This window comes from Parasteatoda tepidariorum, chromosome 2 (assembly GCF_982258835.1).
Source record: "Parasteatoda tepidariorum strain Cologne lab strain chromosome 2, Ptep-v5.0, whole genome shotgun sequence".
NCBI lineage: Eukaryota > Metazoa > Arthropoda > Arachnida > Araneae > Theridiidae > Parasteatoda > Parasteatoda tepidariorum.
The window spans coordinates 89954135-90242492 of record NC_141756.1 but is presented as its reverse complement, the minus strand read 5'-3'; the positions used below and the strand labels follow the sequence as shown (position 1 = coordinate 90242492).

The 288358-nt window shown below is 28.0% G+C and overlaps 10 protein-coding genes across 20 annotated transcripts; 6 read left to right on the top strand and 4 right to left on the bottom strand.

Annotated features, from left to right (window-relative positions):
- Positions 1 to 3829: 3829 nt before the first annotated feature.
- On the bottom strand, positions 3830 to 40983 carry LOC107445135 (mid1-interacting protein 1A). Its single transcript, XM_016059474.4, has 2 exons — positions 39015 to 40983; positions 3830 to 5531 (listed from the first exon to the last, which is right to left on the bottom strand). Exon 1 carries the CDS (start codon positions 40828 to 40830, stop codon positions 40168 to 40170), a length of 663 nt encoding a protein of 220 aa, XP_015914960.1. The 5' UTR covers positions 40831 to 40983; the 3' UTR covers positions 3830 to 5531; positions 39015 to 40167.
- A 9224-nt stretch (positions 40984 to 50207) lies between these two features.
- On the top strand, positions 50208 to 72099 carry Tif-IA (RNA polymerase I-specific transcription initiation factor RRN3 homolog Tif-IA). Of its 3 annotated transcripts, none has more exons than XM_043041357.3 (13): positions 50208 to 50566; positions 53263 to 53460; positions 54861 to 54950; positions 56229 to 56358; positions 59556 to 59643; positions 59726 to 59894; positions 60816 to 60881; positions 61958 to 62084; positions 63217 to 63484; positions 67531 to 67694; positions 67786 to 68041; positions 71774 to 71840; positions 71943 to 72099. In XM_043041357.3, exons 2-13 carry the CDS (start codon positions 53272 to 53274, stop codon positions 72045 to 72047), a joined length of 1719 nt encoding a protein of 572 aa, XP_042897291.2. In that variant the 5' UTR covers positions 50208 to 50566; positions 53263 to 53271; the 3' UTR covers positions 72048 to 72099. The 3 variants fall into 3 exon arrangements, with proteins under 3 accessions (XP_042897291.2, XP_042897290.2, XP_042897292.2); XM_043041356.3 differs by having other exon boundaries at positions 50210 to 50590; XM_043041358.3 differs by having other exon boundaries at positions 50253 to 50766.
- A 1070-nt stretch (positions 72100 to 73169) lies between these two features.
- LOC107439771 (uncharacterized) lies at positions 73170 to 91977 on the bottom strand. Its single transcript, XM_071178141.2, has 8 exons — positions 91898 to 91977; positions 88871 to 89034; positions 84592 to 84760; positions 82661 to 82840; positions 80485 to 80729; positions 79158 to 79364; positions 77241 to 77433; positions 73170 to 73411 (listed from the first exon to the last, which is right to left on the bottom strand). The coding sequence occupies exons 2-8, from the start codon at positions 89022 to 89024 to the stop codon at positions 73204 to 73206; spliced, it is 1356 nt and encodes a 451-aa protein (XP_071034242.1). The 5' UTR covers positions 89025 to 89034; positions 91898 to 91977; the 3' UTR covers positions 73170 to 73203.
- A 3355-nt stretch (positions 91978 to 95332) lies between these two features.
- Positions 95333 to 112240, top strand: LOC107439777 (uncharacterized). The gene is made up of 8 exons (XM_016052476.5): positions 95333 to 95525; positions 98604 to 98742; positions 100021 to 100189; positions 100924 to 101106; positions 104637 to 104881; positions 107811 to 108017; positions 109942 to 110134; positions 111772 to 112240. Exons 1-8 carry the CDS (start codon positions 95457 to 95459, stop codon positions 111932 to 111934), a joined length of 1368 nt encoding a protein of 455 aa, XP_015907962.3. The 5' UTR covers positions 95333 to 95456; the 3' UTR covers positions 111935 to 112240.
- Positions 112241 to 116981: 4741 nt separating this feature from the next.
- Positions 116982 to 134019, bottom strand: LOC107439775 (uncharacterized). Its single transcript, XM_043041370.3, has 7 exons — positions 133630 to 134019; positions 130797 to 130965; positions 128974 to 129153; positions 128062 to 128306; positions 122847 to 123065; positions 120155 to 120347; positions 116982 to 117460 (listed from the first exon to the last, which is right to left on the bottom strand). Exons 1-7 carry the CDS (start codon positions 133982 to 133984, stop codon positions 117283 to 117285), a joined length of 1539 nt encoding a protein of 512 aa, XP_042897304.2. The 5' UTR covers positions 133985 to 134019; the 3' UTR covers positions 116982 to 117282.
- Positions 121445 to 177675, top strand: LOC107439773 (sn-1-specific diacylglycerol lipase ABHD11). Of its 2 annotated transcripts, none has more exons than XM_087157708.1 (6): positions 121445 to 121500; positions 165320 to 165473; positions 167694 to 167867; positions 171343 to 171543; positions 174813 to 175009; positions 177480 to 177675. In XM_087157708.1, the coding sequence occupies exons 1-6, from the start codon at positions 121460 to 121462 to the stop codon at positions 177628 to 177630; spliced, it is 918 nt and encodes a 305-aa protein (XP_087013834.1). In that variant the 5' UTR covers positions 121445 to 121459; the 3' UTR covers positions 177631 to 177675. The 2 variants fall into 2 exon arrangements, with proteins under 2 accessions (XP_087013834.1, XP_042897295.2); XM_043041361.3 differs by lacking the exon at positions 121445 to 121500 and adding an exon at positions 164704 to 164867.
- A 1739-nt stretch (positions 177676 to 179414) lies between these two features.
- Positions 179415 to 209377, top strand: LOC107439778 (transmembrane channel-like protein 7). Of its 2 annotated transcripts, XM_016052477.5 has the most exons (20): positions 179415 to 179619; positions 181090 to 181216; positions 183301 to 183370; positions 184120 to 184388; positions 187544 to 187653; positions 191576 to 191636; positions 193054 to 193132; positions 194955 to 195172; positions 196885 to 197124; positions 198819 to 198964; positions 200559 to 200706; positions 200796 to 200957; positions 201723 to 201892; positions 202836 to 202956; positions 203078 to 203175; positions 203676 to 203783; positions 204825 to 204900; positions 205003 to 205133; positions 207761 to 207916; positions 209216 to 209377. In XM_016052477.5, exons 2-20 carry the CDS (start codon positions 181142 to 181144, stop codon positions 209358 to 209360), a joined length of 2583 nt encoding a protein of 860 aa, XP_015907963.3. In that variant the 5' UTR covers positions 179415 to 179619; positions 181090 to 181141; the 3' UTR covers positions 209361 to 209377. The 2 variants fall into 2 exon arrangements, with proteins under 2 accessions (XP_015907963.3, XP_071033917.2); XM_071177816.2 differs by lacking the exons at positions 179415 to 179619; positions 181090 to 181216; positions 183301 to 183370; positions 184120 to 184388; positions 187544 to 187653 and adding an exon at positions 188055 to 190622.
- A 9032-nt stretch (positions 209378 to 218409) lies between these two features.
- On the bottom strand, positions 218410 to 253585 carry Sap130 (Sin3A-associated protein 130). 7 transcript variants are annotated; one of them, XM_016052478.4, is made up of 23 exons: positions 253282 to 253533; positions 249333 to 249447; positions 247861 to 248047; positions 247142 to 247244; positions 245529 to 245567; positions 243294 to 243548; positions 242098 to 242231; positions 241927 to 242012; positions 240287 to 240449; positions 238933 to 239302; positions 237712 to 237819; positions 236948 to 237134; positions 236528 to 236700; positions 235705 to 235839; positions 234085 to 234238; positions 233801 to 233923; positions 233131 to 233243; positions 228442 to 228529; positions 228274 to 228359; positions 225930 to 226055; positions 221894 to 221997; positions 219340 to 219480; positions 218410 to 219219 (listed from the first exon to the last, which is right to left on the bottom strand). In XM_016052478.4, exons 2-23 carry the CDS (start codon positions 249389 to 249391, stop codon positions 219070 to 219072), a joined length of 3084 nt encoding a protein of 1027 aa, XP_015907964.1. In that variant the 5' UTR covers positions 249392 to 249447; positions 253282 to 253533; the 3' UTR covers positions 218410 to 219069. The 7 variants fall into 7 exon arrangements, with proteins under 7 accessions (XP_015907964.1, XP_015907966.1, XP_015907967.1 ...); XM_016052480.4 differs by lacking the exon at positions 249333 to 249447 and having other exon boundaries at positions 253282 to 253585; XM_016052481.4 differs by lacking the exon at positions 235705 to 235839.
- Positions 253586 to 267772: 14187 nt separating this feature from the next.
- LOC147815896 (uncharacterized) lies at positions 267773 to 270470 on the top strand. Its single transcript, XM_087156097.1, has 2 exons — positions 267773 to 268039; positions 269807 to 270470. Exons 1-2 carry the CDS (start codon positions 267867 to 267869, stop codon positions 270342 to 270344), a joined length of 711 nt encoding a protein of 236 aa, XP_087012223.1. The 5' UTR covers positions 267773 to 267866; the 3' UTR covers positions 270345 to 270470.
- Positions 270471 to 271801: 1331 nt separating this feature from the next.
- On the top strand, positions 271802 to 284471 carry LOC122273230 (uncharacterized). The gene is made up of 4 exons (XM_087157707.1): positions 271802 to 272037; positions 274334 to 277391; positions 279760 to 279943; positions 284205 to 284471. The coding sequence occupies exons 2-4, from the start codon at positions 274347 to 274349 to the stop codon at positions 284336 to 284338; spliced, it is 3363 nt and encodes a 1120-aa protein (XP_087013833.1). The 5' UTR covers positions 271802 to 272037; positions 274334 to 274346; the 3' UTR covers positions 284339 to 284471.
- The last annotated feature ends 3887 nt before the right edge of the window (positions 284472 to 288358 follow it).

Genomic DNA, 288358 nt, shown 5'->3' with positions numbered 1-288358 from the left:
TTTTTTTCTCCGTGATGGAGCATCAAAAGTATAACAAGAACTTCACCGTTTATCTAAAGCAAAAAACTGCTGCTCAGAAGCCCATGGGTTCGATTATTTATAAATGTATTTCATGAGTTTTTTTTCTGAATTTAAGTTTCCTCATCATTAAAAACACAAATTATGTTGTTAATGATATACTTCCTTTCCATATTTTTTAAACATTTAGAACTTATTAATTTTTTAACTTTTGATATCAATTTACTGTTGTTTCTTTTTAGCTGTATATTATAATTACTTCTGTCGAATTGTATCATTTAGCTAAATTGTTTACTGAGATGTATATTTTGATTACCCAATACAATATATTTAATTCTGTTGATAGATGTATCTTAACTATGCTAGCGGCAAATATAATCTTTAATCACTACAGAAGTTACGACAGCCGGTTTATATCATTTTCTAATGGTCACCAGATGATTGCTTTTATCATTAGATTTGACAACTTTTTAAATGTAAAAATAATTTATGTTGAAAATACTTAATTTCAATACTACTTTTTTCACTTAATATTAGCCAAATATTAACTGATTAAACTGATACATTATTTATATTTATTCCGGTAGGCTAGAAGCTGAATTTTTATAGGTTTTCAGATAAATGATAAGTAAATTTACACGTCATAACATCAGCTTTTTAATTATCCGTATCATAACAATCCCAAAAGTGTAGCACAATGATTCAGTATTTCTTAATATTGAAGAGCAATAATAGGGAAATAAGTTTGAAAAAAAGCCTGTAATAAAATTTTAAACTACAAGAATGAAAAGCTTTTTTGTGCACGTGTGTTTCATATAGTGAAGTATCCTATCACTATATAAATCACATGGACCAATCATGATTTAAAAAAAAAACAATTTCTAAGAGACACTTGCTAAACTGCGTCTATTACAAACATTTGTAGAAGGAAATAAGTTTAAAATATTTAAATTTGTAAAAATAATATTGATGATTGAGGTATGAAACTGAAGTTTTGAATTGAGTATGATGAAGTTTTCGGCATTTTTCAAATGCAAAAATATTTTTAATGTATTGTTTATCATTAACGAATGAAAGGAAAGAAACTAGATTGGCCATATAAAATAAGGAGAAATTACACAGAAAGAAGCTGTTCTAAATGGGTGATCAGGGAGCTGATCTCAAGTCAGTGAGATCACTGGTTCAAATCCCGGATAAGGCATGGATGTTCTTTCTTTCTCTCCTATGTACTATCTGTCCTTCTTACTGTGGAAGCAATATTGGCTTACCTAATATGATGCCCCAGAGAGAGTGGTCATCAAATCTGCCATTTCTGCACCCGAATGACGAAAGTCGTTATCCGACAACAACGGAAAGAGAAGCAAATGCGACTGAGCAAGAAAATTTTTTCACATCCATTCAGATGTGATAAAATTTTAAAAATCAGAACTTAATCGATTTAGAAGAAACTTAATCGAAAAGATCATGAAATTCCTTAAGGGATTTTCATGATCTTTTCAATTAAGTTTTTCACAATTTCTCCCATTTTTAACAACAGAATCTGCATTTGTTATCGCTCTTTTCTGAGACTATAAAAAATATTAACGTGAACTACTGTATAGAGGCGGAACATTACAAATTGTGGTAAAAACAATGGTTAAAGGTAAGGTTGGCCGCGAGTACAATTAAGAAACAGCATCTCACTGATAAAACATTTTTACCGTGTTGTCAAGTTGATGAATTAGTTTTTGTTTCTAAACAATTTTATTTTTACGTTTAGCAACAATGAGCGCTTATGAAGTCGGCAAAATTTGAGTGATGACAATAGCTATATATCTTTAATAACGTTGCCTGTTTTTACTGGGTATAATTACAGAAAACCTTTGAAGGTACTTCGTAATTAATAACTGTAAATTCTACAAAAGAAAATCATCACATAAAAAAGAACTGTTAAAAGAAAGAAAAAAACAGATTATTTCTGTTTTTATCCGTTATCTGTACACTGTAAAACAATTTCCGATCTTTTTACAGATTTCACCCGTATATTTAACAGTTTAAAGTTATTTTGTTGCCAGAAAGATTTTCTTCGTTTTTCACCCTAGTCATAAACGGATTAAAACCGTTAATTCAAATTCTGGTTCTTGTCAAGCAGTTTTGCTTACCGTACGATAACTCTCCCTATTTTTAAATCAATTTTACGATTATTTTCTATACTTGTTCTTTTTTTTCAGCAATTATTTTGTGACTTAGAACATCCTATAAATAAGACCTATTGTCAAATTGGACATTCTACCTGACTATTATATTTCTTTTGATATAATTTTTGGGTAAGTTAAGTTGCCAGTTATTGTTATACGGTTGGACCACTATAGTTTTAAAAGTTTTTTCCATTTAAATATTATTTCAGTAAGTCAGACTTCTACTATAAAAACAGTTTCAAGTTTTTCGTCATACTATTTGTTTTGAGTTACGGTAGCTCAGGGGACAGAGCGAACTCCTCCTGATAAAGTGTCCCGGGTTCGAATCCCAGCGTCGACAGGTCGTACGAATATTGCTCCCGGCTCGTACCGTCCACATAGTTATTTTACAGAACTTTTTGTTAAAATAGAGTTTGTTTGCTAAAATAGCTATATTTATCTGTTTTAAGACTGTTTTTAGTTAACAGTATTTTAGTTAACAGTATTTTTCTGTAAAATAAAAGGTTTTATACTGTAACTTCAGCTAACAGTTTTTTTTCCGTAAATTTTACAGATTTTTTACAGTGTAGATTAAGGTGATTTTAGAGGCAGAATATGATAATTATAAAAGTAAAGCTTTAAAGAATAAAGCTTTAAAGAATAAAGAGAGATAATATCAGTGAGATGATAGATCAGTGCCCTAACCTCTGAATCATCTGGGCTTATATTATGAATACAACTGCTTTATCAGTAGTTTATATGAGTACATTTTAGTTTGTTTTTTAGTTTATATATTATACTTAAATATATCTATTTTTTTCTTTCAAAATTAGCATCCGTTAGGGATTTTGTGAGAGTATATTTTATTTAAAAAATAATTCACAAACTAAGATATTTAATAAAATATTTTAATAATATTTAAGTAGCCTATACATAACATAATACAAAACAATATATACATATTTACAGAGTTTATATATCGACTACATCAGGCACTGGATAACAACCTTTTTCAAGATAATATGACTATGACATTTCACTATGAAACATCTTAATTTATTCAACAAACAATAGGTAGTGAGTACAATAGTTGCTCGTAACACAACAAAAACTCTGCTAAATATCAAATTCCGTTGAAAGTCCAATTTAAACAATAAAGTCCTTTTTTAATGCAATGCTTGCTCCCGCTGAGAGGAATTCCTTTTTTCTGAAAAATATCATAGTTAAAGAAGAAATAATAAAATATATTAGGACACCATTTGACAAAGAAAGTTGAACCAAAGACTCAAATTAAGTTGAAATATTTTGATGCATTTGTGATACATGAAAAAACTCATATTATTATTTTAAGAAATCTTAGCAATATTTTTGATTACGGATTAAACTGAAGTAGTAGGGCAATATAAGTAAGAATATTTATTGTTAAATGTAATACTTAATTTATTGTTCATTTAAAATTCGTTAAGGTCTTATGTTGTGCAATAAAATAAAATTGGATTTGAACTTTAAAAAAAATGTTCATTATTATGACAAATATTTTTATGGAAATAATTAATAACATAAAATTGAATATAATGTACGGTAAGGAAAATTTGATTATTAATTATGAGCTAAGAGCTGCAGAATAGTTTTAAACAACATACTTATTTATCATATTTTTGATAATATAAATCGAAATCCAAAAGTTTCACAAAATTTTTTGAATTGTGTGACACATGTAACCAACATTGCAGGACTCTTAAGTAAAAACATTAAAATTATTTTTAAAAAAACTTATCAATTTTAGGTTAAAGATTAAATATTAACTGAAAATTACTAAAGTTTTAAATTCTATTAGTTGAATTTCCATATTATTCTACTATATTTGTTAATTTTTTATTTGTTCTGCGTCAAAAGAACGTCATATGATTCCTGATCATTTAATTCGTCATATGATTTATCCTATTCATAATCACTCATCAAATTCTGAGTCATATGACTAAACTAATTATTTATTTACAAAATTTTATTTCATAAGTTTTATTGTAAATTATTTATTTATTTATAAATCTATTCCTTTTAATTAGACAAAATTCATAAAGCACAGAAAGAACTATTTGTAGCATAAGTTCTTATAAACAATTTAAAAAAATGTTTAAAAAAAAGTAATAGATATATTTTTATTTACTACATAAACCATTAAAGCGTTCACTTCTCTGTTATTATCAGTTAGAAGTTTATTATCCGTTATTATGTGTTAGAATCTGTTCTGAAGACCTTGCGTCAAAAAAATTCTCCAAAATTAATTGAAGTTACCGGATTAATATTATAATTTACTCTCAATTTTACTCAGTTTTAATTTTGGTCCAAAGAACATTCTCATCTCAATAAAGCCTCATGTACTACATTAAGACAAGCATATTTTTGAAAAACACCTAAAAGAAATCATATTAGAAATACACGTAAATGTAAAAAAGATAAGAGACCAGAGTAGAAACTCACGGGAAATATTAAGTAATTAATAAGTCGTTGTAGTATCAGTATAGTTGGCAAAGCTTTTTTTTACTCTATTGTTATTTGAATAGACATAAATTATAATACTACTGTTTACAAAGACCTTTTCAGTAATAGTAAAATGCACTAAGTCTTTGATAAGTAAGTTTTTGATTGCACATCGAAATAAATATTTTTATTTATCCTATCTTTAAAATAAAACGTTTTAAAAGTATAAATGCAAGGCGATAATAATTACTGGAGAAACTAAAAAATTTCTATGTTTTAGCAAATAAATAAAAATATGTCTATGACATTTTTAAGCATTTTTCAAGGAGACAAATGTTTCATTTTTCATGCTGCGGGTATTTTCTTTCTCTTCAATCAAGTTATTTCAAGCGTTAAGATCAGCAGTTTAAAATCCAGTTTTAAGTTTGCTTTAATCTTTGACTGAATTTAAAATTTAACAAATTAAAAACTGTCAAACTCAATACCTGCCCAAACTTCCGGCAGCGGAAGCAAACATCAGCTTTAACAGAAATTAACAAGTAGCAGATAAACATAAAAACAGAGATTAACCACAGGAAATAAAAGAAAGAAACCCGTATGAAAACAACAAATTGGATTTTAAAACTGATTTTTATCAAATAAGCTTATGTGCAAACAAAGCAGAAGCTAATTTATTTTTGCCTAACAGCAAAATAATTTGAATATTTTTCAGTTATTGTAATATGATTAAAATGTTTGTGATTTTCACTTATTTTAGAATGTTTTCCTTCTTTTCTTCTGTTGACTTCAAATCAGATATGACTTGAAAAATTTTTAGGATGAAAAAGGAATGGTTGAATTTTCAATTCTTGATATGTTTTTCCAATCCTGGGAATCCTGAAATTAAAAAAAAAACATTAATTGACATAATTAAAAAAGCATATAACTTTTTTAAAAAATTTGTCCTCAAAAAATATTTTAGATTAATGCCTTTTTTTCCAGATGAAATCCATGCTACGCAAATACTATAATTTAAGAAAAATAATAAAACTAACTTAAAATATTAAAAAATAATATTTTAAGCATAGTAATGATTGAGATAATATTATTTTTTTAATCTAAATATTAAAAAGCAAAATCATCTTTACAGTTTTGTGTATCCATCATAGATTTATTTACTCCTGTTTCTTACTTTTTCATTAATTTTATTATAGGTAGTCTAGGTAGGATGTTCAACTTAAATACTTCCGATATTTCATAGTGCAGCAAATGCAGTTTAGCAGGAAGCAGTTATATTTTGCTGAACAATTTGGACAAAGCTTTGCTTTCCGTGACAACAAAAAGTAAGTAAAATTTTAATGTTTGTTTTATTTGGGGGTAAAATATTTTTCGCTAATTTGAGTACTCTGCTGCTCTTCAAAGCTTAGGTTATATTTTTTCAACTAGCTGGTTCCTTAAAACAATTATGTCCTGCAATCTTTGCTCCTCAATGAGAAGAAAAGGAATATTAAATCGGAGTAATGCTATAAACTCGATGACCATCTCATCACCAATTTTAGGAGAGACGGCGACATAAAGTTCAGCAGAAATGGTCACTTTTTAACACACATATGGTCACATTTTTTTAATGGTCACATTAGTACGCCTTGACATATCAAGGATTGTAGGGTCCTTAAATATTTTTAAAAAAAGTAGGAAAAATTAGAAGATGTGTTTTAGTAAATTATTCTTCACTGCTACACTTAATATCCCCAAATAAATAAATCTAATTACGAAATAATTGAGTTCATTAAAGGTTATTCATTGGTTTCGTCACGTAGTTTTAAGATGAAATCTAAAAATTAGAAATCCTTAGAGTGTTTGTTAATTTGCAAGTGTGTGGGTCCTCCATCTAAATATGATAAATTTTTTTTTTACTGCGTTAACTTTCTAAAGTACAGATTAACTTGTCAAAAATTTCTTTTCTACAAGCAACATAAATTTTTCAGTATTTATTGTCTTTTTAATTATAAAATATAAATTATTTACTTAATTGACCTTTATAAACTCATTTTCCCTAAGAGATGTAGAACATCAAGAAGATTCTCTGACAAAAGGTACATTTTGCTTAATTTTAAATTGTTCCGCAAGTATATAACCAAATTTAAGCTATGTTAATAATTTCTTAATTAAATACCAAAAACGATAAATCTATTAATTTTTATTATATTTTGCTACAAGTGTTTCCATTCCACAAAGGATTTTATAAAATAATTATTGGCTAGTTTTTATTGAGCATTTTGAGCAAAAAATGTTACAAATGTCATTGTTAAGCATTTTATTAATCAAAAACTATTAATATAATCAAAACTACTCTGAATGTAAAACAAAATTAGAATATTTACATCTATGCTGTGAAATTTTCTAGGGAAATCGAAAAAAAAAATTTATTTTAAAATATCCGACTGCGATCTAAAAATGCTGTTTTAAATACCACTCTAAGTTTCGAAACCATATTTCAACAATGCTCGCACCCATATTCGCTGTATTGACTTTAAGTTTCAGAACAGTGTTGCCAAATGCTCGAAATAATAATTCATAGAAAAAAAGATACGTAGAATAAAATATATTTTCCGTGGTGTTCACATTACTAAATTTTATTTAATTGTATGTTCGAATGTAATTAATCACTAAAATATTTTATAATTTTAGACTCCTTTTTTTGTTTCTCTTGTTGTAAATACTCAATATCTTTTTTTCAACAATTTTTTCTCAAACGTTTTTATTTCTGAAAAATTAAGAGAACATTGTTATTCTTAAATTAAAAATTGTCAAATTAAAAAATTATCAAAAAAAAGTTTTTATATTAAAGGTATTACTTATTGCATTTATACAAATTTTATTCTATAGATTTAGTTAACGATTCTATTGGGATAAAATGTAAGTCTAAACCTTTTGCTCAGCTGCAGTTTCATCCACAACTTTGTGTTTTAAGTCCTTTTTTTTATTTTTTGGTTTCTGTAAGAACTAGTTAATATTTTTGAATGAGATTATTTAATTTCACGAAAAGTAACTTTTTAAAATTGATTCAGAATTTTAATTAGTTATTTTACACAGATTATTTCAACTGCCTTTGTTATCTACATAAATTTATCATAAATGCAACTAAAACGTATTATGAACAAATATAATTTGTTCACTAAGTTATGATTACAAACGGAAACTAAATATTTTTGAGATAAAATGTTACACAAAAATTAATATCCATACGATTAATTTATTAAAGAATAAAAATTTTAGTTTCAAGATTTTAATTTTTAAAAACTATCAATATCGAAAAGCAATTTTACAAAGAATTATGCGATAAATAAGATATAAATAAGTAATTCACTGGAGGGTACCATTTTTATTCCAATATTATGTTTTTGTCTGTAAAAGATTTCCTTATATCCTTTGTTCATTAAGGGCCCTATCTTATGATTTTTCTATCCAATAAAAGTGCACGGACAACAATGTGTTCCACACCATTATCTTTTTATGTTATTGAAAGACACGGTAGAGAAACCATTTTTTTCATCAAATTTTAAATTGTTCCATAAATTTGGTGTGTTGAATTGCTACTGAAATGGATTTAATTTTTTTTTTCAATCATGATGTGCTGTATTTTGATCCAGGCATTACGATTATTTTGTTTCATTCTCTTTGCTTCACAATTTATCTTAACAATTATAATACGTTAATAATTATTTACGCACGTAGACTGCAACCATAAATTTTTGGAAGATCTTATAAGCATATGCTTTAGTAAATTCATAGTTAACCATTCCAAATTTTTTATCAAGGGAAAAATTCCAAAATAGTTATTATAAATAGTTAATTAAATAGTTAATAGTTATTATAAAATTATAATAAATAGTTATTTTAATTTCTCACACAAAACTTGCATGACTCATACATTTTTCAAACAATTTATTTCAATATTTAATATAGGTTCTGATTTAAAAGTTTAAATTTATTTAAAACAATACTTTAATATACTAACCAAATTATAATTATACAAACTCTAAAATGTCTTGCAAACTTTCCCTTGAAAAGAGAATTAAACAAGCTGGGGAAAACAAACTGCAGTTTCAAATTTCAACTTACTTATTTAAACATCAACACGCTGAAACAAAACAATGAGCGGAAGGTTTAAATTTGTTCTCGATCCTAATTAGCACTTTTAGCATCATAATTAGCACAGCATTTCCCACACTAACTTATCTGACTTCAGAGCACAATAACAATATGAGTCACGTGAAAATAAACATGATATTCGTGCTAATTTCTGTTTAAGGCATCAAAATTGCACCTAATAATTATTTTGTTTTCCTTTGGTCACTCTCTCCAACACGTGGACCAAGTAGACCAGAAAATATTGCTTGGAATGCAATTTGAAACACCATAATTATTCATTCTTAGACTATAATTTACTTCCTGTATCGGACGCATCAAAAAACAATCAAACAATACGATTCATTTCTCCATTATAATACGCAGAGAACGAAAAAAAAAAAAAGGTAAAATTACCGTACTGTATGGTAATGACATTTCAGGTACGAAGAAAAACCTAATTCTGTTCATGCAGTATATAAACCATTTGTCTAATAGTTTTTCCGTTCATATGGTAACGTTTACCGGAAATCTAGGTTTCAAAACTCTTATTATCACAAATTATTGAACAAAAAACAATCAAACAATACGATTCATATCTCCATTATAATACGCGGAGAACGAAAAAAAAAAGGTAAAATTATCGTACTGTATGGTAATGACATTTCAGGTACGAAGAAAAACCTAATTCTGTTCATGTAGTATATAAACCATTTATCTAATAGTTTTTCCGTTCATATGGTAACGTTTACCGGAAATCTAGGTTTCAAAGCTCTTATTATCACAAATTATTGAATAAAAAACAATCAAACAATACGATTCATATCTCCATTATAATACGCGGAGAATGAAAAAAAAGGTAAAATTACCGTACTGTATGGTAATGACATTTCAGGTACGAAGAAAAACCTAATTCTGTTCATGCGGTATATAAACCATTTGTCTAATAGTTTTTCCGTTCATATGGTAACGTTTACCGGAAATCTAGGTTTCAAAGCTCTTATTATCACAAATTATTGAATAAAAAACAATCAAACAATACGATTCATATCTCCATTATAATACGCGGAGAACGAAAAAAAAGGTAAAATTACCGTACTGTATGGTAATGACAATTCAGGTACGAAGAAAAACCTAATTCTGTTCATGCAGTATATAAACCATTTGTCTAATAGTTTTTCCGTTCACATGGTAACGTTTACCGGAAATCTAGGTTTCAAAATTCTTATTATCACAAATTCAGTAAGGAATACAAAACTGAAAAGTAAATTTAACCAAATTAATGACCATCCTCTAAGGTATCTACCGTCATAATTACCAAATTCCACCACATTTACCGAATTTCATCATATATAAAACCATAGTTTATTATTAATTTTACCAAAATCATTACCAATGCGCTTCGGTAAATTTAACCGTTTTCTGGTAGTTTTTACCTAGTTTTTTTCTTTCACAGTGAGGGAAAATATGTTTTTTTCACAACCTTTTCTTTATAAAAAAATCACGGTCTCAACTATTATATAATTTTATAAGAAAATATAGAAAATATCAGCAAAACTGTATATTTTTAGGAAACATCAGATTTTAACATCTTCAAGAAAAAGATATAAATTCTGTAAAAAAGAGTAACTTAAAAGGTTTGATACGCTTTTTGCAAAAACATGTTTTGATTTCTTTGTTTTCTAAATAAAATTTTCAAGGTGACATTATTTGGTTCCTTGTAATGTTAGTGAACTTTATTAATGATTTTAAACTTTATTGATAATTACTAATGATTTTTTGAAAAAGCATAAATTAGGACAAATCTTCTTACATGAGGGTAGTTAGATCAGCAATGGGACAGGTTTGGTCCCTTGAAATCTCAATTATAAAATCAATATCCATTGAAAAATAGATTATTTTCAGCATTATTATTATTATTATTGAAGAAAATATTTTGATAATTAACGTGAAAAAAAATAATAATTGAGTAAGAATTAGACGCATGCGAAAAGAATACATTTTTTACTCCACGTTTCAACAATAATAGTCTTCCATAAGAAAAAAATCCAGCAAATTTGTTAATTTATAAGAGATAATTACATTTTGACAACTTTTAGAAAAACTTATATTATTGTAAATAAGAATAACATGGAAGATTTGTCACTCGTTTTACAAAAACATTTTTTCATAACGAAATTGCCTAAATTGACATTATTTCATATTTTATAACGTTATACATCTGCTTTAACTTAAATTATGAACTAATCATTTTATTTATGATTTTTCAAGACTGCATAAATTAGGTTATTAATTAGGTTATACGATAGTGGTTTTAGACACAAAGAGGGAGTTTGCAACCCTGCAAAAAATTCCAGATCAAATTAAGGTAAAAGTACTTTTTATCGAAAAATCTATTTTTACCATAAAATTTTATGGAACGAAAAATATGATTTTTACCGTAATTTTTGTAGTAATAATTACTATAAAATCATTGTAATTAAATAAACATTACTGTAAAAATTATAATATAAAATTTTACGGTAAAAATAGATTGGAACGAAAAATAGGATTTTTACCGTAATTTTTGTAGTAATAATTACTCTAAAATCATTGTAATTAAATAAACATTACTGTAAAAATTATGGTATAAAATTTTACTGTAAAAATAGATTGGAACGAAAAATGTTATGGAACGAAAATATGATTTTAACAGTAATTTTTATAGTAATAATTACTATAAAATCACAGTAATTAAATACACATGACTGTAAAAATTGTGATATAAAATTTTACGGTAAAATAGATTCCGTGTTAAAATGAAATTCTCCCAGGGTACCAGTGCTTTTTACCGTCAATATGATCTAGAATTTGTTTTACCGTTTAGATGGGATTTAGAAACGATATTAAACTTACACAGAAATAATTAGCTATCTAAAGGCAAAAATAAGGTTCAAAGAAACATCAAACATTTAATTGCTGATGGAAAGAGAGAAATATGAACTGAAACTTAAATAATCCCTAGAAACTGAAGCGGAAAGATATTACCTGCTTAAAAACTTCATTTGCTTCAAAAATCCATAAATAGGAAATAATAATCGACATATTTAATGACAAAGACGGTTGCCCATTTTATAATGGAACCTTTAAATGGGCAACTGCATTTTTCAAAAGCACTTGTTAGTTTCAATTATTATTTCGATAAATCAATCGAATCGGAGCTGAAACTGTTTAATAAATTAAATTTGAATAAAAAAACTGAAATGTTTTCTTTAGACAATTGTATTGCACATTTCTCTTTTACTTCAATATTTGATTTAGTTTTCTTGTTTTTCATTTTGTGCTTCTGAATTTCCTTTTTGACGGGGATTTCTTGATTTCTTGATTGAAAAACCTTGATTTAGTAGGATGGGTCAAACCTCGCTTCATCGTAATTTTGTAAAAGAAAAAGAAAATTGAAAGTAAAATAAATAATAGGTATATCAATAAATGGATAATTAATTTAAATGAACTAAGAATCTTTCTTTACTATATTTGCTAATAGATGGTAAATAAGAGAAAAAATTGCAACAAAACAATGACTTTTTGAGATGTAAACGATGTCGTGTGCGATATCTCCTTGATTTTACAGCATGGAGCGAAAACAATTCTGCTGAAATCACCATACAGTAGGGTAATGACATTTCTGGTGAAAAAAAATCATAATTCTGGTAAATAAAACTATTTATTTAATAATTTTTCCGTACATATAGTAACGGTTTACCGGAAATTCTGGTTTTCATAATTATAGCTCTTATTGCCACACATCTAGTGAATGGTTTCAATACCGTACATAAAAGTATCTTGATAAAATTGCCAAATTTTACCACATTTACCGAATTTCATCGCATATAATAAAACCATATTTAATTGTTAATTTTACCAAAATCATTAGCAAATAGCTTCGATAAAAAGTACTGAGGTTTTTGTTGCTCCCGTATAGGTAAAGTTTAGCATATTCTGGAAGTTTAAACCATATTTTATCTCAGTATGGCAAAAGTTGTAGAACAGAAACTCGTGACATTTTTAGAGCCGATTTTCTGGACAATCACAATGTTTGATGGCTCAACTAGAACAGGGGTCAGCAAAGTCTCACGAGCCACGTTTGTCTGTTAGGAACCTGAGGGTGGCTCGGGCGCAAATCGGTCTTGACTACTTTGAACCTGCAACATTATTCCGCTATCAGATCGTTTGAAGTTCACTTTCTTATTAATTAATCATTTCGTTCGTCAGAAAGTCAGATAAAACCTTTTATTTAAAGGCAAATTGTCTCTTTTTTGCTCAGGACTTTGAAAGAGAAACATAAATTCCTTTTTCGCGGTTGCTACATCGCTAAAAGAAATTACTCGATAATTAACATTTGCTGTTTCAAAGCAACAAATTTAGAATCACGGAAAGCATTTCTACAGAGGTTTCAGTAATTCAGATACCACCTAGAGATGTTCGCCTTTGTTTAAAAAATACTCCGTATTTACGTAACAAGATTGAATTAATTGTTGGAGATAAAAACAAAGAATTATGAAGTTTGAAATTTGATCACTTTCATACTGATCAGGAAAAAATTGAGAAAAACATATATGATGTTGCTTTTAACAAAAGTTGTCCGATTTCAAAGACCTGGCAAGGAAAGACGTGATTTCAACACCTGGAATATTATTTCTAATTCTTACAATTAATAATAATGGTAAAACTAGCTTTTTAGTGAATTTACGACAATCAATTTTCAACTGCCAGCTTTGTAATTTTAAGACCAACCAAGAACATACCAGAACTCTTGAATCCGGCATTGGGAAAAACTAGCCCTTGTGGAGGACTTTTTATTAGAACTAACCCGTATTTTGCGTTACATGGAGAGGAAAACAAGAAAACCTCCCACGGTTAGATTAACTGCAAAGGGAATTCTAATTCATCATTTGTCTACCACTAAGGGTATTTCCGTTAGCACTGTGGTTACTGCTGGACGGAAGTATTAATATCAACCAGCCACCGCTAGTATTCAAACCTGGGTCCCCTCATTTGAAGGCGAATGCTCTTCCCTCAGGCTATTCTTCCAATCTTTAACACTGCGTATTCATGAGAACAATCACCTTCAAGTATAACCTTCATCAAGTGTAAATTTAGCAATCACCTTAAAGATGAGAATATAGAATACTCCTTGAAATTAAACTGTGACATACAAATTAAAATGATCAAAACTTTTCCTAGCAAATGCTGAGTCATAATTCACATCAAATGTGTGCTTTACTTTGCCATTTTTGTTCCTAAGATTATGATTGTTATGTTCTGTTTTTTTTTATTATTTAGCAGTTATATTTTTTACCTACTCTGAAAAATTCGATTCTTAAAAAAGAATTCGTTTCTCAAAAAAATTTGTAATCCTGCAGCTCTTTTTTTTTTTTTACTTTTTTAACTAATAAATTTGCCAACCACTGAACTAGAATTATAGTAAACAATATCGCACATTTACCCAAATAATATTCAAATTTTATTTTTTGTTAATTCAGTTTTTTTTTAATAAAATTATTAAAATTTTAATAATTAATAATATCTGCATATTTTTCTATTTTAATTTTTAGTTTTAATTATGCAAATTATAAAATATTTTAGTTGAAATGTCAGTTTTATTTTAAATTTTGGTGCACTGATAAAAATTCTGAATCAAATTACGATATAAAGTTCTGCACTTTGGGTGCATTATCCCATTTCACTGCAAAATCCATGTTTACTGTAAAATAACATACTGTAACTTTTACAGTAACATTTATTTAGTTAGAGTGGTTCATTGATTTTACAGTGAGTGTAAAAATTACGGTACATAAGACTTTTTGATCCACAGCATGTTTCGATAAAAATGAACTTAAAATTAAATGAAAAAAATATCAGCATTCTTAATGACGGTACTTCTTTCCGCTGTCCTAAGTCCGAAACAAACCATATTCAACCGTAGCATTCTAAACTTAAGTATAACCTAAATAATAAACTAAATTATTATTTTTAATAAATGCATTGTTTCTTGCATTCTAGATGAGTTTTATAATTTAGATTGATTATTATAGTTCAATTAATAGAGGTTTCTTACCAATAAAGTTTTGAGAGTCTCATTATCAATTACATTATATTTCTTAAAAACATGACTATCCAGAAGAAAAGGTATTTCCAGAGAGAAAAAAAGTAGATAAAACTCTTTAAATAACAGGTTTATGCCAAGCAGTTGAATTCGTAGTCCTGAAGTGGAACATAATCTGGGTCTGAATTTGCTTTTGGTGTATACATTAGCTGAAAATTAATAAAATAGGCTGAATTATGCTGTTAATCGTGAACCTCTTATAAACATTGAAAATAGTTGAAACATATTTCGCTATTCTTGAATGCCGTCGTTTTATTTTGAAAATTTTCGACGAGAAATACTTATGCAATTTTTTTCACCAATTTTGCCATATCTTTACTTCACTTGCATTTTACATTAATTTCATAAAATAACTAAACTATCAAAGACATTATGGTTTATTGTTTTGATCTAAATATAATTATGAGTTTCAAAAATTATTACTGATTTAAAAAAAATTAAACTCTCGGTGCACCATTTGGGAACTACTGCTGTAGAGGAAGTATACTTGAAATGTTTATTTATCCACTTACTACATTTCTTAGTAGTTATTGATTTATATTATTATTTAAATAAACTCTTTAAGTAGAATTATTTGATTATTTTGTAAAAGAAATCTTGAGATACTAATTTATAAATAATATTGTCATAAAAAAAGACATTTAATAGCTGATACATTTAGTTGCCTTTTCAAAATTACAAATATGAAATAATGCTTAAAAAGCAGCATAAATTTAAGCACAGCATGCATGTGAAAAAGAGCATATCTTTTATGCAAGTCTTTGCTAGTCAACTTGTACAATTACAAAAAATGAATGCAAAATAACTACCAGTCTAAACTTGCATTAGAAAATAACACCTTTATAAACTTTTTTTTTTTATGTTTATCAACGAAAACAAGAATGATTGCGACAAAAGAAACAGGAATCGCTGCAACCTAATCTTCGAGAATAATTCACGACACTTTATTGTAATGTGGAAATAAATAAAAAATACTGCTTTGTTCTTATAACGTTTACTCAGTGCTTTTCAAATACCCTGCTCTTTGCTTTAAAATTGTTACTTTAATTTCAAGAACTTGCATTTTTAGTTATTTTTTTAAAGTAACCTTCCATTCCCCTATTAAAAATGTTTAACTTTGAAAACTGTATCCATACTTATTACTGTAAACATTAAAAGATTTTTTTTTTGAATGCCTCACTCATTATTTAGAACTTAAACTTTTAAATAAAAAATGTCTTAAAGGGTGTCGGTAGGGCATATATCAATAATGCTAAAACTAAAATTTTTTGATGTACCTTTTCGAAGAAACTACTTATGATATCACTTTAAAATTTTCCAGGGATATTTAAGATTATGTCAGTTGTATACTGTGATAATGTTTTAGCGTTAACAAGAATACATTTTGAGTTATGAAAGATTTTTTCTCAAAAAAGATGAAACAATTTAAATAATTAAGCGTACTCAGCTCATATTTTTTTTAAAAAAAAATTCTGTCAAAGATATGCATCAACAGTTATCACAATCTAAGCATGTATATGCAAATATTCTGTGAAAAAAAACTGAAGAAATATATTATTTAGATGCTGAGAAAAGATGCATCGAAAAAGGTATGTTTTAGCAATATTGGTAAATGCTAAACGACTCCCCTTCAACGTAGTACTTAGTAGTAGGTGAAACCTATAAAATACTTAATTAAATTGAACGAAGACAAAACTACATATTTGAAGCAAAGATAACGATTTTCTTAACATTCTAATAGGAATATTAAATTGTATCACAGCAAGAATATTTTATAAGAGTATTAAATTTTGATTAAATATATAATTAGAACATTAAATAGGATTAAAATGTATTATAAACTGATCAAAAAATAATTTTTCTGGGTGTCGTAAGAAATTAAAAATGGGAAAATTAAAGATATATTTATGATATAAAAAGTTAAATTTTGTTTAAAAACAAAGCGGAAAAAACAAAATTATAAACAAGTAATTAACCATTTTTCATTCTTTATATAAAACATTTTAATTTTGGAATTTTTGAGTATTTTTTTTTATCAAAATAACTCTCAAATAATATTGACCATTAAATTGTGCTCCAGTAGGTTTATTTAATTGTCAATCTTCGTTATATGCAAAACGTTTTGTTACAATTTAATTTTTTTTTTGGTTAATGAATAAATAAATAGCCAACAGGTGCATGCGATATCTAAACTAAATAAGCAACATGAAGTATTAACAAAAAAGCAACAAATTTTTCTTAAATAATTCAAAATTAAATTGCAAGGAAATAAATATAATCGAAACCAAATTATTGATAATTACGGAATTAATTTATAGTTTAATGAATTGAAAATTACTATAAATCAAAATAAGATGCACGAGTCTATTCTTTTGTCAAATCGGTGTACTGAAATAGTTTTGAAAGCTGTACAAAATTAATAAGCTAACTTTAGCACAATTTTACAGTAAATTTAAAAACAGAGTTTTCCTAAATTTAAAAATAGAGCCAATAAAACAGTTCGTCTTCCGTAATTATATTATATTAACAAAACATGTTTAACACCTTTTTAACTTGACAGGTGCTACTGTTTAAATATGTTTGAACGAGACAAATAAGGAAGCATAATATAGAACAGGAAAGTTCAGATTTGTAAAGCTAACATTCTAAAACAAAATGAGGTCTAGGTAAAATAATTTTACCCTTCGAACAAAAAACTCCTACATAAATAGTTTCGCAAAGCAATATTTCTTCTAAAACCTGTAAAAAGTATTTCAATAGTTTAACCAGTCGTAAGTTTCTACGATTTACAGTGAAAATATAGGATAAAAAAAAATACGTAACTTAAAATATATTTTTAAGAAATATTTTACTTGATTTTGTTTTTATGATATGCATTTTTATGTATGTGTTACAGTTTCTGATTCATCTAGTTTAAGTAAAATTCACTTCTATTAGCTTCTATTGGCTTCATAGGCATGATTGCCGCTTAAAAAACTTGGTGCAATGTTTTCTTATTTAAACTACAAAAAATATGCTAGTTATTAATTTAACAAAAAGCCGCTACAATTACTCATCTATTATAACATAAAGTTAAATAAGAATAAAAACCAATTTTTTAAAATGTTAAATGGGGAAAATGTCCGAATTTTATGAATAATTTTTATATAGTATGTATTATTAATTACGTTTCAACATGCGTACATACTTCCCAGAAGTATAAGCGTATTACTCAACTGAAATATTAATAAATGTATACGGTATTAATGTATTGTAAATTTAATAAAAATAATTATGATTAATTGTTTGCGTCACAGGAAAACTTTCTTGTAATTTATAAGAAATTTAAAGCGAGTCACATTGTCACTTTCATTCTATGTTTTTAATCGATTGTTATATTGTATAAAAAATAAAATATTATCCCCCTTCATAGGCATGATTAAGCGAAAAAACTATAATAAAATGTTCCTTCCTATTTACTTCGAAAGTTTAAAATGTCACAACATGTCACAACATTTTTGTTTGCGTAACCTTATAAAGCAATTTTCCATTTTATTTTTATTTTAATTTAACGCGCATATAGCATAAAATGGTTATGATAACAACTTATTTACAAATCATGTTTTGTAAAAAAATTAAACATTAACTATGCTCATGTCAAAAAGTTCAGGAACAACATCTTTTTTAGACAACTCACTGAAGAGAAAATGCGTCAAAGTATGGTAAAACCGATAATAACGTAAAAATAATGGCACTAGCTCAAGTTGAGTTAATGGTCATCACTGCAAAATATCCCAAAATATGATGCAGCCGAATTGAACCTGTGGAGACTTTTATACGGAGATTGCTCTCTGTGATGGTAATGCTGTTAATGGCATAAATTATAACCCGTAATAATATAAAATTAAAATTCGAAACATAGCATTAAATTTAGAGTATGAAATAAATCCTAATGCTTTAGTTAAATAAAGAATAATAACAATATAAATCAAAATATTTTAACATAAACGAAAGGAAAAGTATAAATAAATAATTAATAATTAAATTATTATAAGTAATTAGTAATATTAAAGAGGATTAAATTATAATTTTCATCTTATATGTTACTAAGTTATAATTGTCATCTAATTTTCAAACTAACATCCAAATAAAAATTACATTTTCAAAGTTTAGAGTAAGAGCTTAAAGAGATAAAACTTTCTAATAGAGACTGTAAATTTAATATTTTTTAATGCATTTGTTTTTTTTGTGTATTACTTTCTTTAATTTTCTTTTTGATACAATTAATTAAGTGGTTTCTTAGCGTTTAGGAATGTTATTTCTTTAGCAATTCTAACTATAAACAACTTGCATTTTATGAAACGTCACGAAAGTTTGAAATTACTTAACCAGATTTATTAGCCATAGCATATTTAAATATAAAATCGCGTATTTGTAAACTTAGCATCAGATATTTACTATATTTAAAAAAGAACTTAAATAAGATAATTTTAACGCAACACATTATTAGCATTAAATTAGAATTGTTTTTTTTTTCAAACTGAATCTTAATAAATAATTTTCTAAAAATTAATAGAAAAAAACTCGATTTGTTGATTTTTGCTTGAAGCTCAATGTGTCAAACTCATAAATTGTTAATAATATTTTAAATGAATGAAAATAATGTTTGTAAATTGTTAATCAAGTATCGCTTTAAAACATTTTTAACTTCAATATATATTAAAATAAACTTTGAACAGCTACTATTATATTACCGAAATGTTCAAAATGTTTTGAAAGTTGCCAGAAATAATATGACCGCTTTTGGTATCTGGCCAAGAACATTCGAGAAAAACTGTTAAAAATTAAAAGGATTTTATTGTTTAAAATATTGAAAAGTCCTTGTTATTATTCATAATTTTACCTGCAAATATTTTAGATCCTTATTTGTTATCTTAATTCAATATTTTTACTATTTTTTTCACCTCCCTACCTAACGACTCCTGGGAACTTAAAATTATTTCATAACATAAATTTTAACAAACCTATCAAAACCACATAAATATTTTAAGTAACAATATCAACAATTCAACTTTTATTTATTTATTGAAATTCTTATGCTGAAAAATACATTAGTAAAAATAATTCTGATGTTGAATCATGAAACTGGTATGAATCGTATAATAGGGTTAAATATTAATTCAATTTTAACAAAGTGTTAAAAATTGATCATGTTTCTGTTAAATTGAACCATAGTACAGTATAGTCAAATTTAGTATTCACGAAAATATCGTGAACTTGGACCAACTTGGAACCATATTAGGAGTACACAACCAAATTGAACGCGCAAACCTCTCTTTTCATTCTACACAGTTAGAAAATTTCTCGAAAAAAATAGTTAAATCACAATTTCATGAATGGTTATTTTACCATATTTAATTAAAACAGTTAAATAACCATAAATAAAATGGTAATCAAACTGTTGAGTTTGAGAAAAACTGTTTATTAACTGCTTTCACCTAATACAGTCAAATAACCAGAATCTTAGGGTACCAACTAGAACCACCTAAAGAAGATACTGCGTACACATACCCTCCAACTGTTACGGAATTTCCGTAGTTTCAGAAATCTTCTTTTCAGACGGTAGCAAAATTAATGTCTTAATATTTAAAAAAAACTCATTTTAGTGTAACTTGTTCACTATTACTTATAAAAGCGCAGGCCACATGTCTAGATTCTTAAGTTCTGATAAAAGTTTTATGAGAGATCCATTTGCTCTAAAAATTTCTACTTTGGTTCGCTACCACTAGAAAGAATTATTTTCAAAATCCTCATAAGTTGGAGAGTATGCGTACATATCACAGCCGAGCGGGCTTATCTGTCAATCTCATGACCGACAGAACTGGAGTTCGAGGCCTACTGTTGACACCCCCCCCCCATTCCCTTCAACACATGAAGAATTTATAGTGTACTCTCCACTATAAATCCGGCTATCTCCACTATCCGGCACTCTCCAATGCCCATTACGTTACATAAAGTCGAGTTCGTATGTCTAGTTAAATAATTATATTTTTTTTGCGTTTTTGAAAAATGCTAGTTGTAAATGGTTAAAAAATCGTGTAGTTTTGTATACAAGGTTTTATAACCATACTTTTGGTAAATGGTTTCAGAATCATAAAGGAAAAAAAAAATGTTCTTTATTGTAAACTTTACGGTTAATCAGATGGACAGACAGCTGCCAGTTATTTTACCATAATTTTAGAATGAAAATTTTAACAGTGTATGTTTCAACCTAACAGATTGTTATACATTTAACATGATCGTTTAAAAATAAACTTAGCAATTTTTAACAGTGTATGAATTCAAAGCAAAACAGTGACAAATATTTAACTTCAATTTAATTTTTTAAACCTGCTGTAAATGGCCTAAAATTATCTAGTTTATTTCAGAGCTATTTTTATTTATTTATTTCTCATAAAGAGAAGAAGAAAAAAAAAAACTGGGACATACTCCGAATCCCGTTAACCGTGAATGGAATTATTCTTGAATCTCTCTCCCGCTAAGTCTTAGTCTCTGAACTTATTAAGTGTGACCTCTGCTGAAATAACTGCTCATGAACTTCACTTAGAAATCCCCAACCTGCTGTGTTTTCATCTCTTCTTTATGTCTTTTTCCTTCCTTATAATCAGCTGTCGATCACGAAGTTAGTAACGCCAGTAGCTCTCAATTTTGACATTAAAGCACTTGACAACCGTTATTCAAAGTGCTTCTGTTAGTTGAAATTGGCAATCAAAATAGAATTTTTCTTTGTAAATTTGTTTTGCAATTGTCTTGAATCGTATCAAATCGTATTAAACATTTGTTGCAATTTATTGACTTTAAATGGCACGGATTGTCGTCAGAAAAACTGTAACGCCAAAAACGTGAAAGGTTTTTCCATTAAAACATTTAATAACCGTTACAAATAATGTTTATGTCTTTTTATGAAATTAAAAATCAAATTCGGAGTTCTTTTGTAAAAGTTTTTGTAGTAATTTTCATTGTCAAATCGCACTAAACACTTGTTATAATTTGACAATAAATATGACTAATTCGGTACTTGCAACTCGAGAAGAAGTTAAGTGAGCTAAGCCTAACCATCTGATTTAAATCAGATTTAATGGAATACCTGTAAGTGACGTCACGCGTGTATGTTCAATCTGATTTGCTTTTGAATTGACGAAGTCCTTGTTTTACCTACAATGACGTCACTTGCAAGTATCCAATTTTCATCACAAAGTTAGTCACGCCAAAAAAATACGCAATTTCGCCATTAGAACATTTGAAAATGTTACGAGAAGCGTTTTTGTTTCTTCTTTAAATAAATTCAGAAAATAAAATAAAAAGTTGTTGAACTTTCTGTGAAATATTTTTATTATGAAAGCATATTACACATTTGTTGACTGCAAAAATATCTGATTGTCAATTATTGAAATTATCCACGTTCAAATTGCACAATTTTGCAATTACAACATTGAAAAGCTTTTTTTTCGAGAAGTGTTTCTGGTTTTCTTTATATGTAATTGGAAATTCAAATGGAAATTTTGTGTATAACTGTTTATAAGCGCTTTGAATATAAAATCATTTTAAACTAATAACTAGTTACTGATCATAATGTTACTAACACTAGTTGAGCACATTTTTAGTTTTTTAAAATATTGATCAAAAATGAATAATTTTGCTAATAAACATTGATCAAATTAAGCATGTTTTCACTTGAATGAACATTAAAAATTCTATCACATTTTATTTAAAATACCCTGTTTAGTCAAAATTTGACACTTTCCCCAAATTTGGGAAAACAAAGACATATAAATTTATTTTAACATGACCAAAGTTTTCATTGAAAGGGAAAATTTTTCGTAATCACAAAGTAAATAATATTAGAAACGCCCATAAACGCCCATGTTACCTATAAAAACATTTTGCTGCCTTGTGTTTTTTTCTGTAGCTGAATTTAGGAATTAAATTTAATTTTCTATTGAAATCTTTTCTAAACATTTTGAATATAAATGCATATCACAATTTTTGTTGCTATTTTTGGTTGTAAAAATTTATAACCAGTAACCGATTATGAACATTAGTAACGTAGTTAGCAACGTAGTAACTTTAGTAACGAAATTTGTAACGCAAATAGCGCATAATTCTGTCACTCAAAAACATTATCAGATTATATGAAATTATGTGCATAATATGTCATTTTTTGTTATGAAATTGTAAATCAAATACGTTATATTGTTATGTGAGAACCTGTATGCAATACGACGTTTTTCATGTTTAGAAAATTAGAATTCAAAGATATTATAACAATCGACAACAGGTAAGTAATACATCGTTTCATATGAATGAAATTCGAATTCAAAGTCATTGTAACATTATACGAGAAGCGGTTCGTAATATATTGTTTCATACTGATGAAATCAGAATTGACAGACATTATAACAATAAAAAAACCTGTATTTAAAACCTCGTTTTTCATGTTGATAAAATAAGAATTCGAACACATACTGGGCGATTTCAAAAGCAGGACAACTTTGAAAATTCGAAAAAAAAGTAAATGCCAAACAAATTAAATTAAAGATTGTAGTTACTATATACTCAAACTTGTTCTAAGTAATTGATATGATAATAAAAAATTTGGAGTTAAAGGGATTAAAGGTTTTTCGAAACGGTCTTTCACAACTTTTCTAGGAACCAAAATAAAAAGAAATAAAAATATAGATAAAATATTTCATCTGTTTCAGAAGGATGCTTTCCCCCCTAGTCTGCGACAAAAAAGCAGTATAACAGGATTTTTTTATGTGATTGTTTAAATAAAATAAATCATTTCAGTTTTGTTCAATTTAACACAAATAAAATATTTCAAAAATAATGACTTTTCAACGGGTAGGAAAATAAATATATTGTACTTCAGTCAAGCACAACTAGAGGAACAGGACGAGCTGCTTCAACTTTAAGTCTAATTTAAATTATCACTAATTTGAATGTTTTAATGGCAAACAATTTTAAACATACTTTTTTTTAATTTTACCGGTTAAAATGTGCTTTACTCATGCTATGTACTTTAAATGACTTAGTTTTCCATAAAAAAATACCCTTTAGTAAATATTTATTCATTTGTTCAAGTGTGCTTCAGTCTTGTTAAACCACAGGGATACTTTGAACAAAAGCGTTTTTTAAAAGCATTGTATAAATTTTCAAAAATTTTTCAATTTTAATTTTGACGACATTTATAAATCTCTTCAATGCACTATTTATTTTATAAATTTAAATGTGTAAAGTATGTCTTTTTATCACAAAGAAACATTCTAATGTACGGCTTTTTCTCTTATTAATATTATAATAAATAAAACATTAATATACATATAAGAAATAAAAAACTTGTAGTTTTCTCAAATTATACACTTTCCAGTCATTATAATGAAAACTCTGCATTTGCTTTACGTTAAATTCAATGAAAACACACATATTTAATATAATAAAAACTTTTGAATCCAATCGATTAGATTTAGTTTCTTGGTGCCAACTCAAAAACTTAATTTAGTTTCCGTTCTCTAACAGACTTGTACTACTTTTATAACATTTAACTTCATAGCGCTTTTCAATAATTACTTAAAGATAATGCACACTTTGTTCAATCATTTTAAGCCAACATTTATATTTTTCTGTTAAAATTTATTTCAATTAATTTAATTTTTTGAGTTATATTTTTTCATCCATTAGTTTCAATACATTCATATCATGCAAAATACAACAATTCAAAGTAATTTCGGCGTGGCTGTTGCTTTTATTAACTGATTTCATTAATTTCTGCACTAAACCTTATTCGAAAATAAAACAATGGGGATCTTTTTATAAAGTTTTCGGTTGCATGAGATTTTTTATTTGATTTTGGATGTTTTCAAGTCACTGATTTCAAATCTGCAATTGGTTTCTCTCATTTTAAGCTACAATTTTAATACAAATGAAAAAGTTGCAGTACACAATGAATTTGGAAATGTAACGAAATATTTCGAAAATGAAACGAATTTTAACTCTTGGTAGTTTTGAAACAAATCATTACAGATGCCAGTACCGTAATCATTTTTAAACTCTTTACACGCACACGGAGAAAAAGATTCTGGTTAAATTACAGTACTATATGGTAATGGCATTTCTGGTAAAATTATTCCGAATTCTCTTTAATAAAACCAAAATATACTGTATTTAAACTATTCATTTGGTATTGGTTTACCGGAAACTTTCGTTTTCAAAATTGTAGTTTGTATTACCATCCATATAATAAAAAATACAAAACTGCGAATTTAATTTAACCAAATAAATGGTTTTTATGCCATGATCTAAGGTATCATGACAAAACTCGATAATTTTACCAAATTTACAGCCATGTTAGCATATTTTTTCCCATATTATAAAACTATATTTTATTGTTAATTTTGCTAAAATCATTACCAAAGTGCGCAGAAAAAATTTCCGAGCTTTTTAGTGTTCCCATAGAGACAAAAAAAACGATAAAGTTTACGATATTTTGGTAGTTATGACAATACTTTTTTCCCTAGTACATTAAAAAACGATGTTAAATTTGAAATTAACCTTGAATTAACTAAGTGTAGCGAGTGAATATTATTCAGTGCATTTTTCACTAAACAAACTACAATTTTAGTTTATATAAAACGAATTCTATTGGCGGACCAGTTGGAATAGATAATTAGTACAGTTTTTTAAATTTCGACAAACTAATCCTACTAAATGAAACTTTATATCACTTGCGAAAACTGGTTCTTAAGAAAAGTATATTTTCAACAAAACATTTGGCTGAAATTCTTTCAAAAAATTTAGTAAAAAAATAAATCATTATAACAAAGTTTATGCTTCGAAAATCCTATATTTTCAAAACCAGAGAGAAATGCTAGTAAAGTCTTACATATATATATAATATATATATATATATATATATATATATATATATATATATATATATATATATATGTATATATCACACTAAAATCACTGAATTGAAATTAATGAGTGGTAATATATATCATGCATCTTATTGTAAGTATATATTGAAAAAATACTAATTCTATTTATAAGGAAAATATTTACAACTTTTAAAATATGTAAAACATACAAAAAAGAGGTTACAATAGCTTATAATTTGCATAGTTAAATCCTTTCTAATGAATCCTACAGTTTAAATCAGTCACCATAATTCCTTTGGTATAGTTTATTTCTTATTATTTCTTTGGTATTAAAACAAAATGAATCCATTAATGAAGTAACATGTTATTTCCAGTTCTAGTTGAAGATGAAGAAACGTGGGTCTATTGTTCAAATAAATCACCAACAGTCTCGCTCTGATTGCAATATCTGTTCAAGTGATTGGCAAACAGACAATTGATGGTTTTATAGGTCATCGCCTTATTCGTTTTTCAAGGCTTGGTGACATCCGTCTGAAGTGTACTTTTGAAAACATTTCGATTGAAACGAAATAGAAAATGCTCAAAAAAACTATTTTAATTTAATGTACATCTATTTCAAGCAAGGGGTCATAAATGTATATTTTTTAATAACGGAAGTTCCTGATATTTTATAATGATAATTATAAAATGACATTATACGCAGGAGGGTAGAAATTGTGGTAAAATTACCACGAATTGTATAGCAGTGACATTTCTGCTTAAAAAGAACTATAATTTTGTTGATAAAGCCAAAATGTACGGTCTTTAAATTATTCATTTGGTAATTTTTCCGTTGATGTGGAATGTTCAGAAATAAAATGTAAAAAAGTTGTACTTTTTTAAGTAACTATAAAAAAAATATTTAATTTATTATAATCTTAAAAATACAAAGCTAATAAAAAGCAAAAAAAAGTTAATTAAAAACTGAAAGGTGAACCTTATGATCTGCAAATATATGTTGGTTTCCTTATAAAATTGTATGAAAGCATGACCAACTAATTGTTTAAAATATCAAGATTTGACTTTATAGCTTTTAAGTATAAATATGATGGTTGGTAGGGGGTTGGGGCAATGTTCAAGAAGTCGTGAGTTCTGTCCCCGCAGGCAGTTGGTGTACAAAATTATGACTAATGTACGCTAAATATGTCGGAGTCACAAAGTCCTCCACGTTCCCATAAGAAATCAATATCTCAGGAGGTACTGAATCAGAGATTGATTATGCTCTAGTTCAGGGCAAAAATACGATCTGCAGATAGATGGTGTATGAATGTGTCTTCCCTGCAAAACGAACTATGATGTATGCGTGTCATGTAAGTCAAATTCTTGGCCGTAATTGGCATCACTGGAAAACAAGAAGAAGCTCACCCCTCTGCCTTAAAATCAGCTTGTCAGCATTAACAAGTGGCATGAGACAAGTACAGCATTTGAAAATAAGACAAATTAGCTGTGAGAAACAGAAAAGCAAATGCTTAGTTAATGACTTAAAGGTTTCTCCTCTTGCTTCTCCATTATCATTTTTTTAGAGTTGATATTTTTCAAAAAAGCAAAGATAATTGTGTTAATAAAATATACAATTATTGCGTTATAATAAGGATAGAGAGAATTATTGTGCTATAAATATAAATTCCTTATAATAATTTTATGTTAAGAAATTATTTTAACATGTTAATCGTAGTATAAAGAACGATAGCAGAAATTTGAAAAATAATCAGCTGCACTAAAATTTAGAAGAACCGGTGTGACACAGCAAGAAGAAGTAAATTCACTCGTTATTATCATATTACTATAAACTTATGTCTTTATAACAAAGGAAATAGGATACGGTTTTTAGCGCTCCGGAAATAATAAATTAAGCTTATAATTTTAAAAATTTCGCTGTAAATGTAAAAATTATATATCTGGCAAAATCTAATCTATCTCATTCTTCTTTTGACATCAACTAAGATAAAATCAAAAAGCAACAAAAAAGTAAGCAAAAATTTGCAAGAAAAGCACTTGAAATTTAAAATAGCTATAGAACAATTTGAAATTTTAAAAAAGGTGCTCATGTTGCTTTCATAAATAAAAATGACCATTTCAAGAAAGTAAAATTTCAACTCATTAGCTGTATTTCTATGAGATGCAAGGTGGCCCACAGGGAATTTTTTAATACAGGTTCAACAGCTAATAATTTGCGAATTAATAACCGAATATCATTTTTCATTTCATCGTACTCCTGATACATTTTCTATATACCTTTGCTATTTCAATTTTCTAATTTTCATGGTTTTTGAGCAGCAAAACAAAATGTAACGTTAAGTCGAATACCCAAAGCAGGGGTGGCAATAGCGTCACCTGCGATCTTTACATATATCTTTAAATAAGAAAACAAAATCATTTCATTGCAATAAATACAAAGGTAAGTATATAATTGTAAGTATATAATTGCATGTATAGATTAAAGGATTCTAAATACCTTCCTAACTACTTTCATTACATTATTCGTATTGACAGATTTTTTTTTAAAAAAAGCACTTGGATTAAGAGCGAAATTAGTTTAATGATTGATTTTTATGAGTGGTTGATTTTTAAAAATGGTTTAAATTAAAGCTGCTTTATCCATTAATGATATTATATTTAACGAATAATTAGCACTCTTTCAGTGCGCACCAATCTGAAAGAATGTAAATAATATTTTATATACAATTTTTTTTTTTATTTCCAATAAGCTACATAATCGGTCTTGCCGAGGAGCAGACCTAGTGCGTTCTCCAGAGGTGGTATCCACTCTTTCAGGACCACCACAATGGGTGAGATACCATTGGTCATGTTAATTTGGACGTCTAGTTTCTGCCACACTAGATGGCAGCACCAAGACTCTATTTGGATGCTAAAGTGCACTAGGAATTTAATTTTGCCGGAAATGCCAAGAGCCAATAAGGCACTCCAGGGATCTTTTTATATACAAATTAAATTAGATAAAATTAAACTAGGTACAACTAGAAATTAAATAATGATAATTAATAAATTAATTAATGATACAAGTATAACTAAATAAATTAAAAGGATTTTAGATCTAATGCTGTTTCAAGTGTATATTTCAAGATGCATCAATATGAATTTTCGTATTTCTAGTTTAATTTCTGTATTTCCACTTTTCTTTACAAAAATATGTAATCTAATTTATTTTGTTGAATTTTCACAAGCACTAATTTAAAGTTAATAACTCACATTTAAATTTTTTCACAAAAATTTTTATTAAACCATACATTTTTAAAGCTAATAAAATGAATACTTATAATATAATTTAATTAATATTAATAAAAGTGTCGAAGTAATATCAACACATTACTATTTCACTCAAATATAAACATAACATATAGAATTTAATTGAAACATGCATAATATGCTTCGAATATTTGAATTTTTACTCTCAAAACAAATAACTTGAAAAAGTGGAAAGCAAAATTATTTTACAATGAAAAACATTAAATAGTTACATTAAATAGTTTATTAAAACATTAATATTAACACTTTGGACAGCTTTTAAAAGTCTATTTTTACATTAAAATCTGCTTATAAGTATATAACATAATATATATATATATATATATATATATATATATATATATATATATATATATATATATATATATATATATATATATATATATATATATATATATATATATATATATATATATATATATATATATATATATATATATATATATATATATATATATATATATATATATATATATATATATATATATATATATATATATATATATATATATATATATATATATATATATATATATATATATATTACATATCTGCCTTAACAAGTGAAAAACTTCAAAAACATTTAAACATTTAATCATTGTAAAAAAAAAAAAAAAAAAAGGAAGAAAAAAAAAAAAACATTTCATTCGGAAGAAAGTTTTACAAATTTTACGTAATTCGAATAAAAATTACGTAACAGATTAATTAATATTATTTACGCTACAAGTACTTTATTTACGCAAAATCACTGACATGTATCTATTTAACTGTGACTTTCGAAATCTAAACATAGTATGGTTGCTTAGAGACTTGTTGTGAAACTGCTTTATGAGACTCGTACCCAATTAATTACTTAAGAGCCCTTACTCATAATCTTTCTTACAGATTAAAAAAAAAAAATAAGTTACTTTTTAGAAAATATATTCCTCAATTCGCAATTTAACATTACTTAAAATAATTTATTCATCTGCATATTTAAAAAAAATTAATAATAGTCACAGATTTAAAGTTTCTGTTTCGTAAATGTGTTAAATCATTAAAATCAGCTTTTTGAAAAACAATGCAATCATTTTTTCGTACTTTAACAATGTAATCATTATTTCATTACAGCATTAATATTTTCTTCTTAATCATTTTTTTGAATAAATTAACAGATTAAGAAGAAAAATAATCAAAAACTTTATTATTAAATTATCTGCTCATTACTTGAATTTTAGAAAATTCAAGTAATGATCTTATTAATTAAAGTCATTAAATTTAAAACACTATAATTTTCTGTTATTCGACAACCTGGCCTCAAATATGTTAATTTACTCGGACAAACGATATTTTAAATTACAAAATTACACAAAAAATCTCTGAATGAACACATCATTTATTCGATGGATTTGAATTCATGACCCCCAAAATAGAAGTGGAGGTACCCATAATATGATTGCAATAGTTTTAGCAGATATGAGCGCAATGTTTAGATCTCTTGTGTTTACTTTTTCTTTTTTTTCGCATTTCACCATATCCGGAGAACTTTTAAGCGAATCTTTTAATTTTTGAACGTAATTCGAAATTAGTTAACCCAACAATAAGTCCGTGCAAAAAATAGTCATTAAAAAAATTGTTATCAACATTTTATTTAATAATGTACGAAAAACTTCTGTATTGCTATGCAAAAGAATTTTGACATTTTAAATAATGTTATTTTACAAGGTTAACTGCAAAATTTGAACTAAATTAGCGAAATAGCTCGAAAAGTCAAATTTTAAATTTATGATATTTTAAAATCTAATAACTTAGTAACTATTCGACGGATTGCGCTCAAATTTTGTATTTTGCTACTTAGGGGATAAAGTTAATTAAAAACATTTTAAGTAATATAAATAAGGAGACATTAATCGTAAGAAATAAGCCTATTTTTAAAAGAAAATTTAAAATTTCATCTAGTATCTATAATTATTAAGAATAATTATTCATAATCATAATTCTGAAGCATAATTATATAGAATATTATTTCTTTGTAGGTATTTAGAATTATAAGGGATTTTAACAATACCATATCTCTAGCAAAACTGTATGGCTTTAAAATAATGTAAATAATTCAAAACAGTTATTATTAAATGTAGTTGTTTATCAATACTATAGTTCTTTATTAATATCCACGGCGTTAAGATTTTACAAATGCGTGAATAATTTTTTGCAATACAATATGAGAGAAGAATTCAGTAAAATATTTAATTCTGATTTTCCTTTTTTTAATGACCAAATAAAGGAAATTCCAATAATTTGTTAATGATTTCGGTTTAATAAAGGAGATAATAACGCAAAAAACTAAGTAAAAAGCAAAAAGTGTTTTTGACTACATGAAAAAGACTCATGAGAAAAAGACCTCATGAAATAAAATTTTTGACTTCATAAAAGAAATTGCGGATATTTTTTATGCTTAGATAAAATAGAGTATATATCAACGTAAAAAATAGCGTTGCTGATTTAAATGCACAAATTAAAAAATTACGGTTTTTTCATTCTTAGGTTTAATAGCTTATATAATAACGTAAGAAGCGAAATAAAAAACCTGGTTATTGGCTTTAAGAACAAATACAAGAAATTACAAATATTTTTTATGCTTTTGTATAATAACATATACAACAACCTCAAAAGCAATATAAGAAAACGAATAGAGTTTTTGACATAATGAACAGTTTCGATACTGAGTCGAAAAGTGGTAGGATTTCGGTATTTAAACATTGAAACACAGTTTTATATTACCCAAAAGACGGTCGTTCTCGTTAACTTTTTTTATTTGTCCTTTTTATTTTTTAAATTACATTTTCTTTTGCTAATAGTGTTTATTATTTATATAATGAATACGATACAATGATTCATTTTCCTTACAATGAATTTAAACTTAATTAAGTCACTTGTTAATAAAAAAAATTCTTTTTCGGGATTATCGTTTCGAAATATGTGATCTAAACAGAACGTAAGCTTTTTTCCCTTTTTTCATGGATCAGCAATCTTGTGTATTCATGAAAAAACGCAAAAATTAGAATAGAAAAACAATTCATTTATTATTCTAAAATAAAATAAAATAAAATGGAATAACAATTAAAAATTATCGGAAATTATCGTTTGGAAATATGGGATCTAAACAGAACGTAAGCTTTTTTCCCTTTCTTTAATGGAACAGTAATCTTGTTTATTCATAAAAAACGCGAAAATTAGAATAGAAAAACAATTCATTTATTATTTTAAAACAAAATAAAATGGAATAACAATTAAAAATTATCGGAAATTATCGTTTGGAAATATAGGATCTAAACAGAACGTAAGCTTTTTTCCCTTTTTTCAATGGAACAGTAATCTTGTTTATTCATAAAAAAACGCAAAAATTAGAATAGAAAAACAATTCATTTATTATTTTAAAACAAAATTAAATAAAATGGAATAACAATTAAAATAAGATTTACCGTGTTAATTATTATCCGAAATGACAAATGTTTTACAGAAACATTAAACATAATTTTAAAAAAATTTTGTTATAAAGGAGTTTATTCAAAAATCAACTTTGATTAATTATTCCATATTAATTGCATCATTAACGCAATTAAAAAAAGATTTACCGTGTTAATTATTATCTGAAATGACAAATGCTTAACAAAAACATTAAACATAATTTTAAAAAATTTTTGTCATAAAAGAGTTCATTCAAAAATCAACCTTGATTTATTATTCCATATTTATTGCATCATTAACGCAGAAATGTTTCTCAATGGATTTACTTTTCTTGATTAGGGGTGAGTCAATTTTCACATTTAGCAGAAAATATTAATATTTTCTGCAAAAAATAATATAAAAATGTCTCATTTTCTTATGCGTTATAATAAAAATATCCTTGGGGAAAAAATTTTTATTACATCAGATAATTAGTAAATATGCTTGCAGTTACGTCTTTCACAGAAAAATAAAATTTCAAAACTGACCTAAAATAATGATGCAAAAAAAAATCATAAGTTTTATAAACTATGAGAAACATTCTTTCGAAGTTCTATTCTTTCGGTTTCTACGAAATCGTTTCTCCTGCGCTTTTATACTAACTTCATCTCCCTTATATTTTCCACTTTCATAAGCTACATTAAAACAGTCTGAACCATTTGCATGTATTTAATTTTCATATTTTTATATTTTAAAACCAATTCTATAATCACGAAAAAACTATGCTTTACTCATGACACTTTTGTCAGTTTTCAACACCTCTACCAAACTTTTGTACCACCCTCAACTCCCTTATGTCATCATTTTCATGCAAAATTTAAATTTAGAAAATTATTCTCTAATTTCATTTAAATAATTTTAAGCAATAAAACAAATTTTCTAATTCCGAAATTTAATTTTGTATCTGGACATTTTTTGCCAGATTTTAAAATTTAACAGATCTAGACAATTTTAGTAGACTTTTATACCTCACTTTGCTTTTTTTACACTTCATTTTCACATGGTATTTAACATTAATAATTCACGGCATTATATCATTGATATGAAATAACTCTTAATAATTTTAAATATTAACTCAAATTCTCTAGACACGATTCGATTACATTTCCTTCTGGATAATTTTTACCAGACTTGAAAAAATCAGCATTTCTTTGGATTTAATTTTTAAAAAAAATTTCAACTAATTAAAATATCCTTCTATTCGAAAAGCATCTTAATCTTTGAAGTGCAACTAATGAAGTATAAATAATTTGAATACAAAAGATGGGAACTGTTTGGATAAAAAGAACAGCTTTATGCTATTTTAAGTAATAAAATAAAAATAATCTATGTAATCCTTATAAAGGAATGCGATATTAAGGAAGAAAGTAGATGCATTAAAAAAATTTCCACCTACATATGTTCGAAATATTCCTTTTGTGCATTAATATAACTGTAACCGTTCTCATGGAACAATGAATTTTATGCCTCGCTAGTTAAGCTACATTATGTTGTTCTGGCTTGATACGAATTAATAGAAAAGATAAGATAAAATGTTATGTTGATTAATTCTGAACTTTTACAAAATAAATTACTTACAAGGAAGCAAACTGAAAGGATTCGCAAATCGAGCTCAATTTCTTTAAAAAAAAACAGTTTTAATTATTTATTTACTGTTGTGAAAAAAAGTTTGCTCAAATGTTGTCTATTTCCCTTTTGTTGTTGAGACATAAATCGTTGAAATTGTAAGTTTGGGCTAAAAAATTCACTTCAAAAATTCATCAGAAAAACTATAACACATACAGTATGAGGAACCATTTTTGATATATATGTGGAATATGCAGAATGATACAACAAATTTTGATTTTGTGAACTTGAACAGCTAATATTGTAAGTTTGAGAAAAAAGAAGAATTTTATAAACTTTATCAAAAGCGTGATAACACATACAATTTGAAGAAGAATTTTTGAGTTATTGAAAAGTGCAAATAAATTTTAAGTGATTTTTCATCAGAGTTCTAGTTCTGCTAATAAACTATTATCTTAAAAAAGTGTTAATATAGTGAAGAGTAGTAAAACAATTCTTAGTTTCCGAAATTTGATTTGTTGAAAATGTAAGTTTAGGCGAAAAAGTATTTTATAAATTTTGTCAGAAACGCAATAACACATATATTAAAGTTTCATTTTTAAACTACTCAAAAACGCGTGTAAATTTTAAGCGATTTTTCGTCAAAAACCTAGTTTTGCAGATAAGTTATTTTAAAAATATATTAGTATAGGATGGAGTTTAATAAAAACTTTTGGTTCTGGAAATTTAAATTGCTGAAAATATAAGTTTTGGAAAAAAAGAATTTCATAAATTTTGTCAAAAAAGCGATAACAAATACAGTTTGAAGAAATATTTTTAAGTTACTTAAGAAAGCAAATAAATTTTAAGAGATTTTTCGTCAGAGTTCCAGTTTTACTAATAAATTGTTTTCTGAAAAAATATTGATAAAATGAAGCGTTGTATGGTTTCAGTTCAGAAAATTTCAATTGCTGAACATATAAGCTTGGGGAAGAAAAAAATGTAATAAATTTTGTCAAAAATGTAATAGCAAAAAAGTTTGAAGAAATGTTAGTAAGTTACTTAAAGGAGTGCAAATAAAATTCGAGTGATTTTTTGGTCATAGCTTTAGTTTCGTAAATAAGTTATCTTAAAGTATATCTTAAAGTAATAGTGTATTATAGATTTAAATATTATCTTTTCATTCTGGAAATTTGAATTGTGGAAAAGGTAAATTTCGAAAAAACAGAATTTCATAATTTTTTTAAAAAAATGCGATGAAAATAATGTTTGAAGAAACGTTTTTAAGTTACCTAAAATCACAAATAAAATTCAAGCGATTTTCCGTCGGAAATCTAGTTTTGCAAATAAATTGCTTTTTTAAAAAGAACGCTAGAATAATGTAGAGTTATATAACAACTTTTGGTTCAGGAAATTCAAATTGCTGAAAATTTTAGTTTAGGTAAAGAAGAATTTCATAAATACCTAACGTTGGAAGAAGCATTTTTAAGTTACTTAAAAACGCAATTAAATTTGAAACAAATTTTCGTCAGAATTTAGTAAAGTGTATAGTTATGTAAGGCTTTGGAATTTATTATTAAAAAAAATAGAGTTAAAGCACAATTTTAAATTTTAATATTTTAGTTTTAGTCTCTTAAAACGTAAATATTGAAGTTTTCGATTTAGGACAGAACAGTCTCAAATTAAAGCAACCCTGTACAACCGTTATGCCTTTTTTCGTCAGCAGGATAGACATAATTTGGCGACGTATTTAAGGAAGAAAGTAAAATTTTTGATAACCTATAACCTGATAACTGCTTCGAAATGGACAAAATAAATTTTATGTATGGTTTTTGAATCTAAAAATAATCTGAAAAAAATTTTTATGATTTGTGGAGACACTTCGGGTACTTGCTTTGATTGATTCAGTATTTTTTGTATACATTGACATAAATAATAAAATAAAAAAGCATTACCCAATTTCTTCCTACAAATTTTCAATTAAAACAAGCTAAAACTTGTTTTATTTTTAAGAATTCATAAAATTTGCCATAAAATAATTTTGTACCGAATTTGAAATATAATTTCGGATAAAATTAAGTTAAAGTGAAAAATTCTTCTTTATTATTAGTCAGTCTTTCTTTATTTGTGTAAAGCCTTTCTTTTGTGTGTCTCCTTTTTTGTGTAAAACAGCTTACAGCAAGTCTTATCCGAAATCGTCTGATTTTATCTGAAATTAAAACTATAAGTTTTGTTTAAAAACCAATTACAAAGAAATGGTTACGATTTTATTTGTAATAGCAAATTATGCATGTAAAGTTAAAAATGAAGAGTATGTGTGCAATTCATACGTTTGAAGATATGCATATAGTATTATTCATGTAGTATTATGCATCTAGATATAAATTTCTTATGTAAAATGCAACTATATAGTTTACGTATATTTTAACACTAAAGAGCAGCTTCCACAAATTCATATGTATATTTTATATTTGAATATTATTTTAATATAAAGGTTTGAGATTGTTTTCATTGTTAAGACCGTTTGATTTAAAATTGATGAGATAATCAAGCATTAAATTTTCATTAAAAAGAAAAATAATAATGCATGGATAAAAAAAATTGGGAAAATTTTCCGCTCAGCATGGTAATGATATTATCGGTAAAAAAATATTAATATGGTTAATAAAAACAAAATATATGGTACTTAAATCATTCATGACGAAATTTTTTCATTCTTATGCTTAACAGTTGATTGAAAATTCTGGTTTTCGGAACTATAAATATTTTTACCACGCATTTTATGGCATATTCTAAGATATCATGAAAAATTTTCAAATTTTGCATTATTTTCTCAGTTTTATCACGTATTATAAAACCATATTTTATTGTTAATTTCACCAAAATCATTGCCAAATCGCTTCGTTAAAATTCACTGATATTTTTAGTGTTCCTATAGAGCCAGAAACATAGTAAATTTTTCCATATTCTGGTAATTTTGACTATACTCATATTCGGTGCATGTATGATATTAATACACTTTTGAAAGTATAATAGTTCAAAGTAATAGTTATTTTTCTAAGCAATTTCTTCAGCAAGCATAATATTTCCTTGGATAACTATTTATTCAAAAGTAATCAACAATTTCATTTTTTGTAAAAAGAATAATGCCAATATGGTTTATATTTTTGGATTTTCCTAAAAACAAATTTACTAGCAAACACTTTTAGCAAATATTACATCAATTTAATGCACAAAATACTTTATAATTTTACGAATTATGAATTAAAATAATTATACAGTTATTATTCTACCTGAGCGAGTGTTCTATTTAAGGCGAAATGAAGTCAGAAATAATTTTCATGCGTAAAAAGAGGCCAAGAGCAAAGTTCATTGAACAAGATAGTACAAAAATGAAAATGCCTGCAAACTCTTTAAATATTCAATGAAAAAAAGGCCAAATGTTTTATAAATAGAAAATTTAAAAGTACAGTTGCCGTTATATATGAAAATAGAAGACAAATTATAATTTTGCTTTAAAGTTTCATAGAAAAAACTATAAAAAATTATTATTTTTAAAGCATTTATGATGCATAGTAAAATATCCCAAAAAAATCTCAGAGAAGGTTTTTTTTACTCTGAAAAGATGATGAAATATCTGTCTATTCAGATTTATACGGAAAAGATTAATAAAGATATAAGGTTTATAAAAATAAAAATAAAAAGTTGGAAATTAAATTTTGCCATTATGGAACATGTTTAAGGTTTTGAAAAAATCCTCTAGGCTTTAAATACATATTAAAATTATTAAAAATTGAATTAATTAATAAAAAAATCTCACTTTGAAGGAAAGGAAAAGAAACATTTTATTTTTTGTAATTAATCTTTAAGTGAAGAAGGATACAGAAAATATTTTCTCTGCCATTATATTCTTAAATTGAATTATAAGAATGAATTTATTCAAATGATTTAATTTTATAAGTGAACATGACATAATTAATTTAGAAAAACACACATTGATTACACATGATTTTTTCACGCACTTTATATCAAAACTTCGATTGAATTTTTCATATTTTAGCTACCTAAGTCTTCGTTTTTCGCTAATGTAAACCACTAATTAAATATTTGTCATAATAGAAATATAAAGTATCCCCTACTTTAAAAATAGTAATTTTTATTTTTGGAAGTAACATTTTATCCCATTATGTATGGAAATACTTAAAAAGACATGATTAATTAATTACTTTAAAATCAAATATGTAGCAAATAATAATTTTCTATAATCTTTGTATTGGGGATTGAATATTTTTATAAAAAGTTTTTAAAAAATTTGGAAATTAAGAAATCTAAAACATAATTTTATCCAAAACATAAATCAACAATAGTGTTTAAATTTAATGATTTTAATTAAATAATAACCAATTAAATCTGCTCTTAACATTTAATAATTAAAAAACTGACACTCATTAACTAAATAGATAACAATATAATATTTAATGTAGATTGCATTTTTCAATGAATATATATATTTTTTTTGTAATAAAACTGAAACATCCCTCTCATTTTTATGAAAAAAAAGATAATTTAAGAAACAAGCAAACAAATCATGAACCGAAATAAAATTAAAAACATCGCAAGCACTCAAAATCTTCTAAATTCATTTATAACTCTATTTTTTTTAATAGTTTATGATTATACTTGATCTCAATGGCATGAAAGTACGTGATACGGCATTTAAAAAATCTCAAGAGCGGAAATATAAATATTGAATTAGACAAAAGAACCATCATAAAGTATAATTAAAATATAACGATTAGTAATAATAAATATGAAAACTTTAAAAAAATATCTAATATATATACTTACGACAGGTATGTCTTCATATTTATTTTGAGAATTTTCATAGTTCTAAATTCTTATCCAACTTCTTCTATTGTTAAAGCACGGACCAAATACCACAAACTTAAAACTCAATTTTGGCAACATAAGTTGTAAAAAATTTAGAGTGCAGTATTCCCATTGGTATCATCTTCAAGACAAAAAAAAAGCCCCCTGTTTCTTCCTTAAAGGCATGGAAATATAATCCAAAGGTAATTCGAAAAAGCGAAAGTATTTTGTTTTCGTAACTAACATAACAAGTCAACGAACACTGCTCTGATATAATATTTCATTCATTTCTCTCGGCCATTCTCAACACATATGTTTGGCTTGAAATTGAGACTAGTTTTACAGAGAGTTTAAATGCTCTTAGCATCTTTTTCCACAAATATGAAAATTATATTAAAGTTCTTTCACATTGGATCAAACATACTGGTTCAAGCACACTAAACTGGAAGGTTCAGCACAAGATATTCCTAGAAAATCTTGCAGTAAGATAAATTTTAGTTGAATAAATAAAGCATTTGCTTCGCGAATTGCAAACCGAAATTCGAATCTGAGAGATTATAATGATAACTTCTGTTCTTTAAATATACTCTAAATATAATATTTATTCTATTTCTTTTGCTGCTTACCCATAAAATTCTAAAATAGATCTTATTCTAATAAAAAAAATTAAAAAAATATTTTAATCGAAAATTAAATTTATCATAATCCATCTTGTCTAGGAGAATTCCAAAAGCTTTACATAGCAGCTTAAAAAATAATTAAATAAATTTCAAATGGCCAATAAATATGAATGGTTAATTTTCATTTGTTATTTAAAATCATTTGTGGTTATTAATTTTCAATTTCAAATGACCAACTTTTGGTCTTTTTATAATTTAAAATAAACTAAATTGATATGAACTTAAATCAAGTAAATAGGTATAGATAGGCATAGTAAAGCTCAGTATTACTTTTAACTATGCACGGAATCAGCATAAATGGAAGTAACTCAGTATCCAGTAAGTAACCAGACGTAAACAATCCACATTATTGAGCAAAGCACCATCCTTAAAAAAGGAACCATCGATCAAATTGCACACACATAGTATAATTTTGAGAATGGCCGTCAGTCAGAAGCTCTTTTCGCTTTGGGCTATGCAAGAGGCGAATCAATTTCTTCTTGATACCTGTTGGACAAATAGTCAGCAGAATCCGCAAGCTGATGCAAAATCGCATGAAGTCCATGCAGATGATGCCGAAACGCAGTTGCTAAATGCGAAGTCTGTTCCATAATCATACTCTCTCTGTCAGTCATTATACTTTCAAATTCACTATCTGTATCTTGGTCTGATGAGCAGCCCAAACTACTTCCCAATCCATCATCAGACGCTTGCCGTGGTGTGGTCATTCCAGTGGTCATACCAGCGGTCATCATCATGCTCATGGTAGATCTTCGTGAACTAGATAATCCACTAAAGGATCCCCCGACAGGGAACAGGGTCGCATTCACGGATGAAGGACCCCACAGAAGCTCATTTTTAACGTCCTTCAGCATAGAGTAGAAACTATAAAGATCCTGGTGGTTTTGCAAGCCAGGTGGAGGTTGGGAGGTTTTTCTCCGATTTTGCAGCTCCATATCCCTTAATCTGGATGGTATCAAAACAGTGGCATCCATATTATTAACAGCTTTGACAAATCTATCTATAGCAATGAGTACAGATTGTTGGGAACAAGTGAACCTCTGGTCACCAACGGTTCTCCTCCGGCTGACCACCGCAGATGCAGTGGGAGCCGGACTCTCACCATAGTTGAGCATTACGGCGGAGGGGAGACTGGATGAAACTGAAGTAAAGAAGTCAGGTTGTTTTGGATTTTGTGTGCGTGAGTAGCTCACACGCACACCCGCTACTCCTGATCTAGCTTGCCACCTGAGTGACCTAACTCCAAATGCAAGCGAGATTTTTCGCCGCTGAGATCTACCGTGAGTTTTTTTTTCAGAGGGAGTGGAATCGCGTGGTAGTGCACCTTCAGGCGGAGCGGCTTAATGGGTCAGTAGGTTTGGCGACTTTATCTCTTTCTTTTCTCTGCCTTTAAAAAGAAAAAAAAAATAAGAGAGAAAAGCTCATCGGAAAGATAATATAGAAAAACTACATTCCTCTCATTAAAATAGTTGGAATTGCTTTATTTAAATTTAATGTTTATATTTTGATAAATTTGTTGATTTGATTCATCTAGAGTTTATTTTTGCGAGTAACTCTTCTTTGTGATGAAAATAAAAATGATAATTAAGATATTAAAATTGTCAAAATTTTGGAACTGAGATTCATTTATATAAGTGATTTTATTAAAAGGCCTTGAATATTTAGAATTGAACTGATTTTATTTCAAAATTAATTTATTTTACTATTACACTTTTTAAAAAGCTTACAGATATAGTTATCTATTTATTTATTTACTTTATTCAGTTTAATTTCATACAATGTTAAAAATTCCGGATCAAATTAAAGTAAAAATTGCCGGCACTCAGGATGCCAATAACGCAAAATTTTACGAAAAGAAAAGTCTGATACATGGTAATTTTTACAGTAATAATTCATTCAAGTTCACTGAATCACTTTAACTAAATAAATATTACTGCAAAATTTACGATATGGAGTTTTACAGTAAAAGGGGATTTTATGGTTAAATGGATTTTATGCACTTAGGATGCCAATAACTTCTTACCGTAATTTGATCGGGAGTTTTTCATTGTATACTAATAATCATAAGTAAATTAAATTACATTATTTCATATTTAGAACCTAAAATGCTCTTATGTAAATCTTTTTTCTGTGAAAGTTAATTTCTACGACCACTATTAAAATAACTTGCACTATTTCATGTTTTAAACTTAATATGTTTTTCCTAATTCCTAAATTTTCTTCCTAATTCGTTAAATTCTTTTCTTTAAATGTAAATTCCTTCTTCTTCTAAATTTTATCGTTTAATTATCTTTTCACTAGCCACGAGTAAAACAAATTGCACTCTTTCACGTATTTGAAGCTAAAATGTTTTTTCTGTTAAATTATTTTCTTTATATGTAAATTCTTTTTCTCTTTTGAATTTCAAACGTTTAATTATCTTTTTACGATCACAAGTAAAATAAATTACACTCTTTTACGTTTTAAACCTAAAATGTTTTTTTTTCTGCTGAATTCTTCTCTTTACGTGTAAATTATTATCTTCTTTTGAATTTCGAAGTTTAATTACCTTGTTACAATCACAAGCAAAATTACACTCTTTTATATTTAGAACCTGAAATGTTTTTTTTTTCAGTTAAAAACTTTTCTTCAAATGTAAATTATAATCTTCTTTTGAATTTCATCGTTTAATTACTTTATTACGATCACAAGTAAATTTACACTCTTTTATGTTTTGAACCTAAAATGTTTTTTTTTTCGGTTGAATTATTTTCTTTATTTGTAAATTCTTTTCTTCTTTTGAATTTCATCGTTCAATTATCTTTTTACGATCACAAGTAAAATAAATTACACTGTTTTATGTTTTAAACCTAAAATGTTTTTTTCTGTTGAATTCTTTTCTTTAAGTGTAAATTATTATCTTCTTTTGAATTTCATCGTTTAATTATCTTTTTACGATCACAAGTAAAATAAATTACACTCTTTTACGTTTTAAACCTAAAATGTTTTTTTTTCTGTTGAATTCTTCTCTTTAAGTGTAAATTATTATCTTCTCTTGAATTTCAAAGTTTTGAATCTAAAGTTTCAACAATATTTCAGATGCATTTTTAATCTTTTGAAATTGTATCTTAATTTCTACATGCATTTAAAAATACTTTTATTCTGTAATATTATAAACATAATATTTTTGAAATTTAAAAATAAAGACTATTATGTTGGCTTTTTTTTAATATTTCAATTTGTCATATTTATCAGTTTAATTAAAATAGTAAATATTATTATTTAAAAGATTTCAATTTATTATATTCCTTCTATTCTATACATATGCATGGCACACTAAAGTAATTGGAAAATTTTTTAATGGATATAAATATTGAAAGCTTCGAAACTAGTTGCATGCAAACTATAATGGACACTGCCCTAACCAAAATACTACACGTGAATCCAGAATGCGGAAGTAAAACTATTATTTTATACATTTTCGATTAGTTTCTGCTCTCAAAATTACTAGTTTGATCTCTAATCAATAGAATTTGACACAAAATTAAACTAACAAATTTTTCAACCTTAAAAGGTTCTGATAATGATTTTATACATTAAAAAGGTTACAAATTTTTTTTTTGTTTAATTTTAAGTTTCTGAAATCATTTGAAAACCTAATTTGAATAATCAGACACTTATCTTTGTTTATTGTCTATTTTGCCTCATTTATAACGCCCTCTGTTTGGCAGCAGAAACAAGTTGGAGGAGTACTTGTTTTAAAAATTAGAGAGAAATGACTTGCATGAATATGGAAGGTAAGCTAGCTATTCAAATAAGGCCTTTATTTGTGCTGTGTTGAAAAGAACTTTATTTAATAAAATAATTAAAATGTTATGTATCATTTGTTACTCTTAAAACATAATTTACTTTGTATACATATTAATAATAAATATAAAATGAATGCTGAAAATTCTTTCATAAAAAGAAAATATCTTAGTAAATTAATTTTAAGATTAAATTTTAAAAGGTATCAAAAATTTTAATAATAATGTTCTGTTTTATTTTTTTACCAACAGCCAACATATTTTTCGGTTTTAGACTATAAATGCCTTTTAATTTTGAACCCGACCCAGAACACAAGCGAACAACTGGATCAAGCATTAGAACAAACTAACCCATGTCGAGGAGTTTTTGTTCGAACTAATCCATAGTTGCATTAGATGGGGAGGAAAACCACAAAAACATCCACGGTCAGCCCGACGGCAAGAGGATTCTATACTTGATCCGTCTACCACTGGAGATATTTTACATCAGTGCTGGACAAGAGGCGGGATCAGAATTCGAATTCACCAGCTATCACTGAGATTCGACCGTGAAATTATATTATTTGGAATAATCATTATTAAATTATTTGTTCGGCTTTTGTTTCAAAAATTATCCAGCAAAAGAAAATTAATAATTGCCTTTCATGTTTAAACCATATAATTTGAAATATCTGCTTAACTGTTTCGGCTGCTAACTGTTTCATTTATTCTGCAGATATTAACCTCAAGTTTCGTTGTTCTTGAAAACCAGGAAGATTTAACCAATTTTTTAGCATATGAAGTAGCTTTTCACCCATTAATTCTTATCATGTAGCACATTCTGTTTCACTTTCAAATGCTATTAATTATTTTTCAAATCTTGGTAACCGTTCCTCTAATTATAATTAACAAAATAACTGAATTTTCTCCCTTAAAATTATAATAATTGTGTATTTCATGAAAAAAATTATATTTTTTAAAGGTTTCACCTTTTATGAGTAAAAAAAGTGATGATCTATGGAAGGCAGAAAGCAATCACGGGGCATGCGTATTTTCGGAAGACATGACAGTTGTATTTTCTCTATATTTAAAAAACGTAATGGCCGCTGCTGCCATAGCTGTTATTGAATGAACTTAACGCTATATTTTAGTTTGCCACGCAAAAACTATATAACTTAGAAACTGCTAAGGTACAAACCTTAAGATACACAAAATGTACAGGGACTGCAAAGGAATAAAAAAAATTAACATTCGATAATTAGTTCGAAAATTATTCTTAAAACTTATAGATAAAAATTACCAAACTATCAGTTCTATAGGCGGCAGGAAAAAAGGATGCCATTGCAGAGTTGAAATTTAACATGCTAAAAGGAAGATATTTGTTTATGAACTTAACACAGAATTTTTCCGAAATTCGATTTTGTTCGACAATTATATTAATACTAAATGCTTTTCCTTTTCACCCTTTCTTTTACATTATGTTTCATTTTATTTTGCTGCGTAAAAATTATTAGACTAAAAAACTTGAAATTATGAAGTTTGTACAAAAATGTACAAGGTGTTCAAAGGAATAAAAAAATTTTACTATTCGTGTATTAATTCAAGTAGTTATTATTAACTGACATGTTAAAAAAAATGACATGTTAGCTGATCTACTACCCGCAACTACTAAGTTGAAATTTGACGTGCTGGTTGAGTTATAAAAGAGTTATAAAATTAATGAGTTATAAAAATTAGGGCCAGTTATAAAATTATAAAATTGGTATACCATTAGAATTAAATATACCATTTTGAGTTATAAAATAAACGAGAGTTTTTCTTTTCTTTTTTTTTCAAAATTTCAATTCTTTCGATACTTATTGTAGTTTTAAGAGTTTTTTTTCATTTATTTTCTTCAAATAATAATTATTTACCCATTGTTGTACAAAATATGTATCTTTCCCACGATTTTCATTTTTCGAACTCATGCTTGACTTGATGTCCACAGTAACAAAAGAAAGGAATAAATAAAAAATGAGAGAGATCAGATGGTGCCAGATATAAATCTTAATATTTATATTCAAAGTTTTAATAAAACAAAGACAGAATAGAGAATAAAACTGTTTCCAATGCGAACTGTTGTATGAAATAAGGTGATCCAAATATTATACATTGTTAACAAGCAAAGTTACTTTTTATTGTGTAGCGTATTCTGCATTCATAAGTTTTTTTTTTTTTTTCAAATACAGTTGATTAATTTTCTAATCCAGCTATTCATTCATCACGTTATTTTTAACACATTGATAAAATGTTCTGACATAAAATTATAATAATTATACATTTTATGCACAAAATAATCTTTTTATTGACTTCTAAGGAAAAAAAAACAATGATGAATGCGAAGCTACTCCTGAGGTTGGTGAGTGGAGCCTCCTGGTAAGTTTAACGGAATGATAAAAAAAAAAAAATAATAAGTATCAAATGGAATGAAGTAGTGTAAAAAATTTGTAAGTTGTCCATCCTAATGTTAGCACTAACAGAGTGATTTTTGAACGAAAAGGTTTCCTTTTATTTTAAATTTATATAAATAATTCTTAACATCTGCGATTTTTCTGGGAAGAATGGTGCCCTTATTTTGATATTAAACAAGTTTGAAAAAATGTCGCGTTGTAAATGTTCTCTATATTAAAATATCGTAAGGGCAGAGCTTACTCCACTGTTTTGAGTGTACAACTTAACATTTCATTTTGCTTTGCTGCGCAAAAGCCGTAAGACTTAAAAACTTGAACTAAATTACTTAAACTAAACTAAATTAAATAAACTAAATTAATTTTAATTAACTACTATTTAGTACTAAAGTGTGTAGAAAAGTGTACTGGAATTACGATAAATATAAAAAATTTACATTCTATAATTTGTTCGTGAATTATTAACTGCTGAGTTTATTGGAAGAAATGCCATACGGGCCACCCTACAGGCAGCAGGAATGCAACTGCAGAGTTAAATTTTGGCATACTGAAATGGCCACATTTGTTTATGAACTTAACACAAAGTTTTTTTTTTTCGAAATTCCATTTTTGCTAGAAAGTTACTCAAAAATTTTAAGTGCTTTTCTTGCAAACTTTTTCACCATACATGAAATGAAAAGAGTGAAAGAAATTCGATGAAATTTTTTTAAAAAAATTACGATTCGATTGTTAGTTTGTCAATTACAATCTGTTAAACATGTAGGGAAAAAAAACATATTCGTTGATCTAATGTCAGTTAAAATGCAACTGCAGAGTTGAAATTTAATGCGCTGATAGGACCATTTTTATTATAATTTTAACGAGAATATTTTTAGAAATTTCCATTTGTTCGAAAGTTAGTGCAAATTTAAGTGCTTTTTCACAGGGTATTTTCTTTTTTTTTTTTTTTTTTTGCTTTAAATATTGACTATTTGTCCATTATTATAGAAAATTTATTCTTCCGTCGAGAGGGAGAAAGAGATTGCGTGTTGCAAGGTATAAATCTTAACATAAATAGCGAAATTTTAAAAATAAAAAAAATAATAATAAATTAATGAAGAGCGATAAAAATTATTCCCGATTTGAATTGTTTTAAGTTTCGTCAACGGGTAAAATTTCCCCTCATTTATTTTTTTTTATAGATTGTGTTCTCTTGTGTTCTCTTGGTTAAACGTTTTTTTCATGTTCAGAGGATTTTTTTTCAGATTCAAGTAATTGTCTATTTCGTCATAATTTACATGTTAACAAAATGCTCTTACATAAAGCTATATTTTGAAACCAGAATGTTTTTTGTTTTTGTTTAATGAATTGATGTTTAGGAAGAAATAAACAATAATGAATGAGAATCAATTACGGGGGTTAGCTTGTTTTTCGATCAAGTGGTGGAATTTCCTAGTATATTATAAATAGAGATTTTTTTTAACTTTCCGTAAAGTACTGTAGACATACATTAGTGTTTTTGGTAAATAAGACTACGATGTCTTAGTATGAAACCAGTTACACACTATACAAGAAATTACGCATAAATAAATTCTCAAAGTGGCCGCTCATGTGTTAGAGCTATATAGATTACAGACTAGATACATTACAGATAGTGCTTTTTACAAAATAAAATTTTACTTTTCAGGAATTTCTCTCGTTATTAAAAAATCATAAGAGCCATTTTCCAGCTTTGCGTTACATTTTGTTTTATTGCGCAAAAACTGCAAAATTCAAAATCTTGAAATTGACATGGTGTGCAGAATGGAAAAAAAAATTAAACATTCGATAATTCATTAATTATTAACTGTTGAATTTGTATTAAAAAATTCTGTAAGATCCGATCTACGACCCTCTGAAATCCAGCAACAGAGTTGAAATTTGATGTGCTGACAAGAAAATTTTCATTTATGAACATTACACGAGTTCTTTTTGAAATTCCGATTTGCCCGAGTGTTATTGAAACTTTTAGAGATCTTTCGTCAATATTTTTTTCTTTTTTTTCACTTCAAATAACAAATATTTAGCTACTGTTTGCCGAAACATTTATTTATCACCCTCGAGATTTTCCTTTTTATAAGTTCACACTTGACTTGATGTAAAAGTAATGAACAAATTAATAATTGAAAAGATAAAAGAGTGAGGGATCAAATTTAGTCAGTTATAAAACTTAACATCTGTATCGAAATTTTTAAGAATATAAAAGGTTAAGGTTATATGGTTAAAGGTTATATGAAAGGTTATATATTATAAGGTTAAAGGTTATATGAAGCCGTTGTATGGTTCTGGTTGTCGTAATAGATGGTAAACAGCCGAAATTCCGCTTTATATTGGTAAATTCGTACTATATCACACATACTGTATTGCTAAATTTAAAAAAATTATTTTGTGTTTTTATTTATTTATTTATTTCAAATCCAGGAAATTTATCCTTTCGTTATGAGTAAAATATGAATGTTCGCAGATAAAATAAAAGTAATTATGCATTTTATAAACAAAAGGATTTTTGTATTTTTTTTAAATCAACCTTTACGCAAAAAAGTTAATTACTTATGGAAAGTATGGGGAGAGTAGTTATCGACAATGTCAACCTTCATCTATGAAAGGGTACCCCGACATAGAGTAGAGTTAACATGTCTTATATACTAGTGAATTGTAGTTGTAATTTTGTAGTGGTAGATACGCTACAGTACTCCCCCACCAGAATTATATCTGTGATAGAATTCGATGAATGAATACCACTAGTTGAATCATTGCTGTTTTTGTGCGGTTGAGTCGGGAGAGCTGTATTAAGATCACCGTACTTTTTGAGTGCTGAATGGGAGAGGTGTATTAACTTCACGGTCAACAGGGTTGGTTAAGCGTAGAAATCAAGGGTACATTCTCTTTTTGTTATATACATGTAGAGAAAGTTTGGGGTTTTCGGAAAATATGACACTCACATTTCTATGGGAAGTCTTTTTTAAATGAAAGACACGGTGAAAAAAATTATTAAAATGCCTGTAATTATCCACTACTGAGTAAGTGTTATACTCTGCTTTAGAAAATATGAGATTTTTTTTAAGAACTGTCCTATAAATAATTCTAAACCTATGCTGTTTTTGAAAAATATAACACTCATACTCCATTATGAAATCAGTTTCAAATGAATGACACTCAGCCCAATTTCAAAAATTGTCTACGAACTTTTCTATATCTATATATACATGAGTGTCATTAATTTATCCTTATTATTTATTTTATTTATTTATCACATATTTTATTCATTTGTTATTTATTTTATTCATCAATTTATTATTTATTTTATTTGTTTGTTACTATTATTTCAATTTTGATTTTTATTTATTTATTTATATTTTATTTTCATATATTTCTTAACTTTAATTTATTTTTTTAGTCAAATTCCCATATTTTAATATAATACCGCAATCAAATAAAGAACAGTGTGCCAAAACTTATATTATATTATTATATAATGTTATTTTTCTCGATTCTTTAAGTAAGAACAATCAAAATTGTTTGTTTTACATTTAAAAAAAAATATATTATCGTTTGGAAATACACATAGCATCATATTTTAAAAATCTCTTTACTGAATGAACAATTATAAAAATAAACTTAAATATAAGTTACTATGGAATTAAATTTTGAATGATTATTTTTCTATCATGATTATATTTGTATCACCCTTTTGCTGTTTTCCAAATTGGTTTATTGCATTTATAAGCTTAAAGCTAGCTGAGTTTTCATTATTAATAATTATTATAATTATTATTAATAATTATTAGTTTTCATTATTATTAATGATAATTTTAACACAATGCATTTAAAATTGATATTTCAATGTTATTCAAAGAAAAAAAAATACCTCATAAAAATTGATATTTTACACAAGATCACTTTTAAATAATTTCTTTTTTTTTTTTAAGTATCACGTAAAGATCAAATGGTTTACTCATCGACCATTTTCATTCATTTTTTTTAAAATTATTTTTTAAAACAATTTATTTTAAACTATTTCCTGACATATTTGCAACTTAAACCATTTAATGGAAATTTCTTTTAAAATCTATTAAATAAAAATCAAATGAAATGGAATTGATAGCTCAAATTAGTACATATATGCATCAGAAAAAATATGCACTCCAGTTTTTTACTGCCATCTGCTGAGAATATAGAGAAACTTTAATGACGTCATGACATATATATTCTGTTATATGAACTTATTTACTTTCAAAAAGCATGAACGGCAACACAAATATCACATATGAGTTTAAACTGCAAATTTGGCAACACAACAAATTAGCGAATTTCTTTTCGTCTCATGTTGTGTTGTTTTCGTGTCAAATTTACCGATTTTCAATCTAATGTTGTTCTGATCAATAAATCATTTGTAAAAATGTGACAAATAATATTTTGTCCGAAATAAAACTGTATTCATCTTCGCAATATTTTTTGCATAGTGAAACTAATCCTCGTGGTCGTCGCAGTAATATTTATTGTCATATTTAGATCAAATTTCTTTACAGATCGTATTTGTTTATAAAATATATTATTTACCATTTTAAACTTTGACTGAATCTTAATAACTGTGCTGTGCATAGTTTATTATATCTAGATCGGTAAATTTATTTAAATATTCAAAGGTATATATTTTTCTTGTATATCTGTGTATACTTTGCTATGATTTTTAATTATAATTTCTTGATAAACAAATTATCTAAATTCGCATCTGAACAACCATTTCTTGTGGTAATTTTACCTGGTTTATTCTTTTATAATAAAAAAATCAATTTGGAATCTAATTGATTAACTTGTTTGAGTAAAAGTATATATATAATACTGAAATAGTATTATTATAATCAATCACATTTTAAATTGTTATTAATATTTTAGATTAACTTCAAAATTTATTGAATTTATTATTCTTAATCAAAGATGATTGTGATGATTCTTAATGAAGGATGATTATTATTCTTAAAGATGAAAACTTTCGCTGATCAGGATTCAGGGATCCAGAAGTTTCCTTAAATCATCGATCACATTTATTATAAAAATTCTTGTATATTTTCTTTAGAAATATTAGAACTAAAATTTATGCTTGGCCTCTCTTTCATTTGTAAATATTTTTAATGGTAAAATAGTCAGCGTGATTAGACATAAAAGTAACCTTATACAAATTATTGATTTGAATTATGCTGTATATAATTTATTTAGAATTTCATTTTTTGAAAATATCAATGATTTAAATTATAAAAGCATTAATTTTTCGAAATGCGTCATTAATGATTTCAGAAGATCCTAATGAAGAAATTTTCAGGATTTTTGAGTTGGGCTCATAATCACCCCTGCTTAATTAATTAATTAAATTTTTTATTAGGTACAATCAGTTTCTTAAAAACCATTTCAATCAATAAACTATGAGTCTTTTATTGAATAAAAAACTATGTTTCATGTTTTTTAAGTTTTTCCACTCAAATCTAACATATTTATAAATTACTAATTTTATTTGTAAGTTAAATTACTATTGTTTAATTAAACTATTAAATTACTCACTTTTTATTTCTGGATAACTTTTGTATTTCTATTGTTTTTACTGCCCTTTAAATCTATAAAATTATATTATGGTTAAAAAAAAAATCTTCCTATAATTATCACTTTGTGTTAAATCTTGCATGTGTAACTATTTAATGTTAACTATTAAATTACTTACATTCCATTATTTCAAAATAATATGAACATTTTTATAATACTATCTGTGCTTGCCTTAGATAAATATTAATAGTTGAAAGAATTTCTTTTAATTAATACTATGTTGTTAAATTTTGTTTGCTTAATTTTAAAGACATGAAACAGCAATACTAATACACAGATACTGATTAAAGTCGGCAAACTGTTACGGTGGAACCCTGGTTTTACTCTGTTTGTTTCGTACGTTTTCTCGCTTCCTTTGTCATTAATGCTGGTCAGTGAAAATTGTCTATACCACCTATCTTAAATTATCCAGAAATTTATGTTACCCTTTTTTTAAAAATTCCATTTAATATGTATCTAACAGATCAAAATCTCATTTTTTCCATGCAAAACTCGCACAAACTTTTCCTGAGTTTTCTCTTTCTTCTCCCTCCCCCTTTTTTAAAATTTTTTTTAATAGTGTTGAAAACAATAAAGATGGGCAAAAAATAATGTAATACATGCCCGTAACTGATCAAGAGTTTGAAAGCATAAAAACTCTGAAACATTTGAGAATGTAGCATCAGGGGTCTGTCTAGGTTTTTCTGAGAGCTACCTATTTTGTGAAAATGTAGACATAATTTGAGAAAATTAAAAATTATATTAAAAAGTCACCACAAATATGATTGGATGGATTTATCGTTTCTTACGGGATACAAAAATAAAATTTTAAGAAAAAGTATTTTGTGAAACATAAAGTTGAATTTGTGAAGGTACCGCTAAACGGTAGTAAATTTAACCTGGACAAACTCCTGAACATATAAATCAAATTTTCAAATAATAGTAAGTATTCATTAAGCTATTATAGAAATTGTATCCAAAAACCCTATAAAGATTATGCATTTTTTCTAGTAGTTTGTCTCATAATTATTAATCTTTATAAAATATGCTTTTATTTCTTTTACCCCAATTTTACGTTATCAGATTTAATGCTTTTTTTAATGTTAGTCGTACAGAAAAGCGGGATTCTACTATATTAACCTAAGTTATGTTTAATTATTTTTTAGTAAGAAGTACTTCTGGTATTTCAATATGTTTGTTATCTATCTCATCAAATAGAAAACTATCATAAATAGTTATGGGGCATTTAAAAGTATTAATGTTTGTAAGTAGAGATCCACTTTAAAACTCATTTTTAATAATTTGTAGTCATGTCATAATACATAAATTATTTAAATTTGCTTTTTATTCTCCCACAAAACAAAATTTAATCAAAAATAATCTCAGTCCATAAATCTCCGAATTTAGCATTTCTATTCCGAACCTAACATTTCTTTTTTCATGCACTATTTTTTTCTTCTGCTTTGTAATTGTACATTATTTATTGTGAGATGCAGGTGTATTTTTAACATTCTCAAAATATTCCATATTAATAAGTTTTATTCTCTTAAAAAAAAAAAATTTTCCCCCACATTTACATAGCTAAAAATTTTTTTAATAAATAATATAATGTGTTTGCTAAGCAATAAAGTCTTAGGTATAATAAAATTAATTCAACACAACTTCATAATTTCAGGCAATTTTTCTTTTTTGTAACATATGTTTATGTATGAATATTGTTAATATGTTCTTTCTTTTATTTAAGGTTATTTAAATGGCTATGGTACTGCAACCAATCTTGAAAACAAATTCCGTCAAGGGTGATACTTTAAATTCCCCTAGAGTGACTTTTAACCTTCCTAATGATCAAGGAATGATTCAGTATTTAAAAGCAGAAGATAATTTATCACATTCATCTAAACTGCATTCAATTATTAAACTAATTAGTTCACCTGAAACTGATGTAAGTTTATTTCTAAAAGTTTTTATTCAAAACTTTATACTATTTTTCCCAAAATCTTTCTATTAAAACATACCTGTTCTAACATGGTAATTTGTAAACATTTTTTAATGTATACAAAACTATTGTACTTTTAAAATGTGGTAATCAGACATTAAACTATTGTTAATTTATTTGCACTAACTACTAATTTAGGCTGTTCTTTTAAGACACTTTTTTTATCTGAAATAACACATTTTAGCGGATACTATGCTATCTGTTATTTTTGAACTTGTGTGTTTTTACAGTAGACTATTAACCTCTAATGACCAGGTGGCCCACCTTTTATAATTTGTAGCATTTCAAGCATTTTGAGATTTAAAACTGTATGGTCATGACTTGTACAGAACGAAAAGGCGTGTTACACTTCAAAAGCTCGAGAGAACGGAATGCAAGATTCCACTTCCTCCAACCTTGGATGTTCAGTGGAGTGGAATGAAAGTGAACGAACATTGAGTTCTGCAGTTTGGTGAATTTTACTCCTTTTCATCTTGTTTCATCCGTATTCGCTTGACATTTTTTCGGTCATATTCAGTATGAGGGCTCGAGATAAGTTGCTCTTTCTGTTGTGTAGGATTGCTTTATTAATAGCTAATCTAACTAGCAGCTCAGATTAAAGGGGGGGGGGGGGGAATCATTGACTCATCAAGGAACTAGCCGAAGTACAAAATGTTTAAAATGAACTACAAGCTTCTTTTTTTTTTTCACTTTTGTTATCAATTCCATCTGAACAGAGTAGAGTCAGTCATTGGAAATTGAGTACGCATCTTTGATACCTTATCGAATTGCGAATTTTATTTCCTTACTCTTAAGAAACTGTTGAAAACAAAAGTGTGCAATTTTTTAGTTATAAATTGTTGTTTTAATTATAAATTAAATAAATCTTTGATCAAATTTTAAAATTTCCTTAATAATTATTTAAGTATTTGTTAATGTATTGAATTATTTTTAATAACATAATAAAAGAATTGCTTGTTTAAGTAACATTTATAATGTATTACTATGAATTTTCATTGTGTGCATAATTTCTATTTCATTATTGATCTATATTTTACGTTCTTATTCTGTTTTAAAATTGCGTTAGTGTTATTATGACAGAAGAATATGGATATTTTTTAATATGTCCATTACTCTGTTGCAAAATTTATTTGTCAATACATTATTCCAAGTTCTTTTCATATTTGTTATTTTTGTTTAACATATTTATTTCATTTTAATTTGGATTTGCATGTATGTATGTATATATATATATGTATATATATATATATATATATATATATATATATATATATATATATATATATATATATATATATATATATGATTATTATGTTCACAATTTCTAAAATGTACCAATTTTGTAGGATCAGTTAATCATCCAGTGGCTCAATGAGTTGAAAGATAATATTCGTTTCCTGGACAATGAAAATAAAAGAATAACTTATGCTTTATTAGTAAGTATATGGTTGAGTGTCAACAGTTTAAAGCTTAGTTAAAGATTTTATTCTTTATATTTTACTAACAATAAATTAAATTGTGTACTTTTTGTTGTAAGTAACAAAGAACCTAGATTGCAAATAAAGTTTGATTCTGCTATTTGATTTAGCTTTTTGTGTTCAGAATTATACTTAATTGAAAATTATTAAAGATAAATCTTATTGAAAATTTTTAATGTAATTTTAGTAAAACAAGTATTAAATTAATTATTAGTAAGTAAACAAAGTTAGTAAAACAAATTATTAGTTAGTAAAACAAATATTTTGTTTGTTTACTTAAGTGCTAACTTGTTTGCACTTTTAGATCCATTTGAAAAATTTAAATTCATTTAGGCAGTCTTAAATCTGCTTAAAAGGTATTGCCCGATTCCTGCTCAAGCAAAGTTTATTTAAAATTTCTTGAACTTGTTTTAATATTTATCAGTGAAACATCTTTTCATAGAATGAGATTTGTAGTACCTGTCATTATCAAAAATATTGCACTGTCTTCTATTGAAGTTGTCAGTTTACAATATCTACCATATTATAAAAAAATAATAATAATTGCTATAAATGTGTACGTTCGCTATGCACACATATTTAAAAGTTTGCTGCTGCTTTTTCTCAGCATGTGTGATTGCTTCATTACCTCAAAAAAAAGTATCATTGCTTCTTTACCTCAAAATGCATTAAATAATGATTTTAATTTAATGAATTTTTCCTTTTTGTTTTGCACTATAAAAAAGATTGATGAAAAAGTCATTTTCAGTAAACTAGGCAATTATCTTTAATTGTGTTAAAAAGAGTATAACGTTCTTGTTGAAGCGTCCTCAGGAGAAAAAATACTTGCATTAAAGAGAAATTCTTTCTGTAGGTTATTGAAAAATTATATTGAGTTTTTCATTCGGATAACAGGGTTTAGCAAGTGCTTTCTCAGGAACGCTAATTGCTGTTAAAATATTACTTTTATTATTTTTAGTTCACAATATTAAACGCTAAATTTTCACACCTGTAGCATATAAAATAGAGGAATACAGAGAATGTTGTGCCACCCTTAAATATTAAAATAATGGGTTCAAACTGAATTATTTTTTACTTGAACACACACACTTAGATCCAATCAATAAAAATATTGTTTGGATTACCCTAATGCATTTTACTATGTTTATGAAGAATGGGAAATTTTACTGGAAAAATATTGTCTTTTCTGATCTTAAAATTTTATACTTATTCACAATTTTTATTTGTTTTTTATAGGCTATCCCTTGGTATACAAAAGATGCACAATTCATTGCAGCATACAAAGAATTTATTCTAAATCTAATTATTGCAGACATGAGTTATTTAAATGTGATTTTAACAATGTTCATCAAAGCATTTATTTCAGGTAAAGTAAATCTTTTTCCCCCCCCCCCCAACCATTTTGATATAGAGCAGTGTTCCCCAACCTTTTTATCACTGCGGACCTGTAAGCGTTTGATAATTTTAGCGCGGTCCGCTGGGGGGGGGGGTCGTTGATTGTTTATATTTTAGATTATTTTGATTTAATTGTATTTAAAGATGCCTTCCAAATAAAATACAGTTGCACCAAAAAATGGATATAAAGTGCTTTAACATTTTAACTTTCTAGAACGTTAAATCAATGAGAACCCTGAGCTTGTTTCTTTGCAATGAGACGGTTCCATCTGGGGGTAATCATCGGAGACAATGACACCTCGATGTGTGTTGCTTATGTCCAGTTTATTCCAATGTAAATTTCGCGCCATGTTTTCGTGTTTTATTTATGATATTTACACTTATGATGATTGATTTTTTTTATTAAAACTAATTCAATGAGAAAATAGTTGTGGTGGTTTTCTTTTTTTTTTTTTTTTTTTTTTTACTTTTTAAAACATTAAAAAATTTATGTTACTACCTTCTGGTGCCCCTTTTTTAAATAAATAAAAGTTTGATGTAGCACAGATATTTTTAATTTGTGGTATGAACCAAGGAATTTAAATTCAGTTTAAATGAGATGGGCGGCCCGGTGCCATTTGATCCAATGACCGGACCGGGGGTTGGGGAACACTGATATAGAGTATTACAGAATTACTGTTACTAATAAAATCACTGGATTATAAAATCAGCAGCTTCTTTAAAATTAAATCTGCAAGTGCAAAATCATTACAGTATCGAAACAAAGTTAAATCATCCTTTCATAAAATAATTATTGCAATTTTATAATCTTTTTTTTTGCAGGGCATATGTTTAAAATAATTCAAAACTGCTTTTCTTACCAAATGGAAGGCATGTAAGCATATAACAAATCCCGTTGTGTTCCAAAGAAATAAAAAGTCTGTTAACTAACCATGTGGACAACTCTTTTTAGGGAAACTGAAGGGGGAGAGTTGAAATGCCATGAAACTCTCCATAAAGAAATTCGAATGAAAACTGTTTACGGATTAAGAGGAGTCATTGGCTACCTATCATCATTTAATGTCAGTGATAAACACTCATTATATAAGGCAGGGTTCGTACACACTCCTTATACTCCTTGGAAATAAAAAAAGTCTCCAAGGAGTACTTGGAACTACTTAGATTTCCAAATTAGTCCTTAGAAACTCCTTAGATTATTGCGTTTCATAGATGAACTTACTAAGTCAGCTGATGAATTTGCTGACCAAGCAGGGAAACAAAATGATATGACTTAGCTGTCAAAATCTAATAGTTTAAGAAAAACTGCAAAAGAAAGAAAAAAATGAATTGCAAGAGTTAGAAAAAAAATAACAGCAAATAACTTTTATTTTACGTGTTACAAGCAAATTTAATTAATGATTTACTGTGATTTTTTCTTTTATAAAGTGCATATATACAAGTATCCATTTTCTTATGCATTCAAATTTGAAAATATAAGATTGGTAGGTTTTTATGTTAATCTCTAACATCTGTACTATGTACTTTAACAAGAGTTATTAAAATATTTGAAACTGGAGAAAGTTAAAATTTATTTCAAAAGAACTAGAAAAAAATATCTTATGCGAAATATACATTTTTGCAAGTTCTTTATAATAACTGCTTTTTAATTTATTTTTTTTTTAAAAAAAACTGTCGAGTTGAAATTGAAATTTGCTAGAAAATCTTTTATTTATAAACCTTCAAACGATGTAGAATTGAAAATTAATTCTAAGTTTTGTTAATCAAACTTTTATGTTAATATTTTGAAACACTTCTGTAAATTTTTTAAAAAAAATTTAACTAATTTTCTGCATTTAAATGTCCAAATCTGGATTCAGTAAAAATAAAATATAAATGTAATCAATTTAACTTTTTGTGTATTTGTAATTTTTTCCTATATGACATTCCAATTTATAATATCAGCTGCTTTATAAGAACAAATATTCTCAAGACGAACCTGATTTTAATAGGTAGTGGGTAGCATTAGAAATATTTTAAGTAGTGTTTTTATTGCTTGAAATTCTAATGGTATTTTCTTTTATCTTTTCTGATAAAAATAGCATTGACTTCCAGGTTGTAGTAGGTGAATAATATAATTCTAGGAGCTAGATATATTGTCTAGTGAAAATAATTATGAAGCCATCCTCGTATCTGTTGTGAGATATTTTGCTTAAATTTAGAAATTTAATATGACTATATTTTATTATTAATCACAGAAATGATTTTTCCATGAGGATACAGTGAAATATTTAGGAATATATCGAGAGAATAATACATATAAAGAGAAACTAAATTATGCAAATAATTTAAGTGTTGTCTTTTTGTGCAAAGTAGTTATACACACTTTTTTATTTATTTTTTCATGATTTGAGTTGACAGACTTTTGTTCTTTTAAGTTATAGTATGCAAATTGATAAAGCTAGAATTTATATAATTAAATTATACATTAATGGAATAAAATGTGGAACAAATATTGATGTAAAATATATTAATATCAAATATATTAAAATAAATAATAAATGAAGGACAATTATGTATGTAATAAAATGTAGAACATGTTCTATCAAAGTAAATTATGAGCAGAACTATTTATTTGTTGTGGAAAATTTAAAAGAAAGAAAAATTACATCTTGTCAGCTATAAATCTTAGCCTTTCTAGTGAAATTTTTAAAATGAAAAGAGCTATGAAAACAGTTTTCTATTTAAATTTTAAGCATGGTGAATGAGTATAATTGCTATTGAGTAAAATTACAATTTCTTACTATTGAGTTTCACAATCTGCAATCCTTAATTTAAAGTTGTTATTTTTTTTTTTCAAATGCAGATTATTATTTTTCAAGTTTAAACAATCGTCTATTTCATTTCGATTGACAAAATGTTCTTACATATAGCTACAATAGTTGTATCTTTTAAAATTTTGGTATTTAATGATAATGATACACAATTACAGGGATTAATAATAAGCAAATAGAGCAGGTTTTAGTTTTCTAGTTTTTTTTTTTTTAATATTATGAATGATAAGTATGTAGTTTGTCTTAGAAAAAATACTCAAACTGTAATTTTTTAATGGAATAAAACATAAAATTGATAATTGAACCAACTAACCCTGGTTGTCATTTCTTATGATTTTCATTTTTTTTTCCCCTTCAGACTCTTCAATGGATAATGTAAAACAAGATTTGAAAAGATCACAATGCATCCATCTTGTTTTAAAAAGTATTTTAGAACTAGTACCTATGTAAGTAATGCTTAATATAATTATGTCATTATTCAGACATTGAAATTTTAAAAAAAAATTTCATGATATCATCTATTTTCAGATCTCAAAACATTTTTTGTACAATGATGAGTGAACGATTTCCATACATAAAAAGTCCCCCTTCTGTCTTCTTAAGTTATGTTCAAAATATGCTGACAGTAAGCTCATATTTGCAATCTAAAAGACCTTTCATTCTTCAGTGCATCATTGAAAAATTAATTTATGTTGATGTAAGTATTTTTTACTCAAAAATGAAATAATTGATCTTAAATATAATGTTTTTCACATTTGCAATTTACTTAATTTTGCTCTTTAGTGCTTTTATATAACTGCAAATACTAACTTTTTCTTTTAATAAAACTTTTGTGCAAATGTTTTTTTCATGTATATATATAAGATTAAGTATAGGGCAGAAAAGTAACGATAGTCTGTTGGTTTGATACCACTAAAATTTCACTCAGGCCACCATAAAATGATAATCAATGGTTCGCCAGACCAGCAATTAATGTGAAAGGATTCAGGTTTTTCATGTTTGATCTAGGTTTTTGTTACAAAGTAGCGAATTTCATCATAAGTCTAGTATTACCGCAGTGCTGACATAAAATATCCACAGTCATAGAATAGACTGATCATGGGTTCAAAATTACAAGGCTATGTCGTTAAACGTTAATAGTCTTAAACCAAAAAATTGTGTCGGTTTTTCAATGACAGATTTAAAATATAAAAAAATAGGGCTAGTACTACACATTCTCTGTATTGTAATTGTAAATTCATTTTATTAAAATGAGTTTCGACTTCTAAACAGCAATGAAAATAAACAAACGAATGAACGGAAATGTGGCAATAAAAATGTATGTATAGACTAAAAATATCTTTTAGTGACAGGTTCGATGGGCCAGTTACTTAATTTTTCATATTTTCTACCCCTAATTAAAAGTAAAATTTTGTAATGATAATTACAGTTTAATTGTTGTACCATTTTTAATAATATTATTTAAGAATGAAAAAAATTTCCAGTATTGTATTATGGATAAAGAAATTAAAAGTTACTTTCCTGCTCTATCTTACTTGAGTACACATCAAATCTTGCTTTAAAAATCTGTATTTGTGGAGTTTTAACTATTTATTAATATTTTTTTGTTTTTTATCAGGTGCATTGTTCGCGGGAAACCATTGCTTATTATGAGCAAGTAGCTGAAGACAATAATGAATTGATGGTAAATTGCTTTCTTCTGGGTCCTTCATTTTTAACTGATTTTTCCCACTTAACAATCTTAATGACTATTGCTTTATATCTTAATTATTTTACAATGTAAAAAAGCATTTAATTTTCCCTCTTTCCTTTATTTATGTTTTGTGATTCAGAAGATTTTAAACTTGCTTTGTAAAATTAGGAGATAAGAAATTTAAGCTAAAAACTTGGTGAAAAAAATTTTTTTGTTGCTTATCCTAACTGATCTAGCCAATAAGCTAGGCCAGTCTAGCTAGGCTATGAGTCTGTATACCTGCAGAAAATCCAAAACGTTAAGTGGTCTTTGTTTCAAATCTTCCCTCTTGTGTACCAGGCCTTCTAATTTTAATTCTGAAATGTTGAAGTTTTTCTACTCTTTTCTTTAAAAAAAAATTCATAATTTAAAGCACACAGTTTTTCCCTTCAATAAAATTTCTTAATTTCCTGATACAAATACATCAAAAGAGTAATTACTGCTGATGCAGTGATTTTACATTGGGAAGCACTTAGTACAAGTTTATATGGGTTTATCATGAGACTGTATAAAGCAACCATGAATATGATCTTAATCAAATGCTGCATTGATAAGAGTATTACTAAAGAAAAATTAGTCAGTGCAAACTCTCTCTCTCTCTTTTTTCTTTTGACAAAGTTAAATGTGATTCGTTGTTTGTGTGGTGATCTTACGCTAATGTGTTAAGTATTAACAATGTGTACCTATATTCTCAAATCTCGATGGTGCTTAGGTTAAGAGGCTGAGCTGTCATTGCATAGGACTGAAATTCTATCCTCAGTGGTAGCTAGAAGTCTAATCAGTTTTAAATCGCAGTTACCGGCATCTGTGGGAAATCAAGGCAGCCGGTGTCAGTGCTGACCACATTACCATCATTATGGGGCTGCACGGCCATCATCCTTAACCTCCATGATCCCCTTGACTAACAGCTGGCTGTTGGAAAAATAGCTTTGCTGTTTGTTTGTTTTTTACGAATTATTTTAAATAAATTTTGGGCCTAACTACTTTAATTAATCTAATCTTTTTGTTTCTGCTTTCTTACTTTCTAGGAAAGTATGGACACTGAAGCTCCTGCTAATGCTAAAACTGAAGAAATGGCCTATCCTCTTGCTCGGACACTTGATATTTTGATGGATTGTTTATTCAAATATATTAAAAGGACTTGTTTTCTTGAAGGTTTGTAACTTAACTGACTCTGTATTAAACATTTGTTTGCTAAGCAAAACTTCTTAAAATAAGTTAAAGGTAATGATTGGATGCATGATGAAAATACTATATTTAGTTATACTAAAATCATACATTTTCACTAAATATTTGTAAATTTATGTGGTGATATTTCCCACCAAAAAATGTTATTAATTTCAATTTTGATTTTATTATTTCCTTTATTTATTTTAAATTTTACACTAATTATTTGATCAGCTATTTAAATCTTATTTATGTCCATTCAATATTGCTGCATCCAGTTAAAAATTTAACAATTTATTGTTCGAAATAGTTTACAAAATGTTACTGTTTATTGTGAATTATAGTTTGAAATATCCACTTGCAAGCATATAAAATCATAATCAAGTATAGAAGGTCATAAATATGTATGCATATTTTAGTAAAAGTTCATTTTCTAGCACTTCATTAATTTAAGTAAAGAAAAGTAAGTGTAAAGGAAAAAGAAGGATGCTCTGTAATATGCATGAATTTTGTAAATGCTTTATCTAGAGCAGTGGTCACCAAACTGTTGTCTAAGCGAAATTTATTTAAAAACGCATATAATTAAGTAAACTTGCATTACTCTTTATTATCTTTTGATTTTTCTTTCTCATCTTCAATTTCTTTGTTGAATAAAAATTTCATTAAAAATATATGGTGTATTCATCTGAAAAAACTAACCAGCTTGAATAGTGTTTAAATCAGTACAATTTTGAAAAATTCTGTAAGTGTATCAATTATGTTTAGGAGATATGTGTTTGAAAACCCACTCTTCTAAATCATTTGAAAGACTTCTCCAAAAAATAGAGTCCCAAGATAAAATATTTTCTGTGTGGTGGTCCATGGAGATCACAATCTAAGCAACCAATAATCTAAAGTAAACATTGTAATATTTTATAATTATTATTTTTTTTCTAAAATAATAAAAGAGAACTTGATTGTAATTGTGAACTGTATTAAGAAACTTTTTTTTTACTTCTTGTTAAAAAAAATATATATTTAAAGCTAAAATTGAATGGAATTTTAAAACCTATTTTTTAAACATGTTGCTTTATGGATTGAGTTATAAATGAAAAATGTATGATGTTTTTTGTTTTTTTAGGCAAAGATGAGCTTGATTGGAAAGCTACCAAAAAATTATATAAAGAACTTCTTACAATTTTTGACAAAGTAATATTACCCACTCAAGAATGTTGTCATGTACAGTATTTAATGTTTTATATATGCAGCCTGAAACAAGACCTTTGTGATGGATTTTTGGACTATTTATGGAAGAAAGTTCAAGACCTAAAAGTTGGTTTTATTTATAGACAAATAGCAGCTTTTTATATTGGCTCTGTGCTTTCTAGAGCAAAATATGTTAGCATCAAGTAAGTTCATTTTTACTTAATGCTTTAAATTTTCTCCAAAAACAAATTGCATCAATATGAGTTATTTCTGTGCTGTATTGTTTATCAAACTTCATAATCTTTTTGATGCAACATATTTTTGAGTTGTTTAACCCACTGGCGGTTAAGGAAATGGGCAAAATTGGGAGAATGTTTCTCCCCTATACACAGTTCCCCTATCAGTTAACATGAGAAAACCGGTTTTGCTAAGCAGAGAAGACTGCAGGTTAAAATGCGACTTTTTACGTGCAGAACCGTCAGTGGGTTAGTAGTTATTTTTGTCACAACTTATTTTTGAGTTATTTAATAGTTATTTTTGTCACAACTTATTTTTGAGTCATTTAATTAAGTTTCGAGTTATTTAATTTCACTTGCAGGGGTAGAAGTCCTCCTATATTTCCTATTTTTCCTATATTTTTACAAAAAGCTAAGAAAGCCTCCTATTTTTCCTTTATTTCCTATATTTTTCAAAGTTGGCCTATATTTTTTCCCTCTAATATTTTTTTTTTACTATAGAAGACAATTTTCTAGATTTTTCTTTCCTCAAATAGTCATGATCATTTTGAAATTCACTTGTCCTCAATACTGCTTAATGACAATGGGTAAGTGAGTGTTCTCCCCCCTTCCCTATCTCTTGTTTTAGTGCTTTCTAAGCTTATACTACTTTCTATGACTTTTTTCTGAATAGATGGCAAACTAAATTATGTTAATATTTTGCTTCAAAATGTTAACTTTCAATTAGATTATTTAAGTTTTTATTTTATTATGTTTGATTAATTTGTTTTTATATTTATTGTGTTTAATCTGTTTAATTTATAAGTACAAGTAGAAGATGCCAAATCATTTGACACGATTTCGTGATGATTGTCTTGATTTAGAGGATAAAAACAATGGTCAAAAAGTTTAGGACTGGTACCAAAAAAAGGTAAAGATGATTATAATGCCTACTGTACTATTTGTCTGGCTACTGTAAACATTAGTAATAGTGGCAAAATTCAGCTTTTGCAGCATTCAAGCTCTAGAAAACGTAAAAAGACTTTTAATGAGAAAAAGGATACTTCTCAAAAGCGTCTCGTAATTGCTGCTGGCAATAGTGTTTGTTTGGAGCCAGGAGCCAGCTCTACTGAATCAAAAAAAGTATGGACTCTTACTTCTGAAGACAAAATATTGCAATCTGAAATTATATGGACAATCCATGTTGCCCTGAACAATTATTCCTTTTTTGTCGCAGGATGCTATAAAAGAAGTATTTTCATCTGTCTTCCCAGACTCAAATTTGTGCACTGGGATGACCTTATGTTCCACCAAAGTGTCTTATTCTATATCACATGGACTTGGTCCTTACTTTTTGAAGCAAATCACCAACGAATTCAAGAGAGAAAAACCTTATTACTCATTAATGTTTGACGAGACCCTTAATGAGCAAAACTTGAAACAACTTGATGTGCACATTCGATATTGGTGCTCTTGTGATGGTGGTATATCAGAGAGATACTTGGGTTCAGAATTGTTGGGGCATGTGTTGCAGAATTGTGCAGAATTGTATGGCAATATTGTAGCATGTGTGCAGAATTGTAGGGCAATAAATGTGTTTTTCAACTATTCGACAAAGAAGTTACAGAGATTGGGAAGTATGGATTAATAAATGTGGGCACATGTAATTTACATATTATTCATAATGCCCTTGGAAAAGGTTTAGCTATTGAAGAATTTGGGAATATTATTGACTTTTTGGAAAACATTTATTCATGGTTTTCCTAATTTCCTTCCAGGAAAGAGGATCTCAAAAAGGAAATTGATCATTTTGGTTGTGAATATTCTAAAGTGTTGCGATACGTGAGCAACAGATGGCTTTCTGTTGTTACTGTCTGCGAAAGAATCCTGCATCTTTTGCCTTCTTTAGAGGAGTGTTTTATAGAAGATCTACCTAAACAGAAAAGTAGTTTGGTAAAGCTTTATAGATTTCTAAGCATTAAAAAAGTCTTAGAAGATCCTTTATTATCAGCTTATTTACATTTCCTTATCAGTGTTGGATCAATTTTTGATAATATTTTAAAGCTATTACATAAAAGAAAAACTCATTGATTCACGCTTTATACAATGAGTTAAGTGATTTGATAATAAAAATCATGCGACGCCAATCACCATTCAACTGCGGAAAATTGTTTATATAATTTTTTTTATCAAATTTTTTATAGTGTTTTATAATTAAGTTTTAAAGTTATTCATATATGATCCGTGCTTTTCAATTTAATTTAGATCTTTTTTGCCCTATTTTTTATTCCAGAAAATCCTATATTTTTTTCCTAGAAAATCCTATATTTTTTTCAAAACAATCCTATTTTTTTCTCATTGGTCACTTCTACCCCTGCACTTGTTATCAAAATACATCTCCCAATTTTTAACTGTGTTTAAGTTTCCTTATAATAAAAGTTTTTAATCATTTACAGCCTTTAACTTAAAACTGACATTGTTGAAGAGAAGAAAGAAAATCGAAAGAAAAAAAAAACATTGTTTGAATACTATGTACTCTGAAATTTTATGTATTTTTTGTGCAATCCGTCAAATCTCAGAGAAAATAAAAAAATTTAAGAAGGAAAAATACTTCATTAAAAGTAATTTCTGCCAAATATGGTACCTATGTAACAGCAACACTGATTGTAAAAGCATTGAGTTACATAAGCAAAAGTGTTTTATTTATTTCTAAATAATATAATTTATGCGATTATCAGGTTTAATATCTTTCAATGAAAGTGAATGTTAATTAAATAATGCTAGCTACTTAAACTTTAAGTACTGCATAGTTGTGTGCCTCCTGTTATTCTGTTTAACAGAAGGACAAGGAAATCTCACCGAATTTATTTTGGAAATTTCTGTAGCAACCTTGAACAAAGATCAAATTGAAATACTAAGGAAATTATGAAACAAGTGTAAAGATTATTTTATTATAAAATGATTAGCTTAATGCAACATTAATTTTAAAACTTTTTATTACTTAGGTTTGTGCATTTATAATGTTTACTTCTAAAGCTTCTTTTTATGGGGGAAAAATTTGATAAATTTAATCAAGTCATTAGAAAAAAAATTTTCATTTATGGTTTCTGGTTTTGTGGCTCTGTGTTATCATGTCGTTAAGTGTTAATTAACTTATCATCCATTTAGAACTAGATAATGAATGCTATTTTTTCATGCTTTGTTCTTTTTAGAAGTATAAAAAATAAATAATTCATTAAGCTATATGTAAATATAATGTTAAAATATTACCTCTAATATACAGAAACATGTTGCAAAAAAAATCAGAGTTAAATGTAGTGTGCTTTTTGAATGATTGATGATAAAAGTTCAAATAGTTTGGCGAAAAACAATGACTCGGTAAGTGTAGTTTTCATGTTAGTTATTTAGATAACTAAATTAAGAATAAGGGCTATCATGAAAAAAGGTTCTAAATAGCATTTTAAAGAACTTCATAATCTTTAGAATCTACAGTAAGAGCAAAAAACTGTTTTCCTTTGCTATTTTTATTTCCTTTTTTCTTATTGAGTTCCTAATTTTAAAAAAAGTGGGAAAAAAGGCTTTGCAAATTTTTACAGTTGAAAAGACTTGTAGACCAGAACTTTTTACTGGAAGTAGAAATTCTAGAATTATAGCATTTATTTATATTTTCCAAATTGTGCACTGTGATATTTCTCAATAGGGAAGTCTTTTTTTTTTTCTTTTTTTTTTTTATTAATTCTGTTATAATTTGTTTTATTTTCATGGGCATTTATTAATTTCAGTTTCATAGTTTATTCAAAAAATTTTAATTTCATTTTCTTTTTATTATTATTTTTTCTTTTTAGTTGTGAATGGAATTATGTTCCATGTGCATCCGAATATTTAATTTTTTGGTTTATTATTTTTAATCAGATTAAAAATTAGATGAAGACTTTTTGATAGTGCCATTATATGTTATTTTCATTTGACCTTGCTTTATTTTTGTCTATTATTCTATTTGTAATGAAGATTGTTTTTACTTTGATTTTTAATAGCACTGTCACTGCTTGTTTTGATTTGATGAGCAGTTGGATTCATCGATATATTAATGCCCATACCTCACAAGATGTTGGAGTGCATGGTACTTTTCACAGTGTCTGCCAAGCCATGTTTTATGTGTTTTCTTTTCGTATTAAGGAACTTCTCAACATGCCTGATGGTAACCTTAAATTGAATTTGTTTTAAATATATTGTTTCTATTATCACTCATGCAAAAACTTTATTCAATGATTTTTAATTTAATTTAACAGGCTACAGACATCTTCAGAGTCTGAACTTCGATAGAATAGTAACTTGTAGGTTAAATCCTCTAAAGTACTGTGACAAAACTATTGTGCAAAACTTTGCTAGCACTGCCAGAAACCATCAAATTGCTTATGTTTATCCTGTTATTGAGAAAAACAACAGAAATTTGCTGTATAGTGCATTTGAATCAAAGGAAGAATCAAACTCCACTGGATCTATGATTAGGACTTTTTTCCCATTTGATCCATACCTGTTAAAAAAGTAATTTCTTTTTATTTATTTTGTTTGCTTTTATGTATTATTGAAAAATTATTGATTTGTTAACCTCTAATGATTTAAGCTACCTTGTCACTAAATAAACCAAGTGTTGAATCCAAATGCCAGCCAACTTGTGTTGGTACTAGTTACAGGGTATCCGCACACCTGGAAAGTAATGAAAAATCATGAATTTCAGTATTGAACAAAATTTGTCGTGATTTAAATATTTTTTTTTTTGGGGGGGGGGGATATAGGTGTTGCTGAGAAATCTCATTTTGAATGAAATCCCCCCCCCTTGCATGGTGTTCCGAACATCTGAATTTGTAATGAAACCCCCACTCACAGTCATATTTTATTAAAATATGAAATGTTTTTAGCATGTTCTTTAAAAATCCTGGTGTTCCATACCTGTTAACTTGTACTGTTTCGCCGCACAGTGTTTGGTATTTTACCCAATCATACGGGCCAAGCACTGAAATCATATGATTGCATATTTATTTACAGTTCGAAAGATATGGTGCAGGACGAACAAATACTACTGCTATTGTGTCAAAAATAGATGTTAAAAATGCTTCAATTGTTGAATCTCTTCAAAAGCAAATGTATGCTGTAGCTACTGATGGGAGCAGATGCGCAACTTGATCCTATAGTTGTCTTGCTTCGACATAAAAGCCAGCTAAGTCAAGGTATCTCTGCTTGTGGTCCTGAATATAGATGCACAATCTTGGTGTCGTATTATTGTATAATAAGATAGTTAGTCAAGATTTAAAAATTGGTTTTCTGTTATTGTTTTCAAAATTAAATTTTTTTTAAAAATATGTATATACAAAATTTAATAGTGTATTTTCAAAGGTTTTCTAAATTTAGTAGCAGATTATTCTTAATTTTGCATAAAAATGTCCTCTAATAACACTTTCTACGTAACATCGAGTAAAACACTAGTTCTGAATAGTAAGGTCATGCAAATTACAATATTGGCAGGTATGGTGTTCTTACAATAAAATGAAAGAAACATCATTTCTAGAGCAAATTATCTTTTAACCTTCTGTAATTTCATTTTTTTTTTTTTTAATAAATTTAAAATTTTAGCTGAAGCAAGTCAGTCATTGGCAAATTTTTTTTATTCCGAAATGAGAGCAGAAAAATCAGAAGTATTTCTTTACTTTCCGGTGAACAAGAAAGGTGTCTTTAGAATATAATTCTGCAGACGAAAAAAAATTTGCTTTTGTATTTATTTTCCATCTATTTTATTGCTTCAATTCTTTCTTTACTCTGTTCTTTAAATTTAAAATCTATAAGTATGAAGATGCAGAGTATAACAGTTTTGATTATACCTATCATTTCAATTAATGTTATATAATGCTTTTTTAAATTTATTGTTGTTTTTGTTGGAGAAAATAGTAACTTTCTTAAGTCGTGAAAAATTCTTTGAATTAGTCATGAAAAGTCATGGTTTTGATAATCTAAAATGGAGCAGATTCCCTGTAGTCATAAACAGTGCTATTTTAATAGTAATTAAGTTTATAATTCTTTAATAATGCTGGGTTGTCAGCGTTTCTTTTATTTTTGGATTAAAATCCTGAAAATTATATAAATTATATAACTTGTATAATTTGGTCAAAATTTGTTGCAGCCAATTTATATTGCTACTGACTGTTCCTATTTCTCATGTGTTAATAATTGCAGTTTTTAATTGAATTAATACCATATACTAATTTTTTCATTTACTTACAATTTCTTTTCTTTCTTATTTATTTTTCTCTATTTTTTGAGGTAGACATTAATTTTTGTGTCATTAAGCTGCCGGGAAATATATTTTTCTCCCTATTCTTACTATTTTTTTAATGAAGTTTAAATTTGTAATTGAAAGGAAAAATTTAAACTATATTTTAAGTCATACTATAAAACTGTTACGTTACAATTCCATGATTTATTTCTCAAACTCCTGGTAATTATTAAATTCTCTGGTAGACTTTTACATATTAGTACATTTTCTATAAAAATAAAAAACTTATAGGGTTGCCGTAAAATGTTGAAACTGCATCCAATCTGTGGAATGTGTCATTTGCTACTCAAATTTCGATAAATTTCTTCAAAATATTTTTACATTTTACATGAAAAAAAATAATAAATGTATCATTTTTATTAAAAGAAAATGAGAAAGAAGGAAAAGATTGAAAAGAAAGGAAAATTATTCAGATTCTGAAACGATCATTTTTAATGTAACAAACATTATTTTCTTCTTCCTACTCTCCCAATCTTGGCAACAAAGCAAAATGGGGGACATGTTTGCAATCCGAAAAGTATTTTTTCTATCTTTAACTAAAATAATAAACAGTTACTGAAGGTTTTGCAATTTCTGCTTCCAAGTAAGCTTTTAGATAAAAAAAATCTTTTGGTAATTTTTTTTTCATATCTTTTTTTTTTTTAGCAAAAGGTAAAACTTGCTTTTGGCATACAAGAAACTAAATGCTGATATATTTCTAGATTCAGGTGTGTTCTATCCAGACCCTAAAAATCAAATGTATAAAAAAAAATATAGCAGAAAATGAGTATTTTTTATAGTGTTTGGGCCATTAAACTGTATTTTCAACCTCAGAAATTTCTATACTAAAAAATCTACATGGGCAATATATACATATATGGATATACCTTAAAAAACTTCACTTCACTTTCAATTATGTAATTTATGGATGTAACAGGGAAAATGTTATTTATTAAGGACCTGATTTTTATCTATTTTAAATGTAGTTACCCTGGTTTTCTAACTATAATTTTTCATTTCATGCATTTTTTAGCAGTTTTGTTCAAATGTGCTTCTTCTCTGAATGTTTTATATTAGTAAATAAATATATTGAAAACATTTTTATGAATAAGTGTAGTTTTATTGTGCTATTTAATTATTTCGCTGAAGTTTAAAAAGTGCTCCGCAAGTGGACGAAATGCCCCTCTTAATTTTTGTAAGTCTCTTATTTACATATTTGCAATCCTGAACTTCCTAAAATTGCATTAATAATATGTAAGAATATTCCGAATGTTAAAGGTAAAAATATGTTTAGAAATTTTAACATTCTTATTAAAAAAAAATAATTTAAATTCTTATTTGGCAATGCCTAATTAATAAGCATAAAAATCTCTCTGATTTTTACTAGATTGAAATGTTAGCGGCTATGTTATAGAAGTGGATCGTTTTTGTTATATGTGATTATGAAACAATAATAATTATCAACATTACATTTACTTTATTTTCAAAAATATAATTGTGATATTTCTTCTCCCTTTAATGAATGAAAAATTGTTTTAAACTTATTGTTTTTTGTTTTTTTTTTCTTCTCTAAGTTTTCAAATTAAGTTCTGTGTTTTATTTTCTCTTTAGCCTTTTTATGAAATAATTTCTAAATTTTTGGTTCAACTCATAACCGTTTTTCTATTAACCGATTTGTGCATAAGAATCTGCTAATTTTCATACTCTTGCAGCAGTTGTGTTATATTGTAAATATTTCCTAGTTTTATTTATAAAAGGAAATGTAAAAAAAATTAAGCAAGGAAGAAGATTAAACAAATTTATTAACCACATCAATGCCAATGCATTAATTTTTTTATGTGTCATCTTAAAATTTATAAACCAAGCTTAGAAATAATTTAAAAGGGGTTATTATTTATATTGATTTGGTTGTCATTATTTGTATCATTTGAAGAATTACCTCATCTAAATTTTTTTTTCTTTTTTCTTAGGTCAAAACAATGGATTGAACCACATTTTAGAATCTACAACCATTCGCACAAAGAGGAAGATTTAGAAGTAATTATTCTTTTTTCTCTTTAACTTGCTTTGTCTTCTATATATTTTTACTTTTTTTCTAAAAAAAAAAAGAGAGTACATGTGTATTTATATTTTTTTTAGGACCACACTGATGATGAAATGGATGTAAATGATGAACTATTTTCGTATAGTTGCTCTCCTGGATTCACTAGAGTGCGTTCTGTATTGAAAGATGCAAATGGTTAAAGTGCAAATTGATGCAATTAATTTATTAAATAAAGCATGAATCAGTCTGAAATTGACCAACTTTTATTATTTTTTAGTTTGTATTCAATTATTTGATATACTGGTAATCGGATAAAGCAGGCATGTATCGGTTCTTAAAATTGAAATATTCTTTACAAATTCATTATTCGGAAACGCTTTTTTTTCTTCTGTTTTTAAAATTGCGTGTTCTTGAATTATTTGAATCCCTTCGCTGCTTGTCCCCATTGATGACTGTATTTGCAGATTATATAATTGCGCTCTAACTAGAATGTGTCAATTTATGATTGCAATGATTCGAGGACCTAACCTTAAATATATAAATTAATTAGTGCAAACAATGTTTTAAGTTAGTTACAAAATCAGGCAGAAAAAAACGTAATTTCCCTTAATTAACGTGCTTTTTTTTCAACAGATTTAATTTTTGAGCTTCATATAAGGGGGAAGGAGACGTTGCAATCGGCAATATATTGTACCTATGCTTTAGGCAGGAGATTTGTTGAAATTTAGAATCCTTAATGTTAATTTCATACATAATGTATTTTGAGTCAAAAACTTTCTAAGAGAATCCAACCCTTATTGTACATAATATAATTTTTTTTTATCGGAAGAAGATTCTGAAATTATTTTTATAATAATTTACTTTTATTAATTTTTTTAAATAATAGTCCAAAAACTGTTAGGTATATAAATTGGTATATAAATTTTGAGTTGTTAGATATATAAATTTTTCATGATTTCAAAGTATATAATATCAAAAGATAGATTAAATGATCCAAACTTTTGTCTGTTCTCTTTCCTAAACTATTCAGACCATTTTTTCTAAATTGTACTCATTCATAAATTGAAGGTCAAAAATTCGAAACTGTCAGGGAAAAGATATGTACAGATTTTTGTGTATGATTCAGTAGCTTAAATTATCATCTGCACTAATTAATTCACACATTTAAGATCCAGCTCTGGAACTATTAATAGGAATCCTGGTATTTGAAAATTAGCAAAAAAGATTCTGATTTTCCATTTTTTATTCCACACACTTTACATTTGATTATATTTTCCTATGTATTGATAAAACTTATAACAAAACCAGAAAACATAAATAATTAATTGGTTGTCATTTTTAATTAGAAGCAAATTGTTATACATAATACTCCATGTTTTGTAATACATTCAAACTCTGGAATATTTTAGCTCTAGCCGAAATCGACGTGTTGATATAACAGGGGGGACTCAAACCGCTGTCTCTTACTATCTCAGCCGCTGCAAGATATGTTGCAATGCTTCCTCCAATGACACCGAAAACCATGATGAGAAATAAAATCACTTTTTTGTACACTGGAAGCTTTCTGTAAAGACACAACCTATAATATCTAGTACCAAATTGAATCTAAAATTTCTTTTATTTATTATTGCATATTTTGTACACTAAAAGTTTGTTTCTAAAAATATTAAATGTAACTATTAAATCCATTATAATAACAACAAGAATTCAGTATAGCAGACAGAGTTATCTTTATAGCCAACTTTTCGTTATAAACAAATACACATATCTAATGTTAAGACCATAAAGAGAAACATTCACCTTTTCTTTCTCCAATTTTAAACAACTATTTTGATTTAAATTGCACATATAGAGTACATAGAATTTCTGCAGTATGTAAGTAGGAAAAAATGGAATTCAGTAACTTTTGTCATTGTTGATGACATTAAATTTCGATTTCAATATTGTAAGTTGTCAAAAATTTCGCGACGTGATTCTTAAAAATAAAAATAATACTTTTGTAACAAGGGGAAAAAAAGTTGTCACCGAAAAACAGCTTAATTTATCTAAAATTGAAATGATTCTTTTTCTATATCGAAACCAGCAAAATATGTTTGTAGACGAATCTCACATTATGTCAATTTATAAGATTCAGCAACAAAAACCACATTTCTGTCAACAGAATGGATGAGTTTTTTTTTTAAAAAAAACTGCTGATACTTTTTTTCCCTCCTTTTACTTTTTTTGTTCATTTTATATTAAGCCTGTATATACTTTTTATTTCTTTAATTTATTATCTTATTAAACTTATATATATTACTTTATCGTTTTTTTCTTTTTAAGACTGTTTCTAAATAATTTTTTTTTAGTTAGGTTTTATAAACAATTAAAAAAAGCGTTTTGTAGCGGAAAACCGGAAAAATCAGTTATCCAGAATAGCGATGATCCCGATTGTTTAAGATAATCGGTTCTTCACTGTAGTAAATAAACAGTTTTTGACAGTGATTTGAATACCTATCGTGGTATCAGACTCCTTGTACTATGTCCCACTTGTTGCATTAAGCTTTTACAGTATTAATCTGAAGTAAAAATATATTAAATACAAAAAAATTGCAACATTAAAGCAAAATTATAACATTTTTCTTTTTATGGTTCTGTTCAACAAAATATTAAAAAATATGCACTAGCATTCTATGATAAAATATTGTTAGGATTTCATCAAAAACATTTAAAAAATAGATTATTTAGTATTCAATTTGATAGTGAATTGCTCTCCCTTTATTTCTATTTTACAAATTTTTAGTGTACACAAAGTTTTTAATAAATGTTTTTCAAAATAGTTTTACATCCCCATCAGTATATATACCCTAATCTTTTTCATTGATATTATTATAGTGTTGTGTTTTTTCAGCCATATCTTCACAATTGAGCAAATTTTCATTCACAATCTTAGAATCCAAGGTAGTGACACAAAAAAATTTAATGGTAGTTTAATTTTTTAATGATTGAAAAAATGTTACTAATATGAGATAAAAATTTTAGCATTTTGTTAAATTATATAATTATGAAAATTTTAGCATTTTGTTAAATTTTATAATTTTTTGTGCTAAAAATATTAAATAAAAGATCTTGAATATTTTCCTAGCAAACTTGTTCTTATTAGAAACTTTAACTGGATTAAATTTTTGCGAAATTGTAACGTCTCTAGAAGTATTTAACCAGTATATTAAGTTTTTCTATTTTTCGCTCAAAAATATGTAATTTAAGAAAACGCAGAAATTTGTATATCTATTAAAAGATACTTCATGTTGTTGCTTCTTCTCTTAATAAGAAATAATAGTTTGGGAAAGTTAAGTAATTGTTATTCTTAGTCAATGAAAATGTGCTATTATTTTTGGACGCAAATTACAAATTACACTTTACCAATTAAATTGCAATGGACTTGACAAAATATTTTTAATAATTTTAAGTTTTTTTTTTTTATTTATCTATCACAAACTGTTAACTATTTTCATTTGTAAATTTTTTTTTAATTCAAAAAGTTAAATTAGATTTACAGGACTGGGTGCGTAACGTTTTTAAAAAGTGCTTAAAGGTGTTTATTTTTGATTTAAGTTTTTTAAAAGCTCTTAAAGGTGCTTTTTTATTTGGTGTTTGTAAAAAGTGCTTAATTTTTTATCTTTTAAGAAGAGATTTCTTCTTTGCCATATCGATTGTTGTTCTAAATCACAAAAAATTCATGATTTTAATAATTTTCTCTGCAATAGTTATTTTATCATGATTATGTAAAGTTTTTGAAAATGTTTTTGAATTTTATTGATTTTATGTTTAGAAATTAAGAACTTTAAAAGGATAGAAAAAAAAATTTCGTTACTGCACAGATTCTAGTTATGATATTATTTTTTTTTTTGGAAAGTGATTCAAAATATTTTTTGAGTTTTAAAAAGTACTTAAAAGGTGCTTATTTTTTGATGAAAAATCTGGCTACGCACTCTGTAGGAAAAAAGTTTAAACTACACAAACCTGTATAGTAACAATAGTTTTTGCTAGCATTCACTCTTCTAAAAAAAATTTCTCAAACTGCTTTAATTGATTTTTTAAAATTTTGAGGTTGTAAATAATTACAGTCAATTCGCTATAACTCGAAGTACGATAACTCGAATATTACTATAACTCGATTTTTTTTATGAGGTCCCGACCCTTTTATCTTCAATTTCATGTTAATTATTCTCTATTACTTGAATTTTACTCCCTTTAACTCGATTTTTTTGGGATCTTTTAAAGCAAGAAAAAAAAATCTAGGAGCTGATATCTTGCCCCTTCCTTTGCAACACACACACCATGTCTTTCGCACTCTTCATGGAGAAGCTAAAGCTGTCCCTCTTGAAGTAGGTGAACAGTGGTTAAATGAAACGTTACCAAATTTACTTCAAGGATACAGTTAAAATGATGTTTTCAATATTGATGAAATGAGTTTAATTTTTAAATGTCTTCCAAATAAGACCATGAAAATGAGCAAGGAAAGTTTGACTGTCCTAGTTGGAGGAAATGCGTCTTGAACAGAGAAATTGCCCTTACTTGTTATCGGAAAATACCGAAATCCCCGATCTTTCAAGAATGTAAAAACATATCCTTTGGATTACAAGTCTAACAAAAAGTTTTGGATGACATCAGTTTTATTTGAAGACTATGTAAGAAAATTGGATCAGAAATTCTTCGCTAAAAAGAAAAAAAGTGATACTCTTTATGGATAAATGCACAGCGCATTGTGATCTACTTAATGTGAAAGCAGTAAACTTGCAGTTTCTCCCGCCAAACACAACAGCAAAGTTGCAGCCGATGGACCAGGATGTCAGAAAGTGCTTCAAACAGTCTTATCGAAATGGCTTGTCAGAAAAATGATCTTAAATATTGTAAGCAAGTAGAAGATTTGCAATTAATAAGCATTAATTAAATAATCCAACAATATTTTGAAAGTCCAAAACCGAAACTAACGGTAAGTCGAACTTCCGATAGGTCGAAGTTTTTCGTCAGTCCCATCAGATTCGAGTTATCGCGAATTCACTGTATTACTAGTTACAATGTAACAGTGCTAAAATATGTGGCTGTAAACATTAATTTGTTCTTAAATTAATTTTCTCTTTTTTTCTGAATGTATTTGTTAATCAAAATTTAAAAATGATCCTATCGTAAAACGTCCAATCCTCTTTGAGTAGCCTTTTTAGTACAATTACTTTATTTGTTTATGCATTTGATAAACGAAGAGAAGACCATTATGATTTCGGCAGAGCTCACCAACCCTCGGTATAGATTTAATTTGTATTAGGGAGTGAAGGATTAGTAACAACTAGACCGTTACATTTCCCAATATTATGGGTTACATTAAATATTTACATATGTAAATACTTATTTACCTATCTGGCCAAGAAGAATTGCTTTGGGAGCACAGTTTGTAATAGAACATGAAAGGAAATACAGATGTAGTTAAAGTAATGACTGATGCACCTACTACAGTCAGTACTTTACCAAAACGAGGAATCGATACTGCTATAAATAGCACAAAAAGAAGTAACGACACTCGGACTGCAATTCGCTTCCAACCAAATCCTATAACAAACAAAAAACATTTAAATTGCTTGTTCCTAAATATTCACATAGATTTATTATACAGGGTTACTGTAATCATTGCCCTTAATGTATAGGGTTATTCATAATTCCCTCCGGAGTTTCGAAGCGTTATAGTAAAAAAACGAAGACGAATATGGCAAAAAAGAACATATGAAATTATTCCGAAAGTCTTCAAGTTTTAATTTAAGCAGTTGCCGGTAGATGGCAGTAACATGTACTACTGAAGTCAGTTGTAGTAAAGAAAAATGGCGTTCACAGGCGGAGGGAAATATGAATAACCCTGTATAATAGTTTTAGAAATCTTGCAAAAAAAACTCCTACACGTTAAGGGTCACTGTTGATGGAGGTGTTTATGAAAAATTCATAACCTGTTTGATTGCCGTTTTAACTAGGCACCTTTTAACCACTCTACTTTTTCCCAAGCAATCGAACATGTTTTCTCGTTCTTAATTCCATCTTATGCTACTTGTGAATACTGACAAACCTATTTTAAGGCAGAGGCGCCATCTATGGATAAGAATTCAACTTCTGTCGAACACATACGTCACAGCCTGTTTTAGAGGAAGGGCACATTCACACACCATCCATCCGCAAATCGTAGTTTTGACCTGAACCAGAGCGTGCGCAATCTCTTATCCAGTACCCCCAGAGGCATTGATTTGTTATGGGAACTCAACAACCCCGACACGTTTAGCGATCACCAGTCAACATTTTGTTCATAGAGAGTCTTCGGCCGGCGGATATCAACCTCACGACCTCTTGGACATAGGCCCAGCTAGACGATCCCTGCCTTTTAACTCCATCTTCCTCAATTTAAATTCGCCAAATGTTAACATCGTTTTTTTTTTTCAAGGCTCAAATTATATCATGTCAATCATTTGTATTAAATTTGCCTTTTTTTTTAAAATTCAATTCTGCATTTTACACAAAGTTTGTTAAAATATGAGCCTAACACAGACTTTGAGATTTTTTAACACAGACTTTGTAAAGTTTATACATAAAGACCTAAGTTTAAAAGCAAGGTGTTTCACAACCATTGCCCTTGTAAAATGCAATTCTGCATTTTACAAGGGCAATGGTTGTGAAACACCTTGCTTTTAAACTTAGGTCTTTATGTATAAACTTTACAAAGTCTGTGTTAAAAAATTTTAGGAAATCTGTTATAGACTTTTAATCGTTCCTTTATCTCTTTTAGTAATATGAAGTGGGAATATATCCTTCATATACGTACAACTATACAGAGTATCCCAAAACGACCGCATAAACTCTGCACAGCTGGATTCCTCGTTGGGAGTACATAAAAACTGTCCAAGGAAGCGCTCCTGTACGATCCATAGTTTACGAGAAAAATACGAAAAACAAAGTATGACGTCACTGCCGGTGCAAGAAAAAAACACTTTATTGAACATATCAACAGCAGTATACTATGCACAATTTAAAGCAGATGTTCAAAGTGTCCGCCGTGCATGTCGAGGCAGGCTTGAGCACGCCGTGGGTATGTCCAATCAAGTGTTTTTTTCTTGCACCGGCAGTGACGTCATACTTTGTTTTTCGCATTTTTCTCGTAAACTATGGATCTACTCGTAAACTATGCTGTCGTTTCGGGACACCCTGTATAACTAAATTTTTATTTAAGCTCACTGGATGCTTTATAGACTGGGTCGTTTATAAAGTTGATAAATTGTTTTAAGAAATCCACTTACTGTCTGGCACCTTGAAGATTGATTCAAATTCTTGGCTCGAAGCATTAATTATCATTACAAAAGCAAAGATAGTCCGAATGGTCAATAAAATCAAAATCAATGATTTGAATATAGATGGAGGGATCGTATCGGTTATATCAATAGATACATCGTCACCATAGAGATAGTAGCCTAACAGTGCAACAGGAGAATACACTAGATATACAGCTGAAAAATAAATAAGTATATTGAAAATTTGACTTTCTTTTTTATCAGCAAGCCTTACAACTAGCTCAAAGTGTTTTTCAAATCACTGCAATTGCTTTACGAATTACGCAATTTTTTCTCACCTAGATAAAAGTTTTCAAAATCAAAAATAATTCTAATTTTTTCCAAATTTTCATAAGCTCAGATATAAAATATGAATAGTTACTTCAACGCTACATTGTAATGTAGCGTTGAAGTAACTATTCATATTTTATTAAAAATAACATACAGTGGTTCAAAAAAAAATGGACCACCCTGAATAACTTTTGATCTAATGATAGGATCTTCGCGTTTCAGGACTCTACCTTAACGGTTCAAAGGAGTGACCTCCAATATGCTAATTACTGCAGAAGATATTTTAAGCTACGAAATCGGACACGAAAACGTACTTTCTCTGAATAAATATCGCTTTTTTTGGACGGATTCGGATTTCTGTTCTAAAAATGTAAGGGGTAGCTTCAATCTGGAAAATATCGTCCCTCATAGTTCGGTCAAGAAAGTGATCCAAGTTTGGACCCCTTAATGTTAATTTAACTTTTTGTGTATTTCGCCATCTCGCGAGTTCTTTTTATGCAAATTGAACAGTTTTTGCATACAATTATAAAATTTGTTTATCTAAAGATAATTTTATATAAAAAAAAATTAATTTTAGTAAATATTTATTATTTTTTATCATCTATTAAATAATGGTCGGAAAAAATTTTAAATCGTAAGGTATACAGTTTTTTACATCAATTTTTAAAGTATGTAATTTTACATGGCAAAATACAGAATTTGAGCGAAATCGGTTGAATAGTTACTGAAAAATCGAATTTTAAATATACGACTTGTTTAAAATTCGATTTCTCATGAACTATTCGATCGATTTCGCTCATATTTAGTATTTTGCCTTGTGCAATTACACACTTTAAAATGACAATTTTTATTTTTAATAGGAAATTAGCTGCAAAAACCTTTGCACTATTTCTTTCATGACCCCTAGTTGATCTATTTATATTAACCGTTATTAAAATTTCATAGAATCCGAGATAAAAAGAAAGCATATAGTTTGCAAGTACTATTACTAATTCTATTTACTTACCGCCGAAGCTCACAACCATAACAGCAGGGAACTCTTTCTTGTTTATCATATCATTTTGAAATGTTGGAAAGGTAGCTGTTCCCCCAAATGCAAATAATATTACTCCAATAGACAAGAAAAAGGACATAAATGTTGGAGGATTGTGAGTTGGCTTCAAACTTTCTTTGGCAGCATGCTGTCCCATCGCAACAAACAAAAATATGATTGCTCCAATTGTAGTAACAAAAGCTATGACTGCTACAAATCTTGAATGAAATTAAAAAGTACATTAAAAATAGAAAGAAATCACTATATATAAATGTGGTAAGAATGTGATATCCATGTGAAATATGTCCTATCGGATACTGATTTGAGAAATGTTATCTATATTTCTAGTATTTTGCCTGGTTCTTTGTTCTAAAGGCAGTCGTTGCGCGATAAGAATCAAATTGTCCTCCATAATTCTGTGCTTAATGGTGTGTACTTAATTGATGAAAACCTAACCCAATAACCGTTTTAGCCAAGAACTATGACTGTTTGTGGAAGTGTTTTACTTTCACCTTCATCTCTAAATGTACTTTTATTACGTCTTCAAGTTATTTTTGGTTTGAAGTTCTTATTAATTATTAACAATTTGAGGAAGTTAAATTTACTTTCTTTTCGAAGTTTTCGTGTCGCAGAAAATGTCATATAGGACAGTTTCATATAGTCATATAGAAATAATGTAATATAGAAAAGTTTTAATCATATATTCTTAATATGATTAAAACTTTTTCTTTGTCTCACTCTGGTAGTTTTCAGAGATGCTCAATTGTGACCCATATAATTTCAAATAAATCACGAAACTTTATTGATTTTAAGTACTGAGATCCAAGTATCATAATGATATATATGTTGCATACGCACGCCATGCAGCGCCACCTGTAGTTAAGCAGACACCCTCAACACTCGCTCACGGAACGGCTACGGGGACAGAGCTCGTGAAGATGTTCCAGCTCTAATTATTTTGTATTGTCATTTAAGTGTTTTTTGTCATAATAAAAGCTTTAAACGCAACCCTAGACTGCTTTGAAGCTTCATCGACACTCTCCGTCCGTAACATATATATATATATATATGTATATATATATATATATATATATATATATATATATATATATATATATATATATATATATATATATATATATATTAATTAAAGAAATTATTTTGATTAAACTTTTTTTAAAAATTTTAGTTCTTTAATTGTTACATAGGTATTAAAATGTTAATTTTTCGCATATTGCAAGAGATATTTTATAATTTATTTGTTCACATTTTGGTCATGAAAGAAAAAGCTATTGGACTCAAACTATCGAAACTTTATCCACCATAATACTACTCAAGATGTTACTTGAATCGAATTCCTCCCCTTTCTTATAATTTTTTTATTGGTTTTTAAAAACTCCAACAAACAAGAGTAAATCCAATTGCATCTTTCCGTTAATAATCGCTTTGTACCATGTAAACAAATCTGAAACCAGCGTGAGGACAGATCTTAAATTAGCATGGGGGGGGGGAGTGAGTTTTGGCGTAACCTTAAGACGCATTTGGCGTAATCTGAGTGTAACTTAAGAGACGGAACCACTATAAATCGTGAAACTTTGTAAAGCCTATTTTATTTATAAAGACTACATTACGAGAAGACCATCTGAATTGGATACCTGCAAGTGACGTCATCGTAGGTAAATCATAGCATTATCAATTCAAAAGGCAATCAGATTCGCCCCACACACGTGACGTCTCATACAGGTATCCATTTAAATAGCATGGTTTAGGAGCAATCATTTCATTTCTTCTCGAGATAGAAGTACCCAATTGAACCTAATAGATTTTTTTTCCGTTTTTGGTCCCTTTTAGAAAAAATGGTTTGTATTAAACCTAATTTAGACATATCTAAAAATAATATTTCTTGCAGTGAATTGTGGTATATGAGTTGCGGCTTATAACTATAGAAGAAATTTTGGTGACACGTTTACAACATTGCATTTATACCAGAAGGGGTCACACCAACTATGTGCTACAGATATAAATGTTTTCACATAGTTTTTTGAAGTTTGGTAATGATTTTTTTTTAAAACTAACACCGAATCTAAATCACTAAAACTTAATTATGAATGTTATTCGCTATTATGAATTTTTAACAGTGAACTCATACTTAAAGTCTTTTGGCGTTCCAAACCACATCATGGGACATAATACAGCTGCTAAGATTAGTATTAAACCACAAAATGGTATTTTGTCATCCAAAAGTTTAGCAATCAATTCTGCTGGAAGCAGAAGATACACAACTGAGACTCCGATAAAATTAATCTCGACGCAAATTGATACAAAATACCTAGGAGGAAAATTTTAAAAATACAATTCTGCATACTTTCAGGATCATCGTATTTACTTAAAATATCAATTACGTAACGATTAAACTATTGTTATGAAAAAATAGAAAGGTATTACATGAAGAATATTTTTTAGTTTGCTTTTTTGGCAAAAGTCGAATGATACCAGGCACGAATTAATAGAACAAGTAGTGCGGAAGTTGCAAGGATTTTTATGACTAAAAAGGATTACTTTTAACTTGTACTTATTTACGTTATTAATATTTCTTCTCATTTATTATGTAGGCAAATAAAGCATTTCTTCGTATTTTTTCCTTATTCTGAATCGAATGAAACAAAACACGATTCATTAAAACTAATATTTCAAATAATAAAATAGTTTTTTATACCAAAAATGCCTTTTTTGAATAAAACCTTTATAAATTCTAAGCTAATTATCCACGAGACTAAAGGTTTGTCTCATTTAGTTTAGCATACAAAAACAAATTGCACAGGAAATGTACTTTATTTGTCTGGAGAATAATGCAATGTGATGTTCTTTTATCTATAAAAATTGAAAAATTTCACTTGTAATTAACCTGTTTCATTTCTACGAAGAAAAAAAAACATATATTACAGGACTAAATAGGTACTAGTACAAAACGCACTGTTAACAAGCTTTGTTTTAAAATTAATAACTAACATTTCGCTTTCAAATCAAATTCAGATAGTGTTTTAAATGCCCTGAAATGGTTATTCCAAGTAATTGAAAAAGCTTGATTGCGACGAAATACTAAGTTACCTAATTTATGTCAGAAAAAAAAAATGTTTTCACTTGTGTTCTTTTATGTTTATTTGGAATGGCTCAATGTATGATTATCATTGGCATAACAGCCCGAAGTAGACTGCATATGCCTTCAGAACATTTCTTCATGCAGTTATCTGTCGTTAGATCTTGCCAAATTAATGTTCGAAATCTGTTTTAATAGATTCGTGGTATCAAAGCTGGGAACGCACTTCATATCTACTAATGCTTTATCTAGTTGTACCGAAATGGCAAATATGCTCTGCAAAATTTCTTTCGATTGAACTTTATAAATTTTATTACGTCAATGCTCTTATAATTTTTGTAAATTTCTGTGCTCAATGTATAACTTTAATTTCTTATACACGGTATTTTAACCGTATTCTTTATAATGTAATGTAAGTTTCTTGAAAAATTTCAAAAACTACAGCTATTTAAAAAAAATGTGGATTTTTTTCCGGTCAAAATTTTGACTTTAAAAATCCACGAAAAAAGAAATCCACGTAACAGTATGGATAATAAGATTTTAAACGATTAGGCAACAGAAATAAAAACAACTATCCGAATTATTCCTACGAAACATTTGCAGCCTAGGTAATAAAGTCATTTATCATAAATGCGTTCAGAAATTTCGGTAATGTGTTAAACAGATCCTTAAGGGGAATGAAACATTAAGCAAACTTAAAAATTAGACGGTTTGATTTCATGTGCATATTTATGCCTCAAAATATACGCGAAGGAATCGTGTAGTACATATTAATCCTTAAAATATAAGCGAAAGATTAGTGTAGAACATATTAATGCCTTAAAATAAACGTTAAAGAATCGTGTAGAACATATTAATGCCTTAAAATATACGCGAAAGAGTCGTGTAAAACACATTAATGCCTCAAAATATACGCGAAAGATTAGTGTAGAACATATTAATGACCTGAAATATACGCGAAAGAATTATATTGGGGAATGTACTTCATTTTTGTCCCATATGCTTGTTGCGCGATAGCAGGATATGGTTTTCTGATTTTCTCTCGGAATTCTTCATAGCGTTCTTCTAGAATGATGCGGCAGCGGGCTAAACAAACTCCGGAGTACATTGAAATCGCACAACATAAAGTCATGAATACGATTCCTCCCCAACCTATGAGATAAAACATCAAAAAGTCATGAAACAGTAGCTTTTTATTTTTCATTCTAAGACCCAAGTTTTAAATCATGGCAGAAAATGTTACATTTACCATAGAAATATGTAACTTAAAAGAAAGTAAACAAGCAAACTCACAAATGTCATGAAACTTTTTTGAATAAAGTCTCTTAAGGGGGTTCGGTACCTCCTATGTTGACAATGTTAAAATGGCATATTTCGATGTACCTTTTTAAAAAAAGTATCGTAGTTAGAGCTTTGAAATTTTTTTTGTGTATGTAATAGGTATTCTAGATTATACTGAAGTGAACTTTTTTTAATTTAGTGAATTAAAAGAAATTTAAAAAAATTAAATTACTCAGCATGTCAGAAAATTTTAAAAGCTTCACATTTTCATCCGAAAATTTTGAATTAAAAAAAAATATTAAGTTTCTCTTAAAAAACTGCTCACTTCAGCACAAACTACAGTACTAAAGGAACTTTTTAAATCAAATATCAAAGTGTTGTGATCAACAGTTTTCAAGAAAAGGTACATCGAAGCAAAAAAAACATAGTTTTGAGTTATTTGCATTTAAAGCGTAAATATTAGATTACCAACAATATTTAAAATTTAAATTCAGAAATCAAATTGTTTCTAAAGTTATAAATCTCGTACTGCTTACATTTCAAACAAATTACTCTTAAATGTTTCTTTTATTTGATTGAAAAATAGGTTTTTATACTATACTCTCCTCACTTTTCGAGCGAATAAAAAGCCCTTAAAATGATCAAACTGAATGCGATAATTATAAAATTGTATAATTCATAAATCACCCATAAATTTTATTCATGAAAATTGAATATTCAAGTCTTTACCAAGATGTTTTGTTTAAATTTAAATGAGTTAAAAGTATTTTTGTTAAAAAAAATAACTATATTACAAAAAAAATCTAAGAAAATGCATATTTCAAGATAAACATTCTAAACACAGAAATAATTATCAAAGAACTGTAAATAAGAATTTACTTCAAAATTAGAAATATTATGTAAAGAACATTTAAGCAAAAAATCAAAATGATGTAACTAGAAATTAGGGAGAAAAAAAAATTCAGTCCAAGGTAAATTCGAATAATGTAAACGAAATTCCTAATCTATGCCGGTAATGACAGCTTCAAAACAATCCTGGTCCATAAGCAATGTTTTTTTTTTGCATTTCAGGACTTTATTTTCTTCTCTTTTACGTAAGTAAACAAAAACGTAATGAAGAATAAAAAAAAACGTAAAAATAATGACCTAATAACAGTATAATAAAAGAACAAAACAAAAATAGACTTAACAAATCAAACTAATGTAAATCTCAGTTTTATATTCAAAATTCTCGAAAATCGCATGGAAATAAAGAACAAACAAATAATTCAGTTAAAGTTACAATCAACTAAAGATATTGTAAAGTTGAAATTATAAATTTTTTTTTTAATGACTTGGTAATAGCACATGCAAAAAATAATGGACATTATAATGTTTACGAAATTGTCTGTCAAAAGTGGGCGTGGCATGGGTGCTTTCGGTTTGTTTAAATTTTTTAAATTAAGTTTAAGTGCACTTCTACGTGGATTTCAAACAAAAGCAATATATCGTTAGAAAGCTAATAGTTTCTAGTTTAATTATTGATCAAAATCTCAAATTCGATTTTTTGAAGGTTTTTAGGTACTGAACCCCCTTAAGATGTTGGATGGGACGTTGCCAGAGAGGTGACAGAAAAGAACAACGATTATTATATTAGATACGAGAGTAATATTACTGAATTTAATTATGTAAACAAAAAATTATGAAACAAAGTATATTCTTTTTTTAAGTTCCCAGCCTTGCTTGTTTTTGTTTAAAAGAAAATTTTTACCCAATTGCAGCCCATAAAAAAGTAGTGAATTTAAAAGTAGAAAATGCTGTGTGAAAGCAAACGAGAGAGCGACATTGTTAACACCTGCTTCAAATCTTAAATGAAATTCGACAATATCGGATCATTTTTTTTATAATTTGAAATTAATTTTTTTACTTGTTTAAAGACTGTTAATAACACATAATGCGATTGATTTGCAATTAAAATAAAAGCGTTCATGCACGCATAATGTTGTTAATTCCAATTGTTTTACAACAAATGATAAGTACATTTCAAATGTTTTAATTTATAAGCATTCAAAAAAATTTTAGTGCTTGTGAAAGTTTAATTTGGGCATGGGATTTTATAGATAAATATTCTCGGCAACGCATGAAATAAAATTTGAAGAAGTTCTTGTTTCCAAAATCCAATTTCTAAATAGTGTAAAATTTAAAAAAAGGAATTTGTTTTATTCTCCTCTTTCAATGCACTACTTTTGGAAGAATTTCTCCTGAGCTACAATTTCAGTAACTTCAGAATGAAATCGATTAGATAAAACTAATTATCGTAAATTATGTTCAATCTGAATTCAAAAATTAAAAAAGTTATAGTTCCATTCATAAAAAAATTCATTATATGTTAATGATTAGAATAATTTGCCAACTTATGGACCTGGGACACTTTAATTGTGTCAGCACTAGGACTGGGCTATAAATCGATATATCGCGACATATCGATTTAACGCTTGTATCGGCAGGCCGATACAGCGACTTTCGTTCCAGGCGATGCATCAGAAATCTGATTTAAGCCGTCGAGTAAAGAAGACGAACGACATAGCGATATACGATATAGCGATACAAGATACGACGCGCTGGGGAAGACGATGTACGTATCGTTATATTGAAACGGCCTTGATTGATGAGCGGTAGGACATATATCGTGATCTCGTTTGTTCGTTTCCTCACCACTTAGTTTTTTTTTCTTCTTTGTCGCGACTTGATATCGTTTCTTGTAGATTATTTTCAGTGGGACTGACTTTGTGATCGTTACCTTGTTCTGAACGTAATCTGAATTATTGAAAAGAATATATAAAGAAATGTTTCTTAATTAATTAGGTAAATTTTTTTTGAAATAAAACTTTCTTTTTTATTTTTAAATGTGAAAATAAATTTTGATATTATATGTTTAAGTATTATTTTATATTATTGAATTTATTACAAACGGAAATCTATTTTAAGGTGCCCATAAAAAATTTAATTAAAAAGTAATTAAATTTGTTAGGCTATTTTTTACTTTATTTTAATTTATTAAAAACTTTTTGGATAAAATAATAATTTAATGGGTTTTTATTACTGAGTTTAATATTATAAATCTTTAGTTGTTTTAATTTTTATAAATAAAATTATGACAAAACTTATTTTTCCTCTTTTGGATTTGGACATAAGTCAATCAACTTTGTTTATTCAAAAAAATTAGTAATGTTTGCGATTGCGACTTCTCTTTTTAAAATCATTTAGCACTTCGTTTTATTAAAGAGTATAATCCTGTTTTTAAATTTTCTTTCAATATTGTCAGTTGAATATATTATTGAATATCATAATTCTTTTGTTTTTATTTTTAAGAAATTAAACCTTGCTTTGTTTTTTCGTTCAGAATTCAGTAATTATTCAATTTAACTTTATTATTTATGTGAAATAATAATGATAAAAAAATAGTATTTTAAAAGTGTTTTTTTTTTGTTTAATTTATTTAGCACTTTGTTTTAAGCACACAAATAATTTTTAACGAACTTATTTTTTAAATTTTCTTTCTATATTGTTAGGTATATATATTGATAAATTTCAATTTTATTTATTTTTTTATTATTTATTTTTAAACTAAGAAATCTTTCGTTATTTGCCCGATCATTTTTAGAAAATATAACATTAATATCTTTCTTAAGCAAAACATTTACATCAAATTCATAAATTGATTTTAATCAATCTGAGTATGAAGTTTTGATAGAAATCCGACTTTCTGCGCCTTACAAGTAAATGAATTTCAAAAATACTATATCGCGATGCAAAACTGACGATGCATCACGATATAAAATTTCTTATATCGCCCAGTCCTAGTCAGCACTGTGAACTATGTGTTAGCGCACTTCCAAATCTAAATTCAAAAAATCTAAATTCAAAAAATCTAAATTCAAATTAAAGTCAAAATACCACAAGCTTTTGTAACTGAAGTAAAATGTTTGTAAATAGTTTTACCTGTGTCTGATAATGCTTTTGGTAGAACAAGTACTCCAGCACCTGCCATATTTCCTACTATAAAATAAGTTGTCATCCAAAAAGATAAGCCGTCTGGCTGGGGTGCTAACGGGGCCGATGTTGCTTCAGAATTAGTGATTCTATATCTCATCATATTAATATTCCTAAAAAATATACAAGTAAAACGAATTTCAATTTTTTTTTAATTCCATCATCAATCAAAAGATATTTTGCTAAGCATTCGGGTGCTAATATTTATGATTTTAGCGTCCTTTGCAAAACAGTAACGTGTTAAAGACGAATCAACAAACATTTGAGTTCTTGCTGAATTATTTATTTATTTTACTACTCTGATGAAATGGTCTGCTCTGCTTTTTCATAGGGGGAAATGAGTGTTGTTCTAAGTTTTTTATGTCCGCACACTTTTCGACTAGATTAACTTAATCGACAAGATCAACTTCCACACTATAACCGCAAATAAAGCGTTGTAAGAATCATAAAAAAAACATGCTAACATAAGTATCAATAAAAGAAGCAGACGATAATTTTGGAACTTCTGTACGTTGATTGTTTTCGAGTTTTTTCTTCTTCTTTTAGCAGTGCACATTTTTAATGTTTCTACATAATATTAATTTAAAGTATTTTTATGATTAACTTATTCTTAATTACTGTCTTGGCAGAGATTTCAATGTAAGTATGAATACTGAAGAAGGAAAGAATTATGTGTCTTCTTAAATGTATATTGGATAGAATGGAAAACCAAACCATCTCATTAGAAGACCAAAGAACATACATCAATTGATGCCGTTTTTGCAACCCATGACTTGATAGGTTGTAGCGTTTGTGAGTCTATCAAGAAAATAAAACAGCCATTTGACCAATGGATAACCAGTGATCGCAAAAATGAGATCACAAACTTCTCTTTTTTGTATCTCATCAGCATTATATTTCGGTACTTTTTTTTTCCAACTTTCTTTTCGTGTTTACTCAGTCGGCCCTTGTGTCGGAATGTTATACTAAATTATCCAGTACCGTTTATACTATGTTTCTGAAATTTTGACATCGACTACAATGTGTAACTTTAGCCCCCGATTCTAATTTCTTTTTTTTAAAATTAATTAGTCCGTCCGGAAGAGATGTTTAAAAATATTTTTCGGCTTAGTTTAAATAGCCATTAAATGAAACTATAGCTGATTCTTTTAATGATTTATTTGCATGCTCATTCTTCAGGTGGGCAGCGATCAGTTTCTAGTTCATAAAAATGTACTTGTTAGGATTTCCAAAGCTTTTGCCTTTATGTTCACGAACATGATGAAAGAAAAAGAAATCAATGATGTCAATATAATAGATAACGATAAAGATATCACGACAAAATGCCGCCGTTTGATTTTAATGGGGAAGTAGAAAACACCGAAATGGAGAATTTAGTGAACTTGTATTCAGTGGCTGACAAGTACCGAATTCTGGAGTTAAAAGATTTGTCATCGCTTTATCTATCAAAAACCTTAGGCCTGGACACTGTCTTAAATGTCTTGTAGCTTGCGGATATGCATCAAGACCATGCATTTGAAGGTGTTGCACGTAAATTTATTTATGCTATATGCAACGAAGAGTTTAATCCTGGCAAGTGGAAGTACTTAAAAAGTGGAAATGATTTGTATACTGTAGTTAACGTTGTAGTTCGTAAAGAGATGAAAAAGTTAAATTGGTGTAAATGCTATAGAGTGGAGACACCACATCTTTCCTTTTTTTATGCAAATAGTTTATTTAGTGTAAAATAAAATATTTTGTTAACTAACTTTTATATGTAATAAAAATATTGTACGGCAATATTCAAACTGTATTTTTTATTGCAACTTTATCATTGAAATAAAAATTCACATTAGACTGATTGGTTCAATTTAAATAAAGTTGTTGAATGATTGCAGCGGGACTGGTTTTTATTACTAATCCCCCTGATTGCTGAACGTATGGACTTTTCCAATATTTTTTTCCAAAAATAATATTAATAATGTGATAAGTGTGTTTTACTTTGAATATTTTTCCACAGCTAACAATTAAGTGGGATGTTCCATAATAACTGCCCTTAATACACACATTTAGAATCTTTTTATGATAAAGACAAAGTTAAAAAAATTAAAAATTATTAAGATGTTAGAGGTTGTGAATTATTATTTATGTTAGGAGGCGGGAAAAAACGATACCGAAGCCCATTGAATCACTACTGAAAAGGTGGGACTAAAAACTTCAAAACCAATTTAATTGCTGGTGGAAACAGAAGAGTTGAAAAGCTACTAACAGAAACACCTCCTAGTTCCACCAGGCAATCAAACTATTTTTGGCATATCTCTCTTCATCTTTCTTGCTAGTAATTCTACCTATTTCTGTATCGTTTTCGTTGTTATTTTAAACTGAATCCTGATTTGCAATTTTTACTGTGTATGCTATTTGAAGTTTATTTTTAAAAAGCATTCTAAAACTATACATTAAGATTTATAGTCAAGGAACACCAGCCTATAAAATTTCTTGCACTAATCTTGTTTTAGTATTACGAGAAATACACAAAATGAATGCTTAGTGGGAATGCGTTGGACACGAATTCGAAACTTAAAAGATTGTAATAATTGTAATTTGCTCTAAATACTAAGTGCGTTTGATAATACATTGATATCTTTTAATAAATTTCCTGCATAAAGACTACTAAAAATGCTTAAACTTTCGCATTTAACTTAATCTTAAAATTGCAACTGGAATCGCAAAATTTTTAAATTGCCATAAAATTTAAGAAAATAAATACAAAAATAATAAAGAAGTTTAATTAAAAATACATTAACCTTAAAATGAAGGTTAAGTTTTATAATAAAAGAAGAGTGCAGTTACTAAGTAGGTTTATTGATTTATATTATACTCAAATACATATGAATTGAATGAATTTGAATTCGCAAATCCAACCAATAATGCACTCTTTTTTTCCTCATGTTCAGTAGGGAAAAATATTAGCTTAAAACATGTAATAATAGTACTTACTCTTACTCCACAATGAAGAGGTAATATAAAACAATTATAGAACTTCATAAATAAAACAAAATATTTTAAAACACGATTATAATTAAATATTTATTTTGTTTCAAACTTATAACCTTTTTTTGACAGAACAACACTTATGTGAACCTTTTCAATTCATAACTGTTTTGATCATTCTGAATTATTTCGGAGAAAAAATTCCTTTTTACTATTTAAAAACGAAGTGATTAAATATTACTGTATTTTTATTGAACGAAGCGAATGTGATTTTCAAACGTAAACTGTCTTTTTTCTTTTTTTTTTCGAAAAAAATATTAGTATATTTCGTGAAAGTTACCCCAACAAGCACACGACTTTTGGGCTAGTGAAGGGACAATGTCGGCTCTCCTAAAGTGCCATTACGGCGGGCTTTTCATTGCCGTATCGGTTCCGTTAATAAAGTGAAATCTGGGCCAGAATGAGGGCCAGTGCATGGCATTTCAGGCAAAGCGACCGCAATCGTTAAAGGACCGGAACTAGTTTGTTGCCTCTGGATTACTTTGCCATTTTTGCCTGTTAAATACCGGAAAAAAATTTTTTTTTCACAGAATAAAGAGAAAATTGCCGTAAAGGCTTTTATTGTACCTTTATGATGTCTTTTTTGCCTTTTTATCAAAAGCTGAATATGTTCACTGGCACACGTCGTTGCCTCACTTGCCGTTAAGGCACCTTAACTGTTGGCTGATTAGAAAACGTCTATGCCGTCCTTGCCGGTATCACACCTTTATATCAGATGTTTAGGCGAACTTCTTTGCCTTATTTGCTGATATACCACCCTTAACTCACCTCACACTTGGTTCAATAGAAAACTTTAATGCCATCCTTGCCGGTATCACACCTTTATGTTAGGTGTATCGGCAATTTTTTTTTTTTGTCACTTACTTATTTATTAGAGTTCTCCTTAAATTTCAAAGACTTTTTACTGCATGTTGTTGATAACAATTCTTATTTAAGGAACATAAATTGTTTTCTCTTACTCTGCTGATATCAGCTATAGTAATTTATTGCATTTTAACTTTTTATATTGTAATAAAGCAATAACTACCATTACATGCAAAAAACTTATGCTAATATAAAAAGCAAAATGTTGGAAAAAATTGCTTAATTTATGGTAAATTATCATCCAATGAATCTTCTTACATAATATAATAGATTTCTTTTTTATTTCATTTTAATCAATTATAAATGCAATAAGTTAAAAGTAGAATCATATAAAAACATTGTGTGTTTAATTGAGTGTTCACATTTTTTTACACATTATGAGGTAAAATTAAATAAAAATTTTATTCTAAGATAAAAACATATTGCGACTTAATGTATAAGTTATTTAAGTTATGAAAAAAAATTAAAATAATTATGTATATTAATGTATAAGTTATTTAAGTTATAAAAAAAATGAAAATAATTATATATATTAAACCTACAATTAGCTTTTTTTGATAGAAACAAAGCCACAACCCAGTCATTATTTTTGTTTTCAATATTATTCATATTTAATATTGGATAACTTTCTTTCAATATTATTCATATTCAATATTAGATAAATAAGACACATTATAAATATTTTTAAAAATATATATATACTGGGCACCTGTAAATAACACATCAGTTTCTGTGATTTTAAATAAATAAAGCTGGAAATTTAATAAAAATAAAATGCATAAAATTTAAAATAAAACATGACCTTAAGAAAAGAATATTATTTTATTTCAATATAACAAATCAAAATACAAACAAGTACATAACTGTACAATAACTTCTTTATAAGCATTCTCTTTCACAATGAATCTAGTTTTCCTGCAAAAAAGTAACCAATTTATTTTACAACAGATTTATTAAATAATACGTACAGAAACAAAATATCTAATTAATTTTTGACGAATTTTAATTCTGGGTTAAGTTATAATATCAATTAATTCTAACTATTCAAAATACTTTTATTGATCCCAGGGAAATATTCGAAGAAAAATTCTATTCAATAATTTTCAAAATTTTTGTTTTTCTCTTATAAATATAGTACGCTATAGAATTTAATAAAGTTGCTCAAACCACCTATTTTTTTTTATTAGTACTTACAAGCGAGCATTGATTGTCACAAAAATAAATTTAAGCTGATTGTAACAAAAGGTAATAATAGCACAAAATGAATATTCCAGCTCGTAATAAAAAAAAAATGTGTAAAATAGCGGATTCATTTGGATGGAAAAAAATTGCAGCATCAAATATTAAAAGAACTATGAATAATATCCTATGAATTAACGAAACAACCTGGATAAAACTTCTCTTTACAGTATTATGAAACAATTAATTAGTTTATATATAGAGAGAACAATGATTGACTTTAAAAAAGTTAAAAGTGGTGACCAAACTTCATTACTTTAAACTCATCTGTTATAAACTGTTAACTTTTAAAATGCTTCCATAAGTTAGAAGACTAATTGAAGCGGTACATATCGCTTAACAATGCTTATATATTGCATTATATACGTTCTTTGTCATTACTTATTTTAACAAATTTCTTAATAGCATTTTTGTAAACGTTTAAATAAAGTCGATATATCTATAAAAAGCAGGAATTAAATCTCGTGATTTTTTTCAAAACAATCACTGATTTAAATCAACTGTGATTTTCTTAAATCATTGATTTAAACCGATTGATTTTTTAAAATAAATAAAGTCAAAAACCATAAAAGCGAATGGTTAAAGCAAATTTCCTTTTCATCATGCTTTTTTTTTTTTTTTTTTTTTAATTTTGTTTGAAATTATGGTCGTGATTTCCATATTCTAACTTATATGGTAAATCGTCGAGCAGTCCTTATATTTTGTTCAGAATGATAAAAATCAACTTTCTCTCCCATGCTGCCTTTTTTTAATAAACTTCTTAATATTTTTTTGTAAACATTTAAACAAATTTGCTATATCTGTACCAGGATCAGCATGAATTTAATTGCTGGATTTAAATTATGATTAATATCGTGGTTTAAATCACTTGATTTTTTTTTAAAAATTCATGGATTTAAATCAACCGTGATTTTTTTAAATTATTGATTATTCAATCACTTGATTTTTTAAAAAAAATCACTGATTTAAATCAACAGTGATTTTTTTTAAATTATTGATTTAAATTTATTTTTATATTTTTTAAACAATTGATTTCTTTTAAATAAATTATTAAGTCAAAAATTATATTAAAAAAAACACTGAAACCGAAATGTAGAAGCAAGTTTCTTTTTAATAATTTAAAATAATAATAATGATAAAAAAAACATTGTTTAAAATTATGGTCGTGATTTTTATAATCATATTCTCGCTTATTTGATAAAACGTTGAGTAATCCTCATAATTCATTCAGAATGATAAAAATCAACTTTTACTCTCAAGCTGCGCTTATCATTTATAGCGAGAGAATTCAGTTTAGATCAAAGAGAACACGTGATAACAGGTGAAATATTGTGTTCCTAAAAAACGCCTTCGAATATTTTCCGTTCTAATTCGGTGAATCATAAATGATCACCAGACGGTTATGTCAGTAAAACTCGACACTATACCATACTTGCAGATGGAGTACGCAGACCAAATACCAATATCTCCGGTAAAAACTTTTATTTATTTAATATATATATATGCAACTTTATATAACTCTTCTAATGAATAATGTGAAGAAACTGTGCTAAAAGAAAAGAAAAAAATAATTAAGTAATGTATAAATTGTAACAATTATCCCTAAAAACTCCCTAATAATTATCCCTAAAAAGAAACGAAAAAAAATAATTAAATAATGTATAAATTGTAATAATTATCCCTAAAAGGAAATGAAAAAAAAACAATTAAATAATGCATAAATTGTAATAATTATCACTAATAACTCCCTAATAATTATCCCTGAAAGGAAATGAAAAAAAAAATTAAATAATGAATAAATTGCAATAATTATCCCTAAAAACTCCCTAATGATTATCCCTAAAAGGAAATGAAAAAAAAAATAATTAAATAGTGTATAAAATTGTAATAATTATCTCTAAAAGGAAATGAAAAAAAAAACAAATAATGTATAAATTGTAATAATTATTACTAATAACTCACTCAATGATTAGTAAAAAACTTACGTATAGTTACATGCTATGCCAATTTTTCTAACACATTTTTTCTATTAATTAATGTATTTTAGTTTTTTGTTTTTAATATTCAGTTTATCTTTAGATTATCTATTTCTTACCAAGGCTAATCTTAAGCTGAATAGAATATTCCACTTTTTATTACCTTAATTTATAATATTAACACAACCTTTATTTATAATATTATCTCAAGTTTTATATATAATTTATGAAATATTTTTATATGATGTTAACATTATATTTTTAATAATTAAGTATTTTGCAAAGATAACGAATTTAAAATTGAATGAATGAAATTACAGAAATAAAAATTTAAATTATATTTAAAAATATACTATATAATGAGATAATATATAATGAGATAAACTAGGAATTAAAGATTAAACATTATATGTATATACATTAATAGATACAACTCAAACGTTCGATTATTCAATTAGAAAAGCAATTTAATAGCACTTTTGAGTACATAATATAAATAAAAGTAAAATTTCTTTAGCGTAACAAATGGAAACTGACTTTACACTTAAAACTTCAAATTTTAGTTTTTTACACTAAAAATATATTCTTTATATTCCTTTGCTTGATTTTTCTAATAAAAAAGGCAAATACTTCACAACTTTTAAATAAATAATCCCAATAAACTGAAGCGGTAAAATATTTCTTGATTAAAAACTTCATTTGCTTCAAAAAATACAAATCGGAAATAACAGTCAACATGTGTTTCAACGTTTAAAAACAGGCTTCCATTTTCAAGACTTGCCAGATGTATATGAGAGGAAACAAAAGAGATTTGAAATATAAAACTAAAAGTTGCCCGCGGAAAATAGAAAAAATATAATTTTTTTAAGTATTCGTATTTATTTGCATATTTTTTTTTAAAACGAATAAAGTTTTTAATCGCGTAATTTCGAAACTTATTTAATTTTAATCTTATTAAAATTCCAATTTCATTCTAAACACTCTTCAAGGTTTATTCTTTGTATTTAAAAGTAATAAATTAAAAATAAAAACTTAAAAGTATATATTGAGCGAAATATATTAAACAAAATATATTTATTTATTTCAAATGGCAGAGGTGAATTGACATGTTATAAAGCAAAAACACAGGAACAAAACAAGAAAGTAAAAAGTCAACAAGCATAAGGAAAACAAAATATATTAAACAACGCATTAAATTCATGCTCAGTAAAAAACCGAACTGATTATGCAAATTCAACAATGCGACAATAATCTAGTTTGAACTAATATTAATCACTCTTTTGTGTTTGGAGTAGCTACCGTGATAAAGATATAAAGGGTTTCGATTTATGTCATAATGTTATCAACATTTCGGTGATAAAAAACTTTTTTTTAAAACTTGCAAATTAAACTATGCAGTTAAATGTACTTTATACCAAAATACTAAACGGCTTAATGCATTGCCGGAGCATTATGTCAGTTAATAATTTTCAACACTAGAGTTTATAAATTGTGAAATATCAGTGAATTGTTAGTATTTAAAATTTTGTTTGTATATTTTTTTAAATAATCCAAAACATTTGAAAAAAATAAAAATCATGCTGTTTAGTAGGGGGTTTCTTTTCACCTTTTTTTTTTCTCCCTACACTATACAGTTGCAATCAAAATTTCGAATAGTCATGTCTTTTAATCACAAACTAAATCGAGTTTGCCACAATGACTTCTTGCGTGTTTTGAATGTAAAACTGTCATTGTGTTATGGAATATTAAAAATAGCAAATTTTATGTAATATAAGGATATTTCGTTTTGTTTCAATTTTATTTTCTGATTTATTTCATTCCATTTTATTTTCTATTCTGATGATGGTATGGTGTTAACAGTAAGTTTCCGTTTTTAATAAGCTTTTTATATTATACTTAACTAATATTCATTTGATATTCATACAGCCTATTTAATGTTCGATGTAAAATAACATACTAGTTCCATAAACTTTATTATAAAAGCATGCTTAGCAAATAATGATTTTTTTTTCTTTTTTGAAAATATAACTCAGTATCCTTTATAAAATTACTTAAAATGATTTTTCCAACAGCTATAATCCTTTAAATTTCGAAACACTTGATTTTTTTAACATTAACAGTTTCTTAACAAATATTTCATCAGTAATAATTTAGAATTATAAAAAATACCGAAAATATAAATTTTTAAAGCTTTGATAAGTCGATAATTAATTGCGTTCAGTTTCTTATTCTTTGAAATAATTATTATTTATCAATAAAAACAGACATAGTAATTTTTTGAGATAAAAATTATACAGTAGAAATCGTTAGTAAGTTGTTTTATTTCTAGTTTTATCACGTTTTTGGTAAAAGAAATTTTTTTTATGAATCAATATATCAATAACAGCATTAATGTTGAAATTGAATCTGCATTGTTTCGCAATGGTATTCAAAATAAATAAATAAATAAGAATGCAATATTTGTATTCGGTGCGAATTATGAACAGAATTCGAACCTGGGTTGGGAGGCTGACGCTCTATCCCCAAAACCATTACAGCTTATTTAAAAATACGAAATTATTATTTTTATTTAGGATAACAAAGAAGAAAGGGAAGATGGTGATTCAAAAAACAATAAGAAAGGGCTGTCATTTGTCACAGCTGCTTTTTTCATTGTTGGAGAAATGGCAGGCAGTGGAGTATTGGTTTTACCAAGGGCTATAGCAGATGCGGGTACGTCAGTATTACTTTCATTATCTTACGAAGTGATAAGGCTAAATTAAAAATTCTATCTTTAAAAATAATAATAATAAATATTTTAAATACTTTATATGTAATGAACCAATTGTTGTCATTCAATTTACAAATAAAAGCATCTAGAAAGATAGGTCAATTTTTCATCAAGAAATAGTGGCTCCTGGCTTTCCTAATTTAAAAAAAATATTTAAAAAATGCTAAGCAAATGGTAAATTTATGCTATTTTTCTTTTGAAAATCAATAAAAAATTATAACATTTTAGTAATAAAAGTTATGATATTTAATTCAGTTACAATTGATATCACAATGAAACAAATTTGCTTTGGAAGCTTCCCAGACCATGCAATTTTCGTCCCCAAGAACTATGTGCAAGAATAATTAGAGCAGTTTTACATGAAACGTGTTCGTATGAAATGTAGTGATCTGAACAGTCTCTTTTTTGTTATTAGAAATAGTAAGTTTAATTAAAATTAATCACTAACCGAACAAAAGCACATTTTGATTAATAGATATAAATAGCTGTTATGAATATAGATCTTATTTGACGAGAAATGGAATCGGCCTTTGAGATGTCGGGTAAATTATTGGATCCGAATGCTGCATCGCTTTGTCATGTGAAGAATATTGTAAATGTTGTTGAACGTTAATTCCTTATAAAAAATTTCGTTGTAGAGAAAGTTCGCTGAAGGGAGACTCTTTCATTGATGCTTTTTTCATAATAAATCATTTGTCCTTTTATACTCGTACGGGTTCTTCCATACTTTTCTTTATTTCGCAAGAAATTTTGCATTCATACTATGATATCCATCGAATTTTGCTGTCCTACACAAATTTTTAAGCTACTAATAATAGCAAAGCAAACTGCTTTAATCTCTTTTTTTTAAAGTAATATATAATTTGATATTTTAATGACAGACCAGCAGCGATTGCATCTTTTTGATTTTATTATTCGTAGTATTTACAATATTTACACTGCTGCAATAGTAATAATTTAAATTATTAGATTCGGAAAGTTTGTAATTGCTCACTATATTCAAAGACAGTCAAAAGCCATCTCGCGCAAAGTTGGCGAGATCGTCGAAATTTCTGACGCGCATGCGTCAAAACCACTTTTTTGTATTTTATATAGTATTGAAATTACAATCTTTATGTATACCACGGTAAACATGTTTTCTGCACCGAAATTAATTTTTAATTAACTAACAATTTTAAATATATAAATTCAAATTTTGTTCCGTTAATCTTTTTTTACAGGTTGGGCTGGTGTTTTTCTTCTGATATTTTGTTGTTGCAATGCGTTATATGCTGGCATTTGCTTGGGCCGATGTTGGCAAATACTTGAAGAAAGATGGGAAGAATACCGAAGAAAAAATAGATATCCATACCCTGCAATTGCTTTTAGAGCCGGAGGTTCAAAATTGAGGTATATATTTTGCAGCAATAAACTTTTTCTTTCCTTTAACAAAGTTTTCTGCTTATATTTTTTAAGCCTTTTTTCAAAAAGAAAGTCACTTTCCTATACATAGAAGTTTAAGTGTCTGATTTCGTAACATAAAATATCGTCTGCAAAAATTATTTTTGCCTATTTAAAATATGTCGTTCGAATCATAGATATTGTATTCTCATTACCATGAGAGGTAAACCATCAGAAGCATAAATTATTGCTAAGGTAAATATTTCAAACTGTTTCAAATATTTCAAACTGTTATATTAATGTTATATTTCTAACATTTTATAATATTAATATAACAGTTGAATATTTCAAACATTTCGAATTGTTAAAATCTTCGTAATTATCAATTTTAATCGAATATTTTATTGTTATTTAAATCACTTTCGTATTTGTTGAAAATGAGTTTATTTGGATCATTAGTAGGACGTACAAGAGGGGGGCTCAACATTAAAAATCAAACATCAGAAGCATAAGTTATTTAATTACAACTATTTTATTTCGACGTCAAAAGAGGGGGGCTCAACATTAAAAATCAAACATCAGAAGCATAAGTTATTTAATTACAACTATTTTATTTCGACGTCAAAAGAGGGGGGGGGGAGAAGTTTAAATTTTTTTCTATCGTGCGTAAATATTATGCATACATTTTTGTCTTTAAACAATGTGCAATATTTTCTTTTTCATTATTTTTTTCCCCTTTTTAGGTATTTTGTCTCAATTTGTCTCGAAATTAATCTCTTGGGAGTTTCAATTGTTTTTCTTCTACTGACTGCTCAATTGATATCGAATCTGGCTGCACAGTGGGGTGTAGCATTCTGCTACTGGGTCATCATTATGGCAGTGGTTTTGTGGCCTCTCATGTGGCTGGGAACTCCCGAAGACTTTTGGTGAAGTAAATTTAATTTATTTTTAAAAATATATTCTATTTGTAAATGAGTGTTTACTATCTGAATAATCAAGGTAATAAAAGAGGAAGAGTGTATCTTAAATTTACAGCTGTATCTTTAATTTACAGCTGTGTTTAATCAAAAACGAGTGTTACTTAGAGTTAATTGCGCGTTCTTTAATATCTATTTATGCTTATGCTTGATTTTTTTCTATATATTACGTAAGCACAAGTTAGGTAAAAGTGAATGGCATGCGGGAGTGATGTCACCGAATTTATTCACCTTCTTTCCTTAAAAAAAAAAAAAAAAAAAAAAAAAAAAACTACCCGAAGACTTGAGGTTCTCTTCTGACGTCATAGCATTGAAGTGACTATTTCCTTTTTTTTTAACTTTTTGGGTTTGTTTGTATATACTCTGAATTAATATTAGTATCATGTTTTTGCGAAAAAATTTGTTCTTCATATTTTGAAATATCAGATAAAGATAAGAAAAAAAGTACAGGGTGTTTATAAAGTCCCGGACCCATTTTGATGTTTGATAACTCATAAAATAATAAAGGTAGATTAAAATTAATAACATAAATGGTTAGATAGACTCAAAAAGTTTCTTGACCCTTGTCAATGAACTTCCACATGTGCCCCCTTCGGATATATCAAGTCGATAGTCAATTTCAAGCCAGGTAGCGGCAAGCATGTCGGCATCCACAGAAACTATTGCGGTTGTAATTCTGGCTGCTTTCTCTTGTGGTGGATACGCATTTTCCTTAATATCCGCTCGAATAAAACATCACATAGGAAAGTACTACATAGAACAAACACATCAAAAGTAAACATAACATTGCAATAGTTGCCAAAAACAAAAGAGAGAAAAATGCAGACGATAAATAAGCAGACGATATTTAGAAAAGTACAGATATTTAGACTGGAAAATGAAATAATCTGAATTTAACCACATATTGACAAAAGTAAAGATATTCAATCCTGAAAAGGAAAATATATGAATTATTCCATCAATAAATGCCATAAGATTGTTTATATCTTCGTTATTTTATGAGTTATTAAACATCAAAATGGATCCGGGAATTTATAAACACCCTGTACTTTGAGAAACTATCCTATATTGATACGCAATTACCTAATCGTTGAGATGCGGATATACGCAATTTAGTTTACACCAGCAGAAATTCTTCTACCGGAAGTTGAAACAATTTCTACAAATACTGCCCCCTACCGTAGTGAACATGAAACAAGATTGGGAATGAGGTGATATTCTAGTTCATTTAAAAACTTAAAAACGTTTAAAAAAATACTTGAAAAAATTGCCAGTCGCTTTATATAATATTAAGCAAAATACGTTTTTAGAGTATCAACTCATCAAAAGAGAGAATAATTTATACTCGAACTAAGAATAACTTATACTCGAACTAAGTTTAAAAGATTATCTCGAAAGATTAACTGTTCGGCGAAGAAAATGATGTTATAGATCCCGATCAATACTCGATAGTCAAGAATTACCATACTCAAGTAATTTTTCTTATGAATTGGCACTTTAAAACACAATTGGGTATACTATAGCCTACGTCATAGGTTGTGTTATTCCTACTAAATTTAACCCATGAACGGCATTTTCTGCGAGCCTAACTTCAAGCCACAAATAAACAAACGAAGTGTTTGATCGTTTAAATAGCTGCTCGCCAGATTTTATTGCATTATAAAGAAAAGTAATTGATATTCGATTTTTGATTAATAATTGATTTATGTGGATAGTGGCATTTATGTGGATAGTGGCATAGAATTTAGCATTGCGTCATGTTAAATGTTATTCCTACTAAGTGGAAGTAGTTGTGTTTTTTTTTATATTATACCCAATTTAGTTTTTTAATTTCAAGTACCGTTGTTTTTACATAATTTACATAGATTAACTATTTCTCAAAGAAAATGATGTTATTGATCCTAATCAACATTCGATAGACAAGAATTACCACAATCGAGCAAATTTTTCTAAGAATTGGCAATTTAAAATAAAATGTAGTTTTTTTAAAATTTATTTCAATCGGTTTTTTTTAAAACCGTAACTATAAACAAAATAAGTATATTCATATATTTTTCAAAATACTAATTCTGTGATGCGGCTGCCTTATGCCAACCACGTTGACTTTGCTTCTGCTCATCTCGCATAAGGAAAAGTAAGTAATTAATAATGAATTGAAACAAATTCTTAGTGAAACTCGTTTTTTAAATAGAACTATAAGTAAGCAAAAGTTTCTGATGATATCATTAAAGTAATGAAGAAGCACTTAACTATACTCAATACTGAAGAAGAAAAAATTGAAAATAAATTAATCTTTTGACACAGAATTTTTATTAACATATTTTTCATACTTTTTCACTTATTTTAAGGTCAAAATAAATTGAAAGTATTATAATTAATATTTAAATAATTTATAGTTATGAAATACACCATGAAACACCGCTCCATTTTTCTACGTAAAAGGTATAAGGTTCCAAACACGGCTCACTTTCAAGCAATAGTATTTCAAATTTGCCCTTTTGTGCAGTTATTTAGATCTAAGAGAAACAGTTATTCGTCATTGAAATTTCTTTAATTTACAAAATCAATTAATGATAAATTTTTGAATATGAATAAAAAAAATTTAATTCTTTTCTTTTTTTTTTGGATTTACCTTTTGGTTCAAATGTAATTTCTATAATGTAACAGTTTTTGTTAGTAATCATTGCATTTTTTTTATAATTAAATATTAAAATATACTTTTGCTCTTAATTGAAGAGTCAGAAAAAAATATTCAAAAACGACATTGGTGTCCCATTTGTGTCAAAATGATTAAGAGCAACAGTACAAAATGCTAATCGCATTTTTTTTTTATAATTTTGTAACCGTCATTGAACAGCCGACCAAATTTTCAATTTACAACTACCAGTGTTCAACTCCGCTTCCTTGTAATTTTGAACCGATTTCAGAAGACAAGGGAACTCCTGAATCAAGTATTTGGAGGAATTTGCCTTTGTGGAGGACTTTTTGATGGAACTTACCAGCATTTGCTGTACATGGTGTGGAAGACCACGAAAACCTCCCGCGGTAAGCTGGATGGTAAGGAGACGCTGTCCCATGATCCGTCTACCACTGAGGATATTTTACGTTAGTACCGTGTTCCGTGCAAGCTGGGTGCGGAATTCGAACCCACCAGCCATTTCCGGGATTCGAACCCGGTTCACCTCATTTTAAGGGGAGCGTTCTCTCCCCTGAGCCACCACGGCTCATGCTAATCGTATCAGAAAAATTAGCTTTCCACTTGTCTCTCGAACGATTTATTGAATTTTGATCGACTCTCAGCATTAAGGGATTATATGTCCCGCCTATCTGCTTTCCAAGCCGCAAATAGATTGTTCTAGAATTGTAAGCGAAACATATACAAACTCTTTCCTACATTTTTATAAGTTTACGGTGCTATTTTTAAAATGTAACGAATATCTAATATTGCTTAAAATATAATTTACTTTAATATATTTTAGGCTTGCCGCTGTGGCTGCAGTTCTATGCACAGGACTTGCCTGCATCCTTTTAATAATCGCAATAGCTGAACATGGACAGGTTCTGCCCTTCAAGCCGACCTATCCTTCCCCTTCAGTGGAATCTTTCTTCCTATCTTTTGGAACAATTTATTTTTCTTTTGGTGGAGCAGCATCTTTTCCTACTTTTCAAAATGATATGGAAGACAAAACGAAGTTTCCAATGGCAGCTATAACTGGTTTTGCAAGTAAGATTTAAAGATACTGATTTATCTCATGTTATTCAATTTTTTTTAAAAAAAGCAAAAAGCGAAATTCAAGTAAAAAAGTACCCATGAAACTTCTAAATGAATTTTGAGAAAAACTGTTAATAATATTTAGCTTTATAAAGAAGTTTTGTAAGTCTTGTTTACTATGAATAATTTATTTTTCCGCAGCCATTATTTTCTATTTATACAATAAAATAAACATTAATAATGCAATAAAATAATCGTTTAATTAGTACGGTTTATTGAGCATATTAATGAAATCAGCATTAAATTATTATTAAATTAATACGCATTTTCGAGTATTGTAACTCAGTATTGTATTGTTTCGAGTATTGTATTGTACTCAAGTGTAAAAGTTTAGATTTTCCAACTTATGGGGATGCTCATATTCGTAACACCAGTCGTTTCTGTTGAAATAATTAATATAAATGGTGTAAGAAAATCATCACAGAAAGAATAAGACTGGAGTATCATATCACAACGAGCTTTTCAACAAATTTGACAACTTTCCGTAACTGGAGAAAAGTCATGAAAAACAAAGTGGCTTTTACTAAACGACTATAAACTTCCTGGATCTTATGGCCTGTTTACACGATTCAAGTTTTACGTTCAAGAAGCGTTCAAGATTGATTGATATTGATGGAAATCTGTTTTCATCGATGTTGTACCGTGTAAACGATTCGTTCAAGATCTTGGATCCACTTCTTGAATGTAGTAGCGCATGTTCTACAAGACATTCAATTTTTTCTTCTCCCAGCCAATCATCTTTTAGAATTTTGTGATGTCATAGGAAAACGTCATGAATAGCGGGAGGTATTTGATTTTTACGCATTCGCCGTTTTTTTTTACTTTCTACGGGTCCTGTTCAATCGTTTTAAAAAATTTTCATCTGGTGTGTGCTTTTTCGTAAGTATTTATTTGTATTTTAAATTCATATTTCCTCCCTTAATTCTTACTTTTTTAATAAAAATGCCATTATTTGTACCTAGATATTTATAGAATGGAGTGGACTCAGGATCAAGTTTTTAAATTAATAGAAGAATACCGGGAAAGACCCCAATTATGGAATAGCAAATTCCCGGAGTATTCTGATAAAAATCTGCGCCAAAGGCATCTAGAAGAGTTGTCTTTCCTATTCGAAACTGATATAGAGACCATAAGAAATAAAATTTATGGGTTGAGAACTCAGTATCTTAGTGAACAGAAAAAGGTGTTAGATTCTCTAACAAGTGGAAGTGGTAATAAGTTGAATACTTTAATAATAAGAACTTATAATTTTTGCATAAATTTTTAATTCCGTGGCCTTCTTTTCTTTTAGTCTCTTATACATTTCTATATTTTTTTTCTAAAACCTCCATAAAAAGAATTTAAGTATAAAATATCCATAGTAAAATAAAGAATTGAAAAGTTCATAAATATTGACTGACATTAAATCTGTCAGAATATTACTGAAAAAATTCATATATAATTAAAATTAGGGAATGTATTAGTATAGTAAGGGATGATAGAAAATCTATTTCGAGTTTCGGTATATGCGTGTATCTCTACCATTTGATGCCCTGGTCAGTAAGAAAACAATTAATATGAGCTTCTATATTTATTAATAAACTTAACAATGAAACAAATAATAATTAGACTGAAACAAAACAAAAATATATAAGAAATAGGAGCTTTCAAGAAATGCTCCTTCAGGCATGAGTGCATCGAGAACAACTGACAAAAAAAAATAATTTGATTGGCGACGAATTGACGCCGCCAAAAAGAATTAATTCGTAACAAGGGATGTATGATTCATTTTATTGATGATGTCAATATCTGTAAATCTAGATTCTTTCAAGGGAGAAGAGTGGGACAAAGTCCCCCTCAACTTTTGAGAGAGAAATTATCCCTTTTTTGGTATCTTAAAGAAATTTGCAGAGTTAGTGCTACTCTATAAAACCTATATCATATGAAGATTGTTTATTATTGTCACTTTTTGTTTAAAAATACTTCATTTTAAATCTTAAGTACACTTTTATTATAATTTCAATAACTCAATGAAATTAAGTAATTTCGAAAAATGGTTTTGGTATTATGGTATATATTTATAGGTCAAGTTAACCTAGGTTCTACAAGTTTTATTTAAAATGTTTGTTTGAAAGTTTGCATGAAAGTTTGTTTGTCCATTCGGACAAAATTTTTAAGGGCTACGGGATCAGATACTTCCAATTCCTTCATCAAGGCATAGTATGCCCCACAGGCTTTCCTCCTTTCGGGAGTTTTCCAGCCTTTTATCCAAGTTGATCTCTTTTTGTTTCAAAAGAGAAACCGCCGATAAAGTTAAAATTGACGAAGACAAAACAATAACATCATCAACATCCATGGTTCAAAAGCTTCGCTTTGGCCAAAAACTCAAAACTGCAATCTCTGTGCTGTCACTGTCAACAAAACGAAACGAAAAATAAACAGTCACGCATGCGCAGGTTTATACCTCTGGCCAATCAGCGAGATTGCAGATCTTTTATCGTGTCAACGATTCATACGAGTTCTTGAAGCAGAAATATCAACTCAAGATCTCGAACGGTCTTGAATGGATATTCTTGAATCGTGTAAACAGGCCTTTAATCTCACAAAGAAAACTGGCAAAAATAGACTGCAAAAAGTAACATCATTAGTCCAACGACACAAGCATGGTATAGTGGTCTTTAGTTCTTAATGAAGTGAAACAACCTTTCTTGAAACAACCTTGATCCAAGAGTTATATATGATGTTTGACTACGCCATTTTTTGAAATAGTTGACATCATTTTCAGCGTTGAGATACGCTTAAATTTTTTACAGTGTATGTTCAACAATTAAATCTAACAAATTTAAAGATTGTAAAATTGGCTAATAATTATGCATCTAAAAGTGATTTTATTATTTTTCAGTTTTGTTCTTGATGTATTTTCCGGTGGCAGTTTTGGGTTACGATATTTACGGATCCAAAGTGACTGACAGTATTGTAGACTCTCTTCCGAATTCCGGACTTAAAACTACGATTATAATATGCTTAGCTCTTCATACTTTCAATGCTTTCTTAATTGTAGTCAATGCCTCTTCCCAGGAATTTGAAGAAATGTTTAAGATACCAAAGAGTAAGCTTTTTTTTTTACTCTAATTTCTGACTTTATTATAATTTATTTTCCCCCAATACGTGATAACAAAGAAAAAATCTTACATAGATAAAAAATTATTTGAAAATATTATGTAACGAAATTTAAAAAAATTATTATTTATATTAGGGAAAGTTGAGGAACACCGGAAAATTAGCATTCGAATTCTTCATGGAATCAAATTATTTGGGCCTTGATTTTTAAATATCCATTGTTTATCTGGATACAAAGATATTATTTATGGAAAACTTTGTTACAGCACCCTTTATACGGTTTTGTTTTTGAAAAATGTTAAATTAAATTATTTCACACTAAGTGGGAGATTTAATGAGAACTTGAAAGGGATAAAGAAAACGGAAAATCAAGATTTTTTAAATTCTCCGATACTTTTTCTAATGGTGAGGTAAAAATAGAACATGTCGACACACATGTCATCTCGTATTAAACCACTTTCAGAGATTTTTATGATTCAACAGAACAACTCAACTAATTGAATCAATCCTTAGTGTTTCTAAAAGTATAAATTTTAGTAAAAGTATTATGAATTTGACTAAAAATGTTTTTTTTATTTTATTCTAATGCATAAATATTGGCTTTCAAGAAGAAATAGTAAGAAACAAAAAACATTTGAGCCTAATAGACATAGTAAAACTAATTATTGTTTAATGATGCTCTGAGTTTGACAGCAATTACTTTTCAATATGGCCTGGTTTGTCCATAATTAGTATTGCTACTTAATTAGTTTGATCAGCCGTTTGGCATATAAGGCATCCAGTATACCTCACCATGTTACCTGATCTCAAACTTTTTTAGTCCATTAAAACGCGCCTTCTTGAAATTTACGCGCTTTTGTCTCTGCCTTTGTTCTAGGTCTTCCTCTTTTTCCTCTCGAGCCCAAACTAGCGAAACATGTGAACATTTCGGTTTTAACATTTTTAGCATACGGCTGGACCATTGTTACCTTCTATTGCTTAATTATTCTTTTATTGTAATACTAATTCAGAATTTATTTTAACTCACTAAAAAAAAAAAAATTGAAATTTGCTAAAACAAATGTGCCTACTTTTCATCTTAATTTGCATCTGATAATTTTTTTTAATAGATTTATTGTGTTATCTTCTTATAATTAGAATTTTGATTGCCTATTTACTCAGGGTGCGTAGCCAAATCTTTCAACAAAAAATAAGCACCTTTTAAGTACTTTTTAAGCACTAAAAATATTTTTAAGCACCATATACATCAACAAAATGCAAAATAATTTTTTAAAACATTGCATGATCATGATAAAATAATTACTTTCTGACATAAAGAACTCGTTTCTTGATTATATTAGCCACCACAAAAAGATCGAGAGATTTTCAGTTCGATTTCAGAGGGTGGAAAATGAATATCTTGCAAAATGCAGCAGACTTGCACATGAGCGTACAAGATTCTCACCGAACCCAGTTCAGTCGACGCACATGCGGACTTGCAAGTATTTCATCAAACATGTAAAATGATTGGCGCTTTCATATGTACCGACGGAGTGCAGAAATGCATTGTGCTTGAAAGAATTATGAAAGCGTTGAATAGAGCAATGTGAAAACCATGCTTTTGCATAATACGTGGCGAAAATCGACACAGTGAAGAAAAAAATCTCATTTTCGAAAAGGGAAAAATAAGCACTTTTTAAAAACATCCAATAAAAAAAGCACCTTTAAGGGCTTTTAAAAACCGAAAATCAAAAATAAGCACTTTTTAAAAACGCTACGCACTATGTTACTACATGCTTATGGTTTTCTATAAAATTATTTTTTTTCTGTCACAACAAGGATGTTTTAAATTTTATTTGTATCTATATATATTAAATTGAAAAATTGTACACATTTTGCTCATTTATTTATTTTATGTACTTTTTATTCTACAGATTTTGGGTGGAAGAGAATAGCCTGCAGAAGTGCATTGCTTGCATTTATATTTTTCATTGCATGCTCTGTTCCAAAATTTGATAAAGTTCTTAATCTAGTGGGAGGATCAGCAGTAACATTAACAGCTTCTGTCTTCCCTTGCTTATTTTATCTGCTTCTGTGTGCTCAGAGAAGTCCCGAGTGGCCTGTCAGGTGATTATTTATTATTCATTCATTGGTTCATTTTCAGCTCAATAATTTAGAAGAACACATTAAAAGTTTTGATAGTAAACATTTGTATTCGTTACAAAAACCCCTGCAACCGTACAAGAATCAATATAATTATTAAAAAAATAATTTTTTTGCTTTTTGTAAAAAGTTATAGTTATTTTTCCCCCCTTCAAAATCCTGAATCGGCCATATTAAGCTATTCATACACGCTTTAGTTGAAACGACTAAGACGTCACCGTGATGATTATTTAAATTAGGATTTTGAAGGCCGTCAGTTCATACCTGATGCCTCGTTATTGGTGACCTGGACGAGATATGAACAAATGCCTCACTGGATATCAGCTATGCATCACTTTACAGTCTACTTTAACTAATTTACTCTATTTCTTACACTTGATATGTCATCGATAGAAATCATAGGTAAAAACACTATCGTCACGAATTCTATCTTTAACAATTCTTCTTGTGACAAAAATATTTTTTTTAAATGAAATATTCTTGTCAATAACAGAACTGTTCTAAATTGCAGCATCAAGAGCAGTTTCTTATTTTATTATTTTTTTATTACCGTCGTTGAACAGCCGACCCAATTTTAGGTTTACGACTACTAATATTCAACTCCGTAGCCATGTATTTTGAACCTAATATAGAAGACAATATCAAGTATTGTGATTAATTCGTCTTCGTGGAGGACTTTTTAAAGGAACTAACTCACATTTGCGTTACATGGAGAGGAAAGAAGCACGAAAACCTCCTATGGTTAGTCTGACGACAAGGGGACTCTAACCCATGATCTGTCTACCACTGAAGATATTTTGCTTCAGCTCTGTGGTTGCTGCGAGTCGGGTGCGGAATTCGTATCAGCCAGTCATCGCTGGGATTCGAACCCGGTTCACCTCACTGGAAGGTGAATGCTCTATCCTCTGAGCCATCTAGGCTCATCAAAAGCAGTTTAATCCACTTACTGAGCCACATTTGATCCTTTAATGCTCTACTTTCCCAATTGCACTATTCTGTGAAGGGGGAGAGTGTAGCGCACGTCTTGTGAAGCTTTTAACTCGTAAAACAGGTAAGCACATAAAATGATACAGCTGACGAACAACTGAACGAGATTTAGTTACGCTTCTTGTATTGTTTATCTCTCCTCGAAAATAGCTTAATTTTTTTTAAATTTACCCTATTATACTTTTTATTCATATTGCTAAAAGAAGAAACAGAAGATATCAGATTTAAAATACCGACAATAATTTTTATACAATCAATTAGTTCTGAATATTGCATACAACTATTTTTCATAAGTAAAAATATTATACCCTTCATACTAAAAAAAAAAAAAAAACATATATTAATTTTAGGCATGAAAATTTGAGCGGACTTGAACGAAATTTATTCTTAAGTAGAAAGTTTTAGTAGAATACGTTTAATTAAATATTTTTTTATTTTTGAAAAATAATATTGATATATATACTGAATAGATGTTTTTAGAATTTTAAAAGAAAACATTAGCATGATTACCAATAATTTGAAAAAATTTCATGGTTAATATTTTTACGATAAGTTTATCTTTTGCTTTGTTAATGTTTTATGTTGCATTTAACATTTTGTTTTATTTATTTTAGGCATATTCCAATACATGAAAAAGTTTACTTAATAACCATCATTGTTTGTGGTATAATCGGAGGTATTATTGCAACATATTCAGCTTTTGATGGTATACTGAAAATGTCCTCGTTCAACCCTCCTTGTTATGTGAATATAACAGCAGCTGGAAGATTTTCATAAATATTGTCACAACCTACGGTTTGAAACTTCAAATAATCATCATTAATCATCAAATAATCATTCAGTAATTTATCTCAAGTATCAATTTTAATTTATCATTGAAATTTATAATTTATTCTTTCACCTTCAGCATTTTCATCGCCATTTATTGAAAAATGTATTTATACATTCCTTACATTTCATTATCATCATCATTAATATCCGATATTTTCATCAAGTCTTAATATTGTTAATCTCTTGTTAAGTATGTTTTTATTGTTGTCTTTAAAAAGAATGATAATAAAGTCTTACATTTTATTAAGTAAAGGGTGTGAGCAGCTGTTTCATTTTTGAAGAAGTAATTACTATGATTTGCAGGACAACTACTAATAGCCCGAAATATTTATAGTAGAAATACTAGCAGCTGTAGCATACTAACATCAAAATTGCAATAATTGCAATAATTTTTAAAAATGATGAATTGCAATTATTACAATTCTAATTAATGTAATAATGTCTAATTAATGTCTTAATAATGCAATATTAGGAATTTGATAATTGCAATAATTGCAATTTTGATAACAATTGTAGTCGAAATTACAAAAAGCATGATTACAGATGGAGAAGAACTGACTTAAACGCATTTCGCTAACATTTCTTTAAGCGTTAGATAATATGATAAATTGGATAAAGACGCGAAAAAATTAGCCAAAGTAAAATACTTAATTAATTCCTAATATTATTTGTGTTTTTCTAAGTACTGATGTTGGCATAACAGGACAGAATTCGCCGATGGCTGACTTATCCTCCGAACTCTTCAAATTGGGCACTTGCACTTCAAGAAGAGGATCACTGATGCCCACACTTATAAGCAAAATGGCGTGTTAGAATGTTAATTAAATCACAAGTTAGAATGTTATTTAATGTGAAGTTAATTAAACACAGTGCCGATCACACATCAAATTTGTTTAAATAGAATTCTTTCTGGTCTACGTATTTTACTTAACGTTGATTTATTTCTTGTTTATGTATTTAATTGAAACCGTGATAAATTGTTGCTTTGTGTACCTGGCAACTTTGATGCATATTTAGTTTGTTTATGTTCCATGTGGCTTCGAGCCTGTCTTTGTATTAAGTAAGAAATATATCGTGAAAGGATTGAAAAATTTGTGAAAGTATTTTCACGAAATATAGAATGTGTCATTTAAGGGAATTGGTGCTTGACGGGCTTGGCTTACTCGAAAGAGAATGGAAGGAACAGTTTCTAACGTAAACAAATACCACGTTTCAACAACCAATCAGGATTGAGATACCCACACTACGTCACTTTCAGGTATCACATTGGGACGCAATTATCTTGATTTATTCTTGTCTCACGAAACTTTTGTTGAAAAACAAAATCTATTCCTTCTCATTATTGATATATGCTGCACAATAACATTCGCCTCCATATTTTTTGAAATTTTACGTACGACTGAAGAGATAACTAATGACAGAAAAAAGAAATTCGTCTTTGAGGAGTACTATTTAGGTAAAATTTATAAATCTCCAAGTTAATTACAGGCTAGAAAATAACCGTAAATACTACCTTTATTATGTTTAATAGGATCCTTATAAAAAATTAAAAAAAAGCCTATGTACATCAGGAATTGGAAGCCACTTTTTAAGCGAAAGTAAGACAAAAACACTATGAAAATCGATAGAGGAAGGCGAATGTAAATGCCATCAAAACAGGTTGAATTGGAGGTTGAAAATTCAATGTATTTAAAATAATCGCCTTTCAACTCTTTTTTGTGACTCCAAGTGTGTATACTTTCTTGTTTCCCTTTTTTAATGGATCCTGAAAATACATATTAAGGGCAATCACAGGACATCCTGTGTGTGTAGGTCAATAGCGACCAGTTAGTGAAAATTCTTAGAGATATTCTTAGAAATATTTAAACTTTGAATATAACAGTTGGGCTGAAAAGTTCGTATGCTGACACATAGATGGGGCGACTATTATTAAAAACATATGATTTTTAGTTAGTTCTAGCCTTCGAAAGACACGCGTATAAATTTGACAGCTGTCGGACTAACAGTTTGTGAGATATAGTATTTTTAGTGAAGCAACTTTTGTTAGTTTAAAAACAATGGATAAAACGGAATTTCGCGTGTTTATAAAGCATTGCTTTCCAGCGAAAAAAAATACTCTTGAAGCCAAGGCTTGGCTTGAGAAACATTATTCGAACTCTGTACCAGGAAAATCAACCATTGAGAAGTGGTTTGCTAAGTTTAAACGAGGCGAAATGAACTCCGACGAAGATGCGCACCGTGAACGCCCCAAAGAGGCTGTTAGCGACGAAAATATTAAAAAAGTCCACCAAATAGTTTTAGATTACCGTAAAGTGAAGTTGATCAAAATATCTGAGACTCTAAAGATATCAAAGGAAAGTGTTAGACATATCGTGAATGAATATTTGGGTATGAGAAAGCTCTAGGCAAAGTGGGTGCAGCATGAGCTCACAATTGACCAAAAACAACAACGAATTGATGATTCTGAGCTGTGTTTGAAGCTGTTTAATCGTAATAAATCTGAATTTATGTGTCGATATATGACAATGGGTGAAACATGGCTCCATAATTTCATACCGGAGTCCAATCAATCGTCAGCGAGTGAACTGCACGAGAAGAACCAACTCTAAAGCTTGGAAAGATGCAAAAGTCAGCAGGCAAAGTTGTGGCATCAGTATTTTGGAATGCTCATGGTTTAATATTCATTGACTATCTTGAAAAAGGAACAACCATTAACATCGACTATTACATAGCGTTATTGGAGCGTTTGAACTACGAAATCGCAGAAAAACGGCCCCATTTGAAGAAGAAGAAAGTACTGTTTCATCAAGACAATGCACCATGTCACAAGTCAATGAAAACGATGGCAAAATTATATAAATTGGTCTTCGAATTGCTTCCGCATCCACGGTATTCTCCAGATCTGGTCCCCAGCGACTTTTTCCTGTTCTGAGACCTCAAGAGAATGCTCGCTGGAAAGAAATTTAGCGCCGATGAAGAAGTAGTCACCGAAAATGGTATCGAAAAATTATATGACCGCTATAATCGTTGTATCGCACTTGAAGGAAACTATATTGAAAAATAAAATGAAATTTTATCACAAAATTTTTTGTTCTACGTTGCCTACGATCTTTTCAGCCCACCTGTTACAGAGAGCAAAATAAAAAACGAACCTTCCTGAATAACTTTTGATTTAATGATCGGATCTTCTCGTTCTAGGACTCAATCTAAATGGCGCGAGGGGGTGACCTCAAATATGTTAATTAAGACAGACGAAGTTACGAAGTCAAACACAAAAACGTACTTTCTCTAAATAAACCTACATTTTTTCGACAAATTGGGATTTTGACCCCAAAATATAGGGGGTAGCCACAACCTGAGAAATTTGGTCAGGAGAGCTCTCTAAAGTTTAATGCCTTAATGTTGATTTTACTTTTTGTATATTTCGCTGTATCTCGAGAACTTTTCAAGCGAACTGAAGCATTTTTGCTCACAGTTATCAAATTCGTTTATCCAAAGATAATCCTATGCAAAGAATAACTATCATTAATTTCTTATTTTTTTATTTAATAATGGTTGAAAGTATTTTGTAAGGCATACAATTTTTTCCATCATTTTTAAAAAATATAATTTTACACCGCAAAATAAAAAAATTTGAACAAAGTCGGTTGAATAGTTCCTGTGAAATCGAATTTTAAATATCCGACTTCTTTGAAATTCAATTTCTCAGGAAGCATTAAACCGATTTTACTCAAATTTTGCATTTTGCCTCTTAAAATTATTTTCTTTCAAAGGATGCAAAAAAAATTTGTTAAATCTTACAATTCAAATTTTTTTGACCATTATTAATTAAAAAATAGTAACAATAATAAATATTTACGCACTATACATTATTTATTTAAACTCAATTTGTATGGAATACACACGTTTAAATACGCTAGGTAAAATAGATAATAAAGTTGTAATTTTTTTAATTAAGAGTAACTTTAAACTTTGACTTTAAAACATCACCACAACTATACACATTAACGAAATTTAAATTTTATACTATTGTATGAATAATTAGTAATCAATATATTTTTCTTTTAAATAAGCTTAAAAATGATTATGGAATGAAAGATTACTTGGGTTTGGAAAACTAATCAAGTGCACTTGAAAACAGCATTAAAACAAAAGAATCCAGAATCTGTACACAATACTGAGAAATAATGTTTTCTTTTCACCCGAGAAAGAGATATGTATATTTCATACTGATATGATATTATTATTATATTATAACAGCCGTTGAACAGCCGACCTAGTTTTTGGGTTTACGATTACTAATGTTCAACTTCATAGCCTTGTAATTTTGCACCAATCCAGAAGTCAAGGGAAATCATGAATTAAGCATTGGAGAAATTTGCCTTCATGGAGGACTTTTTGATGGAACTAACCCGCATTTGCGTTCGATGGAGTGGAAGACCACGATTACCTCCCACTGTTAGCCTGACGGCAAGGAGACTCTAACCCATGATCTGTCTACCACTGAGGATATTTCACGTCCATACTGTGGCCGGTGCAAGCCGGATGCGGAATTAGTATCAACCATCCATCGGTGGGATTCGAACCCGGTTCACCTCATTGGAAGGACTCGATTGTGTATCATATTTTGTTGTTATGATAAATGGTAGCGTCATGGAATATCAAATTGATAACAGCTACCTTAAATCAATTAAAGTGAAAAATAAAACAAAATAAAAACATTATTGGTACTTGACTGCACCGGAAATAATCATTGGTTCTTGGTGCAGTGAAGTATCAAGAACCAAGTGTTATCTTGGTAATCTACACCACTTTGGTATTAGGTAATTGTCACCATATTCGGTATCGAAATACACTAAAATTTTTACAACGAATCGAACGAACGAATCTAATGGCCAAAGAATTTTTTACATCGAATTAATTTTAACAAAAAGTTGAACACTCAAGATAAAAAGATTATATCAACTATGTACGAAAATAATCATGCAAAAATGGCAACAGAAATTTTTATATTTAGTATGCAAAAATTCTTCATTGACATTATTTTCAAGTTTATCGTATTTAAAATCACTTTATTACTAAAATAAACTTAAAAAACTGAGATGTAAAATAATGCTTGTACTGATAAATGCTGAAAGAAATTGTACTCTTACAGCAACTTACTTTTCCTTTAACTATAGAACGTTTTAATAGTTTTTTTTAAAAGCAATATACAAAATCAGTATTTCTGTAAGGTAATAATAAAACCACTTTTCCTGTCTTCGTAGGATAGAAGACAACTTTTACGCTTTCTTTTAACAAAAAATACAGGAGCGATTCGAAGCAGTATGAAAGTAAGTGTAGCAATTTTTCCGAAAGTGCCAATCTAATTCCGCCATTCCTATTCCATTTTGTACTAAAGCAGCAATACCTCCGAAACTGGAAACAAGTAGTACTTCAATCAGAAAACACCATTCTTTCTTGCTTATGGTTCTGAAAAAGTGTCAAAAATATTTAGGAAAGTTACAATTTTAATAAAAGTTATTAAATTTAAATAAATGCGCAAATTTACAAATTAAAATAAAAAAAATGTATTCAATTTTTTTCATTAAAAGTTTTCCGCTTAGATCTGAAGATTAATGTTACGGATCACAATTCAGAATTTTTCCTAAATTCAAAGCGCATAGTTACATAACTCAAAGTACTTTTTTCTGTCATTGTAAAAATTTTACTGCAGAGTTGCTATCATTTTTAATTTTTTTAGGTAAACTAAATACATTTTTAAATACAGAATTGTAATTATCGTGCGAAAAATTATATAAAATTGACAAAACAACAATTGTTTGAAAGAATTAGTACTAACATATTACTAAAAATATACTTGCTCTTTTTAAACAAAATGTTTTTGCAATTAAGATATAAAGTGGCTCTAATCAGATTGAAAATATGTGCTGCATGCAAACAAACAAAAAAAATTTAAGAAATAAATATATAACATCGATTAAGTACGCAGATAGCACAGAGTGTCACACTAACGTCATAAAAAAATTTAAAAAATGGTCACAGCAGCGACGACCGTGTGTGACCGTTTTAAATTGCCCCAATAAATAATGTTACTTTATTTTGAGATACCACATAAAAGTTTCACTGACTACTTATTGTGACTTTTGGTAGATGGTAATCACACTTATACATCACTGGGACTAAAGTCACTGAGATTCTTTGTCGCCACTTAGTTACAACTTTGTTGAAAGTCATATGAGAACTATTTCACGACTTGCCTCTTTAAAGTTATTGGGGTATTTTGCGTGACTTGTTTCACTGAAGTTAGACCAATGATTTGAAAGTAGTGTGAGCAGTTTTTGCGACCTCTTAAATTAAATATGATAATCACAATGGAGTTATGAATAGTCACAACAATTACAATCACGTGTGATCTTTTCTAAATGGCTCTAAAGTCTCTCAATATGATTTTGAAAAAAAAAACAATATTTCCTTAAACGTGATTGTTAAAAAAATTGCTTTCGTTAAATTAATTTCGTGATTGTTAAAAGATTTTAAATGTAACTATACCTTGTCCAAATTACTGAACAATATTTAAATAAATCTATTTTAATGTTATCTTTTTAAAGAAAGAACTTTGATGTCTTTTCCTTTTATTTTTGAAATAGATATATATACTTACATTTTCTTTAAGATTCCTGTTAAAGATTTCAAATTTTACACAGCTGTTATAGCCACAAAACCGTCTTGATAAGATTTATTTTGTTCAAAAGAATTATTGCAGAGGTAAAAAAAATAAATGATTTGAGAGAAAAAACCCATAAACTAAGCATTTTTGTTATTTTTTAATTTTGAGTAAAATACTTTATTCTATTTTGCATACATTTGGACTATTATTGATTATATGTTTGCACTACAATGATTTATTTTCAGGAAGAAATGTTGACTAATTTTCAATAGAATATGATGCCCAATGATTGTTCAGACACTTTTAAGTTTCTTGAATAATCCGTAATTTGAAATGCATATAATAATCAGAGTAAATTTTAAATTTAGTTTCACTACTCATAAAAATGTAAATGGAGAGGTTGTCGATAGAAGAAAATCATTCAAAAGAATAAACATCTAATTGATATTTGTTTACAAAAAAGCAAACGATTTTAAATCAAGCGCGAACGGCAGCAGCCGTCTTTTTTTTTTTATTCGTCAGCGCGTTTTTTTTTTTCTTTTTTTAAGAAATGGCTCAAATATCAGAAAGTTGATGCTTTGATGCTATCACTTAATATTGAACCTATAAACGTTAAAAAATATGTTACAAGATTAAATTCATTGGTATTTGTTGAATTCATTGAAAACGATCCTACACACTTTTGCTTTTTAAAAGCTTTGTTCCATTTTCATTAAATTTTGTTTGTTGTTGACGTATGAAGATGTTTAGTTACTTGGTTGTTGTGTATTATTTGGTGAAAAAGGACGAACAACTGAATACGTTATGCCACATTTTTAAAAATGGTAGCTCGTTTAGATGTTCTTCGTTTGAATAGATAAACAAAGGACTCATGATATTGTTGCAATGATAATGTCAAATATTGAATATTTCAAGAACGTAATAACTTTTAATGAATTTTGGAATTTTAACTTGACGAGCTTTGATCCATTTATGATTTGGTTATGGTTAATAATCATAATGTTTTTTTTTTCTTTCGAAAAGTGTTATGTATTCCAAGCCTGTAATTTTAAGAAGTTTTTAGCTTTCGAGGTGCTTATTTCAAAAGCGAAAAGAATAATATCTCTACTTCATAAATGCAAAATGCTGTTCTGTTCTATGAAGCAACAAAAAGTAAAAATCGCATGAAAGGGGTGAGTCCTAAATATTTTGTTATCTCGCATATAAGCTCTTATAGTGGAGAATAAATTAGTATTTGTGATTTAAGGTTAATTAGAATAAGCTAATGCTTTAAGATGGATGATTGAAGAAAATTGATATGTTTTGAGTTCACTTTCATTGTTCACTTTCGATTTTTTTAACTGTATTTAATTTCTTTTTTTAAAGGTTCTTTCGTCATTTTTAATATCAAATGATTTTTATTAAACATTTAATGTAATGTTTAGTATAAAATAATGAATATGAAAATCGTAAGAATATTTGAAATTAAATAAGAAATAAATACACAAAATGCAAACCGGGATCGTGTGTTTGAGCCTTTTCTTAACACGAGGCAAATATAAAAGATCACTGGAAATTGAAATGCCAAGATGTTCAGTAACGCTGCTCCAACAACTTCTAAAATCAGTATATTTTGCTGAACTAAAAACCCCAATAATGTGATCAGAACAATAACAGATGTTCTGAAAAGACATCTACGAAATCCAAATTCTGAAATTTAGAAAAAAATAAACATTTTAGTATGTATTAAAATTAACATTTTAATACAATACACACAAAGAAAAGGATTACCCTTAATAACCTTTGATCTAATGATCGGATCTTCACATTGTAGGACTCAATCTAAATGATTCGAGGGGGTAATGTCCTCTGATATGCTAATTACTTAGTGCAGATAACAGTTAACGTTACGAAATCAGACATGAAAAAGTATCGCATTGATCGAAAACGTCTCGTGTTTCAGCGTTCCTGAGTCGTATTTTCAAATTTCGATTTCTCAGAAACTATTTGATCCCTTTTGCTCAAATTTTGAATTTTGCCAAGTAAAATTAAACTCTTTAAATGAATTTATACATTGCAATCCAAAATATTTTAGACTATTATTAAAAAAAAATAATATTACTAAAAATTATATTTTCTATTGAATTATCTTTGGATAAACGAATTTTATAATTTTGCTCAAACATTTTTCAATTCCCTTAAAAACGTTTTCGAGATATGGTATTATACGCATAAAATAAATTTAACATTAAGCGTTCCAAACTTTAAACTGCTCTCCTAACCAAAATATGGGTACCAAATTTCCCAGATTGTGGCTACTCACAATATTTTAGGGGTCTGAAACCCAAATTTGAGATAAGAAAGGTATGATTTGTAGATAAAACGTTTTCGTGTGGTTTCGTATTCGTAAATTAAAAATTGTCTGCTCTTGGCATTTTTAAGGTCACCCCTCATACCTTCAAGATTGAATCCTAGAGCTTGAAGATCCGATCATTAGATCAAAAGTTATTCAGAGTGGACCGCTTTTTATTTTGCTCTCTGTACATCACACCTGTTAAAGTTAAAATTTTAACACCCAATGTCTGTTGTAAAAAAATAAGAATATAAACAAAATGCAATATGCGTGCTACTGGTAGATCAAATGCAGGATAATTATTAAATAGCTATGCGAACGTTTAACGAGCATACCTTATCAGATAAGGGAATAATTTTTTTTATGAATATATGATAAGATAAGCCACACTCAAGCGTATTAAAAAAATATTATTCAGCACTTTATAGTCATTTTATGCTATCTTTTATATTCGTATAAGCGCGATCGAATGTATTGCAATTTCAGCACTAAGAGTTCAGCACTAATTAGGTAAAGTTAATTTTAAATTTCTCCGATAATTTAGTAGGGAAAGAATCTTCCATCCTACACTTCTCTGGTAATTTAAACTGAGCGAAACCACAAACGCCAAAAGGCTCACATTGCCATGAAACAAATCTATAGTTCGTCGCTTTGAAACTAAACCGTAGCAACTGAAAAAAAAATCGAAAAATGAGATATTTGGGTCATTTTGCGTAAAAAAAAATAATCTTTGTGGAGAAACAACGTGATATCATCATTAGTTCCGTAAAATTAATTTAGAGAGCAGATAAATCGTTATCGCATTGGCGCGATTCGCCATCTTGAAATGTTAGAAATCACTCTCCTGAAAAACTTGCTTTTTTGAGTTACCACGGTTTAGTTTCAAAGCGACGAATTATTGGATTTTTGTTAAGCGTGGGAAAAATTTAAGATAAAAAAATTCTAAAAGTTAAAAAAAAAATATCTCTAGATGAATCAAACGGATATCCACTGATTCAAGTCTGGTGAACAAATGGGCTGAATATCACAACGCGAACGGGATGGTGCATCTTAACTGATTTGGTTTGTTGTTTATGTTCGCCTCGTAAGTAAGACGATCTCTGAAGCAAGAAAAGGGGTTCAACTGTATATAATGAGCTTTTCTTTGTGCATTTATGAGGAAGGGAGAAACTTCTTCACGTGCTTGGCTAAATGTTAATGAGAACCGTTTTTTTTTTTTTTTTTTTGTTTACTTTCAAAGTAAAGAAGTGACTTTTCTGAGGAAAATATTTACTTTTTGGCTTTGAGTTCGGTTAACAATTAACTTAGCTACGTCACAAAATGAAAATTTGACTAGTCGTCCATTAGCTTTCTTAAACTATGCTACATGACACTTTTATCAAGTTATTTATGCTCTACTTTTAATAAATAGAATGTTACGTGATTTCTCCACTCTTTGCATTTTCCCCCTTTTTGTTACCAGGGTGTCTACAAATTCGGCTTTTTTCCCTTTCAAATATATTCTAACTTCTTACAGAGTCGCCCTACGGTGAAAAAAGCAAGATTTGCTATAATCATGGTAAGGAATATTTGGAAAATGAGGAGAGTGGGGAAATCGTGTAATCTTGAGACACCTATTCTATTTACAAAGAGTACATAACATGCCAAATAAACAAAAATAAGTTGTTGTTTTTTGCTAATAAAACGGTAGTATTTAAGAAGTTATTTCCAGTTATAAAATTTTACAAACAAACGAGTAATTTTGTAAAAAATTCAGTAATTAACAGCAATGTGCCCTATTTGCTTCGGTTTTGCGTTAACAAATTTTTAACCAGTAAAATAAGGGTTCTTTTATGAAGAAAACAAGAAAAACTCACTGGGTGGAACTTGTAAGAGACTCTCCAAATTTTTAAATAAGGGGTTCAGACTTACAAGGAATGTTGCCATCATTTTTAAAACAAAAAGAAATTTCAGAAAAGTGGCTAAGGCGTGCATTTTATGATTTCCATACAAATTTTGAAGGATATTGGGATTAACATTTATCCCATAAGCTGCATATCCAATCAGAGGTAGTGGTGCATACATGATACCAACAACTGCAATAAAATTTTTGAGAAAAACTTAATTGGTTATCACTAGAAGAACTACACAGAACTAAGGTGACCAGATGTTCTCAAATCTTGAGCACAGTCCTTGGATCATCCTCAACAAGTTTGAAGCTCTTTAAGAATAGGAAATATGCCCGAATTTTAACGTGTGTTCTTAAATTTTCTAGAATTTATACGCAGTAAAATGTCAAAAAAATCGGAAATGTGCGTGTTTTTTTTAAATGATAGTTTTATCTTAGAAAGAATAAAAACGAAAAGCAAAAAACACTATGAAAAAAATAACAGCAGAAAACGTCATACTCGTCTTAAAATAATTTAAGCAAAAAATAACACATTTCAATAATCATGTGCAGTGGGCAAAAAAAAGAAGAAAAAAAAGAAAGAATTTGATGAAACCACCCTGATTAACTTTTGATCTAATGATCGGATCTTCACTTTCTAGGACTCATTCTTAATGATTTGAAGGAGTGACCTCAAATATGCTAATTAATAAGTGCAGACGATATTTTTAGTTTCTAAATCAGACGCAAAGACGTCCTTTGTTTGAATAAACATGCCTTTTTTTAAAAAACAGATTCGAGTTTCTGACCGCCAAATTATAGGGGGTAGCCACATTCTTGGAAATATGGTCCCCATAGTTAGGTCAGTAGAGCGATCCGAAGTTTGGACCCCTTAATGTTAATTTTACATTTTGCGTATTTCGCCATATCTTGAGAACTTTTTAAGCGAATTGAAAAAATTCGGGCACAAGTATAAGATTCGTTTATTCAAAGATAACTTCATGCAAAAAAAAAATTTTAGTAAATATTTATTATTTTATTAAAATAACAGTCGAAAATTTTGAATTGTAAGGTATAAAATTTTTTAAATCATTCTATAGTATGTAATTTTACATGGCAAAATGCAAAATTTGAGCAAAATCGGTTTCCTGAGAAATCAAATTTTAAAGAAGTCCTTTATTTAAAACTCGATTTCTCAGGAACTATTGAACCAATTTTGCTCAAATATTGTATTTTGCCATGTGAAATTACATACTTTAAAAAAACGTAAAAAAAGATATACATTACAATTAAAGTATTTTTGAACTATTAATAAATAAAATAATTAAAAATAATAAGTATTTGCTAAAATTATTATTTGTTTGCTAAAATTATTATTCGTTTATCTTTGGATGAACGATTATATAAATGTGTTCAAAAAATTTTCATTTCGCTTAGAAAGTTCTCGCTATGTGGCGAAATACGCGAAAAGTAAAATTAACATTAAGGGGTTCAAACTTTGGATCGCTCTCCTGACCTGAGGACAATATAATTCCCAGATTGCGGCAATCCCCTATATTTTTGGGGATATATATATACCATTATATATATACCCCTATATATACCATTAGGATTGAGTCATAGAACGTAAAGATCCGAGCAGATTTTTTTCTTGGCTCACTGCACTCATTCAATTTACATCTATCCAAATGCAGAATATTATATGATATTTGAAAACTGCTCAGTAATGAAATCAATATTGAAAATGATTCTGCACCTGTTACTATTAGTTATCGATTTAAAAAAAATTCTTTGTTGCCCAAATAAATTAATATTTTCCGTAAATATATGGGTGACCTCAAATCATTAATTCTTTCGAGGATGCTTGCCTGATTTGTTCTCAAATCATGATTTATAAATCTGGTCACCTTAACCAGAACTGTATAATCTAAAGAAATACCAATGAATTGTATGAAAGAGACTTGTTTTTCTAATTAATTTATTGATCAATTAATTAAATAAAATATACAGGGTGTCCACTGAAATCGGTAATCACATTGCAAATATAGTGGTTTATTACCGAGTTTGAAAATTATATTACCTAACATGTTTTGGGGTGCAAAGCCTGATTATCATCTAGGCCCAGTAGGCATGGGCCTAGGGCCCACAATTTCTGAGGAGCCTCAAAAATTAGTAAAAAGTCTAATGGAAGCTGAGATAGCTTTGTATATATATATATAACCAACCTTCTTAACGTTGGTTTAAGTATTAAATGAAAAATAATTATAGCTTACAATAAAAAAAAATAACTCAGCTAATCAGTGATTTTTAGCAAAAATCACTGATTTCAATTGTTTGTGGTCACCAAACTATTTTTATTTTGACATAAAATTGTTTTGTTGTTCTATATTTTGCTTTAATTTATAGATACATAAACTTTATCTTAGAAAAATAATCTTCAATTGTCTACTTTCAAAATTTTTTAGAATGATCTTGAATCGTGTAGTTCAATAGATTCTTTTCTATTGCTAGGACTAATTACTCAAAATATTATGCAAAATTCAGTAATTTAATTTCAAAATATTTTTTAAGGGACAACGGAGAATTTGGTGGGAATTGGGCCTGAATTTCTCTTGATCGGTCCCTGCGTGTAAAAATTCTGATATTGTTGATGGCAACGAGATTTTTCTTTCAAATGAAATGAGTTTTTTGATTATAAACAACTCGTCTAATATAAACTTCATTTTGATAAGAAAATGTCACATGAAAGACACAAAATATGCAAGACATATCGCAGAATTATATAGACACTGAATGATGGAGTAGTACGCTAAGAAAATCTTACTAATCATTTAGTGACTTCTTTAAATGGATTACTCAGAATGAAGCAGTGCGAATGCAATGGTGCGAAAACTTCTTAATTGGTATTATTATTCTATGGCAATGGGTGCTATTGTTTCTTAAATTTTTCATTCCATGTACTCGCATTCAGTGAACAGACTAAACAAAACTACTGTAGTCGCTACTTTGTTTGGTAGTTTGTTGTTAAATGTGCTACTTATTGTTTTTTTTAAAGTGGTTGGTAGGGATTCCGGATAATTTTTATCGTAAGTAAAGAAACAAGGATCAACGCCAAATAATTTTTTGAATCTGATTGAGGCAAATCTTCAAGCCCGCCAGCGGCGCTATGGTTTAAAATAATAAACTAGCTAAAATAAACGTGAATATATATTTCTTATCCTTTTAGCATTAAAATCTTAAAATTGTGATGTCTAGATTTTGCACTACTAGACTTAGGCTCGCACTATTATGAATGGGTATCCTATAGCCTGAATAGTGGCTGAAAGACATAGGCTCAGTAAGAAATATTCCATATCGGGCCGAATAATAGCTATAAGATGAATATAAGTGAATTATATATATATATATCGATGTACTGTCTATTTATGTGAAATATTAGAGACGTGGTGGCTCAGGAGATAGAGCGCTCGTCTCCTAATGAGGTGACCCGAGTTCGAATCCCAACGATTGCTCGTTGATATGAATTTCGCCCCCGGCTCGCATCTACCCCAGTGTTGACGTAAAATATCCTTAGTGATAGACGAATGAAATATCCTTAGCGTTAGAGTTCTATATCCGTCAGGCTAACTGCGTGAGGTTATCGTGGTTTTCCTCTACATGTAACTCAAATGTGGGTTAGTTCCATCAAAAAGTCTTCAACCAAGACAAATTTTTCCCAATACATGATAAAGAATGCAAATTAAACATGATAAATAAAATGGTAACTGAATCACAGCTCAAAACATCTAGATATCAACTGACGAAGACTGCAGGATAGTCAGCTTAGCCTTGCTACAAAATTTAGCAATAGGCACTGTAAAAAATGACCAAATGGATGCTCAAATTTCACGAAACCTTTTTGTTTTGAACAAAGCCGTTTCCTGTTTTATACTCCTGCTTTATGCTTATACATTTCGCCAAAATGACGAAATAAATATCATCACTTCTTCCAGGTAACGAAATTCGTCAACATTAAAGAAATATTTCGTCGTTCTATACATTCTAAAAAAACCTCGTAACGCTTAATATGTCTAACTTTTCTTAAAATCACATTCTCGTGAGCACCATATAGGTGGATCAATGTCTCCCAAACAACACAAGAAGGACAAATGGAACAGAGAGATAAAGGACACAGATGCCCGAAACGAGATTCGAGCCCGAATTTTCCTTGTATGAGGCCAAATCCTTGACCACCCGATTGGCCGCTCGGCTACTTTCCTCACTTTATTTTCGATCTTTTTGTCTTCATTCTAATTAACAATCTCCCACAATGCACTGTGATAAAGTTCCGAGTTGAGGAAATATTTTCGTCATGTATTTGAGAGTTTGCGTTTGTCACAAATCACGTGATTTTGTGACGAAATGATTCTCCAAACTAACGAAATACAGCTCAAGAATTACCGAATCATCAAAAGGGAGAGTTTTATATCTGAAAGTGGGTGATTATTGTGTGCTATGTTATGTGATAACATGCCATATTTTGTAATATTTTGTGCCGTTCGGCTTCTTTCATCACTTTATTTTCGATCGCTTAATCTTCATTCTAGTTAGCAATCTCCCACAATGCACTGCAATGAGGTTCCGAGTTGAGGAAATATTTTTGTCATATATTTGAGAATTTGCGTTTGTCACAAATCACGTGATTTTGTGACGAAATGATTCTCCAAACTAACGAAATACAGCTCAAGAATTACCGAATCATCAAAAGGGAGAGTTTATTTATATCTGAAAGTGGGGGATTATTGTGTGCTATGTTATGTCATAACATGCTATATTTTGTAATATTTTGTGCCGTTCGGCTTCTTTCATCACTTTATTTTCGATCGTTTTGTCTTCATTCTAGTTAGCAATCTCCCACAATGCACTGCAATGAGGTTTCGAGTTGAGGAAATAATTTTGTCATATATTTGAGAATTTGCGTTTGTCACAAATCACGTGATTTCGTGACGAAATGATTCTCCAAACTAACGAAATACAGCTCAAGAATTACCGAATCGTCAAAAGGGAGAGTTTTAGATGTGAAAGTGGGTGATTATTGTGTGATATGTTATGTGATAATATGTCATATTTTGTAATTTACTATGACAGTAGCATAATTTTTTATTTGATTTTTCGTTACGGTTGTTGGATGTTGTGCCTATCTTGTATGTTAGAGAATTACTTACTGATATGACTCTCGACCACAGACTGAGAATAAAGATTTCTGTTAATCATTTCATCGTGAATTATAGGATAGGTCCCTGAAGAGCTCACGATAAATGTTATCATTCCAAACGCTGATGCAACTTCCTGCCCTTGATGATGTAGTGAATAGTCCGCCTGTCCATAAGTATCTTTATCGATGAATATGGCAGTGATCAAGAGGAAGGAGAAAAGGGCCATTATAAATGTATTGCTTAAAACGATTAACCTGGTGGAGGAAAAAATAAAACTAGTTATTTAAAAATGTAGAAAAATATCATTGTTGAACTCGAAAATGCAGAGCACAAAATAAAGAAATGAATGCACTTAATAACTTTTTAACTAACGAAAGGATTTTTACTTATCAACATTCAATCCTTAATAGTTCAAAGGGCGTGACTTAACATCGAATTTGTTAATTAATTAGTGCAGACGATATTTTAACATACGAAATCTGTCGCAAATGCTCTTTTTCTTTAAATATAACAATGCTCAATTCCGCGTTCAGATCGTCGGGCTACCAAAGTGGGGGAGCCAGCCTCTCTGCAGAGGATAAAAATTGTGATGGCATGTCTTCCAATCATCCTCGGGAATGCTTCCCAGACCGTCGCCAATAGCGCCTTGTGCAGCTCTAGTGTGACGTAAGTAAAATACCTACCTATACATATTAAAATAACAAGAGTTTAAGATTTAATAACATTCCCATTTCTGATTGGCTAGTTAATTAATTTGAAGCGTGAGACTTTCGTATTGTCCGCTATTTCATCGAATTCTGCGACACCTTCATTCGATTCAAGTGTAGTTAGAAACCATTTCATATCAAAGCATAAACTTATTTTGCTAGATAAATAAGACTAAACTCGCAACAGATATTAAAAAACGAGCATTTTACTCACCACAAGTCTTTTAGTGATCCAAGCATTGAGAAAGGCAACAAAACAGCACCGGCTACGAGAAGGGTAATACAAAACTTCAGCTGCTCTGGAGTACTTTCATCTAGCATGCTGGCCATATTGCTTATTAACACCGTGCTCCAATCGAATATAGCCATATTCATGACAATGATCACAACATACCTGTTTGATGAAGTACTATAATCAGTTTAAACTCAAAGCAATCTTTTTCTTGTTTATTTTTTAAGGTGTTTCAAAAGAATATCAAATAATTTCAGAGCCTATATAATTTTCAATCTAATGAAATCTTTATGGTTCAAGGACATTAAATTCCAATACGGTCAAGGACTAATATGGTCCGAGTATGGTTCAAGGACAAATATTAAACAAGCTCTTTAATTACGGGCGATGACATTTATAGTTACAGTTATAATATACTATGCACACAAAAAAGGAAAAGAAACATCTTGCATAACTTTTGATCTAATGATCGGATTATTTCATACAAGGATTCAAACTTAATGGTTCGTAGGTGTAACCACAACTATGCTAATAAATTTATGCAGATAATATTTTAAGTTACGGAATCATATACAAAAACGATCTTTCTCTAAATAAACACGATTTTTTTTTCCCGGTTGATTTGTATTTTTGATTTTCAATATATGGGGGTCTAGTCACCATCTGGAAGATATGGTCCCAATAGTTTGGTCAAAATTGTGGTCACAAAATTAGAACCCTTAAAGTTAATTTCAGTTTTCGCAATTTCTGAAAGGTTATACTTTTAAATTTTTATTTCAGAGCTATTCTATCGATTCCCTTCACATTTTGGGTTTCGACATTTTAAATTACGTAAATTAAAGCGGTATAAAAATGTATATTAACCAAAAAACTGATTACTTTTCCATCAACGTTTTATACAACTTTTAGACCTATTCCAAAATTATTGTTAACAAAAATAAAAAATATGTAAAGCATAATATTACCCTGTAGAAGATGATTCAGATATTTATGCCGTCAATTTTTTTTACAAATTTTGAACCCACAGTCAAATTATTGCTAACGTAATTAAAACAAATATAAAATATAATATTACTCAGTAAATGATGACTCATATATTTTCTCATATATTATATAACTCATATACTCCAAGATATTTTTTGCAAATTTTAGACCTATTGTCAAATTATTGCTAACATATTTAAAACAAATATAAAGTATAATATTACCCAGAAAAAAATGACTCAAATACTATCACTATCAACTTTATTCAATTTTTAGACCTATTTTCAAATTATTGTTAACATAATTAAAACAAATAAAAAGTATAATATTATTCTCAGTAGAGAATGATTCAATTATTTACTCCATATTTATTTTTACAACTTTTAGATCAATTGTCGAATTCGTGTTAATTTAAATGAAACAAATATAATATTACCCAGAAAACAACGACATAAATACTTACACTATCAACTTTTTTACAACTTCTTAGACCTATTTCCAAATTATTGTTAACATAATTAAAACAAATATAAAGTATAATATTGCTCATTAGAGGATGATTCAATTATTTACCACCTTTTTTACATCTTTTAGACCTATTATCGAACAAGGTTTACTGTCGAATTATTGTTAACATAATTAAAACTAATATAAAGTATAGTATTACCCAAAAATAAAAAAGAACTCCATTATTTACATTATCAACTCTTTTACAACTTAAAGACTTTTTAATGTCTTTTTAACATTATTGAAAAAAAAATTATAAAGTAGCTAAAATTATAAAGTCAAATTTACCAGAAAAGGATTTCTGAAGTACTTACTCCATCCATTTTCCTACAGCTTTTAGACCTATTTTAGGATAAGGTGAAGGAAGGTTGTCTTTGTACTCTGGCCATTGCTCTTGTACTATCATTCGGCACCTGCCAATCAGTAAACCACAGTAAAGAGAATTCATTCCAACAAGTAAAAACATCATATATCCAACGAAACCTACAAATTTTAAAAGCTTTAATAGTTGGCCTGATAAAGATTATATTTTTTGGGAAAACGAAATTTCATTTTAGTTTTACAGCTTTTATTATCATAAAGATGTCAAAGCCAAGACCTGAACTATATCATTTAACTAGTATCGTTCAATCAATACCTTAATACTGAAGTTGTTAATAACAATGACCTGTCTACAGCTGTAGCTGATTGATCATTAATGAATTTCTAGTTGGCATCAGCTTAAACGTTTACATTGTCTGAGTGAATAAAGGTGTTATTTTATAGAAATGTCTAAGCTAACGTCACTTCAATTACCTGTCCACTGGAAATTCACGAATGATCAATAAGTTATAGATGCAACCAATAGGAATACGCTTTTATTGGGATAGTAATACGAATAATCCAATTGGAATAATGCAAATGGAAATTAATTGGATGTTAGTAGAATACTCATCCAGTTTCAGTCTCTGACTTGGACATCTCTATTGAAGTAGAGTAAATTGCTTTAAAATTTATATGCTGCTCTTTTTTCTCTGTATATTCGGTTTTAAGTCTCTCAATGGTTGAGAATTTTCATTAATTCTTGAGAATAAGCAGGTGTTTTTATCCACATAACGTTAAACTATTTCACTTTGTGAATCTTTATGTTTTTGGTATTATTTGAAATGCATGATAATTAATGTAATGTATTTTAAGGTTAGAATTTTAATGTTTAATGGTTTTTGTGAATAATCTAAAATTTCACTTCTCCTAGCGTTAAAAGAACTCTCTTTTTGAATAGGAGAGATTAATTTAACGTTAAACTAATTCTCTACTTAATTTAATCTTAACGTAACTTAATTTAATCTTAATTTAACGTTAAAAAATATCGCTACTCAGGCACTTTTACCATAAAACCCATTTTTACTGGAACGTGTTACAGAACAAAAATTCTGATATACCGTAATTTTTACAGTAATAATTACCGTAAAATCACTGAATCACTCTAAAGAAATAAATATTTTTGCAAAAAATACGGAATAATATTTTGCAATAAAAATGGATTTTAAAAATTATGAATCTCCAAAAAGCCGGTACTTACCGTAATTTGATCCGAAATTTTTTACAGCCCAGGTAGTTTCAAAGCCAGAAGTTCCCACGCACGTACGGTTGGGAAGAGTGCTTTGTAGAACTAGTGTATGCACCACAATGTAATCGCTGATCTTAATTGTTTTATTTCAGAGTACACGTGCACTTATATTGTCTTCTTATTATTATTGTGCAAGAATTCCAGACTATTGCAAAGTTGTTGCATCGTAAATGTTTCGACAAAGTTCTAGGGGAGTTAAGACACATCAATAGAATTGAAATTGCATAGGAACCTTACCTACCTACCCCAGAAAGCTAATATACAATCCAACCATCTTAACGACTAGTTTTCTTTTTCTTTCTTTAGATGTAGATGGTTGCAATTAAAACACAAGTTTTTATTTCTTTAGAAATTAGTTTTATAGTGAACTAAAAAAAATCAATAATCATTTCTTTTTATTTATTTATTTAACAAAATATTATCGTTAAACACCGCTGCATTGGAAAGTCGCTACCCGAAAATATCGTCGCATGTGGTATACTATGCCCTGTTCAGAGATGATTGTGCTTCGGAAAAAATCCGGATTTACGGATTTTTCGCTAACTGCGATCCGGAAGTTTCCGGAAATCCAAGGTCCACAAGTTTCAAGAAATCATCGATTACATTTATGTATAAAAATTCTTGTATAATTTATTTAAAAATATTGGAACTAGAATTTATACTTGGCATCTCTTTCATTTGTAAATATTTTTTCTGGTAGAATAATAAATGTGATCAGAGATAAAAGTAAGCTTGTACATAATTACTCATTTAAATTATGCTGCATATAATTTATTTGTAATTTAATGTTTTGAAAATATCCATGATTTAAATTTATAAAGACAATCATTTTTTGAAATGCGTCATTAATAATTTTACTCAAGAAATTTTCAGGATTTTTGAGTTGGTCTCACAATCACCCCTGAGAAGCACAAGAAGAAAAAGTTCATAATAGGGAAAACACACTTAGCGGTTTATAGTTTGTCTAAAATAAGAACTCCCCCAGACATTCGTCTGCACATGTGACGGTGACTATGGTAACGAAGTATGACTATTTCAAGTAGGGGTGCGGGGTCACTGTTTTGTAGTGGTTTCGGCTAGGGTCGGCGAGAGAAAGGGAATCTCCTTCGGTCTATTGTGTTAGTCCTAGAGTGAAACTACCCTCCCTAAAATGCGCCATTTTTGTTTCCATAACACCAGTCAACGTCAGACTTTGTGGCGGGAGGAGTTCTTAGCTTAGACAAACTATGCGATGACATTTCCTCGCGTGTCTTTCTATGCACTTTATATCCTAATTATTGCACTTACTCCCTTAGAAGTTTGTTGCAAGATTACGATCCTCTGTTGTATACAACCTTTTTAAACTTGTACATTTCAACAAAAAATAGACTTAAAATGTCACGTAAAATAAATCTGTAGTTTGAAGGAAGAAATCTAATGCAGATTTGAAATCTGCGGTGTTTAAATAACGAAGATCCGTTAAAAAAAATCCCTCCAACAGAAAACTATATTCCCCAGTGATATTTCTCCCAGTCCCCCTTAAATATAGATGGACTAACCTGACAATTTCATAGCATAAGGCAGATAAGTCACGCCATTTCCGCAGAACGATGCGATCATGTACAATGCAGCAAAATTCTTCGACAATCCCGTTCTCGGTTTCTTGAAGATAGTTGACCTTGCTTCTAGCTCCATTGGGTCATTTTTATCGAAACTGCTGCCTGATCTATCTCTACTCAGGTTGTCTATGCCATACTCTTTCTGCAGCTCAAAAAGTTTTTCAACTCCACTTTTAGTTCTGAATAATTTCATGAAACGTCGTTCCGTATCACTTTCAGTGGAGTCAGCAGAAAGAGAGGATAAGCTCTTACTGGTTGACAAACTGTCTTTTGGTTCCTCGTCGAATTTTGACATTTGGACCTCTTACATTTAGATTTTCAAACTAGCGACTGTAATGAAATGTATAAACTAAAAGTGAAATAAATATACTATTTCAGTCTGTAACATACTTATTTATAATATTACTTAAATATATTTATGATAACATTACAACAACATGATGCAACATTTTAAAATTAAAGATTTTTTCACCAAATGAGTATTTCACAAGCTGTGCTCAAAGAAAAAATAGCTACTTTACAATGGTGTAAGCCAGTGCTTCCCAAGGTGTGGTACGCGTACCCCCAGGGGTACGGGAACTGTTTAGCAGGGGTACGCGTTCTTATGCGAAATATCTTGCAATAAACGAAAATCTCAAAAAAAATTATTTTAAAACAAAGCTAGCCATGTAAATTTACAATTAAGTATTTTTCTATTGGCTATTTTTTGCAGAGTTGACAGTTAATAATTAGTGGTGTCAACAGCCAATTGTGATTTCTAACTTTTGTGCAATTTTTTTATAGTAAAAAATGCATTAATTTTTTATTAGTGGTACACAGCGTTACGAAAAATTTAGAAAGGGTAGGTACACAAAAGTCATAAGTTTGGGAAACACTGGTGTAAGCGATTCATTTGTTTTTCATTGAGTGAATGTTTTTTACACGATCGTTGCAATTTTACAGCGCTAAAAATAAAATTTATTTTTGAATTTCATAAAGTTTTTAAAGAAACTGAAATTAAACCCTGTTCTAAAAAAATGACATGAGTAGTTTAAGAAAATTATTATATTCCGCTTACATATTGGCATTATCTCAACATAATGTTATTAAACAAGGAAACAAATAATTCGTTAAAAATTAATTTTACAATCAAAATTCTCCAAAATGTTTATTTCAGTTTTTCATCTTTAGTTTATATCTCTATTTCACTTTTTTGTGAAGAAGCATAAGTTTAAGCTGCTATTTAATTAAAAAAAATATATAAAATTTTGCCTTAAAAGCTACGTGGTTTAAGGAATGACAAGAAATAATTGTGAACAAAAAGAGCGTTTTACACAAACTTTTATCAGACTTTTGACAAGCTTTCTCCTATATCAGATCATTATGCGGCTCTTCGCCTTATACATGCGTTTTTGTGGTACTATTCTGGAGTATAGAAAGCCCCATTGCATGTACACGGAGTACATGTCATGGGTAATAAGCTTTGTGCACACCATATACTGATACTGACTGCATATAATGATCTACAGTATTAGTATATGTACTCTAAGAAAAAAATATGATCAAAAATACCAGAATTTGGTAAAATTTACGATGTTTCTTGCTCTATGAAAGCAACAAAAAGAGCTTTGGTAATGATTTTGATAAAATTAACAATAAAATAAATATATGATATAGTTTAGTAAATCTGGTAATTTTGCGTGATATCTAGGAGCATGGCATATAAAAACCATTTCTTAAATTTTTGAAACCCATTATATAAATTTAGCTTTCAATTCCGTATTTTTACTACATGTGTCGCAATAAGAACTATAATTTTGAAAGCCAAAATTTCCGGTAAATCATTACTATATGAACCGAAAAATTATCAAATGAATGATTTAAATACCGTAAATTTTGGTTTCATTAACCAGAATTGGGCTCTTTTTTAATAGCCAGAAATGTCATTACCATACAAGTAATTTTACCAGAATTTGTTTCCCCGTGTACTACTGCATTTTGGGAAGTTGTTAGAAAATAATCTAAAATATAGATTCTAACTATTGATTTAATTATAAATATTTAATTGTTAATTGAGATAGTAAATTCATTTATTGAGGAGTAAGTAATTAATTTATTGAGGAGTCAGAAAATGTTTAGTCGATACTATTTTAAAGGGTATTAGCTGGGCGCAAGCTGAAAGTCGCCAAAAAAGTAGAACTGCGCGAATTTTTTTTAAATTTTTATTTTTTGTTTTATTTATTTTTTAAAAATATAAAAAAGCTTTGATATTTAAATATCTTTCAACATCGAAAAAAAAACTAAGTTTTCTTTCAGTCATCCCGGAAGAAACTTACGAAAGTACGATTCATGTGAATTAAAGTTGGACAACTTTTTTATGGCGCCAAAATGAAGTAGTACCATTTCTGTTGTATTGACCAGTCCAATAAGCTGTTTAGTTCTGCATAGTGTTTATGATAAAATTGGTGTTTCTTGCTCTTTATATTCCTTGACGAAAATGGTTTGTAAAGGTAAAAATTGGCTGAATAAGTTGTAAAGAGTGCTTTTGGCTCATTCATTAAATCTAAATATCAGTAGAAATTTCATAGAATGATATCAACTGTTTTGTATCATTCTCAAATTATTTAAAAACGCTACTTAATTCTTTTTTGAAAATAAAATTTAATGTTAAAAATAAATAATTATTATTAATATTACTCATATTAAAAGCAAGAACACTTTACGCAAAATCTCATTCATCAAGTATCAAATAACTTACTGTTGGACACTTAAAAATATAGCTTGTTTAGAAAACATTTGATCAAATTTAATTATGAATTACATATTATTTGGAAGCCATTAACTTGGGCAATTTTCTTAATTTTTAAGTTTTTTGAGCAAAGCACAGCTACACGTACAAATAAGCTATATATAACATTATGTTTGCATTATTTACACTCAGCATATGATGCATTAACCACCCACAAATTATTTAATTAATTGAATAGTTAATATTATTTTAAAAAACAAAAACATTTTAAAGTGTGTTTTTATGTTTGTTTATGTGTTTTAAAACATCAAAATTTCTGAAATTCTTTCTTTAAATAACGGGAAATCAGTTATGCTGTAATAGAAATATAGATAAATATGAAATTTACCTTTAAGTTTGTCCAATAAATCTATGCGTCAAGACGGTCGTATTTTAATGTACCTTTAAATATTTAATCTTAAATATGTTTAACTTAGGTTTCAATAAATCACAATATTTTGCTATGTAATTAAACAACTTGATATGGGTATATATATTTTTTCGCTTACTTATTACTCTCTTTTTTTCAAGTGAAAAAATGTATTTTTTGGTTGCTGTGAATTATTTATAATTCACAGAGATGTCCAAGCTAGATGCTAAACTACACCCTTGATTATAATAAATCAATTCATTGTAATTTTGGGATTGTGAATGGCAACTAGCTGTCTGCCATATTCCTGTTGGACGATACATTGCTGTTGGAGAATTCTTATTGGCCAGAAAACCACATAGTATCGTTTCTTATTTAAGAAAAGAAGCTTCAACTTATTACAAATTAAAGTGGTGTCAACATCGCTTACTTCATCCAATGATAAATTTGATTTCAGAACGTGAAGAACTGAAATAGTTATAGAATATTCTTCTTTATTAAATAGTATATATTTCTGAATCTATATAACTCGGAAAACGAAAATAAAGAATCATTCAAATTACTTGAAATAGTATCATTTGTGTTGATCATTAATAATTTTTTATCGTTTTCTTGGTAAGTTGTGCGGTTATTTTTGGTTGTGCGTTTTATTATTTTGAATGAATAATTTCAACTAGAATTCAGCTGTTCTGTTTTTAAGTTACATATTGAAATTCGTATCGAGATCTTACAATTGTAAAATTTTGTTGTGCGGTAAGTCAGCTGAAAGTAATGAAGGGATTAGCTATGTATATATTATTTAAGATTAAAATTTTCAAACAAAGAATCTTTCATTTAGAATTCTCCGGATTTATAAAACAAGTAAGTGTTATGATTTTTATAATAAAAAATTTACTTGTAAATTTTTTTTTCTAATTTGATGATTGTTCTCTACAGAATGGCTCTCTACATCTGATTAAGATTAAGAGAAAAAAGAAACAATGGTTTCAACATCTATTCGAGAAATGGAATATTGCTCATTTTCTGATAACAAACTAAATGATACAAAACTAAATGAAAATCTGAGAAAAAGAAACTAAAAGAACTACATTTTTCGAATTTCCTTAAAAAGAAAAAAAATATTTAATTTTCCTCACATCTGTAAGGAAAAGAGTAATTTTCTTCATTGTATTCGACAATCTCCGAAATTTTTTTACCACGTCATTTGAGAGTGATGCGTCCAGTGTTTTTCGATTATGGTGTGATGTAAAAAAATATTTACTAATCTTTAGACAAACTGAAACAAGTAGTTTTATTATATTTTCAGTTTATTGCCAACTCAAGATTAAAGTTGATATCATTTTTCGTCCTTGAAATTCAAGTAATACTGAAACTATAAAGATTCATTTCTCGGTGATGATCGTGTAGTTTTTTTTTTCTTTTTTCAAATTTTAAACTGCTTAATTAAAAAACATTGAAAATATTAAAGAAAAATTATTAACTGCAAATATTTGTTTTTATATGAATCATAATTTAAATCAGATAAAAGAATTAAGAGGAAACATGAGAATTATTACTTAATAAATCGTTTATTGAAACATATTTATGAGTTATTGCAATAGAAAATACACCAAAAGTAATTTGAAACGGTATTTCAACCATCATTAGCCTATTCTTTATCATTATTATCATTTATCAAAAGTTATAGAATTTTGAGTCATCCGAGAGTCTTCACTTATTATCTCAAGCTTGTGTTATCAGTGCTATCATTACAAGCTTTTTTCATCTTTTACCAGCGCATCAACCAGTCTAACAACTGCTCCAATGTTTCCATTTTATCCAGTTCATCAACTGTCCCAATCATATGAGCATCCTTGCTCTCCTTATTTGCATCATCAGAAGTCATCTTTGACTCCTTACCTTCAACCACAGACTTGTCGTTACAAGTCTTAAACTCTTCAGTTTCACTTTCAAATGCCATTTGTTCCTTGAGAACTTCAGACCAAGCTCTTATTTCAAAATAATTCTGGTCCGTACTCTCCCCCTTCTTAAAAACTTTTGCACTAAAATTGGAAATATATTTTAGTCATCTTTTAAACACCGTATGAACCACAACATGCGGCAAATAATTTTATATTATATAACTGGGGTTATTTTAGGAGAAATTTGTGTCTCTTAAAGTAAAACCTTCAAAAAAATTTTATTGTGAAAAGAAACCCTTCATGAAATATTTTATCGTAAATGATGACCAGTCGCAAAAATTTTTGTTATAAATACGAAACCTTCGTGAAACATTTTACCGTTAAAACAAACACTTTATAGTAAGAACGAGACTTTCATGTAAAATTTTATAAATATGAACCCTAAAACTTTTCTTTTAGTAAACGGAGTCAATGATTTCTTTAGTTTGTATTTTCAAAATTAAAAATTTTAGATATATATGGTTTTTGTGCTTTTCTTTGAAAATAGGAACTTATTTTCACATATTCAGTAAAACAGGGCAGTGGCAGAATGAACCAGTTTTCTCAGTACTATAACAGATTCGTAGCATTAGTATATTTTTTACTAACGAGATTTTTTTTCTTCAAAATGTTCACCATAAAGGAACTTTTGTAAAGAGTTTGATATATTCTTATGACCTTAAATAATTTAATCGTTTTCACCTTTACAAATACCATCGCCAAAAAATGAATACTACACAAATCTTTTTCTAATGGGCCTTTAGAACTGCTTATTTTAATAAAATTAAAAAAAATTTAATTTCTTAACTGATTAGATGATTATAAAGTTGTGTTCAAAATAAACTGTAATACGTTGATAGTATGTAGTAATTGAAAATTTGACAATTATGTTAAAAATGGTCGTGATTTTTCAATTAGGACTTATTAAAATATCCCTCTGTAATAAATATTTTAAATCATAACTATTAAATATTAAGAAAATGCAGAGCAATATTGCGCTCTCTAACATCTAACAATTTAGCCTAGTTGAACTGACATATAACAGTCGATAGTAAAAGTGCTCAAAAATGGGCGCCCATATTCAAGACTTGACAGAGGACATTGTTCTTTAAAACAATTGAATTGCGGAGAGAAAATTTTTACGAATGTTACGAGTGAAAAACACATTTCTTATAAAATCAACTTAAACCTTTTTAATAGAATACAATTAGAAATCTGAATTTTTGAGTGCAGTGTTTTGTTTTTTCTTTGATTTAAAACAAAGTCCTCGTAGGAATTTAAGTAAGTTGATAAATTATTGTAACCATTGCAAATATTTTAACAACAACTGATACTTACAGCTTTTTTCGCAAAAATCGCACCACTTTCGCCATTTTTCTAATTATAGCTTAAGCAATCGTAAAAAAAGTACCTTACAGATCGCATATAAACTTTAGAAATGAGAATTTCTCGGTTTAACAATGTCTTGTTATACTGTAACAATTGGACTGTTCTTTTAATTAATATTATTGTTTGAATGAGACTATTTCAACAATGATATTTTACTGAAATCTCTTTAAAACGAACAATGTTACAGTACATTATTTAAATAATCAACCCTGTTTAAAATTGAGCTGATTTATGCACGTTGAAATCATTAATACCGAGTTTTTCATGCAATTCCGTAGGCGCACACAAAAATGTTAAAAATGCGACATTGATAACGATGAACGATGATATAGATTCTAACTCAGTAGAAATATAATTTTTGTTTCTATTTAAAGGCGAGATATTTCTTACATGAAAGAAATCCTTGCAAATCAAGTTAATTTTTTGAATAAAAAAGTTTATTTTTGGATAGTAATATGTAAAAAAAATGGCATATTTTACTTTGATTGCTGAGACATATTATTAAACATATTAGTTTCTGCAAAAAAATTTGCAATGAATCACAGAAGTTTTGAAATATGCATAACAACGAATGCAATGGAAAAAATTGTCAATTTCCAAACAATTTCCTTTAAGAGGTTAATAGTCTACTAATGAAATTTTGTTGTATTCTAGTAAATCGATATCTAAGTTTATACGTTGACAATACTAAATACAGATAGTACCTAGTCCTATTATACACAATCATATAAGAAGTTAATAGATGAAAGTACTAAATGACATTTTGGTGAATTCTAGTAAATCGACATCTAAGTTTATACGCTGACAATAAAAAATAAAGATTAAACCTTGAGAATCATTCCTTTTATACTTAGCCATATTCGAAGTTAATGGTTAAAGGCTCTAAATGACATTTTAGAGAATTTTAGTAAATCGGCTTTCAAATTTATATGCTGATAAGAGAAAATAAAGATGGTACTTTTATCATTCCTTATATGTAAAATTACGTTCAAAGTTAATAGAGAAAAATTCTAAAGAATTCTTATAAATCGGCTTCTAACTTTATACGTTGAAAATAGCTTCCAAGTTTCAAAAATTATAAATCCTTTACATTCACTTGTAATGTTCTCGTCACAGCATTTGCACTCCTGGCAACTTATTTTATTTGTTGCCAAAAGAGACTTAAAGTTAACCATCAACTCTTTCTCACCAAATGCACTTAAAACTTTCTTCTTCGCCAAAAATAATCACATTTACAGGTCACATGCTTTGCCATGAGATTATAAATATAAAAATGCTAGTCTTTAACTAAGCTTTCCACTATTTTAATCAGAAAATTCTACAATAAAATTTAAAAATACAATTTTATTAATATAGTTACTCATTGCCAATCAAGACTAAAACTAAACAGCATAAAATAGTTAAAAATTATGCATAAAAGGATGCCAACTTGTGATGATACTTTTCTGAGCCGCGGTTTTATTGGATTTGTAATTTCCGTAGTAATTTAAAAATTCAATATAAATTATTTTAATATATCCTAAATTAATATTTTTGGAGCAACATAATGACCTTCTAATTTAATTACAAAATGAATATGAATAAGTGTTTATTGAGTTTTTAAAAAGATTTAAATTCACAGTTTCCATAAAAAATGGCACTGTATAACAGCAAAGCAATCTAGAATAAAGAAAATATAGTTTATTGTTAAACAAAAATGGAGTTGAAAAAGGGATTTTTGGAATCGCTTTTTTTATTATCGTAAGCATTCTTTATTTTACGTTTTTAGTTTATAAATAATGATTTTTTACTGAAACTGTTTTAATGAAAATTGTTGTCAAAAAACTTTTTTTGCAAAATTAAATGGTGTAACATTATGTGCTTCTATAAACATTTTGCATGATTTTAGTTTTTGAAGTAATATGGAATGTAAGAAAAAAGAATGGAATGTAAAATTAAAATAGACCTTTCATACTAGATCTTTAAATTTAGTAGAACGATTTTTCAGGCACTAGGTTTTAACTCAAATTACAAGATTCTTGAAAAATATTTTCCTATGCGTTTTGAATGTTCTTCCTCTAAAAAAAAAGATATTCCATTTTGTTTTCGCTTGCATACGAAAGAATATCATGCATTTTTCTTTTTTAAATTTAATATGCCACAAAAAAAGAGCATTAGCATGCTTCACTGAAGAAATCTCCAGTGCAACTGATGATCATGTTGTTCTGCTAGCAGAAATTCATCTCAAATAACAACGCCCCCTAGAGGTCGTTGCGTTCGCGAATAAGGAAAAATTTTGAAAAGTGAAATATTTTTTGACCATAAAATTTCTTGTAGGAATCGTTTGAACCAAACATTTCCCTAGGGATGCCTGAATTATAATTAAAACCTCAATTGCATGATAAGACATTCTCAGGACCTGCTTATAAGTAATAACAACAAACATTAAGAATAAAAAAATTGAGCTCAGGCAATTATTGACAACCACTTTAGTTTTACTTAATCTAAAAAATTCTGCTTAAATTGAGGCATAAAAGAATTTGAACCAATAATTTTTAGACTGACAATTGTTAAGAACTCATAATTATCTGTAGTCTAAATTGAATGGCTATAATATAGCGAATGAAATTGATATTAAGGTATTACAAGTACAGTCCGCAAAAAAAAAGATATCACCCTGAATAACTTTTGTTCTAATGATCGGATTTTCACGATCTAAGTGTCAATCTTAATGGTTACCGGGGGTGACCTCAAATATGCTAATTAATTAGTGCTAACTATTAATTAAGTTACGAAATCAGACACAAAAACGTACTTTCTCTGAATAAACCTGTATTTTTTTTTTACATATTTGGAATCCTGACCCTTAAAATAGGGGGGGTAGACAAAATTTCGAAAAAAATGGGTTGTAAATTAGGTCGCAATAGGGATTTATATATCTGGCGATGGTTTAAAAATATGCCAAATTACCTCGCCATAGAAGGGGAAATAATTTATAACAACCATAAAGAAACTGAATGAATGACAAGATGGGAAAAGATAGTGCTTCTCGTTGCTAAGCAACCAAAAGAATTTTTCACGTTGCTTTCTGGGCTTTTTTTTTTTTTTTTAAATCTCCTTTAAAAAGGAAATTTAAATAAATTAATAAATTATTTTTGATTCTCCAAGATTATAGAATCTTTGAATTTTTATCTGACATTATTTATTTTTGTAAAGCTGTTTTAATGTAATTTGTATGACAGTTTTGAATTAAAACCAAATTTTCATAAGTTATCATAAATTTATGAAGAGTTGTAGGGTTAAATGCTTTTGCCCCGCACTTCGAGTTTCTTAGGAAAGGAAAAAAAAGTGATCAAGCAAAGGTGGACCTGAAAAAAGATAGCTATTCTGATGCATAATCGCAAAATTTTATAGAAATCACGGTATTTATTTTCGATAAAATTGTAAAACTTAATAAATGTTATAAGGCATTTTAAAAGCATTTTGATATATATATATATATATATATATATATATATATATATATATATATATATATATATATATATATATATATATATATATATATATATACATATATATCATAATAAATAAAAACAAAAAAAACACGAAGAAAATTACGAAAAATAATAAGTTTTATTTATTGCGCATAAGCTGCAAGTAAATAGAACTCATAAAATAAGTAAGTAAGTTCAAAATGTAGAAAAAACTTGGGAAAAATTACGGAACAATAAAAAAGGGGGGAAGAAAAATAATAATAAAAAATAAAACAGCAAGAAACCGGAAAAAAAATTCTAAAAATATCCGGAAAATAAAAGATATAATCTTTTCATCAGCTTACACGATTATATCAGCAAAAAAATAGTACTTTCTATTATTGTATCAATATAGCCAAAGTAAAATATATCAATGCAATAGTTTGAGAAGCACTCAAAAAAATTTTACAAAAAAATTACAAACATAATGGAACACAATAAGTAAAAATATCAAGCGAAATCAGAAAATTAAGTATAAAGAAGAAACAGAATAAAACATGAAACGAAATCTATAAAGCGAGCTGCGAATTCAAATGAACTTATTACATGAACGTGAAATTTTTAAAGAATTATTTAAAATATTTTCGAAAAAGATTGCCACATTACAAAATATGAAACCAAAAGCGGAAATTGAGCTAAAAGCTTAAATAGAGGGGTTTTGTATTAAAGTGCGTTCTTACTGCAGTGTTTTGGTTATACCTATTTTATATAATGTGATTATAATGCTTTTTGAATTTATTATTCTGTTTTTATCGGAGAAAATAGTAACTTCGTTAAATCATGAAAATTCTTGGAATTAGACATGAAAAGTTATGAATTTGAAAATCTAAAATGTAACAGATAAGGAAAATAAAATATTTCATTTGAAATCTATTTTTTTATTCAACATTATTTCATTTTATGCTTTACAGAATATTAAAACGGTGCGGAGATCAAGGAGGTATGTAAATAGGAAAATATATTAAAATCCATATCTTAAGTTCAGAACCTTTTTTCATGGCACTTGTTAACCAAAATGCTGTAATGATATTGTCAACATTTCAATTAAAAGAACTAATTCGTTCTGTTTAAAACTATCTCTATCACACGACTTTTTTTTCCGAATGTCGCATACCTCCCTTAACTATATCCGTACTTCTTCAACTACGATTAAAATAAAACTTTATTTTAAGGAGCAAGTCAAGAATTTGTACTTCTTAATATTTGCAAATGATATTAAGTAAACTTAGTTTGCAGTAAAAAGAGTTGATGTTATTTACACACTCCTTTCGTTAGTCAACATGATTAAACGAGTTGTAAACATGAGTTGTTAGTAAACATGATTAAACGAAAATTAAGTTTATAATACCCTTAATTAAACAAGAGTAACAATTGTTACAGTTTTTACAATAATTTTTCAACTCTGACACTCTTTTCATGAGATAACTTCTTTTGCCAACGATTTTGTCCCTTTTTTTTTGTTAGTTGAAACCAGCTTACGCATTCTTGTAATTTTTACATTTTATCTTTGAAATTTCAATCTCGAAAGACATGCATGAAGTGACGCCTAGTCCAAAGAATCTAAGTTAAATAGTTGTAAGGCCGATTATTACGAAAACAATTAACTACTCTGGTTCAATGAAACAATTACAGTAAAACTTGGGTAAGTTGACCACTTCATGTGCATTGCTTTAGTGGCCAACGTAGACAAGTGGTCAACTTATAGAAGGGGTGGGACATTGTTTACTTTTTCGTTTCCTACATGTTGCTATACATTAAAATTTTTTTTTTACTTGACTTAAAAATTTGATTTAGCAAATGGCCAAATGAATATCTCAAGAAATGTGTTTAAACCTAAACGAACTTCAATTTGTTACACAGAAATAATTTTAATATTTAACTAACTTTTAAAAAAAAATTATTTTGTTAGTTATGCATGTGAAGTGTTTAATAAAAATAATTTCTTAAAATATCAGAACACGAAAACATTGAAAACTTTAACAAAACAAAATTATTTTAACACTTTAAAATTTATTCTGTTATTACTACGCATACAAGCCTATTTGCTCACTATTGCAACTGGAAGAGCAACTTTTCAACTAACACACTTGTTTTCAATGAATGAATGAAAGAAATGGTCAAAAGCTGACTCCCTACAGTTTCCCCAGATGGTCAACTCACAAAAAGGTTTAGATTAGCTTTTTACACTATTTCACCAAACAAGTGAAATATTAACATACATTGCGAAATGACAGAAAATTTTCTGAATTTTTTTTTTTCTGGTCAAATTATGAGGGTTTTAGAATAGAATTTCATAATACTCCTAGACAAAATTAACTTATTTCAGTGGTCAACATACAAGATAGACAGGTGGTCAAGTTACAAAGGTTTTGCTTCTTTATTATGTAGGAAAATTTCCGTTCTTGATAATTGAGGTCAACTTATTCAGGTGTAAAACTTACAAGTGTGGTCAACTTGGCAGGTTTCACTGTATAAATAAATCATTAATATTCTTGTTTTTTTTATTACGAAATATTAGGAGAAATTTGTATACATAATTTCTTCAAAACGTGTGTTAAAACTATGATTATAAGTTATTTAAGAAGAAAAAAGTCAAATGGAGTAAAAGAACAATTTTTGAGATGATGATTCTAAAAATAGCACATTTTTCAAATCTTTTTGCAATTTTTTATTTTAGTAGTTGTTTAACAAAACAAGGCATATCGAACATTTTCCTGATATAGCAATATTTTTTTGAACTGTGCAAAAGTTGAGAAATTATACAAACAACTTTTAAAGAAAATATTTTCAACTTTTTAAGACAAAAGGGTAACTTAAAAGGGTTAGCGCACAAGATTAACTTTGAATGTTGAATAAAAATTGCATGCCCATAGTTTTTTGTTCATTTAAAAAACAAAACAATCTGTTAAATTTTTCCCCTGTGCGCACATACGCATTTACTTTTCATTACTCGAATAAATAAGAAGTAATAAAAAAAAATAAAATTAATAATTTATCTTCATTTTTCGTAAACAATAGTATTTTTAGTAAATAGTCAGCTGTTCTGCTTCGAATGATATTGAGTGTGATCAGTAGAATATTTTTAATTTCTTAACAAGATTTAATTCTCAGATAGCTGGCAATAATTTTAAGTTTTCTTTCAATAAGAACTTAGCAATAATTTAAAAAGTAATTTTATTTTAAAGAAAAACATAAATTAAAGTACTTAAACAATTGATTAGTATATTATTGGAAAAAAACATACATAATAGAATTTTTAAAAAAAATTGCATTAAAATTCAATAAAAAAGTTAGAAAAATAATTCTGCGAAACACGCATAGACAGGTAATTTACAAATTTATTTTAAGATTAAGGCGATATATAAGATGTAAAGAAGTTTTAAAAAACTCTACTCTAAACTCAGCTGCACGACAGCCCATGGAGGGCCAAGGCCTACTATGCCCATCTCAGTTTTCTGGACCTAGGGCTCTGGGGTGCAGGAGCAGATGTTCCGGTCAGGTGGTCAGCCGAACGCGGAACCCCCAGTGTTTAGTTCCCAATCATGCTTGGTACTTATTTATCGACCCACTGAAGGGATGAAAGGCTGAGTCAGCCTTGCCCGGCCCGAGGAACGACAGGGCGAAGCGTTACCGCTCAGCCACCGGGGGAAGTTTTAAGATGATTAAAAATGTTGACTACGCATTCGTATTAATAATTATAAAATATAAATTCAAGAAATTGATAAATATATTATTCCAAATCTATGCATACGTGTGTATATTATTGAAATTGTATCAGTTATTGAAAAAGAAAATCAAAAATTAAAAAATAATCACATTAAGTAAGCACAATCTGGTGCATAATCATATTCTATCAGAAGCACGCCTTTATAAAACTAGACATTCGTTGAATAAAGTGTTTTTTATTCAAAATGTTTTATTCATAATTTCTTTACTAAATTACAAATACATTATTAAATGACCAAAAAGAAACATCGTATTTTATAGTTTGAAAGAAATAAAAATAAAAAGATTAGCAAACGATTATTAGCGAAAAAAATATGAATGAAATTTTACACTACGCGCGCGAAGTCAAGTTCCTCGCAAGTTTATCACATTTTAATATTAATCGCCCCATTTAATCATTTTTTTATTGTCGCCAAATTATTTTTTTAAAAATAATTAATTTTAATTTTTTTCAGCTTCTAATAAATAAAAACAGTTGAAACTTTAGATTTTTCTATTGAAAAATATGTAGATTATTATGGTATAAAAAAATTCATACCTTATAATTCAAAATTTTTTCATCCTCAATTTAATTAAATAATAAAAAATAATTAATAATTATTAAAAATTATTTTTTTCATGAAATTATCTTTGGGTAAATGAGTTTTATGAGTGGGTGCAATTTTTTTTGAATTGCTTCATTAGTTTTGAAAATATGACTGAAAACGCAAAAAGCGAAATTAACATTAAGGGGTACGAACTTTGGATCGCTCTCCTGACCAAACTATGGGGACCACATTTCCCAGATTGCGGCTACTCCCTATATTTTGAAGGTTAGGAATCCAAATATGTAAAAAAAAATACATGTTTATTCAGAGAAAGTACGTTTTTGTGTCAGATTTCGTAACTTAATTAATAGTTAGCACTAATTAATTAGCATATTTGAGGTCACCCCCGGGAACCATTAAGATTGACACTTAGATCGTGAAAATCCGATCATTAGAACAAAAGTTATTCAGGGTGATATCTTTGTTTTTTTGCTGACTGTACCATATCTTTAGAAAAACCAATAGTTTCAATAATTTAAGCAATATATTTATAATAATATAAATCATAATTATTCTAGTACATAATGCAAATATTGTGAATGATTTAATATCTTATAAAATGTCTCCAATGACAAAAAAAGAAGCTTGACCCAGTATTTTGACAGTTTTTGTTAGATTTACACAGTTTATGACCGTTTTCGTTACCTTTTGACAGGTTTTTGACGTATCGTGTCAAAAACCCAACTCTGCTATTACTAAATTGTGAATTACAAAATTATTGAATAATCTTTTGAGCAAAAAACATTTAACGTAAACATTAATGTAATTAAATAGAAATTATAACTATATCAGCTGAACAATATTTGTGATAATGCTAGTTTACTAGCAACTAGCTGTTTGCCATATTCCTGTTGGACAATACATTGCTGTTGGAGAATTCTTATAGGCCAGAAAACCACATAATATCGTTTCTTAATTAAAAAAAAGAAGATCCATATTTCTTTAGTTGTCATGAGTGTAGTTTAGTTGTCCGAGAATTAACTAAGTTTAAAAAGTTATTTTTTTACCAGAAAATATTTTTATCTCTCTCTCTCTCTGTATATATATATATATATATATATATATATATATATATATATATATATATATATATATATATATATATATATATATATATATATATATATATATATATATATATATATATATATATATATATATATAATTATTTCCATATATATATATATAATTATTTCCATATATATAGTTATAATTTATTAAATTAAATAAATGTAAGGTCACACTCATAAACTTAAGGAATTCGAACTAATAAATGCACAACTTGACATATAATGTTTTTTTTTAATTCGTGATCGCAACGCTTGAAAATGCCCTTTAGCGGGTAGTATATTTTCAAGCTTTTATTTATTAAGTTTTCATTTAATTCTATCAGAAACATTGGCAAAGTAGGAAGCCATTTTTTTAGCAGCCAATAAGAAGCGAAATTTTCTTAAGGAAGAGCAGAAGAACTTGACAAAAAAGACCCAGATCATTGATAAATCTTTCCGAAACAGAACGCCCCCAACATTTGAAGAAAAATTTCGCAATAATTTTTACCTTTTGATTATCAACAAACTTGCAACCGATAACTATCGATTTCGTGATCGCATACTGTTACAGTCATGTGTATTAGGTAAAATATCTTTCGTTTGCTTCAATTTATTACAAATTAAAGTGAAGTCAACATTGCTTACTTCATTCCAATGATAAATTTGATTTCAGAACGTGCAAAACTGAAATAGTCATAGAATATTCTTTATAAAATAGTATATATTTCTGAATCTATGTAACTCGGAAAACAAAAATAAAGAATCATCCGAATTGCTTGAAATCGTATCATTTGGGTTGATCATTAATAATTTTTTATCGTTTTCTTGGTAAGTATTTTTTAATTTTGAATGAATAATTTCAACTAGAATTCAGCTATTCTGTCTTTAAGTTACATATTGAAATTCGTATCGAGATCTTACAATTGTAAAATTTTGTTGTACGGTAACTCATCTGAAAGTAATGAAGGGATTATCTATGTATATATTATTTAAGATTAAAATTTTCAAACAAAGAATCTTTCATTTGGAATTCTCCGGATTTATATGCAAGTAAGTGTTATGATTTTTATAATAAAAAATTTACTTGTAAATTTTTTTTTCTAATTTGATGATTGTTCTCTACAGAATGGCTCTCTACATCTGATTAAGATTAAGAGAAAAAAGAAACAATGGTTTCAACATCTATTCGAGAAATAGAATTTTATCCATTTTCTGATAATAAACTAAACGATACAAAACTAAATGAAAATCTGAGAAAAAGAAACTAAAAGAACTACATTTTTCGAATTTCCTTAAAAAGAAAAAAAATATTTAATTTTCCTCACATCTGTAAGGAAAAGAGTAATTTTCTTCATTGTATTCGACAATCTCCGAAATTTTTTTACCACGTCATTTGAGAGTGATGCGTCCAGTGTTTTTCGATTATGGTGTGATGTAAAAAAAATATTTACTAATCTTTAGACAAACTGAAACAAGTAGTTTTATTATATTTTTAGCTTATTGCCAACTCAAGATTAAAGTTGATATCATTTTTCGTCCTTGAAATTCAAGTAATGCTGAAACTATATTCATTTCTCTGTAATGATCCCGTGTAGTTTTTTTTTCTTTCAAATTTGAAACTGTTCGTTTAAAAAGCATTGAAAATGTTATATAAAAATTATTAACTGCTAGTATTTGTTTTTATAAGAATCATAATTTAAATCAGATAAAAGAATTAAAAGAAAACATGAGAATTATTACTTAATAAATCGTTTATTGAAACATATTTATGGGTTATTGCAATGGAAAATACACCAAAAGCAATTTGAAGCATTATTTCAATCATCATTAGCCTATTCTTTATCATTAGCATTTATTAAAAGTTAGAGAATTTTGAGTCATCCGAGAGTCTTCAATTATTATCTCAAACTTGTGTTATCAGTGTTATCATTACAAGCTTTTTTCATTTTTCACCAGCGCATCAACCAGTCTAACAACTGCTAAAATGTTTTCATTTTTTCCAGTTCATTAACTGTCCCAATCATATGAGCATCCTTGCTCTCCTTATTTGCATCATCAGAAGTCATCTTTGACTCCTTATTTCCTTCATTACCTTCAACCACAGACTTGTCATTACAAGTCTTAAACTTTTCAGTTTCGCTTTCAAACACCATTTGTTCCTTAAGAACTTCAGACCAAGCTCTTATTTCAAAGTAATTCTGGTCCGTACTCTCCCCCTTCTTAAAAACTTTTGCACTGAAATTGGAAATATATTTTAGTTATCTTTCAAACACCGTATGAACCACAACATGCGGTAAATAAATTTAGATAATATAACTGGGGTTATTTAAGGAGTAATTTGTGTCTCTTAAAGTAAAACCTTCAAAAAAATTTTATTGTGAAAAGAAACCCTTCATGAAATATTTTATCGTAAATGATGACCAGTCGCAAAAATTTTTGTTATAAATACGAAACCTTCGTGAAACATTTTACCGTTAAAACAAACACTTTATAGTAAGAACGAGACTTTCATGTAAAATTTTATAAATATGAACCCTAAAACTTTTCTTTTAGTAAACGGAGTCAATGATTTCTTTAGTTTGTATTTTCAAAATTAAAAATTTTAGATATATATGGTTTTTGTGCTTTTCTATGAAAATAGGAACTTATTTTCACATATTCAGTAAAACAGGGCAGTGGCAGAATGAACCAGTTTCCTCAGTACTATAACAGATTCATAGCATTAGTATATTTTTTACTAAAGAGATTTTGTTTCTTCAAAATTTTCACCATAAAGGAACTTTTGTAAAGAGTTTGATATATTCTTATGACCTTAAATAATTTAATCGTTTTCACCTTTACAAATACCATCGCCAAAAAATGAATACTACACAAATCTTTTTCTAATGAACCTTTAGAACTGCTTATTTTTTTAAAATTAAAAAATTTTTGAATTTTTTAACTGATTAGATGATTATAAAGTTGTGTTCAAAATAAACTGTAATACGTTGATAGTATGTAGTAATTGAAAATTTGACAATTATGTAAAAAATGCTCGTGATTTTCAATTAGGACTTATTAAAATATCCCTCTGTAATAAATATTTTAAATCATAACTACTAAATATAAAAGAAAAGCAGAGCAACATTGCGCTCTCTAACATTTAACAATTTAGCCTAGTTGAGCTGACATATAACAGTCGATAGTAAAAGTGCTCAAAATTGGACGCCCATATTCAAGACTTGACAGAGGACATTGTCCTTTAAAGCAATTGTATTGCGGAGAGTAAATTTTACGAATGTTACGAGTGAAAAATATGTTTCTTATAAAATCAACTTAAACATTTTTAATAAAATACAATAAGAAATCTGAATTTTGGAGTGCAATGTTTTGTTTTTTCTTTGATTTAAAACAAAGTCCTTGTAGGAATTTAAAATAAGTTGCTAAATTATTGTAACTATTGCAAATATTTTACCAACAACTGATACTTACAGCTTTTTACGCAAAAATCGCACAACTTTCGCCATTTTTCTAATTATAGCATAAGCAATCGTAAAAAAAGAACCTTACAGATCGCATATAAACTTTAGAAGTGAGAATTTCTCGGTTAAACAATGCTTTGTAATACTGTAACAATTAGAGTGTTCTTTTAATTTATACCATTGTTTGAATGAGACTATTTCAACAATGATATTTTAATGAAATCACTTTGAAACGAACAATGTTACAGTACATTATTTAAATAAACAACCCTGTTTAAAGTTGAACGGATTTAATGCACGTTGAAATCATTAATAAAGAGTTTTTTATACAATTCCGTAGGCGCACACAAAAATTTTGAAAATTTGACTTTTTTTTTTCTTTAACAAACGATGATATAGATTCTAACTCAGATAGTAGAAATATAATATTTGTTTCTATTTAAAGTCGAGATATTTCTTACATGGAAAGTAGCCTTGCAAATCAAGTTAGATTTTTGAATAAAATAGTTTATTTTTTGGATAGTAATATGTAAAAAAAATTGCATATTTTGCTTTGATTGCTGAGACATATTATTAAAAATATTAGTTTGTGCAAAAAAATTTGCAATGAATCACGGAAGTTTTGAAATATGCATAACAACGAATGCAATGGGAAAAATTATCAACTTCCAACCAATTTCCTTTAAGAGGTTAAAAGTCTACTAATGACATTTTATTGTGTTCTAGTAAATCGATATCTAAGTAAGTTTATACGTTAACAATGCTAAATATACAGATAGTACCTTAAGGACTATTCCTATTATACGCAATCATATTAGAAGCTAATGGATGAAGGTTCTAAATGACATTTTAGTAAATTCTAGTAAAATATTACAGCATAAAATAAAAATTGAACCTTTAAAGTCATTTCCATTAGACACAGCCATATAAGAAGTTAATGGGAGAAGAATCTTAATGACATTTTAGTGAATTCTAGTAAATCGACATCTAAGTTTATACGCTGACAATAAAAAATAGAGATTAAACCTTGAGAATCATTCCTTTTATGCTCAGCCATATTAGAAGTTAATGGATAATGGTTCTAAATGACATTTTAGAGAATTTTAGTAAATCGGCTTTCAATTTATATCTTGATAAGAGAAAATAAAGATGGTACTTTTATCATTCCTTATATGTATAATAACATTCAAAGTTAATAGAGAAAAATTCTAAAGAATTCTTATAAATCGGCTTTTAACTTTATACGTTAAAAATAGCTTCCAAGTTTCAAAAGTTATAAATCTTTTACATTCATTTGAAATGTTCTCGTCATGGCATTTGCACTCCTGGCAACTTATTTTATTCGTTGCCAAAAGAGACTTAAAGTTAATCATCAACTCTTTCTCGCCAAATGCTCTTAAAACTTTCTTCTTCGCCAAAAATAATCAAAATCTATCACTTAGTACCTTCAACCACTGAGATCTTCGAAATTAAGTTACTTCCGGGAGAAAAAAAAATCTTACTTTTTTCAATAATATCACATGTGGAACCTTCTTTCACTAAGCTCTTCCCAAATTTTAAGATACAGATGAAAAGAAATTAGTCCGCTTTCACAATTTCCCAAAGTTAATTTTTCTACAAAAATACAGTTTATACATTGCACAACTATAGCAGCAGGCATTTACTGAACAAGTATACAAAAAAAGAATAGTTTCCTTAAGAAACAGACATTTACAGGTCATATGCTTTGCAATGAGATTATAAGTAAAAAAAATGCTAATTTTTAACTAAGTTTTCTACCATTTTAATTAAGCAATGCCAATCAAGACTAAAACTTAACAACATAAAATAGTTAAAAATTATACATAAAAGGATGCCAACTTGTGATGATAATTTTCTTAGACGCGGCTTTATTGGGATTGTAATTTCTGAAGTAATTTAAAAATTCGATATAAATTATTTTAATCTATCCTAAATTAATATTTTTGGAGCAATATAATAAACTTCAAATTTAATTACGAAATGAATTTGAATAAGTGTTTATTGATTTTTTGATGAAGTAATGCATTAACAAGGAAAGACTGGGGAAAAAGAGGTACAGTCCGCAAAAAAAAAAACGAATCACCCTGAATAACTTTCGTTCTAATGATCGGATTTTCACGAACTAAGTGTCAATCTTAATGGTTCCTGGGGGTGACCTCAAATATGCTAATTAATTAGTGCTAACTATTAATTAAGTTACGAAATCAGACACAAAAACGTACTTTCTCTGAATAAACATGCATTTTTTTTTACATATTTGGATTTCTTATCTTCAAAATATAGGGAGTAGCCGCAATCTGGGAAATGTGGTCCCCATAGTTTGGTCAGGAGTGCGATTCAAAGTTCGTACCCCTTAATGTTAATTTCGCTTTTTGCGTTTTCAGTCATATTTTCAAAACTAATGAAGCAATTCAAAAAAAATTGCACCCACTCATAAAACTCATTTACCCAAAGATAATTTCATGCAAAAAATAATTTTTAATAATTATTTATTATTTTTTATTATTTAATTAAAGTGAGGATGAAAAAATATTGAATTATAAGGTATGAATTTTTTTATGCCATATTAATCTACTTATTTTTCAATTGAAAAATCTAAAGTTTCAACTGTTTTTATTTATTAGAAGCTGAAAAAAATTAAAATTAATTATTTTTAAAAAAATAATTTGGCGACAATAAAGAAATAACTAATTGGGGCGATTAATATTAAAATGTGATAAACTTGGGAGGAACTTGACTTCGCGCGCGTAGCGTAAAATTTCATTCATATTTTTTTCGCTAATAATCGTTTGCTAATCTTTTTATTTTTATTTCTTTCACACTATAAAATACGATGTTTCTTTTTTAGTCATTTAATAATTTATTTGCAATTTAGTAAAGAATTTTGAATGAAAAACACTTTATTCAACAAATGTCTAGTTTTAAAACAGCGTGCTTCTGATAGAATACACCAGATTGTGCTTATTTAATGTGATTATTTTTTATTTTTTTTATTTTGTTTTTCAATAACTGATACAATTTCAATAATATACATACGTATGCATAGATTTGGAATAATATATTTATCAATTTCTTGAATATATATTTTATAAATATTAATAAAAATACGTAGTCAACATTTTTAAACATCTCTCACAACATCGCAAATTTCTCAACATCTTATAGGGTAAACTAAACAATGAAGGAACACTTAAGCTTAGCTTGCCTTTAAAAAAAATTCATAAAAATTTCAAAATTTGTAATTTTAGCTAATTGATGGTTTCGACATATTTGTTATTAAATGCAAATTATGTAAAAAAAGTTAGATAACTTACATAATATTGTTTTAAGCTCTTGGTGGTTTAAATAATAAGTAGTAAGATGACCAAGTGAAGGAACAGTTCTTACCAGTGAATAAGCACAAAATTTTCCAGAGAATGAACACTTAATTTTGATAATGTTTGATGCTCGTTAGGAATCCATAGGCCACACAAATGTCTAAAAACAAGATTTTTCTTGGAATTACGACATATAACCATAGTTAATGTGGAAAATTTTACTTTTTTTTCAGTCATGGAATGGAAAGTAAAATATGTTTGAATACATAATTTAAAAAAAATGTTTTTCATTTTTTTCTCACAGTTTAATAGTCCGTTCTAAATTATGAATGTTTATCATTGTGTAATCTGATGATGTTTTTATTATTATTATAATTCGATCATTTTTTTGTTTAATCTTTTCCTCATATTTTTCAAGCTTTTTTTTAAATATTTTTAAGTATTTTTTTTCTCTACGCCATGAGTAATTTATTTCTTTTTCTTTTGATTTAACCTTCCTCTTTTTTCCAAATTTTTGGCCAATGTAAATGTATCTTCGAAATTTCTTTTGATTTTCCAGTTCCATTTCAAGAATTCCTTACTGGATAATAAATGAGAAAAAGGAGTTTCGAAGTTTGAGTAAAACCCATCTCTCATTGACTTATATCTAGTAGTTACTTATGAAACCAAACGTTTTTGCAACTAACAATGCCTCAATAGGATTTATCTCAAAATCGGTTTTCAAGATACTTTCATTATTAATGTTAGTTGTCTCAGCTTTAGAGCCAAAATATGATTATACAATTGTTCTTTTTGAAATAAATTCTTCAATATTGAGAAAAGCGCAGGATATTGGATATTTGGGAGATTAAACTTTTCTGTCAATGTTCCTTTAAAAATTTGCAACATAACTTGTGAGATTTTCTTCCCATCTTCTGAAGAAATAGCGCATCGTTACTCTCGAAGCATGTGTTTTGTTGATAAGTTGTCTTGCTCATTAACTCTTGGTGTCTGTTTTGCATGCATTTGTTACAGTCAACGTTTTCTACATCGAATGAAAAAATATCGCATTTCATAAAAGCATTTTAACTTCATCAGTTGATGCCTCAAATCTTATTTAAAAATGGATGTAAAATTTTCTAGACATATTGTTTTACAATTCTTTTGTTTTCACGATCTAACGAGATTTCCAAGAATTACGTAGAAAACTAAACCAGAAAATTTGTTTTGAGGAACAAAACTTGCTCAGTTTCAAATTGATATGAGATTTATACCTATCCAGAAGAAGCAAAATTAGGAATTTGATTGCATTTTTAATTAGCCATGGGTAGAAACATTTGCAATATATTCGTAAAATGTTGCTGCGGTCATCGTTTCATTTCATGAATAGCTTTTTCCAATGAAATATGTAGCAGGGACTGATTCTGTAATATCTCTACGAATTCTTCTGTAAGGAAAAACTACCAATGGAGGTACTTTTTCTTTCCTAGGTACTTTAGAATATAAATCCTTATAATTTTTAAGGCCGCAGATTTTTCCCGTTTAAGGGCAGTATTCAACTCTTGCTTCATTCGCATTGTAAATGCAATCACTTTATAAAAGGATGCCAGGGCTACTTCCCTCCTAAAGATTCTCTGAAGTTCTTAAAACCAGTATTTCGAATATTATTCTCTAAGGGAAGTTTTGCCTTTTGAAATTATCTTCGCATTGCACTGAGTTATCGGTGGATGTCACCTTAAAAAAACTTCACCCATTTTTCACCTAGATAATTGTCTTTAAACGGATTTTTCCTACCAGTTCCCGTTAGGACATTAAAGACGGCAATAGGATAATAATTTAGCTAATTATTGGCACAAACTGCAAAGATTCCATTTAAGCTTTTATTATTATATTCAGTTGTTATATTTAGTTAATAAACATAGTTTATTAAGGAGTCTAAGGTATGATGTAATAACTAATCACTACATTTATAAAGATAAATAATAAATTAATTATTATTATAATTCTTTAAATAAATTTAGCAATTAAATTTGCATATTTAAATGAAATAGTTGTAGGAACTATTCATACAACATTTAACTGAATTTTAGGAGTCCTCTATGTCGCTGAACTACTAATTATCCAAGTAATATCATATTTCCCACATACTATTCATTCACTGGGAAATCTATTCTCAGTGAAGGAACATGCCTGTTCCTTCACTGGTTAGAAGTTGTTTTTTTTTATTTTTAACATAATTTTGATTTATAATATGACAAAAGGTACAAGAAAATTAAAATCTTTCTTTTATTTTCATTAACTTGAAAAAATCCCAGTAAAGGAACACTTGTTTATACATTGGTTTTTCATCGTTCTGTAATCCAGTTAATAAACACCCCCTAATCTCAGTACTTGCTTATGTTATGATGCTTAAAATAAATAAAACGTAAATTCAATGACCATATTTTGAATTCTTTTTTTCACAATGAAAAGAAAAAGCATTATTATATGCAATTAATTGTAGTTTAAACGGATAACAACAAACACTGACCTTATAATTTTGTCAAAGAAACAAGGCGTTGAACAGATACTAACAAATTCAAAACTTTTTCCAGAGAAGACTCAAAGACCAGATAACTAAATGCATTGTTAAAGAACTACCTATTGTTAGGTAGTAAGCTACTCTTACCAATCAATCTAAATTAAAACGTTTAAAATCTTATTTCTAAGAAATATCTATGAAATGCTCCTTCATTTGTTGGTTTACCCTATATCATCCTAATCTTAAAAGAAATTTCCGGAAGTGTATCGCAGAACTATTTTACCAACTATTTAATAAAATTTTAACATTTTAAAATTCTTATTCTTTTCCATTTTACGTTTATTATTTCTTCATTAATATACTAATAATTTTTTAGAACTTTAATTTAGATTTTCTTTAATTTAGGTTTCCCCTTCAAATTATAGTCAAGTTTTTTTTAAAGAATTATTGTCTGCTAGCTAAGAATAAAACCTTGTTAAGAAATTAAAAACATTCAGCTGTTTAAAATTATTTAATGCAAAACAGCTGATTATTTACTTAGCATACTATTTTTTTGAAAAAAGAATATAAATTATTGATTGTCTTTTTTTGTTTTGTTTCTTGTGACTTCAACTTAGATTATCTAAAATAGTGTTGATGTTTTATAAGTCACTACAAAGAGGATAAAGATACCGAACATAAAAAGCTGTGGAATACGTAGCCAATTTTTTTAGTGTCTTAAAATATCTCAGTATCTTAAATGTCGTCCTACTATCTTAGTTGTGAAATTAAATTTTTAATTTTCTGACCACGTGTGATTCACTAATTATTTCATTATATCTTTTACTCTTTATGATACCAAGTAGATTTTTTTTTCTGATAATACACTAAACTATTTAGTTTAATTTTTTACTTTAGCATGATTTCCAAGATATTATTGTAGTATAATTTGTTATCAGGAAAATGCCTTATTTTGTTAATCAGGAAATACTAAAAATTGAAATTTGTAAGGATTCCGAAGCTGTGCACACAATACACAATTTCCGACCTCATTTTAATAAAAAAAAATTAAAAAAAAAACGTGGCAAGTAGGCTAACATACTTTTTACAGAAACTGTGAAAACTAATTTTTCCTATATTTCGTCAAAAGAGGATAAGAATGATATTGCTCCAAGAGACCTACTCAATAATTTCGCTATTTCCAGAATGAAATCTGTTTGATCGAAACATATTATTCCTTGAAAATTACACGAGGGAAAAATTAACTTTTATTATTTATCTAAGCTTATTCCATTTATTTAATGATAGCGGTATTAAGGTTAAGGATATGGGTCGGAAGCTCCGTTTATTATTATACTATAAATGCATTAAATCATGTAGCTTGAATAATTTATTTTAAGTAAATTATTTAATAATTTTAAGCAAATAAGGGTGTAAAAACAAACTCGATCGAAATACTCCGAAATTATACCCTGAAATATATGTAGAATAAACTTTGGAATCGATATATAAAAAATACCTTTTCAAACAACTTCGAGTAGGACGGAAACGCTAACTTGTTTAAAAAAGTTGTCCTTGTTACTATTTAATTTCGATTCCTGGTACTAGGGGACATTCCATTTTCACATTCGACTTTTGAAATTTCAATTGTAAACGGAATTTTTTATGACTTTAAACTAAAATGTTAAGGCTTGCAGCAAAAAAAAAATAATTTTTTTTTACTGCATTAATTTTTTTACAAAGTAGTGAATTATTATTTTTTCAATCTAAGAACCTGTGCCTATAACATATGTAAAACTTATTTTGATATCGAGTGAAATAATTTAATATGTTGTGTAACTAAATGGATAATCCCAAGAAACTGAATCGAAAATATAAAAACTTCATTGATTTAAAAAAATAATAGATGATAATAAAAATAGACATGTTTTGAGCGTCCAATAATAAAAGTCACAAGTTATCCAAGCCTGACAAATCTTGAGAATGGGCGATTATATTTGAAAACTCGAAACATGTTGACTTTTACTTCCCTCTTCATATGTTTTGAAGCCAGTTGAGTTTTTATCGTCAATTATATTGTTTTACATTTGGATCTTGATCATTATTTTGATAAGGATTTTACACTAGTTAAAGTAAACATATGCATTTTAATATTTTATCAGGATTCATATGGTCTTTAAAAATGTAAGAACATCAATATTGTAAAAGTTATATTTAACTTAAAAATTAACATTTCGACACCAGATATTTTGAGTTAATGAAATTAAATATTTTATCTCTTAAGTTTTTGTGCCCCCATTTCAATATCTTAAGGATCTTACGAGCTCTGTTTAAAAAGAGATCATCAGATATATATAAGAAAGCAAAAATAACCATAGTAGCAGTATTTGGTGGTAAATGTAGCTTATCGTAATTGAAGAATATGCTGTGCGACATTTTATGGTGAATTTGCGAACGTATAAGTTTCAGAATGTATCGAAACATGAGGATGCTATTTGCTAATCATCTTTATCCAAAGGAAACAATGTAACCTAAATATCTAGTAGAATGAAGCAATTTTTTAAGCAATGAATCCTACAATTTGCAACATATTATTTCAATATCTTATTCTTAAACATAACATATTTCAATCTTTTTAAAATGCCACTAAACATTCAGCAATTCCTTGAGTTATAGAAAAAAGAAATATCGTATATTATAGAAAGCCTTGTGAATGTGCATTAGAATTATTATACAATCTACATTTTATTTTTCAAGCACTTTTTTTTTCCTCAAACTTTCTTGCCTAGAAGACTCGATTAAAACTGTAAAAATGATTATCCCTAAAATTTTGTATATAGCTATAATAAGTTATGCTCATTTTATTTTAGTATAAAATCCTCGAATAAATATAGTAAAAACAGTGTAATCTAAATAATATCAGATAAAAAGTTCATGTATTTAAATTCTAAAAACTATCATAAATAATTTATAAATTGATACAAATTTACTTTTCAAAGGAGATTAAAATAATATTTTTTTTGCTTTTTGGACAGAAATCCCCTAAAAAATTGTTTATGGCCTGGAAACTTCGAGATATTTTCTATTAACAATAAATTAAGCCCCTCCGAGCAATCACTGAACATTATTTCAATTTTTTTACTATTAGAGTTTGGTTGCGTAGCAACCTAGTAAAATTAAGCACTCCTCTTTTGCATTAGTCAATGGGTTATCTTAAAATATTTATTTGCGCAGGCGACTTTTTTTGGCGGTTTTCTGGACTATCGCCAAATATATAAACCTTTATTGCGGCCCAATTTACCACCCAATTTTTTTAAAATTTTGTCTACCCCCCCTAATTCAAGGGTCTAGATTCCAAATATGTAAAAAAAAATATATGTTTATTCAGAGAAAGTACGTTTTTGTGTCTGATTTCGTAACTTAATTAATAGTTAGCACTAATTAATTAACATATTTGAGGTCACCCCCAGGAACCATTAAGATTGACGCTTAGTTCGTGAAAATCCGATCATTAGAACGAAAGTTATTCAGGGTGATTCGTTTTTTTTTTTGCGGACTGTACACGTTCTGCTATTACGTCCGAAACAAAAACAGCTGGCCTTCCTGTGTATTTTTTTTTCTTTCGATGGATGGTGAATAAAACATTTTCGGATTCCAATCAAATACTTCTTAATTTCGATGCAACAATCTATTTATAGATCAGAAACAAAAAGAAAATGTCTGCGTTTAGCAATCATAAGAATTAATGAACGAAGCGATTAAGTATAACCACGCTTCCTTGTAAATACATTACAGATTTAAACAAATTTGGCAAATACTGTATTCAGCATAAATTAAACCAAAATAGAGTATCAGCGAACGTTGCCGTCACCTACTCATCAGCACACTACTTGTGAGTGATTCAAGGCAGTTCATTATTACAATCATAATGGCTGTTAAAATGAAGATAAACATTCAATGACAAAAAAAAAAAAGATTTAATTAAAACTTAAAAGCTTTATAAATTGTATCAGCAGAGTAATTATTGGTTCTAGAGATAGGGCAAACTGTGCTGAAGAAAGTAATATTTACTGATAGCACTCAATAATCATTCAATTTTTTAATAATCATCATTTATCAGGTAATTTTTTTTAAAAAAAATGTAAACAGTGTTAGCGATATGATTTTATTATTACCATTTATTAGGTCGTGAAATATGAAATTTGTTGAATGTTTTTTTTCTCTTTTTTTTTCATAAAAGTGTCTATTTTTTTATCCCTGAAAATTATATGAAACTATGAGTATGAACATTATATATATATATATATATATATATATATATATATATATATATATATATATATATATATATATATATATATATATATATATATATATATATATATATATATATATATATATATATATATATATATATATATATATATATATATATATATATATATATATATATATATATATATATATATATATATATTCATTTTTAATTTTGATTTGTTTTTAGCTTGAAATTTAAAAAAATTTAATTTTTAGGAAAAGCCAGCATTCAGTGTTAAATGTTGGTTTTCCAGCAAGCAAGGAAAATTTTGAAAATATGTGTTTTAAAAATATCCTGGTACTGGTGTGTAAAATAAGAAATAAAATGTTTTCAGAGCAAAAAAAAAAATGAATTAGTTTCCAGTCCGTCAATATCGCGGGAACGAGAAATAACGAACGAAATCTCAACCTGCCATTTTCACGGGAGCGAGAAGGAAGGGGTTAAAAAATAAATTTTATCTAGAGCACAAACCAGGTGTATTCACGAAGAGCCTAACTAGGTAACTTTGCTAAGATTACAAATAACATATCACAAATACACGCATTTGATTAGTGCTGATTGGCTGACTTTAATGCTCGCATCTGGTTTAAAATAAACTAACTATCTATAATTATCTTAAAAATATCCTGGTACTGCTATCTGGTGTGTAAAATGAGAAATAAAATGTTTTCCGGGCAAAAAAAAATGAATTAGTTTCCAGTCCGTCAATATCACGGGAGCGAGAAATAAACAAAATCTCAACCCGTCATTTTCACGCGAGCGAGAAGGAAAGGGTTAAAAGCTTATTATTCCACAGGGGCTTAATATTTTACCTCTGTGTTTCTTTTATTTAGAATTCACCACTTAAAAAAACATTTCCAATAACTAGTTTTTAGTTAATGTGCAGAATTGATATTTCTAACTATTTTTCTTCGTTGCTTTCTCTGCTGTTTATTTCATCATTATGACTTCTTTTTTTTTTTGTTCGTGTCTGCAATCTTCAAGTCTTCAGTGAAAATTGCATGCATCATTTTATTTGCTCTTGGTCTATTGCCAGATTGTTTGTCATGGATTCAAAATTAAATGAAATTTCCTGAACGCCCAAAATCGAGTGGGCAGGCTATTAATTGGAAGATTGCAGGTTCAGGTCCTGTCACGGACGCCATTTTTTATGATCACTTTTTAGGCCAGGATAGCCTGGTTGGCAGGGCACTGAGCCCATGTCCAAAAGAGTTCTTTGGTTCTATCCCCGCCGGCCGAAGACTCCCCGTGTAGTAAATGGTGACTGATGCACGTTAAATCTGTCGAGTCGCAAAATCCTCCCTGTTGGCATAACAAATCAATACCTCTGGGAGTACCAATCCAGGAGTTTCCTTGTCTTCTGGATTGGCCAAAATTACAAGGCTACGAAGTTGAACATTAGTAGTCGTAAACCCAAAAGTGGGTCGGCTGTTCAACGACGGATGTAAAATAATATTAAAAAAGAGTCGTGGTCGCTCAGGGGATAGAGGGTTCGTCTTCCAATGAGGTTCGAATCCCAGAGATGGTTGGTAGCTACGAATTCCACACCAGGTGCTGACGTAAAATACGGATCATGGGTTAGAGTTCCCTTACCGTTAGGCTAATTGTGTGAGGTTTTTGTCTTTTTTTCTCTGTGTAACGCTAATACGGGTCAGTTCCCTCGTAAAATCCTCCACTAAGTCAAATTTCTCACAATACTTGATCCAGGAGATCTCTTGTCTTCTGGAATGGGTTCAAAATTACAGGGCTACGGAGTTGAACATCAGTAGTCGTAAGTCCTAAAATTGGGTCGGCTGTTCAAGGATGATTATTAAAAAATAATGATAATAATAATAATAATAATAAAATATTGAAATAGAGTAATAAATAGAAATTATCAAAGATCGCACTTTTAATTTCTCTTAGAAATAATCATAATTACGCGAAAACTTTCTTACAACAATATTGTATGCGTGAATTAGTTACATTTTGTCTTGCTATGCGTCACAAAAACATTAAACAATTAGTATGTCAAGGTCAAAAGAAAATTGTAAATGTGTTACTAATGGCGCTATTACTGTTCGATTTTAACACAGTATAATTACTATTCGATTTCATTTCACTGTGGACTTAACTGTAACCAGATTATGCTTCTATAAACTAATGTTTTAAATTGTAGTTTTTATATTTAAATAAGTGTTAATTGTTAGTACAACTATTTTTTAGAGTTTAGTTAATTTTTAGAGCTAAATATGGAAGAGTAAGTAATTATTTAATTATTTAGGCATAATGCATGTTACAAACTTTGTGTTTTAAATCCTAATTTTTTCAACTTAAATAACTATTAATTTTTAATTAGGAGTATTAGAGATAATTATGAAAGAGTAAGCAATTATTTATGGATAATGTTTGTAACAAACTAAATGATTTACATTGTAATTTTGTAAATTTAAATAACTACTTATTTTTAATGTAACTGTTAATTATTAGAGTTATATATGGATAATGTAACAATTAAATGATTTTAATTACATTTTTATAAATTTAAATAACTGTTAATTGCTAGGATGACTGTTTATTGTTCATTGATATTAAATTTCATTTGATTTGTTGTAGTATTTAAGTTATCTATGAAAATATGTTTTTTTTCCTCCTTAACTTTAAGACATGGTTGTATAATTATAACTATAGATTTTTTGCTTTTAATTTTAGTATAACTCCAGTGAAACTGGGCTATTATATAGCAGAACCAATGTTTGATGCTAATGAAACTTTGTGTCCTCTAATTTTCATGCATGGTTTTGCGCAATCAAAAGAAGTGTGGGGTGATATTCCACAAATCGCAGCTGATGAAACTAAAAGAAAGGTAATTTTTTTTTATCAGTTTGAACAACATAACCACCATTTTGAGTCTTTTACATCCGGCAAGTTTTAACCAGATATAAGATGGTGTTAGATTTCGTATATGATTTTGGTAGATATCGAAAATGATTTGCCCTACGCTTTTCGATTTAGATCAGACAAAAAGAATAAACTATTTTCACTGTTTGACTCTACTGAAAAAAAAAATAGAAATTACAATTTTATTTCATTTTATTATTTTCTTCTTTTTAGTTTGAATTTAACAAAAGTGGACACACGAAATTTCAATAAGAGATTTTTTAAAAAAATTGACATTTTATTTATTTATTTTTTTAACTTTTAAGAAAACAATTAAAACATTTACTAAGCAAAAGGCTCCAGTTTCAAATTGTGAACTTATCGGAATAAAGGGGTTAAAATTTCGGTTAACGATACATTTTCTATTTGTAGTGGTAAGGAAACTATTGAAAATTGTAGTCATCAACCTCTGAATGCCAGTAAAGATTAAGGAACTCAATACCCATATAGCAGTGGACTGATCGTTAAGACACGGTTCCCATCAGATCACTGAAGTCAAGCATCACTGGCTGCGGTCAGTGTGCGGGTGGGTGACCACTTGGATCAGTCTGCGTAGGGACCGAGGGTGTGCGGTATTGGTCCTCGTAAAAATGTGTTACCGTAAAGTGCTCGACTTCGCGTGCAGGTCGTTGGGCTACCGAAGCGGGGGTGCCATCCCCTCTGCAGAGGATCAAAATTGTGATGGCATGTCTTCGGATCATCCTCAGGGATGTTTCCCAGACCGTCGCCAATAGCCCATTGTGCAGCTCTAGTGCGACGTAAATGAACTACAACAACAACAGCAAAATAAGGTTTATTTTCACTCAGCAAAAACCTTTCAACGTAAACCTAAAAAGGTTTGCTATGCGGTTTACGTGTAAACCTTCTAACCTTAAAACGAGATCGGTGACAATCTGTTCTATTCTACTCACAAAACCCTAATCCAAATCATGGGAAAACAACCTTCTATATAAAAACCTTAAATCGAGATTGACTTAGGGTTTTCAAGCGTGAAAAAATCCTTTAATAAAGCTAGTCTCAAGGTGAAAATTATCTTACATCTAGGTAATTATAAGGTTCGCAAAGTCTTGTATGCTCAGCTAAAATCCACCTTGTCATGAAATTTTAATTGACAAAGCAATTTGATTCTATCGCTAGTGTGACGTTAGCTGAAACGTCAGTATGGATCTAAGTGACCATTTTATCTAAGTGACAATACTTTTTAAAAAAGCTAATTAAAAATTTTTTTTAATCCTTTTAGGATGAAAGGTTTGAAACTGCAATATTTTCGCTTCATTGGAAAAAGGTTTTTAGTTCAAACATTTTCGTGACAATAAGAAGAAAATTTCGGCACAAGGTTGCCGTAAGGTTATATGCTTTCTGGGTAGTTTGTCGGATAGTGATTGGAATTTCGATTAACGATAAATTCTGCTTGTAAAACTCTAAGAAACCGATAGAAATTTGTAGTACAGTATAGAACCCGTTATCCGGAAATCAGAAAACCGGAAAACCAAAAAACCGGAACGAAATTCAATAAATTTTCCCGCCATTTTTTTTAAAAAAAAAATTTTTTTTCCTCATAAGATTTTAGAATTTTCCCTTCTTTTTTGAAAGATGTTTACCTTACCATCATTTAGGAAATAATCATTAGTGTATTACTTCATCGGTTTTTCTTCTTTTTAAGATTATTTCCAAATATTTGTTTTTAGTTGGCTTCAACAATAAAAAAAAACGGCTTTTTGCAGCGATTCAGAAAATCGGAAAAATCAGTTATCCGGAATAGCGATGGTCCCGATCGTTCCGGATAATCGGTTCCCTACTGTATCACTAAACACAAATCTCCAGATGAGGTTTGAACGTTTAAGTTCGTTCGAAAGTGGTCGGAATTTCGATTGACTGGAAATTTGTTTTGGCCTCGAAATTGTGGCACATTTTTCTTGTATCGGCCGAATAACGACTGAAAATTACATTGTTTACAGACATAGATCTCTAGTAGATATTTAAGCGTTCTAAGTCAAATAATAATCTAAATGTTGAATACAAGATTCTATCCACGATTACAAGGCTCTCTCCGCTTGTCAATATGTAAATTTGCTGTTAACTTATATGGGCAATTTATATGTTTAAACTTACTACTAAATACTAAATATTGAATTATTGTTTTCAGGCATTTGTGATTGATTTAAGAAATATAGGAGATAGTGGGTGGTCAGAAGATCTAAGCCAAGAAGCCATGGCAAAAGACTTATTTCATTTTATGAACTTAAAAAAAATCAACAAGGCAGGATTAATTGCACATAGTCTAGGAGGTGCTGTGTGTCAAAAGTTTGTGATGGAATGGGTAAACTATTTTAACTTTCACAAAGATTCATTCTTGCTTGTTTACTAAAAAATACTATGTCATAAAATTCAGAGTATACTGGCGGTTTTAGAGATTCAAAAAAAAAATTAAAAAAACCCAGCAAACTAGCATGAAGGAGCATAAATTTTACAGACCAAAATTCTTCTTTTAGTTCAGACATTTTTAGGCAGATGGAAAAAGCAAGAAGTAAATTTATAAATCGAAGATAAACAACTGAACATCATAATTTCTGAAAATCATTCAATAAGTGAAAAAAAAAAAAAAACATTATGATATTTTTGAAATATTCGCCTCGAGTTACAAACTAATGTCATTAACCAGATGATAAAACTTGCACACATCAAAACAACACGAAAGAAATGCCATAATTAAAAAGTTTCTAGCGACATCTGTCGGAAAAATTTCCAACTAGTACTAAGAAAAGTGTATGGTCCGTCATATGCTGCAAGAACTCTTATTTTTTAACCCTAACTGTTTTATTGTTATAAATTTTTGGAAACCATCAGTCCAATTTGGGACTAACGAGATTATGTAATATTATTAAAACATTTCACGTGCGCAACTTTAGCAATAATTTTCTAAAAATCTAATTCTTCAGCTGTTATAGATTCAAATGTAAAGAAATGGCAAGCTAAATTTTATTCTTTTTTTTTTCATCGAGTTATTTTAGTACAGAAAACAGCTTCTGAACTATTTATATTAGTAACTATAATGAAAGAGCTATATTTTCAGAAACAAACGGAAATTGAAGAAATTTTAATATCTCTTCAAAAAAAAAAAAAAAATTGCGACACAGAAGGCTTATAAGAAATTTTACTTCTCCAAAAAATGAGAATTCTCCTTTCCCAAGGCGAGCACCAATTGTAGCATAAAATCTTGATTTCAAATCGAACTTTTTATGAATAAAGTTTGATGCACAACATAAAATTTTTCAGCCGCAAGTATATATAAAAAATAAAAAAATTAAAAAAAACATGTTCGAGCCGCTATTTGTCAAAAATCCTGGTGACGCATACGTTATCTTTCGTCGGTTCAAAACCAATAGACAACATAACTTTTTGTTGTAGTTGTATATATTCCAATGAATTCAAATTCTATTCAAATTATTCTTCATTTTTTGTTGAATTTTTTGTAAATGTTTTTCACTTTTTATAAAGTTTTTAAATTAATATTTTTATATTATACTCTTACATTATATTTGTATATTACATATTTATTTAATATATATAATTCTCTTACGTGGCTCCCAAATTTTGGCTGTATTTCTTTTCCACTGGTGGCAACAGTTTTCATTTTTAAAGAAGTACTTTGTACAACTAAATAAGATTCTTTTCACAACACTTAAATATTTACTTTATTTTCTTCATATATACAGAGAACAGTCGGCAAAGAATTCTGTTAGGTTAAAAAACATTTCGCTAAAAAAAGAACGAATTCTAAAATAAATAAAAATAAACAACTTAAAAAATATAAATGCTGTTGCCAACCATAGAATATTTTGAAAGTTAACTTAGCAACATAAATCAAAATGACATAGAAGCGCAACTAGATCAAAATTATGATACCTGAGCTCTTGACGTAACAAATCCTTCAATTCTATAAGTGTTGCATCGCCAAATGCCCAGATTAACAATTGTGATTTTTAAAGAAATTATATAAAAAGTTTTAAATAAAAAAACTTCGATCCAGCTACTTCTACAACTGCTTCTTGAAGAACTTGGCTCATTGATTAAAAATATTGTTTTAATTTTACTGTACTAACTTTACTTCTTACATTATTGCTATGACCCTCTTTCATGACATTTTACAACTTCATGCAAAATGTATGTCTTTAGAAATGTGCACATAAAAAAAATAATATTTAGAGGTTAAGAGTTGCCTCAGAAAAATTTGATTGTTGACACTGAATTTAGTAATGGAAACAATCATTTATGTGAAAAATTGAATTGTATTGCTGACATCGAAACTAAAAATATTGTGTTTCAACTTAACAATACTACCTTAATTTTTACTTATGTAATTACTATGATCCTCTTATATATATATATAAGGGGGGGGGGGAAATAATAAGTAAAAAAATAACAAACAGTTTAAAAAAAAATTAGTAAATTATATTAAAAAAAACCGGAAAAAAAAAGATATAATCTTTTCATCAGCCCACACGATTATATCCGCAAAACACAATACATACATATATATATATATATATATCTGAATACTGACATTTAGAACAAAATTAAGGTTTAGAATTGCCTCGGAGAAATTTGAATTGTTAACAATGACTTAAACAAAAAGTTTTATTTTCACTGACAAATACCATATTATAATTTTAACTTTTTCTATGACTATACTAATTTTCTTACTCTTTTCTTTGTTTTTTATACATTTTATATTTTTGTGATAAAATAAAAAACTTATAGTTGTTATGCTTCTGAACACTGATGAAAACACAAAATGATGGGCTTCATCAACAATCAAAAATATAAACATTTATTTTACAAATTCCATATTATTAGGGTGGCGCTCTTCAGAGAATTAAAAATACAAAATTATCTTCATCGAAGCCGATGCTTTACATCTGGCATTCAGTGGTAGACTACTATTTCACACTGTTTTACAACACATGACTTTAGCCCTCTGGTGGGAAAGACTTTAAAACAAAACTTACAACAGTTACTTTTCTCAACAACTGAAATTTAGAATAGTGTGATTAAGCAAAATATGTTAACTGTTTGCAATTTCAAATTAATATTGATATGTACAGGTTTAGAATTTTCTACAGTGAAAAGTTTTCGGAACTTCAGCATTCAAAAAAGTATACAAAAGCTAGACGTTAAAAACGTATCCAATGAGAGAGCAAAGCGAGCATTAGATTGCGAAGCAATCCGAAATGAACTGAGAAAGCAGTTCCGGGTGTTGGCGAGCTCCAGCGAACAGGGGGTGAAGCCTCCTAGTATTATATATTTCTATTAAATTTTTAATTTAAAAAAACAACAACTGCAATTGCTATTAATCACAGTAAAAAATACTATTTGCTTGGTTTATACAGAGTAATTTTAAACATCTGTAAATTCATCACCAGAACTATTTTAACAATTGTCTCTAAAGTCTCTTACCTAACAATCTCCAGGGCAGCTATAGTTGTTTATTATTGATTAATTCTATTATAAAAGAGATTTTATCCTTTCAATCATAATTTTTATTAAAATTTCATGCAATGTTTCGGTAAGTTAAAATTGAAGGGAATTTAAAATCTAATATCCATACAATTCTTACGAAAAAACATGAACAACACTATCCAGTCAATTATAATTTCAACTTTTAGAGAAAAATGCCTATTACATTTCATGGAATATCCCAAATGCAACTAAATAACTTTTTCAACATTATTTTTTATTTTAATAAAAAATTTAAAATCTGTTTTTTTTTCTTTTTTTTTCTTTTTTCTTTTTAGCCAGATAGAGTTGAATTCTTAATTGTAGAAGATCTATTTCAAAGCAAAAACGCCTCATTGACTTATGTGGCTGAGATGGGTTTATCTTTCTATCGACACTGGGTTGAAGCTGTTCGAAGTATACCACCATACATGAATAAAACTGATGCAATAAAATACGCAGTGGATCACCTTTATTATCAGCTTCCACCTGAAAAGCTTGTAAAATATTTTATTTTCCCCTATACTATATTTATTCCTAATAATATACGCTTTAATTTTTTTTGTTTCACTAGAATAAGCATTTGTGATCTTAATCTATTGTTTAATTGAGACACACCTAATATATTGATTTAAACTTTTGCTTTTATTACCTAAGCTTGCATGATTTTAATCAAGTGCTTAATTGAATTATTTGTTGTTGTTGACGTATGCCTGTTTAGGCAGAGGGGGTGCGATTGTTCTTGTTTCCCAGTGGCGCCATCTATGGCCAAGAATTCGACTTGTTTATAGAGCGGACCCATTCATTCATCTATTCACTCATCCACAGATCGTAATTTTGACCTGAATCAGAGAACGATCGATCTCCAATCCAGTACCCCCAGAGGTATTGATTTGTTATGGGAACATGGAGGACTTTTGCGACTCGACAGATTTAATGTGCATCAGTCTCTTTACTACACGGGGAGTCTTCGGCCGACGGGGTTTGAACCCACGAACTCTCGGACATGGGCCCAGCGCCCTACCTATCAGGCTATCCCGGCCCTTGTTTAATTGAATAGCACTCAATATATTGCTTTAATTTTTTTACTTTACTTGAATCAGCCATTATTATCTTAATATACTGTTTACTTGAGTAAACTTAAATCAGTCAGTATGATCTTAATCTACTGTTTAATTGAGTTACACTTATAAACCTTTTATTTTAACTTGAATTGTCCTGTATGATTTTATTATGTTGTTTACTTGAGTAACACCTAATATCTCAACATTTTATTTTACTTAAATAAACATTCTAATCTTAATATAATGTTCAATTGAGTAGCACATAATATATTGCTATAAACTTTTTATTTTACTTAAATAATCATTTATGATCTTAATCTAATGTTTAATTGAGTAACACCCAATATATTTCTTTAAACTTCTTTCAGTTTGAATAAGCATGTATAATACTAACTAAAACTTTAATTGAGTGAACTTGAATCAGCCTGTATGATCTTAATCTAGATTTTAATTGAGTAACACTTAAAATATTGCTTTAAACCTTTTATTTTACTTGAATCAGCCTGTGTGATCTTAATCTACTATTTACTTTCCTAACAACCTAATATATCGATTTTAACTTTTTATTTTACTTAAATAAGTATTTATGTTCTCAATCTACTGTTTAATTGAGTAAACTTCAATCAGCCTATCTGCCTCTTATTACGCATCGCCCATTACGGGTATGTAGTTCCATTATTGCATATTATTATGTAAATAATTTTTGATTTTGTCTTACGCTATTTATCCGCCATACTTTTGTATAGGTTTTTTTTTTTTTTTTTTAATTTTATTTTGTTTTTTTAGCCTTCGTCATTCATGTTTATGATTACCGTTTTTTCGCACTTATCTTCACTGTTTATGCTTATTATACTATACACCGATTTTTCCTTCTGGATATCTATTTATACGACACCTCAGGTTTGGTCTTATTGATCTTTATGATTGTACTCGAGTACATGTTGAGTTTCATCTCGATTACTCATTTGATTTCGCCATTTATACTTCGATCTATATCTCCGACGAATCGGTACCGTCTTCGGCGGCAGACTCCGAGATCTTGCAATCATCGTGAATCGTAAATATCGCTCTAAAACTTTTATTTTACTTTAATAAGCATTCATCATCTTTATCTACAGTTCAATTCGATTACAACTAATATATTGCTTTAAACTTTTCATTTTATTTGAATAAGCATGTAAGATCTCAATATATTCGTGAAAAATTATTTTATATTTTATAGAAACCAAGCAATATTTATATTTATTACTTAATATCCATACAATTTACATACAAACCCAGAAATTTCAATGCATCCAAAATGCCACTTGTCATTTTCCTTTCACTGCATAAAATAGCAATTTATAAAAATTTATTAAATTTGCATAATATAATCTGTTCTCTCGTACACTATCTGCATAAACCTATTGTACAAAAACTAATTTGGTTAACTCTTCAATATATGTAGTAAAGTATAAAAAATAAGAGGTTTCCTCTAAAATTTAGTTATTTTTTTCTTTTGCAATTTTGAAAACTTATATTATGAAGTATATACAGTATGTGGTATATGAAGTATGTGGACAAAACCGTTTTACCCGGAAACTATTTGATTTAGAAGAAAAATGCGATTATTGGACCGACCGTTCCCCGTCAGGCGCAGGAGGCAATGAGGCCTATATACGAAGACCTGCTAAAGGGCAATTTGCATTAAAGATGTATTAGCGCGAACAGTCAAAACAATAATGAATTACTAGATTCGCTTATTTGGGCATTTTCTCTAAGAATCCATCTATTTCAGTAAAAATATGGTTGAAATTGGCAACGATGGTGATCTTCAACGAGGATTTTAGACGAATTGCCATCATCATGGATGTCACGAGTATATAACAAAGATAGCCAGTCTTTGACGCTGGAGGTAGCAATACGCGCCAACGAAATGTATGATAGCGAGAAAGGCGTGCTGTATAATCCCATGCATTATTGCCGATTAATGGGAAGTTTCAAAAATCCAGAGAGAAACGTAATAAAAACTATAAACGCAAAAATCATGCTTCTTTCATTGGACCTTTGCTTTGCAGAAAAACTACTCGATCGAATTTAATGGCACTTTGGAAATTTTTAAAGGATTGATGTGGTTTAAACCAACAAAAATCAAAACTTTTCCGAAATTTCGATTTTTTTTTTTTTTTTTTGAATTTTAAAATAGTAAATTCCCCCCAAAAAATAATAAATTTTTGCCATCTTTTTTTTAAAATGGAAAAAAAGGGAAAAAACTTATGTAGGTAAAAAAAAAAGTTTTTTTTCTTCAGATTTTTGTGGTTTTAACCATAGTTACACTAATAAATAATCGTTAATTTTTGGTCTCGTCCGTGCCAGATTATACAGTATGGAAATCGAGCTACGCTCGTCCATCAGAGCACAGCGCAGCGTATACTGCCATCTTCGCATCATTTTTGTATATTAATTTATAATTATTTCGTGCTAGAAAAAAATTGAAATGTAGCTGAAAAGGGCGAAATAAAACCATAAAATCATTATATAACTTATCTTTTATAAGTACATAACTATCTTTTATAATTATCATTACATAACTTAAGATGTTAAAAATGAAGCCTCCAGACCAGAAAAACCTCTTTAACTAATTACAGTGAGAGTTTTGAATATCTGTTATTGCCTCATTATTCTTGGTCAAATACAATAATTTGTAATTATCATTTATTTTTCAGAATCTAATCAGTGGTAGAGAGAAATTATGCCAAATTGATTATAATTTGAAACAGATGGATGATGGGACCTATGATTTAAAAGATAATGTTGATCTATTTTTCAATATACGTAGAGAACTGTTGGAATTGCCACCAGTAACTGGTATTTACGACGGACCAATATATTTCATAATTTCGCCCAATTCTTGGTGCAAAGTGTAAGTATTGTACTCCCTGTTTCTCTATTGCCTTTAAAATTATTCCTAACGAGTTGATAATTACACCGAAGATTTATTCTCGTTTTCTTAAATTAAAGGAAACTACTCAAATAACCAGGTAACAACAAAACAACAACTAACAACCAAGTAACAACAAAAGGATATATTTTAACAAGATGTAAATATGACAATGGTTACTACTACAACTACTTTAAAAGCGTAGATGTCTTATTTCTACAATAATCATTTGACAGTTAACAATGCCATCTAGTGGTGATTCAACAAGTATATTTCCACACCCCGTGGCAGAATTGCGGCGGCACGACGACATTTTAGTAGAAGAACGTTACAGAGTTTTTGCAGAAAGATTTTTCATTTGGGAAGGGGAAAATTTTGGTTCTTCTTTCTGCATAATTTTTCGAAAAATTGCTCATCAGAGATTAAAGAAATAATCGTGATTTTTCTATTCTCATTTTGGATTCAAAAAAGAAAGTCCGTAATGACTTGCTTCAGCTAAAATTTCAAATTAATAATATAAAATAAAAACATTCAGAAATCGCGAAAGTTTAAAATATAGTTCGCCCTAAAATAAAGTTCTAACATTTTTTTTCCTTTAAGAGACACCATGTTTTACACACATATTTGAGTATCTCTTTTTCTAAAGAGTCCCATTCGCGTGATTTCGTTATCGATCTTTATTTTGGAGTTACTGCATGGATTGTACGATTTTCAATTTATGTACGAATTTGAATTTATATTATCGTTTAATTTGTTTACGAATTGTAATTTTTGAAAATTCATATTTCAAAAATTTAATTTTCACAAAATTCGAAGCAGGAAATAATTAGTGCATTTTCCGCTTACAAAATACGAGAAAGCGCCTATAATATTAGAATTTAAAAAAAATCTCACTTTTACAATTAAAAAATTTTATACATTTTTATTCTATACTTTCTTCTGTAAACACAACGTTTCTGTTACTTTAAATTAGTAATTGTTATGATTAAAACTATCGTAAAGAGAAATATTAATGCTAGGGAAGTTTGTCGCAGAAAGTCCGAAAAAATTCTGCCACGGGGATTGTACGTGAGTTCTAAAAGTAGCCATTTACAAATCGAAAATAAATTGTTATTAATAGTCAAGATCGACAAAATTATGCATAGATAAAGTTCCATGCTGTATAATTTTTATAATTTTATTTCTAATCTTATACAATAATAATTTTAAAAAAAGTAAATAGAAAAATTCATGAATCCAAATCCGCAAAAAAGATCTCTAAAGCCTTAAAAAAATCAACTGAAGTTTAAAATTTATTCAATGAGGCTTTTAAAGAAGAAAAAAAAAGTAAAAGTACTTGCTTTAAAAATGAATGATGAATTCAAACTCTCATAAAACGATGTTTTATGAGGGTTTCGTAACAGAACAAATGGATATGGTAAAGTATAATTGATATAAGTCGTGTTAAAATTGCTTTTCTTTCTTTCTTTCTTTCGTTCTTCCTTCCTTTCTTTCTTTACTTCTTTCTTTCTTCGTTTCCTTCTTTCTTTCTTTATTATTAATTTTAAAAAATTTTCTGTGACAGATACTTGATACTTTTCGGAAATCTTTCTGCAAAATACCATCAGAGGAACTCAAAATTAATTTTAAAAACAGCATTTTTCATTCAGTAATGAAATAAATTGGAAAATTAAATCGCCTTTAATCAATTAATTAAAGCTGAAATAAACCATGAATAATACAAAACATAATTAGGGATAAAAGAAAAAAATTTAAAATAAAGTTACTTGCATCTATTGCCCTAAGTGAACTGCATCTGTTCGTTTCTGAGTTTCGTTTTCACGCAGCTGAATTTCAGCTCCAAAATGAACTATTCTAGTTCTGAACTTTAAATTGTTCGAAGACATGCATCTGTTAGCTTTCCTGAAAAGTTCTTCATTTATTGTCTAAGTGTTAACTATCATAAGAATGCAGGAATTATAGGCAGGAAATGAAAATCAATATTTTTGTAGTTATTTTAATAATGGGGGGGGGGAGTTGACAATTTTATGATCCTCTTAGCCATGAAATTGAAAAATCAGAATTGCTGCATGTCTTTTGTAAAACACATACGTTGTTTTTTCAGTTGCAAAACAATGAAGTTCTGAGAAATGAAAATCAAGAAACATAAAAATTGTGATTTTTCGCAAATAAAGTTAGAGCAAATAAAGCTACTGCCAAATAAAGTTAGTTACCATGGTGCCTGTCAGCAACTAGTATCATGCAATTTCTGATAAAAGGCAGTAGAAGCTTAGTAAAAAAAAAATTCCGGTTCTCGATTTTTTTCCCCTATCCTATTTTGTCTGACTCACCTTTATACTTATGCAAATAATAATAATAATATTGAGTTAATCAATTTTAAATAACGATTATAGATATTATTTATTAAAAGTTTTCTATGAAGTATTCATATTCATTTCCCCTTTTATTTTAGGTATGAGCATACAGATGAAATTCTCGAAACATTCCCTAAGGCTCAATTTTTCTGCATTGAAGGAACAACACACAATATTCACATTGATGCTCCTGAAAAATTTATGAATATTATGTTGGAATGTATTTTAAAACATCAGTGTATAGATTAATGTACTAATGGTAAACTTAATAAAAATAAATACACTTAATAAAAAGATTGATTTCATCCATTTATTTGCTAATGAAGTGAAAATATCGTTTTTAAGTATTTATCTATAAATATTTGTTGCATAGAATTAAGTATAGGAGTTTTGTATTGGTAGTAGCATGAAGCTGATTTCTTCTGCGCATAAAACTGAAAAATTTGTAGAAATAGGTATAAGTAGTAAATGCCGGTATGCAGTTTCGAAAAACCTTATCTAATAATTATATTTATTGACCTTTGCTGTTGTGTTTTGCTTATACGATGAACAAAGGTTTGAAAGTTAATTGAATATTTACTTGCAGTTACTAGAAAATCTCCGAAACGCAGTTTAACACCGAAATTAGATAAAACTAGCAGGAAAATATTTCTCCCTATGACAATCCAGAAACAAAGCGTTTTCTACATGTTTTTCATTATTGCGCTTTGTCGGTATTTTTTTCAAGACGATGGCGGAATGTCAATACGACTGCAACTGATAAAATAGTTTTAAATAATGGTTTAACAATTTATTCTTTGGAATAAAAGTGCGAATTTTGCATGCAAAACTTGCAATCATCAAAATTATAAATCAAAAATTACTTCTAGTTTGCAGGTGACATAGTTGTGAATGAAATAGGAATTAAAAATAAATAAATAAATCTCACCCTTAAACAGGGTTGGGAGCAACGAGAAAAAGTATTATACTTCTAGGTAATGTATTGCTTTATAAAATAAATTACAACAAAAATCTTCTTTTTAATCATTAATCAACCTCGATTTTAATATAAAATGCTGAAAGGATTGTATTTTCTTTTTTTCGCACTCGGCATGGAGTAGAAAATTAAATTATACATTTTGTTAAAATAAAAATAAATCAAAACGTAAAATATTTTGTTGAAATAAAACATTTTTTATTGAGCATAGTTAATTTTCCAAGTAAAGAGGTTACAAAAAACTCTTATTGGTTTCAGGCCAAACATAATCATTGTCTGGTCTTGCCCAAATATTCGTATCTAAAACGACTGACACATTAATCACTCAACGGTAAAATGGGTGTTTTAAATGGTACTTTTATGTTCCCCAGACCGTCTCCAATAGCCCATTGTGCAGCTCTAGTGCGACGTAAATGAACTACAACAACAATGGTGCTTTTGCGACTATATATTCATAAATACATAACTAGTTGCGGAATTATTCTGCTAATTTCTTAATTCTTATTTAAATATTTTTCATTGTCTTTATTTAAATCCATCTAATATTTCTGAGTTTCATGAAAATATTCATGATATTGAACGACTGGAATCGTTGAACAACTGGACTCGTTGTTTTGAACCTTAAGTATGGTAAAAGAACCGCAACCAGCTGCAAAGGGGATGGCTCCCCTACACTGGAAACACGATAATTTGTTTTCGAAGTCGAGCACTTTACGAGAGAACGCTTTAACGAGAAACGATCCATTCGCAGGCTGATCAAAAAGGTGACTCGCCAACTCACTGACCACAGTCAGTGATACTTACTCAGTGATACTGAATTCAGTGATCGAGAACCATTCTGTTTAACTTCCGGGCCTATAACTTATTTTTGAATATGCACATGCTTTGCAGTGAAGAGCCCTTATCTCTAAATATGAAAAAAATCGCGTATTTAATTTCGGAGATACGAACGATAACCTGATTTTCATGGGCAATTGTATTTCACCCATAAGATTCTCGCTCGCTTATCCGAAAACGCATATTTTTCCCCTTCTACCGGTTTATGAGCTAGTTGAAGTCCCAACTACGCTACAGAAACGATCAGCCAGAAGCTGACTAGATCAATTGAACTCTTATAGAAAATAAACAAAAATACAATTCAAAATTTTCGTTTCTCGTTGTTTGTGAATTATTATAATTTCTATGCGAAATATTTCTGTTCCATCTTGAATTTTTGATATGACAGGAATTTCTTAAGAATATGGTTTCGATGCAAAATAAGTGTAGGAATAAAAATTTTTTAATTTGTTTCTATGCTGTGTTTTCATCATTTTAATGGTTATAATACTTAATTTTGTATTACATTACAGTATTTTATCTTCATTAGTTTTTTTTATCTAACGTTAAAATTCACGAGGGGGGATTATCGTAACACAAAAATCTCATTTAAAGTAAAATTTTAAATTGCGATTACATTATGTTAAGCTTTTTCGTATCCTAGCGCTATGTTAAGTATTAATATATTAATAATACCATTGATGGTGCACTTAAAAGCAGTGCTTTAACGTACTATAGAATATTAATGAAATATGTAGTTTTACCGGAAGGTTTTTTTGGCGCAGTCACTTTTTACTTCCTCCGTTAGGAATAGAAGTATATAATCTGTTTACTAATGTTTATATGCTTTAGTAATCGTAGCGTTTTACCATTAAACAGTAACTGTTTATGGAAACTATTTTAACAGGTTAACATTTATGGAATAAATTTTTGTATTAGAGTCACTTAAGGAAAATACGGAAATCTTATCAATGTCACTTTTGCGCCTGTTACTAAAATAGGAATCTATCTGTAGATTAATTTTTTTTTTTCGTAACCTTACATATAAATCATTAAATTCTATGTTTGTTTTTAGAAACTATTTGAAATTATTAATTAATTTATTTATATGGAAATGTGGTTCTTACAATGTTTTTAGAAATTTCTTTTTTAATGAAAACAAGTTTTTGAAAGTAGGTACATGTGCTTTTTTAATTTTTTTTAAATGTATATAAAGAGTTTCAAGCTTAGAAGACACAAAAATTTACATTGATTGAAAAGATATTGTAGTAAGATTTCTATAGTTTACTACAGAAATATGTGCTTTTGCTTTTACTGTTTCCGAAAACGTTTAGTAAAAAATTATAAGAACAGCACCTGAAATGAAATTTTTGATTGAAACAAGTCTCTAAAACTATGTATCAGGAATTGAGTTTTAAAAGCTAAAATTTACATTGATTGTAAAGAAATAGTAATAAGATTTCTAATTGGGCTTGTTGTTTTGTTTTTACTGTTTCTAAAAATACCTAGTCAAAATTGTAAGAACAGATTTTGAAAACAAATATTTTATGAAAACAAGCCTTAAAAAAAATCTTATGTTTAGAGAACACAATATTTACATTGATTTTAAAGAATACTTATAAAATTTCTAATTCATTTGCTAATATGGATACATAGTTTTGTTTTTAAAAAACATTTAGTAGAAATTGGAAGAAAAGCTTCTATAAATAAATTTTGAATGAAAAATATTTAAAAGTATATATACGGAATTATGAGTTTAGAAAAAATAATAACTTGCATTGAATGTAAAGGCATCCTTTTTTCCTTGATACTTTCTAGGTGGAAAGAAACTTGCCTGCCGTTTGTTTTTAGTAAACATTAAAGATATAAAATTATTGATAATAATTTCTTTACTTTAAAATTTTCTTATTTTATAGAACTTTCCATAAGACTAAAAATCAAGTCTTGCATTTATATAAGAAATTTGGCATGGAGCTTCAGAAATTAAATCAGGAATCTCATACCATTGACTTTGAATCATCTAGTGATGAATCTCATGACAAAGTAAAGAAAAAATCTTATTGTTTTAAAAATTGTTTTTGCTCTCATTTTGTAATTTATGCCTGTCATAAAAAATTTATATTTTATTTAGTATAACTTTATTTTAAATTAATTCAAATTTAAAAAAAAATTTGCACCTGAATAATATTTAAAGTTATGCATTTTAATATCTTTTAGTCTTATACTCTTTCTGAGATTCAATAATCATAGAAAGATAAACCTTAGTAATATCTTGTCTGATGTCTTGTGTTAAAACCAATTTCTTTCTTTTCTTTAGAGTAAGAAAAACAACTTTTTCTTAATGCATCAATAAGGTGGTACAACAGTTTTGTTAAAATGATCACATTCATTTCTCTGCAATTTTTTTTTCTCGTATGAATGTATACAATGCCTGCCATTTATTAAAGTTGCATTTGTTCTGGGAGAATTTGATTTTACAAAGCAGTTGATTTTTCAAACAGGCATATGTACATAGATGAAAAAAAAAAAAAAGGTTTCCAAGTTACTCTATACGTATTTGCAAATAGCTATCATAAATTATTATATTTACAAAGGGATCCAAAATTATATAGCTGATATACCAGAACATGTAAAAATTAGGATTGGGCATATAAATATTTAATCTGTAATGCCTGAAAATATCATATAAGCAATCTTTTCAAATTTTTAATGAAAATAAATTTTCTAAGTAGTTAGTATTAGTATATTGTATTAATAACTCTAACCTCTGCTTCAAATTTTTGTAGAAATTCAATTATGTTGTCAAAACAGGCAAGTTTTTTTTTTGTATGGAAAATTGGTTTATTCCTATTTAATGTCCATGTTTTCTTTTGCTGTTGTGACTTTCTGATAAACGATGAGAATTATGCAATAAGTTTTTTTTTAAATAAATAGTTATATTCATATGAGCAAATAAATATGTTTGCATCAATATACATCCAAAAGAGATACTTGAGTATGTAAAACGTTTATTAGGACACGTATTTTGTAAACTGACACAACTTGTTGGAGATGTAAAAATTTTAAGATTTTTTAAAAATGTATATTTGTTTTAACTATTTTTATTTATATTTGACATTTTGATTAAACATGCGATGGAATTTTTCAATTTGGTAAAGGGTCTTATAAATATTACTCAAAGGAATGGTAGCCTGAACCTTAAGATATAGCTGAAACATAATTGAACATGAGCAAGAACTGGTTTTTAAAATAGTCCAAAAATATATTTCTTTGTTAGTTTTAATAAAATAATTAACAAAATTGATTTATTTTAACCATACAGTTTATCCCCTTGAACATGTAAGGCATTCAATCTATTTAGTTTATTTATCTTTGACTTCCTTTTAAACCACACTGTGGCTGTTTTATTTTTTTCTCAACTGTGAGGATTAATAAGTGGGTGGTAATTACCTATCAATATTGAATGATGATGAACATCTCAGATTTTTTCTTTATTGCATATCTTTCATTTGGATTCTTGTACATTCCTTCTCCTTATTTCATTTTTTTTTATTTCTTATGTTTAATTCTTCAATTCCTCTAAGAAATGAAATTCATACTTGTAGCTTTATTCTTTCCTTCATTGTGTGATTGACAGGAATTTGTTATCTATGAGTTATATATCTTTGAAAACTTGAGAAAACAAAAACTCTGAATACTCAGACAATAAAAAAGCATAAATATTTTAAATCACATGAACTCTAATATCTTGATTTTATTAAGGAACAGTAATGATATAGTTAAAGGATGGTTTTAATATGTTTTGGTATTGTATTGATTCTGTTGCAACGGATTTAATTTTAAAAAGCTATGTTTATTTTTGATCACCTATTCATTATTATGTGAATTGTGCAATTTATCATTCGTATTATTATTATTATTTTTAAATTTTATAGTTACACAATCACAGACTTATCTACTATTAGTATTAATGTTAATATTATAATGATATGATTATTGAAATGTATGATTTTATCTGATTTATGTATCTATATACTTATTTTAGTCATATTGAATCGTAAGTGTATCATCTATATAAAATAATGTACCCAAGTAATTTTAAATTTATCCTGAATTTTAATTTTTAGATGCTGAAAAAGCCATCTAATGTTACTTTTGCTCCAGAAACATCATTCATAAATAGGATATCATCACGAGGTAAAAATTGATTGTATTTATCATTGTTCATCGTAATTTTCATAGATTTTATCTCCTTTTTTTAAATTTCTTTGGATATCAATCTGTTTTACTTTTAATGCATGATGACTTCTCATGTGCGTTGATTAAAATTTTTAAATGACTTAAAATTTGATTTGATGATAGGTATAAACCTGTACTTCATTTTTCATATATATTTTAAAACAAAATGTGAAATATATTATATAAAATTAAAATATATTATAAAATATATATTTAAAACCACAAAGAGGATTTTTTTATTTTTTTTTTTATACAAATGTTTCAGATTTTTGAATTTCTTTTATCTTCTGTTTTCAAAAATGTGTGAAATGCAGATATACTTTTAGGGTTATAAATTTTTCAATAAGTTTTAAGTAATTGATTATGTAAATTTTAATAATGCATTATTAAAGTTGCATAATTGTGACTTGTAATAGTTGCATAATTTTTGACTTGTAATAACTTATTTATTTCCTATATTGCGTTTGCATTCTTATGGTGTTTGCAACTGTCATTTTATTTATTTTCATTCCTAATTTTTTTTATTACTTAGCAAACCTTAACACGCAGAATAATTACTTATTTTTGATGTATAAATTTTGCTAATTGAAACAGCAAATTAAAAAAAATATATCTTTATTTTATACCTCAAGCATTTTATACTACATTTTTTAAAATTCACTTATAAAAAGAATATTTAAAATACTCATATTTTTTTTAAATTTCAGACTCTGATGATGACATTGAAGATATGACCGAAAATGATATAAAAACTGAAATTTGTAGTGTATTGCCTAGTAATACAATTGGTCGTAAAAAATATAAAACTTTAAATAAAACAAAGACTGCAAAAGCTTCAACATTTCCTCGAAAATCTGATACAAATGAACAGCATGATGTTGATAAGCCTCGGCCACGCTCATTTGTTACAAAGAAGCCAAGTTTTCTCTCATCTCTAAATCTTCCATCTTTACAAATATCACAGTCATTTGATGGAGTAAGTTTATACTTACACATAGAAAACTACACTAGTTGATTTTGGATAGGGCACATTGTATTTACTATTCAAAACTGTCCAAAGATGTATTTAAATTTTCTCAAAATATTACTTACAATAAAATAAGCACACTTAAATGTACTTATTGTAGTATAAAATTAAGCTTGCTTATAACTAGCTTGATTTAAATCATAGATTTCATTAATTTTTTAAATTTTACAAGTTAATTATGAAAGTTTTAACTCTTTATAGATTTAGTGTAAGTTATATATGTGAAGCTTTGTCCTTGAAGTTCATTATAGTTTGAATAATTAACACTAAAGTATATGTTTCTTTCTATTTTAAGGATGTAGAATTGGTATTTTTTTTTACTTTTCTTTTACATATTATAGTTTTGGCCATTTTCATAACTGTTAGCTTTTTTCACATAAAATTTTTCACTATTTAGTTTTTAGAAAGTTTAAAATAATAGGGTTTGAACCAATTATTGTTGATTCAATTGGTTTCATTGAATATCTTTTAGCTTTCCTAAATGAAATCTCTACAAAATTTAGTTTCAAACAGAGGAATTTTGAACCACTTACTAAATGTAAACTTTTTTTTTTAAATAATATATATTTTTTTAAAGCTGTCAAATTAGTAATTTTTTTATTTTTTGTATTATAGTTTTTGCCATTTTCATAACAGCATTTTTCACATCATATTTAGTTTTACACAGTTGAAAATGAGGAGTTTGAACCAACTATTATTGATTCAATTGGTTTTTAAATACATTTTAAAGACATGGATAAATATTTGATAACAGTTTAATTAAATAAGTTGTTAACTTTGTCATATGAAAATTCGTCATTGCTGATTTCTGAATATTTTCGTATTGCTTAAATTAAATAAATGAAACTTCTACAAAATTTTTCTGAAAATAAGAGTTTTGGACTACTCACTGAATTATGAATACTGACTTAGTTTTTTGAACTGCTGAAGGTAGTTTTTGACTAGTATTGGTAGTTTTTGACAATACAGTCTCAGACTAATAAGCATTTTGGACATAATGCTAGAATCCATGGGAAATTTTTTTTTTCCCAGTGAATTTTTGCATCGATCAGAAACTTGTCACCTGTTTTAAAGCTTCTAAAATTTATTAAAACTATTTATTTTCATATAAGAAAATAATTTTTAGAAAAATAAATTACATTATAAAAGTTATAAGATATCCCATATTATCTTAGGTAATATTTCCTGAAAAAGGGTTCACAACACAATTTGGTAATTCATGTAAGTTTTTTGCTGAAAATGATACATAATGATAAAAGATATCAGATACATTGAAAACAAGAAATTAAAAACTGTGTTGTGAAAGTATTGCTTTTGGTTAATTTAATACTTTCACATTGTAGAATATTGTTGCCCTGTGTTTACCTCAGTTAAATGTTTTTATAATTTTTTTTATTTGTACCAATATGACACATGAAACAATATACATATTTATTCCTCGAAAACCAAATATTCCATCATTACAAATATCTCCAATACTATGTGAAGTAAGTTTGTCTTTTCTTATGGAAAGCTTCTGATATGAATTCAATTTTTTTTCCATTTTGAAATTAAATAGTTAATTAGTTTAAAAAATCAATTATGTCAGAAAAAGTCGCGAGACATTGATCATCATCTTTGGTAGTATTTTCCATAAAAGGATGCCGTGCATAGCTTGATAATGCATTTAAGGATTTTACTGGAAATAATTCAAAACAATGATATAGTATTACTTGCAGTGCCAATAAATAAAAAAATTTAGTCATGAAACAGATTGCCGTTGTTTAACATTGTAGAATATTGTTGACATATAAATATTTTGTAATTCAAGGTATATGTACTAATGTGAGTTCTGAGAAAAAAATTGCATATTCACTTCTTGAAATAAATTAAAAACATCAAGAAAACTAGAATATTTACTTTTGCGCAACAGATGAAATATTTTCTAAATATATTTTTAACTATATTTTTTACTATGTTACGTAAACATATACAAAAACGCAGCTCAGAAAACAAGCCTTACATTAAAAATCATTTTTCAAATTTTGACTGTATATTTTAATGACATTAGTGAGTGTAACAATAATAATTATCATATGTGTATTTATTTTGTTGAAAAATTATTTAATTTGCTTATTTTAAATGTTTTTATTTTAACTAAAATGTGAGATGCCACACTTTTTGTTATCTCTCTACCTTGACACAATTACACAACCCCCCCCCCCCCAAGCATGATGTCATTTATGAACCATAACTAATTTATTCATATACTTGGATTCTGTTGTTTTTCTTTCTAAAATTGCTATTAAGAAATTAATATAAAACTATGAAAATAAAAAATATTATGAATTAGCACTTTAGGTATGGAGAGCTACTGGCAATATATTGGTATCACATTTTCCAACTACTCAGAATAATGTTTTTAATGAGGAAAAAAAATCACAATTTCCACATCGATGTTTTTAACTGCTGTGTGGTTATCTAATGTAAACTCAAAAACTTTGAAATTACCTATCTTGAACTCTATGATAGATAAACTAATACAAAACTAATACTGAAGAATAGTTTGATGCAAAAGTAACACCTTTAGATAAATTGTTGCTTATTACTACTTTGCACCAAGCCGTTTATATTTATTTTGAAATTTCGTTTGCATTTCTTAAGTTCAATTTTCGTTTATATAGTTAACAGTTTTTAACATTTATATCTTAAGTTTTAATCTTGGTAAAAGCTTTATTTATATAATGCTCTTTACTTGCACTTATCTATTCTTGACCAATGCCTTGTGAAAAACCAACATAAATTTATGAATAAAAAATATTATGAATTGGTGTATTATATATTTATAATAAAATTTTACTTACATTTATTAAGCTTATTTTTTCTTCCTTTGCTGGAAAGCTTTGAAGAATCTGGTCTCAGGTTCTGGGTTATAGTTGATTGGTTACTATATTGATACCTGCTTGCTTTAATATATTTTTTACTTCTTGATCCCAGTTTCTCACAAAAACAGTACTTGTGATAAAATCAACATAAAATTTTGAGCATAAAAAATATTAGTGCTTTAGATAGTATGTAAAAGGAAATTTTATTAATAATTGTTCAATTTAAATTTTATTATTTAGGTTGACAGTTTTGAAGAATTTGGTGCTGATCTTAATGATGAAGAAAAGAAAAAAGAATTACAAAACATAAGAAATTTTCCTATTCGAATGAGTGAGAAAAAGAAATACAGGTATTTTTATTGAGTTCATATTTCTAAACTTTTCAGTAACATCAATTATTATCATTTTTAATTTTTCTAAAATTTTGTGTAATTGAAAATGATTTTGCCAAAAATGATTTTAATTCAAAGCATTTCATATTAATTTAAGAACTTAAAAATGGAACTAATATAAAAGAGATTAAATAAATAGGAAATTTTATTTATTTGTTTTGGAGATAGTTTTTGTGTGAGGATGATAAGTCTTAAATTCCACCTCTTTCATTGTTATTAAGCAAAAGACATTTCTATTTGCAGAACTCTTATCAGTAGCTTTTTTTTATTTGCTGCTTCCGTATTATCTTATCTTTGCACTGTCTCTTTCACTTTCGATTTATTAATGTTTTCCTATCTCAATTGCTTAGTAACCTGCCTTTTATTATTTAGTAATGCTCTTTAATCTGATGAGTTCTAGATATTGTCAGGTGTTTAAATTTATAAAGTTATCTTCACTGATAACTATTGTCTGAAGCCTTTTTAAATATTCATCAGTTTTTTAAAAACCTTGGATATGTGAATAACTTTCATCAGGATCCTGATGAATATAGGGAAAATATTCATCCATTTCTATAAAATAATTTATACAGATAAATATTGAGTAAAGATGTTCACCGTATTCATCAGTTTCTAAAAAGTACCTGCATAATGGATAGAAGGCATGTTAATAACATTCATCAGAATCGTGATGAATATGGGGAAAACATTCATCCGTTTTCTTTGAGAGAAAATTTAAGACACCCTCCAAATTCATCCTATCAAAATACAGTTGAGCTTCAAGAATTTGAAGGGAAAGGTAACAGTTATGTTGCAAAAATGCAAAGCAGAGATAGAACAGAAAGATTTGTGGAATTGAGGGCTGCAGATCTCCCTGAGCATTCAATTGGTTTAAATGAGCAAGCTAAAAAAGCTTCTCAGCATGATGAAGTTGTTTCTCATCCCAAAAGGCATCAATCCCATCTGAGTTCTGAATATCAAAATGAATATTCATTCAGCAAAAGAAGTTCTTCCAAGAAAGATCCAAAACTGTATTCGCAAGGTGTTGCTAAAGATGTTATTCAAACTGATTTGCATCGAGAAACACCATACATTAATAAAAATAAGAAACTGCAGCCATATACAAATAGTCATAATTATATGGAATCTAATATTTCTGTAAGTAAGCTTTCAAAAAACAAACCAAAATATATTGAATCTGATTCATTTAACTATGAAATTAATATAGAAGGTAAACAAGCAGCTAATCTGGCTAATGTTGATTATCATAAACAGCAGGATTTTTCTCGGAGTGGTATTAAAGTATCAAAAAATTATGAAGGTAATGAACAAAAAATTTCAAAAGTTAGAGAAATTAAGCCATATTATGCTGATGATGGAAATAGTGCCAGACAAGTGAATTATCAAGAACAAAGCTTAAATAGAAGGTTTATTCAACCTAATAATAATGAGCATTTTGATGACTATGAGGACTCAAAATATAATGATAGAATGAGTGCAAGACAAGTGAGTTATGAAGAACAAAGCGTAAATAGAAGATTTATTCAACCTAATAAAAATGAACCTATTAAAGAACATTTTCATGACTATCAAGACTCAAAATATGATGATAGAATTAATGCAAGACAAGTGAGTTATGAAGAACAAAATCTAAATAGGAAGCATGACTATCAAGACTCAAAATATGATGATAGAATTAATGCAAGACAAGTGAGTTACGAAGAACAAAATCTAAATAGGAAGCATGACTATCAAGACTCAAAATATGATGATAGAATTAATGCAAGACAAGTGAGTTATGAAGAACAAAATTTAAATAGGAAACATGACTATCGAGACTCAAAATATGATGATAGAATTAATAAAAGACAAGTGAGTTATGAAGAACAAAATTTAAATAGTAGATTAGTTCAGCCTGATAGAAATAAACAAGTTGGTGAGCATTTTTCTGACAATCAAAAGTCAAATTATGATGATAGGAATAGTGCAACACAAGTGAATTATAAAGTGCAAGATTTAAATATGAGGTTTGTTCGACCTGTCAATAATCAACAAGTTGGTGGGTATTCACCTGATTATCATGACACAAAATATGATAGTAAAAATATTGCAGGGCAAGGCAATTATCAAGAGCAAAGCGTAAACAAGAGGTTTATCCAATATTCTGATAAAAGAGAACATTTTCTTGATTATCAAGGTTCTAAACGTGATTCTCACAATAAAAAGTTTTCTGAAACATATGATTCAGAAGATAAACAAAGCACAAAGCTCTCACCTAACACAACAGAAAATTATGAAAGGGAACCCTTTGACCAATTCTCTGAGGAAACAAAATATAGCAAAGTTTTTGTCGATAGATTAGAATCAGGATCTTCTAGAAACAAAATAATATATGCTGGAAATGTATCAAAAGAAACTGGTGCTAGATCAAAAGTAAAAACAATCAATAAGCAAGAGGATAATTGTGTACCTGAAAGAGATGAAAATTTTAGACACCATAGTCACCACCAAATTGTTTTGAACGATGAACAGAGATCTATTCGTATGAGACCTGATAAACATTTTAGAGAATATCATTCAGGTGATGAATCTGTTCCACAATACCATACTGATGAATCACAAAACAATCTAAGTGTTAGAATTTCTCCCAGGAAGCGTTTTAATGATGAATCAAACAAAATTGAGAGTGATAGTATTTCTGAAAACGACACCTATTTAAAGTATGGGGATAGTCGTCAAAAGAAAGACAAAGTTATGACAATAAATGATGCTCGTATATTTTCAGACACTTTGAGACTTAAAGGAAAGAAAAGAAATTTGATTCCTTCTTTTATGGAAGTGGAAGTTTTAAATGACAAACGAAGTTGCTGGTCAAAAAAGTGCTTTAGCACTTCACGTCATTCACATGTGGTCAGTTGCTATGAAAATCAAGAGGCTCTGGATAAAAAGTTTGAAATTTTGCCATTTTTATTTCTTCAATTTTACTATTTTTTTTTCATTTCTTAAATGCCTTTAGTATTTTTTTAACTAGACTTGTAACAGTATAAATAGGTAGGATTATATTTCAATGCTAGCTACTTCTTGACTTTGTATGTTCTGTATCTATTAGCATGTAATTTATATTGAGTGAATCCTCATTGCATGATAAACAGTATAAAATAGGTTTTTTTTCCTTCACAATATTGATATTTTAGAAATTTCTACAGTTGAAAAGTGTTTAAAAATATTCTAGATAAACTCATTAGCACCAATCGGAAATATCTAATATTGTAATACAACAGAAAAAATCAAAACTGTCCAAACTTATTTTTTTATTATAAACTTTTATAAAATGTTAAAAATTAGATTAATTTTTTTTTTTAAATATCATATACTATTTCCATTTTTTTTCAATGAGGAATGAGTATTTGACAGTTAATATTAATTAAAACAATCAATGTAAACTGTTTGCATTGGTATTTAGTGTTGTTAGTTTTACTTTTATAAAAAATTTTAGTCACTTATGATGATTAAAACAAGAGCCATAGATTTTATATACAATCATCTTGCTTAAAATAGCTAAAGATCTATTATGGTAATAAAATTTAATGCATGCATAATAACTACCATGAATTAATTATTCATAATTTCTAGACATTTAAGTTACGGAACTACAAGATAGAAAGAACGTATAATTGATTCCAATCCTATGCTTCTAACATTTTTACTTATATAAACTCTGGGAAAATTGCTTCCTATCTACAAGTTGGCATATTTGTTTACAAAGACAACAAAAAAATTCTTTATATCACTATATACTTTTTTTGAAAATATGATCAGTTAAAGTTGTATTAGAATTTTGAATGTTACATCAGTGTATTTCTTGAGTTCTAAATAATTATGAATATTTTAATATTTTTAGGAATGCTATTTTGGATACAATACCCATTCATGATCGACAGGATAAGTCTGTATGGTTGCAAGTAAATATCTTATTTTAAATATTTATATCTTATGGCACATAACTTTACAATTATCTGGTATCGATTAGGTAAAATGTTTGCAAAAACATCTTTTTACTAGTTTACTTTATTGTGGCATTATAATTGTAACTAAAATAATAATAATAAAAATATTTTTATCTATTTACTTTTTTGCACTCAAAAGAGATTGCATTCTTTTTTAATGCATTGCATTTTATAATTTTTTTTTTAGTAGAACTTTATTTTATAACATCTTTTTTTTTAACTTTCACTAATGAATAATTAAAAAAAAAGGATTTAGTGGTCATATTAGAAGAAATATATTAGAAAGGTGTTTTTTATAAACCAAAGTTTATCTAAGTTGTGAATACAACTTCATGTGTGAAAAGTTTTACTCCCTACTCTCCAAAAAAATTTTGATTATTATAAAATACTAAGTTAACAAGTTATTTTAGCTCTCAGTTACTGAATGTTGTGACTCTGAAATTGAAATTTCCTTCATGAAATAGCTTAGATTTCATGTTTTAACTTAGATTTACAAAATGTTTTTTTTGGGTGTAATTTGTTAAATACATTTAATGCATGATTTTCACAAATTTTATAATTTTGTTTTAAAACAGAAACTTGAAATTGGTCAAAAAGTTCCACTGTACTTAAATGCCTTTATTTTTTTAACCTTTCTTAATCAATGAATTTCATAAAGTATTTGATAAATACAATAAATTCTTCTGAAATTTTTGATCTAAAATGAATTTCTATAATTTAAATATACTGTAGAATCTTGATTGTCCAAAGCAAATGGAACCAAGCTTACTTCGAATAATCAAAACATTATTTTTTAAATTTATTTTCATAAATAAATTTTGAAAATTAAGATTTTTATAATAATGTTATAAATATTTAAGTTTAAATTTTAGATGTTTTTTTAATAAATGTAAAATGGGTATTTAGATATTTTGTTTTAAAATTTACTTTGTTCGTGTTTATGATTAACAACTTACTTTGCTTAATTGATTCTGCTATATTTCAGTATTTCTCTTTATTTTGAGTCCCAGAAATGATGCAGCAACATGTTTATAGAGCCAAAATTTCTTCCCATCTTTTTAAAAAATTTTTATCCGTGCTTACAAGTATTTTTTTAAAATTATACTTGTGTTTTCATTTAAATTTATAGGATTTATGTTTATGCATTTTTATTTTTTAGGTTGTCTTGTTTTTTTAATTATTTTTTTATTGATATTCTCTTTCAAACTAATATTCTCTTTTGGTTTTTGATGTTTTTAATGTTTGTCTTACAGTATAAGTTTTTATTTTTTTGTTTGTTTTTCCATAATAAATTGAAATTGAAACAATCTTATTTTCTTTTAAAATATGAAAAATATTTATTTTATTAATATTTTTTATTTTTATTTTTTAGGTTAATGACATGTGGGCAAGTGTTCAGCAATCTACAACAAAGTTTGAATTATGGCATGCAACATTAAAACGCATTGAAGGTAAATTTGTGAAAATCATGTTCTTGAATGAAATTTGGTTATAATTAAATTTTCAGTAATTTAGTTTTACTGTGTAATAATATCTTCCTCTTAGTATACTATTAAGCATGCAGGAATGTTAAATATCAAAATTTTATCGTAATTGCAAGTTTTAATATTTGATTTACTTTAAGTGAATTACTTTAATATTCAAAATATTAAGCATAAGAACTTTATTTATTATTGTCATAATTGCATAAAAGTACAAATGTTGAAAATCATAGTAATCTATTCAATCTATCAAAATACTAATCTAATATATCATGAAAAAAAATTTCATTATTAGAGCTGCACAACCATTTTGCATAGATAGTTATGAGAACTTCAATGTTGGTTGTCAATAATATCATAATATAAATGTAAAAATGCTAGACTTATTGGGATTGTTTTTGTGAGTGAAATAGATGACTTACACTTATATAGCTAATTTCTTACTTCGGACAGTAATAAAAATAAATGAATAAAAGTATTTAATTAAAAAAATGTTATAAGATATACTTACAAGATTACAAAGCAAATTATTAAGAAAAATGTGTAGGTATATAAAGAAAATTAAAATTTGTATCTATCCCAAAAGTTAAATTTACCTGTTGTTCTGAAAACAAAATTTGTTAGTATAGTTACTATCAGATTAATGTCATAGATGTCGAATTTCTAATTTTTTTTATTTATCTTTTTTTTCTTCCTGCAAAGTTGCGGAAAATTGCATTTTCAGCCAGCAATGAAACCATTGCCACAAATAAATCTTATAAAAGAAAGTGGTTCATTATCGGTTATTTGGGAAAGCTATGAACTAAATCAGTAATTCTTGTTACAGAACATGGTTAAAGATTAAAAAAGAATTTTTTTTCTTTAAAATTTTATTAATATTTAACTTAGCGTCCAGGCCAAGTTAAAAGATTTCTGGGACAATTTATATCCCGTGGGCAATAGGTTATATATCTATATTATTAAAATAATATTATAGTCTTAAAAACATTCTTTATAGTAGTAATTAATCTTAAAATAAAATAAAAAAATCTTATTTGAAATTAATTACAATATTTTTAAGTTTTTAAATCATTTAGTCTTTCTAAAAATTAAAAAAGATTCAAAATTTAAATCTTATAGACTATAACCTAAATCGGTTTAGAAAATTAAAGTACCAGTATATAAAGAGTAATAATTTAAATTAAGTTTCATAAACAAAACCATAACGATAGATCTTCTATATATGATTTACTAGCTGTAGATTGATTTAAATGTGGTATGAATTAAATCATAAAATTTGGACTTATATTTTAATCAGTATTACTTCATAATTTTCTAGGAACCACAATTTGAATGTAGCTGTAGTTTACATATGTATTTTGATATCTTTGAAGCACTCAGAAAAATTATAAATTTTGGTCTGAGCTGCATTTTTTAACCTGTATTTTTTAACAAATTAGTTCATTTAATTATATAAATTAGCTATGACCTAAATTAATTCATGAAATCAAATACAGTGTTGCAAAAAAAAACCCTTTTTTTTTCTAAAAAAAAATAGACAAAAAATTTTATTTCTTATTTTAATAGTTAACTTCTTATTTTATTATATATATTTAGTTTAGTTAAGTGTTAAAAACAAAATTTTCTGACCAATTCCAACTTTGTTTTAGCCAGCGTATAAAAATGAGGTAAATGTAAGTATATTTGTATTAAAAAAAAATTATTTTTATGTTTATTTCAGTTTGCATTTTTTCAAAAGATTTAATTTTTTTTTCTCTTTAAACTGGACTAAACAGTTGATTACCTTTTTTAGGTTTACATGGAACTGGAGTTGTCTCCTATTTTGTGTTTTTGAGGTGGCTTATTTTCTTGAACCTCATTCTCTTCATTACTTTCTTGATTTTCATCACTTTGCCTCATTCAATATTTTCAAGAGTTCCTCTCAAGAAAATTAATTATGCTCCTAATAACACCTTCTTCTTAGAAAAATATAATCAATATCCTGATCCAAGAAGCACTCCAAAACCATTAGTTAGTATTTTAATTTATTATAGCTTGTTTTATTTTAAGTTTTAAACCAATCTTCTCATTTTAAAAAATGCTAATTTTAAACTACTATAATTATTATATATTAGAGTTATAACTACTGTAATATATATAGATATTAGAAATTGGTTAAATTTTAATTTATCAAAAAGTGAAAATAAATAAATTAAATTTGTGAAAATGCCAGCAGTAATATAGATTCTGTAAAATGTTGTTCTATGCCAATCTCTATAATATATATAAAGAAATAATAAAAAATACCGACTTCATACAATAATGACAGTTATTATTTTTAAATTAAAGAACTACTCTAATCATAATATATTATGAAACTATAAATCATTAGTTATCCCTTTTTAAAAAAGTTTATTGTTTTTATCCACTTTTTTTCCTTCAAAGTCGATAAAGTCATATATTATTAGGTTTATGACTGTATAACTAAATATTGAATAATTTTCCTTATTAATTAGAAATGTTACGAGTTTTTATTATTATATTGTTAAAGGCTTAATTAAAGAAGAGATAAACTGACATTTTAGGGAATTTGCAAAAATCTCTTTTAAAATTTGTATAATTATAAATAATCTGTTTACAAAACATTTCATTTTTGAAAACTATCATATTTAAGAACTTGTTAGAATAAATTAGTGTTCTATTTTATTGCCAAATATAGCGTATTCATAAATCTGTTCCTCCTTTAAGCTTTTACAGCTTATTTTGTCATTTTAAAGCAAAGTTTTTTTTTTATCTTTCAAATTATTTTGCTTTGTGTGTATGTATTTAATAGATTTTCCAGATTTCTTTTTTTTACATGATTTTTTTGTAGATATGTAGATTTGCCTTATATTTAATAGTTTATATATAAGTTCTGTTGTGTATATATAAATTCTGTTGTGAGTTTACCTATCAGGCTGGAGATTAATTAACTCTTAGTAGTATTTAATAAAATAAAGAAGTGTGTTGGTGTTTGTCAAGAGGAAAATAAATGTAAGGAATTAAATACTATTTCTATATGTTATGACTTGCCTCTCAATCTGTAAATCTATTAATTCTTGTTACATTAAATTAAATATACATGTGTGTTTGCATTTATCAAGAAAATATAAATATAAAATATTATTCTTATATATTGTGAATTTGCCAATCAGGCTTGAAATCAATTAACTCATTGCATTAAATACAGCATTCAAATGTGTTTCCTGTTCACCAAGAAAAATATAAATGTAAGCAATTCAATACTATTTGTGAATTTGTCTGTCAAGTTGGAAATCAATTAATTCTTTGTAGCTTTAAATAAAATGTGCAAGTGTATTTGTTATTTGTCAATTTAAATATAGACAATTTGACACTGTTTCTATAGTTTTGAACTTGCCTATCTGACTTGAAATTTAGTTAACTCTTTGTTTCATTAAGTAAAATATATGAGTTTGTTTGCTATTTGTCAAGAAAAATTAACAATGTAAGCAATTAACTGTTTCTATATGTTGTAAATTTGCCTATCCTGCTTGAAGTCAAATGACTCTTTGTAATTTTAAATAAATTATACAATTGTGTTTGCTATTTAAGGAAAATAATATATATAAGCAAAAAAATTTTGGTTTCTAATACTTATTGTCCTGATGCATCTTTTAATCTGGATACTTTTATAAAATAAATTATTATATTGTTTTTATTTATTTTTAAAAATTTTTTTTTAGAAAAGAACTGATCGTCTACCTTTTGACTTTAAAAATAAAGAGTTAGTATCTGATTTAGGCTCACTTTTGAATCGTTATCTGACTAATGATACTATTGAAAATATAAACTATGACCAGAGAAACTACACTGATGAACAAAGGCGTAAATTATCGGAAATGTGTGAAAGTCGATACAAGAAGGAAGAGCTATCTAAGTCAGTTGATGTACTTAGCGGAGCACAAGATTTACTTCAAGGAACTGTAAGTACAGTTATGTTTATTTGTATCTCTAAATACAAATACAGTAAGTTTAGTTTTTTGGTATACTAATAAAATTTGTTTTAAAATAGTGTATAAGTTTGTTATACGACAATTAACAATAGCATGAGATATTGATATTATCATGATCTTATTGTTATAAGCAAATGCACGAATTTAATGTTAAAATTGCAGTAAATAAGACTAAGTCTTGAAGTTGACAGATTTATGCTATTTTCCTTTTATTTTGATTAAAAACACATCATAAATAGATTGTTTTGGCCTACTTATTGTAGACTGAACTAAGAGCTTTTGCAAGATGCAAGAAAAAAAGGAAATAATGTGCAATGGCTTTAAGCTTCATCAAAAAGTGATTTTAATGAGAAGCTGCCGAGAAGGAAAATAAAGAGCCACGGTAGATCTGTAGTCGACAAAAGGGTTGGCAGGACTTCTAAAAATAAGACTTTTTAATTTTTAAGTAAAAAGTTAAATAGGCCGATGCTAATCCACTCTTGTATGCTTTATAAATATAGAGGGTTATGCTTATAAGGAAGTATTAAAGTGCAATGTTGTTGGTTTTGTCTTAATAATAGATATGAATAAAAATTTTTTGAATTTCACCTTATTTAAGCTACAGAAAAATGCATTTTTGGGCTAAGCTTTTTTTAGCACCAAACACTAGAATGGGCCTAAAAACGCACCACACATATACAAATAAAAGAGATTAGTCATTCAAGTTTGTGATACTGACATAAGAACAGCACCAGTAATTATTTTGTCTAAGAAATAAGATTTTTTGTCTGCAATAATTAAACCACCTCTTTAGTTTTTGTAAGCTCATGAAATTAGTGAATTTTTTTTAAAAAAAAAATATTGAAATTGTTTGAAATGCTTTAGTTTAGGCTTAAAGTGGATTTTTGAAGTTCTCCATCGTATGAATTGAGGTTAACCTGGCATGCAATGAGCTAGAAATTTCTCTGTGCAGCTGAAATTTCATATTCCAATATTTTACTTGTTTTTAAAAGAATATTTATTTTTGATATTTGAGCATAATTTTTGTTTTAAGAATATTGAATTAAACTTTGCTTACATAACCTTAAGTCACTTTAGTTATGTTTACTTTTTTCGTCGTAATAATGAACTAGTGAATAACTGTAAATGGATAGAGTCATGAACAGAATATGAGAACACAAAATCTCTCTTAAATTTGCAAAAATAACGTTAAGCATTGGAAGTTTAAAAAACCTAAAATAATGACTCAACATTGCATTAACAGTTTTAAACAGTTAAAGAGTTGAAAATTAACTAGTTATTAATATGAAATAAGATTTGCGATATTTTAATTGAAATATTATGTACCCAGTATGACTTTATTGCTCTGTGGACTATAACACTACTGATTGCTTGTTCTTTTCCAACTGATATGTCTCCTCTTATGAGTTATGTTTACTGATATCGTTGTCTAATTGGAAAATCCAGTTCTTTGCAAACTGCAGACATCACTTCATTATACATTCGCTGCAATAAACTTAACAAATAATGTTGGCATTTTGCAAAAAGCCAGATGTTCCAATTAGACTAATATATGTATTTAATTTTTTTTTATATCATTGAAATTTGATTTAACAAAGTTTTCCTTAATTATTTTGTTTATTAAATATATTGTATCATTTTAATTATTATTTTTTTACGCCTAGGGTTGGCTTCAATCTACCATTCTTTTTCTGGGCTATTATACACCTACTCAAATCTTGTTCTTTGGTTATCCTTATAATATGCCTGTTGCATTTCTTTGTGTATTTTTTGTTTCATCCATCATGTGTATATTGATGATGGTTCAGTAGTAAGTAAATTTCTATTCCTCTCCAAATTAGATTTATTTCATTTTATTGAATTTCCAGAGAATACATTTTTTAATTTAGACAACAATTCTTTAACACATTTAGGATTATTGTTGAAATTGATCTTCTATAAAATGATATTTTGATTTCCTCTGCATTAACTAATTCAAACTTATTTCATATAGTTATAAATGAAACAAAAGTTCTAACATTTGTGACAATTATTGCAAAAACTCTAAAAGCTATTTAACTCGAGTTATTTCCCCTCAAACTGCTTTTATTTATTTAAATTTATTGAATTATTGTTTTTCTGAATTTAAATTTGTATGCATTAAAAATAGAGCCGAGATGGCTCAGTGGTCCAGGATTTCTATTGTCATCGTGAAGAACTGGGATTTGATCCCTGGTGGCGACTATAAGCCCACCCAGCTTTAGTTTGGTGGGTGCCAGCTTGTCTGGGAAGTAAATACGGCGATACTCAGTGCTGACTACATCCATCGTGTCGTTGGCCACAAAATTGTGAAGCCTTTACCTCCATGATCCTGGCTCACAATGAGCTGATGTAGGAATGCTTTACTAAATGCTAAAATGTTAAAGGTAGTACTGCGTCTGAGACATTTTTTAGTGCTAGCAATTTATATTTAATATGTTTGTGGCCAGCTGGCCTACACTGACGGTTTGGTGCCCACCCGCCTTCAAGCTGATTATTTTTATTAAATACTCAATATAAACAGCTTGTGTGTAATGTCCCACACAGTCTCATAATGCTGAATCTAGTCCCACTATCATGCCATTGGCAGTGTTTTCATCATAGAAAAAAAATGGGTGAGAATTTCTCACCCTTTCTCAAAAACAGGGTGAGATTTCAGAAAGTTAAGTGAGATTTCCAAAAACTTGAAAAACACAAATAGACTTGGACAAAAAAATCATTTCATTTATTATAATACATTTTTAACGTCTTCTATTTTTTAAAGCATTGAATATTCTTGCTGCATCATCATAGAAGATTTTGCCTTTACTAGGTATTTGTCCATCTTACATTAGTGCATAAAAAATTTGAACGTCTTACATGAAAAAACCTTACCTACGGTAAAAACGTGGTTGCAGAGAAATGTGTTCTGAAAGGGGTTCCGTGGTTCGGTTGTGTTCTGTTGTTCGAAAAGGTTCTGAACAATACTGGTAAATAGGGAAGCTAGATAACGGAGCAAATGTTGAAAATAATGAGAGATCCAGGAAGAGAAGTGAAACGGATTTTATTCTAAATAGCGTAATTCGAAGCTTCTTCCAAAATGCGAGAAATTCGCGAATTTTGAAATTGATTTATAGAATGCGAGAATTTCTCGCAGTAATAATTTTTTAATGCGAGAAAAGAAAAAAATATGCGAGATTCTCGCGCTCTCGCGCTGTAGTGAAAACACTGCTGGTTACAAAATTGTGGAGCCTTAACCTGCACAACCAACCTGGCCTACAACAGTCTGCTACAGGGAGTGCTTTACCTCAATTTTTTTTCCACATAGATTGTTACTGAATTTTTTCTTATTCAGTTAAAGAAATTTAAAGATTTTGATATTTATTTCAGTTTTGTTTCTTTTTTAGTTCTTCCCATGGTGTTCAAGAAACTGTTTTAGCTAGAAAGAGTAATTATTTAGCCTATTCAAATATATTATTTTGCTCCTGGGATTACTGTATTGAGAATAAAAAGAGCAGTATAATCAGGCATAGAAGCATTTTGCATGAAATAAAGGTAGTTAGTTTTGCTTTTTTTGGATTGATAAACAATGAAAGACTGATAGGCTCACGCAAATAATATTTTCCTTATGATTTATATTGCAGAGTACACTAGCGGAAGAAAGAAGGCGCAGAGAAGTAAAAGGGTGGTCAAAGTCACAAAAGTTTAAAGTTCATACTTCACGTTTTTTTCTGAATGCTTTTGTTCTTGCTGCCTTATGTGGGAGTTACTACTTAATTTATAAAGTTGTAAATTTTCAATTAAGAGTAGGTATTATTTAGATTTTTTATTAAAAAAAATCTTTAATTTTTTAGTTTATAAAATATACACTGTTATTGTTTTAGAAATATTTAATAGAAATAAATGATATACAGAACAAGCCAAAATAATATTGTTGCTGTTTTCTTTTGTTTAATGAAACCTTCTGCACATGCATCAGATCTACTTTATTTAACATCATCAAAATTGTGGTAAGAGAAGATGCAAAAAAAGTTCATATTTGTACTTTTTTTTCCATGTCTGATTTAGCACTCTTATAAATCTCTATAGCATCTTTTGGTGAAGTAGAATTTGACCAGAATGGCAGAAAAGACATTGAATAGGAACTAAATATAAACCCTTGAGGAATATGACAAATCTGAGAAGTTTTCAAGTGTTATTCATAATGGCTTTTAAAACAATTTTCCTGGATATCAAAATGTTCAATATTGAGAAACCACTTTAATATTCAGTTATTTTAATAGTGTGCTATTTTTTATAAAATATAATGCTTTCATGAAAAAATTTCACCGTGCATTATTTCAGAGGAATACAATTATAAAAGAACATAACTTGTCTGTTAAAACAAAAATCGATGAATGTACAATGGACCCAAAAAAATTTTTAAGTTCTCACAAGATGAAAAATTACTTTAAATATTGTTTAGTGAATAATGTAGAGCACATCTCTGTTCTTACTGCAATTTAAATAAATCCAAACTTTATATTAATAGTGTGAAGTTTATTTTTAATTTCACTCTTCCTTTTTTTTAGGAAATGCAAAGTCATCGTTTGCAGGATTCTGGTGTTCAAACTTTACTTGTGCAGTATCTTACTCCTGTGTGTATTACTAGTCTCAACATATTTGTTCCTATAATATTTAATGCTATAGTGAAGTTTGAATCATACAATACTCAAACTCAGATAAATATAGCTCTAATCAGGTAAAATAACTTTATATATACATAGTATTTCTGAAAATAAGCCTTTTCCTGAGAGTGAGAGCTATCTGAATTCTTAAGTTAGGATTTGTAAATTTTTTTTTTGAGAAAAAAGGAGCAGTCGATACCGGTGTCGCATCTGCGTCAAAGGGATATTTACTATTAAGTCTCTGATCAAATGTCTATTTCTACTTTTCCGTATGTATTTAAGCATATCTATGGTAATCTATTATCATTCTGCAGTCTCAAATTTCTAATTAAAGCAAATAATAACAAAAATCAGCAAATTTCTATAAATGTCACTCCTCCATTATCTTATAAATAACTTGATAGGAACTGGTTTGCCCTTCGGAAAAGCATGGAGATCAGAGAACCATTATCAACTTAAAAATCATTGAATGGTTAAGCAATGCTATGTGATGCATAAACAATATTATAATACATATGAAATAGGTTTTGAATTAAATTTTCTTTTTATTTGTTAATTTATCATCCAGAAATTACTTGGTTGATAAAATTTTGCATGACGTGAAAAGTTAATATAAAAATCAATATGAAGGAGAAGGTCGTAATCTTTCGGTGGCTTGAAAAACCATATTGAAGAGTTAAATGTGTATGATGCATAATCAATATAGTTTAAGATTAAGAGTTAAATGTGTATGATGTATAATCAATACAGTTTAAGATTAAGACTTAATTGTGTATGGTGCAGAATCAATATAGTTTAAGATTTTAAATCTTTATCAAATTGAACTTGACACGGAGTTCAGATTCTAAAATAAATTGAACATTTCATGTACCTTTAAAAGAAACATATTTTTTTGTACACTACTTAATCAAGATATTACTTTAACATTACATATTGTATCTCTTAAATTTTTGTGTTAATTTTATAGATTGTGCCCATTAAATTCAGTTTAATGTATGTAAATTATTTATGTTTTAGGATTGTTTTCTTGCGTTTATCATCGGTTTTCGTTCTTGTTGGTTTGCTTTTCCAACAAATAGTTTGTGAGCCTAAAGATGATTGTAAAGTTGGAACATTGGCCTCCTGCCAGTCACCTATAGTAAGAACATACAATTTACTTCTCAATTAATTTTTAACTTTTTAGAAAAGCTCAAATCTGGAGAAAAATAAGTTATTGAGCATTTTTTTAAAAAATAATAATATTTGTATTTATATTTCAGTGTTGGGAAACATATGTTGGCCAGCAGCTTTATAAACTTGCTGTGACTGATTTCATTGTCTACATAATGTTGTTTCTTGCTTATGATTTACCTCGGGAGTAAGTGATAATTTCCTATATTCATTCCAGCATTGATTTCTTAGTTCTTTTTCGACTAAATTAAGCTTTGAAAGCCATACAAAGTATATTTTTGTTATATTTATAAATATTATTAATTATTTTATTAACTTTTTAAAGATTGGCTAAAAAGTGTCAAAGAATAAACATTGATTCTGTTAGACATCGGAAAATATGGGTCCTTAGATGGTTCCTGCCAGATTTCTAAACTCTTTTTTTATTTTTTATTTATTTTACCAATAGTGGGTCCCTACTTAAAATTATACAAATATTTATGATTAGGAAATCAAATGCAGTCATTAATTGATTCAGTATTAACTATTCATTTTATTCATGTTATTTCAAAGTATTCTAAAATAGTTTTGTCCACCATTATAAATTTATTAAATTTACGAAATTTATAATCGATGCTGATTATAGTTACTTTACTTATTTCCTTTTTAAAAATTTTTGTTATTTAGTAAATGTATCTTATATTTTAGCCTTTTAGTTAGAAGTTGCCCAAACAAAGCGACACAAATGGTTGGTAGGCAAGTATTTGATCTCCCAAATCAAGTATTGTCTCTAGTCTACTCTCAAACTCTGTGCTGGTGAGTCTGCATTATGTTTGTTTGTAGCAAATAATATATTTTTTTACTCTTAATTGTAGAATCACTATGCAGGCATCAAAATATGACTATTTAGAAAATTGGATTTTGGTGTAATTTCATTGGAATTAAACTAATTATTAATTTAAATAAATTTAAAGACAGTTTCTATTTTTAAAATATTTGGTTACGGATTCTAATTTAATAAATTTGTTTTAAAAGGATTTTTCTAATTATTAATTTAAATAATTTTAAAGACAGTTTCTATTTTTAAAATATTTTGTTACGGATTCTAATTTAGTAAATTTGTTTTAAAAGGATTTTTCTAATTATTAATTTAAATAATTTTAAAGACAGTTTCTATTTTTAAAATATTTTGTTACAGATTCTAATTTAGTAACTTAGTTTTAAAAGGCTTTTTTCTACAATTGCTCTTAAAATTTTTTGTAATTAAATGTTTAACCCCTTCCTTCTCACTCCCGTGAAAATGACAGAGTGAGATTCCGCTCGCTATTTCTCGCTCCCATGATATTGACGGACTGGAGTGCTCAGTAGTGACGCGCCAATAAGAATATAACTAATTCATTTCTTTTGCCCGGAAAACATTTTATTTCTCATTTTACACACCTGATGGCAGTACCAGGTTATTTTTAAAGTAATTGTAGATTAATTTATTTTAAACTAGTTGCAGCACTAATCAAATACGTAATACAATTACAAAAGCCAAAAAAATAGGCACTTTTATGACCGTTTTCTTGAAAATTAACCAATCGAAATGTCAAAATTCATTGATAATTTATAATATTATTTACGTACAACTGATTCTGGCTCTTGTGTTATTAAATTCTGCATTCTAATTTTAACTCAATTATTTATGCTTGAACCCATATTGACTGCTGTTTTATTTATATGACGTCTTATTCAACATTTTAACTGTTGGCTTAGCTGTAATTGTAAACTTAAACATCATTACTTAAAAATAATGTGTGCTTTTTTTTTTTTTTTGGCAAACCTCACATCTAATTTTGTTTTATGTATTTTTAGGTTAGGTATGGTCTATTCACCTTTAATACCATTAATAACTGTGATTAAATTCATCATATTATTTTACATTAAAAGAGTAAGTTTATGCTATAGCATTAAATACTGTTTAAAAAATCTAAAATGAGTCAATTTGTATGAATAAGTGTAATTATTATTTGTGTTATTTCTTCTTAATTAGGTTTTGGTGTTGAAGTTTTGTACACCTCCTCCCATACCATACAAGGCATCACGCAGCAATGCTATGTTCATCATGATCTTGCTACTATCATTTTTTTCTGTACTAATTATTCATGGTTATTCATTATCAAGGTAAAAATCAAAATTTTTTTTTTTATTAATCTTTATCTACTGTGAAATTCAGTTACAAAATTAGTGAAAAAGTTTTCAACTATTTAACAAATAGTACAATAATAAGAATTCTATTAAGATATTCTTTTTTGGTTTCATTGTTAATGTCACACAAGAGTTATTGGCAATGGCCAGGTTTTTTTGATATTCATTCAGCTTTGAATATTAGAAGCAATACTGTCACATGTACAGGGGTCTGTTTAGAAGAAATTTGGGTCCGTTAACAGATCCTTCACGAAATATCTTTTCATATAAATGGACCCTTCATGAAATATTTTAGCTTAAAAACGGACTCATCACAAATTTGTTTATTTTCATTATTGCTTTGTTAATCGAATAAACCCTTCCCAGAGGGCAAAACAAGAAAGATGGATGTAAACGAATTAAGTTTTGTCTTCCACAGACACTTCTTCCATTATTCGTCCTAAATTAATATTCTGCGTTCAGCAGTATAAGCTAAGTACCAAATATTTGTATGTTGCATCTCTAATTTAGAAGCAGCAATTGCTGTGTATTTTTGAAAATTTAAATTTTTTCAATTATAATTTTGCAGTGCTGAGCATAATCTTGTTATCTATTTACAATTTAAAAACTCCTTGAAAAAGTTTTCTGCATTAATCAGACCCTATTTGTACACATTCATAAAAGCAGGACACTGGTTGAAAGAATGTGACTTAACGTTTATTTTACATTCACAAATTACGAGTAATTTTTTCAAAATTTTACAAAAACAGGACCTTTTACAAAATGTCTGGACAGACCCCTGATGTACTTACTATACTACAAAAATTTATATCACTGAAATTGGTGATAGTATAATGATCTCTTAACCATGCTTCCCAACTGTGTGTAGACTTTTCCAACTTTGAAACTGCCAGGAACGTGACCGAAAGGTTAATTCTGAGCCACTTAGAATAGTATAGACATTGAAAATATGATCTGGTATCTAGTCTTAAGGCAAAGATGTTATCTACTATAATATCTAAACTGTATAATCAAAGAATGAAACTGATTTACACAAATTCTGAAAAAGACAAAATAAATAAATAACATTTAAAATCATAAATCAAAATGAAAAAGCGCTAAAAGCAGCTGAAACCAATTTTTTTTAAATTTTAGTTTAAAAAATCAGAAATACGAAGAATATTTTAAGATATGTGTTCTTACATATCTTAAAATATTCTTCATATTTCTGACTTTTTAAATTATCTAAACTGTGTCCTCCCGATGCTCCTGCTATCCCGAGAAATGATAAACTGTTAATAAAAACAAAAATTCGATGTCAACAAGCAAATTTTTACCGAGAAGGAGCTCTTGATGCTTCTTGGAAGAACATGGGTCCCCAGGAAACTTCGTACGGCTATTAGGGTTTCCAGTTTCAGGTTTTTACAGGCATATTTATGACTTTTTACAAGTATATTTATCCCATATTGGACTTGTTGACTCTCCTGACTGCATTTTGTGTGCAGAATTTGTAATCTTGAATAGCGAGCATCTCTGGGACTGTTATGCCTTCCAAGAAGCCTGCATTTCTTCATATTTTATGAGTTCTCCACACCTGGGGATGCTTGTTTTTTTTTGTATTGGACTGCAAATATGAGAACATAATTAAAAAAAATATTAACTATGTGTCCTAGTGATAAAGGCAGAAGAGTATACTAAAAGAATTATAAATTCTATAATTTTTTCTCATATTTATAAAATATTGTGTGAAATTTGTATGGAAATTTATTGTAAAAATATCCAGATTAAAAGTAATAATTAGTAAAAATGTTAAAATTAAGTGGAAGAAATTATAAATACTTTCTAAGTTTTCATTTCATCTGTTATTATATTTCCTTTTTGTTTAGAAATAACTCCCTAAATTTTAAAACTTATTTTGAATGTAATGTTGTAATTTAGACACAATGCATAATATTTGGCAGCAGTGCACATTTAAAAGAAAAATTAATGGAAAGGAAAAAAGAACTATTATCTCACACCTACATTGCAAGAAGCAATCAAAATAAAGATTTATAAGTTTTGTAAAACTATAAAAACTGTGTTACTTCTCAAATTGCAACCAATAGTAATACTTAAGTAATAGCAATGATGAAATCTTTTTTTTATTTTCCGCATTGTTATTAAAAAAAAGCAAAACTATTGTTAGAATAAATTGCACATAGTATTATTAAAATCTCTATTCGACTTAAAATTCTCCAATTCTTCAAAACATGTAATTACAAATCAATTTTATGCCTTTTTCACTTTGCATTAAATTTTTTGCAATCAAGTCAAAATTTATAAATAGATGTTTAGAATTGAATTGTAAAATTATTTAAAATGCTATAAATTGATACAATAAGATTGATGAGGATTTGAAACCAATGCTTTCAGAACTTTATTCTTTTGATTCAAGACTTGCTATACCATTGATATTTTAAAAATGATTTTGGTAGAAAATTTTTATAGTTGTCAGTGCTATGCAAAATTAAAAAAAAAAGTTAACGTTGAAAGTGTTAGTTTAAGATTTTTCTTCAGATCATTATTTGCTGTTATGTTGTTTCCTATTAATTTCTCATGAATACTGTGCTATTTATTTTTCCTAGTCTTGACCCATCACCTGCTTGCAGCCCTTTTAGATATTATTCTGCAATGGTGGATGCTATTCCTATCACATTATACTCTGAATCATCCTCTCTAGCTTCCATAGTCAATTTAATTTTTAGTGGAATAGTACTTTTTCCAGCAATTATATTGCTATGGTAAGTATGTGTAATTAACTATTTTGTTTGTTATAAAAATAAGCTGAACCCTGTATGAGGTCCATTACTTCATTAATTTTTAAATGACAATGGAAAGCCTTTTTGATATCTATGATTTGTGCAGCCATCTACTATTAACTTCAGAAAGTGCAATAAGAAATTTTTCTTAGAAATTTTGGTAACTCTAATTTACAGTAAAGGTTCGTGTGAGGTCAAGAAAGATAGGCCAACACTGAGGAGCTATATTTTCTAGTACATTCGTGTCAAATTGAGTTTATTTGTTGGGGCTATTCAAATATTATGTAAGCACATAACAAGGAGAGGAGATTTATGATTTGCTTATTTTTGCTGATAAGGATTAAGTAGGGATATTAAGATAATAAAATCGTGTTATTTTCAAAAGTTTTGAACATAATATTTGAAATAAAAGTTAAGTTTGGGGAGAGAAAGAGTTGAAATATATTTATTTCTTTGAACAGTTTCAGAGGGGAAGAGTTTTGACTAAAAGTAGAAAACACAAAATATTCCTATATAATATTCTACTGAAACTTCTGTAAAATGAATTTAAATATAAATTTTGTTCTATATAGAGTTACATCATTTATTTGAATTTAATCTTAAATTAAATTACTACTGTCTGAGTTAAAACCAAAAACAAGTGGGAGAGTGAGAGGAAGGTTTATTGAATTTCTTGCATGATCATGGAAGAGGTTTGTGATTTGCTTATTTTAGCTCACAAGGGAGAGGGGTGTCTAAAATCTCCAAAAAATGTTTACATAATGTTTGAATAGCCTTGTAATCATAAACAGAGAATTCAACGATACACATATTTATAAGTTGAAATTTATGACCAACAATTGGAAAAATTATGAAAATGCCTCTAACTAGCCATTAAAAAGATTGGTCTTAAAAACCTAATTAATTTTAGATAGAAAACAAATGAATTTCTTTATTATCTTCACCTCAAAAATATTTTGATACAGCATTGCTGGAGAAAAAATAGTCAGTAAAAATATCTTTCAGATATTCTATGATGCCTCAACCTGGAATAATTCATACTAGTTAGTTTTCATTTAATATTTAAAGTTGTTGAAAATAAATTAGCTAAAAATAGTAATTGACCATTTCTGAGAAATTGATAGAAGAGATAAAATTATCAGAATTTTGCAAATGATGAGAAATTTGGTTTTAAAGTTTGGGTTACATTTATTGCATTAAAATTTTAGTGTTTTGTATTTTTAGCTTATGTAAGTAATGTAAAGCACAATCAAACTAATGCCTTTTTAAATTTGTTCACAGTATTGCAGTTTATTATTATTGGACAATTGTCATCGCTCACAGGAAGATGATAAAAATACTAAAATCTCAAATAGTATTAGAAGGTCGTGATAAGCAGTTTCTTCTGAATAGACTGACTCATGCTGCTAAAGGACACCTTGATTGAAAAAAAAAAACACAAAATTTTTTGTATTAGCACAGTGATTTAATCTCATTTATTATAGCTTTACATTGCTGATTTACGATCACTTTTTTTTGTAAGTGCAATATAATTTATTTAAAAATGAAAGAAAGTGAAAAAAATTTCACTAAATATGAGCTTTATGGTTTTAATGTTTTTATCTATGTTTGTGATGTAATGCTTACTTAACTTAAAAGTACAATTTTTTTTTATATAGTAATATATAATTATATATAATTAATGAATTTATGTTTAAAAAAATTAAAGATTTAATGACTAAGTATTTATGTAATCAAGTGATGTGATAATTTTAAGATACATGGCTTACATACCATCTAATATTAATTTAGATTTATTGTTAAAAGAAATCCTGATGAAATGTAAATTTATAAATCATTAGTTTTAAAGATTTGCTTCTGTGATTATGCAGGTTAATGCTAGTTCAATGAAGAAGCTAATTTCGCAAGAATATCTCATAATTAAATGGTTTTTCTATGAATAGAACTTTTTTTAAAAATAATGCTTAGCATACTGGTTTTTTTCCCTTTGAATTAATGCTTAAAATCCTATTTTGGATGAATTACAGGCTTTTTATAAAAAAATATTTTTCCTAACTAAAGTTTAGAGGATATGTTAACTGCATCTCAGGATTGATACAACACTGAGATGCAATTAACATGTGTAATTCATACAAAGTTGGTAATTAATGCCTAAAATCCTATTTTGTATGAATTACAGGCTTTTTATTAAAAAATAATTTTTCTAACTAAAGTTTTGAGGACATGTTAATTGCATCTCAGGATTTTACTACATAAAACTAGACTTAAATGTTTTGTGAATGTTTCTTTTCCTCGTGTAGGCAATCTAATTGATTTGATTACATTATTTCCTGGTGTATAAATCAACAACCTATTTTTGAATACGAGATACTAAATTTATAAATTTTAAAAGAAAATTAAGTTCACAAAATGTTCTCAATTTAAAAATATTTTACAATAGTCACTTTAGATATGATACATTTGTCCTCTACTCAGATGCTATGATGATATGCTATCCCTCAAATAAAACTAACCTTTATGTGTAAAGAATACGTGATGAGGGAAAATGAAAAATTAATTATATGTAATGCATAAGTAGTTTTTGAAAGGATTATGCTAATACAGAGTTATTTATATCTATGTCATTGCTTATAATTCATTGACATTGTATAAGTCGACCCCCTGATTTTCGTAAAATTTTGGGAATTTGAAAAGTTGACTTACAGTAATGGCTTTGCAAGCATATTTAGTTTTAGTTCCTTTTTTATTTAATTTAGCATTTCATAATTATTGTGTTATCGTATAAAATTAGCATACATCATAATATTCTGTAAAATGTTCAGTAGCATTTATTGGTTTTAAGCTTTTATGCCACTTAATTTAGTAAGTGTTTAAAATTGGTTGTGATTATAAAGACTACACTTCCAATGACCTGTTATTATTTTATGATAATAAAACAAAATTTTCTTCTGACTTTTGGATAGAGCTTATAAATGTTATAAATCAGAAGCCTTTTAAACCTCATAAAAACTATATTGAATTTAAGTCTCTTAAGAAATATTTCCACATTATAGAAAAAAAAAATTCTATGTCAATGAGGCGGCTGCAACGGCTATTTTCCTTCGGAGTAATCTGCTATATTCCCCAATATAACATAGCCTTTGTGTGAAAGTTTCATATTAAATTGTTTGACAATTCTTTATATTAAATTGTTAAGACTTTTCAACAAAAAGTCATATTAAAGTGTAAGACACCTCTTTGTGCTTTAGGCGAAAAAAGAAGATAATATTTATTTGATTGGAAATGAAATTCTGAAGAATAACTTCAAAAAAATTTTTTTTTAAAAATATATCCTTGGTATTTATAAAGTTAAAACAGAGTCTGAAGAAGTTCAAAATACATATAACTTTTCAATCTATATTATAACTTTTGCTGTTTACTTTGTTTTATTAAATATATGGGAATTGGTAAAACTCAAAATTTTTTACATTTATACTCTTAAGTTATTTACTTATGATAACATAGTTTGTTTTCAACAATCAATGTAATAGCTAGTAACAAGGGTTTCTAGTTTCAAACCTATTTTACTGGTATAACCTTCAACTGCTAAATAAAAAGAACTCAAATTGCAGTTCCTCCTTGTCATTTTTTTGTTCATAAAGTAAAATAATCTGCATTATATTTTATTTCATGAAGATAAATAAATAAAAATTATAAAATTTTGAAAAGTTTTCTTTGAATTTAATTGCAAATAAATAAATTTATCTATCCTTGACAAAATAAAAATTGATTTTCAAATTGAAAACTTTCTATGTAATTTATAGAAACTACATAAAATAAAATTCTCATTATTTGGCACCCCTTTAGAATCATAAGCTTTATCAAAAATTTAGTACAATAAAATTTAAGCAGCATGTTATGAGTATTGCCACATGAAAAACTTAATGTTCGAATTCTATACCTTATAATTTATATCAAAAACTATTATGTACAATTTGTTTATAATTTTGGTAATTCAGAATTATAATTAAAATGAGCTATGATAAGGCAAATTAAAACTATCTTTATTATAGCTTACCTATTAAACAATTGAATGGAAACTGTTTGTTATTTATTTAGAAGCATAATATCTTTTGTTTATGTGAGAGAAATCAGTTCCTAAAGATGTTTTAGATATATTACAGACTATTTCTTGTCTTCAGTTAATAATTATCCTATTTTATACAGATGAATATACATTGAAGAATACTTTTAAGTGAACAGTGTATTTATAATTAAATAAATAAAAGAATTTAACATTTTGATGTGTGTGTGTTTTTCTTTATAACTAAAATGTAAAGATTGGCAATCATTAATATACTACATGAATACCCATAGAAGTGGAAGAAAGTGAGCAATCAATATATCAATACGGAACAAACATCACGAAAACCTGCACGAAACTTAAGGACATACATCAACACAATTAATAAAGCTAAAATAATTTCCTTTTTTAAATTTACTATTATATTTAATCCCTTCAGAACAGATTAAGCAAAACACCTTTTAAGTAGTTCATCTCATCAAAATAAATATTTTTTTAAATTCCAATTTGTACATATTATCAAAATTAATTAAGCCTGATTGGAATCAAAAGTATATGGCCTTAATGAAATAAGTACCGTTTTCCTTTAATTTTGCTTTCTAAGACATGGCTATTTTTAAAAAATATTAAATTGCCAACTAATAATAAATATAATCAAGTATCATAGACGACTTATGGCGATATTAAGTTTCTCCCATACGAATTAGTACTATTTTTCATTAATTTTTTTCTTTTCAATACATAACTCTAATTTTAATTACTGTTGGTTTTAAATTATTTAGTTTTATACATTAACGTTAAAAAGCACAATTATAAACAATTAGAACACATGGTTATAAATAACATTATAAATGCTATTTTGGTGATGTAATTAGCCAATGCTATCATCTTTATGCTGATCATCGACTTTCTCAAACATAATGAATAAAAATTTTTAAAAATATGTGCTAAGAACTCGAGCTATAATCCAGCAAATATCATTGATGTAATCTTTAAAATGTTCGAAAGAAAATTTTTTGCAGTCTCATTTTTATCAATGGTAAGTTCAAGGCCAATGAAAAAATTCGTTTTTATACGGCTCTACCGAACGAACTGATTGAAAATTTCGAATACACTTTAGAATCGGGGGGGCTAAATTTGCCCCTTGCAGCCGCTGTCAGGGTGATAAAATAAACGATTCTGGAATTATGAGAGAGAGAGAAAGACACATACTTTTCATTCAGCCTTAGGATGATCTTTATAAGAGAGAAATAGAAAAAGTAGTAAAATTGATAAAATAAGGGGGGGGGGAAAGCTTACCAAAGTTTCGATTCTTTTTTTCCTTATAAAATTTGAAATCTATTATTTTATCATAAAATTATTGATAAATTAAATGTCTGTCTTAATCAATAAATTAAAAGTGTTAAATTAGAGAAGAAAAAAAAAATTACAAAAACATATAATTAGAAAAAAAAAATATATGCATTTGAATAAAAACGATTGCTAGTGAATTTTATTAAGTTAGTCCTCCCAAAAGAAGTCGACCATTTTAGAGAATCTGGAATCACTGCTCGAAAGTCGCATGCTGGAAATTCATATTATACCAGCTAAAATTAAAGGATATCATTCTAGAAAGTCAAGATTCGAAGCTTCATTTGTGGTAACTGAAAAAGTTTTTCTAAATGGTAGGACTTAATTTACGTCACACTAGAGCTGCACTTTGGCGACGGTCTGGGAAACCCTGAGGGTGATTCGAAGACATGCCATCACAATTTGAAGTCACCTTCTCAATTTAGTCATAGCTCTGAAGGCGTGCACATCTAAATAAAAATAATTTACACTTCATTAATGACGGTTTTGTTTTCTTCAGTAGATGTTATTTAGTTGATGGCCTTTATGCGATGTATCTTTGCTTTTCATGCTAATGATTGCTCACTCGCTTTTTATAACAATGGAGGAAAAGATGAAATAATATTTATGAATTCAAATTTTTCTGGAAATTGCTAGTTATTAGAATTGTTGTAGAGAATCCAACAGCACTAAAACAGGCTTATATAATATTTTAACAGTACCATAGTAATAGAACTTTCCAAGAGTTAGGAATTTTTTTCAACTAGTTATTTTCGTAGCCTCTAATCAAATTTTTTAAATATTCAATTAATAATTCATTATTTATTTAATATTTCCGCTATTCTTAAATTTTTTTAAAATGGAAATGCATGAAACAAAAGAAATCCCAAAACAATGCTTTTTCTAATAGTAATATAATGAATGAATTATGAAAAAGACATGTATTTGTGAACAATTTCAAATCGAATAAAAATAAACAAATTCAACAGAAGTATGTTTCTTTACGAATATTTTCTTCCTCTTTAGTTCTAATTTTAATGGAAACTATATTTCAGCATATTCATTTTCAATTTATACAAGCACTAAAATCAAATTAAGAACTAGACTAGATGCCGCTCCAAACCTGTAAATTCAACTTTCTGACATAAAATCCTATTTTAAAACTAATATTGATAAAATGAAATGATAAAAAAAATTTCATTCTTCATTTATTCACTAAATAATATCAAATGAATTAATAAAATTTAGATCATTACATATTTTCAAAATAACTCATCTTTCGCTAATTAATGTATACACGATTGCTGATGAAATTGCTCAGGGTTTCGCCAAAAGAAAGCTGTTGCTCTCAGGGTTTCGCCAAAAGAAAGCTGTTGCTCTCAGGGTTTCGTCAAAAGAAAGCCGATCTTAGGATTCCACAGCAAAAAAATAAAAGGGATTGTGTTAACTGATATTGAAATATGAATCAAGATACACAATTTCGTGCAAAAAAGCACCATGACTTGCGATTTTTCTACCCATAAACCAAAAGCGCAACAAGCGAATATGACTTGTTGTAGTTAATGAAGAATAATAGCCATGTTAAAAAAACATCTCCAGAAGACTTAACTTCTCTAAAAGAGGGAATACCTTCAGTTCATTTTTTTTAACAGGGTGCACAGCCAAATTATTCAACAAAGAATAAGTACTCAAAAAATATTTTTCAGAACTTTAAAATAATATCATAACTAAGCAGGGTTGGAAAGTTTTGAAAATTGACAGTTTTATCTTGTTTTAACTGACATGTCAAAAAACAAAAAACCCTTCTGGCATTTTTTTCGACAATTGTCAAAAATCATGAAATTTTGAATCGCGTAAAACGAATGGCGTTTTCATACGCTACGGCTGGCAATACGCGGAAATAGATGGAGCTTGAATTAATTGTAAAAATGTTGAATAGAACAAAGTGAACTGTGTCTTTTTGGATAGTTTGCAGCGAAAATCAACATAGTAAAGGAAAATTATCATTTTGAAAAAGGGAAAATTAAGCAATTTTTAAAAACACCAAATGAAAAAAGCACCTTTAACGAAAATAAGCACCTTTAAGCGCTTTTTACTATAAGTATGTAGAATTAATATAACAATAATTTTGTTACTTAAAAAGAATAGACCCAATAGATGTAGATACATTTTATTTATTATTAGATTGAGTATCTTCGTAATCTTTTTATAAGACAATATCTCAAGAAACATAAAAGATATCCTTTATGAAGAATCAAAGGATACCCTAATACATTAAAAATGAATAATATATACAATGAAGTAACAAATAAAATGTATAGTACATTTATGATTCAAAATAACACATTTGTACAAAACAATTGATGGCATGCAAAAAGCTCTATCCGAGGTATGTTTTACTAGATGGCCAGCCTTTTGTACACAAACAGGAAATTTAAGACTACAAAAAAGCTGCTTTGTAAACTGAAGTTTCTCATAATTTTCTGATGAATAAAAATATGCCAACACTAAAAGGAGAAAATGTAAAAAGTAACAGCTTAATAAATGTTTTAAAACTTATTAATTGAATAAGACATTTGATAAGCTATTAAATTTTATTGTAACCTAAATACGTAGTTTAAGAAAAGCCTATTGTGCATTTAAACTTATTGTGTTTAAAGCAAAGCTATTTTTTATCATTATTTTGTTAAAACTGATTCAAACAGAGATTTTTGAATGACTGTTTAAATCAAAATATTCATACAAAATTGGTTAAAATTTTTCAACAACCACAGAGTTGTTATAATATTTTGGAGAGTGATTAAAAGGTTTTGTTTGGATGTTTAATATAGTTTACATTCTTTACAAGAGTATTTATATACTATTAGCAAAAGGTGGCACTATCCAGTTAACACATAGTCACATAATACATTTTTTTGTGATTTTAAATTTACTGGATTTTACAGACATATAATTTATAAAAAAATATAAATGCAAATACACTTTTATATGCTATAAAATATACATCATGTTAGCATGAAAGATATTGCATTTTTTTTCTTCTTCAAAAGCTTTGATTAAAAAGCATTTAAACATAATCTAAAATATTATGAGACAGTTCTTATCATACAATGAACACAGATAACCACTTCTAAAATTTCTTATTTACAGTTAGTGGTTATTTTAGGAATCACCAAAATATTGAGAGATTCACATGACATTTTTAATGCTAATAAAGAGCAATAAAAATTAAATAAAATTCTTAACACTATTTATTTGCACTAATTAAATGGAATAATAGAAAAATACAAGGTCCCCATTTAGACAATAGAAACACTACAGATTGAGAAAATTTTTGTTGGTAATACTTAAAAAATGACTCATTTCTTTGCATTGAAGATATTTTTCTTTATCAAGATTTTATTTCATGACATCATTTAAAAGTTATAATAATTTACATCATTATCTTATATATGTACAGCAATAATTTCTTCTTTTCATCTGCAAGTACCCATATAAATATTTTATTGTAAGTAAGCAGTTTATGAAAATATCCATAAAGGCAATCAATTTGAGAATCTACAAATACTTTTTTTTTGAAATTATAACTTAAAAGAAGTTTATGGATCAATAAATTACATTTGTCTGCAACTATTTTTATGTTTCTATAAAAGGATCGTAATAATTGTAAGGAACATAGTATTTGCGGACTTAAAATACATTTAACTCATTTAAGAAAAAGTCAAGCTGTTTTAATATTTTTTATTAAAATAATTGTTAGTATCAATTAAACTTCTATTTTTATAAGTTTTAAAAAACATAAAAAGAATTTAAAAACTAAACACTGGCTCCAAATGAAGAGAAGGTATACTTCATGCTGCATAGAAATAAAGCGAAATAATGTGGAAAAAATTGAGATATTGGCATAAAAACGGACCTATTATACAGGGTGCATAGCCAAATTTTTTAACAAAAAATAAGCACCTTTAAAGCGCTCAAAAATATTTTTAACACTTTTTTTTAAAAAGAAAATCATAATTAGGATATGCATACTAAAAAAAAAATTATGTAAAAACATTATTAAAAATTTTTACATGATCAGGATAAAATAACTAATTTCTGACAACGAACTCTTTTCTTGATTTTATACCATAAAAAAAAAAAAAACAATTTTAACAGAATTTTAAATATTGAACCATACTTTATATTTTTTAAATTATTAATTACCTTATTTTATTGTGTAAAAAAGAATAATTTAAATTCAAAATTATAATTAGTCAAACCATAATTTAAAAAATATATATTACAAAATATTAATACTTTTGATTATACTGAATTCATAAAGATATGTAAAGAATTGAGCAAACTAAGAAAACTTAAAGAGTTCATATTATTAATGTAAATTAGGGAATAGCCCTTATTAAATTATTATTTAAAATTTGTTACTTAGTTCAGTATTTCTTCAATTAAATGATTAAAAAATTTCTAATAGTTTTGGAATGTAAATACAATAAGTATTGAAGCTTAACTTTTTTGTCAGAAATGAATTATTTTATGGTCCTACATTCATAATATTTAACAAATTTGAGATAAATGTAATTTTTTGGAATGACAAGTCTGAATTCACATAAGACTTTTTACTGCATTTGCTAAATGTTAAAACAGTAAAAAGCCCCTCATTTAAAATTTTCTTTTGAAAATCTTGCCCTTATTATTGAGTTTTTTTCATAAAATATTTAAAGAGTACTGGCAGTTATGAATGTAATATATTGTATTATATTTGTCACAGCCAGTTTTTATTTTTTAAATTAATGAAAGTAAGTAAAAATTACAGTAATTGTAAATAACACCATAAGTTATTCGAAAAAAATATAACTGCTTGAATTTTTTTTTAAACTGAATTATTTGCATGTAAAGTCAGCAAATATTACATTCGAATCGATTTAATTGTGCTAAAATTAATTAACGTGTGATGGTATGTAAAAACAGTTATAATTTTGATCATCATTTCATATTTTTATAGCCTTTTACTTGCACATAATGGTACCCCTGTCATACCATTTTAATTTTTTTTATTTAATTAAACACTCCAAATTTAGAGTCATTTTTCATTGCTCAGACAATGTTGTAGAGCAGTGGTCAGCAGCCTAAAACTTGTGGGTCACCTAGGTACTAAAATTAAGGTATAGTGGTATATAGCATAATGCTTTTATTTACAGACTCCTAAAATAATGTATAATCTAAAATAGAAGTGATGCGTGGCTCACCAGCGAAAATGTTTGTGAAAAAAAAAAGACCCACTTGAGAGAAATGTTCCTGACCACTGTTAAAAGTCTTAAGGGGATGCCCTATACAACTAAAAAATATAAACTAAAAAAATATATTTAGTAACAATTCTTAAGCAGAATTGTTTAAAAATAATAATAATAAAAGCGATAAAAGAATAAGTATTGTAATTCACAGTTTAAGTATTTGAAATCGAGTGTCTAATCAACTTAGTTGATTATACTAAAATTGATAATATACATGCAGGATGATATCTCTTCTTTTTAAATGACAATGTAGAAAAGTGATGATTTATTTTCAAATAACACACTTTTTAAAACTTACATCTTAAAATATTTACAAAAGAAATTGAAAATCATCTAAAACAGGATAAAGAGAGAAAAAAAGCTTCTATACAGGTAACAAAAAAACGTGGAGTGTGCACCAATAAAATCCTTTGTCTCTAAAATCACGCATAAGCAGCATATTTTCTTCTGGGTCATGTTTTTTCTTTCTTTTTAAGAGGTCGTCGGCTCACATATTTGTTTACCATTTCAGCAACGTTTGTTTTGTGATCCAAGATTTTTATTGCCTGCTGCTTTGATTCAGTGATTTGCTCTTGAACAATTTTACTCCGCTGCAAATTTCCCTAAAGAAAGAAGAAAAAAGAGCAAATTTTAATGAGGAAGAAAATTTTTATTTATGAATCGAGAACAAAAAGTCAATTTTAAAGCAAAATGTAGAAAACTTTTTTTAAAGTGATTCTTACTTTAATCAAATCATTCAGTTTATTTATGATTCTATTTTCTTCTGAACTGAATAAATTCCGGTTCTTCATAACTGGTGGATCGCTTTCGACGAAGTCTAACAGATCAGATAGCCGAGAATAGACCGTCTCTTCAATTTCAATCTAAAATGTCAAAAAGAAAACAGCACGTTTCAAAATTTAAAGCATATACATCTAAATATTAATAGATGAAACACGAATCATAGACTCCTATCTATTTAACCATGGCATCTTTCAAAAAAACAAGCTTGTTAGGAGAAAGAATAATTTAATTTTGTTTTATTAATCATGCAAATTTAATTATATTCGTTTTAAGCTGCATTCATTTATTAAAACTATAATTTAATTTTCTAAAGAAAAGAAAAATTACTATGCAGAAAAAGATTGATATAATGGGCATGGCACATTACAAGGCTATTATGTTAGGTTTCCAGGTCATTGTCAAAATACAATTATTAAAGAAACAAAAACTGTGTTTATAATGAGTTAAAAATTGCAACTAAATTAAATTATTCTTTATTAAAATTATTATGCAGTAAAAGCTTGATATGAGCATGGCACATTACACAGCTATTACAATAGGTTTGCAGGTCACTGTCAAAATACTATTATTAAAGATACAAAAATTGTGCTTATAATGAGTTAAAAACTACTAATCTTTTGTGATCGCTACTAAATTTCTTTTGAGGAAAACACATTTTTCTGCTGTTTGAGTAAGCAATATTAGAAGAAAATGAGGTAAATGGGGACCATTTTAATTTATATCTGAAATCAATATAGAAAAATGAAAACTTTCTTTTCCGAAGTAACATAATTTCACCTAATTATCATCTTACAATTTTAACATTTTATATTTATAAAGCAAGCATGTATGAGTGACTAGCTCTGTTAATTTCCTTCCAACAAAAAAAAAAAAAAAAATCTTTTGCTATTTACAGAAATCATGCAGCAGCATAATTTTAAATAATGTACATAATAAAAATAAGCTCGATATAAGAATAACTAATTATATCTGTTATTGTGAATTGTAATTATAACAGACTATTATATTCTGAATGTTCCTTTTTTTTCTGGTTTAAAAAATCTTCTAAAAATCTTTTTGAATTATAACAGGTCAGTGAATTATACATGCATTTTTTGAACAAAGATGTTACAAATAGGGATTAACAAATAGTGATTTGGCCGAATACCGAATATACTGCAACTGAATATATATATTTATATATTAAAATAAGTACAAATAGCTTTGCACGTAAATAAGTTTAGTCATTATTGAAAAATAATCAAAACTTAGCTATGTTATTGGAGTGAGTATATTGGTATGTTATTGGTATTATAAAACTATAATAGAAATATTTAACATAGTAAAGATACTTAGATATTAAGACAAGTAGAAATATTTAAGACAAGTAAAAAAACTGAGTAACGACTATAAAAAAAAAAAAAAAAAACTAAAGTGGAAAAGTGAAAAAAAGAAAAAGGGAAATAGAAAACAAAACTTAACAACAATATCTTCCCGCAAAAAATTATCCATAAAACACTTTTCAAAATGCAGTGCTAGCATTAAAAAGATATACAAAATTTAAAAAAAATTCAATCTTAATATATGAAAGAAATTTTAAAGATTAACATCTCAGTTTTCCAATTACTTTTTTTTTAAAAAGGGAAAAATAAACTCTAATAGTTTCCTTTTTTTTAATTGCCACCTTATAATAAGAAAGCTTATAAAAACACCGATTACAGATGTTTTTAAAAAATAAAAAGCTAGATAGAAACCAAAAAAAAAATCGTTCATAATGTTTAAATAAAAAATTTAAATGTTAAAAATCTCAATTTAACTTTTTTTACGTTGCCGTATTTTCAGAAAAAAAAGATCGTAAAAGAATAATCTTTATTAGAAACACACTTTAAAAAAAGCAGTGTCATAAATAAAAATGCAGATAAAAAGAAAAGTTAATAAAAAAAGCAAAAGTGAAACAGAAAAAGAATTGCTCTAGTTCTGAAATGTAACATTGAGAATCACATTTTTACTTGCGCAGGAAAAAACTGACAGTAAAAGAATTAAATTTATAAGAAATGCTTGATTAAAATGTTGCGCTAAAAAAAAAAGAGAAAAATGAAATAAACAAAATTTTTCAATTCTCTTTAAAAACAATCAGCAGTACGCAACTTATGCTTACGTATAAAATAATCTAGCTTCAATTCTTTAAGTTTCGCTTTTTCATTTGTCTTCCAGAACATAAATTAACAAGTTTTAGAACTTAACAAATATATGTAAAAACTATTTCTAAAAATGTAAAGTAAAAAATACAATTTTAGATTATTTTTTATTAAATTTGTTCAAATTCTTCCTAAGAAACTTTTGTCTGAAAATACTTTTCCAAAAAATATTTGGCTGAACATTTGGCACAAGGGCTCGAATACCGAATATTCGTTACATCCTTAGTTACCAAAGGCAATCACAAATTTAAAAATGATCATTTATAGCTATAAATAAATAATGTGGTTAAAGTCTAATCGTAACAATTCAACTTACAATGTCCTCCATTTGTGCTGATAAATGATAAACTTTCCAGCCATTAACTTGCTGGAGAATTCCCTTTTGATTTGCAAGTTCATTCACAGTAGGCTTTTTTTCTTCTAAAAGGTTAACAAATTTCAATATATTAGCAAATAAGCAATCAATAATCCTTAATTACATAAAGAGATGTAACATAAGTAAATTTTCATTTTATATTAGGTTTATTTTTCTAAATCGAAAATATGCTAAAATAAATGTAGTAATTAGTACCTGGTTATATTTTGGTCGTTATCAGTAGTGCAGTTATAGTAATTTAGATTAAAGAACAAAAGCAATGAATATAAAATGATTTAGATATTCTTAAATTTGCACCACAAGATAATAGTTTGATTATTTTTAGATATATACTGTTACAAATAGTGATATGGCCGAATACCGTTTACTTGGGGGGGGGGAGGAAAAAAAAAGAAGACCAAAATAGCAACACATTTTTTCTTTCTTTTTCATTATTAAATATTTTTTTTTTAAAGAAATAAGTTTAGTCATGTCATTATTAAAAAATAATCAAAACTTAATTGTATTATTGGTATGAGATTAAGGGAAAAAAAAACTTTAATAGCTTGGGATAATAAAGATAATTAGATTGTAAGATACTTAAATATTTAAGAAAAACAGCTATTAGGGAAAAAAATTAAAGTTGTAAAGTTAAAAAAAGAAATGGAAAAGAAGGTATCCTTTTAATTCTTAAAACAAAACTTTAATGCTAAAAATAATATTTTCTGGAGAAAAAAAAATTATCTATATAATATTAAAAGCAGGGGTAGCAGCAAAGTTTTTGAAAATTTTAGGGTAATTTTAGGAACTTTTTTAAAAAAATTTTAGGTAAATTTTAGGGGTAATATATGATTTTGGTAGGATAAAAACAGATCACACGGTAGTTTATTACATAACAGAAGATTATTCTTATTCATCCATACATATCATAAATAATTGCAAGTCATAAAATAAAGCTCTGAAATTTAATAAGTCAAGAATGAAATCTCTAAAGTGTAAAAATGAAATTTCAACTTTACATATTATTTAACAAAAATTAAGTGCATAATTCAGGAACAGGCAAAAGTGAGAATAAATCAAGAGAAAAAATAAATTAACACCAACTTGGAAAAATTAAATATACTTTATTAAATCCAAAACAATTCGAAAATTAAAATGCAATGCCAAATAAAAAATTAAGGAATATTTGACTAAAACTTTACGAACTTAAAACTATTATAAGCAATATATATATTAAAAAAATTCACAATTTCATTTCTTTCCTATCCTCATCAGATTAAGTATACAGAAAATGATTTAATCATTTATGAAGTAAAAATATACCATATAAAAACTGTATCAACTTAAATATTAACAAAAATAATACTGTCTTAAATTGTATATACTTTAAACAATTTAAATTAAATCTCTGATACTTATATGTACTATTAAAGTACACATAAAAGTTTCCAAAATTTAATATCAGATAAAATTGAAGGAAATCACAAAAATATTACTAACTAAAGTTATATATACTGTAAACAATTCCCTTTCTCATCCTCTGTGATGTTTATATAAACAATAAAAGTATTAAAAAAAATAGTTCGAAAAATCAGAACAAATGATCTGCATACCTTTAATAAAATTTATTACCATAAATTAAAATTCTTTTTCGATTCTATAGTAATTTTTTAAAAAAAGAACCTTCCTCTCTAAAATAGAATACGTTTTTATTTGATTTTTATTTAATTTTTACCTTCTTAATCAAAACTTTATTATTACCCTTTAAATTACCTTATTAAGAAAAACTATTGTGTGATTTTATTAGATTTTAAATCAGCAATTTATATTAAAAGTTAGAGAAAAACAAATTAATTATGATCATTTTGCTAATATATTCTTGATATGATTTGTAAGACTCTTTTACTGCTCTCAATAGTGTTGTGGTGATCTTCACCACTCCTCCTTAATTTCGAATGGTATCTTTGATTAGTCTAAAAGACATAATAGTATTCTCATGGTGACTCACATTAAGCATTGCTTTATTTATCAAAAAACCTCTCTCAGGATCAGAATTCCCATGTGGCAAAATTAAAACAGTTTTAATTAATGTAGTTAAATTCTTATATTTTAGATTATTGCTGTGTTATTTATATTTAGCCTATAACTCTAATTTTTTAGGAACACCAACAAAATTTTATCAGATTTTTAGGAATATTAGGGTTTGCACATAGTTTTAGGAATTTTATAAATTTTAGGAGGAATGCGACCCCTGTAAAAGAGATAATTTCCATCAAAAATACTTTTAAAAATGCAGCGGTATCATAAAATAATCTATACAAAATAAAGATTATATACAAAAGAAAATAAATAAATAAAAATAGATCTTAAATTTTGAAGCTTAAAGTGAAGACTCTCTTAATTGTGGCATCATAATAAAAACATAAGTTTTTTTTAAGAAAAAAAAATAGATAGAAACAAAAATAAAAATAGTTCGCAACTTTTAAACGATAGATTTAACACTATAAAATCTTATTTTAACTTTTTCACAATTCTGTAATTTTAGAAAAAAGTGACCATGAAAGAATAATGTTGATTAGAAACACTCTTTAAAAATTTTTGTCATAATAAAAACACCTGATAAAAAAAAATCATCATCAAAATTTTTTTTTTTTAGTTCTGAAATATGACTTTAACGTTGAGAATCACAATATTCTATGCTACTAGTTACCTGTTTTACCACACAAGGAAAAGTAACAATAAGAAAATTAAGCGTATTAGAAACTTTCTGTTAACATACTTCATTTTAGTTAAAACAGAAAAAAAATGAAACAAAACAAAAATTCACAATTTTCAAAAGTTTTGAAAAAAATCATGAAATTGACTGGCCTGAATAAAGGTAGGAGGTATAAATTATCAAGGTAGGAGGCATAAATTATCAGCTTGGGAAAAATAGATACATTTTCAAACTTGCAACAAAACCAGACTTGTCTACTTGCAAAATAAATCAGCTAACAAGTGGAACGATCTCTCATGCAACAGTCTGACGCACTTAGAGGTCAAATTTAAATGCGGTTCTTCGAAAATAACAGAGAACGCAGAAACTGTTAAAGCATCATTAAGAAAAGAGGCTGAAGTGGGCAAAAGAGATTAAGACATGTGATGCTAGGTGAAAAAATTTTGTTTTCAGATAAAAAGAGGTTCAATTTGGATGATCCAGATGATGATAATTACTACTGACATGATTTATGAACAGAACTTGATTTCTTGGATAGTTAGATGGTGGTAGTTTGGTATATAATCTGAGGAGCTTTTGCGAATGATGGTAAATGCTACCTGTTGCGAATTTCTGGAAAAAAAAAGGACTCCAGTTATCAACAACTACTTTACAAACACCTTACACCTTTTGGTCCACATCTTACTTTCCAGGAGGGTCGGATTATAAATTTCAGGAAGAAAATGCGCCCTGCCATACGTCACAATCAACTAAAAATTGGTTTCAGAAGGAAAAAATCAAGGTCTTAAGCTGGCAAACCATAGCCTTGATTCTAATCCTACAGAAAACTTGTGGGGCTACTTGCCAGGACAAGCATATGTAAATAATCTCCCTTAATTCAGTATACGACTGGGAAGAAGCTATCTGGAGGAATGACACAAAATTTATAAAACTTAGCTCGGAAATTCGATTGGCCGATAAAAAACCTAGCATTTGAAGTAATCCAGAAAAATGGTGGATCAACATCCTTTTAATTTTGTAAAAAAAATCATTTTAACATGTGGTTTTATAATTTTTGTAACAGACATTTTAGATGGAAAATTTTGATCTTGTTGGCAGAATATTCATATCTAAATATATCTCTGAAAAATTATGTGCATGCATCTTTGTTTTTCATTCATCTTCATTAATTTAATTTTGGAAAATCTATATTATTGATATTAAAAGTCACAAAAACTACAGTGGTCTTTTAATTTTGTCACACACTGCATATTTACATAGACACATTTTACAAACTAGTACCTCTGGGTTTTACATCAGAATATCGGACAAAATGATTATGCCTAGGTTTCCAAGTCTGCCGATATGTATTCAAGAGTGACATGGAGGGCCTTTTGTAATAAGTCAAATTTTTGTTTTTGTCTTCATCTGGAAAAAAAAAGGAACACATTATAATTAATATGGCATTCTATAACAAATATAAATTATATGTAAATTAGTCAAGTAAAAAAGCAAATATTATGTGTATTTAGAATCAGTACAACCCAAATTGAGCAATAATAATGACATATAAGTGAATTAGGAAAATACGAATAGAACAAATGAATAATAAATGAGTAAGAATAGTAAAATATTTTTCTAAATCCAGTTAAAGATAAAAAAACATAAATTTTGCGAAAATTTTTTTAAAATTCTAGTAGTAAGAAAATATTTAACACTACTGCAATAAAAAATCCCAGTAGTCTAAAAGTTTTTTTTTCTTAAAAAAAATAAATAAATAAATAAATAAAACAATGGCGATTAACATGCGAAAACAGTGCATTGTTTCAGTACAACTCCAGAAATATATTTCTGTATCGTTTTTAAAAAATTATTTGTGATGTTGGGGATTGCCATATATTGGTATTTGTTAAATATTGTCTCCAGGAAAAGGAATAAAATCGTTTAAGTAAAAATTTGATTTATTAAAGTAAGCACTAGTATAATAGGAATGGGCATATCGAAATCATAAAGAAAAGAAAATCCCCCAAAAGGGACCAATACAAAACACTCTCCCAAATCGAAAGTTTATGTTAGCATCAACGAATATTTTACGGTGTGGCTGGGAGGCCCACAAGGGCACCCCTAGTTGCCACAAATTTGAAATTGAAAGTAAATGCATTTGTACCTAACGGACACAGGAGAAGCATGGATAGGAGATCCAAAATTGGCGAGTTATCAAAATATAGCATAGTCAAAATGAAGCCAATCAATATTGGGTTTGAAAATACTTTGGCGATCACAAGCCGGCAACAAAACTGTGGGAATTATAATAACCATGTAACTGAAACATATTTTAGGTAAGAAATTAATAATTAAGAGTGTAAATAGACTTTTGTTCTTGATTAGATGTGGCAGTGAATTAATGAGTCTACATTAGTATTGAAATAAAATTTTAGCCGTTACATTGATTGATAAGAAAAGAATAAAGTATTTTATGTTTGCTTTTATAAAGATTAACTCATTGATTTAATTTAAATATAATTCAATTAATATGATAAGTAAAAATTAGTTTAAGTAATTAAAGATATTTTAAAAGGTAGGAAATAAATATGTAATGCCAATTGTGGCATCACATTATTCATTATTATTCCTAAATATAAACAAGATTACTGATAATTTATACTACTAATAAAATTTGAGAAACACAAAAAAAAGTGTTTTTTCAATGAGATAATCAGTATATATATACAGTCAGACCTCGATATAAGGTCACCCTAAGGGACATCGCAAAAGTGACCTTATAAGCGGGGTGACCTTTTAACCGATTCATTAGCAGTTCGTTACTAAGCACGTAAATAGTCCACATTATGACTTTTTAAAAATGGTAATACAAACGAAAACGATAGGCCATCAATTAAATATTTAAGTTAATAAATTTTAACAGAATTAGTAAAGAATTAAAGAAAGTTAGATTTTTTAAAAAAAATTTAATTTAAAATAAAGCTGTTCACAAATTTCCTCAATGTGTACATACATACATTACATCTTACTTTATTTAAAATAATCATTTATGTAAGTCTGTCTCGTTTTTGGTTTCATTTTTAGAACAATGTTTTCTAGATTTTGTAACTTCTCAAAATGTTTCTCAGCTCTCTCGTGGTTTGTAAAAAAATTTCGTATGATATTTATTGCATTGAAGGCTTCCACTTGGGTTACAGCTACAGTCTTAGGATCACTGTCAAGAACTTGTGAAACAATTTCAGAAATTGTAGCTTGCTCGTTGGCAGCAACATTTTCTTAGAACTCGAGAGGGGTAATTGCCTTGTAAGGTAAATAGGTTTTTGTTAGAAAAGAGCTTCCCTCGCCTCGGATAAAAATGACCTTATAAGCGATAACGATTTTTAAAACTTGACCATATATCCGATAATCTGTAACAAAGAATTCCTATTCAGTGAGACGGGACTTTGGAAAAGTGACCTTATATGCGGGATGACCTTATATCGAGGTCTGACTATATATAAAACAAACTAGTTAAGAGATTGTTTACAAATTCAGTTAAGAAATAGTGTTTAGCAATTACAAGACTATATATATAAAAAAAAGACTTTCTGTAGAAATAAAAGAAATCCATAAATGCAAATGAATAAGGTTGTTAACGACCTACCCATTTCTTCTTTAACTTTTACTTTAAGATCAAAATTATTTTCATCTCCTTCTGATGAATGAGTTTCTATTAGCTCATTAGTAGACCTATAAGGATAAAATAATATATAATAAGTACATTGAAAAAAAAACAACAACAATCAAATGATATGATTACAAATATGCTTACAATAGTTGTTTTCTAGGTTTTTTACGTGGTGATGCTTCAACAAGTTGCCTGGAATCCTTAAGAATAGGGTCAATGCAATGTAAAGGACCTGAAAATAGCATTATTAAATATTTTAAAAAACTGATCTGACTGAAAATGCACTGAAAAAGATAAAATACATCAAAAAGTAAAAATAATAATCTGCATTCAAACCATGCACACTTTTGTAATCAAATATATTAGAATACCAGTTTGATATCTTTGTTTTATAATAATCTACAAAATGAATAAAGTTTGACACATCTAAGATTTTGAGAGAAAGAATTGAATACACAAAAAACAATGATTTTCTGTATTTTTATATATGAACAAACCACTGAGCAAATTATTTCATAAATCACTGAATCCAGGCTCTTTACTCACCCCAAATAATGGAAATGTTTTATTTGAAATAATAAATCCGTTAACAAAGAGGGTGAGACAAAAAAGATTTTTACCCAAAACAGAACTAGAAAATGTGGCATTTATTTTACCAAAAAGATAATGCCACTTAATAAGCTCTAACTATACAATTCTATAAGCGGTAAAAATGTACCAAAACGAAATCTCATAGGAAAAATGCTTGGTAGGAAAAAGAGGTAAAAAATAATTAAGAAATTTTAAAAATCACTTTCAAATAACAATTTATATTTAAAAAGAGGTTATATCTATATTTTACGTCATTAAATTTCTATTTCTTTAAACTAGCTCTTTTCGTTACTAATGTTTGCATTTATTTATTTTTCAACGTGGAAGCTGAAGTGACAGATATCATTGCATACATAATAAGATTATCTAACATCTGATTTGTATAATAGATAATGCCTTGAATTAATTGCTATCAGTGAATCTACTGTTAATGACCTACAATAAACTTGGTACAGATAATCTCATTTTTGAAAGCAATATAATGATAACTGAATAGCAATAAAATTTAATTTTTAACACATGGCTTTAGCGAGGACTTTGCACACATAACACCATATCAAAATAAAAATCTCATTGTCTAAACTTAAAAATTCAAATTAAATTATAATTGAAATAATTGTCAGACAAAATGTAGCTTTTTTACCCCTTTTTTGTGTGGATAAAAACAACATTTAAGTTTCAAAATTTAAAATATTACTCATTTACTAGGAGTTGCTCTTTATTTATAGGGAATGAAGATAAAAAAAAAGCATTAGTTTCAAGAAATCCAGTTTTTTATATTACCTTATTTTACAAGAAAAATATATGAACAAAAAACAAAACTATTTTTATTTTGTAATTAAGGTTTTGGACTTCAAGAGATTTACACTATTAATAGAAAATATCTGCTGATAATTGTTTTAGTTCAGTTATCATTATTATTGACGTAATTTAATAAAGAACACAAATAGAAATCAAATTTCAGGCATCCCAATAGCAAGTTTTAACAAATAAACACTTTTCGATTGATTGTATACATGGGTGAAAGTGATTGGTTAGAAACAGGATTGAAATTTTCTCAACAAGAGGTTTGTAATGATCTTTCATTCATATTTAAGGTTATTTAAAAAAAAAGATATTACAGCCCTTTGAGTGTTTAGGCCCTGGGCAAATTATATTGAAATTACACCATTAATCATTTCAAATTAAATGGGTAAAGCAAGATTTTTGATGCAGTCACATACACTCAAAGGCTAAGAATGTTTAAGATCACTAAAAAATATACTTTCTAAACAGTTTTATTCATTCTTTAACATTGCTGCAACTATTAAATAAGTTTGATAAATCCCTATAATGAGCATGTGAACTAATTATTTTCAATCCAAATATCAGTTGATGAAACAAATCTAAGGTAGAAATCAGCCTTAAAGACTGAAATACTTGCACCCATGACTGTATACAATACACACATACCATTATACACATCTCTATAGAAAATAAGTAATCTTATCATTGTAGAAAACTTTCTTTGGAGGAAAAAAAAAGAGAGGAACTTACACATACATACTCTATTGAAAGCTGGAGTAGTCTGGTTTCTGTGAAAAGTGAGCGTAAACTCAGATGGCACTCCAAGGAGGTCTCACAGAAAGCCAGGCTTTTCAAAATGACGAGGCTGCCGCCTGGAAGGACACTCACTATTTAGTAGTGTCGTGCAGCCATCAAATTTCATTGATTTGTGAAAATAACTGCCACTTTAACTTATTACTAGGGAGATCGAAAATTTAAAAACTTTTAAAACTATTTCCGATTGCTGGGTACTCATAAAAGTATTTAAGACTTTTAAAGATTAAGAATAAATTAAAATTAAGATTCAGTTAAAAAAAAAAAAAAGAATGCAAATAAATTAGACTTTCAAAATTTCTGTAGAGAATTCTTCAAAACTTAATGAGTATTGCAATGAATAAAATGTGTATATAAAATCAACACTTGATTCATAGCATAAAATTTTGATTCTATAAATTTAATTTTAGAATGAATAAATATGATTTATAAATAATAGTATAAATTGGTCTAAAATTTATTACACTTGCATAAGTATAAAAAATATATTTGGTTTGTAGAATTCAGCATCTTTGGATAAGGATCATTCTGTATTTAGTAATGGATTTTAAATTCTACATGACTAAACTGCATCGTGAATAAAAATTTAAAATAGTCGTAGAATCGTAATTTTTCTGTAGGACTCATTAAAGGTTTGGATATTTTACAGCTAATAGTGGTTGAATACAGATTAGGAAGTGTACATTTTAGTATCCAAATATAAATTATGAATATAGAAACGATTCATGTTACTAAGCAATTCAAGGGGGAAAAAGACCAAGCATCTAAGCAATTTTACATTAGATACATTCATTTTTTAAACGTGGGAGCTGATAAATTTTTAATTTTTTTTTTACAAAAGTTTTGCATTTATATAAGTTATATAAGAGAGAATTAATAGCAGAAAGAAACACTTTTACATTTGAAATCCTCAAGACATAAACAAGTATCGAAAATAGGTACCTTCTGGACGAAAGAAGTGCTAATGACTAGAAATGTCTACATATTTTATTAAAAAATCCATTATTTGAAGTAAGGCCAGAACAATACAAGTTTAGGTAAACACAAGCATTTTAATAAAAAACTCTTGCTATCAACTTAAATGACCAAAATTAGAAATTACAGAGAAAAGACTTGGCTTTAAAAATTTCTGAATTTCAGCAATTCGCTTTTTGGATTTTAAGTTCTCAGCTAATACAAAGATCAATAAGTGAAGTTACTTTTGATTTAAGTATAAAAAACCATCAATAAATCCATTCAGTAGATGTTATAAAATAAAGACAGTAAATAAGTTAAACTCAGAACGGAAAGTAACCAAATAAAACCTTTAGTTGAAATTTTTAAACCAGGGAAAATAATTTAATAGTAAAATATAACTTTTTTTTGGTTACAGTTTACATAATATATGTTAATGTAACACTTTTCTTTGAATCTAAAAATTATATATCATTTAACTTTTTGTTCACAGGTCGCACTTATCAAGGCCTAGATAGCAATATCTTAAAACTTGTTTAGAGCCTATTTTCACATTACAATTTAATTTTTTAAACACGTTTTAATAATGATACTAACCGTATTTTTTTCTTTATTTGATTAAGAACCTACTTGGAACTAATATTAAGATTCTTACAAGCAGAAAAAAAATTGTAGGTCAAGGGTTCCTAATCTATTCGTACCGAATAACACATTCTAGAATATTAATTAGGCAACAGGTCATTAATTTTTCAAATATAAATTTGTAGTTGGCATTTAGAAAGATTTCAAATGTTCACTGAGAACAGAAAAACCAGGAGACGTCAAGAAAAAATTGCTTTCCTTTTATTATTTTCTAATATTGATTACAATAACCTCTTGTAGTTGTAAAAGTTCCCCATCATAGTAAAATTTTCAGATAATCGGGATTTAGTAATTATTTGTTTCTTAAAAATGGATAATTCGACACTTTAAAGGAAAAAAAAATACCTTGAAAAAAAAAGGGGACATACCAAAAAATATCTGGAAAAATTAGGGAACTTTATTTTTGGCATTAGGGCACACTTAGTTTGTATTTTTTAACAGTATTTTTTCTAAAAAAAACTTTAAATTTTTTTTATTGTAGTCACATGGCAGGTAACACAAGAAAAACAAAGGTTGTGCTCCAGATTCACCTGTTGTAGGATATAAAATGAGGCTTATTTTTTTAAACATATTAAATCTTTTCAAACAGCTGACTTCTGCAGAGGATCAAAATTGTGATGACATGTCTTTAGATCATCCTCAGGGATGTTTTCAAGACCATTGCCAATAGCCCATTGTGCAGCTCTAGTGGGACGTAAATAAACAGCCTCAAACAGCTGACTAACTTCTAGTGCAAAAAAAAAAGAAAAAAAAAATCATTAACACAAGCAACAAAGTTTGGTTGCAGTATGGACCACAATTTTAACAACCCCTGCTCGTTACACTACTTTTTATATTGATTTCGAACTTAGAACTTTCATTAAATATGTGATATATTATTTTAGGATCACGATTAACTTAAATAAAATAAATATTGATGTTTAAATAAATACTAATTTAATTAAAATTGCATATTTATAAATTTTTTGTCAGACTGATAGATGATCTAAAAAATTTTAAAATACATTTTAATGTGAAAGAATTTTTTAAAATGACAAAAAAACTTACTTTCTGGGAGACCTGGTTCCTTCTTAATAGCAGATGGTGGAATCAAAGCTATTGTTGAATTAATGTTATTAGTAGCTGGACCAGATGCAGAAATAACCTCTTTCGATTTTTCACTTAAAAAAAAATAATAAATAAAATTAATTCATAGAATATTTTGATTGCAACATTAAAATTTAAATTTCACTATAAAAAATGAATATAAATGATAGTTTATATTTACTATGAAATGTTACACCAATGCTTAATTTGTAATTAAGTGAATTTTTTTTTATTATGCCTTAAATCATTTAGCAAAAACCTTAATTATACAAACTATTTCCAGCAAATTTCAAAAGCATGAAAGGGAATTTCAAAAAAGATATGCATGAAAAAATAAATTTTAACAACTCATAATTTTTAAGTGACAAAAACTTTAATATAAATGTTAATTAATATAATCCCTTATAGAATGTTTCAGATTAAAAAAAAAAAATACTTAAGTATATTTACTCAAACAAAAAAGATAATCTTTGTTAATCTTTTTATTATCTATAGACATTTTGAATATTTTTTTTTTTATAAAAAAAAAGTTAAGAGCAGCCAGTAGTTCATTTAAATAACCACTTTTGACTCGACATGTGATGAGGTGTTATTTTCAAGTCTAATGAATGATATAAAGATGCCTACTTACATAGTTGGTTTAGGTGAAAGAACAGAGGTGAAGTTAATACTATTGCTCAGATCAGGCCTTGGACTCATAGGCTCAGCATTATTCAAGCTACCAGATAGATTTTTTCTAGCAACAGTGTTCAAACTGTAAAACAATAAGTAAAATTGTATACCATATTACTTGATAAGAATAACAAAGTTTATATATTAAAACATTTAAATCTGGTAAAAAACACAAAAACAAGAAATAAATTATTAAAAAAAATAGAGATGAGAAGCTAATGTTTTATTATAATATAAAAATACCTTTCACTTGTTCGTTTTCTCAAGATGCTTGGCCTAGGAGAAGTATGATTAGTAACAGTTCCTTGAGAGGATAAAGTGTTGAACGATGTAGTAACAACAGATTGAGAATTGTTATTGGAAGAAGTGGAAACAGATACAAGTTCTGAAGTTTTCCCTGTAAAATAAAGTATAATATAAAGAATTTTGTAGGTAAAAATTATTTTGTGTGTAAGTTTTAAAGTTATTAAATAAATACAATAACATCTCTTAAAATAATTTCTATAGCAGCTATTTCTTTTTTTATTAATTTAATAATCATTTATTCATACTTTAAAAAAGATCAAAGGTAGTTAAGATTGAAAATCTTTTACTTAACTTGTTATTCTAAAACAGAGAGCATATAAAAATTTAATCTTTTTACGTTAAAGTGACCAGGATATTTTAATTTTAAAAGATTCTTAACTTAGTGATAAATTTTTATTTAATACAGCCAATAATTAAAATATGTTCAGATGAATTTAAACATACATCTCTCCACAACACAAGTTAGAATATACATTCTGTTGTCAAACCATTCCTTGGTTTGGCATCAGAATGCTGTAAGGATGATGAAAAGTCATTTTTTGGAATTTGTCTTACTTCTAATCAGTTCTTAATTTGCTTTGAAGTATCCCATCTTTCCACTATAGAAAAATTAATTTCAAATTGTGTTTTATGTTATGCATTTAGTGCATTTTTAACATAATTTTTTTATGCATACATGTGCATATATATTTTTTTTATGAATATGGAGTGAAATACTGTAAAATGTCCCAATTGCAAATCTACATTTCTGCAAATTTACACAATATAGCATAAATCATTTTCTGCAGCAATTACAAAGCTAAGTGTAACAATTAAATCATTTTACAAGGAAATGTTTCAATAACACCAACTTCAATGTAATTAATCCTATATAATCAGCATCTATTAAAATATTGCAAAAATAGTTTAAAATTTAACAAATGATCAAATATGTTTTATCTGTATATGAAAAGTTATAGGATGCCACCAAATAATTCATAAAAATAAAGGGTTCTGTACAAAAGAGAATAAATAAAGAGCTATTAAACTAGACAGAAAACCAAGATCATTGCTGTAATTAGCTAAGACTAAATAGTGGGAGAACTAGAATTCACAAAAATTTAAAAAAGCTTTCAGTACTTTTCTATAACAAAAACTAAAGTCAGTAAAAATTATGTTAAGCATCTAAAGATTGGCATATCTGTTTATATTCCATGTTTCAGTTTTTGTTTTTAAGAGGATCCTGACATTTGACACGAATCTCATTAAATGCTTATGGGTAAATTAGAACAATGACTGAGGGTTCACATATAAAATTAATAACAAAACCTGCTGGGAAGAAAAATGTACTAAATTACTCATATGTATTAACATGGGGAGAATAATCTGGAAAAATTAAATTTCAGCATGGATAGTCCTATTGGTATTAAATGAAGTAAACTTTCACATCATTCTTAAAATTCTTTTGTTATATTCTTATATATATTATTATTACGCACAAAGTTAAAATTTCAAAATCTTCCAAACTGAGAGCACTTCAAATTCTGCCATTACTTAATAATCAAAGAAGGTTCATACCTGAAGTGCCGTATGGGGGATGCAAAGCAACATGATGGCGAGAATCAACAGCAACCATAACAGAATTGATTGGCTGCACAGGATTTGTAACCGGTATGGAAGAATGTGATGCATTGCTTGATGTGTGTTGTGCAACTAAAAGAGAACATTTTTTTACTTGTTATAGCAACAAGTTATTTCTAGAAGGCTCAATTTTTTTGAACTTTAGATAGTATTTTGAAAGATTTTTCTTTTGGTCTGCAATAAAGCTAAAACTATCACATTACCCTTGCTCAGTTATGAAATTTCTAAAGGGGTGGGGAGAACTTCCAGAATTCAAGAAATTAGAAATCAAAGCATCGAATTTTTAAACCTCAACATATCTTTTGCATAAATACATAAGTGACATAATACAGTTTGTATAAATACATAAGTGACAAGTGTATTCTTTCTTTAAAAATAAAAATATTGAAACGAAATAAATAACTATTGAAACTAAAACTAAATACAAGTTTACATTTATTTAGAACTTATCCTAAGTATGCAGAAATATGACAGTATTTTATACGATACTTCTAAAACATAACTAACAGTTAATTTTAGTAAATAAAAAGCCTATTTGAAATTTTTTTTGCTTACATATATTTTTAAATCTTAGCATACTTGTGTAAAGAAAAACACAAACACCTAGATAAAAAGTATGGCAGATTGTTTCTTTAAAAATTATATTTATAAATTATTTAAGTAATAAAAAAATAGAAAATCTAACCTTTAATAGAATTTAAAATTTTAAATACCTCAAACAAAAATTGATTAATAAATAAGTAAATAAATAATAGCTTACAAGAAACTGGTCTTAATTGAGTTGTAGTAAAACCAGAAGAATTCCCAGAATATTGATGCATAGTTAAGTTAGCAGGATACTGATCATGATACAAATATGCTGTAGAAGATGTAGCATATGAAGATCCATCACCAGCCTGAGGTTTCGCTAAGGAGGCAAATCGCACTCCAGAACTAAAAAAAAGTCAAACAAGTTCTATGAAAATCTGTGTAATTTTAGTAGGGGAAGCAAACAAACATAACTATCTCCATCAATAGGAATTTTGAAATGCAAATTTTAAATTGTTGTACATCTTCTTTAAACTTTATACAATTTGCTATTAAAGCTCGGCAGTTTTAATAATCGAATCTTATAAAATTTTTTTTTAAAAAAATCAATAGAATTTGGCTAATATGGTAAAAACCTAAAACTACCACTTACTTTTCATTTTGTTTTTCAGATATCATTACAGACTGTGGCCCACAATTAGCAGTGGTTGCTGGTGGATTTATTCTTGGTGTACTAGTGACAACTGGCTGAGGATGAAAACTTCCTGAGCGTGTGGTATCCTGCGTAGTTGGTTCACTTACAGATCTTGAGGATGCCGGAGATTGAGGATAAACTTTAGCTACAAAATAAAAAATCAATTCAATGACACAAATTTTCTTAACTGTGAGGTTGACTGAGATCTACACTAAAAAGAAATTCCATAATTTTTTACTTATTATTACTCTTTTGGTTTGTATAAATAAGTTTTAATTTAAGTAACTTACTTCACTAGAGCTAAAAATTGGAATTTCAAATAATATTTTTTAAAAATTTAATTTCTACATAAAATGAATTTAACCTTAAAATATAATGCTATGAAGAAATAAAATAAAGTAGAATAAATAGAAAACTAAAGTTTTGAAACAAGAAATCTATTATCAAACTTTATTAATACATTTATTTATTATTTAAAAAAAAAAAATGTTGACTTAAAAGTTTATGGAAGAATTATTTAAAAAATTTATTAATTTAAGATTTATAATTATTTAAAAAATTATTACTATTTAAACATTTATTTAATAAAAAACGTTTATTATTTATTTTTACACATAATGAATAGTGAAATGCTAAACTTAACAGAGGAAAAGAAATAATTATAAAAATGTAGGATTCAACAAGTTTTTTGATCTATAATTCATTAAAAAATTATTACTTACCAACTGGTATAGTAGTCGCTCCAATTACGCTTGCAGTATTGAGAGGTCTAGACGGACTTGAAATAATAGATGAGCTTCCAGATGAAGAACCAGTTGTATTAGGTGTAGCTATTTATAAAAAACATGAAATAAATACAGAACTTTCTAATTTTTGGAATAATTAAAAAGTTACAAATAGAATAGACAATAAAATAGAATATTTTTTTTAAAGCCTTATCGATTTCAATAAAACGTGGAACAGATAAAATTTGGATAAGTGAGCACCAAAAATGCACAATATGAGGAACTATAAAAGTTGTCAAAAACTTCAAACATATTGAAGCAAAGAAATGCATGGGTGCAAGTTGGAAAAAAGGCCAAGACTGAAAATTTTTTGATTGACATACCTAACATACACAATACCCCCTCGACATATGCAAACTATCTAAGAAAGCTTTACCATAATACTGTACAAAAATATAATTTAAATACTGTACAAAAAATATTTATTCATCTGTCTTTTGATAAAATAACAACAGGACATAAGAAAGTAGATCAATAACGTAGACCTACAAAGTATTTCTATGGACAGAAGAAAAAAAAATTTCGATTTCCGTCTTCGAGTCAGTCTTGTTTCCGTCTTACTTCCATCCGCGGACATTTTCGAAAGACGGAAGTCCGTCCTGGGGACGGAAGACTTGCACCCATGAAGAAATGCTACTTTCTGCTGTCATTTTCTGATGAAATTTTACCCTATGGTCTTTTAAAGAATGATCCATTAAAAAAATAATAATAATAAAAAATGCGGGGAAAAAAATAACGTATTAAAAGAATATTTCTTTCTTCACATTCTTATCACTAAGTTAGTACTTTGAATCTTTAATAAATGCGATTTCAAGCAACATAATATAAAGTAACATTTACTCAACGTAAGTGTTGCCTGACTTTTGAAATCAATAATTGATATACAGTAACAAAAAACAACAACTTTTGAAAGCTACTTATAAGCTACAAATAAATTTTTTGATCAAATATAATTTTTTGATCATAAAATTTAATTTTTTGATCATTTTATTTAAACATATTTGCGATATCTTCTATGTACGAAACAGAAAAATATATACTAAAAAACTTAAAAAAAGATTTTTAAAAACTTTAGAGTAAAATAAATAAAATTACGTAGTGTAATTTTTATAACAATTTAAAATGTTTATTAACAAAAATAAAATGCATTAAAGTTACCTGATCTTGCAGCTGGGGTGCCTAAAGAAATTGAATGGTTAGCTGGCATAAGTGATTTAGCAGAAATGACAGTTAGAGTTTGGTGGGGTGTCCCTGCAGAAGTTACATTGGACAATGCATGCAAAGCTTGATTAACATGAGATGCTCGAAGAGCTTGCAATGGTGTCCCAAGTGAAGTAGAAGATAGCTGCATGATGCTAGTGGAAAAACCAGTAGATACTGTTGTTCTTGAAATAGCACTCACAGCTTCATTAACTGAAGTGAATGTACCAGGCAAAACAGTTTGATGTGCAGGAGTTGTATTAGAAGAAGAACTGGTTGTTGTTGATGACAAATTTGACACTGACTTCACTGTATTTTTATCATACATCTTAAAAGGAATAAAAATTATAATGTTAGCAAGTGTTTTTCCTCCCTTATATTCTATTAACATAGAGAGAATGTTAACAATTAGTTTTGGACCATAGTAAAACTGTAAAAGATGCAACATATTATTTATTATAGGAATGTCAAGCTTCTTTCAAAGTGGAAAAAACTATCCAGGAAAAAATAGATATTTTCCAACCCAAGTGGGAGAAATAGAAGAAACTATCTTTTTCCAAAAAGATAAATCAGATGTTAAAATAATTTATTAGGATGCTTATAATTGCTGTCTTATTTAAATAATAACATTAATCTTCAAGCTATTTACTAAAATAATTTCAAATAAGTGAAAACTAAAGAAGCAATGATTGGGAAAAAAATATATCAATGAATTTGAGATATTAAAATAATTGCAGTTTTTTAATGATTTATAAAAATGAGTATAATAAAATCATACTTTATGATTATATAAAGAACTGTTAAAATATAATAATTAAATTTTACTAATATTAATAAATTAGCAAATCATAAACACCACTAAAAACTCATAGTGAATACCCGATTACAAATAACATACTAATTTTATGTTTAAACTAAACTGTTAAATAATACATAGTTCTTTAAAATTTTGTATAAAAAAATAGATATACAAGCGGTTTTTATCTAAATAGATGTAGAAAAATTTTATTTGTCAAATACTGTATTAAATGTAATAAAATTTGAGCTATTCTTATATTAGTAATAGTATATATATATATAGATATTTTTTAAAATTTCTTCCATTTTGTTAAATTTATTAGTTTTTCAAAATTTGTTTTAGAAACAGGTTTTTTTTCCAGACAAAATGTCAAAAAAGTGTTTATTTATACAGTAAAAAATTTTGCGACTGTCAATAAGACTTAAATGAAAAAAATTGATTTTTTTTTAGCAAATTGTATTGAATACAGATAAATTTAAAAACACAATAAAAACAATTTATAAAGAAACTTACCTGTTGCAAATGCTGTACTATAGGTTGAGAAATATTAATTGGTTTTGCAATAGTAATGGACGATGGATGTGAAGGTCCAGTCCTAACCACAGTACTGTCTAAGCTTCGTGACCCAAGACCAGCATGCGTTGTAGTGGTTGAAAGAGAATGCCCGACAGTCGACCTGCAAAGAGAAAGTAGTATAAGGAGGTTAACTCAATTTCTTCTTTACTTATTATTTAAAATTATTAGCTCCAATGTAACTGATATAAACAAATGAGTATTGTACCCAGTACTCTGTTTCAGTTTAAAAGAATACAGTATATGATTCTATTGGAAAGTAGGGTATAATCCAAATTAGTATCTATAGATAGTCTTTTAACTTAACAGATTTAAAAAAAAAACCTAAAATAATTTGCATTTCAAATTGCAATATAACAAAAATTAATATGGTGTATTTAGTGATGACAAGTAGCAAAATAGGGATGTAAACATTTTACAAATTTTAAATACACTTTGATTATTCGGCAATAGAATGTTATTATATTTAACATGTGTACAATAGTTTATTACAGTTTTATCAAAATTGTTAATACAGTCTTATTTCACAGCACTGTCTTAAGTTTCTACAAAGTATACAAGCAAGATAATACAAACATTTTCATTATGATTTACTATTATTAACTTACTATCAATCACAATATTACAGACTACAGCTTGTTTAAAAAATACAACCTGCAATTCTAATACTTTAATGAACATATTTGTAATACAAAATTGCAAAAATAAATACATTAAATTAAATAATAATAAAAATATATAAATAAAAAATAATTATTAATTTGCATGAAATAAGAAATTAATAAAAATATGTAGATGAAAAAAGAAGCACATTGTGCATGCGAGTTCCATAACTAATAAAGTTTTTATTTGAAATTCATTTATTGTTAAAAGGGTAGGTATGAAATTTAAAAAGTTGAAGTATACAATACCACAAATTCTGAAAAAGAAATTTTAAAATGTACAATCTGATGTGGTTTTCTATCGAGTAATTTTAATTAGTTGGTAAGCAATATGACAGCATACTTATCAATATACAATTTTTTAAGACTTTTCATAACTCTTATAATTGCCAGTAACAAGGTTTAACGAAATTGAAATAGGATTGGATGCCCTAAAATAAAAACTAGTATTCAAATTGGAGAGGCTTAGATATCATAACCAAACACAAATGTTTTTCTCAGCAAATATACATAACTTTTAAGTATATAATGAAGTTGAGTCACCTTAAATTTATACAACACATACTCGATATCTACCAATTAATCAAATCAATGTTTTATTTTACTAGTTTTAATTTTGCACAAAAATTTCTTTGATAATGTCTTTATTTTTCAAAAAAAGAGGAACATTTATGGAAAAAGTCTTTGTGATGATTGATAAGAGTTGTTGGTTTACATCTTTTAGCAAAGCATGCTTATCTTAAAAACAAACAATTTACAATTTATTAAATAATTATGTTTTGTTACCTTTTAAACCTAGAATTAGCATTAAAAATACTACTATATTTTTTACAATGAAATTAATACGTCTTTTTAGAATAAATCTAAAAACAGATGAATTAAAAAAAAAAAAAAAAAGAAAAGGCAACAACAACTTACTTTTGAAGATCTACAACTTGTGGAAGTGAAGTGCTCCCACCAACTGGCGGTGTCACTGTTCTTCCAGCCAGAGTAGGTGATTTCGCCTAAATAGGAAAAAAACAAATTTAATATTCTACGGTGTGCAAAATAGTTAAATATAAAAATCATGCCATGGAAAATGAAATTTACCCTGACTGGGTTATGCAGAGCCATCATTGATGATGATCCAAGTGCCATAGTAGCAGACGAATGAGGAGTTCTAAGAATAGGAGTAGCAACAGCTGATTTAGGAGCTGCACTGATGCTTGCAACAGCAGCTGGACCTAATAGAAAAATTAAATTAGTTTAAAGAGACAGAAGAGAAAAAAGTTTTAAAGTTAGTAGATCAACAGGATGCAGAGATACCAACTTGCTCCGGACAGAAAATATATATTTTAAAGTGGTAGTTTATCAATTGAGATTTTTGATTTAATAAATTCAATTTAGTAAATTTTTATCCACCACTATTTCTGAATAATTTGTAGGCTTATATAATTCACCACTTTACTTTATAATACTTATGTCATGCAATATCTTTTAAAAAGCAAGCAAAAATAGTTAAATGTTTGCAAAATTTAACTTGTAGTTATTTACTGTTTTTTTAATTATTTGGCTGTGTCCGGAGCAGTTGGCATCGCTGAGGATGTGTCTAAATTAAGTTGTTATTTGTATGTGGCAAACAAAAAGTTAGTTTTTTTTAAGCACACGAAATATCAGAGTGATACCAGGAATTCTATTTAAGAATGCTTAACATATTTGAAAAATTGCCACAAAGAGCTGTTTTTTTATTCTTTTCCCATAACCAAACTGCAACAAAAAATTTAGATTTACATTAAAAAACAAGGTTTTTCACTATCTTCCACCAAGCTACTGATCAAACAAAAACATTAATTTTTTTGATTTGTCATACAATAGATTTTATGAGAAACAAATTACTACTAAAAAAGTTAAAAAAAAGTTATTCTAAAATGTGGAATTTTTTGTGTCTTTGATAAGTGCCAAAATCCTATTCTTTGACTATTCCAGAATTTTCCTGATCTGTGGTGACTCATCCAAAACAAATGAGATACTGCCATGAATACAAAATAGAAAATATAATAAATAAATAAATTTATTAAGGCATCAATTAGTTACAGAAGAAAAAAAAAACCTACTTATAGTATAACATAAATAGATATTTAAATAACAGAACTTATTAAATTTTGTAGATATATTAGTCAAATGTTGTGTCAAAAATGGAAAGATAATTTTGGGTCAGTCTGAATTATATTAAAAGATGATAAAGCTAAACAATTTTAAAAATTAGATGCAGTCAAAAAACACAAGAAAATAACATATTTTAATACCTCTAGGCACATGAGACGAAAAAGACTGGTGAATAACATGTCCTGAAGGAGGAACTTGATGTGATCCTCTAATAATAGATGCCATAGATGGCCCTGAACTTCCTGCCGCAATAACTGGATGCACCGCTGTTGGAATCATATGTCTACCCCCTGAACCACTCAATGCAGAGGGAAGGATTCCAGGAGTTACAGTTCCACTGGAATTAGCAGTTGTAGTTCCAGTTGGACCCATATCACTTGTAGGCATTCTGATAACTGTAAAAACAAACAAAGTGTTAAAAGGCATTGAAGGTAAGTTTTGCTATCGCTCAGAAGGCAAAATTTGTCACTAATATTGCAATTATAAAATCAGAAAAAAATAAATGGCTAGAATTAGATCATTTCTTTAATTCTACTAATACAAATAATTTTAACAAGAAACACTGTATTTGTTATTATAAACTAAATCTGCAAAATGAAATGTTTATAACCTGATCTGGGTTAATTAAATCAGAAACCTACTGTCATTGAGTATAGTTACAATTAAATTCAGACTTGTGACAACAGAAGTCATAGAGCTATTATCTATTATTAAAGAACAGTAAAAAACGAGTTAATTTTATAAACGAGTAGGAATATTTCTTTTTCTTTTATTTTATCGTAACTAATAATTAAAAGACTATTCACAAGTTAATTAAAAATGCTTTGAGGGTCATAAGTGCCATTAATTGACGAAATAAAAATAATGTCCGAGTCACAAAATAAGGGTCTAAAAGAAATGACTACTTTCACATTCAAATGGTTAAAGAAGAAATTAATTATAGAAATAAGTAACATATTTAACTAACAAAAGCAAAAATTAAATGAATTTCAATTATTATACAAATTTTTTTTTTTGATTTTAGTTTTTGCATTCTTTATATTTATTAAGAATATATTTTCATAAACAAAGGGCTCTTAAAGAGACTAAGTTAGCTTATCAACATCTAATGCCATATAAATTTTAACTATTTTTTTATAACAAATGAAATACATTGAACAAGAATACAATATAGTTTGTTGATAAATATTATTTTCTAGGAATTGATTTGTAATGAGCCTGCACCAGATATTTTGCAATTTTTTTTTCTCATCAACCATTTTTGGCACATTTCTACTGGTACTGCTTTCGTTACACATAAAAAAAATAATAATAAAATAAAATGGAATCAAATATCGTAATCCTATTAAATTCGAAGTTCTCTTGCATTATAGTCTGTTTTTAACATAGAATGAATGCATTTCATAAATAAAAAATGACAGATCTACATTAAATGTTATCTCAAAGAAACAGTTTTGTAACCCATATCCCGCAAATTTCATAAAAATATAGCAATATATAGCATAAAAAACTATTATTTACTGATGCAAAACAGGCATATTAAAAAAGATACAATGACAAACACATTAAATTTATAAAACATGTATCGTATCTCATTTCTTCCAAGTACCTTAAAATTATTCTAATCTTTAACCATTGTTTTAGCAGACGCAGCGCAATGAAAGAATGACTCACATTCATATGAAATCTTTTCACTCGCAATAGATTTACTTACATAATGCAGCAAGGTCAATATTCCAAACCTGGATCAAAACAATTTATTAACTAAAATTTATAGTCTAGCACCTAGCTGATATGTAAAGATTCTGTGCATCACTTCAAAATTAATTTGAACACTCTTATTCTGGCAATGTAGATAAATAAATAAAAGAAAAAAAAAAACAAGCAAACATTAGTGGGTATATGGGCAAAATTTACAGAGCAACACATAAACTTGGGAAAAAAGAAAAAAAAAAACATTAAGTTGAAACTTTTTCATTTCCCACTCTTTCAAATATCATTAGACCTATTTGCATGCACAAGTAAAATACAAACTTCAAATTGACAGTTATAAAAAAAACTTGAAAAATGAGTGCAGATGCATAACAAATCTGTACAGTTTTCTTCACAAAATTTCATTCAGACATCAAAAAACTTTAGCAAAAAATTATCTAACAAGTCAATGAGGTAAAAAAAAATATCAATCAGAAAAACGAACCAAGTAAATGAATCTATTTGAATAATTTTACAAAATATTTCATATTTTCTTATTTGTAAAAAGCTTGGCTTCAATGATAACAGTGAATAACAAAAAATATTTTTATTAGTGTACTACAAACATACATACAAAAAGAGAAAAGATTTGTTCAAAAAAAAAAAAAAAATAATTCACATACCTGTCCAACTGGATATATTACTGTTTTTAAAATCTGGACCTGTAAAAGTATACATTAATTCATAAAAAAAATTAAATATTTTCTATAAAAGGCAAGATAAAAAGTTGCCAGGTGGTGACTAAATAAAATAAAGTGGCCACAAAAAAAAATCATAATTTGAATTAAATATTGATGAAAAAAACTCCTCAAAGAGTAGGTTGAAGTTTAATTTTGTTTCTTTGTTGAAATATGAAAAGGGAGTAAAATGGCAGGTGCAGTATTTTATGTTTGGCACACTCAAATGACAATGAAGTGGAAAGGGGCAATGACCAAAAAAAAATTTTTTTTTTAATAAAAGTGCCTATGATTGAAAGATATGTTTTATATAAAAATAGAGTAATCGAAAAAGGAAAATAAAATGCAGATGATTAAAAAATATAATAAAGGAAGAATGAATACTGAAAGAATACTGAGATATATAAAGCTGAGGAAGCAGTTGCAGAAATTCTAACCATAACATTGCATGCAAGAGGCTTAATTTTCCAGAGTTAGTTATTCAACATAATAAACATAAGAAAAACAAAACTAAAATCAAAGTTATTACATATTCTTGATCCTTCTTTTAAAATTTTTTTTTTAGATATTTTATAATAATAATATTTTTTATCTTATAAAATTAAGATTTTTTTTTTAAAACTAAGAAAAATAATATACCCATACATATTTTAATAATTTAAAAGCCAAATTATTAAGGTACTTTTAATGCAAAAAGCGGCCACCCGATATAATCCCAACCCTTTATTTTTCTACACAAATATGCATTTATTTGTACAAAAACACATGAATAAATAATTAAAATAGACAGAAAAATGTAAATTACTGTTCACACACTCTTTTTGGCAGTTTGCTGAATTATTTTAGCTTTGGAGTGGAATCTGTTTTTTACATACTTCACTTCAACGCAGAAAATTTAAAAAAAAAATTGTTAATAATAGTTTTGCACATAAAATTCAATAAAATCTGTACTTAAAAAATATTTATACCTTTATTTTAATCATAAAACTGTTATTTGTGAATTCATAACACACATATATATATTTTAAAAAAGTTGAATTTGTTTTCAAAACATTACTATTTAATTTAAATTCAAGAATAATGTACATTCAAATGTTTTTTGATAAATATCAAAGTTTATTTTCATTATATTATGATATTTGTAAGAAAAAGGCAAAATTAGGCAGAATTTTTCAAGTTGTCTCATATTTTTCATATTATTTGGTCAAAACACACACTATAGGTTTATTACATTGTATTTGAAGCATAACTACCCTTGTTATACAACAACTACGAACATTATTAGGGAAATATAAAATTTGGCTAAAAAAATTACTAAAATGATAGTCAAAAGAATATTATAGCATATAAAGAATATAGAAATCATAAAACAGACTAAAATCGTAAGTTTTTTACCAAAAGAGAACTACGAACCGTTTTATAAAATTAAAAACTAATGACATTTGCATAATTTAAAATAGAAACCGATTAATAAAATTAAAAATAAATTAAGCACTGATAAAAATGTAATGTTTTCCTTAATTTAAAAATCAAAGTCTATAAAAAAAAAATCAAATCACCTTGTTTTCCAGTGAAGTGTTGTCCTGAAGAACTTTGAGATCCAACAACTGGTCCCATAACTTGACCCTGAGGTCTCGGTCCAGGTGTTCGGAAATACAGAGTCTAAAGTAAATTTACAAATTGGCATTAGCAAAGAAGAATATTACATAAACAATACTTTTTAATTAAAAAAAAATATATTTTTTTTAAACTGATAATTATAAAAACTAATAAAAATTTTGAAAACAGAATATTGATTAAAAACATGTCATTGCAAACAAGGTCCAGGTGTTAGGAATACAGTCAACAGTAAATTTACAAATTGGCATTAGCAAAGAAGAATATTACATAAACAATACTTTTTAATTAAAAAAATATAAAATATTTTTTAAACTGATAATTATAATAACTAATAAAAATTTTGAAAACAGAAAATTGATTAAAAACATGTCATTGCAAACTAGGTCCAGGTGTTAGGAATACAGAGTCTACAGTAAATTTACAAATTGGCATTAGCAAAGAAGAATATTACATAAACAATACTGTTTAATTAAAAAATATATAAAATATTTTTTAAACTGAGAATAATAATAACTAATAAAAATTGTGAAAGCAGAAAATTGATTAAAAACTGTCATTGCAAACTAGACATCCTCTCATTTTATAAGTTCTCAGTTTTAATAAAAAGAAAAATTCACTAGCACAGATCAGTAAAATGATATCAATGAGATATAGTTACCATTAAACCAGTCTTTTGAGCTTCAAGGTGTGGTCTTAGAGCCAAAGGCTGCGTTGTAAGGCCTGAACTTGAACTAGAGAAGGTAGAAGTAGGTGCAGGAGTTCGTGCTGCAACTAAATTGATAGGTTGAGTGTGATCATTATCTTCATGATCTCCTGACTTACTATCTGCTTTCTGATTATTCATACTAATAAAGAAAACAATTTGAAATGTAAACAAATATAAGGCTAATTAAAAGTAGAATGTATTCTAAGTATGAAATTCAATCTAATGCTAATATTTATTATAATACATTTTGAGTATTTATTGTCTAATGCATTCTTATTACTGCCCTATACATTTTCAAATATTCCTGCTCTTGCCCTATATATTCATATATTTATCTTGCACAAAAATGTACCAAGACCAAATTAATTCTACCATACTTTTACTTAACTAACTATATCTTTATACTTATTCACTCATGTTATTCTCAAGCAGTATTACTGAATGCTTACAGTAAATATCTATAAATGAGGAATTTTTTTTTAGTACAGATGCTCTAACATTATAAGACAGAAATGGAAAGTAAAAAAAATAAAAAATAAATAAAAAATGTTAATTTTGAGTTGCGAAAGTTTTTTGATGCAGTGACACAGCTGATGCAGGCTTCAAAGTTTCAAAATAAAATTTACGGCTACATTTTACAAAAAAATATAATAAAATTATAAATAAATTTAAGAATGCAGGTGTGCAATTTCATTTCATATATATACCGGTGAGAAATTTTGGAACTAGGAATTTCTTACTTCAGAAATAGATAACTCAAAATGAAAATATAGGTAGTTAGAAACAAAAATGATAATTTTAGTACAGTACAGAACCCGTTATCCGGAAAACAGAAAACCGGAACGAAATTCGATAAATTTTCCCGCTATTTTTAAAAAAAAAATTTTTTTCCTCATAAGATTTTAGGATTTTTCTTTCTTTTTTGAAAGATGTTTACCTTACCATCATTTTAGAAATAATCATTAGTGTATTACTTCATCGTGTTTTCTTCTTTTTAAGATTATTTCTAAATATTTTTCTATTTTTAGTTGGGTTTAACAATAAAAAAACGGCTTTTTGTAGCGATTCAGAAAACCGGAAAAATCAGTTATCCGGAATAGCGATGGTCCCGATCGTTCCGGATAATCGGTTCCCTACTGTACAATAATAAATCACTTCAAAAATAAATTGTGTATAATCTATACACTAAAGAATAAATGTATACAAAAGTAAATAACAAAAATGTAATACGTAGTATAATCTGGAAACAACAATCATCAAAATAAAAAGAAATCAAATTATTACTTATAGAAAATTGACATTTTTAAAAGTACTTTAAATTTTGAAAAATATAATAAAGGAAAAACAATTTTTTTTTGCTGCAATTTGAAACATAAGAAAAAAAAATTACTAGTGAAAAATGTTGATAAGTTTATCTTTAATACCTTGGGCATGAACATGTGATCAATGAATGCCTCACTAGTTGCCTCGGCCAGCATGGCATAAATGAATGCCTGCAGCTCACTAATTCAGGAAGACGTGCCTCTATTATGAGCTACACTACAAAGTCAAATACTTAGATATTAAAATCCACTGTCTAAGTATACCATCTATATTAGCTACATTATTAAAATTGCTCTATGCCTATGCTTAACGTGTTAACACCACTTAGCAATAAGGAAATGGGCATATAAAGAAAAAATTTTGATAGCAAAAATTCTGAATTTCCATTTCATAAGATGACCAAAAGTCAAATAAGAATGACACAATTTTACTAGTATTATTAATTCAAATAAAAAAAATTTATAAAAAAGATCTATTAATTTAAAACCTGCTATTAATCCTACAATCTATTAATTTAAAATATGCACTTGTATTCATAGAAAGTAGGCTGTCATACACAAAAACCAAGATAAAAAGATAAAATTCAAGATAAAACTTTTTTGTAGCAAGAAAACTATCAACTACAAGCCTTGAACACACAATTCAAATTTTTATTTATTAATTGCATCATAATACAGCAACTAGTAGAAAACAACAATTCTAAAATGCATAGATTTATAAAAAGAAAAAAAAAATTAAAGAAATGTAATTCAAAATAAAAAGACACTATAAAAACAAAGTATTATTCAAAGCCAATATTATACAATTTAAAACAAAGTAATATTCATTATATCAAAGTAATATTCATTTCAATAGTAATCAGGATAAGTAGAAAAATTTGAACATTGAAGAGGATACTCCTTGGTTAAAAACTTTGTTCACTTCAAAATTATAAAAATTTGATAAAAAAAATAATAATAAAAAAAAAAAAAAAATTAAAAAACAGCATAAGTTTTATAATAACATATAAATCATTTAGTTTAATATTCTAGAGAGTGTTAAGGATTTTACATCAATATAAAATTAAAAAATGCTTTAGATAATTTGCCTCACTTTAAAAGAAATCTTTAAAAAATAAATAAATAAAAAAAAACCTAGATAAATGTGCCAACAACACACTTTTGAAAATAAAACATAAGTTTTTAGATAGGCTTAATAACAATGCCAATAATATTATACCTACAACAGATGACACAAAGGGAGCTAGTGTGAACATGGGGCAAATATAGACAGAAATAATTCTGCTATTCATTATTAAAAATTTTTAATGAAAATATAGGCAAACTTATGAAAATATTTTGCACATTTATATGCAATTACATGGCACACTTTAATGTTTAAAGCTTTATGGTAAAAAAAGTAAATACTGAAATTAGTTATTATATGTTGCTGATGAAAACTATTTTTATTGTTTATTAATATGTTTATGGTATATTCATTTAATGGTCACTTTTGATTTGCATTTTTTGAAATAACCAATAATACGCTAGGAAATTTTTTTACTTAGTAAAATTTTACTTTACTAGGAAATTATCTTAGATAAGAGAGACTTTATACAGTATTTAATTTATTTATATATAACTTTTTGGGTATTTTTTAAAAGCAACAATAGATTTATTGTAGACAAAACTTTAAAAAAAAAAATTCAAAAAAAGTATAAGTTTAATTTAGTTAATTAAAAAAGGAGATACAAGTTTAAAATATAATTAAAAGGGATACTAGGTAATTTAAAATAAAGAAGTGTATATTGTTCAGAAAAACCAATAAGAAATTTTATGTATATTTCCATATCTTGTATTTATAAGCAGATTTCATCTGAATGAAGAAGCAAATTTATTTCCTTGTCATTGGGTACATGGAAGTAAATGTTACAACTTTTAAATTGCATAAATACTATGAATTCAAATAGATATTTTAAGGTATAATATTACTAAATAATACATGCTTCACAGTTACAATTTAATCTTTATATGGCATTTTTTATCATTAACAAACAATAGATTATATAGTCAGTTTTATAACTTTCTTGCACTGGTCCCATATTATGAGGCTATTATAGACAAAACAACTAAAATTTATAAAAAAGGTTTATGTTGATCTGACTTATGTATCATTCAAAATGCAGATACAAGATTAAATTATAAGAGATAATCAATAATAGCTGTAATAATAGCTGAAATAATAGCTGAAAATAAAAGCTGTGTATATTTTTCTAAAAAAAAAAAGAAATTTTTATTAACTATATTTCCTTGTTACTCTTTATACAGCAGTAAATATTTCAGCCTAAATGTCAGAAATACTATGAATTTAATAAGATATTTTATGGTTTCATATTTTGGAATATTTGTTTCTTTCAATGAGATTTAAAATATCTTAAACTGAATTGATATAGAGAGGACATACAAACAGAAAATCAATCTCGTCTACTTTGCTATTTTTTGATTTTAGACTAGATAAATTTTCATCTTAACAAGATTAGGTTTCTTATTCTATGCATCTAATTAACAAGTGCAAGTTTTCAATGTTTGATAATTTTACTTTATAATTCAAGTTAAAAAATATCTAATTGAAATTTTAAAAAAAATCATGCGCTTTTCCAGACATTGGTACCTATTTAGGCATCATGAGTACTTTGTGTCAAGTACTAATGTAATATACAATACGAAACAAAGAGTACTTAGCAAAAAAAAAAATCATAATAACATGTTAATTTTCAAACATTTACTAGATGATTTGGCATTATCTAACTATGTAACTAAGCATTTCAGATTATATTATTCACACAAATGATTAAATGATAAGACTTTTAAAGCCAGACTAAGAATAATAAATACTAATTAAGTATAAACAAAAAAAAGTTTTTTTTTACGTGAAACAACACAACAAGCTAAAAGAATTAGATAATGCATAGGAACTGTACCTAATACTGAAATTGGTCATAATAACTTGATAGAAGAAAGAAATATAGTTAAATAGACATTAAAATTTAAGTCAGTCATAATGATTTGTAACAAAATGAAAAAATTAATCTTTAAAATAACATCAATTTACAAACTCTACATTAACAGGCTGGAAGATGTATAAAATATTAGTAGAATTGCTGTAGAACAAGATAAGTATAATTACTTGAATTAATTCAAGTAATTATCTTGTAATTCATTACTTGATGCAATCATATAATGGTTTATTTAACTCAACATTCAAATTAATATATAATACCATTAGGTATCCACAATTTTTTATGCTGCTTATATTTTAAAATTCAGAATACCTGGGTTATATAATGGTTAAAAGAAATACTAGGTAAATCAAAATAAAGTTGTGTACATTTTCACCAAATAACTATCACATAGCTACAGGGTAGGTATGTAAAAAGTTTTTTTCTCTAAAACCACAATTTAATTATTCTGCTACATACTTATGATTCCTCTTTACAAAGTCGGACTTTTTTTGAATAATTAATTCTCAGTTAGCCATATATGGCTGCTACAGGAAATTTAGAAAAATAAATAACTTAACAGCCTTCTTTGAAACAGTAAGAGAAGTTAGAAACAATTGTTCAAATTAAAACAATAATCCGCATATGTTTAAGTCTGAATTTCTAACTTACGATGATAATAAACGCAATGTTAGTTACCGATTCTTATTCACAGGACTATAAAACTTATAATTTAAACTATACCAATCTAGAGACTTGAAGTTAGCTCAGATTTTTAATATTGCATTATCTCCAGGCATTTGACAGACAAAATTTAAATGCGTTTGTTTTTAAAGTAGGTTAAACTTAAAAATGTAACGAGAATAAGATCAATAACAATTATCGAATAAAAATATACGTAGAAAAACTAGTTGGTAAGTAAAAACAGGAATAGCATCATAATTGAAATCAGAAATATTGACAATTAAAAAAATGCTTATTTGAAGTTTTTAAAATGACCAACAAACTTTACGACTAAACAAGTTAGTGTAACAGCTGATGGGTTATAAAAAATGACGTGAAATGTTTCTTACTTTGATTATCGTCTACAGTTTGATTTATAATCATGGATCATTTAAAGCAAATATACAATTTCAAAGCATAATTATTCGTTTAATCTCGCTTGAAATCAACAAAATATGTTTTAGCATAAAATAGTTGATGGAATCACATTTTCCATCATAATCACTAAAATTAAAGACTAATAACTTCATCAAACAAGCTCCGAGAGCGATTCTCATACGCAACAACACAAAAACAAAATCAAGACATCAAAAATTCCTCCCTTGGGAGAAATATTTTTTTTTAAACCGCTAGTACTGCGCATGAGCAAAAAAACGTCAGAAGCCAATACTAATGCCAACTTTGAAAAAAATCCTTTCTATAATCCAGATGCAAAATTTTCTTAATTTTAATCTTAATCGCTTCATACTCAACGCACATCTGCTCGCGTATGCTAAATAAGAATGAGTGAAAAGCAGAAAAAAGAAATTGAATGCACAAACAAAATTTATCTGCTACGTCCGATTACCACAGACATGTGCGTAAAAGTTCATAAGCTACATTTAAGATGAACATCTCGTGCATATTTGAAACGCATATAGTAAGAATGCTCAATAAAACTTGATATAGAAACCGTCTTCATTGTATGCGATTCAAGCACTTCTGATAGAACTTCTGAGTACTTGAATAGTATGTTTGTCTCGGGAAAATATCTTTCTCCAATCAGATTATAATATTTTCTCTGGGGTGATCCGACTGTAAGCGTGAATCGCATGCAATGAAATGGCATTATTAGGATCATTCCTACTGCATGCGGTTCATGCATCTCCATTCACCGACAAGGAGGAAGGAGAATTTATTGGTGAAATATATTGTCCCACGAACAACTCACCAATAAGATTCTCCTTTTCCTTTATCGGCAATCGAAAGTCGAAAGGGAGAGAATCTCATACAGTGTGAACAATCTTAAAGTGAGCAAATTGAGAGGACCGTTTTCACTGTATTGTCGATCAAAATGAGCTGCAAATGGCGTGAAGCAGAACTCTCTACCTATGGCAACATTTCCCATGCTTTCATCATTAGCGCGTGGAGAGTCATTTTAGATGGAAGTACGTCTGTTTCTTTCTTAATTTTCAGATAGATTAAAAATTTTCAAGTTAGGAAACTATATGGAACTAAAAACTACATTGAACATAGTTCGAAAAGAAAGCATTGTGAAAATTAAAAAAAGATATTTATGACAATTAAATACGAAAAATATTAAGAAAGGAGAAAGTATTGTAGAACATTCCTATACAACTGAAGAGAGGAGTAGAGGGTCGGGGCTTTAAGACATATAATTGGTATTCTCCCCAGATGGCGTATTCGAGTGTTGCGATCGCGTAAATGGCTTCCCATCACATTTGGGAAGAAAATAGGATACTGAATAGTTCCTTAAATTGGAAATTGCCATACATTTAAAGTTTTTAATATTTTTAAAACTATATTTCACAGAGAGGTCACGTCATATAGGATTGAAATTCAAAATTTAAAAACACCTCCGCCATTGGGTTCGCTAATCTTGAGAAAGTGAAATTCGTAAAAAGCCCATGCATGTTTAGACGTCCCTTTGGTAAACAATAAAAAAAGATGCCACACATTTTTAAAATATGCGAAAGATACAAGGTGGAAAATATAATAGAGTAAGTTCATTCATCGCATTTGTACAAAGCTCTCAAGAGATTAGATTGTTCAATTTTTTTTTCGTTGAGTGGAAGGCAGGTAATGCTTGTCTCCATTTTGTTACATTATGTAATATTTTTATTATTATTTATAATTGTACATCTACATATTTTTTCAATCTGTTAAAATTTGATGTTTTTTTTAAAATTTGGGAGTGCATGTTTTTACTTTTTATTTTTGCCAGGAGGTGACTATGAATATTATTATATATAATATTTATTGAGAAAATGATAGTGCAGGAAATAGCTGTCTGTGGCTACTTAACCTTAAAAAACCAGTTTAGGGAATATCGAACAATAGTCTTTTAATCCTGAAAAAAAAGCCCCACACGCACCATTGTAGGGAATACTGGGTAAGCGAACATCAGACAAAGACCCTTTTTATTACAAAAAAATATCCATGTAGGGAATATAGGGCATTATATTCCCTTACAGCAATACGTGCATAATTATCAGATTGTCTAGAAGATGTGATTCTTTTCACTGATAACTGAATTAATTGGACTAATAACTCAGCAGAAAAGCTTGAACCTTACCTAGCACTCAGATATATTTTTTTCTTCCTTTCTTTAAAGTTAAGATAATCACTGATATACCTTACGCAAATCACCCTCTGCCTCTCAACTGCGTGAAAAATGATCTATAATGATCAATAAAATAATCTATACTGACTGTGAGAATAATTACAAAAAGTGACAAACTCAGAGCGAATAAATGCTCTTGAATGAATATTTGAAATGAGAAAAGAAATGTTGGATTTTCCGCTTTTAAAATTCCGATTTCTGTAGAAAATTTGTCTTTGAAAAGTGAAGATAGGACTTTCTCGGTCTTTTTCATCTGTATAGTAAAAATTAAGGAAAAGAAAAAAAAGTTTCCATTTGCATAAAGAAAAAGAAACTCCGATATTTTCAGAGATATATCTCTCCTTACCAAAAATTTTATAAAATTATTTTAACTTACTTTTCAGGTTTCCCTTCGGTCATCTTTCTAATTTTTAACATTATGGAAATTTTCCTTACCCTTACACTTACTAATTTTAATGAATCACCAAATACTTTTATGGGTGACATGATCTAGTTAACCAGGATAAATCCAATTTGTAAATGAAATTAACGAGCTCTAAGCAAAAAACCCTTATAATTTCTATGTTTATTTACCAGTTTAAAACTGAAATGCCATAAACAAGCAATAGCTTTAAAAAGTATTTGACCTAGCAGATTAATACCTCTTTACTTAGTGAATTATGTTTAAGTTTAAATGGAAGCATACAAAAATAAAAACTGATATTCGCCTTGCTTGTGAGCGTTTAAAAATACTCCAAGCAAGAAAAACGGAATCAGCTGAAAAACTGAGAAGACTGATAGCAGATTATATAAACGAAGAAAAATTTCTGAAGGCAAAAATAAATGTTCAAACTGTTCTCAGGCATGAAGCAACAGTAGAAGCTATGGAGATGTTGGAAATGTTTTGCCACCAATTTCTGGATAGATTCGGCGTATTTGAAGAGAAAAAAAAAGTTGATCCATGTCTTGTTCAAACTATTACCAGCTTGATATGGGTGGCGCCATACTTGCAAAACGAAGTGAAGGAATTCAAAACAATCAATAAACATTTATCTCACAAGTACGGTCGTAAATTCGTACTATCAAGTTTGAAAAACAAGCAGAAAACAGTACATCCCGATTTAATCCAAAAAGTAAATTTGTTGATCTCACCAGAAGATAAAGTTAATAAGTGTCTCCGAGATATTGCAGAAAAATACGATATCTCAAACGAAAAAACGAAGGCTTTGAACAAATATTTGATGGAAAGCAACTCTGAGGAAAAAGCAAGTTATATGAAACTCTTACCCTCATTAAAAGAACTTTTTCATACCGATTTCAAAAGCTCACAAAATACTCAGAGTGAACTTGGAGATATTACAAATGGGTATACCATAGAATCCATGAAAGCTAAAATTCGATCATCTTGTTTTTTGGAAAAAATAGCGCCTCAAAATATTGATAGCACCAAAATGCAGGAAAAGGGAATTTATGATGAGAATTTATGTTCCGTTTTAGATCCAATTGATTTAGAGGGTTATGTAAGTGAAGCAGAAAACGGATTAAATTCAGTAAAAAACTCGCCTAAAGTGAGAAAGTGTAAGTCATATGTAGCCGGTATTCAGTATGAAACCCTTTACCCTGACAAAAGAGAACTGGGCTTAGAGAACTTTGATACTGAACTAAAAACAATTACAAAAAGTGAAAATAATGTATCAGATTCTTTTTGTGATGTTAAACACATAATATGTAACCAGTGCAGCCGTTGTATTGAGGAATTACCGCCGTCCTACAGCGCTGTTGTATGTGTGGATACATCAGAAAATTTAGAGCCAAAAACGGAAGATACGATGGTATTTCCATCCTGCCCAGACCAAAGTTCAGATGAAATGATTAAAGAATTTACAGATATGAAACTGTCTCATTGACGAACATGAAAATTTGCAATTTTAAAGATGATAATTCTATAATCTGTTACATTAAAAGCGTAAAACGCTTCTTCAAATATAAGTGGTTCTTCCTTTTCTGTAGCTCTACAGCCTGTCGTAGGCCACGGCTATTTCCAAAAGTTTTTTTCCCTATCGGGGATTATCCCCTGCCACAGCTATTAGTGGTTATTTAAACAAAATTGAACAGATACCAGTTAAAGAAAAATTGATTATAGCGGTACGACCATTATGATGTGTGCATATCAGAATATATTAAGATATTTCGTAATCTTTGCTCTTAATGCACATTTTTAGACTTACAGTCAAAAATGAATTCGAGATAGTATATACATTTGAGGTCACAAATTTATATTTTATAACGGAAAAAATAATAATGTTATCAGATTATTAAGGTATTAATAAACCATTATTGAGGTAGGCGAGATTGAAATAATAAAAACCGATTTGATTGCGTGATAAAAATCGTGCGTGATGTTTTTACTTTTTCATCAGTTTCTTCTAGTGATTAAACAGATTTAGATGTTATTAATTTTGCATTCCTCGTTAATAGTTCTTGCAATTTTAATTTTTTTCCTTTCCTCTTGGTTTAAATAAAAGCTTATGTTACATGTGCATTTTTTGACTTCATTTTTCTTTGTTGCAAAGATTTTAAAAATAAATGTTAAGGTTGGTCGTCGTACAGAACACTTTGTATAATTTTGAAATGTTTTAATGCGCTTATGTTTAGTACATAAATTATTTATTATAAAAGCGGAAAAAATATATAAAAAACATTTTTCAAATAAACATAATATTTTTAGTAGATAACACTGGGGAATTATTTTTTTATGCATATGAACAAAAATGAAGAAAAAATATAATGAGCAAAAATGATATGAAAAAAGAAAAAACCAGCATAAATAAATAAGTGGCATTCGTTCATTGAATTCTATCACAAAAAAATTTCTGGATGGAGAGTAATGTGGCGTAATTACCACTATAAATATTATATATCAATTCACTAGTATACAGGGTGGTCCCGAATTCATGGTACAAACTTTAATGGTAGGTACAGGACATTGTAACAATGATTTATTGTATAGGAATGTATAGTCGCAAGTGACGCAGTGAGGCGTAAACAGGAGAAATAACGGCCGAAAGGAAAAACAAAGATTTTATTGAAAGTGTTGTTGACAAGTGTCATGTTTACAGTAAGTGTTCAAAATTGCGTCCACCAGAAGCGATACATGCTTGACAGCGTCGGTGGAGCGATTGGCGTACACGTTCAAAGATGCCTGGTATTTCACGCACACCTGCAGCAGCTACAGATATGCGAGCGACGAGATCCTCATCTGAGTCAACTGGAGTCTCATAAACAAGATGCTTTAGATGCCCCCATAAAGAGTGATCGAGGCTCGATAAATCGGGAGATCGGGGTGGCCAAGGGATTGGTCCACCACGCCCAATCCATCGAGAACCAAACGTGGCATTCAGGTAATTCCGTACATCAATGCTGAAGTGTGCTGGCCCCCCATCGTGCTGAAACCACATGCGGTTACGAATGGCGATCGGAACATCATGCAGCAGTTGTGGTAACACTTCTTTCAGAAAAATAAGATAGCTTCCGCCACTGAGTCTCGTGGGTAGTAAGTATGGGCCAATCAAAACGTCGTTCACAATACCAGCCCACACATTAATACAGAAACGTTGTTGAAACGCATGTGGACGCGTTGCATGCGGATTATCTGCCCACACATGGGAATTGTGCGCATTAAAGACACCCTCGCGTGAAAATGTCGCTTCATCTGTAAATAGCACATCACCTACGAAATCCGGCTGCAACGCACATTGCTGCATCACCCACAGGCAGAAGTTCACGCGGAGAGGATAATCTGCCAGATTCAATGCTTGTACTTTCTGAAAATGGAAGGGGTGTAAGCGATTTTCGTTTAACACTTTGCATACAGTCTGATGACTCACACTTACGTCACGCGCAACAGTTCTTGTGCTTGACTCGGATCTATCAGCCACAATGTTCAAGATGCTTTCTTTCAGCCTTGGAGTGCGTACAGCTCTTAATCGACCAGCGTCATGTCTATTGACGTCGAACGCACCTGTTTCACAAAGTTGAGAATGTAACCGTTGAAAAATTCTATGATCCGGCATTCGTCGATCAGGATACTCCCCGCGATACATTCGTAACGCAGCTCTGCCGTTACCATTTGCACGGCCGTACATGTAATGCATGTCTGCTTTTTCTGCATACGTAAAGTCACCCATCGTCTACGGCAGCACAATTGTGAATGGCGCTTTTCCCTACTGCGATGCATCATTTTCAACGGCGGCTAGACATCTACTGCCCTCTATCGGCAATGATACCAACCGATCACTCCATTTCTCTTTCCTTTTATTTCCCCTGTTTACGCCTCACCGCGTCACTTGCGACTATACATTCCTATACAATAAATCATTGTTACAATGTCCTGTACCTACCATTAAAGTTTGTACCATGAATTCGGGACCACCCTGTATAAGACTTGTTGACTTATTTTATTTCGAATTACGTTTAGATTGATGAAGGTTGACTTAATCGATAATTATATTCTCTCCTTTATTTATATCTTTATATTAGTTGCACAAGAAACCTTACTTTGGCACAAAGTTGCCCAATACTTGTATCGTTTAAATTATTATTATTGGAATCATTTTGATATTTATTTCAACTTCTAATAGATATGAATTTGGGTGAGCACAAAATCACAAGTAAACCTTACCATTGGTTACTTGCCAAATTTGATTATATTTAGTTATTTTTGCATTAGATTATGTGGACTAACGGAGGTGATTAAAGGTGATTGTTAAAATAGACCTAATTTCGAGTTCACGTAAGAGAAATAAATACAAGTGTAAGCGATTATCTCTAAATTACATTTATTGTAATTAACAAGCATATAATTAGATAATTATCATGAGAAAATAATTGTCAAGAATCGCTTGTCTTACAGTTTCTGATTGATGTCGGTGCATTCGTATCCGAGAGAAAATTTACATGTTATGGCAATTGCTGAACAATGAAGAACCAGATACCTTTGGCTGTTATAAACATGAAGTAGACTTGTTTTTTATTTGACAGCGTTTGCTAGTATATTGTTTATTTATCCTTTGTTTATCGGTGTTTACTTAAAATATGAATTTAACAATTATTCCTAATATAATCTGTTTTATTATTAGATTCTTCTGATTATTTTTTTTAAAAAAAAGACTTAAAATTAAAAGTGGTGTTCCTTTATTCTATTATAAAATAAACTTATAATACTACCATTTTACTATTATTCAGAGTAAATAAGTTTTATTTATTTTATAATAATTAATATTTACTTAATAGTTATATCTTATTTCAAAACCGGCCTTGAACTGCATACCCAATTCTGATTTTACCTCTATCAATATGTTCACCGCTTAATATCGAACAATGTTCGCCATTTAATATTGAAGCCAAACCTGAAAACAAGGGAACTCCTGGATTAAGCATTGGAATAAACTAGCTTGGTGAAGAACTTTTTGATGGAACCTACCCTCATTTGTGTTGCATGGGAAGGAAAACCAAGAAAATTTTCTATGGTTAGCTCGACGGCAAGGATATTCTAACCTAATGATCCATCTACCACTGAGGATATTTTACGACAGCCCTATGGTAGGTGCGAGCTAGGAGCAGAATCCGTATCTACCGGCCATTGCTGGGATTCGAACCTGGGGCACCTCATTCTAAGGCGAACACTCTATTTCCTGGGCCACCGCGGCTCACTTAAAAGTTATGTATTCTTTAATTTTTGTTTTATAGCCGTCGCTGAACATCCAACCTAATTTAGGGTGTACGGCTACTAATGTTCGACTCCGTAGTCTTGTGATTTTGAACTCAATCTAGAAAACAAGGGAACTCCTGGAGGAAGAATTGGGAGAAATTTTGCCTTCGTGGAGGACTTTTTGATGGAACTAACCCGCATTTGAGTAGCATGGAGAGGAAAACCATGAAAACCTTCCACTGGCTAACCTGACAGCAAGTTGACTCTAACCCATGATCCGTCTAACGCTGAATATATTTTACGTCAGTACTGTGGTCGGTGCGACCCAGGTTTCTGCGACCAGCTACAGCTGGGATCGAACCTGGGTCACCTCATTGGGAAGCGAGTGCACTATCTCCTGAGTCACCACTGTTCACTCCTGAGCCACCACTTCATGCTAAAAATGTATTTAAAATTGCAAAGAAATGGTAGGAATGAACGTTTCGCATAACTGCTTAAAAATCTCTTTGGCGAAATATATTTAATAAGTTTAAAAATAAATTTGTGAATAAAATTGCATAAGTAACCGAGAAAATAGACCAGGTTCAAATTTAATCTAAATAGAATCTGCAATCGGTAACTTATCTGTGTTTAAACTTTTCTAATTTCATAATTTTAAATTTTGATGTAAGTATCTGTTAGTAGTCAAGAAATTAATTAATTGCGAGGGATAACAAATCGGGAAAGGTGAACTCCTACTTTACTTAAAATCACTTCTCAGAAAATTATTTGCTATTTTTATTATTTTTTAATCCAACATGTATTATAATTTTTTTTCTCTAAATAATCCGTGTTTCTTTTTATTCACTAATAACTGTGTTAAAAAATATTTCAGTCTTAAAATTAAGAAAATAATTTTAGTAACTTTATATGGTAGGTTTATTATTTTTATTTTTTATAATCCTTCAAAGAAAACGTATGATTAAAATTTTTTATCTTTTAATCAGAAAAGGAAAGTTAATAAAAATGAATCGCTAAGTTTTTTTCACTTTTTAAGAACAGAAACAGTTAGTTACATATTAATTATCATGTTTTATTTTATTTTTGGCTTTATTTTCTACATTTTTTAAAAGTTGATATCTATTTTTTTTATATTTGCATATCACAATTTTTATATTTTTCCTCTTAATGCTATTTAGTTACAACCTTACAATGTAGATGGCAGTCACGATCCAGTTGAAAATGATTCAAGCGACTTATTTTTGTTCCATAAAATGTCAGTTAAAGTGAATCAGTATGCCTGCTTTTTCTTAAATTAAACGATTTGTGTTTTAAATGAAATAATTAAGGTTTTAAATTTAATTATAAGTGTCTTAAATTAAATAATTACTGTTTAGTTCAAAATAAAAAAGCATGGATTTATTCATAATATGTGTTTACGGAATGATTTCTTAATTTTCCTCCTCCATTCATAACCCAATACCAGGGATAAAAAAAAAAAAAAATAAAAAAAAAAATAAATTAAAGAAACTGGATTTAGGTAAAAATTATTGAAAGGACAAATTTTGGGGAAGGGGGAAGCAAATACATTCATCGATAAAGAGGAATGTAAAACAAAAGAATTTATCAGAGTTATTTTATAACAGGTGTTAAGAGTAACAAAGTATAGTAATAAATATAATTTATAGTCACCCCTGTTTTAAAAAAGATATTATTATTGCTATACTATAAAATTTTTTTTTATAAATGATATTATTGCCTCTTTTAAAGATATTATTAAGATATATAAACGATATAATTTATTGCTATAAAATATTTTGCTAAAAAATCCTTGATTTGACTTTTTTATTTGAAATTTTTTCACTATAATTGTAACCTCAAAATAACATAATTTTGAAGGAACGCTTAAAATTTCTCTCATGGATTTGCTCCTATTTTTTGGAGATTTACGATCTTAAACTAATTAAAGATTAATTAATTAATTAATCTTTAGTTAAAAGTATTTGACCACCTACATCACCTTTTTTTTGAGAAGTTGCTGTATATGTTGAAGCTTAGTTACTTTTCTAACTTTTTTTCAATTTTAAAATTTGAAAAGTTTTTTTGAAGAAAATATTTTTCTTCAAAAGAAACTTAAAAAAATATGGAATAAGAACTGAATCAAAAAAGAAAAAGAACTGTAAATAAACTGTACTAACTTATACGAATTCACTATATTGTATAATCTAAAACAGATGAGATCAAAAATTAACGATTCTGTATGAGTGTAGCTATAATTAGCAGAAAAAATTTAAAAAAAAATTTAAAAATTTAATTTTTTTCGCAATATGGTGGCCATTTGAAGAAAGGATGACGATTTTATAACGATAACTTTTTTTTAGGCATTTAAACGTACATAAAAATATTAAAAATTTGGAAAAGGTAAAATTTTTGTTAGTTCCATTCCATCGATTCTCTACGAATTTCCAAAACGATATTAAAATTGATTGAGTAATTAAACTGTAATCCAAACATTAAAAAAAAAAGCATGATTTTGGGGAAATTGTGTTTAAAGATTTTTCAACGTTTCTCTGCCGTTTTAAGGAACATACCACCAATCGATAATGTTTAAACCATTCATCACGCCCTCCTTTAGCTCATATTTTTCGTTGGATTTCTACTGGGCTGCAGATCTGTCTTCTTTGCTGAGGTAGAGATGTAGTGCTACGAGTGTACAAGCAACTCCTCCAAGAAGAGAGAAGGCGTCAGCACGGACCAATTTAGTAGTCTGACTTAACAAAAATAAATTACGTAGTGGAGGAAAAATAAGAAAGATCTCACTACGTTTGGGCTATCAAGCTGTGCAGTGGGGGAAAATACGAAAGACGTCATAGGACTACTAAATCATCAAATTTCTTGTTCATGGTAACCCGTGTTGAGACCTTCTTTCTTTTAAGAGGGATTGGTACAAGGCGATCTGTGTTGCCCCTTTTGCAAAATTCGAAAGTCGTTTTGCCGATTCGAATACCCATGACATCCACCATGCTGGCAATCCCCATGAAACCGTCTCCAAATAATTGGTGTAATTTGAAAAACATCTTAACCGGAATAGATTTGTTTTGGAGATACTGGCCAAATAAGCAAATTTAACTATTCTTTAATCTTTTGACTGTTCGCGCCAACACCTAATTCCAGGAAATTGTCACTCAACAGGTTTTCGTATATAGGTATGATTGCCTCTTGCGCAATTTGTGAGACCTCGACGACGAGGAACAGCAGCTCCAAAGACCCCATTTTTTAATTATATGAAAAAGTTCCCTGGCAAAACGATTTCGCCCATAATATGAAGTGTACCGCATAGTGTAAGATATCAAAATATACAATTAAAAAAAAAGCGAATTTTTTTTGCTGTTGAAATTTCTAGATCAGAATGCATCTTTAAGGCACTGAGCTGATAGTGAGATGGTTTGGGATTCGAATCCCAAATTCGGCATGAAGTTTATAAAGCTTCAAATTGATGATTACCTGTTTGTTTGAAGTCCAGGTGGCCTGAGCTTAAGACAGCTCCCGAACTTGTAGAGCCCTAACCTTCATAACACCTCTGGTCCCCAACGGGTTATTGCGAGAAAACTCTACTAAACAAGATACTTTCAGAGGGTAATTGGTTTAGTGTGTAAGTTGTAAAATGCTAGAAATGTAATCCAGACAATTTTATTTATTTACAAATAAACAAGAAAAAGCTTTAAGCATAATACAGGATAGTTGTAAAGTTGTAAAGATAGTTGTAATGTTGTAAAGTTGTAAAGATAGTTGTAAAGTTGTAAAGATAGTTGTAAAGTTGTAAAGATAGTTGTAAAGTTGTAAAGATAGCTGTAAAGTTGTAAAGATAGTTGTAAAGCTTATTAAAATTAAATAACTTCCTATTAAAAAAAAAAACGCAACGACCAGTTACAGAATTTTCTGCCATGGGCTTACTATAATTTCATAATTGGAAGCGATTATTTATCATTTGTCGTAGAAAATTTTACTTTTGTGTCTCGTGATCTTTAGTTTATAAACTCTTGCTTGAGTTTATGTTAAAAGTAGCAAAAGGAGAGAGAGGAATAAAGAGAGAAAGAGAGTAGGAGAAAGAGAGAGAGAGAGAAAAAAAGAGTGAGAAAGAGAAAAACTGTTGCGAGATGTAAATCTTAACATATATATTGATTTTTCATAGATATCAAAAATATAATTCAAGAGAGATGAAAGCCGCTTTCAATTTAAACTGTTATAAGTTTACTGATATACATCATTAGCGAATAAAATTACTTCTTATTTATTTCTACTTATAAAATTTGTATTGTTACACCATCTGCATTCCTAAGTTTATTATTATTTTTTTAATTTTATTTACGTACAGTTGAATATTTATAAAATCCTGGTAATTTTTCATTTTATTGTGATTAACCAGTTAACAAAATGTTCTTACATACAACTATCAAAATTAAATCTTTTATTAGCAAATTATCATTGTTTTTAGTTTCTTGAAAATATAAATTTTTAAGGAGAAAAAAAATGAATGCCAAGCAATCACGGAGGTCGGTGAGCTGCGAGAGCAGGGGGCAGAGCTTCGTAGCTTATGATAAATTTCCCAATTAATGGCAAGCGTGTTATTTCAATTATATACAGTTAACATTTCATCTAATTTCGAACAATAGGACACACCCTAGAGCTCTCTGAAATTAATCTTTTGCTCACCCTGTTTTAAAGAATATTTATTCCAATTTTTAGAGAAATATGATGTGAAGACTATGAATATTATCATAAGAGCTTTTCAATAGATTTCCATCACTCATTCATTTATAGAGTAGAAAATATAAATAGAGAATTAGATGTGGTGTTTTCGTGAAAATAAATTGAAATTCTGCAGTTCTATTATAGAAAACTGCGGAAGCGAAAGTGCCAGCAATTTCCGAAGTCTGTATTTAAGGAAGTGTGTTATTAGCACCTTGTACAGCTGTAAGGCATGGTGAAATTAAAGGCCTTTGGTATTCACATTCTTTGAATAGTTTTGAGCTTTGAATTATGAGGGATTAATTTAGAATTTTACTTAGATCCTTAACTAGCTGAGAATTAGCTGTAGATATTGACAAATTTATGAAATAAATTGAAATGCAATGACGTGGTTATTTGAAATACAATGAAACTAAAATGTATGTATTTCAAAATTAATGTTTCAAAAGGTTAAATTTGAAATGTTTCTAGTTAAAACTGAGAAAAAAATTAAAGGAAAAGGCTAGATGTTGAAATTTTGGAACTTATTCTTTCGCATATTTTTGCATTCTAAAAAATTCCGTATCAAATTACGGTATAAATTGCCAGCACTTTGGGAGCATCATCCGTAAAATCCATTTTTACCGTTGAATATTATACTGTAATTTTTACATATATACTTGTTTAATTAGAGTGAATCAGTGGCTTTACAGTAATTATTACTGTAAAACTTCAGTGTACTGGATTTTTTGTTACGAAGCATGTTCCGTTAAAAGAGGATCCGTCTACCACCTAGAATCTGCAATCAGGCAGAATTCGTTTTGACCAGCATTAGCAGAGATTCGAATTCCAGTCTTCTCGCTGGGAGGTGAACGTTTTATCCCCATAGCCACCACAGCTCATTACGTATAGTAAAAAAAATAATAAAAAACGTTGCTATTTAACTGACAGTCAATGATAAAACTATAAAACTTTCCGCTAAGTACTCAATTAACAGCGCTGCCAACTCGCCGATGAGAGCTTTGCGTAATTTAGGCGCCATTTCAATTGAAGAATGAAATTTTGCACAACCTATTTATATTTCTGCGCTTATTACTCTTAGCAATTTCAAAGGTTTATTATTGACTCAAGACATTTTTATTTTGTTTAATTTATTCACTGGATTATTGTACAGGCATTGGAGAATTTTAGTCCAAAACTAATAATTATATTGAAGGACCTCAAATTAAAATAATAGACACAGAGGTATAAAATATTCAAAACAAAATTCGTCATTGAAAGTTTACAACTAATAGGAGACAAGTTTTATAATAAAAATGTCAATGAAATTAATATTTTTGCACGCAGTTTGAAGAAAGGAAGTATTTAACATTTTTTTCCAACCTAGTAAAATAATTCTAAATACGTAGTTATACTCAGTGTAGTTTAATAATGAGATTTAGCGAAAGTATTAAATATATTTAAATTAGAGAGAAGTTATTTTATTTTGTACCCCGAGTTTCATACAATTATTAAAATAAAATTAAGGAGTTTTAAGGGAGCAAACTATTTAGATAAGTTAAATACAGTTTCTGAATCAGCGATTATCGTTTTTATGCCATAATTCTCAAACTTTTATTAATCAGACGATATTAAATTGAAATTTCATTTCAAAGTATCATTTGGTGTTTAATGTTACTTTATTATTAAAGCATGTCATTCATTAATTTTTGAAAAGAAATTCATAAATATTTAAAAATTTTAAATTGTTGATTTTTTTTTATCTTTTGCATTAGGGAAATAAAAGTAAAAATAATAAAAGAGTAGCTGATCGGTGGCAATTATAGTCGTTTGAAATCGTTAAGAAGATAGTTAGCTGCAGAAGAGTTTTATTTTTGCAATAAAAAGCATTTGAACGTAAACATATAGAAGAGAAAATGCCTGTTTTACGACTTGTGTTACATCCAGAGAACTATATTATGGTTAACTTGTGTCCTCTATTGTATTTGTCACTATTGGGTAAAATAAAAGATCTAGAAAGAGCCATATGTAACAGCATTGAAGTACGCCATTTGGAAACTGATTTTTTATATCGTTGTAAAGCTACTATGTAAGTAAATTTATTTCGTGACTTAAAAGCTTCTTTAAAATTTATAGCTTTAAAACAATTTTAAATTTAAGGTAAATAGTTCGAGAAAAAAATCACAGTAAAAATGATTCTAAACATTCTATTCAAGATTTAAACCTGATATATCCACAGTATATCGGGCATCCATTTAAAACTTTTATTCTCTACAATTTTAAAAATTATTTTATTCTGTGATTCTGTTTCTTGTGATTATAATATTTAAATGAAACAAGGTCATAGTTTAACTTAACTCTTTTTGACATATATATTTAATTCTAATTTTCTTTATTGCTAAACTCGTGTTTAATTTTTTTACTGATAATTATTTAAAAATACAATTAAATTATCGGACATTTTGTAATTATTGTTTTAGGACTTCATATTTTAGCATTTTATGTTTATAAGTTTATTCGCATTATAATATTTATTTAATGAGGATTTCTTTTTGATATTTTAAATAACTAACAAATCTGAAAATTAACTTGTAATGGTAATCAAAGCCAAAAAATTTTAATGTTGCGTCTGTCTTACCTATTAAACAATCTTTGATTTAGCTTAGTAGTTCCTATCGCATTGTTTTACGTTTACAGTTTTTTCTAATTGATCTTATTGTCTTTCTATTGTATCTTTATAGCTTTTATATTGTTCTTTAAAAAATAATTTCATAAAAAGTTTAATAAAGAAAGATATTAATATATATTTTATTCCACTTTGTCCAATTTTTTGTTAAAAAAATAAAATAAAATAAAAATACTGTAATTTCTTCTCCCACGGAAATCTTTATTTTGTTTTCATAAAAATTTTCAAAACAGTGAAGGAGAAAAAAGAGAAACAGTTAAAAAGAACTAAATGTTTTCAAAATGTATTTCACAGATGAATTTTTTAAATACTTTATTTGCAATGAAAAATTATGCTCTGATGTTCTTAATAGTAAACAAAGCAAAAAGTAAATTTGTACATAATTAATTACTAAGTAAATTTGTACATAATTAAAATTCTTTCACGATTTAAATTTTTTTTTTCATGTTAGTCACTATATGACTTATTTGGTTATGGTTCTTTAAACTCAACTTAAGACTCCATTATATTTATAAACTTTCTATAACTATTAAACAGACAAACTGATAAAACGTATCATATTAAGACAAGACAAAAATAGAAAACAAATAAAAGTTTTAATTTTTCTAAATTTGTCAGATTTACTACAATTCCTATCTGGATTTCGTTGAGTTGGAATTATTTTATAACATACATTAAAACCTTATTACATAATTTAATCAATGTTAGTAATGTCCTATTTCTGATAAATCGGTTGTGCTGTGAGCTAAAGAATTATTGAAAAGAAGAATTTATAACAGCTGACAACAGATAACTTTTGATCAAACGTTTGGATTTTTACTCACTAATGAGCAATCTTAATCGTTTAAGGGAATAACTTTACATATGCTAATTGATTAGTGCAAGAGATACTTTAAGTTATTCAGTCACACTCAAAAACGCACTTTTCTCGAAGAAACATATTTTTTTTGACGGATTTTGATTTTTGGGATATTTATTTGAATACAAAAGAGATTAAAACGCTAAGTTACCAATGAAACAACTGCATTCATATGAATGTCGATTCCCCTGTTAACGACATGAGCATTTTGCCCTGATTTGCCGCTCTTGGCCAGATTTATTTACCACTCCTCTTAATTATTAAAAACTTTTTATGTTCAATATTAGTTATTATTTAAATTGGTTTTCTAGGTCCTTATTACATCAAGGATTTGGATGTAAACATATTTTAATGAAGAAATCAAACCTCAAGCATTCCAGCTGCTATTTAAAAGAAGCTTTATATTATGATTTTGGTACTTTAAGTTTTGATAATGCACCGATTCACCAATGCAGATTTCATACTATAAATGAATTGTTAATTTTTATGCTGAAATATGTCTACTCAGATCCCAGTGAAAGATTATCTTTGGCAAAATGTTTTAAACTGTTATGGAGAATTTTGCCATTTTCTTATATTCGAGTTCAAGAAATACAAAACTTATTTCAGTTGGAGAATAATAAAGAGTTATGTTCTTTTAATTGCCTTGAAACCTTAAAGCGCTGCTGTCAAGTTTATGTCAAAGATTTTCCCTTCATGTCAGTAGGAGAAATCATGCCAAGATCTCTAGAGCATTCATGTCGCTGCAAAATTCGCAAAATTCTAATGAGGAACAAACGATGGCCTGATGGAATTGACGAGTTGCAGCTTCCAGCTCTTTTAGAAGCTTACGTTAAACTTAGATGCTGATTCTGTTGTTGCCAAATGGTAAAAACTTCGTATTTTGTTGGATTTTTACATTATCTAAATATTTGCTTAAATATGATTATAACATTTAAATAAAAGCTGTGATTTTCATAAATAAACTGATATCTGCTATGTTAGTTTACTTTTCATTTTTGTATGTTAAACACAAAGTAAATCATTGGATTACAGTTTATTTAGATTTTCATACTAAAATTTAATTTTTTTTTTATTTCAAGTATCTAAGTATGGCTAACAAGGGAGTATAACAAACAGGAGTGATATCGTCAATCAAGTTAAATTTTGAAGCTAAAATATATTATGTGAAAGAAGTTGTCGATTATGAAGTTTAATCTAAAAGTTTCATCTCAAATATAACGCAGATTTCGGTTTCTCGAGAAAGCGAAGACATTGGCTGTAAAAAGTTTTATTTCAAGCAAGTTTTTCATTCGAATATATAAATTTATTATAAGCCGAGAAAAGAAGAAAAATTTATTATTTATTTAGCGAAAGGATTTGTGTGCCAAATCGAAGCATTAATATTTATCTGTACTTTTTTAAGGTTAAAAAATGATCAATGGTGCAATTCAATCGTGTAAATATGCAAACTGAAAAAAATTGAAGCATAAGAAAAGTAAAAATATTTAAAACAAATAGCAATTGACTTTAAAAGGTAAGACAAAATGCACACTGTTTTCATTAATTCATTATTTCTTCATTAATTCCTTCACATTACCTTAAAATATCATTCTACCATCTCAAAGAATAAAAAAAACCGATTAAAAAGAATTTCTTAAAATTTAAGTTGTAGTTCATTTACGTCGCACTAGAGCTGCACAATGGGCTATTGGCGACGGTCTGGGAAACATCCCTGAGGATGATCCGAAGACAAGTCATCACAATTTTGATCCTCTGCAGAGGGGATCTTAAAATTTAAGAAATATTAAAAAAAGAAAACGATAATATCATATTCCAACTAGTACTTAAACTTAATACCACATCGGGGAAATGAACTTAATTGATCAGACAATTTTACTATTCACGCTTTGAAAAAAAAAAATCATCGCATTTTAATCTGTTCAGGGGCAGCAAATTTTTACTTTAAATTTTAGAAAGACAGCATATTAGTAACTGTAAGCACAGATCATGAATTCTAAGTAAAGATAGTTATACTTGAATTCTTATGTTGTTGAAAGATTAGTGGTTGTTAAAAAATGATGGACGTTTTTAAGCAAATATTATTACATTCATAGTGAATTGCAATATTTTTGAAAAAAGTGTAGGAGCACACTTCCCCAAGGTTAGCGCATAAGAGTAGAAACTCTTAATAGAGGTGTCCAAGCCAGAAGCTTAATAATATCACTGAGTGGAATAATTAAATCAATTGTCGTTTGCACCATTTCTATTGGACGATTCATATTCACATTCTAATAGAAACGTATTCCTAATGTTTGTAATTTGTAACCCATTGATCATTGATGGATTGCCAGAGAAAAGGTAAGTGAAGTGAAGTCAGCTTAGACATCTCCATGCTTTACTGTGCCTCTTGCCTATCCAACGGAGAATTAGGTTGTAACCGTTAGTGTATGTAAGAGTTAAGTTGCTGATCTAGTTCAGCGCAATTGATATCAAAATTCTTTTAAAAATATAAATGCATTAAAATTAGAAAATTAAATTTCTTTCTTGTAATGACCTAAAGGTAAGTTTTGATTAAAGCTGCTGTTAAAATTTGATTAGTAAGTTGAAAATAATTTATAAATAAACTTTAAATAATTTACTATGCAGCTTTGCAAAGAATATTGCTACTTAAATTTATTAAGAAACATTACCACACTTTTCTATTGAATCTTTTAGATTAATTTATAATGTTTGAAGATTTCAAAGTAAAACAAAAATTCTGTGATTGTTTTAGTTAATCTATTTCTGTCAGCGTCATCATTCTAAAAATCAGTTGATTGTCATTATGACGGACATAGACATTTTTTACAGAAATGTAAATCTATTTTTTGTTTCAGAAAAGCTTTTCAAATTTCTTAATAATCATTAAATTTTTTATAACTATTTGTTAGAACCTTTTTCTACTAAATAAAAATTATCTTAATAATCTAGAACTAAGAAAATGTCTTATGGCCAACAATAATAAAGTTGTTTATCCAGTTATAAGTCATTAAGTATATTTTGATATACTTAGATCTGTTGAGGCAATTACAATATTTCCTACAAAAATTGAAATATGTACAGTATATTCTCGATATCTCAAAGTTGAAGGGATGCTAAAAGATTTACGAGATAGTGAGGTTTCAAGATAACTAGTTCAGAAATAAATATGTTCTAAAAAGTAGAAAAATATATTCTGAAATATTACTCTAAAAAGTAGAGTCAGTTGACAATGAGTCTAAATACAACAATGATAATCTTATTTTTAAAAGAATAATTATGCATTAAATTAATTATGCATTAATAATACAAAATAATTATGCATTAACAAATATAATTATGCATTATATTTGTTAATTTGGACAAAAATAATTGTGCATTAAATAGAAAAAATTCCGACACAACAAGGTTTTAGAAGAAATTCTCCGACATTGGAATTCAAATTAACATTAGGTGGATATATAATGCCAAGGGAAAATTGACATAACAAGGTTTTCGAGGTATCGAAGTTCGAGGTATCAAAGTTCGAGATATCGAGAGCATACTGTATATTACTTTGAATGCTGCGATAAAAAATATTAATTACAAAATTATTTTAGAAAATTCTTAGATATCATTAATGATATGGCTAGTTTATATTGTGCCAGTGCGCAACAACTTGGCGACTTGAATGTGTTGTCCAGACGATAAGAAGTTGCGATTTCGCCAAGCTACTCTAAAAGGCTCATAAATGAAGTGCGAAGCTGTAATTTGAAAATAATACTTGATAATGATCATATAAACATATTTTTAAAAAGGGTTTTCTCTATAATTTGTCACAGCCGTTTAGGTATACGCTTTTGTTAAAAAAAGTAAAACTGTAAAAGTTCTCATTTTTAAAGGTATTTTACGAATAACTCATTATTACGATATCAAGATTGACTTATGAATAATTACTCATTATATTGTTTTAAGCTTATTAAAAATAAAATTATCTAATTTTTAAATAATGAAGTTTTTTCTGTTAATAAATATCAATAGAATGTCTCTATAATTACGTGTTCTCACTTCGAGTTTGCCAAGGTGGTTAGTGGTAATAACAAAAGGGTTAACAAAAATTTTAAGTACTAACAAAAATCAGTAAACTGATACTGTAAGTAAATGATGTCATTAGGAGTCTACTTAAGTAGTTGACAGTTTAACTTTTGTTATTAACTTGGGCATTCATATGAATAAAACAGAATTTCAGAGCATTAAGAGTAACTGATGTGATAGGGGTGGAAAGAATTCTGGTATGATATAAATTTAATTTCGATTATACTGGCATAAATTGAATTTCGATAACATCAAAAATTTTCCTATCCATGTTACAACAGCTCTTCTTGATGCTCTGGAATTTTATTTCATCCATATGATTGTCAATTCTCAAAATAATGACATGAGTTTCTCTTCAACTCTCCATAACGTGGGAAATTGCTTCTGCTGCTTTGTCTCTCTTGCCTACAGCGGATTTTTCTTGCTTTGTTTTCCCTCTTTTCGCTCCAAATGGGTGCCGATTTTTGATAGCTTGATACATGTTGACTTCTTACACCTTTATAATTTATAATGCAAATGAAGTTTTTATATTATCAAGTACTTAATGTGATTAGTTGAACAGCTTATTTTGAGTTTTAAAGTATAACTCCTCTTTCACTTTCAAATTGTAACCCTAGTAAATTCTTTTTCAAAGCTTTACTAAACTTCATAAGCCTAAATACTAAATAACGAAAGGGTTTATTTTTTGAAAAAAAAATTAAGTTCATATTAGGTTCCAATTTCAAGATACTTAACACTTTTTTAATAAATAATGCTTATTTCAGATATTAAACAGCTATGGATTACAATTTTTTTAAGGCGAAAAAAGCTGATAGCGTTCCAGAAGGTCTACGGGAAAAATATACTTTTCTTCCTACATTTATGCCAACTATGCGTCGCACTAGCAGTAGAGACGACATATTGAAATTCTATCGTTATTTTGATCTGGTTGAAAATAATAGTGGTTATCTGTTTACTTGGAAACATTATTTAAACATTTTGAAAGAACAATTACGTGAATTTGATATGATTGTTTACAAAAGTAAAACAATAATCAGTAGCATGCCTTCAACTGCATCATCAGAAACATCTGTTTATACTCCTAATTTAGAAGGAAACAAAAATCTCATCGATGAATCATGCACTAGAAGGGGTACGAAGACCGACATTAATTTAAAATCTGAAGTCTCAAAAGAATTTGTTTTTTCTCCTGATATTTGCAATGTCAAAAAGTTACCTTCATTAGAAGAAAACACAAAACAGACCTTTGAACTGCTTTTGGGAAACGAATCCAAAAGTTGTCCATCTGCTTCGGAAATATTTTTAGACGAAGGCTTAGTTTTTGAGGAAACGTCAGCATATTCTAATTCGGAAGAAAACAAGACAAACCCCTATGACTTATATTCGAAAATGAACACGAATACTGAATTAGTAACAGCCTCTATAATAGAAATGGTCCCCTCTTCATCTACCAACTATAATGATGCTTTTGAAGAATCTCATTTTGAAGAAAAAACAGCAAACCCAAATGACAGTTTAATTGGTTATTCCGAGAAAGATTTAGAAATTACCTCTGTGGTTGAAAAGAATTTGACTCAAGATGTCCGTGATGATACAGTTTTAGACTGTGCTCCCTCAAAAATACAGGCTTATGGATTTCCTGTGGAATATAACTTCGACACTGACCATGCATCTAAAGCTGGATTCAGAAGATCAGCCCGTTTCTTTTCCGTTGTCGATCTGGATATGGAAACTAAAGCAGAATTTATCCCTAAATCTGAAACAGAAATTGTTACTTCTTCAAATGCACATTATAATGATGTCACTGCGAAATCTCATTTAGAAGAAAAACCACCAAATGACGACGACTATAGAATTAATCATTCCGTAAATGATTTAGAAACTGCGCCTGTGGCAGAGAAGGATTTGCACCAAGATGTCAGGTATGATGCAGTTTCGGAAATTATTCTTTCACAAACACATGCTGATGGATCGAGTGAGGGTTATCACTTTAGCACTGAACCTACACCTGAATCTGAATTTAAGGGATCCGATCTCTTGTTTTCGGACGTTAACATAAATATGAATACTAGAACTGATTTAATTACTAAATCTACAACAGAAATGGTTGTTTCTCCTGATGATAGTTATAATGATGCAAATGTAAAATCCCATTTGGAAGGAAGACCTTCAAAGGCTGATACTGATGATTCTGTGAATGATTTGCAAATTACATCTGTAGTAGAAAATGATTTATCCCATGTTTTCTGCGATGATGCAGTTTTAGAAAATGTTTCTCCAGAAACACCCACTGAGCATCCCTTTAGCAATGAACCTACATCTGATGTTAAATTTACAAGAGCAACTCATTCCTTTCCTGATGACAGCCTGTATATAAATATTACATCTGAAATTGTTTCTTCTCCAGGCGTCAGTTATAAGGATACAGTTAAAAAACCTGCTTCAGAAGGTAAAAGATCAAAAGCCGATGCATGTTTAACAGATAATTCCGTGAATATAAGTACTACATCTGAAATGCTTTCTTCTCCAAGCGTCAGTTATAAGGATACAGTTAAAAAACCTGCTTCAGAAGGTAAAGGATCAAAAGCCGATGCATGTTTAACTGATAATTGCGTGAATATAAATACTACATCTGAAATGGTTTCTTCTCCAGGCGTCAGTTATAAGGATACAGTTAAAAAATCTACTTCAGAAGGTAAAGGATCAAAAGCCGATGCATGTTTAACAGATAATTCCGTGAATATAAATATTACATCTGAAATTGTTTCTTCTCCAGGCATCAGTTATAAGGATACAGTTAAAAAATCTGCTTCAGAAGGTAAAGGATCAAAAGCCTATGCATGTTTAACAGATAATTCCGTGAATATAAATATTACATCTGAAATTGTTTCTTCTCCAGGCGTCAGTTATAAGGATACAGTTAAAAAACCTGCTTCAGAAGGTAAAGGACCAAAAGCCGATGCATGTTTAGCAGATAATTCCGTGAATATAAATACTACATCTGAAATGGTTTCTTCTCAAGGCGTCAGTTATAAGGATACAGTTAAAAAATCTACTTCAGAAGGTAAAGGATCAAAAGCCGATGCATGTTTAACAGATAATTCCGAGAATTACTTAAAAATTTTAACTTCAAGAGACGAGGATTTATCCCAAAATGTCAGTTGCTCTAAAATATCCCCATCAAAAACGAATGCCTATGAATTGCCCATGGAATGTCACTTCATAAATGCTTGTGCTTCTGAAGTAGAATATACGATTGCAACTATTTCCCACCCGGATGGCAATTTCAATAGATGTACCACTTCTGAATTAAACCCTGAATCAGCAAAAGTGATTTCTTCTTCAGGTGCCAGTGATAATGATGCATTTGAGAAATCCTCTTTAGATGGACAACGAATGAATGTCGATCCAGGCTTATTTGATGATTCCGTGAATGATTTCGAAACTGAATCTGCAATTGACCGGGATTTGTCCCTAGATGCCAGTTGTGATCAAGTTTCCGAAAAGATACGTTCAAAAAGAGATGTCAGTGGACTGCCTGTGCAATATGACTCTAGTATTACGTCTGAATCAGATGCTAAAGGGACGACGAAAGCATCAAACTTTGCTCCAGAAATCAAACACGATGAAGTCGTAGTTAAAACTTCGCCGAAGGGAAAGGGCACAGATTCTGATGAAACACCGTTGAAAACTGATACAACAATTGCTACTACATCATGCGTTACACTTGGAAAAGGATTGGACTTTTCTCCAGATGTTAGTAGGAAGGAAATTTCAAAGAGGAGATCGGTGTCTCGTATTTCAAGGGCAAAAGTCTTAAAAGTGAGCACATATTTTGTGATATTTTTTTATTGAAATTCGTTTTCTATTTCTTTGTAATAAGAACTTTTAAGAGCTTATTTTCTCTTGAAACTTATTTTCAGCTTATTTTCCCTTGAAACTGTTTCTTGAGTAATTAAAGTTTATGAATATGCAGATAATTTTTGTCTGAGCAAACTAATAAATTTATTTATGTTTACATATATCCTGGATATTGAGAAACTATCTGATCTATGTTTTTCAATTTTTATATCATCTATGAAATCACAACGTAATATAAATATTTCATAGAATATTCCATTTCCATAGAATTTTTGAAAAATGAATCATTGTTTCATCATCAGTTTTGTAAATCATTTTATTTATTAGCTTCTGGTGAATATCCCTTCATCGTACTGGATGAAAGAAAAAAAAGAAAAAAATCAATAAATGAGAACTAAGCAACACTGCGAAATCATGCACAAGACTGAAAGATTTCCGACGCAATTAATAATGCTAAAAAAATTTAAATTATTTTTTATTAATTATTATTGGTCTCCCTTTTCGGTGATTTTTTGTTATTAGATTAAGTAAAACAAGTTTTTAGTAGCTTATCAAAATAAATATTGTCTGTATTTAATATCATTCGGCACAATGACGTTGCCCGAGCCAGCTCATGACAATCAGAATTTTCCACAATCAAGCAATTTTGTCCTGTACTAATGCCTTTCGAGGGGTAGTGTAAAACCTATTTCAATAGTATCAATAACAATATAGCACAATATTGGTGCTGTTTTGATAGGTATAAAAAAAAACTGATGTACTATGCACCTATATCATTGTAATTGGCATCCATTAAAACTGCACCATTGACACGAATACCAGAAGGGCCTATTATCAAAATTGGCGCAAATAAAAGATGGCGATTTTTTGCAGTTCCCCTAAATAAATTTGCACCATATTTTAATTAATTTTGCTTTTTAGTACATAGTATTTTTAATTTCAATGAGTAGGGGAGAGTGGGGTCAATTGTAACATTTTTTACTTAACTATTTTTAACTAACAAAAAATCCAATATATTATTAGTATTAATTGACAGACGAGTAAAGTAGACTATCCTCTACTAGAAAAAATAATAAATACCTAATTTTAAATGTTATTGTATTAGTTATTAACAATTTTTGACAGTCGCGCACTTGTTACAATTGTCCCCACTTACGGGGTCAAATGTAACAGTTCATAAATTCAACTAAAACATACTTAATTATACATATTATCATAGTTGTGATATATTTTTTAATTGATCAAAATAGTAATGATATTTTAGGAGTAAAAATAATAATGAGCAGAGACCTAAAGGGTTAAACTTTTAACTTTAAGGGGTTAAAAATTTTAATTTATGCTGTGAAAGGTGACAAATGAAATAATGCACATGCAACATAATATAAATGATATAGGAAACTATTGGTGGTTCTTAAAGAGTTAAGTAATGGTTTGTAAACATAAAATTATTTATTTTCAGCTGTTACAATCGTCCCTTTACTTATTGTTACAATTGTCCCCAAGACGCCATTTCAGCTTCATTTGTTAAAAACAATGCGAGTTAATTAACAAAACTAATCTCTTTTTTTTCAAAATGTTAATTAAGGTGTCCACTTACATATTCGGTTAATAATTTTTATTTGTTTAAACAAAATTACTTTGTTACAATATAATATTCTAATACCAAAAAAAGTACTTACGTAGCGTGAAAATATCTTTTGTGATGTAACTCCTTCAAAAGTACATAAAAATGGTTGCCAGCAGGGGTGTATATGTAGATTTATTAAATACACCTTCTTCGCCACCTAGGAACCAAATCTAGAACCCGACACTCGAAATATTTGCTCTGTTACAATCATACCCTGTTACAATTGACCCCACTCTCCCCTACCTTTCACATTTTTAGTACATATATATATTTTTTAAAATTTCAATAAGTACCTTTAACCAAAATTAATGAAGTATATATTTGTATCAATAATAATATGACGATTTTTTACGTTTCTCCTAAATAAATTAAAGAGAATTTTATTCCAATTACTGAATCAGTTCAGCTCAATTTTCAAAATAATAATAATAATGATAAATAAATAAATAAATGAATAAATAAAAATAGTAAAAATCTAATGTTTATTTCATATCTGAATCAGTAAAAATATATTTCACAATCAATTGACTTATTTTGAAGTGATTTCAATAAATAATTTCTAAATGTTTTTAATTGTATTTCTAAGAGATAATCAACATCAATGGATCAATAAATTGGATGTTAGGAAGATTACATTTTTTTAAATATTCTCTTAAGTACTAACCAAATGATGATTATTATTTGTGTAAAACTCCATTTCAGAATGTTATTCTGGATTTAAAGAATGTCTCAAAACAGATCCACAGAACCATTGAAAAGATTTCGTCATTGTCTACTTGTGCCAAATGCGGCGCTCCTTTGCAACGTATTTGTAAGTCAAAGACTTGTTTGGAACCTACTGAGAACGCCGGAGACATGGCTATTCAATTGCAGACAGTATCAAAAAGTATTATACTTGGTTTATTCATTATAACTTAAGTCATTTAAGCAGGGAATTTGTGACAATGTTAAGGAAAATTAATGGGAAAAAATATAATTGAAAAAGTAATGCCAAAATAAAATTTCAGACATTGAAAGAAATGCATTAAATTAGTATAAAAAATATTTTCATCTATACTTATAGAAGAACCATAAATAATTTAGGATGTTATTGATAATTCAGCTAGGAAACGCCTAACGATTTTGCAACAAATACGCTTTTGCATTGCCATATACGAAATCGAAGAATAAAATTGCTAATCCTTGTTTATTATTTTATTTTACATTTTAGAAATACTTTTGGTGGAGAATATATGGAGTATAGGATAATAATTCGGTGAATAAATACGTAGATACTTTCCTACTTTTAACAATATTTAAATTTTATTGAGTCAATTAAAAACGATTACTTTTTCAAGGGCTTTGCTTGCTAGAAGATGTGGTCGAGTAGGAATATTATCCATTTTTCCACAAATAAAATGAGCAATATAGCGACCGCAGTTATCTGTCGTCTCATCGACTTCAATCCATATAGGGCCATCTCCAATATCTCGTCGAATATCATCCAGTACTTCGTTATATATCGGTTCTTTCTTAAAGTCGATTCATCGGGAATGATCTGATTGGTACAATATTTTTTTTAAAAACTGTCTTAAGTTTGGATTATTTAACTTTTTTAAAGGAATATTGCTGCTTACTAAGGCTTTGCATAAATCACTAGAAAAATCACTTTCCTTTTTAGCTGCTTGAACAGGAATAGTTAATAAACTTTGAACAAATCCTTTTGTATTCTGCTTTTTCCTCGCGGAGTGAGCATTAGTCTTTATATGTTGATCGATTTGGTACTTTTTCTTCACAAGAAATGTGTTTTTGACAAATCACACAAAATACTATTTCCCCATCGATCGTAAAGTCCTTCCCAATCCCATAGTCCGAAATCCATGTCTTCATTAAATTTGATTCAGTCGACTTAATTTTTGGCATATTATAAAATTCAGCAGTCAAAAATCACGTTCTAAGCTTCACTAACTACGTATTCAACTGATGGATGTCGAAACTATCTATCTATCGGATGGACTATCGAAATATGTTAGAATAGCAGCTCTCTTCGAAAATGTATTCACTCCACCTTTTAACTAATCAATCACAGGAAAGGGAGGTCATTTTCTACCTACCACAGAAGCCTTATTTTTCCCACACAGATTGACAATTATTTATTCCAGGAAAAGACATCCCTTCATAGAATATCTGACCATCCCTTTCTGAGGATTCTATGACGAATGTCTGTTTGGGTGGGCCCTTTGCACCCCCCTTCCCGACACACACCTCATTTCTACATCTTTTTCACGTGATTGCAATCACCCCCCAGCAACATCAATCCAGCTGACCCTTTCAGGTGATAAAGAACGACAAAACAAAATTTAAAGCGTTCCTTATGCTAACATAAAAAGAATAGTGATATGGTTTTAGGAGGGAAAAGCCATAAAATGCTGAAAATAAGCATTTAAGAGCAAACATACCTTTTTATGCATTTATATGCACAAATGGCAAAAAGTGCTAAAATATGCAATTGCATATGCACGTATGCAATCGCATATTATCCGCTGTCTAGTCATGACATACGAGGTAACAGCAAAAACCCAAGAACAGATGAGAAAATAGATCAAATCGAAATTCTAAATTTAATTTTTTTGATTGAAAGTAATAAGAGTGTCATATTTTTATTAAAAAACAGATGAATGACGTTTTTTAATTCAAGCAGTGAGTTTGCTATTTTTTCTACGGTGCACACTCTAAGATACTTCTGCAAAATTTTGAGAGCTAGCCATTTATTCTTACAGCTAGTTACCTTCTTCGAGAAAATAGCTCAGTGCTCGTGATTGTAACGAACTTCATCAAAGCTAGTAAAGGTAACCGTTAACTAATCCGGTTATTATATAATGCGCCTTACCTCAATTCAAGGGATTACACCCTTTACCATGATGGTTGCAGCATCAGGCTACGGACGCAAAGATTCAGCTGTTGCTAAAGAACATCTCTCTCGCACTCCATCTACACATTGGTGGCCATATGTAGTTTAATTGGAGACTATTGGTGGTCTTTTAATGGTCACGGGCAATGAATACGCAACTCTTTCACTATTCGACAGATGGCAGCACTAGACTACTCGCATCGTTTATGGATGGTGTTTTCTACACTAGGGAACGCTGCAAGCTCGGTACCGCCTAAATTTCCGGGTTACTGTTTCCGTTGTATTTTAAAGCCATTCGGCATCATTGTGTTTTGAGATTCTTGCAAACAATGTATTTGATTACTGATTGCTTGTGTTTACAATGCTAAAAGTGTTAACGCTAACGTAAGATGGTGCACAGCTTGCAACAAGAACAAACAGTAATAAACTTATGGAAAAAGGCCACATCAAGACTGCCAAAAAAGCGAGTTATTCAAAATCTAGCAACCATGTCACCTTTTTTAACAATATATCTCTAAGAAACTAAAACAAATTTTTACTTCAAACTCCCCAGAATTACATATTAACATTAATATCTTATGAAATATGGCAGATTTGAGCTCAGAAATTATCTAATTTATTTCTTTTATTGAAAACAAAATTATCCGCTTGAAAACATCGCCTATAAGAATAACATGTAGTAAGCAGCTACAAACTTTTTAACCGGAACTAGAGTAGGTGCCGAGCTCGAGATTGTTATTGTTTACATTTCTATTGAAAACACCATCCATTCAATACTTCATTTTCGGACAGAATAATTATTTGCTTGTAATGTACGTGATCAGCATAGGGTCTATGTTCTTGTTTCCGATTGGTTTAAAAAGGTATGGAATATTTTCAGTTTGAATTATTCTATATTTTAATATATTGTGAGCAGTAATAAATTGCGAGCAATAAATTGTGAATAAGACAAATCACTCGAGTCAAAATTGTACCGAAGATCCACACGTACCGCCAGTAGTTGGTGTATACCTAGATTTCGCGGAATTTTCCTTTTCTTAGCAAGGCATCAATCAAAGAATGGTTCTCTTTAATTTCTTAATTTAAATAGTAAGTAAATAATATTCGAGCTGCTTATTCTAAGATATATTCTTACAACAGTTTGTCTTTTCTTAAAATACACTATTAAGAATTTTCTTTTCAGATGATGAAATAAATTTCATTGGCTAAATTAAACTCGAATCTGCAAACTTAAAGGTAGGGGTCTCGATCTCCAATGGTGACACGGGAGCATATATTTCGCCCTTTATCTTTAAAGCATTATAAACTTATTCTACTAAACACTTATTTTACATTTATATTGATTTTTCATTTTAAATTTATTAAATTATATATTTTAATACATTCACTTAATTTTCATTTTAATAAAGAAGTTATAAAAATCTTTTTAAGTTAAATATTTTATACGTTTATAATTTAGTACCTACGATTGATTTTAACTTTATCTAAACAACTGTAGCGTCTTATTTTTAATTTAATAAAATGAAAAGAAAAATCGATTCTAGTTTCTCTCTGTTATAATCAATTTAAAAGTAAAGCTTTGCTAAAATTTTTTGATTTAAAAAAATTTCTACTCTGGCGTAAATCTGTCCAAATCAATTGAAGAAAAATATCAATTTCAAAACTTCTAATAATTAGGAATTTTAACTATTTAGCTAATATTAACCATTTCTTAAGTTAAAAGTTAGTGGAATTACTGAAATTGAAATTGTATTCAGTTATATTTAAAATTGTTTTAATTTTACGAGCGAATTTCGTTTACATATATTTGTATCAGACTAAAAGTAATTGTTAATAACTTTTTAGTCATAATGACTCTTTGGTACTTTTTTTTTGTTTATTTTAAGTTAGAACTTAGCTTTAGATTTATAAGTTAAGTGAGCAGAAATAGAATTGATCGTTTTTCTCAGTACTAAGGTAAGCTGCAAGATACTGATATAGTAGAACGAGTTATGAGGATAATAATACCATAATCGAGGCGAGTATAAAATTAGTAAAATAAGTTTAAAATGTAATTAATTTAATACGTAGAAAATTATTGGCTTTCAAAATATGATAATAAATAGTTGCTTCAAACCATTAAGTATGCTATATGTACGAAAAATATAATTAAAAACTGAAACTAGTAAGATAATCCGTTAGAAAGTTTAATTACCATGAAATTAGATAATTTATGCCTCACTATTTTTTAATCAATGATTATTTTATTTCATTTCAGTAAATAAGGATATGGGTAGTTTTCAGAATAATATACTGCTTGGTGATGCGAGGAAATCTCCTATGGATGAAAATGTTTGTAGTACTTTTAACACCGAAAGAGGAGATGAGAATCCTTTAAAGACATTGATCTAGTTATGACTTTAGTTCATGTAAACTTTATGATGATTTCTTTCTGAAAAATAAAAGAAACAATATAGCTTATGTTTAATAAATTGTAAATGTATTATAGTAGTGTGAGAGAGCGGAAGCCTATTAGTGTAATTGCAAACAGCACCTTTATTTTTCGAAATGGTAGATGCAATTGATTGCAACTGTATAATTGCATCATAAGATAGAAAGATCAATCCATTTTGATGAAATGAATTGTATTAAAAACAATGTTTAAAATTAGAAATAGTAAAATATTTATTAAAACCTTCGCACGTTTTGGCGTCATAGTGGTTCATCTTCATCTGTAAGGTAATTGGTATGAATGGCAAAACAGAAATGTTGTTATTGGGTATTTATAACTCAAGAAGTGATTATGCCTAATCATGTGATTTAAGACAGATTTAATTGGATATCTGTAAGTGACGTCATGCGTGTGAGGGGAACCAGATTGGCTACTGAATCGACAAATGCTATGATTTACCTACGATGACGTCACTTTCAGTTATTCAATTTGACAGAGATTATGCCACACTAAAGAAATAAATAAAGAGTTAAAATCAGCAATATTAAACTGACATTAGGAGTTAAAAAATTACTGATTTTTAAATATTTTAAAAGTATAATATTGATGCAAACAGTAAGATTTGAAACTATAGTTTTTAATGATATTCAGTATAATTATAAAATTGAGGTCATCATTCAATAGTGAAGCTTTTTTTAGTCGGTACGTATAAATTTTTTTAAGAATCTTTAACTATGTTTGGTACACAACTAATTATTTAAGGGTCATGATCATAAGAGCATTAATGTCTAACATGTAAACGTTAGTTACAAAACTTATAGTGATTTCTATCCCCTAATTGACCTATAGTTATTGCCTTTGGTAGGGTACACTAGTACCCTGTAATATAATACGTGGCCCAGTTTGAATATTATATGTGAATATTAAGGGGAGATATAAGGCCAAGTAGTAATACATTATATTAATTTTATATTGCATTCATAGTAACCTATAGGGACACATATTTACTTTATCCTGTAATATAATATACGTGGCTTATTTTGAATATTTTGGGTCAATATTAAGGGGAGATATAGGGACATGTAGTGATGCACTCATTTTAAATTAACGTGAAAAATACAATTATCTAAAAACAAGTTCAGAATAAAAAGGAAAGTACAAAATTAAAATACATTTTCGTTGTTCTCATATAGAAAATCTAAATTACAAAATAACAATTTTTTCTTATAGAATAGAAAATTATTACAGAATTTTATAGCCATCGTATTGCATTTTTTTATCTCAAAAGTTCTTATTTATTTCACAAGATAATTACATAGTATTGAATTATCATACAAATTAACTATATGCTGGCATTTAAGAAGGATATGCTTCTTGTTTAAAATTTTTCCATATAAATTCAGCATTAAATTGAATTTACATGAATTGTAGAATTTTTTCCCTCATTAACAATAAATAGAATTTTTCAATTCGTAATATTTCTTTACTCATTTTTTACTTTAAATTTTTATTTCTTACAATAAATTACATTTCTAAAAATGAAATTTTCTAAAAAACGAAATAATGCTATAGATTGATCTAAATTAGTATTTTTTTAAACTCTTTTTAATTGTTTTGTATGATTTTGAATCTATTTTCTGTAGCATTTCCTGATTCAAATTAATTTAAATATTTAATTATTTACAAGTTCAAAAGGCGAGAGCATTTTTTCATAAAGCGTGATAAGTAAAAAACTCACTCCAAAAACACTTTTACAAGAACAAAAAAGCTAAATTAATAATACAAAAAGAAATTTTTGCAAAGCTGGCAATATTAAGGAAATAACAATTTTTGCATAGATTGGCAAACTTTTGTTCTCTGCCTTTGCTGGCAAAAAAGACAGACGATAAAAAGAGAAATAAAAAAGTTGTAATAGCTTTATGTAACACAAAAATATTTTTTTCTCGCTATGCAAATACGCATGCTTTTTTTTTATTCCCCTTCCAACTTACAGAAGAAAAGAAATACAAATAGATAAAATTTTGAATTTCATTTCGGGCAAAAATAGAAGTAAAATGAAAAAAGGACCTCATTTCATTACGATTCGTTGAATCGTGAGAACTCTTAATTTGTTCAGAGTCACGATTTACTGAAAAGAAGAAAAAAAATCGTAGGAATAATAAGATTTTTCGCAAAAAAATAATACTCTATTATATATTTTTTTAGGACTTTCATTTTATTTCTGAAAAAAGGAAATTTTTTAGCAATTACTGAATAGTTCATGAAATGCCAAAACTTCAAGCACAGACATATTTTTAAAAATTACTTTTTCGAATATTCATTATTGCCCTTTACTCAACATTTTAAAATTAAATAGTAAATTTATTTGTCAAATTTTTCTTACATTTCTTTCTCATTTTGTATAAAATCATATTAGTACTTTTTACGAACAAATGCTAGGGCAAATGAATAAACATCTAATATATAATTCTCTTACGTGGCTCCCAAATTTTGACTGTATTTCTTTTCCGCCGGTGGCAACGTTTACTTTGTTTTGTTTACGTTACTATTTCTCTTACATGGCGAATCGACCAATGATTGCCGCTAAAAATGTCACATGCCAAATCTAGCTGAGGTGGCTCAACATACAGCGCTTTTAAAAACGGAAACTGAAATAACTAGAGAGCATCAGTTGCGGCAATCTCATACTATTAGGCTAGGCAGAAGCGAGTAGTCTTTGTCGATAGATCTCTATTTTAGTATTTTGTCGAAAACGCTTTTTTTCACGAATTTATATATTACGAATTTATTTGACGATTTTTGATTTATATCACGAATTATACTATAGCACATTCCTAATAGGTTTAACGAATTACATGTCAGTTATTTGAATTCAAATTTATTTTAATGACTTAGTATTTACTAAAATGATGTAATTTAAAAAAAAAGTTTTTATATGGATTTGAATGATTGTTTTGAATTCTTAGAATTTTGTGCATTTGCAATGTACCTAAGTTAGTAGCGAGCGAAGCGAGTTTGGTTTGCGAAGCAAACCATATAAGTTTGCGTAGCAATTTTCGGGGGTTGGCGAGCGTTAGCGAGCAGGGGCCGCAGCCCACTAGTTAATATTAAATTAAGAATATCTCTCTGCATTAAAAAATCTCAGTCGCTGTTATGAGTGTTTAACTTAATGTTACATTTTGTTCTATGTCGCAAAACGTGTAGAACGCAGAGGCTTGAAATTACGAAGAATTGTACAAAAATGTACAGAAAGTATGATAGAATAAACAATTTAAATTAAATTATTAGCTCCAGAATTTGTTGAAGTTGACATAAAAAAATACTGTACCGGCCGCTCTGCAGACAACAGAAATGCAACTAGAGGTTGAAATTTGTTATGATGAAATGGGTTTGTTTATGAAAACACAGAGTTTTTTTTTTTTGAAATTCCAATTTTCTTTAAAGTTATTGAAATTTTAAGTCCTTTCTCGCGATTTCTTTTTCACTTTTTTTTGGATTTACGTTAAATTTGTTTTGGCGCTCAAAAACTATACGATTTAAACATTTATTTTACATTACAATGAGCTGTAAAAAATTAAAGACGGTATAAATATTTAGTATTCAACAATTATTTCGATACTTATTAGCTTAAGACTGAAGGAAAAAAATACCACTTTTGAACAATCTGTAGCCTACTGAAATGCAACTACGGAGTTATTAGACGTGCTGAATAACCATTTTTATTTGTCAATTTGTCATTTATTTGTGAAGTTTGCCATTTTTATTTGGGTACTTCAGCTCCTATTCAAGGGCAAGAGAAATAGGGGGTGAACTTTCAACCCGCCATTTTGACGGGAGCGAGAATGTAAGGAATAAAACTTGGTTTAATATCAATTTCAACATTGTTAGTTTGCTACATTTACAGTTAGTTTTTTTTCCTAATTCGTGATTTCCTACCTGTCTAGTTTGATTAATATCTATGACTCAAATAGAAAAAATTT

Coding starts and splice junctions, on each gene's coding strand:
- LOC107439775 (XM_043041370.3), bottom strand. CDS start 133,984: ATGTCAAAATTCGACGAGGAACCAAAAGACAGTTTGTCAACCAGTAAG. Junction 120,348..122,846: donor TCTCTTACAAGTTCCACCCA/GTGAGTTTTTCT, acceptor TCTAAATTTCAG/AATTTGGATTTCGTAGATGT. Junction 117,461..120,154: donor GGCTCAAACACACGATCCCG/GTTTGCATTTTG, acceptor ACACTTTTTCAG/AACCATAAGCAAGAAAGAAT.
- LOC107439773 (XM_087157708.1), top strand. CDS start 121,460: ATGTATTGCAATTTCAGCACTAAGAGTTCAGCACTAATTAG. Junction 167,868..171,342: donor AAAAGTTTGTGATGGAATGG/GTAAACTATTTT, acceptor TTTTCTTTTTAG/CCAGATAGAGTTGAATTCTT. Junction 171,544..174,812: donor AGCTTCCACCTGAAAAGCTT/GTAAAATATTTT, acceptor TTTATTTTTCAG/AATCTAATCAGTGGTAGAGA.
- LOC107445135 (XM_016059474.4), bottom strand. CDS start 40,830: ATGCTCAACTATGGTGAGAGTCCGGCTCCCACTGCATCTGCGGTGGTC.
- LOC107439778 (XM_071177816.2), top strand. CDS start 188,326: ATGGATAGAAGGCATGTTAATAACATTCATCAGAATCGTGATGAATAT. Junction 195,173..196,884: donor GAAGCACTCCAAAACCATTA/GTTAGTATTTTA, acceptor ATTTTTTTTTAG/AAAAGAACTGATCGTCTACC. Junction 201,893..202,835: donor ATAAATATAGCTCTAATCAG/GTAAAATAACTT, acceptor TTTATGTTTTAG/GATTGTTTTCTTGCGTTTAT.
- Tif-IA (XM_043041357.3), top strand. CDS start 53,272: ATGGCTATGGTACTGCAACCAATCTTGAAAACAAATTCCGTCAAGGGT. Junction 54,951..56,228: donor GAATAACTTATGCTTTATTA/GTAAGTATATGG, acceptor TGTTTTTTATAG/GCTATCCCTTGGTATACAAA. Junction 59,895..60,815: donor AAAAATTAATTTATGTTGAT/GTAAGTATTTTT, acceptor GTTTTTTATCAG/GTGCATTGTTCGCGGGAAAC.
- LOC147815896 (XM_087156097.1), top strand. CDS start 267,867: ATGCCTGTTTTACGACTTGTGTTACATCCAGAGAACTATATTATGGTT. Junction 268,040..269,806: donor TATCGTTGTAAAGCTACTAT/GTAAGTAAATTT, acceptor TTGGTTTTCTAG/GTCCTTATTACATCAAGGAT.
- LOC107439771 (XM_071178141.2), bottom strand. CDS start 89,024: ATGATGAGATATAGAATCACTAATTCTGAAGCAACATCGGCCCCGTTA. Junction 84,761..88,870: donor AAAAGCATTATCAGACACAG/GTAAAACTATTT, acceptor TTTATCTCATAG/GTTGGGGAGGAATCGTATTC. Junction 82,841..84,591: donor GCATATGGGACAAAAATGAA/GTACATTCCCCA, acceptor TTTTCCTCCTAG/GTATTTTGTATCAATTTGCG.
- LOC122273230 (XM_087157707.1), top strand. CDS start 274,347: ATGGATTACAATTTTTTTAAGGCGAAAAAAGCTGATAGCGTTCCAGAA. Junction 277,392..279,759: donor CAAGGGCAAAAGTCTTAAAA/GTGAGCACATAT, acceptor ACTCCATTTCAG/AATGTTATTCTGGATTTAAA. Junction 279,944..284,204: donor ATTGCAGACAGTATCAAAAA/GTATTATACTTG, acceptor ATTTCATTTCAG/TAAATAAGGATATGGGTAGT.
- LOC107439777 (XM_016052476.5), top strand. CDS start 95,457: ATGTCAGTAAAACTCGACACTATACCATACTTGCAGATGGAGTACGCA. Junction 98,743..100,020: donor AAGGGCTATAGCAGATGCGG/GTACGTCAGTAT, acceptor CTTTTTTTACAG/GTTGGGCTGGTGTTTTTCTT. Junction 101,107..104,636: donor GGAACTCCCGAAGACTTTTG/GTGAAGTAAATT, acceptor AATATATTTTAG/GCTTGCCGCTGTGGCTGCAG.
- Sap130 (XM_016052478.4), bottom strand. CDS start 249,391: ATGCCATGCTGGCCGAGGCAACTAGTGAGGCATTCATTGATCACATGT. Junction 226,056..228,273: donor AAAAGTTAAAGAAGAAATGG/GTAGGTCGTTAA, acceptor TTTTTTTTCCAG/ATGAAGACAAAAACAAAAAT. Junction 219,220..219,339: donor AACTGAATGATTTGATTAAA/GTAAGAATCACT, acceptor TTCTTTCTTTAG/GGAAATTTGCAGCGGAGTAA.